At 43.8% G+C, this 280,154-nt stretch overlaps 20 protein-coding genes and 2 non-coding genes across 37 annotated transcripts; 12 read left to right on the top strand and 10 right to left on the bottom strand.

Annotated features, from left to right (window-relative positions):
- Positions 1-5,306: 5,306 nt before the first annotated feature.
- trnar-ucg (transfer RNA arginine (anticodon UCG)) lies at positions 5,307-5,379 on the bottom strand. The gene has a single exon. It is a non-coding gene; the product is annotated as a tRNA-Arg (tRNA).
- Positions 5,380-20,753: 15,374 nt separating this feature from the next.
- On the top strand, positions 20,754-47,524 carry pax2b (paired box 2b). Of its 2 annotated transcripts, none has more exons than XM_068305232.1 (10): positions 20,754-21,244; positions 22,404-22,569; positions 22,948-23,145; positions 26,360-26,439; positions 26,526-26,645; positions 34,104-34,279; positions 37,003-37,117; positions 44,110-44,211; positions 46,198-46,284; positions 47,363-47,524. In XM_068305232.1, exons 1-10 carry the CDS (start codon positions 21,202-21,204, stop codon positions 47,482-47,484), a joined length of 1,209 nt encoding a protein of 402 aa, XP_068161333.1. In that variant the 5' UTR covers positions 20,754-21,201; the 3' UTR covers positions 47,485-47,524. The 2 variants fall into 2 exon arrangements, with proteins under 2 accessions (XP_068161333.1, XP_068161334.1); XM_068305233.1 differs by having other exon boundaries at positions 47,344-47,524.
- A 36,093-nt stretch (positions 47,525-83,617) lies between these two features.
- fbxl15 (F-box and leucine-rich repeat protein 15) lies at positions 83,618-86,782 on the bottom strand. 2 transcript variants are annotated; one of them, XM_068305454.1, is made up of 5 exons: positions 86,631-86,782; positions 86,186-86,345; positions 85,443-85,945; positions 85,108-85,351; positions 83,618-85,031 (listed from the first exon to the last, which is right to left on the bottom strand). In XM_068305454.1, exons 1-4 carry the CDS (start codon positions 86,654-86,656, stop codon positions 85,162-85,164), a joined length of 879 nt encoding a protein of 292 aa, XP_068161555.1. In that variant the 5' UTR covers positions 86,657-86,782; the 3' UTR covers positions 83,618-85,031; positions 85,108-85,161. The 2 variants fall into 2 exon arrangements, with proteins under 2 accessions (XP_068161555.1, XP_068161554.1); XM_068305453.1 differs by lacking the exon at positions 83,618-85,031 and having other exon boundaries at positions 85,210-85,945.
- Positions 86,783-87,698: 916 nt separating this feature from the next.
- Positions 87,699-89,480, top strand: gpx9 (glutathione peroxidase 9). The gene is made up of 5 exons (XM_068305822.1): positions 87,699-87,956; positions 88,053-88,146; positions 88,697-88,827; positions 88,959-89,089; positions 89,197-89,480. The coding sequence occupies exons 1-5, from the start codon at positions 87,825-87,827 to the stop codon at positions 89,252-89,254; spliced, it is 546 nt and encodes a 181-aa protein (XP_068161923.1). The 5' UTR covers positions 87,699-87,824; the 3' UTR covers positions 89,255-89,480.
- Positions 89,481-89,744: 264 nt separating this feature from the next.
- On the top strand, positions 89,745-92,118 carry ndufb8 (NADH:ubiquinone oxidoreductase subunit B8). Its single transcript, XM_068305721.1, has 5 exons — positions 89,745-89,880; positions 90,110-90,236; positions 90,338-90,437; positions 90,810-90,965; positions 91,967-92,118. Exons 1-5 carry the CDS (start codon positions 89,790-89,792, stop codon positions 92,057-92,059), a joined length of 567 nt encoding a protein of 188 aa, XP_068161822.1. The 5' UTR covers positions 89,745-89,789; the 3' UTR covers positions 92,060-92,118.
- A 205-nt stretch (positions 92,119-92,323) lies between these two features.
- On the top strand, positions 92,324-101,670 carry sec31b (SEC31 homolog B, COPII coat complex component). 2 transcript variants are annotated; one of them, XM_068304694.1, is made up of 25 exons: positions 92,324-92,441; positions 93,117-93,341; positions 93,476-93,671; positions 93,777-93,872; positions 94,196-94,336; positions 94,495-94,637; positions 94,734-94,833; positions 94,944-95,105; positions 95,370-95,522; positions 95,622-95,852; positions 95,935-96,009; positions 96,094-96,186; positions 96,273-96,375; positions 96,457-96,635; positions 96,718-96,844; positions 96,947-97,092; positions 97,188-97,361; positions 97,452-97,610; positions 97,689-97,845; positions 97,923-98,318; positions 99,018-99,076; positions 99,178-99,303; positions 99,395-99,514; positions 99,594-99,665; positions 100,372-101,670. In XM_068304694.1, the coding sequence occupies exons 2-25, from the start codon at positions 93,139-93,141 to the stop codon at positions 100,549-100,551; spliced, it is 3,591 nt and encodes a 1,196-aa protein (XP_068160795.1). In that variant the 5' UTR covers positions 92,324-92,441; positions 93,117-93,138; the 3' UTR covers positions 100,552-101,670. The 2 variants fall into 2 exon arrangements, with proteins under 2 accessions (XP_068160795.1, XP_068160794.1); XM_068304693.1 differs by having other exon boundaries at positions 99,175-99,303; positions 100,372-101,669.
- A 2,492-nt stretch (positions 101,671-104,162) lies between these two features.
- On the bottom strand, positions 104,163-108,385 carry scd (stearoyl-CoA desaturase (delta-9-desaturase)). Its single transcript, XM_068304697.1, has 6 exons — positions 108,268-108,385; positions 107,751-107,967; positions 106,953-107,083; positions 106,631-106,836; positions 105,759-105,991; positions 104,163-105,517 (listed from the first exon to the last, which is right to left on the bottom strand). The coding sequence occupies exons 2-6, from the start codon at positions 107,950-107,952 to the stop codon at positions 105,318-105,320; spliced, it is 972 nt and encodes a 323-aa protein (XP_068160798.1). The 5' UTR covers positions 107,953-107,967; positions 108,268-108,385; the 3' UTR covers positions 104,163-105,317.
- Positions 108,386-108,976: 591 nt separating this feature from the next.
- Positions 108,977-113,085, top strand: dnajb12b (DnaJ heat shock protein family (Hsp40) member B12b). The gene is made up of 9 exons (XM_068304695.1): positions 108,977-109,256; positions 110,462-110,639; positions 110,715-110,860; positions 110,941-111,114; positions 111,183-111,250; positions 111,363-111,472; positions 111,719-111,891; positions 111,989-112,130; positions 112,220-113,085. The coding sequence occupies exons 1-8, from the start codon at positions 109,124-109,126 to the stop codon at positions 112,108-112,110; spliced, it is 1,104 nt and encodes a 367-aa protein (XP_068160796.1). The 5' UTR covers positions 108,977-109,123; the 3' UTR covers positions 112,111-112,130; positions 112,220-113,085.
- A 1,001-nt stretch (positions 113,086-114,086) lies between these two features.
- Positions 114,087-115,755, bottom strand: ddit4 (DNA-damage-inducible transcript 4). Its single transcript, XM_068305574.1, has 3 exons — positions 115,602-115,755; positions 115,192-115,390; positions 114,087-115,090 (listed from the first exon to the last, which is right to left on the bottom strand). The coding sequence occupies exons 2-3, from the start codon at positions 115,385-115,387 to the stop codon at positions 114,609-114,611; spliced, it is 678 nt and encodes a 225-aa protein (XP_068161675.1). The 5' UTR covers positions 115,388-115,390; positions 115,602-115,755; the 3' UTR covers positions 114,087-114,608.
- A 2,094-nt stretch (positions 115,756-117,849) lies between these two features.
- Positions 117,850-119,873, bottom strand: anapc16 (anaphase promoting complex subunit 16). 2 transcript variants are annotated; one of them, XM_068304907.1, is made up of 4 exons: positions 119,725-119,873; positions 119,267-119,419; positions 118,264-118,338; positions 117,850-118,180 (listed from the first exon to the last, which is right to left on the bottom strand). In XM_068304907.1, the coding sequence occupies exons 2-4, from the start codon at positions 119,406-119,408 to the stop codon at positions 118,071-118,073; spliced, it is 327 nt and encodes a 108-aa protein (XP_068161008.1). In that variant the 5' UTR covers positions 119,409-119,419; positions 119,725-119,873; the 3' UTR covers positions 117,850-118,070. The 2 variants fall into 2 exon arrangements, with proteins under 2 accessions (XP_068161008.1, XP_068161009.1); XM_068304908.1 differs by having other exon boundaries at positions 119,267-119,414; positions 119,725-119,860.
- A 2,826-nt stretch (positions 119,874-122,699) lies between these two features.
- Positions 122,700-158,675, top strand: LOC137588105 (testican-2-like). Of its 3 annotated transcripts, none has more exons than XM_068304904.1 (13): positions 122,700-122,773; positions 123,762-123,906; positions 127,376-127,457; positions 129,645-129,905; positions 145,011-145,056; positions 150,411-150,525; positions 151,780-151,879; positions 152,393-152,507; positions 153,013-153,126; positions 153,219-153,437; positions 155,442-155,504; positions 156,601-156,738; positions 156,864-158,675. In XM_068304904.1, the coding sequence occupies exons 2-13, from the start codon at positions 123,875-123,877 to the stop codon at positions 157,007-157,009; spliced, it is 1,431 nt and encodes a 476-aa protein (XP_068161005.1). In that variant the 5' UTR covers positions 122,700-122,773; positions 123,762-123,874; the 3' UTR covers positions 157,010-158,675. The 3 variants fall into 3 exon arrangements, with proteins under 3 accessions (XP_068161005.1, XP_068161007.1, XP_068161006.1); XM_068304906.1 differs by lacking the exons at positions 122,700-122,773; positions 123,762-123,906 and adding exons at positions 124,863-125,064; positions 125,199-125,373; XM_068304905.1 differs by lacking the exons at positions 122,700-122,773; positions 123,762-123,906 and adding an exon at positions 124,863-125,373.
- A 1,064-nt stretch (positions 158,676-159,739) lies between these two features.
- On the top strand, positions 159,740-162,846 carry ppa1a (inorganic pyrophosphatase 1a). 2 transcript variants are annotated; one of them, XM_068305668.1, is made up of 11 exons: positions 159,740-159,951; positions 160,029-160,093; positions 160,214-160,267; positions 160,858-160,941; positions 161,050-161,136; positions 161,213-161,339; positions 161,428-161,555; positions 161,721-161,806; positions 162,142-162,211; positions 162,482-162,521; positions 162,606-162,846. In XM_068305668.1, the coding sequence occupies exons 1-11, from the start codon at positions 159,891-159,893 to the stop codon at positions 162,632-162,634; spliced, it is 831 nt and encodes a 276-aa protein (XP_068161769.1). In that variant the 5' UTR covers positions 159,740-159,890; the 3' UTR covers positions 162,635-162,846. The 2 variants fall into 2 exon arrangements, with proteins under 2 accessions (XP_068161769.1, XP_068161768.1); XM_068305667.1 differs by having other exon boundaries at positions 160,822-160,941; positions 162,606-162,843.
- Positions 162,847-163,291: 445 nt separating this feature from the next.
- Positions 163,292-163,363, top strand: trnae-cuc (transfer RNA glutamic acid (anticodon CUC)). The gene has a single exon. It is a non-coding gene; the product is annotated as a tRNA-Glu (tRNA).
- A 425-nt stretch (positions 163,364-163,788) lies between these two features.
- On the top strand, positions 163,789-166,996 carry sar1aa (secretion associated, Ras related GTPase 1Aa). 2 transcript variants are annotated; one of them, XM_068305213.1, is made up of 7 exons: positions 163,789-163,848; positions 164,440-164,512; positions 164,648-164,767; positions 164,851-164,916; positions 164,999-165,102; positions 165,191-165,322; positions 165,397-166,996. In XM_068305213.1, exons 2-7 carry the CDS (start codon positions 164,455-164,457, stop codon positions 165,511-165,513), a joined length of 597 nt encoding a protein of 198 aa, XP_068161314.1. In that variant the 5' UTR covers positions 163,789-163,848; positions 164,440-164,454; the 3' UTR covers positions 165,514-166,996. The 2 variants fall into 2 exon arrangements, with proteins under 2 accessions (XP_068161314.1, XP_068161315.1); XM_068305214.1 differs by lacking the exon at positions 163,789-163,848 and adding an exon at positions 164,025-164,094 and having other exon boundaries at positions 165,397-166,595.
- A 699-nt stretch (positions 166,997-167,695) lies between these two features.
- Positions 167,696-170,175, bottom strand: lrrc20 (leucine rich repeat containing 20). Of its 2 annotated transcripts, none has more exons than XM_068305216.1 (5): positions 170,124-170,175; positions 168,815-168,903; positions 168,474-168,623; positions 168,237-168,404; positions 167,696-168,075 (listed from the first exon to the last, which is right to left on the bottom strand). In XM_068305216.1, the coding sequence occupies exons 2-5, from the start codon at positions 168,882-168,884 to the stop codon at positions 167,939-167,941; spliced, it is 525 nt and encodes a 174-aa protein (XP_068161317.1). In that variant the 5' UTR covers positions 168,885-168,903; positions 170,124-170,175; the 3' UTR covers positions 167,696-167,938. The 2 variants fall into 2 exon arrangements, with proteins under 2 accessions (XP_068161317.1, XP_068161316.1); XM_068305215.1 differs by lacking the exon at positions 170,124-170,175 and adding an exon at positions 169,425-169,646.
- A 984-nt stretch (positions 170,176-171,159) lies between these two features.
- On the bottom strand, positions 171,160-173,607 carry ndr2 (nodal-related 2). The gene is made up of 3 exons (XM_068306033.1): positions 173,364-173,607; positions 171,467-172,236; positions 171,160-171,392 (listed from the first exon to the last, which is right to left on the bottom strand). Exons 1-3 carry the CDS (start codon positions 173,605-173,607, stop codon positions 171,240-171,242), a joined length of 1,167 nt encoding a protein of 388 aa, XP_068162134.1. The 3' UTR covers positions 171,160-171,239.
- A 1,367-nt stretch (positions 173,608-174,974) lies between these two features.
- On the top strand, positions 174,975-206,230 carry pald1a (phosphatase domain containing paladin 1a). Of its 6 annotated transcripts, XM_068305337.1 has the most exons (21): positions 177,420-177,706; positions 178,990-179,075; positions 181,342-181,539; positions 181,716-181,818; positions 182,862-183,041; positions 183,368-183,532; positions 183,614-183,774; positions 184,393-184,468; positions 184,873-185,027; positions 185,104-185,203; positions 185,282-185,386; positions 185,552-185,647; positions 185,732-185,866; positions 185,954-186,070; positions 186,778-186,957; positions 187,045-187,242; positions 187,653-187,793; positions 187,872-187,943; positions 189,157-189,297; positions 200,550-200,705; positions 205,509-206,230. In XM_068305337.1, exons 3-21 carry the CDS (start codon positions 181,355-181,357, stop codon positions 205,656-205,658), a joined length of 2,616 nt encoding a protein of 871 aa, XP_068161438.1. In that variant the 5' UTR covers positions 177,420-177,706; positions 178,990-179,075; positions 181,342-181,354; the 3' UTR covers positions 205,659-206,230. The 6 variants fall into 6 exon arrangements, with proteins under 6 accessions (XP_068161441.1, XP_068161438.1, XP_068161440.1 ...); XM_068305340.1 differs by lacking the exons at positions 177,420-177,706; positions 178,990-179,075 and adding an exon at positions 174,975-175,123; XM_068305339.1 differs by lacking the exon at positions 178,990-179,075.
- Positions 206,231-211,067: 4,837 nt separating this feature from the next.
- On the top strand, positions 211,068-238,552 carry LOC137588325 (A disintegrin and metalloproteinase with thrombospondin motifs 14). Of its 2 annotated transcripts, none has more exons than XM_068305335.1 (22): positions 211,068-211,882; positions 212,120-212,526; positions 220,771-220,927; positions 222,671-222,867; positions 225,746-225,829; positions 226,142-226,289; positions 228,293-228,398; positions 229,823-229,966; positions 230,049-230,181; positions 230,563-230,676; positions 230,789-230,937; positions 231,581-231,753; positions 231,839-231,972; positions 232,766-232,889; positions 232,970-233,050; positions 233,851-234,014; positions 234,087-234,252; positions 234,590-234,722; positions 234,857-235,064; positions 235,154-235,283; positions 235,785-235,892; positions 235,974-238,552. In XM_068305335.1, exons 1-22 carry the CDS (start codon positions 211,804-211,806, stop codon positions 236,537-236,539), a joined length of 3,705 nt encoding a protein of 1,234 aa, XP_068161436.1. In that variant the 5' UTR covers positions 211,068-211,803; the 3' UTR covers positions 236,540-238,552. The 2 variants fall into 2 exon arrangements, with proteins under 2 accessions (XP_068161436.1, XP_068161435.1); XM_068305334.1 differs by having other exon boundaries at positions 226,142-226,298.
- A 110-nt stretch (positions 238,553-238,662) lies between these two features.
- star2 (steroidogenic acute regulatory protein 2) lies at positions 238,663-241,736 on the bottom strand. Its single transcript, XM_068305342.1, has 7 exons — positions 240,545-241,736; positions 240,355-240,462; positions 240,137-240,273; positions 239,903-240,061; positions 239,641-239,825; positions 239,194-239,287; positions 238,663-238,976 (listed from the first exon to the last, which is right to left on the bottom strand). Exons 1-7 carry the CDS (start codon positions 240,606-240,608, stop codon positions 238,872-238,874), a joined length of 852 nt encoding a protein of 283 aa, XP_068161443.1. The 5' UTR covers positions 240,609-241,736; the 3' UTR covers positions 238,663-238,871.
- A 3,835-nt stretch (positions 241,737-245,571) lies between these two features.
- tbata (thymus, brain and testes associated) lies at positions 245,572-251,368 on the bottom strand. Its single transcript, XM_068306005.1, has 9 exons — positions 251,167-251,368; positions 250,674-250,838; positions 250,525-250,582; positions 249,839-249,863; positions 249,483-249,632; positions 249,229-249,310; positions 248,983-249,133; positions 248,853-248,893; positions 245,572-246,662 (listed from the first exon to the last, which is right to left on the bottom strand). Exons 1-9 carry the CDS (start codon positions 251,357-251,359, stop codon positions 246,598-246,600), a joined length of 930 nt encoding a protein of 309 aa, XP_068162106.1. The 5' UTR covers positions 251,360-251,368; the 3' UTR covers positions 245,572-246,597.
- Positions 251,369-252,413: 1,045 nt separating this feature from the next.
- Positions 252,414-257,917, top strand: qrfprb (pyroglutamylated RFamide peptide receptor b). Its single transcript, XM_068305970.1, has 6 exons — positions 252,414-252,844; positions 255,415-255,573; positions 255,869-255,930; positions 256,454-256,689; positions 256,765-256,862; positions 256,942-257,917. The coding sequence occupies exons 1-6, from the start codon at positions 252,478-252,480 to the stop codon at positions 257,337-257,339; spliced, it is 1,320 nt and encodes a 439-aa protein (XP_068162071.1). The 5' UTR covers positions 252,414-252,477; the 3' UTR covers positions 257,340-257,917.
- Positions 257,918-258,150: 233 nt separating this feature from the next.
- On the bottom strand, positions 258,151-273,859 carry polr3a (polymerase (RNA) III (DNA directed) polypeptide A). Its single transcript, XM_068306095.1, has 31 exons — positions 273,675-273,859; positions 272,656-272,791; positions 272,360-272,497; positions 271,432-271,603; positions 271,190-271,344; positions 270,866-271,105; positions 270,630-270,792; positions 270,396-270,532; positions 270,217-270,320; positions 269,996-270,137; positions 269,433-269,573; positions 269,276-269,345; positions 269,037-269,164; positions 268,826-268,964; positions 267,905-268,069; positions 267,618-267,790; positions 266,408-266,519; positions 265,852-265,970; positions 265,429-265,566; positions 264,700-264,870; positions 263,373-263,486; positions 262,456-262,542; positions 262,280-262,362; positions 261,546-261,716; positions 261,167-261,260; positions 260,951-261,043; positions 260,529-260,693; positions 259,808-259,972; positions 259,108-259,239; positions 258,899-259,031; positions 258,151-258,819 (listed from the first exon to the last, which is right to left on the bottom strand). Exons 1-31 carry the CDS (start codon positions 273,716-273,718, stop codon positions 258,671-258,673), a joined length of 4,173 nt encoding a protein of 1,390 aa, XP_068162196.1. The 5' UTR covers positions 273,719-273,859; the 3' UTR covers positions 258,151-258,670.
- Positions 273,860-280,154: the final 6,295 nt, after the last annotated feature.

The following is a 280,154-nucleotide window of genomic DNA, read 5'->3' as shown; positions in this document are numbered from 1 at the left end:
GCTCCATCTTAAATGCAAACATAAGTTTTTTTTAAATGCTAACAGTTTTTAAAGTCAGATTAAAAAAAATTAAAAGTCAATTATTAACTGTTCTTATGTCATAAAACCCTCCATATATTAAAATTCATAATATTTAAAGTGCAAAAATATGACTCTGAGCAGTTTTACTGGCTTGTTGTGTCACTAATCACGATAACTATATCCTTATGTAACACACTTCTCTGTTTCAGGAATATATTCCCAGCATCTCTTGGGATCTCCTAATTAAAATGCTAATTTCCCCAACAATGTAAAAAGTACACAATTAGCTGCAAATTAATTGCTCGGAATAAAAAAAGTATGAACTGGTTAATCCTTTTTTTTTTTTTTTTTTTTTTTTACACCTTTTAAAACAAATCCCGGCCTCTTTAACAGACGTGACGGCGAAACCGTTTGAATATGAGAGGAAGTCATAATCCGCAGAAGAGACACCTTTCTAATCCCAGGCCACTCAAATATGGGATGATAACCAGTGACTTTTTTTTAATCTGGGATTTAAGAGAGGAGGTGGGTGGGTGGTGGCGATGGTGGTTGGAGTTGGTGGGTGGGGGGGGGATCAAAGAGCGAACAGGAAGTAGGGATGAAAAGGGAGGGCGATGGGCGACGGCGGCGAAGACGAGGCGGGGAGAGAAAAGGGATTGAAACTGTTTGTAGAGTCTGCCGAACAAATGGTGCCGGTCCCCGCGGGAAAGAGATTATTATGGGCTCTGTGTCTGTCAAACATGGGGACACAATACAAAAAAGGGAGGGAGGGAGGTGGGGGGGCCCCCCTCCCGAGGCGCTGCTGCAGCCCCAGAGGGCCCATGAGGACCCCGGGCTCTCCGCAGCAACCCCTACCCCGCCCAGGAATGCCTGTAATCCACAGGCCGGCTGAGGTGAACGCTCCCCGGCGATGCGCCGGCTTCCCCATTGTCAAAGAGGAGATGGGGTGGTGGGGGACACACATACACATGGGGGGGGTGGTGTCCCTTTTTCAGCCCCGGCCTTATGAGAGCTGCCGCCATTGTCCGAAAATTACAATTGCACTTTTCTGATCTTTTGTGCGCCCCTGTTGACGGCGGTTATTGACTAAGCGGTTGGACATGGAAAGGATATGACCCCCCGCCCTTAGTCAAACTCCCTCCACCACCCCACCACCCCTCATCCCCCTGTCATCTTTGGGGGGCCTGTATGAAGAAGAAGGGAAGCAGGTCTGAGGTTTACATGTGGCATTAGACGTAAAAAAGGGGCTTGAGGAGGCTTACGCGAAAAAAGGAAGACGGGGGGGTGGGGGTGGCAGAGAACACAATGAGCGGAAGAAAGTTGGAGGAAGAAAGAGTTTTTCCCCTCAACGTAAAGATTTTTTTTCTCCCCCCCCCCTCTCTTTCTCTCTTTTCAAACAGATGCTAAAGCAGATGGCGGCGAATTAGCAGAAAATGGGCGAAGAAGAAATGGGACAGTAGATCAGAGGATGGGGAGGACGGACATGACGAAATAGAGATTAAAGCGCCGCCGCAGACGGGGGGGAAATCTCACCCGGGGGTTGTGGGAGGTCTAAGGTGCCGCCTCGGGAACGTAATGTAGAACGGCTGCGGCGATGAGCGATGTGCTCCGGGCCTCCTGTAGCTGAAGACCCATCAGGCGGCGGCGGCGAGCGATGGGGGCGAGCGATGGCGAGCTCACGGGGTTGAATTAGCCTGGGCTAACAACGGAGATTAGGACTTAATAAATAAATAAAGCTCAATAGAGTCATTAAAAGTTCTGTGGAAATATTCACTTTATTTGTTCTCATTGGTTGGTTGCTTTTCTCAGAATAAAAATCTAATTTTTATGCGTTTTATGACGCAAAAAAAAATTAAGCTGGAATCCAAATAATAATAATAATAATAATAGAGATGATCTACATTTAAATATGTTTGGTTTTCTAGTAAAGAAAAGTGAATTCAGGTTGATCCAATGAGGCATCAGCTGTTCTACAGGTTAGCTTGTTAGCATAATCACACACACACACACACACACACACAAAAAAACACCTTTATGGATTTTACTGGCTGGAAAAATAAATGAATTTCATGCTTTTCTCATTTAACACTGCAAAACCAGACATTTACAAACATTTTTTTAAACATTTACTGACCCAAACTTCTTAAAACATCACGAAGAGGTGGAGTCTGGGGCCGATCAGCCAATCAGATGGCATAATTTGTCCAAGTTGCTGCATTTATTGAAAGCAGATTCCTTTAAGGAAGCTTTACTTACATTTCCTCCAGTAACGCTTTCCCCCCCTCCCCAACACCATTTAGCACCAAACAAACCCCAGCTAAAACATCCCACCCATGTTGGTCGTGTAATATCGACGTAAAATAAAATGTCTAACCTCTTTTTGGCCTTGTACTACATTCTCTAAATCTAGAAATAGAAATCAGTCCCCAGCTATTTCTGCAGAGTCTCCATTAGTTTGAGAGATTGACAGAAATAAAAATAGTGAAGGAACAGACTAGGTTAAGGCTGCACAACATTACAACCAGTAATTCTGGCTGCCTATTAGATTTATCTGTTGCAGGCTGGGGGAAAGCATGCACTTTGTCTTCAGACGTGAAAACAGCATCTCAAGTGTTACAGTTCCAGAGGGGGTAAAGTGGAATTGCTGTTTTTACATTTCTGTATCATTTTTTGCCCATAAGGAATATGGATAACAAATGAAATATTCAGCCCCATTGTCTGATTTATTTCTTTTATTATCTGCAAATATCACCCCGGCAATTTAAAGGATCGCTCGCTTCATCCTGGGCCTTTTTGCTGGGGGCTTGACAGCCTATCAACTTCCTCCTGCATAAACAGGTCAGGGTTGCTCCGGCGTCTCTGGGTGTTACACTTTAAGGTTTTTGAGCTTGCAGAATTCCTAAATAGAAACTGAAAAAAGAGAAGGAGGGAACACAAAAAAAAAGAAAAAAAAAAAGGGGAAGGAATCCTTGAGGGAATGCTACGCAGGCACGCACCCAGGAAATGATAAATCTGCACTGTGTCCATTTTTGAAACGGAGGAACAAAACGTTATTAATTTGAACCCAGCTGGAGACTTTCACATCACACTTCCTGTAAGTAAAACGACTCTCCTGGAGAGGATGATTGACGGACAGGCGCTCCGGCTCTGCAGCATCCCCAGTGATATAATAAACCACCCGCCTCGTCTTCTACCGGCGCTCTGACATCACAAACACCATCAGGACTGACCACAGAGCACATGTGTTAAACTCAAGGCCTGGGGGCCAAATGTGGCCCACCACATCATTTCATGCGGCCCGGGAGAGCATGCAAGGTCAGAGTGTGTGAAAATAAATAGGTCAAAAGTGTGCTTTGACTATAAACTACATTTCCCAGAATGCAGTGATTAAGCCCGTTTTAACTTTGACAAAAAAACGCTTTGAACAAAGTTAACGTCCTAACTTGTGTCTGATGTTATTTTTCTTTATTGATAGTTTGATCCTTGATTGATGGAGTTCTGAGGGTTTAATAACCTGATGAATTAAAAGGATTCATGTTAGAACACAGAAACAAACATAGTTTTTCTGTGTAACTGTAATGTTTGTGACTTGAATAAGTAATAAATTCAGAGTTATTTAAAATTTAGTGTTTACATTTATATTACATTACACTGAGATGCATTTAGTTACATTTAAGTTACATCTGACCCTCTGAGTTTGACACCCCTGCCATAGAGAAACACCTCCACTCTCACAATCAGCTTATTTCAGCTAAACGCTTCAGAAAACTCTTCTGTATCCACCCGATTTAAAATTGGGGAAAAACAAACAAACCCAGTTTGTGATAATGTCACCAAAATCAAAATGTTTCTTCAGTGCATTTAAACTTCATTTCATTCATTTTCCGTACTATTTCTACCACTTTCGTGGGTCACGGGGGTTGCTGCAGCCTGTCCCAGTTGACTTTAAGCGGGGAGACATTCCAGAAATGTTGCTAGTGCATACATTTTTTAAAATAATAATTATTTTTAATGTTATTTTCTTTCAAAAACAAGATGTTTCACCTCAGGATAAGAAATGTCAGTTAGAAAGAAGACAATCTTTTTAATGGAGGGGAAAATCTTTCAGTTTTACATCTAATATTTGTAAATAAATGACAGCAGGAGCTTTCCTGTGAAACGCCAATTAAATCGGTTAACCGGTCATGTGACCTGCCTCGTAATAACCAGGATGCATCCAGTAATAATGCACTGATGCGCAATAAACGGAGGTTTGCCCCGCGACCTTCAGGAGGACGGCTGCAGGTTGCATCGCCTCCTTCCAGGTGCATTTCCAAACACGCCTCATGGCTAAAGATAGTTATTCCACCTTGAACCGATCTGGGGGGTCTCTCCGGAGAACGGCGTCCCCCCCCCCGTGAAACCCTCCCTAGTACAGTCCCCATAAAGGGGAATCAGAAGAGGAGGAGGAATAGAAGGAGGAAGGGTGGGGGTTTTCAGCAAGGCTCACTTTAAATCAAGATAAAAGACTGAAATGGAAAATAATAGAGGGAACAAACCCCCGGACGGCCCCGGGCCCCTAATGGAAACACATGACTGAAGGCTGAGGTGTTGTCAGCAGCCAACACTGTGACATTCCTTTTTGATAATCTGGCCTGCCATAAAATTAGAATAGCAAATACCTCCTGACAAAGATGCATGTTCCTCCTCTATTGTGCCACGGAGGGGCAAAAAAAAAAGGAAAAAGACTCCACTGGTGACGGCGAACGCCACAAACTTCCATTTAAATTTACAGCGCTGCGAAAAGAGAACTGATATGCACTCAAAAATTTTAATAACCTATTAAGTTACGACTTCAATTTCATTTTATGAATATTTTCCTTGGGGAGCGCAGCCATCACCGGAGAAAGATAGAAATTTAAAAAAGATAAATAGTGCCATTAATCTACAACATTTCTCTTCCATTATCCCTGAAAATGAGGAGTTATTTTTGCTCAGATCCTCACGTAATTAGCTCCTTACACTTGATTCACTAGCCAGAAAATGACCATGTTCAGAAAATTAAAAATTTGTCATTAAGTGGAATTTAACATAATATCATTTATCTTTATATATCCCTCAGCTGACAGGAGGCGGCGTTTGGATGTTGATCAGGCTTTTGTGTCTCCGTGAGAGGAGAGGACGGCTAATGAATTCTGGGTAACCAGGTGAATATCGCTGGTTTTAGTGTTTATTCCCACTGATGCTGCCGTTATTTCAAATGAAAAATTATCTGACACTTCCTGTCAAAAGGGTGTCCCTGAACGCGACCGCGAAGGGACTCGAACCCTCAATCTTCTGATCCGAAGTCAGACGCCTTATCCGTTAGGCCACGCGGTCTGGATGCTAATGCTAACGCTAGTGGCCTTGAGAAAGTCAGAAGAAGAAAAAAAAAACACCATCGGCGACGGCGTGAAGGATTTACCGGTAGAGAAACTTTCATTAAGGCTCAGGACGTTAACGCCCGCTTCAAAATCACCCGTATTAGAAAAGAAATGATTCTGAGATAACAAATCCGGTAAACGCACATTTAAAAAGATGATTTAAGCAGCGACTTGAAACGTACAGACGCTTGACTTTCAGCAGACGAACATGTTGGTCATCATCGTCTCGCAGCAGCGCAGCGGGCTATCCATTAGCATCTAATTGATCATCAGAAAGAATGGAAGGAACACACAGAGTCGATAATGGAGGGAGAAACCATTCTGCCCCCCCCCCACCCCACCCCCCCAACGGGATGAGAACATTCTGGTCTCTGTTGGGACGATAGAAAACAAAACCTTATTTCTTATAATAAACCTGTGAAGATCTCGGAAACGTTTTGACGCCTGAATCCGAGCTTCGTGACAGGAAACGGTTCTGTTCTGCAACATGCATGACATCACGGCGCCGAAGCGCATTAGGGCTTCACGTCGTACCGCCAAGTGCTTAATGCAGGTTCTCGTCACCCATGCCTGCCCCCCTAAAACATTACTGCTAGCTTTAGAACTAATAAACTCATTTGGTAATAATATGTGCAGCTGGGCCGGTAATAAATCATTACGAGGCGCCTTGTTCCCGCGGTTACAGTAGGATATTGAGGCATTGACCCCAATCAAGCGCTCGCAACAAATATTTTGAATTAGATGAATAATTTCTCCTGGATTCAGGGATTCTTTTACCTTTTAATTGCTGTGAAAGAACGTCTGGAGTATTTCAAGTAAAACTCAACTGACCGGCATCCGATCCAGCGGGTTTTTGGTTTTTGTTTTTTTAATTTCAACATTCTGAGACTGAATGAATATTTCTGATTTCATGTTTCACACCTGAAAATTTAACATGAAACTAAAACCAACACGTGAGCAGGATTGAACTTGAATGCATGGCGTCGTCCTCGTCTTTTTGAGTTTTGCAAGTTTAAGTCAGATAAACTTTATATATGCGCTTCGATTTAACAAATCATCTAGATTTTTGAAACAAAATGAAAGATTTCATAAAAATTAAAAAAAAACAAGAGCAGATTTAGACTCTCAGGATCTAGTTTGACCCACAAAATCAATCACTTCCAGTATTTATCTTCAACTTCCGGGTGATTCCGACACGTGAAACGAAAAGATTTGTTCCAGAGTGAATAAAAACCTGCACAAACATCCACGTCGTTGAAAAGCGAGGCAGTCGATCGATTTTTACAATAGAGGAACAAAAGCGCATCCAGAAGACGAGTCGAACTCTACGCACATTTTTCACCGACCCCCTCCCTCCAAACAAAAACCACACAACCTTCCCATGCAACTCGCATCCGTTCAGCTCCCTGGGGTTCAGAGCAATCTCTGGTCTCCAACCTGCAGCCGCCATCACAGCCATTAATCCATCTGCCGAAGATGACTGAGACTGATTCGGCCGCCAAACAATCAATTTGTATCCCTCTCATCCAGCGTGGATGCACCAAATATCACCGAAGGTGTCAGAGGTAATCGTTCCACCACAGGGAAATAATAGAGACGTAAAGCAATCAGCGTTTGACCTTGTAGGACGGCTAATTCATCCACACATCTGTCTTAATTACGTCCCCGCCACCGAGAGAAAAGACAAACTGAACATTTCATTCATCCTAACGTGACATTTTTTTTATCTGCGGCTTTTGACTTGATGCACGTTTCGTTGCCACGAGTGATTTTTTTTTTGGAGAAACAACATCAAAACGACACAACATCAACACAATAACACAACAGCACAGTCTGTAAATGGGATCGTCTGAAGGCCAGGAGGAAAGCAGAAATATAAATATACTTTAAGGGATTTCTATTAAATGAAAGTGAAAGAGAGAATATTTCAGCTTTACTCAAACTTTTGATTTAAAATTCTTAAAAAAGATATTTCTAAGCTTTTAATGGACAAAGTACAAAAACAAACTTTTGTCCTTGATTCTATTTCAAAGTAGTTTCGATCCAGACTTCTTCTTTATTCCATAAAACCCTCTAAAAAAATATAACTCATTATTTTTCCAGATTAAATACTGATAAACAATATTTCTAACATCTAAAAAAAAAAAAGCAAAGATTTCTTATTCAATTGTTAATAACCAATTTTCTGTTGTGAAATTTGATGAGTCGTAGAAACAAAAGTTTGCTTAATTTTCCGGTTGTTGTAACTTATAGAAACATTTAGAAATTTTTCTATATTGGAAGTAAATTTTTTAACTCTTATTTATATAGCGCTTAAATCATATCTGAAGACATTTCAAAGCACTTAACAGATAGAAAAACCAACAATGCCCTCCAGAGCAAGCATAAGCGACGGTGGCAGGGAAAAAACCCCTCATTGAGGAAGAAACTCCGGGCAGGACCCGCACTCTGGAGGGATTTTCACGAGTCTTTTAAGCTACCTTCTAATCACACGTGAGACGCCACGTTCTGTTGGAGCTGAGCATGTTCCAGCAGAACGTCCTCAGGGTTCTGGTCGCCTCGGAGTCGCCGCCGTGAGGCGGAACCTCCTGTCGCCGTCAGTCAGCTGGTCTCCATCACTGCAGCGTTTACGTCTGACAGATGACTCGACTGGTTTCGGCGCCGGCTGTCGGGCCGCTGAGGGCGGCGGCAGTCAGTCCATGTTTGACAGCTCTAAATAATGCTGTGAACACTCTAATCACACCCGAGCTTTCGGCACCGACGTTTGATTTGTGGGATTTTTGTTGCTGGTGTCGGCCGACCTCGGCCTTTAAGGAGGGATCGTTCACCGAAAGTTTGACCTCAATTAAAGATGATTTGACTACAAGTCGTGAAACTTTTTCATGATTTGTGGTTTGTTTCAGGTTTGGGGACACAAATCCCTTTAAAAGAAAGAAAAATAATTTTGATTCTTAAAAAAAAATCCCCAAAACTAAGGATTCTTCAAGGGTAAACCTCCTCCTTTTCTGGCTCTCCAGCTGTTTATTCTCCTGGTTTGGTTGCACCGCAGGAACTTCATTTCCTTCATTTCTACCAGAACAAAGGCTTCATGTAAAAACCCTTCATCTGAAGGGGTAAAAAGGTGTCGTCCGGGTTGAATCCGTCATCATCACGCGACCCCTGTGACCCCGCCCCCAGCGGCCGTGGCGACGAGAGGATGCAAAGCAGGATGCTTGATGGAGCAGAAGGCAGGAGGAGGCGGGCGTCTGGGAGAGGACGCCCACCAGCATTTGTCAGGAGATGCTGACAAAAGAGGGCTGAAGTGGGGGGGGGGCACCCCCATCTTGATGCCATTCACTGACAATTTGTACGGCGGGGTGTTGAAGCCAGGCCAAAGCCTGGAGAACAGCTGGAGCCCCGGCGTGATGGATAAACGCCGGCCTCCAAGAACTTCATCTCGATATGAATGAAGACAAAAGCGCGGCAACATCCGGCGAGTCTTTAATGTTAACGCCATTAAGTGTTGAGGGTGGACAGACGCCCCCTGTCCTCAGCTGGGGGGACACACGGCACCATGAGGGAGGTCAGCACCTCCCCATAATTAACATTCTCATGACCAACTAGACTTTTTGGAGCTGATTTTTTTTTAAAATTCATTCAGGTTTTTCAGCTGATTTCAAACAGAAGATGTTTTTATATCTAAGGGAGGAGGGGGTTTTTTTGGGATCCTGTGGCTTCGCCGTTGTCACGGCGACACGATAACCGAATTTCACCCCACGTACTGACAGCTCGCTGTGGAAAAACAAAAACCCAGGCGTTTGCAGATGTTGTGACCCGTTTAGCGACGAGGGGTCACCGAGGGCGAGGGCGAGGGCGGGGCCGTGATGCGTTCACTTACCTGGGTTCACTGAATTTGAAACCCTCTGGAAACATCTTAATCCACAGCTACTTTAATTTTCTCTTTTTTTTTTCTTATTATTTGACTATTTTATCTCATGTTTTCTAAGAATTGCATTCAAAGTGAAGTTTTTAGATAAAACAATAAAGCAGCCATGTGGATCAAATCCCTTTTTCTTTTTTTTTTAATTGATTGTGCTTTTTTTATCAACAGGATTTCCATCTCTAGTGCAGAACTGAGAGTAAACTATGCACATTCATCCCTGACCTATTTAATGGCTGGGTTGTGCCAAAGACCTGCGCAGGTAAATTGAAAAGTTTGCCATCATTAAGTGATATATATAGCTGTGACCGGAGTCCATAAAAATTGGGGAATTGTTCTATTCTAATTTAAAATTCCATTTCAGACACTCCTCGCGGTGACAAAGGAGAACATCCATCCGGCGACACGGAGGAGAATCTGCTGCCAGGATTCACGATGAATGAGTGAATATTGATGAAGTTGAAAACTCCACTGGGTCCTTTTTTTTTTTCCCCCCACATCACTCCAGTGGAGGATGGGATGGGATAGAGTGTGGGGGGGGGGGGGTGTCGGGCTCACACTGGTTTCCATGGAGAGAGGCACCTTTCTCCATATTCAGAATCCCAGTTTTCTGTGTGGAGTCTCAAAAGGAGATCAATCTCACTTTGAAGCGCGGGGGTGGGGGGTGGGGGCTTCATTTGTTTGTGAAGGATGTGAGGTGCAGCCTAAATGACGACGACAATTCTTCAAAACCCACTTGCGGTTGACACGCCGCTGCCTCTGCATTCATTGTTTCTGGAGCTCAAGTTCACACGACTGAATCGGGGGGGGGGGGGGGCCGCCCGGAATAAAGATGGAAGAATAAAAAAAATTTTTTTTTTAAAAAGTAGGAGGAAATCTGGAATAAATGTGTGAAGAATTGAAAACTAAAGATGGAGGGTGAAGGAGTGTTTTTCTGGAAGAAGTATCAGCGCTCATCTGCTGACCGGTTCACCAGAGGAGGAAGTATTTTCGACATAAACCAGAACTATAAATGCGTATTCCTCCACCAACCAAGAAATAGTTCTCCAGAGCAATGAAAAAAGAAATGTTCACAATTATCTCCCTAGATTAAAACAGAAAGTTGAATTAGAACCGTGCAGATTCTTCTCTAATCAAAGCGTTTTTATTTCCTGGTTGCTTAATGAAAGTGTGACCCATTATTTCATCTTTGTTTTTTTGGGGTTTTTTTGTATGACATCTAAAAACACGTTTAGAGTTCACGTTTGTGTTGAAATAAAGAATAAAGACTTCAACTTACTGGACACAAACGTCACGGCTGTGGTGAAGAGGAAGGAACGCCATGTTCTTCTTCCCCAGGTGAACGGGGGCGTGTCCTTTTGTACTCTTTTCACTTCCTGCTCCGGGTGAGATCATGTGACCTCTTAATGGGGAATTCTGGGAAAGACGAACTGGACAAGTCTAAACATGTACCTCGACATGACAGTTTAAAAGCTATATTTTCCAGTTATTTATGTATTTTAATTCTAACGCTCATTACTCTGAAGCTTTATTTCGTGTGTGTGTGTGTGTGCGTGCGTGCGTGCGTGCGTGCGTGCGTGTGTGTGTGTGTGTGTGTGTGTATGACACCAGCGTGAACCCATCCGGCCTAAATGAGTCCGCCGGGCCATTCTTCTCGCGGTTTTAGCGGTGCAATGGTCCATGCGGTTCCCTCGCAGAGCGTTTAGAAGAGGAGGCTCTGCCTGCTTTACCAACACTATTGATTGCAGGTGATGCTCTGGACAGAGTCCACCTGACCTCTGGGGGGGGGGGCTTAAATACATCATTGTCCAGAGAGAGACCTCCTGAGACTCTGGTGTGCAGAGCCGCCCTTCCCGACACGCTGAAAAAGTGGCCCCAGAAAAAAGTCAACAGGACACATAGATGAGAGTTCCTGCTGCCTGAGGGGGCGGGATGGGATTTTAACCTGCAACCAGGGGGTGGGGCTTAGAGGAAAGACACTCCAGGTCAAAACGGTGAATTAAATTTAATTTGACTTTAGTGTCTTTAAGGTCAGATGGGTTCGAACCGACAACCCGTCTCGCTGTGAGGCAGTGTCAGACCTGATGGTACCGGATAAACCCTGGAATTTGTTCACTCCTGGCCCCATCAAGTAGATAAAATGGGTTAGCTAAGATGATGGTTCTTCTAGCAGATCAAACTTTAACCATCAGCATTATACTTCACGTTTGAATTCAACTTAAAATCTCATCAGACAGTAAATCAGAACATTATCTTGATTTATTTCACATTTTTTTGCCTCCATGCGGCCCGGCCGGGTTCTCCAGATTCGTCCCGCTTCAGACGGATCTGGCTTCTCGTCGCCATGGCGCCGATCTGCTCTTCCGGTTGCTTTGCTGCGAATTCTAATTGGCGTTATTAATCAGCAATCGTGTTAACACTCCCGCTAATCTGTGTGGCAAGCTTCTTGCTCCATACACACCTCAGAGCCATTGATGGAAATCCAATGAGACATTGGTTTACCTGCCATGAAAGTACCTCAGCAGCAGTCATCAACACATTGAGGGGAGTGAGGGGGAAGTACACTTTAAATTAATTAACATCAGGCCTCTTGTAGCACTTCATCTCTGTAAACAAACACTCTAATAAGAGCTAATTAATTAGATATGCCAAGCTTCCTTCCTCTTCCTCAGTCTCTCCGCTTGTGGCTCCGCCTCCTGTTTTGGGTCAAATTTTAGGTGTTTTTCTCCAGCGAAGACGTGAAACTAAAGAATATATCAGTCCTCTGGCGGCAGGAGCTAATCTGATGCTAAGCTAATAGTCACACACACACACAGGACCAATGATAGATGGATCGGATTGAAGAAGAAGATTTGATTTAAACATAATAAAACACAATAAAATAAAATAAAATAAATAATAATAATAATAATAATAATAATAATAATAATAATAATAATAATAATAATAATAATAACAACAACAATTATAATAATGATACTAATAAGAAGAAGAAATACAGTATTTTCTGCACAATAAGGCTCACCTGATTACAAGACGCATTCAATGAATGGTATAGTCTAAAACTTTTTCATATATAAGGCGTACTGGATTATAAAGTGTATATTCAATGAGTGGCCTATTCTATTTTTTTTACATATGTAAGGCACACTGTCTGTTTTTTTTTCTAGGTGCGCCTTATAGTGTGGAAAACCCTGTACAGTAAATTATTTGTTATTCCACAGCCGCTAATCCTGGAAGCCGAATCTGATGATAAACACTGAATATTTCTGTATTAAAAAAAAGATATTTGTTGTTTACTCCAAAATCAGAGCCCCCCCCCCACACACAACCCATTTCCATTTCATAACCGCCCGGCTCTGCGTGATAGCTGCTCATGGCTGATGATTTCTGAATCGATTTGCCATTCTCACAAACGAAGGGCACAAAAGGCTGAGCAATCAGTCCAAGGCTGGCTGCTTCTGGCCCGGAGAGAGGAGAGATACTGAGAGTGGAGGGCAAGCATGGCTGATCGGAATCATGAAGAATAATGTTTAGCCTGGCAGATGATTAGGGATGTTAATTTTTTTTGGGGAGCGGGTGGTGGTGGTGGTGGTGATGGTGGTGGTGGGGGGGTAAAGGGGGCTGGCACTCGGTGATGTCACGTTGGCTATCTGGCAGGGCCGATCCTGGCGAAACGCTGCTCAATTTGCCGGGGCTGCTGCTCCATTTGCCTGTTAATGAGCACTGTTGTTGGAGGTACCCATGTGTGCCATGTCACCAGGCTAGCAGGCAGCACCTTCACCTGACGCTCTGACCACAAAGGGCGGTGGGGGGGGGGGGCGCCAGAAGCTGTGACAGATGTTTTCGCCGTCCTGGGGAGGGAGCCGTGGGAGTCAGAGGGCCCGGATGAATCGGGGACGACAACTGCTACAACATGTGTCTGCCAGGACAGCAAGGAGTCAGCTCCTCTGAAGCTAGGTGACGAATGCGGCTAAAAAAAAGTCACTTCCTGTTTGGCACGGTGGTTAAAATATTTAGAGAGGACCGGGAGGGGCCCACTCGGAGGTGCCCGACGGATGGCCGGGGTGAGGTCATGACGTCACAGCGTGACAGCAGCACTTAATTACTCATGAAGGGGTGAGCTCTCCATGGGGCGCCAATGGAGACGACGGCTGATTGGATGTACAAACACTTGAAATTGTTTTCACCGATGATTGTTTGTTATTTATCTGTAAACTTTCATCACAGATGTCAAGAACAACAAACATTTATGTTGTCATACAGCTTCTCATTGTTGGTTGGTTGGTTGGTTGGTTGGTTGGTTGGTTGGTTGGTTGGATGGTTCTATTTTCCATAAACTAAAGATTTCCACCAAATTTGGAGCCAAAACAGAATCCATTGGATTAAAAATTTTCCTCATTATGGAAAAACTGCTGAACCGACCTCCGTGAACATTTGGAGGGGTGGGGGTGGGGGGGTGAGGCAGGAGCTCATTAAATTCTGGATAGATAGGAAGATGTTTTTTTTAATTTCCTCAACCCTGAAGGAAAGGATATTCCACCTCTGCCAGGAAGCTATCTTTTCATCTGTGTCTGTTTGTTTGTTTGTTTATTAGCAGGATTATGTTAAATCTGGACAGATTTGGGTCAATCTTGAGGGGGGAGGAGGGTGGACAAAGCTCATAAATTTTGATCCAGGATTCCTTTATTTTAACAAGACAGGAGGAATTTGACTTCTTCCCTCTTGGGCCAGTCCCATTGGATTATTTATTCTCAGCAGATTTATAGTTTTCATTTTTAGATCATTTAACCATGTGTTGATGGTTGATATCCACCAATCAGCTACCAGAGGAAAACCTAAAGTGTGTGGCCACTCTGACCCCCCCTGCTGCAACCCACTGGACCATCCCAGTCCCACAGGTTGGGACCCTCCCACTGTGACCACCACAGGTTTCCATTCATTTCCCTATGGCATGAAAATCAACGGAGCGACTCTTGGAGCAAATATGACAGAATGAAAGACTCAGAAACTGATCAAACGATTTTCACATTGATTAGAATCAATATTTGTCTAGAAATTTGTCTAGAAATAGTTTTTAAAAATAAAGATGCGGCCCAGTTGAAGGAATTCTGGGGTGTTACAAATGAAAATGTGGATTTGATTACAATTTATTTTGTATCACTTTCATACAAGATCCTCATATATTATAAATGTTTAAAATATTTTATTTTAATAATCCTGCCAGCTGTAATATTTATTAATGTAAGAATATTGTTTTTAAACCTCATAAAGACATGTTTGACTTTATATAACGATATTATAATTATATAATGACATTAATTTTAATAAAATATCCTGCATTGTGAGGTCTTTGTGCCGCTTTGTATTTATTCTTTGACACATTTTTATGCGGGACCTTCACACGTCATCATCTCCGCTGTGACGTCACCAGCTCTTCTTCTTCGGACGAGCAGCCAATGGAAACAGACCCTGACGACCCCAGCGGGCCTCCAGCTCCAGCAGCTCCTCTGTGCGTCTCCACACTGTTCCACGGCGCGTCATTAAATACATCCATAAAGCAGACAGGCATCCAGACCAGGTTTAGAGACAAATGTGCTGATCTGAGATCAGCATAAATACGGCGTAATTCAGTCGGGTTTCACGCCTGGTTAAGCATGTACGTCTTTTGGCGGCCTCCTAACTGATACGACTTCAGCGCAATATTTCAGAGCGCATCAGCATCCCGGTGAAATTAACTCTGATGTGTGAGCGGACCCGGTTCGGGACTCCAAACTGAGATGGATGGCGCACAAAGATCCGTCCCGGAAAATTGAAACCACACCTCAGAAAGAGAATAAACGCAGTCCCCTCAGAGTGTTTTTGGAGCTGAACCCACTGTTGATGCTGCTACACGCCTCCCTCCTACTCCTGTTCCTCCTCCTCTGCATCCCCCTCCCTCTTCGCTTCCATCTGCTAGACAATAGTTTAAAATTCTTAATCCATGAGCAACCATTGAACATTAGTGAATTGCAAATTACAGATGTTTTACTGCCTCTCCCTCTTCTGTTTTTTCCTGCTTTGATCCGTGCGTCCCACTGTCACTCAGCATCGCGGGCGCACGCCTCGCTCCTCTGCATTCATTAGACACCCCGTGCCATCATGGCACCATATGACACTGTCATCATTTGGTAATTAAACCTTTGCTCGTTTAAATATGAAAAGCTGGCAAGGGTGTGATCATAAACAAGGTTGCGCAAAGCAGATTTTTTTTTTTTCCAGACTAAATGAGAATTCGAGCGACATCACGCCAGAGGTTGTTTGTCTTTTTTTCTTTCTTTTTTTTTTTCCCTCCCTCATCTTCACTTGGAGCAAAAACAAACATTACAGAAACTTGTGCCAGAACATCAGACCGTGTCACATTAAAATGCATTTTTATTTCAACAAAAGCCACATCTTTCATGTGTGACGCTGTGAAAATGTGTGTTTTTTTATGCCGGTAGTCACAGATTAAAGCTCCACGCGTAAAGAGGAGCGACGACGTCCGACATCCGTGTGTGCGTAATGACGCAGCGATGGCGGAGGGATTTTTTAAGGCGCTCCTCCATCTCTCATCCCTCAGACTCCCTCGTTCTCTCCTAAATAGAAGATTTAACCAAATAGCTGCAGAGAGGAGAAATGCCCGAACCATTACAAGCCAAACTACTGGCTTTTTATTACCACTAAACAGCCGTCCTTTAGCGTACCTCCAAGCTCGGAGTGAGGGGGTGAGGAGGGTGGGGGGTGGAGAAAGTGCGTGGGAGGAGGCCGTTCAGTCACATTATGGCTTTCCATAGATCAAGGTCACAATTTTCATGATCATTACACCACTGAAGGTGACAGGAAGCATTTACAGAAGTGATCAGGAGCTTATGTGGGAGCTGCTCATCCGTGGATTTCCGGGTGGAGAGGAATGTATGTGCATACACACACACACACACACACACACACACACACACACACACACACACACACACACACACATACACACACACAGACACACAAACTAATCAGCAGATCACGCTGCGCGGCTTATCCCATCATCATTACGATGAAGACAACTGGTGCAGACAAAGACGAATGGGAGAAATGTTTGGAGAGGAAAAAAAGAAAAAAGAAAAGTGCTCTACATTTGTGAGGTCGCAGCCCGCCACCAGGAGGTGACTGCTACATTATGCATTCACACGCCATAGGCGCACACATGTCAGCGGCCCAGTGGACACAAGCACTGCTTCCCATATTGCTGACATGTGATTGGAAGCTGTTGGCTGTCTGGTCCGGGACGCAAGCAGCTGGCGGGACACCCCCCCCACCACCACCCTGAGCCGCCTCGGGCTGCACACACCGGAGGATCCAGACCGGGAGCCGGCCTCTCCCACAGCGAGGAACCCATCGGGGGCCTGATGGGGAAGAAGGGCTGGATGGTGCGCGCAGGCTTCATCCGGGCTTCATGATGGAAATAATAGAAAAAAAAGAGGAGCATTTTAGTTGCAAGAGATCATTTGTGCCCTTCCGTTTTTTTTAAAAGCCCCTCCACTCTTTGTGGAGTTCCAACCAGAGGGGCACACATTTAACTACTCATGTGGAAAGTTTGATGGGGAGGAGAAGGGATTTAGCCCTCGTTCCCCAGTCCAATAAATGCAACCACTTTTGAAAATGACAAGATACGGACCTATTTTTAATCCAACACTGCAGGGCATATTTAACAATTACTGGTGAATCTGCATAATGAATGAGGAACGCGAGTTTATTTTAAGGCTTTTGTGCTTCATTCCAACTTTAGTGTGTTAATACAAGGGAGAGGAGGGGTGGCAAATAAAAGGAAGAGCCCTGGAAAAGTGCTTCTAATAATATTAATAATTGTAATTATTATGACTATTTTTACGGTTATTCTTTCAAGCTTAAATGTAAATGAGATGGTAATTTTTCTTAATGATTTGTTGTACCTGAGGCTTGGAAAAGCTCTGGAAGTCAACTCCTCATGCGTTCAGGGTGTGGAAAGTGTGTTTTCTAATCAATGCGATCAGATTCCTCCTGCGTTTGGATCTTAAAGTCACTGGAACCAGTCAGCATGTGTTGGAAATTGAACTGGTGTTGACACCAAACTGGTGGAGAGGCTTTTTAGGGTCCAGCAGCTTCACCTTCACCTGTTTTATCGCGTGAAATACGAGCCTGACAGCCGTAAACTTCACTGACTTTTACGTCTATTCTTAATTTTTGATGATTTCCCATCAAGGATAGTAAACGTGTCAAATTGGCTGCATTAAATGAACATATTTAGAGATGAGTGGCATCGAAGTGAAGCGTTAATAAAGGAGAAAAGGGTTTGAATTTGTCCTTTATTTCACTTTTATTCTGGATGCAAAAAAAATACAATTTGAACTAATTATTTACCAGTGATGTCGCTTTCACAGTTGATCATAAATGTGTGCAAGAAGAGAGTTGTGCACATATAATTCTATATTATTACAGAATAATTCATTTTAATGTGATATTAAAATAAAAGAATGTCAAAAAATTATAATTATTTTTTTAAATTCTGGCCTAAAATTAGAATTATTAGAAATGTCACATGAATGTCACTTCAAAACAATCAAATAAAGCTGCTGTCAGAGTTTAAATCTAGTTTGTAATTAATTAAAATATAATATAAAAAAAATTGTTATTTGTGGAGAGATGATTGTTGATTTCCTTCCAGAGAAGACAAAATTAAATTTAAAAAAAAATAAAAAAATAAAAGACTGGTCCCAGTTTTACACTTAAACTATGGGGATCGATGGAAAACAGTTGTAATGATCCAATTAATTATGGGCAGAATTAAAAAGCAAGTGCAAAATCAATCTTTCACGCTGTCGAGGACGGAATCAAATTGATGCTCCATCTGTTCACCAGTGAGATTTGTAGCCCGGAGAACAGAAACACAGGAGGAACCCCGATAGAGATATTTCTGATGGCTCCAGGATTGGATGAAGGTGGAGTGTGAGGAAGCTCCCCCCAAACCCCCTCCTTTTTATAAAAAAAATATTAGAACTACCGCTCGTTTGCGTAATTTAAGAGAAAACAGCTGAAGTTTGACGCGTAAAGGACAAAACTTGCCAAAGAAAGAGCAGAAAAATTGGATCATTTCAATAATTTTTTAAATCGACAAGAACCCCCCCCCCCAAATCCAAAACCAACTTACACTTGGCGTCAGCTCCCCCCAGCAGGGAGGCGCGCATCCATTGATGACGTGTGGGATTAACGCGGGAGGAGGAGAAAGAAAGAAACGACACCTCTCCCACCTTCACAGGTTCTTCACCTCCACCCGGACGCCTCCATCATCATCCTCAGTCTCCTGGAAGCTGGTCGGGAGGAGCTGATGCTGTCTCCTCCTCCTCCTCCTCGCTCCTCTCTCCTCCTGCACAGGCCATTAGGAAGCGAGGCAAAAGATAAATAGCTCTCTGTCAATACATTACACCTCTGCTAATGGGGCTCCAAAAACATTTTCCAAACTCCTGACATGCTGCAAAATTCATCCAAATTTTTTCTTCTTTTTTTTTTCCTGAGTGACGTTTAAAAAAAAAAAAGAGGAAGAGGAGGGAGAAGAAGAATCGATAACTGATTGGGTTTCAATGCCTTTCTGACCCCCGCCTGCACGGAGTGACCCCTTCCTAAAAAAGACGGGGTCAAAGGTGCAGAGGCGCGCGTGCTGTTCCAACACAAACAAAGTAAACAAAACGGTTTGTGTTCAAAACAAAAACTTCAGCATTTTACCCCCCCCCCCTTCCATCCCTCCCTCCCATCCCTCCCCTCCTCCCTCCCTCCATCATCCTGCTTAATTTTTTTGCGGCTCAAATTGTGGGGAGCAGGAGGGCACGGGAGAGAAACACTGAGGGAGGGGGGGTGATGATGAAGGTGGTGGTGGGGGTCTTAGAAGAGGGGGAGAAAAAAAAGAGTGCTTTAAGGGAAATGTGCAGCCGGGTGTGAAATTACAGCCTATAGTGCTACATATTGTACCAGGAGCTCGGTCCAAAACCAGTAACAAAAAGAGAAATCATCCCCTAACCTGACCAGGAGGCAGAGCGCCCCAAAGACATGCCCCCAGCCACCCCCACACCAAAAAAAACCCTGTCAGAAAAATTATTATTATTATTATTATTATTATTATTATTATTATTATTATTATTATTATTATTATTAACATTATTATTATCATTATTATTATTTATGTTATTAATTTATTGCTGTTTCCTGTTTTTTTCCTGTTTAAAGCGTCACTGTGAGATCAAATTTAAAATTATTCATTCTAAATTATTTCTCCACCCAAACAAGCACAAAATTTATTCATTCATGTTTTTTCATTTCATTCATTCATTTGTTTCAACGACCTCTTTAAAAATTTTGACAACAGTTGTTTTAAAAATAGGATGCAGTTTGATTTTAATAATAAGGCTCGTTATAAATGATTTATTTCACTTTATTTACTTTATTCTGCAGGTTTGGACCAATCAGCTGCTTGATTTCTTGCAAAGATATGAATTATTGTTCATAATATTCTCACCAGTTTGACCACAGATTATTCTCTCTCACCAGTTTGACCCCTCCAGAGCCTCAACTTTTACTTTTTTAGACCGACAGCACCTTTAAATTTGAGAAACTCTGCAGCGCCATCTACAGAAGACAGGCGGCACTGCCGGTTTCACCTCCGACCTCCCCACTGCTCCCAGTTCGGACCAGTACAATCATGACGCCATCATCAGAATGGGAAAAAGGTCATTATGTGATGTTCCATGTATACCAGCAGGCTGACATTCTCTGCATTGATCCCTGGATGTAAGCACATTTATTTTAAATCCATTTTAGTTTCATTTTTAAACACGAATGAGCATAAAATGAATTAAAAAATAAACTTCAAAGACGAATGCAGCTAAATCCGGGCTATTAGAAGACATGTGAACACCGGGATGCGAGGAATATCCCCAGGAACAGACTGCGCGCGTAATAAAAGGGAGAAATTGTGTCGTAAATAAAACGCAATTTTAAAAATAATCTATATTTCATTCATCCAAAACTTCCAATAAGCGGGTGTGTAATTCACAGCTGTTATAACGTCTCATAAACTGATATTTGCAACTCGAAATGCGCTCTTATTTATCTCCCTCCCCCTTCCTGCCGGTGTGTCAGACCCAGAGACCTCCTCATTTGGACCTCCGTGTTTTTGCGTTGGCGAATCACAAAGTGTTGGCATCTATTGCCTTTGTCTGACAAGTCATCCATATAAGCAAAAAGGGGGGTCTGCAGAGGGGGGAGGAGGAGGGGTGGGGGGTGGGTGGTGGGGAGGGTGAGGAGGGGAGGGTTGCAGCTTTTAGAACCACAGACACAGAGAGAGGCTTCATTCCCAGCCTAAAGATCCAGCCGAACGCATCAAGACGAACCCGCCGTGTGCGTGTGCGCGTCTTTCTGCGCCGTTTTGACGCGTGAATCAAGGCCACCAGGATTTGAGGAGATACCGGGCCCATCGCGCTGGACCTCGGCGTTTCACTTCCTCCGACCAACGCTGTGAGAATTTACCTCTGGGGGGGGGCTCACCAGGCTTTTGACAAATACCGAAACGCAGGTCCCGAAATCCTCCGGTCATGCCGCGCACCTGCCAGACCTCCGCGCCCGGACCGGACTGCTGAAGAAGGGAACTTTTTGGCGAAGAAGTTGCCCCTCAGATCGGCTGTTGAAGCAGTGGGGGTGGAGGGGCAAAAGCAGGTCCCTTCATCGTGTAGAATCACCTTTTTTTCTTCACAGCTTCATCCTAGATAGGAAGGCGAAACGGCGACTTCGGTTGATTATCTGTCTTTCCTTTGCTATCCAATGGATATTCACTGCAAAGCAGACCCCTTCACAGCGATGCACCGTAAGTAGCACAACCCCAGCCTCCCCGACACTGCATGCAGGTACAAATAAAGAAGAACGGATCGTTTCTGTGGCGGAGAGGACGGCTGGCGCATAAACAGTCCCGGGTTGATAAAACAACAGCGTAGATGGAGGAATAATCTGACCGCGCGTAAAATTTAAACCGGTTTTTAATCTGAATTAAATAACTGACAGCAATGATTCTGCGCACATGTGCACAAATTTAACTTGTCATAGTAAACAAAGGCAGGTGGAATCACACCCCCACCCCCACCCCATACCCCCCAAGCTTCCCGCGCACTCCCCGGGCCCAATAAGTCAGGACACGTTAGTTACACGTGTGTTTTCACCTTATTCAAAAAGGGCTTTAGCGAGGTTTTAATTTGCAGTGTGTGTTTGTGAATAATTGATGAGTTCTTCGTGGGCTACACAATATGTAATATGAGTAATCAAAGCTCCTTCAATTATTTAAAATTATCCTGTGGGGAGTCATCAGGAGTCCTGCTCACCAAATATACTTTATACTCAAAGAAATATTTTATTTAATCTATTTCACATTTATTTATTACATTTAATGTGATTGCATGAGGATTGTGGTGTGAAAGAATGGAAATCTTGAAAAAAAATGTCGAATAATTAGGAATTCAGAAATCATACGTTGTATTTTATTTTGAAAAACAATAATTTAAAATATTAAAATTGGGAATATTTAGTTTTGTTTTAATGAAAAAATTATGAAGTCGACAAGAAAGTGTGGAAAAAAGATAGAAAATTTAAAACAAAGAATTAAATTTTTTTTATCCATTTAAATATAAAACGTTTAAAAACGTCTGTGTATTTTTCTGTTTCATGATTATTTTGCTGTTTATTTTCTCTAAATGTCACCAAAACTTTTAATATTTTATACAATATTTATGTATAATAATCTAATAAATTAGTATTTGCTCGTCCTCATCATTTATGAAACGTTTTAAACAAACGGCGCCTTCTTGGTGGCAGAAAACAGCTTTTTCCATGAATTAAATTTTGAAAAAAATCTGATTAAAACGTGTTGTTTTTTTAAATCTACAAATGAATTTTGTGGATCCAGCGTCTCCCTGCTCGTTACGACTTTATGTAATGTTACGGTGGTGTCTGTGCGGCTGTTGTATCCCACGTAGGGCACGGAGGTGTGAACCAGCTCGGCGGGGTGTTTGTGAACGGCAGACCCCTCCCGGACGTTGTGAGGCAGCGGATCGTGGAACTGGCCCACCAAGGAGTCCGACCCTGCGACATCTCCAGACAGCTACGGGTCAGCCACGGCTGCGTCAGCAAGATCCTGGGCAGGTGGGTGGAACGTGTCTGCGTGGATGGAGGTGATGGAGGAGAGAGCTTAACCTGCAGCTTCAATTATAATTTCATCGATTTATTAATAGAATTATTGGTGATTAGTGGAGTTCAAATGTGGTTTCTGCTTTATTTTTGAAAGTATTAACCCATAAAACGCATATTTAACCGCATTTTATTGCTTTATAAGAAATCGTCTATTCGTTTGAGATATTATGTGTATTAGAAATCACAAATTATATCAATAGAATACAAAAAAAAAAGATTTGTTCTGCGGGAAAGTTGATTAGTGGACGCGTTGTGCAGAAGCTGGACCTCTAACGCAACAGGAATGTGGACATAATTCCTATTTTTAATCAGGTTATTTGATTTTTGCAGATATTATGAGACAGGCAGCATAAAACCGGGTGTGATCGGCGGCTCTAAACCCAAGGTGGCCACGCCGAAGGTCGTGGATAAAATCGCAGATTACAAGAGACAGAATCCAACCATGTTTGCGTGGGAAATCAGAGACAGGCTTCTGGCAGAGGGCATCTGCGACAACGACACGGTTCCCAGCGTGTCCTCCATTAACAGGTAAGGAAGGAGAACCTTCTTCTTCTTCATTTGTAGTTGTGATTTGGGTAAAAGCAAAGAGTCCAACGCGCGTTAATGAAGAAGGCCTGCAGGGCGCAAATTGGAACGCATTTATCACCGCGCGTCTGCGCGCAACGCGCCACGCAAACAGAATATTGTTTGAGCAACTTCGCGCCGAGGCTGCCTGCGGTCTCTGAGGTGCAATTCAATCCTTCAGACCGAACTCCCTCAACAATCAGCAGTACATCCAGGACTGAGTGAATCTGTCGAGATGAAAACCGATCAATATTCGGTGACCAGATCCCGTGGCGCTATAAAGCAGGCCAATTTTCTCCAGTGCGTCTGACGTGCTGGAGCTGCAGAGGAAGAACACTGACGTGAAGGCAACGCTTTACATTTAGAATGTGTGCATAAGGTGCTGGAATAAAAATAAGGAATTTAAAAAGTAAGCTCGAAACATTATTAAAAAAAACAGGTTTTTAGTATCATTATAATTTATTTGTCTAACATGACGTGACTTGGAATTTTAGCACTTTTTAAACATGATGCAAGTCTTTCATGATATTTCTGGAATATTTGAATAATAATATGATAATATTTATATCTTTAAAAAACCCCTCTAGATTTATCAGAGTGCTGTCATTTATATTAACATAACAAGGCGTTTCATAAAAACGAAGCATTATTATTATATTTTTTCCTTGATTGTGTGGTTTACATTTTTAGAAACTACTTCATTCAATTTTATTATTTATGCTTCAAATGCTCATTTTTCTTAAAGCCCTTAAAGCTCTTCCACCTACAGTTGCATTTTGGGGCTTTTCCTGAATCTGTTTTTTACACTTAGTTTTACATTTATTGGGTGCAAAACTGTGAATTTTCTCCAAACTTCTTCATAGAGGTGGGATTAAAGCATGGTTTGTGACATCACAAATGAATGGGAAGCTAATATTGACAGTAGTAAAGTGGAAAGTTGAATCCCGGTGCACTGAAAATGGATTTTACACTCCAAGAACAAACATTTTAAAGATTAAAAATGACAACACATTTGCTTTTTTGTACATTCTGAAAGAAACTGGTTCCATTTTAAGGATTTTAATGAAGTCGTTGTGTTTTTTTTGTGCCAACAACCAAACTCAGACACGTCTGATTTTGACATTTGCTTTAATACACATGTAGAAATTGAAAGAAATTCATAAACAGCACTATTAGAAAAGCAGCTACAGGAGGACCCAGGACGCCCCCCGCCCTAGTAGAGATCCCTGGTGATGAACTTTGGTTAAGAGGCACTGTTCCATAGAGCCAGCATCAGCATTACATTTTAATGAGCTGATGGCAGAGCATGGACAGCTCCACACAAGACGTCTTTTAAATAGAGAAAAAAGGCTGGAGAAAATTCATTTCATGCTTCGTGGCTGCTTAAAAAGCCCCATTTAAGGAGGCTCAGACACATGTATGTGATAAATTCAAAACCTACATTAATATCATTAAAAGGGCCCCTGTAAAGTTTTTTTTTAAAATTCCAATTAAAGCTTTCTATTTAGGAGCCTTTACTTGTCTTTGTTTATGTGGGAAATTAAATTGTGAATACAAAAGAAGTGTAATTCTATCAGCCGGATCCAGCATGAGAGCTGCTTTGCATTTCTATTATGGCTTCATTCTGAAGATTTTTCCTTTTTTAAAGCATTTTTTTTTCTCAATGTGATGCTTTGCTCTCTCTCTCTCTCTCACACACACACACACAAAAAGAACGACACATAAATGAAGCGACGCACGTTTATGATGACTGACCCAGGGGTTGATATTCCAATCTGACGTTGGGGCTCCTCGAATCAATGAGAACATCCTTAGAGCTCCATCCCAGCTGGAGAGCATCAGCTGCTTGTCTCCAAGTTGAAACCAGTTAGAGCTCAGCCTTTTCCAGTTGGGTGATCCTACTGGGGCCAGTCAGGGGGTAGGTTGGGGGTGGGGGGGGTGGGGGTGGGATCTGTCTGACCTCAGGACTGTTGACAAAAGAGAATGCTCTTTTTAAACACCTTTCCCCCCCCTCCTATCCCTTCCTTCCTGCATGCATTATTAAACGTACCACCAACAAGTCCCACCCGTCCGTCCCGCTGGTGGACATAAAAAAAAAAACCCACGACAGAAAAAAAAAAAAAAAAAAGGTCCTGGTTTTTTATTGATTCTGAAGGAAAGTAATTTTAATATTTCTTCAGGGGGGGATTTTCAGCAGCAGCCAGGTCATTAATTCATTCTCTCAAATTGCTTATTCAATATCAAGAACATGGATACCAAATAAAGTCTTTTGGATTTATGTAGCGCTCGTGAGTCAAGGGGTCGAATAACTGTTATGGGGGAGAAGTGAAAAAAATTAAAACGTCAATACGCGCTCTGTGGAAAGGCTTGTTGTGTGTGTGTGTGGGGGGGGGGGGGGGGTGCCTCCAAGGGGAGGGTTTTTTAAAAAATATTTTTTATTTTTTCTATTCGTGACAGTGTTGGATTTTCTTTCTGATCCAAATCATATCGATGCATTCCTGCAAAAAAAAATAAAAAAAGTTAAAAAAAAGAACGAAGCGTTTATTCTCCAAACTGCAAACATGGAATAAAAAAAGCGGATGGAGGATCCATACGGAGTTCCAGCTTCTGGTGGCCGGCGTGATGGATAGTTTTAAAGTTTACGAATTACTGTGACAGCTCCCTTTCTCCCCAAGTGCCATTCAGATTAAAGGAATCTAATGCTGGCGTAAGCTTGTGCAAGGCAATAAGGAACTATTGCTTTCCTGTCACATATAATTTATAGCTTTCTATTTGCATCTGTTTGCCCGTGTGACTAATCCCCAACTTTTTCCTCCCCAAGCCCCGATCAATACGACCTCATCCGCATTGGCACATATGGGGGGAGTGGGGGGGTGGCTGGTCCTACAGAGATGTTTGATCCAGGACGCGTAGCCCCCCCCCCTCCCACACACACACACACACACACCTGATTAGTGTGGGCCAGGTAGAGTCAGTGAAGCCGATCATTGAGGTGAATGGATGTGATTTCATGCTTTGTTTGCAAGGCCAAAAAAGGTTTTTCTGCACACCTCACCCCCAGAAACGCCAGTTTTGGGGGCAGGGAGGGGGGGTCACATGTATGATGAAGATCTGATATCTTCATCACGCACCAGCTGACTCCTCCTTTTCTTCCTGCTCCCCCCCCCCCCCCCCACAGGATCATCCGAACGAAAGTCCAGCAGCCGTTCCACCCGTCTCCAGACGGGACGTCCCTGTCGACGCCGGGCCACACTATAGGTAACGTCATGGTTACGCCACTTCCACGAAATGAGGGGGGGGGGGGGTGTCACGTGAAGCGGATGCTTATGGTTTCTCATCCTCAGTACCCAGCACGGCCTCCCCGCCCGTCACCAGCGCCTCCAACGACCCGGCGGGATCCTACTCCATCAACGGGATTCTGGGTATTCCAAGATCCAACGGCGAGAAGAGGAAAAGAGATGAAGGTAAGAAAAGAAAGGAAGAAAAGAGTGTGTGTGTCTGTGTGTGTGTGTGTGAGGGGGGGGGGTTCAATAGGATTCAGCTATAAAACCCACTTTGCTGAAGTTGCAATTACAGCATTAGAAGCTGCTGCGGTTCCAGCGGATGACCCTTATAAAACACCTGAGTGTGAACTCGGCGTCGCCGCCGTGTCAATCTGCCAGCGAGGCTTTTTGATTTGAAGACACGACCTCCGCTGTTGTCTCCTGCAATTAATCTTTATGGAAGTGATTAAAGGGCTTTAGATAATTACATGTCAAGATGATGTAGCCAACCACCCGGGTCAGTCAAGAAAGAGCTCCTATAGCTCTTCCTTCCCCCCCCCCCTTTAACAAAAGTGGCTCCTCTACCTCAGTTGAAGCAGAGGCGGGTATAGATTATTGGCGATCGGCTTCCCCCGTAAGCGGTTAAACACGTGCGTGTTACCAACATGTATGAGGTGGCTGCTGGGAAAAAAAACAAAAAAAAAACAAGAAGAGGGGGGCGGGGGGGCAGTTATCTCAAATAGGGTGGGTTGGGGTGGGGGGGGGAATGGGAGCCTTATTTCCGCAGTGCTCCAGAATGAGAGCTAATCAGAGCACGGCGGCGGTTTACACAGCGTCTTCTTTGTTCTGGCGTTTGAGGGATATTGAGTGGAATTGATGTTTTATGTGCGAGCAGTGAAGTGGGGGGGGTGGAGGGTGAGGTGGGGGGGGTGTGTGTGTGTGGGGTGACTAATGACCTGTCAGAGGTAGATTTCCTGGCAAAGATATAAAAACCAGCATGACGTGGACATGGCAAATGACATAATCAAGCCTTTCCCTGTAAGAGATGCAATCGCGCGGCCATAATGCAAACGTCTGGTGTTTTCAGGGGTTCATTTTCCGCCGGTGGAGGACCTCTCATATTAGCCGGGGTGTAATGTCTAGTCACTGAATGATAGAATGCACACATTTCTATGCAGATTGCTACTGAAGGGCAAAGAGGTATTAAAGGGCATGGAGAGGAATAAGGTGTGTGTGTGGGTGTGTGTGTGTGTGTGTGTGTGTGTGTGTGTGTGTGTGTGTGTGTGTGTGTGGGGGTGAGGGGGAGCTGGTCTGTTTTGTGGAGGTCTTCCAGGTGACAGCACCATGTTTCTACGGCTATTCAGTCTCAAATGATTCCCCTGATGCGCTGCCATTTCTGTGATTTAGGTGCTCGGCCAGCATTACGATGAAAGAGAAGAAAGCTGTGTGTGTGTGTGTGTGTCGGTGTGTGTGTGTCAGGGTAGAGCGCGGTTCTTATGTACTCCAGCTGGGGTCTACCCGGAACCAGCGGGTCAGGGATGCTAAACGTGAACCCCAGGTGGAGCAGCGTCTCACCCGGACCCACGGTTTGTAAAAGGAGTTTATTATAAAGGATGTTAGCCTGGAGATGCTAATGTCCTGTTAGCTCCCCCCCCCCCCCCCCCACAAAACAACAACAACAACAACAACACAGCCTTCAAAACAAGGAAATACTGGGAAGCGTTTGTACAGAAGAAACAGGATTACTTTTAAAAAGGGCTGCAAATAGTTAAATTTGAAATTCTTCTCCAAAAATGACAAATCTGATTTGAATTCAACAAATCCCAAACGAATCAACCAATCACGCTCGATTCATTCATTCCATGCTTCTTCAATATCGTCACGGTGACTAAAAACTGCCCTCTTAAATCCCAATCAGCTCGTCCTTGACCTTTGACCCCTCCTACCAAAACGCTTTCAATAAAATCCGTCGATGACTTTTCTGAGTTACGTCGGACACAAAACAAACCAAACATCGCAACAACCTTTTCTTTATCATCGCTAAGCGTTAGCGTAGCATCGTTAGCGTTTGCGTGGAGACGGCGGCGAGGAGATTTTTTTTTTTCCCACAGGAAGTGGAATTCTTTAGTGCTTCCTGGTTTGAATCCTTCCCTGAGGTCTGTTTGGCTCGCGGAGCCTCGTGACGATTATGACACAAGCGGTCATGATCAAGAGTTGTGTGAAATGTGAAAAAAAAAAAACAAGGGAGGGGGTCGAGTAGGGGGGGGGGGGGGGCGCAGCGGTGAAATGGATTGGCCGTGTCGGCCGGAGTATTTGTTTTTGGCGGCGGCGTGGCGTCCTGCCAAGCGGCCAGACAGTTTCCAAGTCAGCAATGCCCTTAAAAAAGGACCCACCCCCCCCTCCCACCAGCACCATAACCCCCCCATTACAGGAGGGATGTAGAGATAATGTAGTGTGACACACGTTATGTACACTGGGTCCCCGGCAAGAGGAGCTTCAGGGACACAGGTGTCATAAGAGCCATTAATCTGCTATCGTCACGTGTTACTGCAAATTAAAAGTAGCGTGTTACACTTGGCAGCCATTGTTGTGCTCAGACAGAGTGGGGGGGGGGGCTGTTGGGTGTGTGTGTGTGGGGGGGGTGTGCGTCAGGGATGTCCGTTTTACAAAAGTGACATATATTAGAATTTGCAATTCTGCAGAGGAAAGCTATTACCTCTCAGATTAACGTCCGAGAAGTCGACACCCCCCCACACCCCACCCGACCCCCCCCACACCCCACACACACACACACACACACACACACACACACACACACAGAAAGACAAAGGAGGAGCTGCTAAACACAAATGTTTCATAAAGAGTCTCATATTAACGCACAAATCTGCTTTGGCGAGGGTTTTTTTTTTTTGTTCACCTTTGTGCGACGAGCGAATGTCTGAATCGACCTGAGTCGACGGCTCTGTGTGTGTGTGTGTGTGGGGGGGGGGTCCGCCGTGGGGGGGTGAAGTGTGTCCGGCCTTTTCAAAGTAGGAACCACCATAAATTGCACAATCAGACCCACGGTTGATTCTTAATTTCAGCCTTTTTCTCTTTTTTTTTTCTGATGGCTTTCTGGTTTGGGGTGTCGACGCTTTCTTTCTTGATTTATGAGAGAAATACCAAGAGAGAAATTTCATGATAAGACGATCATCATAAATTTGAAAAGCCAACAACAATCGCCAGTGGCAGTCAGAATGGATGTGATTCTGTGCTTCAGTAGCTGTTGAATTAATTATTTCTCCTCTCTGAGCGTCATGACGACCGAGCGGAGGGTTGATGAGTGATGGAGCAGGACGCCATCACCCCCCCTCCCTCCCTCCCGCTCTGTGTATCAGCATCTGTTTTGGATGGGAGGGTAGGTTGGTGGCGGGGGGGGGGGTGAATCAATACAGGAGCAAACAGCAGAATGTCATCTGCAAATTAACACAGCCTTCAAAAGCAATGTTTTTAACACAATCAGGCAATATCTTGATTATTTTCTTTATTTTTTTGGCCTGTAAAATGTCATAAAATACCATTTAAGCCAATGTGACATCACCTAATTTATTCTTAATCAATGTATAATTAAATAAATTTTTTTTAAAAAGCAGAAAATCTCGCATTTCTTTTCACTGTTTGTTTTTTTCTTCTTCTTCTTTTTTTAAAAAAAAAATCGATCGATTTATTGTGGAATCCTCTTCATCGTCGATCACCTTTTCGGTTTGCCGGCGAAGCGGAACGAGCGTGGCCAATGTTTCGTTTGATGTTTTTCCACCAGTCGAATCGTTCAATTAGAAAAACAAAATACAGATGAGTTCATCCAATTTGTTTTAATTTGATTCCATTAACGGAGAATTGAATGAGGCAGGAATTTATAGAGGAGCGTTATTGTGAAATCCGTGACTGTGTGTGTGTGAGGGTATGTGTGTTGACATGTTAGTTAAACAGGGGGCAGTTGGAGGGGCGGGGGGGTGATAAGCTGATTCATCTTAAGGGAGGGCGAGGGCGGGGGCTTTGGTGACCTCGAGGTGCCGGCTCACCTCCTGGAGTCCATTCTGTGAATGCTTTTATTTTGAAATCCTCCTCCTTCCCTATTGGAGGACAGAGAAAAGCTGCTGCTCACACCCAGACTGCTCTTCATTCACGATGACTGTTTCATGTTTGGCGGTTCTGTCGCTCTGACCCGCCCCCGGTCACCCAGTTGCGTTGGACGACACCCCCCCCCCACACACAAACACACACACACACTCCCTGCTGGGGGTCGCGACCTGTGGGTGTCAAACCCGCAGAAAGGAGTCTGCAGCGAGGAGCTGGTGATCTGATCTGATGGGGGGGCTCCCTCGTTACCGGAGTGTTAACACACACCCATGTCAAGATGAATACACTCCTGTCCTCAGATGATCAATAAACGGCCATGGAGGGGGTGGGGGTGTAATGCAACGGGAAAGCATTAGTTTTTATATGCAGCATCTCTAAATCTGCTCCATGTGCAGCTAAGCTAATGAGTGCTAAATGTTTCAACCAAAAAAAAGTGTGTGTGCTTTATTAACGCTGCTTAAAGGAACAGTTCACCCAAACATTTGAATTCAGTCATTACTGCTCCCCTCATGGCGAAGAAAAAGTGAAATAAGTCACTTAGAATAAAAAAAATATGAATGAAATTTGATCACAAAGCGCGGCGTTGTCGCGCTTAATGAGGAACATGGATTGGAAAGAGTTACAAATCCTCCAGAAGCAACAAAAAAAGATTTCCTGCAGCTCAAATGAGAGAGATTCTAAAATTAAACATGCTTACTTACACATGTAGTGAATACCTGTAGTTTCTTAGACCACACGTGTGCTAACAGTTTTAGTTTCGATGGTTTTGAAAAAGGGTGTAAATCAATTTGAGATCTCACAAAAAAGATTTCTGGAGATGTTTATTAAGAGTCTTTTTATCTTGTTTTAAAAAGTAAGAAGAAAAAAGAAGACAAGTCTCCACCTTCTTCAGGTGTTTTGGACGGATGATTAAAATTATTTTACTCCAGAAAAAATGAAATTTCCCCCTATTTTACTTTTTCATTCGAGAACTAGACAATACTGAATTTATATTTCTGGATGAACTGCTCCTTTAAAATTTGTAGATTTTGTGGGATCACCAATAAGCTGATGGGGATGAGTCTCTGGGAGGGCAGATGGGGCTGTCAGTCTGCATGGGGGGGGGGGGGGGGGGGCTGTGCTGACCCGGGATGGTTTGTCTTGTGTGTGGGAAGTGTATTCTTCAGTGCTGAATGACAGGTATGGTGGGTGGGTATTGATCAGGCGCTGCGGCTCAGGCTGGCTGATGGAAAGTAATTAATGACTCAATTTGCTTTGGTAGCAAAGAGAACAATTGAGTTTGATGAAGTGACGAGCGGCGGCGAGAGAAGGTGACGCCCTTCATCCAGACTGATGATGAATATTCACCGCAATGGAGCAGGATATCCTGGTTAGAGGAGGACTAACTGTTTACCCCAAGCTGTTTGCATTCAAAATTAAAAGAAATAATTCAACTTCAGGAAGATTTTTTGGAGAGATAAAGCCAGGCTAGCTATTTCCCCCTTTGTTTCCAGTCTCTATTCTAAGCCAAGCTTGCTGCAGCTTTGCATGTGTTGTATTTAGACTGTAGTTTTTGCACAAAAACTGCAAACGCTTGTATTTATACCCCATATCGACGAAAAAACAGGTGCATTCTCCGATGCCTCTGAATCTCCAAAAGATCCCAAATTATTTTGCAAGATTTTAATGTCGCTGTAGCTGCTGAGCTAAAAGCCTTAGCATGCATCCCATCTGAGGAGGGTGCACAAGCTCAATTAAAACATTTTTTTTTAAAAATCCTCCACCTTCATGCAAAAAAAACACAAAAAACAAAAATGAATGAAATCCAAGCTCTGAGGTTTTGGGGCCGTTTGTGATGAATCCTCATTTTTGGGTGAACTGTTCCTTTAGTGTGTGTTTTTATAATCACACTGGTGCGTCGCTCATTTTGACCAGAGAACAAACTGTAACGGCACGTTGTTAGCAAACTTGACATTTCACAGCTATCAGCACAATTTCTGGTCACACACACACACACACACACACACACACACACACACACACACACACACACACACACGTTTATAGCTCTTTCGGCTCTTCATGGGGGAGTCGGGTTCATCCTCTGGTCTCAGCCTGTGAAAAAAGGTCAAGCTGCAGAATAGAGTGGCAATAACCCTCCCAAATGGTACTATCACGCAGACATGATTGATCAATTGAATTCCATGGCAGGAAAAAATGTGGGATTAAGTAGAGTATTATAGGCACAATGAGTTGAGGCATGATGTTCATTTCAAGTTCATTTCAGCTCCCCCCTGCCACCAGATCAGGCAATCAATACGAGCCTTGCATATCATATATCACCTCTCTCCCAGCGAGGGGAGAACATAATCTGTCACAAATTTAGAATGACAGATTTGCGAGGGAGCTGAAGCTTTCTGGGATCCAGGGAGGAGACCTGGAGGCTCTGCAGCCTGGAGGAGTAGGAATGGGGGGTGGGGATGGGGGTAAAGTAGGATGGTCTGTAAAGGCTTTACAGCACATGTGTCAAACTCAAGGCCCGGGGGGCCAAATGTGGCCCTCCACATCATTTTTTTGTGGCCCGCAAGAACATAAAAGGGTCAGATTGTCTAAAAATAAGGAGGTCAAAAGTGTGCTTTGACCAAAAACTACATTTCCCACAATGCAGTAATTCAGCCCATTTTAACTTTGACAAAAGCATTTTGAACCAAGCTATTTTCCCAACTTGTGTTTGATGTTATTTTTCTTTATTCAGTTGGATAGTTTGATCCTTGATCGATTATTATTGATTACAAACTAAAAGAATTTATGTTTACAACAGATAAACAAACAAACATATTATTTCTGTGTTACTGTAATGCTTGCAGTTGGAATAAGTAATTAATTCAGTTATTTAACATCAAGGAGAAGTTATATTTATTTTACATTTATTTTACATTACATTGAGTTACATTTAGTTACATTTATTAGTTACATCCGACCCTTTGAGGACAGCCGTTACCGTGGACCAGTGCTTTTCAACAGGAAATTCCTGGATGTTGGATATTTTGGTTTCTCCAGTGCAAATGTGAAAAAGGGAGAAATTGTGCTTTTTTTTCCCTTCTTTTTTTTTTTAAGCTATAAAAAAACAAAACACCTCTTGATTCCTGTCAGGGAGGGAGGGGGGGGAAAGGAGAAGAAATCTCCCGGCTGGGGGATGAAAAGACGCCGTGATGCTCTCGCTCCTGCTTACATTCTCATCACAACATGTGTATATTTGCAAGTGATGGTAATCCATCAATTACCAGAGGGCTCTGAGATCATGATGGTGCTACTGCTGTGGTGGTGGTGGTGGTGGGGGGGGGGTTGCAGGGAAAAGCCTCTATGATGTAGCCGGTGGCTCACTACAGCCATTAAGGAGTGGAAAAACCTGCACTCCATCCCTTCCTGTCCTCCTCAGATCCCCCACAGTGGAAGGGGTGGGGTGGGGTGGGGGGGACGCATGAGGAGAATATAAAGTGCACAGCTTGAAGTGAAGGCCAAGCTTCCCAGGCTCTCGATTGTCGCTCTCTCTTCTTATAGATGGTTCAGATGGTTCTGGCCCAAACAGTGATTCTCAGGGTAGTGTGGAGAGTTTACGGAAACACCTTAGGGCCGATGCCTTCACCCAGCAGCAGCTGGAAGCGCTGGACCGGGTCTTTGAACGCCCCTCGTACCCCGACGTCTTCCCCACAACGGAGCACATCAAACCGGAACAGGTTAGTAAAGCAACGCAGCACTCCAATCCATACACACACACACACACACACATACACACTCCAGCTAATTATGGGCGAGTATGAGTAATAACACAAGGATGACGCATGCAGAAGTGATTTTTGTGATGACAAACACACTCCTGGTGTCCCCTGTAAGCTGGAATAAGAGTCAGGTGATGTAAAATTAATCCTCAAGCTGGATTTTTCTTCCTATTTTTGTGTGTTTTATTCGCCTCTTTCTTGCTTCTTTCTTTGAAATGCATTCACAAAACCCTGATGTCACAACCACAGCCGCCATCCATCCTCATTTTAAAAAATTAAGAGGCATTCTTATAGAACAAACACCCCCCCACCCGTTCAAACACGCCAAAAAACCCCCAAAAAAAACCAAAACGACAGCCGCTAAAGCACCTCTTATTAAAACCTCCAGGTTTATTACAATGGATAACCTTTATTTACTTTCATTAAACTATTAAACAACAAGCGACTATTAATTTCTCCCACCAAAAAAACTACAAGTCGGACCCATAAAGCAAAAAGCAAGTCGACTAATTGAGTTCATTTTAATTTCTTTCCAATCGGGGCGAATTACGCAGGTGATAAATCAGTGGGACAGGCCTCACCTCCAGAAGAGGGCCTAATTTGCAGCTAATTACAAAACTGATTTCTACTGGAAGATCAATACCAAAACGAATTGGAAATGACTTGCAATCACAAAGAGCATCAGGGAGAGTATTAAAAAGGCACAGGGTCAAAAAAAAAAAAAAGGGGGGGACAAGTAAAGGAGCGGTCTAGAAAAATCAGCTTTAATTTAATGTGATATTAATCAGAGCATGGGAGCCTCTTCTGGAAAATGTGGCCCTATTAGCCAGTGTCTGGGCATTAAAAACCCATTCTGGAGATGCAAAACTCAATGGATGCACCCCTCCCACACTTCTGCGAGCCATTTGGTCATCCCTTTCAGACGCATCTTTTCAGAACCCCCCCCCACCCCACCCCACCCCCATTCCTGCCCCTCCATCTGCATGATAAAACGTCTGTTTGGCGTCTGAAGCCTCTGAGGATAGAGGAAAACATCCGACATTGTGCCGGCGAACAGTTGTAGCAGACAATTAGAGTTTATCGGTGATAGTGGCGGACAAGAGCGGGGTCACGGGCGTCCTCCTGTGGGACCTCGGCGCCCCCCCCCCCACACACACACACACACACCCTCACTGGGCTATGGACAAACGTTGTCATCATTCAGGCTCCGGAAGTCTCTTCTCATTTATAAAAGCTGCTGACATCTGCCATGAGCGAGGAGATGGAAGTAAAGGGTCAGTTCACCCAAATTACAAAAAATTGGAATTTTGCTGCAGGGATTTAAACATTTTGGATATTTTTTTATGTTTAAAAGTCTTCCTAGAAGCAACATCCCACTTCTTCTGCATAGACTGGGAATGGTTTTAATGGGTTCCCAATAAAGATCGAGGTCGAGAAATCAAAGTTTAACCAAACAGATTTCTAGACAGACCTTTCAGCAACATTGAATTTTGAAAAAATAACTAAATTTGGCATTAAAAGTGTGATTTATTCCCATATTTTTGAATCAGACGTCTCCTGGTTTAGGAGCGTGAGTGTTCAGCAAAAACTTTTGAGAAGTTTGGTTTCATTCCTTAAATGAATCCAGAATCTAATCTTCCCAAAATTCACAGAAAAATAACTGTTTAAAGTTCCAGGAATGAATTTTTAAAGTTTGGGCTCATGAAACTAAAAATGATCTTCAACAACATATTATTTCACGCAAGAATCAAGATCGGATGTAGTCTGATTTACATCCTAATTTTGCAATTAATTAAAAATTGACACTTTTATAAAGAAAAATAGATAAAAATGTTTTCAAATCTCTTGAAAACAGAATTTTAAAACAAGCATCAAACTCTTTTTCTCTGTAATAAACAAACTAAAAATAAAAGCGTGCGTTGAAAGGCATCTCTGGTGTGATACGGGTGAACAGGTTCTTTAACGACTGAATGCACAAAGAACAAAAAAAAACCAAAACTATTTTTTTGCAGTCGCTGCTTAAAAAGAAAGTTTCAGAAATCTAACAGATGCATCTTATTGTGCATATTTTAAATTCCGAAGCATCTTTTCAGAAACTTTAAATGGAGTTTGAGTCATCATTGGAAAAGATTTAAAAACAAATAAGAAAATAAAAGCGTGTGAGTGGAGTTTTGTGTCTTAGGAGGCCTCAGTCGCAACACTAGCGGCGCTTAAAAATACACAATTTCCTTTAGAGGATGAACAAGTCCTTGAACACAACACTTGACTTTAAAACCAGGTTGTACAAGCTCTTCTTTTCAAAAAATAAGTAGCAATGAAATTTAAAGGTGCTTATTTTAGTGTGCAGACTGAGGAAGGTGCCACATGGCGAGCCGGTAACAAAGCAGACCTGCTTTCTCCCTTGGCTGATCAGGGGTAGGGTCGGCAGCGGAGCACAAAGGGCCAGCTGACGCCTCGGCTTTTCACCCATCTCAAAATCCCACTTCCTCTCAGACAATACCAAAATACATTCATGATATGCTTGAACTGCCACCCTGCAGCTCCGGACGGCGCACACACAATACTCTCACACAAATTTATACGGCGCGGGGGCCTGTGTGCAGCTTAATGGAGGAGGAGAAGGGAGGATTTCCATCTTGGTATTGTTTGCTTGTGTAATGATTCAACTGTCCTTTTCCCAGGCTAATGAGTACTCGCTCCCTGCCCTGAATTCCGGTCTGGACGAAGTCAAACCCAGTTTATCCTCCAGCACCAACCCAGACTTGGGCCCCAGCGTGTCGCAAAGCTACCCCGTAGGTAAGATCCAGTGCCGCCTTTCCTTCAGTTTGAGGGTGGGGTTTGAATGTAAAACAAGCAAGGAAAGGAAAGTTTAAAAAAAAAGTGTGCAAATAAAAGCAAAACCAAAAAAAAAAAAAAAGTGAAGTGTGAAGACTTTTTTAATCCCATTTCACTCCCGAGTTGGAAAAAAAAAAAAAGGTGGATCGATGATGTGAAGAGCAGCTGGTTTATTTTATTTTATTTTTTGTTTTTGCTGAGCGAGCAGGTTGATAAGAGGGATGTCGGCTTTTGGGGGTGGTGGGGGTGGCGGACAAGGACCTTTTGGGGGTGTCAGCACATCAGAACCCTGACGGTGTATCAGAGCGAGGCCACCGTGCAGGACTGACGGCGCCTCGGCCGCGTTTTGCTCCCGTGATTTGTTCGCCCCGGAGACAGTTTGCGCGTCTCCAAAACACGACTGATGTTCCTCGGTAAATACTCTCTGGCATTTTCTGCCGCCTGACGCCGTGATCATTTTTTTTCCTCCCCTCCCCACCTCCTCCTCCTCCTCCTTTCCCCTTTTCTTTTTTCCCTCCCTCCCTCCCTCTCTTCTCCCTGTCACAGTTAATGGCTGCCTGGCTAATTGAAATATTGTTCCGTTGTTGCCGTTGTTATTACCAAGAAGAAGGTTAGGTTTACTGAAAGTTTACTGTCGGTGGGGGCCTGAGATTAATATACAGAGCTTTTATTAAAATTCATATAATTATGCAGCTGCCATCAAAGGCAACGTGGGGGAGGAAAAGGGTGATGGAAAATTGCAGCAGCCCTCCTTCTCAGATGATAGCCAGGCCGGGCTTATGAGAAGAAAAAAAAAAGAAAATAGAAAGGCTCTTTTCTCATTAACATGTGGGAGGTAGGTTTTCCCTGTAAGGCAGGCCTCCTGAGAAGAAAGGTGTGTGTTTGTGCTTTGTGCCCCCATGGCCTCCGAAAGAAAGAAGGTCCGGCTCTGCAGGCGGCTTTGTTTGCACCTGGGATATCTTAGATGGCCTCCGCTGAGGAATGGTGGTTGTGGTGGTGGTGGTGGGGGGGGGGGGTAGGGTCTCCTTACGGCGGCACAGGTGCAAAAAGAGGAAGAGGGTGGAAGAGAAAGGATGCATAAATTCACCCCAGTTTTCTCCATCCAGAAAAGAAGGAGACATTGGAATCAGACGGGAAAAAACCTCCTCGGGTGAAAAGTCAGGCTGACATTTTGGGAGTGGACAGATGTTTGTGGACAACCTGAGCTTCACGCCCGTCCCCTCACATAGTTTGCATTGCATTGATTTATCTTATCATCACAACTGAAAACGGTTTCATTCATGATTACTAGGAGAAAAACCAAACCAAACTGATACTGAATGGGAATCTGATTTTGTTTTTTTTTTGTTTTTTACATGGAAATACTTCATTGTTGGTTATGAATGAGAAGCAGTTTCCTGTTTGTAATTAAATAACTGAATCGGCACAACCGATATAAATACTAGCAGTGGCTAACGTCGATTTTATCGTGCAAAACGCGAGTTTTTTGGGCGCAAAACTTTCTGTTTGTTTGCTTGTTTGTTTATGTATTTGTTTGTTTGTTTTTATCCTCTCACTCCAGTTTGGCTCCAGTAATAAAAATGGAATGAGTGCAAGGATGCACAAGAATTGTAGCTTCGCATGGTTTCGATAACATAGATATACGGGGAAGGATTGAGCTGAAGTTTAGCAGCTGAACTCACCAAGACCGAAAAATCGATCGAAAAATCGATTGATCGATCGATTGAACTCTTCTTCTGTTGCTTCCCGACAGTTTAAACACCGCTGCCCCTTGTGTTTGGACTTGAGTACTGCAACAATGCATAGCAGTGTTTGTGTGTGTGTGTGTGTGTGTGTGTGCGTGTGTGTGTGTGTGTTCATGCCCTTTCCTTGTATCAGAGATAGAACGTGCACAGAGGTAAATCTGATGTTAGCATCGACACCCTGACTCCAGGTTTAATTACTATTTGGCTCGCGGCCCCTCTGCTGGGACTCCTGCCGGCGTGGATGATGTTCAGGTGCGTCGTTGGCCCCCCCCCCCGATGGCGGAGCATCACACTTTAGTTGCCAGCGATAAGCCTACCAGAGGAAAGAGCAGTAAATTATCTGCAGTGCTTAGGCCGCGATCCAATTTCAAATTAATTGTGTCTTTACGGGGGGAAAGAACTGGAGATTACGTTTATCCTTAAAATGTTTTCGAACACCAATTAAAACGCCTGCAGTTATTGATCTTGTTGATTTTATGGCTACGGAATTTGCATAATCTATTAAAGATGAATGATTCATGAAGTGTTCGTTTGGCAGAGATCAGGATGGAGTGAAAAGACTTGAGAGATAGAAATCTTTTGTGTCCTCTGCTTATCCTATTAAGACCCACAAGTACCTGCAAAGCAGCCTCCAATAAGAAAGGGATTTAAGGGCATTGTGCACATCATCAAAATTCAGAGGCAAGAAGCCACTTCCATTAAAATGTCCTTTTTTCTCTTTCCCTCTCCTCCACATTAATGCTGTATTACCTGCTAAATAGTCCCTCTTACCCCATAAAAACACCAAAGGGTTCCATGAATATGTGGATAGGACAATTGCATATTGTGAGGTAATTTCTATTGTTGGTATGGGAAGTAATTTCTTTGATGAATTCCCTCCGAGAGATGAATTTCATCTCAAGTGCTTCTTATTCTGGTTCATTCAAACTGCTTAAAATTCAAACAGTGTGGGCAGATGAATAGCAGGAGGACGAGCCCTCAACTTTTTTAAATTTTTTTTTTGTGTGTGTGTTTTTGGAGAAATAAATGGAGAGATAGCCTTGATACGGACGATTGTCCACTATTTCTATACAGAGTTTCTGTATTTCCTGAAATTATTCGGAGCCCACCTGTTTTTTGCGAGGGCGCTCTGGGGCTTCTTTTCGATCGTTGAGTGGATTCCCTCGAGCTCTCAGTGGGAGTTTTACACTTCTCCACTCAGCGCCTGCATACTGAAGGCTCTTTAAACATATTCCCTGCTGAGCCTGTTAATGGAGGCCTCTAAAGGCTTAAAGCCCCTGTGTCAATGACTCCTCCAGCAGCTGCCTCCATACGCTCCCGTCGATGCTCAGCCCACACAACACGACCGTCCGCCCAGGAAGACTCAACTTCACTCCAGTGAAGTTTCTCCTTAGAATTTTGTAGCTTCACAACAAAACAGCGATGCGTTATCCTCCTAATAATTGAAGCAGATGGGGATTACCTTTAGAAAAATGCTGTTTGCACCCCTTTTATCCACATGTGTCAAACTCAATGTCCCGGGGGCCAAATGTGGCCCTCCACATCATTTTATGCGGCCCGCGAGGGCATAAAATGTCAGAGTGTTGAAAAATAAATAGGTCAAAAGTGTGCTTTGATCAAAACTACATTACCCACAATGCAGTAAATCAGCCCATTTTAACTTCGTCAAAAAAGTTATTGTCTTAACTTGTGTTTGATGTTATTTTTCTTTATTCATTGATAGTTTGATCCTTGATTGATGGAGTTCTGTGGGTTCAATAACCTGACAAATTAAAAAAGATTTGTGTTATAACAGAGAAACAAACATCTCTTTTTCTGTGTAACTGTAATGTTTGTAACTTGATCATAACATGCATTCATTGCCGCAACTTCTGCAGAGCTTCTGTTGTTTGAAACATGGGGTCTAACGCTTTTAGCTTGGAGGCTAAGTCCCCATCTTCCTTTAGAGCTCCAGCCTGCGTGAGTTGATGATAACAGGACTTTCATTCCGACTGAACTGTTCCCGTAACTTTGCCGGGCGAGCGCCGGCAGGGCGAACTACAGACGAGGGGTCGCGACCCTCCGTTCTCCGATGAGCAGCGAGCAAAGATCAGATGGCGAACCTGCCGTCAGTGATGAGTGGCCCCCGCAGGCCTACGCGCTCCGAAATTAATGCTTATTTCATCTTCACAAAAGCAAACTAACCTTTGAGCACACATTTGATAATGAATGACTTTCAGCCGGCGTTTGGGGAATTAAAGCAATTTGGCTCTCCAAACATTCTTTACTTAGTTGTAATTAATTAGGGCGCTGAAATTTTTTGGCTTGTGATAAATTGCCCCCATTCTGCATATAGCCTAGAAAATGGAGGTCAAAAGTTTTTTCCGTTGTTGTTGTTGTAGCAAACATGAAGGTGTCCCTGTCATGCTAAATTTAATACTCTTGCAAGCAAAAAGAGCGATTCGCAAACGACTTTGTTTCACTGCCAAATAAAGGGAAGGTCACCCCCGCTGCACTGTTTGCGTTTTAAGACACTGAGGCGACGCTAATGCAAAAAAAAAAAAAAACCAGAGCGCCAACCTTTCTTGTCATATTGGAAATATAGTTAGAAACATGTGGATGTTCAAAAAACATAAAAAAATAAAAAATGATGATCTCTCCCAGCTTTTACTCAAATTCCACCACTCCCCAACAAAAGCCGATACTTTAAAGCACCTTAGCAGCAGCGATCGACGTCCTCCCGGCTCGGCTGCGACCTTTACCTCCCAAATTAAGACGGAAATCAACAGGCGTTCGTGGCAGCAAACCGAAAAATCTTTGAATTGATTTTCACAGGGGAGGAAAAGAAAAGAAAAGAAAAAAAAAAAAAGGAGGGCAGAGGAGAATAAATAGCTTGATTCGCTGGCGGTCAATCTGAGGCAAGCATGGGCAACATAAAGACGATCCTTTAATGAGAATCTGGACACACATCTCTGTTGTAAAAAGCAACAAAAGCTAGGAAGCAGCTAATGAGGCTATCATTACTGTAGAGAGTTCTCTGTGAAAGAGGCTTTTTAAAAAAAACCAACGGGTTTAAAGCTGCAGACGGAGCTGCCAGAGTTTCCAGGAATACATGAAACAGGCCTCAATGGATGATTTCTCACACAAACACCATTTTTTGTTTTTTATATATCAAAATATCTTTGATACTCGTCTCTTTTTGGATTTCTAACCTCATTCCTCCAGGTTTTGTGCAAAGTTTTAGAATTAACGAAAATGCGTCTTGTATCGTGTTCTAGATTTCATGGTGATGTCATTGTTGTCCAATAATCATTGACTTTATCCTTGAAATCAGAATAAAAAATCTCTCTATCCTCCAGATCGGATTAATTCATTCTGCATCCTAAACCTTTTCTTTTTTATGTTTAAGGTTAAGTTAAAACTGATGAATCACGTCTTTTGCTTCGTCTCTCACAGCCAATCTGACTCAGGATCAGTATTTGATTTGGAAAATTAAAAGCATAAGCGTTATTTGCACATCCGCACGCAGTTTAAATAAACTAAAGCGGCCTTAAAGGCAGGGATTCTGCTCTCTTTATGGATGTCATCTTTCTGAAAGGAGGTAATGAAGAGATAGGAGTGTTTACTTTTATCAAACGTGTGCCGCTGCTGCAGTAATAAAGAGGAAAAGATTGGCTTGGTGTTTGCAGAGACAGTCAGACAATAGTTACCAGACCTACACGCCGCCGCGCCCTGCTGGACCCCCCGCCTACAGCACTCCCACGACTCCCCTTGGCTTATGTGCACTGGCTTGTGGCTAACTAATTCTTATTGTAAATGAAAGGTCCAGCATGACCTCACTCTAAAGCTCTTTTACTCTGCTGCGCCGGAGACTGGTCTCCCCAGGCTGCACCACGCAGGCTTCAGAGCTGCAAGGAACGCAGAGCTGCTGCTGCTTTAGAGTCAGATTCAAATGGAAAACTGGTTTATTTATGGCATGGATGGGATTGGGAATGAAATTCCCAATGGTGGAAGTTGTTGTTGGATCGTTTTCCTAAAGGGTCTGGGGGGCGTGTCTGCACGTGTTTCATTATGGAACTATTTTCTATCTGTATCACTACGCGGAAGCTTGACTGTTGCAGTACAATTGTATTCTCAGACTAGAGCACATTTGTTTGTATAATAGATGTCAAAAGTTTAGAGACAACTTCCCATGCAAATGAATGGGAATGTGTCTCGAAACTTTTGACATCTTCCAGTATGTTGTAATCTACAAACTTTTTTATCTACCGGGTGCATAAAAACATTTTCATTTTCATGCATTTTTCGTAATTTAACCAGATAAAAGTTCTCTCTTCACTTAAAATATCTTTTTAAAGACAAAGCAAAGGATGTAATAACTTTTTTTTTTTAAATGCTACAGCAGTAAATACAAACTGAGAATCCAGTTAAATGAATAAACGGATTACAAAACTAAAATAAAGCAGGAACGACACCTTTTGTCACTTTTACCAGCCTAAAATCAATTTACTGTTGATTATCGACGTAAAACTTTTCCCTTTAGGGTCTCTGACGGTTTCTCTGTTTTCCTCACGCCGACAACAGTTGTGTTATGATCATCACATCCACCGGTTCCTCATTAAAGCTCCAGTTGGAGATGCTTTTCCCTCATAGCTGACAATATAACAGGGGCCTCTGCCACCCCGGCCCCTGTGCAGATTGGGGTTACGTGCTGTTGTCCAAACGTCCCGGCGGCTAGCGGTGACGACCCGGACGTCACTTTCAATTATGGAGCTGAATATCTGCAGCCAGACGGGGCCGGCGAACTCGGACTTTACAGCCACAGAGGAAGGAAAAAAAAAAAAAAAAGAGAGAGGGTTCTATTTTCAGACGCGTCTGAACTGTGTAATGAGGACACGTATTTATTCAGGCCCCTCAAAGCAGCAGCTGCCATATTGTTTTAGTTTTGACCCGGGCAGGTTGAGCCGCTACGAAGCGTGTTGTCGTTCCGACTGATGAGGTGATGAGTCAGGATGCAGAGTGGAACCCTGGGAAAGCAGAAATGATGATGACTGATGCTAAAACACCTAAAACAGACGAATAACTAATAATCACAATATATAGCAGGTCAAATAAGCTCCGCCTCCACCTGCTGGATTAGTGATGTTCACGCTAACCTGCTTCAGCATGTCTCCAGGTGACACATTTAGCTAGAAATCACTGATGTTGTGTTTGATTTTGCCCCTCCAGGACGAGATATGGCCAACACGACCTTACCAGGGTACCCCCCCCACGTTCCCCCGACGGGCCAGGGCAGCTACCCCACCTCCACGCTCGCTGGAATGGTTCCTGGTGAGTGACAGATGACATCACTGCTTTGTGATGTCATCAGCAGGAAGCTGTGGATGCAAGGGGGGGGGTGGGGGGGTTAGGCGCCAATTTATGCAGAGAGGTGATAAATAGCAGCTCAAAGGGGAAGAGGCGCCCACTTCCTTATATCAGTTCTCTAATATGATTGGACCAGACAGGCCGAATAAGCGATCAGAGACAGGAGAGGACAGTCGCTCTCCTCTTATTTGTTCATTATCTGTCCATTCATGCTCCAGACCATATTCACACCCCCACACCCCCTTTTTTCCACTTAACCTGCAGTTCAGGTTCACAGAAAACAGCCGAAGGTCAAAAGGTACAAGAGCGTAGTAAATATTCAAAGGAGGTCAGATTCTTTTACAAGTCCAGCATCAGACAACACGACCGTTTGTTTTTGTTGTTGTTGTTGTTGTTGTTGTTTTTTGCTCCGGTGTGATGAAACCAGGAAAGCAGCGGCGTGTGTCCCGCGTCAGCACATCATTTACCGATCACATGACACATCACGGGCCCAGGCCCTGCTCCTCTTCCCTCCTTTATGAACGGCCGCCACCAGGCGTTTATCACCTCAGCTGAGGGGGGTCGCGTCAGCCGTCCTATTTATTTCACCCGCTAGTTAGCAGCTAATCTGGTGGAGGGAAGCGTATTTCACTGTTTGGATTTTAAGTGGATTTCCATCTCAGGGTATTTATTTATTTTCTTTTGGGTTTTTTTTTAACTTATATGGTTTAAAAATGTGAAACCTCTGAGCACAAATGTAAACCAATCACAGTGCAGATGAGTGTAAAATAAAAAGTGATGTAAAAGAAGGAGGAAATATCTATAAGATAAATAACAAGTAAACATTCAAAATGCATGGAAATACATATTTTAAGGTACGCATGTCTTATTTTATCGACATACTGGTAAAAAGAAAGCAAATTTAATTAATTTTGTGATGAAAAAAGCTTTAATTCATTGCAATTTGCATGAATTAACCCTTTAAAATCGCAAGAAACTTGACTAAATTTCCTTCCTTTCTAATTCCTCGCCCCAGCCACATGCATCCGCACCTCTATACGGTGCAGATCTTTTCCTTCTTCTTTCTTTCAAATTCCATTTTTAAAATAGCCACATTCCATTTCTCGACATATTTTTTGGAAAGCCGTTTAGGAGCCACCAATAAAGCACAGCTGGATGTGGCAGCGCTCCTCAGTATGACTTTAATAAAACTGTTAAATCATCTCGGTGGGGAAAAACGTCATGTCAAACATTCTTTTACTTTCCATTTGTTCTTATGTGGCACAAAGATGGGGGGGGGGCTTAATCCCATGGCTTGTGGTTTTGTGTTACAACCCATTCGTCCTATACACAACCACTAAATTTAGTGACAGGCGCAAAACACTGTTAAAGCAAAGCCATTTCTCACCAGCTTCATATAAAATCTGGCCTTTATTGTCTCGTAAAAAAGGAAGAAACGTGTTGAACCAACAGCAGTGCTCACTGACGTGCTCCAAGTTACTTCCCCAGCTATGAAATTCTGCCTCCACCAGAGCTCAGATAGGAGAGGTTTCAGATTGGAGATGTTTAAAAAAAAAAAAACCTCCAGGAAAGGTTGCAGGATTTATTACGCAGATCAGAAATGTATGCATGGAGCTGTTTATTACCGCCCTGTATTTATTAGACCGGTTTGGAATATACCAGAGGAAGAAGAATGGGAGGGTATCCATAACTGGGACGGGGGGGGGGGGGGGCCGCCTTCGGTGTCACATCCTGTATTGTTCAGTGTTGCATAACTTAAGTGAAATGAAAAAGAAATAAATTACTTGCTCGACTGGTCTCAAAACGACAACGATCATTTTGCCCTCAAATTGCATCCTGTTTTGAATGAAGAGGAATGAGTGCATGTGAGGTGGTGGTGGTGGTGGTGGTGGGGGGGTAATGGTTCGACGCATTCAAATGCTAATTGATTTGCTGGTTTTTGTTTTGCAGGGAGTGAGTTTTCGGGGAATCCCTACAGTCATCCGCAGTACACCACCTACAACGAAGCCTGGCGATTCAGCAACCCAGCGTTACTAAGTGAGTCGCCGCCGGCAACACGACCACTGACTGACCGTTAGCTAAACCCTCCACCCAAACTGTAGCCTCAACAACTGCCAAAGCATTGCATTCCAACTATTTTTTATAGCAATAGAATATACAGTGTGCCCTCGTTCTTTGCGGTTAATGCGTTCCAGGAACCTTGTCGTTATATGGCGGGATTAACGAATCCCGCCATATAACGACAAACTACTTATCTAATTATTTACGGTAATTTAAACGTTTTTGAACCCTCCCCATACTGATATTAAACCACCCTCTATCTGTATTACCTTTTCCCACACTTTTATCGACTGTTTAAAGCACTTTGGTATCTCACGTAAGTCTGAGACTTAAGGAACGTAGCGCACTTCCGGACGCCGTCAGCCAATAGAATGCTCCGTACGGTGTCACGTGACTGCCGACCAAAAATCCACGATGAGGTGAAGTCGCGAGCGTTGTTGCGCGAATGCACAAGGGCGCACTGTAAATACAATATATATTTATGGAAATTCAGCATTAGACCTAATTATCATTAGCACTCGACATCAATCATGAATTTTTAGTCTGTTTTAGAGTTGGCATGTTTTGCTAACTAGTCTGTTATTTAGTAGTAAGTGACCATTTCTCCAATTTATTAATCAACTCGGAGACAAATAAAAATTTTTTTTAAATATTTTATTTTATTTGAATCAGATAAACTGAACTGAAGTGTGCAATCACTAGCATATCATGCTAACTGGCTAAATGTTTATCAAACAGTAGCAATTTAGCTTTACTATTATTAATTAACAAGTTATTAAATTACCATTAGACATTTTTTTGTCCTTGAAAAGGAATTGTCAAATTTTACTCTTAGAAAATTTTCAATCATTTATTGGACGCTATTTAGCACGCAATCTTTACATGTTGTCTGATTGGTGAGATACAAGCACAGGTACCAAAAAGGGGCGGGACTTAGGCAGCGGTCACTTCACTGTAAACATAAACAAACAACACATAAACAAACAGTAAATTTGGTATTTGTTTCAAATGGTTCGTTCTTCTGTTAACTTCCAGGTTCCCCTTATTATTATAGTGCCGCATCGAGAGGCTCCGCCCCTCCCACTGCTGCCACTGCCTATGACCGTCACTAGTTACCATGGAAACCAAATCAACCTGCAGGACCATGGCCTTAGCCTCCATATTGCCCCGGTGTGAGCGTCATGGCCCACCGGACGCTGAGCAGCGGCGCTTAAAATGTTTCCGGCTCACAACATTAAGTTTGTTTTTTGTTTTGTGGGGGTGGGGGGTGGGCATTCCAGATGACCCCCATCTTCTCATGCCAAAAAAAAAAAAAGGTGTCACCTGAAGTCTCACACATGAGGAAACGCTTTGCTTCAAAATAACAGAAAAAGACTGAAAAGATCAGAATTTACTTTCCCCTCATTCATCCCATCACGGATCAATACTGTACATTCCTGTTATTGACGGCCCCCAGCAGGGGACCCCCACCCCACCCCACCCCACCCAGGAGCTCATGCAGGTCGTCTCACAGTAACTTTTTTTTATTTTATTTTTTTAAATCTAACCGATCACCGATCAAACGTCCAGCATGAGTAAATCGCTTCTGATGCCATGAGAAGATTAGGACATGTTCTCTGTGATACACAATCAAGATGTAAAAATGAAATCAGTGAACATCTGTGCGAGCCGTGACTCTATATCACCCTTGCCCGCTGTTCACAAGACGTCAAGGAACTAGTAAATATATTCTTAAAATTTTTTATTTCATTTTTATAATTTGTAAACTGCAGATTGCTTCTAGTGTTTTTTTTTTTCTTATTTGTCCGGATACGAGAGGCCATCAGGCAAAACCTTTAATGTCTTTTCTTTTGTTGTTGTTGTGTTAATTTTGCACTATTTTGGAGGTTTGCAACACTGGAGTGTAATTATGCAGAAAAATGATGATGCATATTTGCTTTATTTCACATCTCGGTCTGAAAAGGCACTTAGAGACTCACCGTTTTGACCCCTGGAGTTCATCGTGTCACCGCCGTGACCTGCACTACTACCTTCTCACTGTTTACATTTTTATTTAATAAGTCTTTGGCATTCAAAAGGTTACGATAGCCGTCCCAACCAAAATCATTTGTGTTTGTCTGATGCCAGGAGATTTGGAGCGAATCCAACGACTCCGATAACGTCAAACAAACAAAAAAAGAAAAAGAAAAGCAGGGCGACGACTTCAGCTAAATGCCTTAAACATGTTCCCTCCTAACTTCCTCACGTGTTTCAGGCCAAGTCGTGTCCTCCAATCACGTGTTTCAGGCAAAGTCATGTCCTCCAATCACACTGGAGCAATGGTTTATTCATCTCTCAAGTGAATGTATTTGCATTTGCCAAAGACTTAGTTCTCATTTATGTTTATTTACAGGCCACTAAATGAATAATGAGAGCAGTATTATTAATATTATTATTATTATTATTATTATTATTATTATTATTATTATTATTATTATTATTATGAGACACCCACGTTGTTCATGAGGAAAAGTCTATGTATAAATTCTATGCAGTGCAGAGATGGTCATCATATGCATACTCAGCTGTAAACCTAAAGGTAGGTGGAGTTTATTTAATTGCGTTATTTACAAATTGTTCATTTTGTAGAAGGATTTTTTGTGTGTGATGTGAAGACACTTCTCTGTAAATACAGTAAGAAAATCTGTCTTTCATGTTCATGGGTATTATTATCACTTTCATTAAGCTGGTCTCACTTGTACAATAATAAAAGTGGAATCTTTTACGCAACCCTGGTGGAGTTTCTGACTGTCTGGATCAATAATTTGTTATTGAGAATATTTTTTTTATTTGTTTTTTACGATGTTAGGAATTTGCGAATGTCAAATAAAAACACATTATTTCTAAATATTCTCACCATATAGGAGTTATTTTTTATTTATGTATATATTTTGGATTTAAATACTTGAATTTTAATCAATAAAAAGTTCCTATAGTTTTACTTTGCAGTAATATGAAGTGAATTAAACAATTTGAAGCCCAAAGAAAGTAACTGAGTGTAAGAAAGTAATACTTTTATAGATTTTACATAAAGTTCCGCTTGTTGTTGATTAAGTAAATGAAGTAAACAAACTAAGAACATTTTATTAATAATAATAATAATAATAATAATAATAATAATAATAATAATAATAATAATAATAATAATAATAATAATAATAATAATATCATTTAATGAATACATTTTAAATAAATATGTAATGCTTTGAGTATTTTAAGATGTATTATTACAAAATAACGGTAATAAGAGCAGAAACAACAACATTATTCATTAAATTAAAGTATTTCTGTCTAATTTCTTCCGATCAAATGAACCAAATAACAGAAGGTCAATCTGCAGGAAGTTGTGGTCACAACAGAATTAAATTTGGGCCTTCTGGGGACCCTTATATACAGTAGCTCCAAAAAAAAAAAAAAGAACATCCAAGGAGGAACCTTCTATCCTCTGATCAGGAAATCACAGCCTTTGATCGCTCAGAGTGACATGTAAGTTTGATATCTAACATCTATCCCATAATAAACATAAAACAAGAACAAACATATCAAAGTTATTGATCAGTCAAACCAATAACCTTCTATATCTCATTTATAGATGGGAGAAAAAGACACTTTGATGCTAAATAATGTGTTTGCATCAGGTTTAAGTTGTGAATGTGTGTGTGTACTGTATGTGTGTGTGTGTGTGGGTGGTGGGGGGGTTACAGTGAGAATGCCTCTAAATGTTTTCTCCATGATTTGGATCACTGAGCAGCACATAAAGTGTTTAACCTCTCCTCGCTTTGTAAAGCTGAATTAATTTTTCTAGCAGTGTGCCTGAATTCAATTTGTGCTAAGTTGGTGGGAGAGATTTATGCATGAAATCCCTCTCAGAGCTTATTTTCACTCACTTCCTTCGCCCCGTAATCCCTCCGCCGCCGCCGCCATGTACGACTTAGTTATATCATTATTGATTTACAACAAGTGGACGCTGTCCTGATTAGCGCTAAAGGATTTGGGGCTGTGTGAACACGTGATAGTAAAGCGGCGTGAGCGTCAGAATGGGGATGCGTTTCTCGGTGTGGACGCTGCTTGTAATCTGACTTTAATGACAAAAAAGTGAGTTTTTCACTCTGCTTCTGCATTGATAGCAGTGATATGATATTAAATTAATGCACTATGAGGTTTCTATTCACTTTTTATCCCTCTATGGTGTATTTTCCTGCATATTCCACCATTACAAAAAGAGGGGAAACAGTTTATCCGAAGAAATCCTGCGTGTTAGGTGGCCCCTCTCTCGGGGTCCACAAGCAGAGGCCCCCTTTTTTTGTTTTGTAATTCAATTTCTCTGCCTCTTGTTTATTTCATATCTCCCCTGTGAAGCGTCAGAAGCTGATGTTCTGTCAGCCCCTAAACTCACGTATATGTTTGTCATTCAAAGCCCTTGTTAAAGAAGGAAGGGGGGGGGGGGTTCCACTCTTTCCTCTCCCCAGCTGAGAATTCCCAGAAGCAGAATTATTCTATTTAGATGGAAACTTTTTTGTCACTTTCCTACTAAATTGGCATATCTGGCTCTCTCTCTTTCCTCCGAAAACCAATAAAGTGTGAACCCGGATGTATCTGTCAATCAAGCTCAAATTGACTGCGGCATGCCAGATGACAACAGCATCCTCTGGAATAAAGAATAAATATGGATATATTTATAAGTCGCTTATGAATCAAACAATAAGATACAGAAAATGAACCTCGGCAGCAAAATAATTACATTATTTCTCTCAGATTGAGCAAAATACATTTTTAAAAGTGCATATTTCCTGTTAAAAATATATGTGAGTATGATCATAAATCCTATATACTGTATATTTTTATTCCAAACAAGACAGCTTAAATCTTGATTTAAAACAAGCCTCTCCAGCTATGATTTTTAATTCTCTATTTCTTTTTCGCTCCATACTTAACCGTGACATCAATGCTGCTGCTCCTAATTGGATAAGTAGTAATTATCTTAATGTGTAAACCTCATTCTGTAGATTGCTCCTGAGGAAATTCAATTGTTATGCCTCAAAAGTTGCACCAGACAAAAACATGTACATATGGAACGATCGGTCTGGAAAATTTATGACTGGATAAATACTGTTTGTCTGTTTATGGAGACGGAGAGAAGAAACAGGTTGGGGCTCATCGTGCGGTCGGACACGTACGAAAGTATATATGAACAGATATAGCAGTAATTAGGATAAAGGAGCGCTCACGTCTGATTTGATTAGCTTTCCTGACCCACGCTTCACCCCTCCAGGAAGTTTTACGCAGATCGGTTCAGTATTTTTTGTGTTCTTTCGGAAATTCCTGGATCCCTAATCCAGATTTTTAATATTATGCTGTTTCCAGTTTGGATGGAGGCGATCCAGATGGACATCGGGACACATTTCAGAACAAAACAACTTGATCAGGCATTACTGTTAGATGATGTTAGCATTCCCAGCTAATATTACCATTTGGTAGAGTACCAGAGGTGTGATTTAATTCTGACGTATATCTCATCACACCTGGGAAGTTCTCAGGATCCTTCAGAAGGACAGTGTTGATGGCAGGAAAGTGGAGACTCCTGTTTCATCTGCTGCTGGATTAGTGGATGAAAACAGAAGCACGGGTAGAGGTTTGGTTTTATTAGAAAAATCATGTTGTGTCCTGACTGTAGAGGATTCATGATGGCTTACAGTAACATAATAACGTAAACCTCGGTTTACGTTTTTAATCATCAGTTCCAGGAGACGCGATATAAGTCAGAAAACGACGTAAGTTGAATGAACTCGTCTCCAAGACTAAAATGTCGATAATAAAGTTCTGGACTGAACTTTATTTATGAATGCATGTTCAGTAATATTTGCTTATTGCTGACAACAAATTTTATTTCTTATTATAGTACAGAAAACATGTTGCATCTCCTCTTCAGCCTCTTCTTCCTCGTTGCGGGTCACAGGCGTTGCTACGTGCTAATAATATGATATTACATGTTGTTATTCCTATTTATTATACAGTAACATGATATTATGTGCTTTTAACAGTTTTCCAGTGATTTTATGATTCCAATATTTGTGACAGGCAAACGCAAAGTGGAGTACAATGACGTCAACTTGATTTTTATTTTTCTCTGCGCTTTCTTTTATTTAAACAATCGTTAAAATCGAGAACGACGTATCTTGAAATGATATAACTGAGGTAAACCTGCATATTCTCAATCAAATTAGTGTTCCTGGTCCACGTGAAAACCCTCCAGGAAGTACTGTGGAAATTTGTTTTTGCATAATATCGGAAGCACCTCCTCATTCCAAACTTTAAGCTCCGCCCTTCCACTGACTTTTGCAGAAACCCTTCAGGTAGTTCATCATCGCCGCTCAAATTTGTGAAACCCTACCCTCCTCAGCGACGTTAATAAGAAACATTTCTATTTCAAGTCAGACGGAACTTCATCATGCATAGCTTCAAACACAATGTCAGATCACGCTGTTGACCTTTTCAACCTGCTCTACATTAATAACTGCCGACTGAACGCCCTCTCTCTCTCTCTCTGAGATCTGTAGCGCGCCGCTATGAATGCCACCCCAGCAGCTGAATTATAATTTGGTTACTGGTGTGTCAAATGTACAATAAATCCTCAGGATGTTATCATTTGCGGTGACAAGACGAGGAGGCGCGGCGGAAGAAAAATATGAAAATGCATTTCAACATCTCTATATCTGGTTTGGACGTTATGAAAAGAGCGGAATGGATCTGCTGCTTTATGTGCTGTATCTAATTGGATGTGGCGATATATAACACCATTCTCCGGTATCCATCAATTCCTGTGTTAGACCTGTTTGTATGGTCGTGTCGCCGGGGCAGCCTAGCTTGTTATGATGCCTGAGCAGCAATTATGAGGTAATTTTTGACTCTGGCTGCGCCGGGGCCATCCAGAGGATACTGGAGGGGAGGTTCCTAATGAGGGGGCATTGATTGATCGGGGGTAATAAGCGCTCGACTGAAAGGAAGGAAGTGTGAGACGAAGTGGGATCCAAATGAAGCCGACGACCTCTGATTAGATGTTAGCAACAAAAAAACAAAAAAAAAAGACGGGCGACACGCCTCGGCCCGAACTAGGCTTGCTGCCCGGCGCCGGACCTCATTTACCCTCCACCGGTAAATAATTACCCTAATGGCTATTTTGTGATACATGATGCAATTAAAAGCTTAATGCAATGCACCTCTTGTCGGTGTCAGGTCCCGCGCAGCCGGCGAACGCGGTTTCGAGCTAACGTGGGCGCGTTTATCTGACCGGCTAAATGAGGATATCCTCCGAAAGACGGCGGCGCCTCCGAATCAGCGAGGCGAGTTTGTTTGGAAGCTGAGAAATATTCCGACAGAGGAAAAGCAGGATTTGATGCCAGCTTTCCAGTTAGCGAGAAAAAAGGGGAATAATAGCAAGGAGGGCACAATCTCCCCACCCCTATATAACCCCATCTTCTCCTGCTAAGCTCCCCCCACCCACCACCTCCGCCGCCGCCGCCGCCGCCGCCGCACTCCCAGCACCCCCAGTCACTGTCAGGCCAAACACATGATGAATTGCCCTGTCAACAGAATTCATTCAGGGACCAATTAATTCAGCAGAAATGAACTAGAGCCATCAGTCGCTGAAAAACTCGGAGCAAAGAGAGCAAAGTAGCTCTTCTTTGGAAGAAGGAGAGACGGCGAGAGGGAGAGCGAGGGCGCCAGGGGAGAGCAGTGGAAGTTAGCCTGACAGGAATTGGTCATTTAATGCTTTAGCGCACTGGAGACAGCCCCTGTCATAGAGGAAGCCATGACGGGACTCCCCTGGTACTTTATTTATTAATTATCCAGAGCAGCGAGGGGCATTTAACTGTCTCACTCCAGGCCTGTCAAGACGACTTCTTGTCATTTTCCTCGCCGTAAACAGGTCCTTTGGCAACAAACGTGGAGGAAAACGTAATTATTCACAGAGCAAACAAATATTAGGTCGTGACAGCTGTTGCGTTTGAGGGAGGAATAGATTTAATTGTCGCAAAGTGTTGGAGATTCGGATTCAGATTAACCTGTAAATATGCCAAATAAGTCCAAAAGTGACCTTTGATAACCTTTAAGAACCCCATTTCTTCACCCCAAGTTGGATCTAATGATGTGCGAAATATAATCTTTAGTTTAATTACATCACATCCTCCTAAAATAACCTCTCTGATTGGGTGAATCTTAATTTGATGACAGGTATATTTTTAAAAAAAAACACCTTTCCAACACCGTGACGACTTCTGCAGACTCTCTCAGGGCGGCAGCCGCCTTCCCACGTGGTTCTGTTTAGTCTGCATGAAACCCAATGAGTCTGCCGCTGACCTATTCCGTCAAAGGTCTGATCTTTCGCTATTGTGCGGCGTTGATCAGGTGGTAAATATTTGATGCAACCGTCCCCTTTTGTATCCCGGTGTAACAGGAGGACGGAGAGGCAGCTGGGAAGCCCGAGGACGCCGTCAACGTTTTTTTTCCCTTACAGGAAACTTCACCTCTCCTGACATGCGTTAAAAAGCATTTTAATGGACTGGGAAAAACACGGGAACTTAATGAAGGAATGTTCGCCTGGTTCCTCCTTCCATTACGGGCGCCACGGCGTTTCAAATAGGTGCATTTCGGCGAGTTGATCAACCAGAAAGTGAGTTAAATCCACTAACTGACACAGGAGGCGCGACCTTAGACCGGGCACAACCTTCCCGAGAGCCGATCTCCTCCGCAAGTTTGAAACAAAGGCGAGGAAGCACACAGGAAGCCAGGAATAAGGAGATGTGCTGCAGAATATAATTAATTAAATGAGACTAATTAGGAACATGAGAGCAGGTGCCAGGCTATGAGCTGACAGCACAGACAGCCAGACAACAGGAAGGGGAAAAAAAAACCCCGCTATGGGTAAGGGGTGTAACGTGACAAGAGGAGGGACAAAGCAACTTTCTGTATTTTTGTCACATGAAACCTCCAAGGAATATATGTGACAGAAACTGTAGACCCAGACGCCATGGGGGTCTCTCCTTTTGTTTAAGACAGATTTTCATTTCTCCAATTTGAGGTTGATGCAAGCAAGAGATTTTCCTCCTCATTATTTCTGCGTGTGGATTGAAAAAAAAAAAAGAAGAGGGTAAGAACATGGGGGGGGGACTGGAATATGAGCATAGAGATGTTACGCATTTTCTGCAAGGCAAGGCTCACACCTGAGATGGCAATAAAACTTTATTTATACCTTCCACATATTAAAAGAAACTACAAGCACAAAGTCTTGAAACATGAAATAAAATGAGATGAAAAAGTCCATTAACACAGAAATAGAAAATTAATAGTGGTTGAAAATTCATGTGTGGTGTTTTGGATGCATGCAATATAAATGATGACTAACTTTCAGTGTTTCCATGGAAACCAAACTTACTTTGTAAGTTAAAAGTAATATAAAAAAAAGACACAACTGTTCATCATAGTTTGCATAAATGTAAAGTTTGTTGACGCTGCCATAGATTGTGAGATATACTTGTGATTAACATAATAATCACCGTTATGTTAGACGACGTTAAAAAAGCCTTTGAAATAAATTTCTTTTACACACACACACACAGTGCTTATTGTAAAAGCAGGAGTGGGAAGAAAGATAATAATAAAAACGTGTATTCTATATCTAGAAAGTAAAACTACTGGATCAAAACAGGAAGCAATAAAGAGCAAGATGAAGAGAAAATGAGTTCCTCTACCTCGCAGCTACCGCTAACGTGTACAGCTACATTTTAGCTCTCTTAAAATACGGCAACTAGCTCGATTTCCATCTCCAGAGGTATTTACAGCTAACTATGTGTATCACAGGAAAAAAAATATCTGTGTTTGTGCCTCCCATCCTCCTCTTCCTACACCGATCCGGTTCCCAGCGTTATGAAACGGTCCAGCTTGTGCAGCCAGAAGGGGCATCAGCCTATTTTATCACAATTTGCTCGCTAACCAGTTACAAATGTGGCATGTGATGACAATAATGAGGCTTGATGTCACTTAGCCTTTGGGCCGTGTGCGTGGAATAGCAAAGCAGGATGTCAGGGAGCTGCAGGTCCTCTTATCTGAGAGGCCTCCTGCACGGCTAGGTGACAGACACCTCGGTGAGAGCGGGAGCCGCCTCCCTAACAGCATTATAAATTACTGTAGATCCTATTTGTGTCAGTGGAGGCAAGTGAGGGGAAAATTCAACATCAGCCTATTTATTCATTTACTTATTCCCTGGCTCGGTCAGGCTCGGTGCTGCCAGCGAGGAGCTCCGCTTCGCTCTGCTGTGCCACTCACGACAAATGCTGTGTGTTTACAGGGACACATGGGCATTTGATTTGAGAGGCTCGGCTCATATCAGAGTCAATCAGGACAGAAAGGGGAAGCGTTACCTCTCCGGATGGCGCTGGGGATTCCAGACAACCATAAAGTGCAAATAATCAAACCGCCGAAGACGAATCTTCCTCCACTGTGGTAAAAAATGTTGACAGTCGTCGCAAATCTTCCAACGCTTCTTCAAATTAAATTTCCCAGTGAGACTTTCTACACTTCTAGAAGTGTTCATGATGCATTTTTAATGGGGTGAAATGGGTTTATCCCATACATAATCTGCTATTGATGTGATCTGAGACAGTTCACGCTACGTCTACTACAACTACGACGATCAAACACTCAAACGGAAGTCGAAAAACGAGCACCTTGGACTATTCAAGTCATTAAATTTGAAGCAAACGGTTCATGTTTTACTCCAAAAAGCAGGAGCTCATCTGCAAAGAAAGTATTTTTGTACCTGCATTTGACACAATTTACAAATCCGTCGAGTATAACTTGCTTTCTCTCTGTCAAAATACCGAAGAGACGGAAAATCTATTTATTGGACATTTAAATCCTGATTGAATCCGAAGTTCGGAAACAGTTCAAACTCTTGCGGATTCTAATGTATCTCAAAAATACTGACATCCGCGTGGCCGATAAACCGGCTCACCTGACTAGACGTCCAAAACAAGAACGTCAACACTTCTTACTCTACGTGATCGATAGCGGGTGATAGAGAATGGATCCTGAAACGAAGTCATTTCTCAGTTAACAACGCCACCAGTGATTTAAAGGAGAGTGACCGCGGCTCGATAAGCTTTTTTGCATCGCACCTGTTAATTCACGCTGAAGAAGCTAATGTAGAAGAAGAGATGGAGCTTGGGTTTAATTATCAAGGAATGGTCCGGACTGTGCATCATCATTAGTTTGACTAAATAGCGTTGGTCAGTGACTCAAGTAGTGGTAAATGGCACAATTAGCAGGCTGAGCAGGGAGAGGTATATTCAATTTGAGAGCCTTCTTTCTTAATCCATCTCCTGTGATCACGAGAAATGCTGAGCTATGGTCTTTCACGCTCGTTGGCATTAATCAGATTAATTCCAAGTAAAATGTCAACATTGTAATCAAGAACTAGCACACTCCAGCAGAACGTAAATGGATGCTAACTTTAAACGTCCAGCATCTTTGGCCCCCATCTTTCCCGCAGATTCCTCCGCGTTTAATTAGCAGCTAAAGGAAAAAGAGGATTAGGGTTCCAAACCTACGTAGCAACCGGCAACAATGAATAGCTTAAGCGCAGACACCAGGGAGGTGTTGACATGCTTCCTTAGCATGAATCTGTTGTTCCTCGTCCTGCTCCCGGCGCCCCCGGCCCTTTAATCCCCCCCATGCACTCGCTCCGTAACCCCAGCAGGTGCAGCGGGATTCCATAAACACAGCTGGAGCGTCCCGGCGTTGAAACCCTCTCTGATCTGCCCTCACCTCGCAACCTCACCCCCTCAGTTTTACCCAGAATGCCGCTGCCGTAACCCAGATTCAGGCCGCTGGTTGCTTTTATCAGGGTTCATGTCGACTAATTACGAGCACTCAGTGTTTCCGTCAGGGTTTTAGGAATCTGTCAGAGAGGGGAAACATCTCGACCACCGTTAAGGCAAACGTTTTGATGCAAAAAGCGTCGGAAATGGCAGAAACGGATTAGCGTCGCTGGAAATTCTGAACTACTCAAGACTGTTTCTACGCTTTGACAAAAAAAATTTCAACTAAACAACAAAGTACAACTTGTTTAGTGACACAAATTACAGTTTTGATGCTGGATTTTTAAGTGTTTTCCCAGCATTTTGATCACGGCAAACATGCTTGTTTTTAAGATCATTAAAAAAAAACCTTACTGTAAAGCAAAATGATGTGCAATGCATGCATGCACCGCCAATTCTTGCATGCTTCAATCTGCGGGGAATCACTGACGATGCAGCGAGAGAGGAAACTAATGAGTGCAAATGCTGCAAATATTGGATTTCATATGACACATCATTATAATGCACGTTTAGTTTAAATACTTCATGAGCCCTGCTGACTTTCTCTGCGGAGTTATAATGTCACAGTCATTGCATGTGCAAACAGAGGTTTCCTTGTAAGGCAAAGAGAAAGGTCGTTTTTAACAAATGTCCTTTCCAAGTTGAGGAGAGTCTAAAAATGCAGGATGTAAGAAAAGTTTAAGTGAGACGAGGCTACGAAGCTTCGTAACGAGTGTTTATGTACAGACACGTCACTGTCGCTCGTCTCCTCTTGAAGCCTGACGACTCCGGGTATCGGTTGTCTCGTTCGCTCTGATTTAACGTTCGACTTGGCTTTGCATTTCAACTCGTTAACACGTCTTAGACTATACCTGCCCGGGAAACGCCGGTCCTGATTGCTCAGGAAATTCAGCGCTGCCTGCCAGTAATGAGAGCGGACAGAGGTTAGAACAGCTCAATAGAAGAGATAACCAGTCTTTGATCCAAACAGCCATGCAGAACATACAGGCAATACCGTCAGAAAATGTCCTGTCAGGAATTTTGGATTTTAAATTACACCTGATTAACCTGACGGGAGGCGGAGGGGAGAGTTTGTCGGGACGAAAGAGAAACATGTGGTCACAAAGAGCTGTCAACTTTCCTGATGACAAAGAATTAGTGGTTGCTAAACGCGTACAGTTGTCATGTTTAATAGGAGAGAGTCTGAGCTCGCCTGTGATGAGGGATTTTATTTGATGCACCTGTCAGTCAATCTCCGTCTCCGGCGCCACGGAAGCGGGAGAAACAGGCCTCGCTGATCAAGATCAGTGAACAGTCTCATGTCTGCAGATGTCGGCGGCGTCTTTGTCAGGAAACGTCGACGCATCAAGACGGCTGCCGAAACATCTCACAGAGGTTTGATTCAGTCGAAGTGAAATTTTAATTATCCTCACTTTTTTTTACTCCTGTTTTTAAAAAAAAAAAAAAAAGTAGAAGATGGCGACAGTCTTGAGGGCAAACATAGAGAAACATCTCCACCCCGGTCCAAACAGGGATTTAATAGCAGTCAACATTTGGGGGGGATGAGGCTAAGTTTTTATTCCAATCAGAAAGTGCGAGCTAGTCTGCTAAAGCTACGCCGCAACTTCAGCGCTCCTTATGTTTTCTTGGGATTTGACAACGGACAGTGTCCGTCCAACTCAACCAGTTTGTCTCATACTTTGTACTGTACTGTCTGTTGTACTGCCCGTGTTGTACTGCCTGTGTTGTTCTGCCTGTGTTGTTCTGCCTGTGTTGTTCTGCCTGTTGTACTGCCTGTTTACCGTGGGGCTGAGAGGACTGAAATTTCATCTGTGCTGTATGTCTTCTATATATGGTACACTTGACAATAAAGCCGAGTTTGACTTTGACTTCAGTCGAGTTCTCAAATCAGTTTCTAAAAAGATCATTTATTTCGACAATAGTAGGAAAACAACTGTTAGATCTGCACCGACATGTCGTCCTGATCCCTCTCCTATAAACCAATCCAGTTGGTTTCCTGGATGGATGATAATAATTGACTGGACACACATTAATGGTACCTTTTCCAACCCAGGACCCAGTCTCCATGAAACCCATCTGTAGACTGGACCCCATAAACCCCTTCCTGTTGCGTGACACGTCTTCTTCCGTCTTTTATTCAAACCCGTAAATTGATATTAAACATCGTCTCAAATCCCTCGGCTCTTGAATATTCAGAAGGTCAGCTGATAAAATATTCCGAGCTGCCGCCGCCACAGTGTGACGGCGCTCCAAAACACCTGAGGGGGGAAAATGATTTTCTCATTGCAGGCTAATGGTGTTCATTTCTGTTAATCTATGGCCCAGTGTTTTCCAATTTGGAGGGTGTATCCTCACTCTCCACTGTCTATTATGCTCCAGGGCCAGAGAGGCCACTTCCTCCCCATCTCTGTGGCACTTGAATTAAATGGAAGCAACTTGATTGCTGGGAAGCACAAGGCTAAGTGATAAAGCAATTAAGACCCTCCCAATTCTTAGCCAAAGGACGAGCAGCTAGCGCTCTGGAGAGAATTAATTTGTGTATAATGGTATCCTCTAGTCGTTTATTCACATTTTTGTTTCATGGCTCTTTTGTGTGGAAAGGAGGCTGCACTCGTCGTCTGGCTTGTCAGAGAGATGAAAACAAATCTGTGGTTAATAGGTTCTCTGTGGACAAAGGAGGTCTATTAGGGGAGCGGTTTAGGAATGGATGGGAGGACCGGCTGAGGACACCAGGAGAAGGGACGCTGATCACCGGGTGGAGGAAAGCGACAGCCTCAATTTGTGGTTGTGGTTTATTCTCTGGTGTCTCTCTAAACGACAGCTTCATCATATCAAACACAGATTTCCCCTTCCCTGATACCAGAGGAGAAGCCAGGTGAGAACGGGTCCAGGTTAAATCCTGGGAGGCTGACGAGGAAACTGGCTGCAGGTGAGGACGTGTGGGCGGGCCTTATCAGGTGAAGGGAATGCGCTTCAGGTGTGGTTGAATCTGAACGAACAGGAGAGTGATGCTGCGTTCAAACGCTGCGTGTGTTTTTCAAACCTGCAAACAGATCAGACATCGACAACAAAACGTCAAGCTGCGTTCACACGAAATGTTTTTATAACCGATTTTCATTTGTGATGTCATGTGATGAAGCCTAAAGAAGATAATTAAAGACGTTCTGTGTGTCACTCCCTACATTATGGGATTCAGCTTGTGTTAAAGCATTAAAATATAGTTAGGTTAGGTCAGGTTAGGTTAGGTCAGGTCAGGTTAGTTTAGGTTATGGTTAGGTTATGCTCTAGGTTAGGTTAGGTTCGGTTAAGTTGGGTCAGGTCAGGTTAGGTTTAGGTTAGGTTAGGTTATGGTTAGGTTATGGTCTGGTTAGGTTAAGTTAGATTAGGTTAGGTTAATTTAGGTTAGGTTAGGTTATGGTTAGGTTATGGTCTAGGTTAGGTTAGGTTAGGTTAAGTTGGGTTAGGTCAGGTCAAGTTAGGTTTAGTTTAGGTTAAGTTAGGTTAGGTTATGGTTAGGTTATGGTCTGGTTAGGATAAGTTAGATTAGGTTAGGTTAATTTAGGTTAGGTTAGGGATAGGTTAGGTCAGGTTTAGTTTAGGTTAGGGTTAAGTGAAGTTTAGTTTAAGTTACATTAAGTTAGGTTTAGTTTAGGTTAGGCTAGGCTATGGTTAGATTAGGTTGGGTCCGGTTAGGTTAGGTTAGGTTAGGTTAGGTGAGGTTTAGGTTAGGGTTAGGTGAGGTTTAGTTTAGGTTACATTAGGTTAGGTTTAGTTTAGGTTAGGATAGGCTATGGTTAGATTAGGTTCGGTCCGGTTAGGTTAGGTTCATGTTAGGTTAGGTTAGGTTAGGTTAGGTTAGGTTTAATTTATGTTAGGTTGTGTTAGGGTTCCACTCTGGCCTTGGAACCAGTTCAAATGAACAAATGAGTTGTGATGATGCATAAAACAACTAAAGTCATGACTGATTTTCTATTTATTGACAGTTGAACAAGAGATTTAGAGGTTAAGTATTAAAAATCAGTATAAATTGAAAACCAGTGACTTTAACTATCTGGATCATTTCCACAACATAACTGTTTAAGTTGCCTTCATCTACCAACACACTCAAATAAGTGTGTTCCAAGAACACTTAAAAGGAAATGCAAATGAAATCCTTTGCTGCTGTACTGAGGAGCAAAAAAAATCTATAAGCATAGATTCCTCTGAGGTGAATGGGAAAACACATTTTCTGGTAATTTGTGTGAACCTTTTAAATTCATTCATCTACTGGAACTATTTTCCACACACAAACATGGAACTGTATTTTTCCCATTAAAAAAAACAAAACAAAACAACGACACAAAGGAGTTCAAGGAGCGATAATCATCTCCTAATCACGGCCGTGATGGCTTATAGACACTAAATGTTTGAGAGCAAACAATTTTCTCTCCAGCTGGTCTCTTTATAGATCATGAAAATATACTACTTAAATCAATGGGAGACGTCCCGCACACAATGGCAGCCCTGCTGTTCAATGATGGCTTTGTATTGGGGGATAATCTGCTGAGGTCATCAATCATGTCACGCATCCTCCCTCTGAAGGAAGCGCCGGCTGATGTAATGGATGGAAACATACCTCTTATGAACACCCTCCTCTTATTGTTCACAAAGAAACTGTATCTGTAAGGAAACGCAGCAACTTTTTATGCCGAACGCCGAGGGATCCGATGAGGCAAATTGTTCCAGATTCACCGTCAGGCATGTGGCGAGAGGCACGAACGTACAATTGACCCCGTCTGACATTTTGAAAATGGTGCAACATTATAACCTGGGGGAATGTGTTGTCATCCAAATGAGATAAGTTTATTTTCTGCGATGTAGCATTTGTTCCATCAGGCGGGGAGGCTATAAAGCCGGGAGGATCAGCGGGGAGTCGAGCTCGGCACATGTGGTGCGAATGAGGAGCCCGACGAAAAGGCTTGGCCGCCGCCCAAATCTCTGCCTCTGCCTTCTGTGCGGGCCCTGCCTTCAGAAAGCAGGAGGCCGCAATATTGTGGAACAAATTTCCTCTAATCTGAGCGTGCCGGTCCCGGGCCCCTGTGGGAAGGCGGCTCTCCTGTGCCCTCCCCACCCCGTCCCGCAGATCAGCCCGATTTACCCTTCACAGTGCCAACACACGGCAAGACAGATGAGGTGTCGTCGTTGTGCTGGTAGTGGGGGGGGGGTGTTGGAGCTGTCAGCATCTCGGCGCGTCCCTGGACCGCTCATGTGTGCTCTCAGCAGGTCGCAGCTTTGCCCCCGAGAAAGGAAGCGAGCGGAGAAGAGCTGGCACGGGATTGGACGGCTTCCGCCTGCAACCCTACGGCGAAGTTTTCTCAACTTAGAAGCGTGTCAGAAATCACTGCTGATGGATGAGTACGAATGTTTCTAACCATAACCCCTAACTACAACCCTAACTCTAACCCTAACTCTAAACCTAGCCCTAAACCCTAACCCCTAACCTTAACTCTAACTCTAACTCCTAACTCTAACCCAAACAATAACCCTAACTCTAACCCTAACTATAACCGTAACTCTAAACCTAACTATAACCCTAACCCTACCTCTAACCCTAACTATAACCATAACTATAACCCTAACTATAACCCTAACCCTACCTCTAACCCTAACTATAAACGTAACTCTAACCCTAACTCTAACCCTACCTCTAAACCTAGCCCTAACCCCTAACCTTAACTCTAACCCCTAACTCTAACCCAAGCAATAACCCTAACTCTAACCCTAACTCTAACCCTAACTATAACCCTAACTCTAACCCTGACTATAACCCTAACTATAACCCTAACTCTAACCCTAACTATAACCCTAACTCTAACCCTAACTATAACCCTAACGCTAACCCTAACTATAACCCTAACTATAACCCTAACTCTAACCCTAACTATAACCCTAACTCTAACCCTAACTATAACTCTAACTATAACTATAACCCTAACTCTAACCCTAACTCTAACCCTAACTCTAACCCTAACCCTAACTATAACCCTAACTCTAACCCTAACTATAACCCTAACTATAACCCTAACTCTAACCCTAACTGTAACCGTAACTCTAACCCTAACTATAACCCTAACTATAACCCTAACTCTAACCCTAACTATAACCCTAACTCTAACCCTAACTCTAATCCTAACTATAACCCTAACTATAACCCTAACTATAACCCTAACTCTAACCCTAACTATAACCCTAACTCTAACCCTAACTATAATCCTAACTATAACCCTAACTATAACCCTAACTATAACCGTAACTCTAACCCTAACTATAACCCTAACTATAACCCTAACTCTAACCCTAACTATAACCGTAACTCTAACCCTAACTATAACCCTAACTATAACCCTAACTATAACCCTAACTCTAACCTTAACTATAACCCTAACTATAACCCTAACTCTAACCCTAACTATAACCCTAACTATAACCCTAACTCTAACCCTAACGCTAACCCTAACGCTAACCCTGACTATAACCCTAACTCTAACCCTAACTATAACCCTAACTCTAACCCTAACTCTAACCCTAACTATAACCCTAACTCTAACCCTAACTATAATCCTAACTATAACCCTAACTATAACCCTAACTATAACCGTAACTCTAACCCTAACTATAACCCTAACTATAACCCTAACTCTAACCCTAACTATAACCGTAACTCTAACCCTAACTATAACCCTAACTATAACCCTAACTATAACCCTAACTCTAACCTTAACTATAACCCTAACTATAACCCTAACTCTAACCCTAACTATAACCCTAACTATAACCCTAACTCTAACCCTAACGCTAACCCTAACGCTAACCCTAACTATAACCCTAACACTAACCCTAACTCTAACCCTAACTATAACCCTAACTCTAACCCTAACTATAACTCTAACTATAACCCTAACTCTAACCCTAACTATAACCCTAACTCTAACCCTAACTCTAACCCTGACTATAACCCTAACTCTAACCCTAACTATAACCCTAACTATAACCCTAACTCTAACCCTAACTATAACCGTAACTCTAACCCTAACTATAACCCTAACTATAACCCTAACTCTAACCCTAACTATAACCGTAACTATAACCCTAACTCTAACCCTAACCCTAACTATAACCCTAACTCTAACCCTAACTATAACCGTAACTCTAACCGTAACTCTAACCCTAACTATAACCCTAACTCTAACCCTAACTATAACCGTAACTCTAACCCTAACTATAACCCTAACAATAACCCTAACTATAACACTAACTCTAACCCTAACTATAACCCTAACTATAACCCTAACTCTAACCCTAACTATAACCCTAACTATAACCCTAACTCTAACCCTAACTATAACCGTAACTCTAACCGTAACTCTAACCCTAACTATAACCCTAACTCTAACCCTAACTATAACCGTAACTCTAACCCTAACTATAACCCTAACAATAACCCTAACTATAACACTAACTCTAACCCTAACTATAACCCTAACTATAACCCTAACTCTAACCCTAACTATAACCCTAACTATAACCCTAACTCTAACCCTAACTATAACCCTAACTATAACCCTGACTATAACCCTAACTCTAACCCTAACTATAACCCTAACTCTAACCCTAACTCTAACCCTAACTATAACCCTAACTCTAACCCTAACTATAACCCTAACTATAACCCTAACTATAACCCTAACTCTAACCCTTACTATAACCGTAACTACAACCCTAACTATAACCGTAACTGTAACTCTAACCTTCTTGTTCCTAACCCTTACCATTACCCTGTAGCCCGTAACTCCTAACCTTAACTAGAACTCTAACCCTAACCCCTAATTCTAACCCTAACCTATAAACTCTATCTCTAATTTTTAACCTCTAACCCTAACTCTAACTCCTTAATCCTAAAATACCCTTAACCCTTTTTCTAATCCCTAATCCTAATCCTTGTTCCTAACCCTGACCCTAACCCTATGGCCCATAACCTCTAACCTTAACTCTAACTCTAACCCTGACCCATAACCATAACCCTTTACTCTAACACCCGTTCCTAACCCTCACCCTCACCCTTAACCCGAACCTTCAACCCCACCCTAACCCTAATCCAAACCCCTAACTTTTTATCACATCAGAAGTGGTTCTGCCGGCACAAACTCTTAGGATGGAGATGGGGGGAGCCCCCTCCCGTTGTCAGGGACTACATTTAGATTAAACGAGGTGCCATGAGCGCCGATGGAGACGGGTCACATGGTCCGCCGGGGACTGTATCCATCAGTTTCCAGTCATTCGGCGGCGGCGTGGAGGCTCCTCGGCTTCAGGATTGATCGAGGCAGGAAAGGAGTGGGAGTGATGAAATGTATAGCAGATAATTATTTACGGCGCAGACGCGACGAAGCTCCTCCAGCGCTTCCTCCAAGCAGCTTCTGTGAGGAAAACATCAGTTATCACAAGTTTTAAAACTTTAAGATGAATGTGTCTGAGTTTGGGAAAGAGATGAGATCTTGACAATTAGAGAATTAAAACCTCAGTGGAGATTTAACCCATAGAAATGAGCACTATTTGGTATTTCCTGCTTTGTTTACAGCTCTGGAGGAACAGGTGTCTGACGCCATGCAGGTGGAAGATGTCAGAATTATTGACATCCCTCCTGCAGATACCAACAGGAGCCAGATAAACGTGCAGGCAGAGGTTCATATTTACAGAACAAGCGACTGAGACGTTCTCCTGAACAATTACCTAAAAAACTCTGGAGGTGAAATTGGCGGGATCGTCACCGGAGCGTGTATTAGTTTGTTTCTAATTTGTCTCAACCCCACTGGAGAGAGAGCCGCCTTCAAAATAAAACATACCCTTGACATATTTAAAGGTAGGTAGCTGCAAAGAGCTTTACCTCCAACAAAAAATGATTTCCTCTCTGTTTCATGTGGCTAAACTGATTTATTCTGCAACGATTAACAATGACTGTAAGTTTGTTTTCACGATATATTTCCAATCTGAAAGAAACTCACATGCAGCTGGTATATTTGCACGTGTTTGCAGAGCCTGTTAGTCCTCATGCATCCTGCACAGCAAAGACCGACAACCTACAGACGCAAATATTACATGAAAATGCATTTAAGCGCAATTATGGACCTAAATTGTCTCAATAATGTTAAATATAACGTAAAAGATGAGGATAATAGGTTTTAAAATAACAGCTTATCCTGATGGAATATTTCATTTTCATGATCCATAGAATTCGACTGCGTTGCTTTTATAAATATGAGCCAGTACTGTGAAGCAAACGGCTTCTCGGTCTCCATCTTTAGCCGGCGTTCAGGAGCCCATTCTAGGAAATGTTCCAGCTGCAAAGCTGAGCTGAGCGCCGTTAAGTACCCCAGTGCACCCCGAGCCATTTTCCATTTGCAATAAACCCTGTTTGAAACGGGGCAGAACAACACAAAAGTTGACTTGTTAACACGGGGAGAGGAGAGAGGACTTGTATGGTCTCAAATGAGCGGTCTGGGGCATTTTCATGCACTCAGAGGGGGTGGGTGGAGAGGCAAAGAGGAGGAGGGCGAATGGGTGATTTCCATAGCAACAGTCAAGTCCCCAGCTGTCACGTTTGGGCTGAGATAGGTGCCGAGAGCATGGGGACCACTTAACCCCAGCCACACTTCAACTTAGGAAGTTAAGATGCTGCTGAGTGTCTGCGCTGTGCCTCACTTAAAATGCAAACTCTATACCCACAGGGAGATAAAGAAATGCTTCTGAATTAACCCAGGGACACGGGAGTTATGCTAAAAGCCTCCTCAGAAATAATTAACCATCAATGTTTTTTGGATGTCACTGAATGATGTGCAGAAACGGAGGCGGACAAACACAAAGAAATCCCAGTTTATCATCCACAATTACAGCAAGCTGGGATCTTTGATACGCCAGATGAGATGTATTCTTTATCCACTTTCCTGCACTCGTGGATTCAAAGCTCACCCCCAGCATTGCTGTTTTTATTGAGCTGGGATGTCAAAATAAAAGCATTGATAAGTTGTTTTCTATTCAAATGCGGCGTTTTCGTATTCTCTGCACCAGCGCGGGGTTTTTTCTCCCTCCAGTTACGACCATCTGAGAACCGATGCTCGAATGAATTCATATCATGTCTGGAGCTGCGATCCTGAGCTCAGACAGAGAACACGGCATCATTACAGCGTTTAAACTGCACGGCAGCGTTAACGCCTGAAGCGCAGAGGTGGTGGAGAAAAAAAGGAGGGAAAGATGGTGGAAGAGTGGAATTGATGAAGAGAATCTGCTAAAAGAACATCTATGTGGGTTTATTTTTATAATACCGTCATTTAGAACAAGATCAGTGAGGCTGGATGCACCGAAATCTGACTGGTATTCACATATTAGGCCTGTAATCTGGATTTTAAATAAAACTGTGTTGTTTTAACGACTTGAAATGATTTTTAGACGTCTTTGAGATGAATTTTGACTTTTGATTTTAAAAGACTAACTTTATCTTTTAACTGTTTTAAGACACTGAATATTGATTTTTGCCCCTTTCTAGTATTTCTAGAAAGATTAATGCAATTCTTGCGGTTTTTATTTATTTTTTATAAATGACAAGCCACAAGCTAAGCATGAAAAACTGGAAACAGCAGGAGGCAGCTGGTTTGATTCTGCCTGAAGCTAATAAAGTACATATCAAAACATTTGGTTTCATCTGGCTTCATGCTAAGCTAAGTTAGCCGCGTAGCATTTCAGACATGAGGATGATGCCAATCTTAACTCAAAGAAGGGAGCAAACAAACATATTATCCTAAAAAAAAAACCCCACATAAATGGATCTAAATCATCCTTTAATGACGCATTTTCTCTTATTGAGGCTAAATATTTCCACAAATTTCTCCACTGGTAGTCGAAGACATCCAGGAAACATCCCGTCTGATTGGAGGCGACTGCAGCTTAAATCTACGTGCTGGATCCCCTGTGCCCCCCCCCCCCCCCCCTGTGCCCCCCCCCTCCGTGCCTCCCCCCCTCAGCCTTCCTCAACATAACAGATATTGCTCGCGACAGGCCAGACAAAATGTCCCTGTTGTTTTGCAAAGGAAAATGTGGCTTTGTCCCCCGTCCGGCGGTCCCCTTCTGGGTGTGAATGGCCGTCTAATCAAGCTCTCCCTTTCACTGCAGCTGGTTTACAGCGAGGAGCGGGGGCTGACCTCTGAGGGGCCGCCTCCCCCCCTCCCCATCCTCTGGGACCCTTCAACAAGCTTTAGAGGCCAAATGAGGTGTAAGTCTATTAAAAGGGAGTTTGTGTGTAGATCACAGTCCCTCTGGGGGGGGACGGGGGGGGGGGGGGTCGGGAGGGGCGGGAGGCTTCGCCTTGTCATTCAGGTGCGGCTAATTTCCTTCTGCTCCCAAACGCAGATATGAGGCCCTACCCGCCGTCGCCGCCGTCGCCAATCGCCACGGAGACGCTTGCTGGAAATTCAAATGACAGTTTCTAACGGAGGCGGCGGGTGATTTATTAGAGACGTGGCGTTTTGTGGATGAATGCAGAGTGAATATGCAATCCTCACAAAGCATCATTAAATTCATTTAGGAGGCTCATAACTGCGGCGCGAATATCATTGAATGCAAATTATGATGGGAAAACAAACTGTGAGAGTTTCCGAATCCGTTTCCGAATGCGGCCGCCGCCGCCGTTGATGTTGACGGCAGCGTTTATCGAGCTGAAGGGGGGAGAGAGAGAGGGAGAGAGAGAGAGGGAGGCAGAGGAGAGGAGAAACGGAGGAACAAGGCGATGCTTGAGTGGATGTGAGATAGAATTTGTGGCATAAGTTTATTGGAAGTGAGGGTTGTCAGAAAAACATCATGTACTACCAATCAGAGTCCCATCCAGAGATCTGTTTATCGCGGCGCCACCGAGGCACCTCAACCGCAAACACGGAGGCGACAACAGCAGAACGCTCGCACTCGACTTGACATTTCTAGTACGAGTTTGCCATCGATGGCGCCCGATTCCAAACCGGGTGCGAAAGGAAATGAGGATGTAGTGACATTCAGGTTTAATTTGAGGCATCCAAATAAGGTCAAAGTGTTTGACCTCTTGTTTCTAGACAGTAAAAGAACAGTTCTGATTGGCCAGATCGGTCACATGTCCTCAATCTAACACCAAACTGCTCCTCATTACTAGGTTCACAGCTCAGGACAAATTAAAGTACAGTATTTTCCGCACTATAAGATGCACTGGACTATAAGACGCACTGGACTATAAGACGCACTGGACTATAAGACGCACTGGACTATAAGGCGCACTGGACTATAAGACGCACTGGATTATAAGGTGCACTGGACTATAGTCATTTGTCGTTGTGTCCCTGGACAAGACACTTTGCCCTCCTTACCTCCAGTGTGGCTGGTGTGTGAATGTGTGTGATTGTTCCGGTGGTGGTTGGAGGGGACGTAGGGGCAGATTGGCAGCCACGCCTCCGTCAGTCTGCCCCAGGGCAGCTGTGGCTATGTATGTAGTTTACCACCACCAAGTATGAATGAGGTGTGAATGAATAATGGATCCAATGTAAGCGACTTTGAGTGTCCAGACAAGAAAGCACTATATAAATCTAATCCATTATTATTATTACTATTAAGGTACACTGGACCATAAGGTGCACTGGACTATAAGGTACACTGGACTATAAGGTACACTGGACTATGAGGTACACTGGACTATAAGGTACACTGGACTATAAGGTACACTGGACTATAAGGTGCACTGGACTATAAGGTACACTGGACTATAAGACACACTGGACTATAAGACGCACTGGACTATAAGGCGCACTGGACTATAAGACACACTGGACTATAAGGTACACTGGACTATAAGACACACTGGACTATAAGACGCACTGGACTATAAGGCGCACTGGACTATAAGACACACTGGACTATAAGGCGCACTGGACTATAAGGTACACTGTGGGTTTTTTTAAGAAAATGAAAGAAGAAAATGAAAACTATAGGTGCGCCTTATAGTTTAAATTTTTTTAAAAAACCAATCAAACTTCCTGATCTTAGCTGCTCTATGATGTCATAACCATGTTGTGATGCGAGCATCGACAGTGTTTTGTCAGAGGGGACCGGGGGTCACCCGGACGGCATTAACCTCTGTGGACAGCCACCTCTGGGAGGCGCATTAGTCACATGACAGAGGAGGAGGGACATCCCGTAATAGATTATTGACCAGCGGCCTCCTCATGTGCCCCCCCCCCATGACCTCTTCATCCCAGATGGAGGAGCCCACCTGCAGGCCGGAGGAGGCAGTCGTAATGAACAACGAAAGAGTCGTCTTCTCCTGGTGGGAGACGACCAGCAGGACCAGGAACCCGAAGTGGGGGGTTGAAGGGGGTGGGGGGGTGGGGGGACGGAGCCTCGTTCATTCATCGCCATAAAATGGGAGTCCTTGGCTCATCAAATTGAAAGTGCTGGAAACAACAATTGCTTCCATGAACTTAGACTACCTAATTAAAGGAAGGCAATTTCTCTCTGAGAGTCACACTCAGGATCTTTAATTGAAATCAAAATGAATATCGCTGGAATGCAGAGAGCCGGGCGGAGCGGGGGTGGTGGAGAGGGGTGGTTGGGGGGGGGGGGAGGAACGGACGCATCCTTTGCCGTTTCATTGCTTTCAGCGTCGGCTAAAGGAACAGTTAGAAAATGAATTTCTCTTTTGTTCATTGGTGAAGCATCACAAAGGACAGAAGAAAAAAAAAAGCAGAAACCGTGGGCTTGAACCCACAGATTCCATCACCGTCTGCTCTCCGTTTCCCTTTGGCTCCGCTTTCTTTTTAAATTTTAATTGTTTGATAATTCATCTCCGAGCTCCAATTTACCCCCCATCGTCAGCTCTGTATGTTCGACCATTTTTGCATTTGAAATGAGCTCCTAGCGTATAAAGTCTCTCTTCCAGCGAAGGCACCTATTTATGGACGTGTTTGTTTGTTTTCCATCCACATTAACCCTTTGGGCGAGGAACGTCCGTATGCCGTCTTTTTCAAGAACGGTCCCAGGAACGTCCTTGGGCGGGAAGTCACGCTGTGTTTCAGTTAGTCTGGCTCTTCCACGACTCCCACGGTGAAATTAAGAGATAATTAATTTTGTTTTCGGCATCAGAACGCGCGACCTGTGAGCCGGTCCCTTTAAGTCTGTTGGCTATGTGTGAAAATCACCTTTAAAATCCCACTAAAATGCAACACGGCTCTTTAATTAAGATCCGTAACACAAAGACAAAGGTGCAAAATAATGATCTGTTTGTTTTAAAGGAGCAATCCACCCAAAAATGAAAATACATTCATTCTCTACTCGCTTCTTGGCGCCTTTTCTGGAGCTTCACAGCAGAACAGCTTTAAAACCAAATAAACCGAGTCTCCAGAAATCCTGAAATTTTTAAATAGATTTAAAAAGGTTCTATTTATTTTATTTTCTAAGCAAAATCTTAACTGTAGACTCTGTGAAGCCACAAGGAGCAGCTAGTTTGATTGAGGGGTGTCAAACTCATTTTTACATCAACATAATGTCCGTCCTCAAAGGGCCAGATGTAACGTATAACTGGAACTATAAATGTAACCCAATATAATGTAACATAAATGTAAAATCAATGAAACTGATATTATTTTTAGACACTCTGACCTTTTATGCTCTCGCGGGCCGCATGAAATGCTGTGGCGGGGCCACATTCGGCCCCCGGGCCTTGAGTTTGACACATGTGGCATAGAGTATGTATTTTGTTAACAGCATCTTTTATTTAACTTTCCTGTATTTGAACAGCCTATCCTGTTGTTCATGTATGAATTCAACTAAACTGACAGGTTGTAATGATTGACGACGATGGCTCCGCCCACAGCCTCCAGTGGATTCACGAATCCTTTCTGAATTTTTCTAGATATCCGTTCTTTGTCGGGTTTTTTCTTCACTTGCGGTTTAAACCCAAATATGAAAAACACATCAAGCGTTGCAAAAATATACTGTATATTTACAAAAACAACAACACACACACAACCCTTCCAGTGTGCACACAACTGCACATAAACAAACACCCCCACACCCAGGCAGGACGGGGGGAATATGAGGCTATCAGAGCCTTGCACATTACATTGACTGGTGGAGGTCTTCACTGTTTAAGTGGAGCTGCCTGCTGAGGTTTTCCTCCCTGGCAGCAGGCCTATAAGGGTGGTAAGTGGCGGTGATGAGACACTGTCCCCTGTGCCTCCTTCAGCTGCCATTCCCTTTAAATTGAAACAGAGTCCTGCAAATAAATGCCACATTCTGCACAGGGAGAACACTTGAAAGTTGAATTTCATATAAGCACCCGTTGGGGAATTGGCCCCGGCGCAGTCTGCTTTATTCGTTCTGCTTTTTGTTATTTATATGATGAAGGAACGGGGGGCTACGTCAGGGTCATTCAGTGTTCATTTATCTTTTTATGTCGCTCCTGCAGCCGGCCTGCCTATAGCCACCAATCCTGCCGCGCGACTCCCCGCCTATGGCCGCAAATATTACCCCAACGCTTTCACCTCGCCGTATCAATATGCATTCATTTTGGCCCCCCCTCCGTTCATTAGCTTTAAATGGTATCTCTCTTTAAGATTAATTGAAGCTGAGATAAAAGAAGATGGCTCCCATGAGCGGCCCGCTGTTTGTTATTCATGTTGGCCTGAAAACGGCAACAGTAAATCCTCTAAGTTGTTGTTAAAGCCGGCTGCATTACCATATGTGTGCCATTTCCAGGGAGTGACAGACCCCCCCTGGATCAAATGGGGACTATTGATCCTGCAGCACTCCATTTCAAGTTAATTGTGCTTGAAATGAGGTGCACACACTGGAGCATACCTGCATCGGGGGAAGGCTTTATTTATTTATATTTGTCAGGGAACTTGTGTCAGATCAACAGAAAATATTCAATTCATGTCTCTTTCAATTTTGCTCCAAAAACAAAAAAAAAGAAGAAAAAAGAAAAGAAAATCCGGTTGTGCTGAAGTCAAACTCGTCAGCCGGTGAACCAGATTGAATCGGACTTTGATTCCCATCCGGGGGCCCGGTGCGGCAGGGGGGGGGGGACTCCAGGCGTGTTCAGGTGAACACGATGCAGCGGATTGACTGAAATTATACTTATAGAGCAATGATTTAACCTCATCAGCGGGGAAAAAAAAACCCTCCTCCTCCTCTAGAGCTCTTCCTCCAGACATCGGTAAACCCGGCTGCTATATTTCAGGAGGGGGTCAGGTGAAATCTGCCCTCTCCCTGACCCCCATTCCCTCCGACACTAACAAACCAGGCTGTAAGGTAACCAGGCATGAAGAGCCCGGTGGAATCCCTCAGCAGACATCCCGTTCAGCCTTCAGCGCGATCATGTGCCAGATTATGACTTTGAATACACACTTCAGCCCCACGGAGCGTTTATCTCTCCGCTGCAAAAAGCGGTGAAGCCGAGTGGAAGAGAGGGCAAAGGGGATTAAACGTTTTCCGAACACAATGGAATCGGAAAAACATGCTTAAAGGCTCGCTAATAACGTGTTGGACGCGTTTAAGCTGACGTCCTGCTCGGTACGACACGGAAACCGCAGATTATAAAAATGTTGTGAGGACCTGCGGGGATTAAAGGTGTGCTGATCTTTCGCTAAAAGCGTTATCGTGCGCGAGTCTGTGAATGCACCGCGTCCTGGCTGTAGTGTCGCACAGCGGGGCAACAAGTGCATGAGTCGGATTCACGTTTCTGCTGCACGGTAATCCAGGCAGACGTGATGGAGGCGATGGCGCTGAGGCCCAATCCCAGTTCTCACCTGAGAGCTTGACCCCACCCCTCCTTTTTTTTTTTTTTTTTTTTTTTTGTAGGATGCTGTGTCAGTTTCTTGAGCTGACGTAGCAGTAGTGGTCATCTAGCCCCCCCCCCAGATGTAGACTAAAAATGGAGAGGTAGAAGAAAAAGCCCAGAATGCTTTGCAGACAGAAGGAAAGGAAGAGAGTTTGGGTTAAAAAAAAAAAGAAAAAAAGCAAAGGGCGGGGCTAAAAAAGACAAATTGGGATTGGGTTTAATTGAAAAGTTGGTTCAACTCGCCCCCGTCTTCTTCTCCTTCTTCTTCGTTGGTTTTTCCTCCAGACATTTTGTGCACTAGTACACTGAGCGCCGAGCAGATAACAGATGAATGAATGTTCTTTTTTTGGGGGGGCTGAACTGTACCTTTGAGGCAACTGAGTGTAATTTTGTGCCCCACTGATAGTGAACAACAGTGAATGTCACTGCTCCCTCCACCGGGGGGGGGGGCACATGGGGAACCGGGCCGGCAGGGCGCCATTTATAGAACAAGCCCCTCCCCCAGTTTGTTTATAAGCCTATCCTTTCATAATAGTATATATAAATAAGTGAAACTGGTGTAATGGATCGCATTAAACAGGCGGGCATATTGCACAGGATTTAATTTGCATGCCAGATTAGCCTGCCGTTGGTCGGGGCAGCGCCGTAGGGCAGACTGTTCATTAATAGGATCTAGTCTCTTCAAATCCATTAAGTCAATTGAACCCATACATAATCTGATTCAGAGGCACCGTGGAAATGTTGCTGTTCCGGGACAGGCCTCTGCGCTCCCGTGGTTAACCCCTTAATCCAAGCCTACTAAACGCCCCAAAAGCGGAAGAATTAAACGCATTTCATTGGCTGAAATCAGTTTGGGGCGGTTTATACGCTGGTGAAATATAAGTATATCCCGCTAACGGCTGCAGAGACATGAGTAAAATAATCAAGTTAAGCATCGGAAGCTGATGCAGGGGCGGTCAAGATGAGCCAAATCCTTGTTTGTTGGAGGGGGGGGGGTGCGCTGCTGGAGGCGCTCAGAAGATGAAGCCCGACACAGTCCAGGTCATGCCTGAGCGACCCGACTAGCCCCAGATTTACACACTGAACACACCCCGGCATCTGGGCCATGTGGGGGAGCCACATACACACACACACACACACACACACACACACACACACACACACACACACACACACACACACACACACACACACACAAACACACAGACAAGCAGCTCACACATACATGCACACACTGCAGCGGCGAGGACAGGACAGGGGATTCACCGTGGGGAAATCTATAGGGTTTATAATTGGGGGAGACTGCAGAAGGAAGAAGAGAACCATAACAAATCTACACAAGGGGTGCATGAGGCTAAATAGACTTGGAGGTCTGGGAGGAAATGGGAAGAATTCTGCAGGAAGAAACGCGTTTGGAGGCGTCTAACTGACCAACAGGAGGGTTTAAGCGTGTTTTGAGCGTTAATAAGAAAGCCTGCTTGGAATGAGTTTCTGTTTCAAAAAAAAGAACACCCTAAAGTATATTTAATTGGCTGATTATAGGTGAAAACTAAATCTTAGATAAAGCATCGCAGCAGGAAGCCGTTAACTACCTGAATACATCGTTTACAGTCCTTAAACTGCACCGCTGTGACTTCCCTGTCAGAGGATTTGTCTGAGGTCGTCCTGCTTTTTTAAAAAAAACACACACACAATAGGGGAAAAATTAAATCCTTGGAGGAGGATTTAGACACTTATATAACTCCCCCAATTATAAGTTTTTTTTTTCCTCAAGAAGCCACGGCGTCCTCCCTTCTGTTTATATGCCTCACAAATATCTAATACTGAACTGTGTATAATGCCAGTATGCCCACATGGCTACAGAAAAGGCTCTTTCGCTTTCTGCCCGACTGAGTCAGGCATAATGGGAGGCTTGAAAAGCTGCGAGCTTAAACCAGCACGGTCTTGACAAAGCCTCGGCGGCTCGCCGGGAGGCTGCGGATCCCGGGAAGTTGCCAAAAAACTAATTTTCAAGAGCACTCAGCATGGTCTTAAAGCTATCTAATGGAACCACACCCAGGCTGGACGTTAAATACCTCACTCCTGCATGGGCAATTTGCTGACAATGACGAAAGAAATGACTGAAGATTTTAGAACCTGACTGCAAATGCACCCCCTACCCCCCCTAGATTCAACCACAGGAGCATTATGGGTCAGAAAATCCCTGTCGAGGTCTTCACACCATGGGGCGCAAATAACGATTATTGTTTTCATTATAAAGGCATTCGACGATTAATTTTTATTGCATTTATAAACTGCATGTTTAAAAATGATTTTTTTTTTAAATACTCAGCATAACTTCCCAGAAGCTAAAGTAACTTAAAGGAGCAGTTCCCCAAAATCTGATGAAATAAAGGCTTATTGATGACAGGATGGGAATGATTCAGTCAGCTGACCTCTCTATCCAGCATCGTTAATCAATATTCAGCTTCTTTTCAGCTTCTTCAACTCATTTATTAATTTTTTTTTTTTTAATTAGGGAAAATGTTCAACAAATCCAATTTAACCACATTAAAAAAAGTAGGAAAAATTTTCCAACAGCTGCATTTTAATCCGGATTTACACTTAAATGTTTTTACTGAATCATTCCCAAATAATTTCAATAAATTTCATCAACATCCTGTCTGTCGTTTTTTAATAAATCTACAAAAATTCTAAAATATATAAAAGCTGTGAACTTTGGTGGATTGTTTACTTATTCGAACCCCTTCTGATTCGTTCCCCCAAGTTTTGTGTAAATCTACAAGTTTTCATGTTAGATTTAAATAAAAATAACTTGTCTATCTCTTCTATATTTAAAACCACGACGGCGAGTCCTTCAGAGGTTTGTGGCCTCTCTGATCCCTTACCTGCCCCCCCCCCCTCCCTACTCATCTTATATTTCAAACCACCTTGATGTACCTGTTTTCTTGCCTGTGGGTGGTCTAGCTGTTGCTAAAATAACCCCCCCCCCCCCCCCCCCTTTGCGCCGACGGACCCCGAGTATGCCCGTTTATCCGATTTCAGAAAAAGCCGAAGCGACCCGCCTGTTTCTGCGTTTTGGAAGAGAAAGGATGGACGCTGGGCCGCACGGGGAGGAGGGGATCGTTCAGCCAAAAAAGTCCCTCCCCAGGCTCGGCCTCGGGACCACCTAACCTGTGGCTTCAATTCCTGACCCCATAATGTGTGCATGGGAGGGGGGGGGGGATATTACCTTTTCGCCGACAGTGCTTCCCCATATTCCCTGACCCCACAGAGACATTACAGTGGGCAAATATAAAGCCGGGTTTCATGGAGCCGGAGCTTATCGGGGCCCTGAAAGTATGTGAGACATGCCGGGGAACAAAAGGCCGTCTCTCAGCCTGGGAGCGGGCCAGGAGGATCTCTTTCAGCGGCCACAGATTGCCCTGTGTTTTCTTAATTGACAGACCCCGGCCACATTTGATAGAAATGACATGCAGCTGGCGGGGAGCCCCGGTCTTCCAGGTAGGCCGGCTTTCAGCAGGAAAATTGTCCTCAATCTAGTTCTCAAGAAAAGTTCGTTGGAGGTCTCCGCGTCGGCGGTGGGTTCGGCTCACCTGTGGAGGGGGAAGGGTTAAATTCACGAGTCTAAACGTGTTTAACACCCAAAAGCAAAGAATGTTCTGCAGTTAAATTATGATGATTGACTTTTTTCATGCTTCAAACTCCACGTTTAACGCTTCCAACAACAGCTTTGTTTGTTTTTCACTTTCTCTGAGTTATAATTATAGCGGATTGAATTACAATTAAAACTACAACAGCTTTCCAGGGATGGAAAGTCCTCCACCCATGCACCCCCCCCCTCCCCAGTCAGCTGTAGTAAAGACTCGAACTATAAGAATGCTATAGTAATACATATGTGCATAATAATGACTTATAATGCTGCACAGACACCTTTGAAGTGATGAAAATGCATAACGATAATAAATAAAGTATTCCAGTGAGTCATGTTTTATTATAGATGCACAGATATGGACTTCACTTCACTTAACACATACAATGATGCCATAATAGCACACTACGAGGCCTTAACACAGCTGACTGGTGAGATGTCTATGAGTAGGCATAATGCATTATAAGCCTTTTTGTTAAGTTTATAACAAGTCAAGAGAATCAGTTTCAAAATGTTTTAAATCTGTTGCATAATGAGTTGTATTCTAATTCGCTCATTGTAGTTTCCTTCCTTCTACACACACACACACACACACACACGCACACACACACACACACACACGCACGCACGCACGCACGCACACACACACGATGGTTTACTAGGGGTAAGTGAGGGTGCATGCTTGTCACCTTTATCCCAGTCTCAGGAAAGCGCGACCTCCGCTGGTCAGAGGCGGTACTGCATCTCCTGTCAATCACTCCGAGAGGCGGAACCTTCACTTAATCCGTTTAAAATGTATTTACAATCAGATTTAATGCTACTCTGGAAGACAACATTTGTATAATACTAATATTATTCTTATGTTTCAGGTGCTATTTAGAATGACATTTTTTTATGTCCATGACTTTATGATCAATTTACATCTAATTCTGGTTTATGGAATATTTGGTGTTACTCGTCTCATGTTGTGTGTCAGCGGCTCAGTATTATTGCTCCTCACCTTTCACGTGAATAAATGTCGCACCTCACAATAGACTTGCAAGAAATTTTACTACTCTTATAATACTTAATATTAATTAATGGCTATCTTAAATTAATGCAATATAAGTTATTGTGGGTCGTGTGGCTGTAAATGTTCTCAGATCTCTCCCATAAAGGTTATCTTGATCTTAATAATAAATCGAGTCGATTTACAAAGTTACAGCAGTCGATGAACGCATCCTAATCAGCCCAGTTTTAAACATTTGCATGTAAAGATATTCTCTTTGAATCTCAAGGAGTGAAAAACACAACAAACAACATCAGCTGGCAAAAAGTCTTCCTCCCACCACGTTTAGTCATCCCAGAGGCCCTGAACTCCACAGAGAATAAACCGGGGCCATATGGCATCCACGTCCCAAGCCTCTGTGATCCACCCAGGCTGATCTCCCATCCAGTGCAAGAGAAAGGATTCGAGGGTGCCAAACTGTGCTGTCCCCTGTGGATTTTAGTGGGCCGTGGAAGATAAGGAAGCAGCCATCCTAGACTGCCAGTTCCATCAGCAGATAAGAGGCCCCTCTGCTACACCTGAACCTCCACTGATCCACTTCAGGCCTGATGTGCTGCAACTTTACAGCATGAAACCGATTTGTTTTCGGCCTCATAAAGTGCTTCTGATAATAAATCTAATATAGTTAATGATTTTAAGCATCACTTTTGCTGTATTTGTGCGTAATCTTGATTTCAAGTAAAATATATGACTTGAAAAAATGAATTCTGATTTTTGAAATTCTAATCTTTGACTCTGGTTGAAATGTGTCGGTGCTTAAAAAGACTTTGGATGACAGAAGCAGCGGAATATTTGAATAAAATAACAGATGGCTGTATAATTAAAGTCTAAAGGGCTTTCTGTTGCTGTGGTTTCATCAAATGTTGTAAAAAGTGGACTGAATAAAGATTTAAAACAGTAAAACATGAGTTCAAAGGTGTCAAACCTCTGACGGACGATTAGGAAAATCGCTCTTTATAATTATTTATAATTTTCTGCTTTAATTTATGCTCATATAGAAACTTAATTAAACTTTTTATATCATAAATTGTATATTATTATTATTATATTTTATGTTTTCAATTATATATATTTTAAAATATTATAAATTATCAACAGCTTTAATTTGAAATTTAATTGATTTCGGAAACCGGGGTGTAAAGTGGAAAAATCTCCTTGCCTGCTCCAGATTATTCCGTGCTCCAGATTATTCCGTGCTCCAGATTATTCCACCCAGGTGAGTCTCGGTGGATTTCCCGGCGTGTTGATCTCTTCTGGTTCTGCTTCAGGCCCCCCTCCGGTGAGGAAAGAGGAAGACGATGGGTCACAACTTCCCTCCCCTGCCCTGCAGATGCTGGTTGGTTAATGAAGTAACAACAAATTGGGCCGTGGGCTAATTTGGAGTGGCGTTTCCTGGCCCCTGTTGGCCCATAGAGATGTGTTTCATTTTCTCTTATCAGTGATTCAGTCATGTGGATTTACGCATGGACGCCTCTGTCTCCCCCAATCGCTGCGCTAATGGAAACTTCGTTAATGTCATTAATCTGTGGTCAGAGACGCGTCCTAAACACATATTTTGTGTTTGTTCAGTGGTTGTCGAATAAATGCTGCTTTACGACAGTCAGAGAGAAGATAATTATGACCGGACACTTTGGTAATATTTGGATTTAGAAATCCAGACTGCCTCCAGCCGCTGATATCCCATTCATGGTTTAAATAATGCGCAAAGGAGAAAAAAGTGAGACGCACAATCAGAGGTGGTAAAGCGCATCTTGATCTCCAGCATCTCCTCCGAGATGTGATCAGCGATTAGGACACATCTTTAATCTTTAATCTCTCATCTCTGATGAGTGGAAGCCTCTACTTCCGCGCCATGACGCACGATTTAGCACAAAACGTTCCTGTCAGGACGGATCGGCGTCACGTTTATTGTGTACATATTCTCAGTCTGCGTGTTTATATCGCGGGGAAATTGGGTGTAGCTGCAGAAACACGGCCTCTGGGGTTGAACTCGAGTGCGCGTGGAGGAGGAAGGTCACCTCCTCATCCGTGGAGCTCCATCTGCTTTTGGAGGAGATGGAGACGCGACTTTTTCTGATAAAGCAGCAACAGGATGTAAACGTGAGCGCTTCCAGACGTTTTCTTTTATTTATAGCAGGAATTCAAACCCATAATATGTAAAAAAAACAACAACAACAACTTATGTTCAAATGAAAAATTAGGTCAATGTTGGATGTTTTTTTGCATCAAATGTTTAAAAACCTTAAAACCCAGGAAAATATGTCATTTTATTCAAGGTGAAGTATTTATTCCGTTTCTAGGAAAGCAAAAAATCCTCTAAACCAATTTGAAATCTCTTGATCTTGTAATACTGTATGGTGACGGCGGCTGATGACTTTGCTGAGACTTAAAAAGGCTAATGTAACGATGGAAGTTGGTGAATCTGGCTCCTAGTGGTCTCATTTGACACACGCCTGTTTATTCATGCTGATTTTAAAACCCAACACTATTTCCCGCTTGGTCGATCGACATTTTGAAGGCTACGCTCACGAAAACATTTTAATGTCGTCATTAGTTATGCTCCTCTGGTGGCCAAAAGATGGATCCCTAAGTCGTGGGATCCAATGAGGTTGTATGTGAATGGTTGAGGGAGATAAACTACATCAAATGTACCAAAGAAAGACTCATTCACTGATGGAAGACGACAGGGAAAGTCTGTTAATTAAAAATATGAAAATGAACAAAATCTCTGACAGTTTCGGGCCCATCTGAACGGCGACGCTAAATCTCTCTCCACCTTCGATGAACTTTCATTCACAGGACGCTGAACAGCCGGTTGTTATTTTCAACTAGATGAAAATATTCTGCATTCAATTAAATAACTAAAAAAAAAGGTCCTTTAATCACTCCGACTATTATTCACTTGGTTAATGTCACATGAAAATAGACGTTTTCCAAATATGGTCGTAGTTTCCTCTCGCCAATCGATTGGAGTCTCTTGTGAGACAAATGGCAGACGACCTGCAGCCAACATCGACTGGACGAAGAGTGTTTTACTAAAATTGCTTTTCTATTTATGGAAAACATTTTATTTGAACAGATGTAATGAGAATTAGAACACGCCAGCCTTTGTTAAGATGATTGGAATGTAAAGCTCCACAAATATCGAACTAACAAACTTAGGCCTAAACTATTATGGCTGGATAGATATATATATATATATATATATATATATATATATATATATATATTCATTCATATATATATATATATATATATATATATATATATATATATATATATATATATATATATATATATATATATATATATATATATACACCTCTGGGGGATGAATTTTGTGTGAATTTTACACAAATGTAAAATTCACACACATTATTTATATATATATAACTTAGATTCATCCCCCAGAGGTTAACACCACACACAGAACAAAGTGGACCACCTTCATTGCTCTGACTCGGTATAAAATGATCAGAAGCTATTGATCAATAATTTAGACAAGTGCTAGATTATTGACAGGAAGACAAAATATGTTAGGCTGGCTGTGTTTGAGAAATACCCCCATCTACTCAATCACTGGAACAGAAATTGCTCTGTGGTATATAATAACGCAGCAATGTTTCTTTCCCCTGCAGATCGATGCTAATTGAGGTATTACATGATGAATGTAGTCTGGAGCGTTTTTAACCCGCTGACTGCTGAGCAGCAACCAGGTCACGCTGCTGCAGTGACCGCTTTTATTCTGTTCTTTTAATTGCAATGTGCAGGGAAAAAAAGAAGAAAAAAGAAAAAGAAGCATAATTTGGAATTTTCAGAAGCAAAAAGTTTATTATTGTTTGAAATCATGCTGGGAGTCGTTTCTTTTTATTGACATCTCAAAAATGGACTTTTTTAACTAATGACGGCGTGACGCCTCCAGTGCAACAGAAGCAAGCTGATCCCTGAAGCCCCCCCCCCACACACACACACACACACACACCAAAAAGAAGCAAATCTCTGCTGGTGCAAATTCAGCTTCTGGACGGCTGGCAGCAGATGGGCTAAACCATGCCATCAAGTGGAAAATAGACCTGTTGTGTTGTCACGGAGACAATAGAGTGTGCCAATCAGCCCACCAGAGGAAACTATAATAAGGATTTTTAACATGTAGCTATAGCAACAAGAACAGCATGAACTCATCTGGGGATTCATCGCATCGAGAGTTAAGCTTGTGTTTTTACCACTCAGACATCACACTGATCCAAATCTAATAGATTTTTTCCACAGGCCTCCGTGTCCTGACCCGACTGTCCCTGAATGCATCACAGTTTAACCATCATGCATCCTCTGAATCAGCAGAATGTAAGGAGATAAATATTCTGACTTGTTGCTGCCACCTTGTGTCATAAATCAGTGACGTGTTGAAGAAGTGAGTCTCATGTTTAACAGCGGCCACCAACAAAACCACAAGTGTTTTTTCACCTCCTCATTCAACACGTCTTCTGTATCAACACAGTCTGCACACATTCTTCCTTTTGTCCTCTGCACTGTCAGGGCATCTGAGTTCAGGCACAAATACTCCTTAAGCAGTAGTAAAGCAACAAAAAAAGTGTGTGTTTTACACAGGCGCATTATAAAAACAGTCCTAATACATAGAATATACATGTAGCATTGACTTACACATGAATTATAGGATGGCTTCACCCACATTACAAATATTATCCTTAAAAATTTCTGTTGTAATGTGCTGCAGGTGCAACAGTCAGTGGGTGATAAACAAAACCCACCTTCATGGTCACATGGGAGCAGCAGGAGACTCAGCAGTGCAGGAAAAAAAGCCTGGACTAATAATAAAACAATAAGATGTTTCTGTGCAACTGGGTGGACTGAGCTTTTAAGATTCATTCTTTAATGTTTCTAAAGGAAACATGGAATAGCATTTCATATACACAACAAAATGTGTACTTTTTTTTGCAGATCAACAACAACCTCAAGTAGGAATGCCACATTATGACAACAATGCAGGATTACAAAATATTCAAGTGCTATCTTTAAGAGTCATTCTCGACAGGAACACTGATTGCATGGCTTTCTGCAAGCATTTAAATATTCACATCTTTCACATTCTGCGTTTTTTTTGTTTTTGGTCCATGTATTTTTTTACCACAAAAACTTGGGAGCAAAAGGTTCAGGTCTTCACAGACGTGTCCATCTGATGCAGCTCAGACATAAAGCTTCAGACACCTGCAACAAAAGTTGGTAGGCCGTCACCACCATTATAGTAAGCAGAAAGAATGTGAGTTACTCTTTGTACACAAACCTGCTGATGTTAATTTTCTGTGCGCTCTAGTTGAACAGATAGATGAGCCTCGGGTTATATCTGCAGGTTGATAAAGCGGGGGATCGACAGCCTGTCCTGAAGGAGAATCAGAGCCCTTTGTGAAGGCGGCTCAACATCTATGGCGACGTTCCGCTTCCGTAGAGGTTCCAGGCTCGTCTCGGTCACGTTGTGGCAGTGATTCACCTTCAGGGACTGCAGCTTCGGGCAGTATTCTGCAAGAGTCCTGTGAGCACAGCATGCAGAGGCCCTTATGGTGGGTAGATGCACAAATGAGGTTGTGGGATGGCAGAAAGTGAAAGTAAAATACAACACACCTGATGGACTGGTTCCTGACCCGCAGGCAACCTGTCAGATCCAGCTGCTCCAGGCTCCTACAGTTCTTGGCCACCTCCTCCACCGACTCGTCGGTGACGTTGGCGTTGACTGCCAGCGACAGAGACCTCAACTTCAAACACTTTTTTGCCAGGTAGCAGATGGCGTCGTCCTTGAGCTGGCGGCAGGCCGTGAGGTCGACCGACTGCAGCCCCACGCAGTGGTCGGCCAGGCTGAACAGGGACAGGCTGTCCACCCACTCGCAGTGCCCCAGGCCGAGGTGCTGGAGGTGCACGCAGCTCAAGGACACGGCCACCAGGGAGTGGCGAGTGAGCCAAACACAGCCGCTCATATCAACCCTCTGCAGTTGCTGGTTCTGCCCGATAACAGGCAGCAGCTCTGTGTCCGTAACCCAGTCTGAACAGTTCTGAAGTGACAGGCTGTGGAGAACCTTGTTGTCCTTAAGCATGGAGCAAAACGCCTCTTTTGGAACAGACGGTCCGGTCTATCGACACCACAAGAGAGCAGAGAGCAGATTATTTATAAAATATTCATTGCAATTGGAAGAAAAAGTGTTCAACTGTAATGTTCAATAAATACTATTATGTTCTACACAATGCAACAATCCAATGTATTTGATTTTGTTGATTTTAAAATCAGCTGTGCAAAAACATTGTTGTGTGACTTGGTTACTGCAAACAGCTGCTAAATCGTCTATTTTGTTAATAAACTAATCAGGACTTACCGATGGCAGATTGAACGTCCTACAGTTGGACAGGTACACCTGGATCAGGCTGTGGAACTGTTTGCTCACCCTTTGCAGGCTGACGATGTGTTGCAGCGGTAAATGACAGAAAACATGCGGGATGAGGACGTCCTCCCAGGGCAGCTCCAGCAGCTGACATCTGCCAAAGCAACGGTTCACAGCTGAACTTTGATACCAACGCGGGGACACACATGTACACAAACGCCTTAAAAGGCAAGAAAAGTCTTCAGAAGTAAAATATTTGTCACTTAAATGTATAATAGATGTAAATCAGCTGTAATAAACTACTACCGGTAACAACAAACACACCTCTCGCCCACTGGTTGGGTCATAACAGCTAGCGCTGTTAGCTGACAAGCTAGCTCACCGGGCTAGCTATCCAGATGTTTTTTTAAATATATAACTCAATTTGAGGGGTACATACATTTGTGTTTTATTTTCTTCGTCCATTCTATGTCCGCTGGCTTATGTCGATATTTGGAGAACCCGTCTTTCTTCGCAAAAATGGTAAAATAACATATTTTTCTTTAGGATCTTGTAAGCGTTTGAGGAGCAACCTAGAAACACAATGATGCCTTCACGGTTCATGGGTAACTTCACTTCCTCTGAGCGGCGCGCTTGAGCTTTCCAACAAGGTTGTACTGTTTATCTTTAACAATGGGGCATAAGAAAACAGTTTTCTAAGACGTAATGATAACAATTATGTATTCAAACATTCATTGCTGTTTTTTAGGCTACCTTGCCTAAAATTATTCACTTACCAGATTACAAAGTTTTAAAAATGCGCGTATTTAAACGTGCTGACAACAACATCAATTTTTACTCCGTATTTAGAGGACATATTTGTAGAAATTACATTCAAATTATATATTTAAATATCCTATACGTTGTATTTACGTGAGCTGTGTATACTATAATCACAGATGGGCAATTGTACGAGGGACTTTGAATGCAACAGTTACGTTTTTCCGGGTTTACGTCAAATAGAAGGTTTTTTAATCTTATAAATACTACGAAATTACGGCTACTGATTTGGAGACGTGACGTTTATTTTCTGGTATTTGTTAATGGTTAATTTTAAAATTTCTTCATTGACAAAAATATATTTTGGAGCGAAATAAAAAGACATCTTGAAAAGTAATCATTTCAAGGGATAAGAAAGCAGGGCAGGACTGTACAACTAAGTAGTATGCATTCATTGACCAAATAAGTACTGTAATACTCATAATTATGTAGATGTTGTCACAGACAAGAAAAAAAAACATATTTTTAAAGAAATTTGAAGAATTCTTGATTTTTTTTACTTGAAAACCCCCAGACTAACTTATAAAGAGGACAGGATGTAGACCCATACATATATTTATCTTGAACAATTAATTTCCCAGTGCCAATTAGACTTGCTGTCATCATGTTAGCAGCCTCTTCTCCTGGAATTGATGTGTTGAACAAATGACCATCATGTCAGCTCACCTCTGCACAAGAGAACAATGAAGTCAGTCATGCTGAACAACTGCTGACCCGTGAGTTATGTTTCTGTGAATGAGATGAGCCAACAGGAGAGCTGGGAGAACACTCACTCTTGACTGACTACAATCCCATATACAAGCTAAGTACTAGCATGGCGAATAAATCAATCTATGATTTCTCTGCTGAGACCCTGGATGGGCAGCCGGTTCCGCTCAGTAACTACAGGGGTAAAGTTATTCTCATCATCAATGTTGCCACGTTCTGAGGGTCAACAATAGAGGAGGTAGTATTGTGTGAGAGGATTGATCAATTAGAATCAGATCATATATGTCTTGTCATTTTTACTTCAAGTATTTTATTTTGTGTCCATTTCCCTCAGTACCATCGACTGAATGCACTGATGGAAATGTTTGGTGACCTCAACTTCACTGTTCTTGGATTCCCTTGCAACCAATTTGGCCTTCAGTCACCAGGTAGGTGTACAGAAACCTTTGATATGTGATGGAAATACGTTGCTGTTTATTGGCTATTGCTATTAGCTATTGTTTACATGGTCACTATTTTTTGTTTCAAGGAAAATACTATAGTCTTTGCCGACTGAGGAAATAAATTATGCATATTTACATATAAACTGCATTTAAGAGTAACATCGAAGTTTTTTTAGTCTTGCCACATTTCAGATGCCAGAGCGATGTCCTGTCCAGACTCTGGTTTCACTTAGTGCCTGTTTGGGGTTCAGTATTATTACAGTAATATCACTGATTATCTAAAAAATAAATACAGTGCTCAACAACATAGTAATGGTCAAACCAAACATCTCATTGAGCAGTAGTAAATAAGTAATATGGTCTTTAAGCATTACTAAATATGTAATGAAACTGTGAATAACTGTGAAATTTTAAGCACGATTTTTTCTGAAACTGTTGCAAGCTTTAAAAGCTATTTTTGACAACAGATTTGTGATTTTACACTTTTTTCAGATTTTAAAGTAATACTTCATCACTCTTTTTTACTCTTCTTCAGAGGTGAATCATGAAACTCTCAATATTCTTAAGTATGTGAGACCTGGTGGGAATTTTGTACCAAAGTTTCCTGTGTTTGGAAAGATTGAAGTGAATGGATTAAATGAAGAGCCCCTTTTCACATATCTAAAGGTATTGTCATTTACACAGTCTATACATGAGTTCTTTAACCTTTATAATTTACTGTTTTTCTGATATTTTCTTTCAGTACTGCTTGACCCTAAAAAAATTAAATGCTGTCATTAATTTCTTGTTCACCACAGGAGTCTTTGCCATTTGTGAACCCTGTTATTGGAGATATAAAGAAATTCTACTGGTGCCCAATCAAAGTAAATGACATTCGCTGGAATTTTGAGAAGTTTCTAATCACTGCAGATGGCATGCCTTTCAAAAGGTACAGTTATAAACCATAAAACTCAAATTAGAAACCAATTAATCCTTAACTTTGTCGGGCATGGGTCTAACCATTATAATGGCTCTAATGTTCCAACTTTACTGCAGGTATGATCTTCATTGCCCCATTGAGAAAGTGGAGAAGGACATAGCAGAACTTATCTGATGGAGTTTGGTCAATATGTCACCAGTGACAGAGTGATGATCCCCCAGTAAATGCACCTGTGCACCTGAGCTGGATCTGATGGGAAGAGGAACTGGCCTCAGGGCTTCAGTGCATTCACTCTGAGGAAAAGTTCCTTTCAGTCATTGGAGAATTTTTTACGTCACAGACACATTTCTCTCTACAATTTAAAATGTATGACACTCCCAAATATGAATAAAACAAATAAAACATTATGAAGTAACTTTTATTTCTGTGATTTATTTTGCTGTTCCATAGATATCAGTATGTTTATATATATATATATATATATATATATATATATATATATATATATATATATATATATACATATATATATATATATATATATATATATATATATATATCAGTATGTTTATAGAATGTATATTCTTTTCTGCATTTCAACGTTTCCAATACTAATTGTGTTATAACTTAGTTTGTCCCTTAAGCCAATCCATACCTCTGATCCTGCGCATGCGTACTTCAGTTTGTTCGCTTGTAGCTGCTTGTAAACATGGCTGGCGTCGGTTTCCGACGGTGGGCCCAAATCCTATCTAAAGGGAAAAGTTCTGGCATTTCAGCCCTTTTGTCGGGATGTAGAGCAGGTCAGTAGAGTCACAGCTTCAGACAATGCTTTGTATACTTTCAGATATGAATAAAAGTTTAAAGTTCAAGCCTCACAACAGCGTAACCTTGACATGCTAGCGCTAGCAACCACTCTTGTATGAGTGGACTCGGATAGAATAACACTGTTGTTATTTCATTCACATTTTCTACGTGCTTTCTGAATTTCACTTGACGTATTACTAACACATGTATGTGTTGGTGTTTCAGCCTCCGGTTCTTCAAAGGATACCGAGCTCGGTCCATACCCGAGTACCCCAAAAGAGAGAGCTGCTGCTGCAAAGAAGTACAACATGACTCTTCATGAATATGAACCGTATCCCGACAACGGCGAGGGGTTAGTTGTGTTTTCAACAACTTTACTACAGTATGCATTTTTGTTTTTGTTTTTGGATCCAAATATATGACTAATTGTATTCCATCATTGTGGTTTCAAAGCCATGGTGATTATCCTAAGCTACCAGATATATCTCAGCATGAGAGAGACCCATGGTACAAATGGGACCATCCTGATCTGAGGAGGAACTGGGGAGAGCCGGTAAGATACCGAGACCTTCGTTCCTTACCGCTGCGGTTATGTATTTTGGGATTTCAGGATGCACATATGTTGTTGTTATAATCTGTTGTAATCACTGCTGAGAAATGCCTTTTTGTGATGTGCAATATGTATTAGTTTTGATAACGCATAGCCTGAAATTTCTATCTGAGAATAAGAGGCTAAGGCATGATGATTCGATATAGCATAAATGTAATGAGTTCAGTTGTTTCAAAACTCATACATCCTTTCACTTTACAGGAAATTTACACACGACAGTGCCTCTGCACCAACCACACTTCTCCTAAATGACAACATAAGCTAATTAATTACAATATACCATTTAATCAACCACTGCTCTTTGTCTATTTGTAGATGCACTGGAATTTTGACATGTACATCAGGAACCGTGTGGATACATCTCCTGGCCCTGTAGACTGGTCCACCATGTGCAAACAACTGTTTGGTTTCATCGGGTTCATGCTCTTCATGTTCTACCTTGGGGAGAAGTTTCCGTCATACCAACCTGTTGTAAGTACAAATCAAGGGGCTATTTTGTATTTTTTGCAACACTCTATTGTCTGGGGTGGGGACATACAGCAACTTCTATATGCTGTATGTTCCTAAGTGTTATCACTACTCATTTATTATATACTTCCAAGGTCAAAATACTTTACAAAGTTAGCAAAAAACTATTAAAAGGGGGGAAATTATTCCAGTAAAAGGAAAATTAGAAAAAGTAATACTTTATGTGCATACCTGTATTTCCATGGCAATGTCTTAGTTGGAGGCCAAAAACAAAAAACAACATTAAAATTGTGGTACCAGTAGAGTCGGATAGGTTAACAGGTTTACCAGTCTGGTTAAAGTTTGTGTAAAACGGTTGAACCAACAATTGCCAGGTGTAGGTTGGGAGACCTAGCAAGATGTTAGTTGGAAGGACACTGCCACTTTATCCATCACAGAAAGCTATCAACAATATCAATTATGTGCAGGTTATTCTGGTTAACTTCAGATAGATGCAACAGTACTTGAGTTCAAATCATTGCTATTATGCACACCTGTTTTTCTCCATTATTTAAATTCCTGTTTCCATTTCTAACCAAAAGTTATCTGGTATTTCAGCTGTCGGAAACAAAACAAGGCTTGTGTTGGGCAGCAACAGCAGGGATGTCTTATCAGAATCAGAGTCCTTTGTTGAAGAGGTGTTGCTATTACTTATATAATGTTACATACAATTTAGTTAATTGCTCGTGCAACGTTTTTTCACAAAATTCTATTAATTTGAGCATGCTAAACAAAATCAGATTAGAAAATGTTTTAATTGATTAAACAGCAATTGTCTTGTTTACAAGAAAATCAGTGCTTTCAAATAAGTTGTAAATGCATAAGATTGTTTAACATTAACAAGGATTTATATGAAATATGTGCTTTGCAGGGATTTTTGTTAAGCTCTGTGACACCTGTGTATGTCTTTGTGTCCAATAGTTAAGACAATGCTGATTTTTCACAAGCATCTTCCTCTTTTTCAGGCCCCGAAACAGTATCCATATAACAACCTTTACCTGGAGAGAGGCGGAGACCCAGAAAAAGAGCCGGAGGAAGTTAAAAATTATGAAATTTAATGACTAAACTCTCATTCTACATGTGTATATTTCTCTCCAGAATAAAGATGTTAAACTTACATTTGTATGTGTGTTTTATTTATGTTGTCGACATAAAGAACATTCAAAAATATATTAAATTTGGTTGACCAGAAACTTTGTTTTTTTGGTTATGAATGTGAGTAAACTGTGCACACAAGCATTTTTATTGGACCTGCAGTGATAGCGGGGTTACTTCAGGTCATTGCCAAAGGGAAAAAGGTCCGTGTCGGCTTCCGTAGCGCAGCGACAACACGGCAAAGGTCGGAAGCGTCCTGCGGCTAAGCTGCTAGCTTGGCTCAGAAGTAGCGCTGCTCGTTTTGTCGTGGATGCGGACTGTCAGGCTGCGATTCGAACTGTTGAAGTGAGTTGCTGTCAGATTAAACTTTATTTTTTCGTATTTTTATTGGCCTTAAATATGTGATATTTGTTAACTTTAGTTGTCAAAAATAATAAGGGTGGTGGCTGTTAGCTCGCTTGCTAGTGCCTCCGGAGCGCCTAGGCTCTTGTCACAAAGATTTGTGATTTGTGGTAGCATGCTTGTGAAATTCTGAAAATACTTATATAAAAATTAATTCAAGTCATAGTTATGTAATTATTTCACCCAAATCCAGTGTTGTTAACCCAGCTGAGCTGGTTCAGTGTGGGAAATTGGTTTGAGAGGCGTAAACGTTTAACGCTAACGTCAGCTAGCCGCAGGTTAGCTTGTGTCCCAATGATTTGTAAGCTGGTAGATAACATTTTAATTATATTTACCTCAGAGTTGATTTCACCACGTCCAATAATATGTACTAAACCCATATAATATGTAAAGGGTGTATTTAAACAAGCTAAAACTGTGAACTAAAGCAGCAGTTTCAGGAAATAGTCGGTGGATAGCTTGAATGGGTGGAACCTGTTTAACTAGGCAGACCGTATGAATTTTGATTTATGAGTATCGCAGTAATTCAAGTTATTTAAAATTTTCAACTCAATTTAAATTTGAAGGATGACAGGTATTTATTATATTTGGTTTAATTTGGTCTCTCTACTCATCCAGGAGCTGCGACTTGTAGGAGACAATGAGGCTGAAGGAGATCCAGAGGACTGCCCACCAGGCCTGGAGCCCAGCCTCACACTATCCCATCTGCCTGGCCTTAGGAACGTCCGCACAGCAGCTTGATGCCTCCTTCAACACCACAGCTGCCCTGGAGATATTTGAGGTGGATTTTTCTGATCCGTCACTGGAAATGCAGCTCAAAGGGTCGTTACCCACATCAGACAGGTAATTCACGCCTGATGAAGGTCTATCTGGAAGATTTTATTGCAGTATGCAGATGATATCTGACTGCTAAGAATGATTTGCTGTGAGTATGCTATTGGTAGCAAATAACTGCCTGTATTGTGTGTATTCAATAGGTTGCACAGTATCGTATGGGTGAATTTTGGAATGGGAGCTGATGGTGGCCGAGGCAGACTGGTTGCCGGTGGTGAAAATGGGATAATTACTGTATATAACCCAGATGCCATCATCAACTCTGGAGCAGATGCCATAGTAGGACAGTCCGACAAACACACAGGACCCATCCGAGCTCTCGATTTCAACCCTTTTCAGGTAGATGTCTGCATATAAAATCTGCAGCATCCTTACAGTCTGTACTCCACTGCTTTTCATTCCAGGTATTTTGCCTCAATTCTCTCCGGATGTTTCCTCTTTCAGAGTAATCTCCTTGCATCAGGAGCAAATGATTCTGAGATATATATCTGGGATCTGAACAACTTCAGCAGTCCAATGACACCAGGAGCAAAATCACAGGTGGGTGTGAGTTCAAACTAGAAATGGAAAACACAACCCCAGCCAGGCAGGTTGCTTCCTGTGTCTTCATGTTTGTATGTCACCATTCAGGAATGAAAGTCACAAGAATGTCTTTGTGCATAGAACTTTGTTTACATTCTCTTTGACTGATTTTAAGAAAGTGAGGCATTTATGTATTTTTAAGGACATTTTAATGAGTGTATTGATCCTACATCACTTGAGACCCTTTCTCTAAAATTGCATGTTCCCACCAGTTTTCATACAGCCTAAAATACCATCACTTTTTTCAGTGGGTTTTGACAGCCTTGGTTTCTTTTTTTTAGCCAGCAGAAGACGTCAGCGTTGTGTCCTGGAACCGACAGGTTCAGCACATCCTAGCCTCCGCCAACCCCAGCGGGAAAGCAGTGGTGTGGGACCTGAGGAAGAATGAGCCCATCATCAAGATCAGTGACCACTGCAACAGGGTCAGTGTGGAATGAAACCCCCCAGTGTCTAGTCATCTTCCACCGAATCGGTGTTTTAAAAATCAACAAAGCTCACATCTCAGCCATATTTTTAGTATTTATTAAAAGATTGGTCCCTGAAACCAATAAAATGACCACTGAAATTCTCTGTGTGGTAGATGCACTGTTCGGGGATGCTGTGGCACCCTGATGTGGCCACTCAGCTGGTGTTGGCCTCTGAAGACGACCGGCTGCCCGTCATCCAGATGTGGGACCTCCGCTTTGCCACGTCGCCCCTTAAAGTCTTAGAGAACCACACAAGGTGAGCTTTGAGCAGTTCGAGTGTCCTTTCTCTCTTTGTTTTGTAGGCGTCTTGTAGACGATACTACTTAGACTTTCTGTTGGGGTTTTCTTTCAGGGGAATTCTATCCATATCCTGGAGCCAGGCCGACTCTGAGCTCCTGCTGAGCAGCGCTAAAGACAACAGGATCCTCTGCTGGAACCCGAACTCTGGAGAGGTATTTGACAGTCACGGTGCTTTATCTATTATCAGTAACATGCGTAACGTTATCCCAACTTTATAGAGAGGCCCCAGATCCTCTCAGATGTTACATTTCCTTTATCTCAGGTCATTTACGAGCTTCCAACGACAAACCAGTGGTGCTTCGATATCCAGTGGTGCCCCAGGAATCCAGCCCTGCTTTCAGCTGCCTCATCTGATGGAAGGATCACCGTGTACTCAGTGATGGGGGGGAGTCTGAAGGCTCAGCAGCAAAGCACGGCAGATAAGGTAGAGGCTGTTCCTGTGTTTGTCCACAAGGTGGTGCTGAGAGATGAATTATGAAGCGAGAGGAAGGGGTCGTCAGGTCTATTTGGCCTCAGTGGCAACAGCACAGGTCACCATGGCAACTAATGCTGCACATCTAACTTGGCCAAATGAAGGGAGTCTAACAAATCAGGAAACAGTGATGATGTCACTAAAGCAGTGTTAAACTATGCAAAATGTGGTGCTTGCGGTTGTTCGTGTTTATCAGTGAACACTTCCTCTCCACAGATTTCCTCCTCCTTTGACACGATGGATCCCTTTGGAACGGGACAGGTGCTGCCTCCTCTGCAAGTTCCTCACCCCACGGTTCAGGAAACTATTGTTCCCCCTCTGAAGAAGCCGCCCAAGTGGGTCCGCCGGCCAGTGGGGGCTTCCTTTGCCGTAAGTGAAATATTTTTGATCGAGCTAATGGTTCCAGCATTACTTCCTCCTCATTTCCTGTGTGACCGATGTCTTTTATTCCCCTTCTTTGTTTGGCAGTTTGGTGGAAAGCTGATAACCTTTGAGAATCCCAAGCTGCCTCCTGTGCAGAGTCCCCAGCCCATCCCCAGACAGGTTTTTGTGAGCCAGGTTACCACGGAGACAGAATTCCTCCAGCGCTCCAGGGAGCTGCAGGCTGCGCTGCAGTCGGGCTCTTTCAACAGCTACTGCCAAGCCAAGATTCACAATGCCAGGTCGGACGCTGAGCAGGACATATGGAAGTTCCTTCTGGTGGGTCCTCATGTCTCCTTCATGTTCGATCCGTAGACAGCGTGTCGGTTCAGCCCCGTGAGCTAACTCACTCTCCTTACAGGTGAACTTTGAAGATGAGGCACGCATTAAATTTCTCAAACTTTTGGGATTCAGCAAAGATGAACTGGAGAAAAAGGTACCAGCTTTAACCGAAATCCATCATTTATACTGAAGCGTTTGGCAAATCCTGTGTCTAAGCATTTAAACTGTCTGTGTTTAGATTTCAAAACGTCTGGGGAAAAGTTTCCAGCACAACGGGCTGGGAGTCGATGCTAAAGATCTGGCAGAGAAGATGCAGCGACTCTCCACTGAGGTGAGCGCACAGGATGTTTAGGTTCAAACCTTCCTGGTCGCCGCGGTGCAGCCCCTTTCTGATGCAACGTCCTCTTGTCTTCCCAGAGGGCAGATGAAGCAGCCGATGCTAGAACCTCAGGTTCTGTCTCACCAGCAGATTTCTTTAGTCAGACCCCAAAGGAAAACTTCCACATCCCTGTGTCGTGTGGTAAAATCTCATGCCGTTAAAACACACACAGCATCTTTTCGTTGTCCGTCGATGACTAATCATCTTCCTGTTCTCTCCAAGACACGGATGGATTGATCAGCCAGGCGCTGCTGGTCGGTAACTTCGAAGGAGCCGTGGATCTGTGTCTGAACGACGGTCGCTATGCTGAAGCCATCCTGTTAGCCATCAGCGGAGGAGAGGAGCTGCTCAAGAAAACCCAGCAGAAATACCTCAGCAAGCAAAAGAACAGCATCTCCATGGTGGGAATGGCTCCAATGTGTTCCCTATCAAAGTGAGGGGGTGCTTTAAGAGCATGTTAATTTAATGTGTCCCCAAATTCAGCTCATATCCTCGGTGGTGACCCAGAACTGGAGGGACATTGTGCAGAGCTGCGAGCTGGACAACTGGAAGGAGGCTCTGGCCGCCCTGCTGACCTACGCTCACCCAGAAGACTTTGCCCATCTGTGCGGTACGGCGCATCACTTCCACCATGACTGCAGTTCTTCATGTACCTCACCCACCCCCCACCTCGTATCTGACGCCCATGTCGTTCCTTAAATGTCGTCGGCAGACACGCTGGGCGGGCGGCTGGAGTTAGAGGGGACGGAGAAGCGCTGCCTGCAGGCCTGTTTGTGCTACATTTGCTCCGGGAACATCGACAAGCTGGTGGAGTGCTGGACCTCGCACCGAGACAGCGCCACCCCTCTGGGGCTAGAGGTATGGAACCTGAGCGGTTAGGAATGTGGTGCAACACGTGTTTCAGGAGTCACCCTATGATTTGTTTGTCTTTCTAACTTTCATTTTTTTGTTAGGATCTTGTAGAAAAAGTAATGATGCTCCGTAAGTCAATCGAGCGCCTCCGCAGCAGTGAGGTGGTGGTCCAGAGCCCCATCCTGGCAGAAAAGCTAACCTGCTATGCCGGGATACTGGCGGCAGAGGGGAGTCTGGCGACCGCCATGTCGTACCTGCCTGACAGCTCAGACCAAGTGAGACCTACAGCCTCGATTCAACATCCCAAACTCCACATTTTCCTGCATTTGAATGGTAGTATTTACTATGTTTTTGTCACCTCCCAGCCTGGGATCAGGATGCTGAGAGACAGACTGTCTCGCGCTCAGGGAGAGGCTACCGCCGGACAGCAGCAGCCTCCAGACTCTTCCATCCGAGGCGGCGCGTCTGCAGCAGCTAAGCCGGCTCCCGCTGCTGAGACTCCTGCACCAAAAGCACAAGTTATGGTATGTGAGTTTTTCTGGCGGATTGCCTCCCAAGCATGTTGGAATTCTCCTCCATAACGGCGTCTGTCCCTCCTTCAGCATCAGTACCAGCCTTCCTCCGTAGCCCAGCAGCAGCAGCCTCCCATACCGTCAGTTTTTACTCCAACCAACACCGGCCCCAGCCTGCCCCCGTCTTCTCACGGGCTGCCCCCCCGCCCTGCCATGCGACCGTCCTACCCCCAGCATCCTTCCCCAGGTGTGTTTGTCGACTTCCAGGTGTCTTGGGGTTGTGTTTGCCGCTGGAGGTGTTCAGTGTTTCTTCTTCTTTTCCAGGTTTCCCTCCTCATCAGACATTCCAGCCGGTGCCCGTTGGCAGACCTTCCTCCTTCCCCCCTCCAGGTCCTTCTCTACCAGCTGCTAGCCTGTCAGGACCCCCACTCCAGCCTCCATCATCTAACCCCAGAGGCCTGCCCCCCATGCCCAGCCCAGGGTTGCCACCGACGGGCTTCATGCCGTCTACCTCTTTACCCTCGGGCTTCATGCCCCCCATGTCCCAACCCGGACCTTCAGTTCCCATGTACCACGGGGGCGTCCCGAACCAGGCCGCTCCCCCAATGGCTTCCGGTCCGTATGCTCCTGTTGGGGCGGGGTATCCACAGGGGGGGCCAGGGGCTCCTGCCGTGAAGTCCTTCTCCGCCGCTGCTGTCGCTCCTCCTCCTCCTCCTACAGGTAGATGATCAGCGGAAGAATTTCTAGCTTGAGTCGGATTTAAACGTCAGCGTTGGGTCAGTTTAAACTTTTCTGACACTAGGTGTCGCTCTACACTCAGCAGGTGTTTTAGTAAAGTGTCACCAGTGCTAACATTAGCAACATGGCAGTTATTGAGCGATTATGATCTACCTACCCAACCCTATCTGCCGGAATCTGTTGCTAATGTTTAGTCATTCTCAGCCCTGTGCCTTGACTTGCAGGATATTATCCCTGGCTGGATGCTCAGTGTGACCCACAAGGTGACAAGAGTCAGGATGTGGATGGATGTGGGATGTGATTGCAATGAATTATTCACTCAGTGACCTTAAAAGTCTCACAGTGTCACAGCTTTAGGTTTTATGTGTAGCTGATCGCACGGCATGTTGCTGTCACCCGGGGTGTTTCAGTGACGTTTGCTTTTGCTGCTTGACAGAAAAGTAGAGGGCTAAAGAATAGAAAAGAATAGTGATGCTGTTTTTTCCATTTTTTTCCACGTTTGAGCTCATGTGTGAGATGGTAATTATTGCTGCTGCCTGAACGCTCGGCTGCAGACGTGGATCTGTTTCTGCCACAGAGACTAACGTCGGCTCAAAGAGCTCGTCTTGTTTTAGAGGGTGTTTGGGTGTAACGTCAAAGTCTAATTCTCAGTCTAATTCTCTTTCTTCCTCCTGAATTTAGGGCCTCATGAAGGCTGGAATGACCCCCCAGCGGTGCGAAGTGGATCCAGGAAGAAGAAGGTACCCCCCCTCTCTATTTATCAGAGGAGTCTTAACACCTGCAGTTGTAGTGACGTCTGTCCTCACAGACTGATTGTGTGTCTGTCTGGTGTGATCAGCAGGTCCCTGATAACTACACTCCACCTGCCCCCATTACCGCCCCCGTCATGGGATTCCCAGCAGAGGCCCATCAGCCGCACGAACGGGGCCAAGTCCCTCCCGGAGCCCCCCAGGAGCCTAGCGTGCAGGTTAGCTTGCGACACGGGGGGCCAGTTGCGTTAAATCCCATCAGCGACGCTCGGCAGACGTGATCAAATCTGCGTTGTTATTTTTCCTCAGCTCCTCCAGCAGCTGCCGGCTGAGAGGGTGGAGCAGAAGGAGATCCCAGCCGAGCACGTGGTCCTCAAGTCCACCTTCGACAGCCTGGTGCAGCGCTGCCAGCTAGCAGCCAGGGACCCCGTGAGTGCGCAGCTTCACGTAACGCACAGCTTTTATCACACGGAGAAAGAATTGTGACCACAAATGTTTTCTCTTTCAGCAAACGAAAAGGAAGCTCGACGACGCGTCCAAACGATTGGGATACCTGTATGACAAGCTGAGGGAGCAGTCGGTGAGAAGTTTAAAAAAAATCAGCTAAGGAGAGACATAAAAGGGATTTCTACCATAACCCAGAGATTTGAAAAGAGACCATTTACAAGCAAGCTGAACTGTAGCCGCTAAGCTAACGCCTGGAGGTTACAGTTGAGAGCAAAACAGAGGGTGTAAATAAGTCTGTACGGTGTCTTGTTTTCATTTAAAAATAAAATATAAATCAACCAGTGAAATACAGTAGAACCTCAAGATATGAGTTTAATTCACTCCGTGACGGTGTTCGTAAGTCAAAGTTTCCCCGTTTAACAGAACTAAGATCGTCTTATTCCATTCCAGCAAGGGAAAAAGCCCCAAAGCCTCCAAAATTATTATTTTTTTTATAATTATCAACCAATAAACATGCAAACTTTACCTGTGAATAATTAATTATATGTAAGTTACGGAAACAATGATAAAGACTGAAAAGAAACACAAAAGTCTGAGAACACACGAGCTACGTCTTTACTCCATCAACGAGAACGAGATCCGGTCTCACTGATGTTGTATCCATCCGCCAACGCCAACAATTCAGATTTTCTCTCGTAAGTCAAACAGAAATATAGACCGAGGGACATCTTGTCTCAAATAACTCATATCTCGAGGTTCTCCTGTACAAAAAAACAGATAAATCGTTTTGAGATTTTTACCAACCCAGACTTGACCCTCATTCTCCTCTGACCTTGCAGCTCTCACACAACATCCTCAACGGGCTCCACGAGATCAGCCGCTGCGTGGCGAACCAGAACTACCAGCGGGGCCTGGAGGTCCACACACAGGTGGTCAGCAGCAGCAACTTCAGCGAGATCTCCGCCTTCATGCCCATCCTCAAGGTGCTCATGACCATCGCCATTAAGCTGGGCGTCTAACCGCCGGACGCGCCACCCAAACCAGACTCCAGTGTTATCACGCTGTTATATATCACGCTGTTATATATGTATTTATTTCTCTTTTTTTGACCTGATCATTCTTTACAAATGAGAATAATTACTGAGAATATTCCCAATCGTGTTACTCATCACTTCTTTTTTTTTCCCGGAGGACTCGGCTGTTCGGATTTTTGTGGATTTTGTCAGTGTTGCTGTGGTAATTTTCCAAAAAAGATGAATGTATTCTGAAGGTGAAGATTTTGTGTAAATTAAACGGATGATGTAATATACAAAGAAATGTGTGCAACCATGTCCAGAGTCCACACTAGACTCTACCCGTGCACATTTTTTAGTGCCGATTCTGCAAGACAAGCATCTCCTGGGGCCGAAACCATGAGAATAAAATTTGGGTTGAACTTCCGAGCTCTCCTGTGAGTTTGTACGAGACAAACTGTTTGATTCTCTCTTTGCTGAGATGACAGAATTCCAAAATAATCCCGGAGAGCATTTGGAAGCGCTGTAACATAGAAGCAGATTGATCTCTTCAGCTGATGTAAGCTTTTTAAGGTGCCATGATTGTCAAAAGCTGTTCTATTTGTTAATTTCCTGTTAGCTTGTGAGAATGGTTTGCTTTCTGATCTGTGTGCTTGCTTCCATGTTTTTACTCATTGCTGAGGTCTACTGGCAGCTCCTGAACAAAAATGGCACTAATTTATGTCGATATTTGAGCTGCAGCTTCCACACAAGCTGCATGTGTTGTTTTTAGAAGGCGTGGTGGTTTTAGATTAGATCATGTTAAGACATGACTACATGAACTGACAGATGAAAACGTGTTTGCTGGTGGTTAAGCCGGATAGTTTCATGGCAGCAGAAGGCAGTGAAGTGCCTCTGTGTTTGTTCTTTTTTGGTTATACATTTATACTGCTTACTTTGCTCATTGCTGGTTTTTTCAAATAAACTCCACTTCAGATGTTTTCACATTTGATTCCTCTCTCTAAATGTGACGAATTACCTCGGTGTCTGTCGTGACATTTGTCACATGTTTTAGAACTGAAAGAAATGAGAAAATTTTCAAAAAAATTTCACACACCAAAAAAAATTAGATGCATAAAATACTTCCTGTGTGTAAATGTAATTTTGCATTCGTAACTCAACATGGTAAAAACTGTTTAGTTATGTAATACACTTCCGTATGACAATAGGCCAACCTAAAAGTCTGGTTTTACTTCTTGTCCCTAAGCATAAATAGTTTGAATACCTTTCTATTATACATGGATACATATACCATGAAGAACACATTTATGCACCATTGTTCTGGGTTAAATAAATGTTTTTAAAAAAAGTTGGTTGGACTTGAAAGCATCAAAATTGGATTATAAACTAATCCGATTTTGATCAGCTTTATTTTGAGCAGTTTTATTTTCTGTACAGTAGAACTCTTCCAACAGTAGGTGGCTCTCTGTTTCACGCACATTTACAGTATTCTGTTTCACGCAACTACAATTAATAGCTCAGAAAAACTACACTGCTGGCTGGGGAGTCATTTCCTGGTTCTCTATCAGAGTCCCGCCCCTTCCGGAAGCGCGCGGAAGACCCCAAATCAGTTAAAGCTGACAGGAAACGGCATAATTAGCATGTTATGACCGATTATTTACGTGTTAAGTAATTATTAGAGCAAACGATGCATTCTTGAATTTATACCGACAAATAACGAGAAAATATACTGTAATTTGTTTTCGCTCTCCATCAGAATCTCGCGAGATATGGAACTCTGGCTTAGCCATATATTGTCGTGATATGAAGCCCACTGTTTGTTATACAGTACAGTAATTATATGCTTTATCGTTCCTACAACACGTCTTTCCCAGCTGCTCTAATCAAACAGTTTCATTTCTCCCTCAGAACGGTTACTTTTACTGTTCCCCTACTTTCCCACAGTCACAGGAGCATGTGAACGCACCATGCTGTACTGTGTTTTTTTTCCGTGATGTGTTTAATGACCCGCTTCGTACACTTTCAGAACCTGAGTCAGTGAGTAATTTGCAGATGGTACAAGTTGTTCTCGCGCCCTTCTTTCATTGGCCCAGCAGGATCATAAGTCGGTTGGTCGTCGCTGATTGGCCGGTTGGGGTCAGACGCTCGGAGGAGCATGGTGAGATCTTAGGGGGGTGAACTGTAGTAACCTCGGTCACCGCTGTCTGGAGTGATGTGGATTTCATCTCCTCACGGATCACACCACGCTGCCGTCCCGAGTCGCGGTAGAGACTCCAGGAGTTCATGGAGTTGTCCTCCTGCCAAGAAGCACTCAGATGTTAGCAGCAGAGGCCAACAAGTCCACCCCAACTAAACTTATACTTCACATGTTCAAATGAAGCACTTGGCAAATGATAATACACACTTACAGTACATTCCAATGCATTATGTATGTCAAGTGGAGAACTGATTAATTAACATAGTTCATAATGGGAACTATTCAAAGTCTAGTCTACAGCTGGTGCTTTCACTAGAGAGATTTATTTAATGAGTAACTTTTACTAGTATCACTAACCAGAAGTCAACTTTTGAATGTTTATTCATGACAATGCTTTTATACTTTAGATTGCAGCACATTATGCATGCTTTTAAGTACTATATATAGTATGTTTGGATTTGTTAATTCTGAATTTCATCACACTGAGTGAAATAAGACAGTAAAAAAAAAAGAAGTAAATTTACTCCTTCCCACTACTTTCTTTCTCAATAAGGAACACTGCATGATTTTTCAGTGTTTCTCAAGGTTACTGAAAGCAACTGCAACCTTGAAATGCTGCCAACATTTAAACACATCATCCAAAGTAAGTTTCATAAGGGAGTTATTTAATTTGATAGCTGGCGCTGCAGAGCATTGGTGTAACACAAACTGGTCACCAGTCAGCACACTGGTCTGACATTCCTCTCTGCCTGGTGTGAAGTATTTTACACATTCAGACCGTTCTTCATCTGCAGGCAATGAAACAGGCAGGATATATTTAACATGCACACGTACCGCGTGTCAGACGCTAACGGGACGTGTTGAGTAATTTTTAGCCCTCGTTGGCTCCAATGTGGAGCAAATATAGCATACATTTAACGTTGCTTTCAGTTCATCCAGCAGCAAAGCACCCAGGAAGAGAAAGCTTTAGATCCAGTCACCCGATGATAATGTGAAATAAAGCTCCCCACTGGTTCTGGGCTGATCGGTCGACCACGCTGGAAAGGTGTGACATCATCACATCAAATCGTAGTTTGATTGTTGGCTGGATTATCAAAGGGATTAGATGACACAAAAAACACTGAATGTATTCTTGTGGCAGTGGATAGGATGGTGGATTTCTGACTAGATCTGGAGCAGATCTGGATAAAGAGGTGGATTCTGGAACGCCAAAGCTGTTCACCTTAACTCATGGTAACTGGTTTATAGATAACTTCATCACACTGATGGAAAAGGGTTTTAAAAAACCTAAACAGACATTTTATTGGACTCAAGGAGGCAGAAATGAATTTAAAAGCCACGTTTAAAGATCCAATCGGTGTTTAAAAAAACTGTACCCAGATTTGCATCGTAGATGATGAACTAAAAGGAAGAGCAACAATCAGTTTGAATTCCAAGTGTATTGAAAATATCTTGGCTTTTATTTGAGAACAGAATACAGTTGAGATCTGACATGAATCCATCATTGTGACTTGATTTCCGGGAAGCTGTAGCGTTTACATGGTGACGTACGGTCGGGTGGCATGGCCAGAGTTGTGTACATGACGTTATAAGGCATTAGGTTGAGTCCTGACTCAGAACAGACGTTTCACGACATAGCCAAGTTTTCTACTCAATAAGAAAAATAAATACATAAATTAAAATCCCAGAAGCATTCCTCTTAACTCAAACATAGATGCACCTGAAACATCGAAGGGAAACCAGACGCCGTGGAGGGGAATCCATCGGCTCTGATGGTCAAAAGACACGCGGCTCCGCGGCACATTACGACTCACCACAACATCGACAACATATCATCATCATCATCATGCACGGGGGTGGCGTTGTGACGCCAGAACTGTCACGAGACGGGCCGCTGCCTTGACCAATGAGATCTCTGCTGGAGATGTGGCAAAGAAACCTCAAGACGATGTCACAGTAGCAGCTTTGTGTGCTCTCACAGACTGCCGAGGTCCTGACAAATAAATCTTGTTCTCAGCACGCCTTCAAAATTAAACATTTCCTGGTTTGGAGTTAAGAATTCAGAATTTTCTCCAGTAATCTTCAAATTTAAATGTATCAACAAAAACTCAGCTAGCCAAAAGGGAATTTTAGCGCTGGCATACCAATCACCTTACATCTGTTGTGTGCCTGTCTAAAAATGACCTGTGTTTCTCACGGCTGTCTGACCCCAAACGCGGCGGCCGAGGCATCATCACCGGATATTCATGCTGCAGTCCAATCTTTATTTTTAGGTTAGCAGACACAGACTACCGCCACCTGCTGGTAAGGAGGGCAACTTCCTCTGATGAATCTAAAACTGATTTGGGAAGCTGAGACCTGATTCAGCAATAAGGCCAAAACACAAAATTTCTTTTCCACTTTTAAATCAATTTTTTTTTTAGTCACAGCTACAAAAGCACAAAAAAAGCTAAATGTCATCAAGGCCCGCGTAAAGCAGACGTTTATCCTCAGAGGATGAAAATGCGCAGCTGTCGGAGGACTGTGAAGCTTTTTCGTCGTCTTGCCTGGAAGCTGACCCCAAGTCCGAACCCCCTTAGCCACTCCAGTGGCTTCCGTCTCCGGTGCGCTGCACTCGGGACCTCACCATCTCGCCGGACACTCTCTTGCAGTCCTTCGCCAGACCCAGGGAGCACATGAGGTCAATGAACCAGGTGGTGAAGTTAAACCCGCAGCCGAACTCGCTGGCTGAGTAGTCGTATGGGAAGGAGTGGTGGTAGTTGTGGAATCCCTCACCTGGTAGGAACAGGAAACCACGGTCAACAGCCAGAAACACCAATTTAAACAGTTTGCAGACAGGTAAGATGTCGGTCCTCCTTCATATGAAAGGCTTTAGCTTAAAAAGGTCAAGGTAACTTTCTACAGTTTGTGATCGTTCTTGTAAAACACTGCTCAAATGCTGAGTCGGATTTAGAATAAAGTTTTTCTACTTCTGGTGATGTATTAACTTCCCACACTTTAACTTCTCTTTTCGTACCTATGGTGCTGAAAGTGACGAATTTGTTCTCCCGGGGGTTGATGGTCACGTCGTAGGGTCTGTTCCCCCACATATGAGCCGCGCTGTTGACCAGCCAGGTGGCGTTCAGGACCAGGGTGTACCTCAGCAGAGCCGGGATGAAGTACCCCACCCACAGGGACTCCCCCCACAGGTAAAAAGGCACGAGCATGGGCACAAGGAAGCACATGAGCACCACTGACAGTTTGTAATGCCTGAAGGGACAGAAAAGGGAGGGGTGAGCTGTCAACAGGTGACAAAGCATACCTGGTTCATAATTACATGTGATCAGCAGACACAGCCCCCCGGCACTGAGGATTAAAATTAATTTATGGAAGATAAATGAAGCCATGAAACACAGTCATGCATGTTGAATTTACATACAGTGAGCTAAAGTTGTAAATGCACCTGTTCCACTTTTAAATGTCACTGAAACACTTTGTTCTTTTAGAAACACAAGAAAAACTATAATTATCTGCATGAATCATGCTGATGCTTTTTAGCGTAGAGACGACAGAGGACGGTACAGCCTGTGTAGAGATCTCTGCACAGCCTCCCATTCATCTGACCCAGTTGTCGTCTACTGTGTTAGTCTGTAAATACAGACTAATTTATGACACACAGCTCTGGCAGGTTAATTCACTCTAGCTGCTGAACTGGCTGACCCATTATTCTTCAGTAAAAAAAAAAAAAAGGAAAAGACTCTACAGCTTGTTTGTGCTTCAAAACATGATCACCTCTGGTGGAAATGTCACTTGCAGGGGAAGGCGGGCCACATTTCTGGCCCTGATCCAAATATTTGGCAGTTACCAGCAGCATGCATTGTCTGAGTCAGCCTGTGTGGAGCCGCTCACCTCTTTTGAAACATTACAACGCCGTCAGCCAGCAGATCTTTCAGTTCAAGCTTGCGCCCCTTCTCGATGACATCAGGGTGTTTGCGAACCAGCAGCCAGCCGATGTGGGCGAAGAAGAAGCCCCGCGAGGCGTTGTGAGGGTCGGCGTCTGTCTCTGAGTATTTGTGGTGAACCCTGTGATCTCGGGCCCATTCATAGATGTCATTCTGTGCATCCGAGCAAAGACAGAGGTTACATAACCCTCCCACGCTGCAGACACAACAGAATACAAGGTAGCTGCTCTTATCACAAAAGGTGTGTTTGATCTACACGTGATCGGTACCTGGAATGCCATGGAGTTAGCACTACAGAGGAAGATCCTTAGAGGCAAAGATGCCTTATAAGATCTGTGACTCCACAGGCGATGAGCTCCTGCAGTAATTCCTAAAGCGCTTATCAAAAAACATAATAGCGCTGTGAGGGGGAAAAAAAACAAAACACATCATATCATCAACATCTAGTGGCGAAGGTGATCCTGCAACAAAGACTGAGACATCTATGATTATATAAATCACACAACATGCAAACTAACACCAACACATCACCATTTAACACAATTGAAATAACTCCAGCATGGCGGAATTATTTTATTTTAATCCTGGATTGAAGCAACATTGAGCAAAGACAAATATCACAAGAAAGTCATCTAACTGACTTAATGACATCTTCTGCAACTTATAGCAAAAAGTTTGAATGGTTTGACTTGAATTCATGAATCACTAATTCAGAATGATGACAATGGCATCAAGCAGAATATTTCTTCCTGTAAAATCACTTGTTTCCCAGTATCTGAATGTCACACCAAACAGTAACATTCAGATATTGGGGAAAAACCAACCGATGCCTGCAAGCATGATAAGACTGGAAGCCTTTAATCTGTTCATATTTACTACTCATCCTTAATGAATTCCAACATGCAGTTTATCTTTCTTCATCTGCATGCTGCAGCATTAAATCTATTATTATACATCCCTGATCTATAATCCAGATTCTATGCATGCACTAGCAGTGGGGAAAGATGACATAACAGCTGTTTTCCACGTCATAAAAACCACTATCAACATGTGGGACTTTTACTTACACCAAAGCAAGGTCAAAGGAGAAGCGGAGGGGATGAGGAATATGGCGTACACAGCTCCTATATGCAATGCAGTCATCGAAAAGACATTTCTCCATACGATTCTCCTGCAGGGTTTGGGGCCCTCTGTCTCCCGGTACGTGTGGTCAAGCGCGTCTTCTCTGTCGGACATGAGCCGCCCGTCCGCCGCCTCCGCCTCCGTCATGGTGGTTCGGTGATGCTGAGCGACAACAACAACAACAAAAAAATCAAATAAAAAATTATAATAATTTCTCGTTTCGCTGTTTTGTTTTTTTTTTGTGACGAAAAAACATCAGGGAGGCTTATAAATCTCTTTGATGTATATATTAGCTGCTTTTCTGGTTAGCCGAGCTAGCTTGCGCTGCCGGAGAAAAAGAAGGCGGTCATGTAACGATGATGCTGATTTATATTCATATATTTATATATTTATACATTCACCGCGATGTGTAACAGTGATTTTACACCTGTAGAACAAAAATATGGCAGATAAATAACTCACCGAACACTTGCAGAAGAGATGCTAACAATGATATCCCGGTGTGTTAAACTACAGTAACCAAGACAGGGAGACTGATAGCAGCTCCGCAGCGAAAGTATCATTAAAGCGCTGGAGCGCGAGGTGCGACCGACCAATCAGCACTCGGGTGCCGACTCAGCCTCCGGCTCTGATTGGCTGCTTACTTATCTGCTGTTCACCTTTTATTCATTCTCTAGCCAGATGTAGGATGTGCTTTACTTTCCCCGGAGAGCAGCTGCTGCTGTCCGGTGACGTCTCGAACCGGGCACATTCACATTTTTTGTTCCGTGTCAGAGAGTTTAAATAAAAGATGGAATTTGAATAGAACGGATCCAGTTTTACAGGCATAACAGTGATTATTATTGTGTGACGTCATTGCATGGAAAAAGTATAACTTGAAACTAAATGTGCGGGTGCTGTTAGATGCAGCAAATCCGAAAAGCTTTAAATATTATGCATGAGCGCCACAAACATTGCAGCACTACTTTCCAATTCTACTTATTAGTAAAAAAAAGTATGAAAATATAAATAAACTGCAGTAAAATGCATAAACTGAGGTGAAATTTATATTCAAACGAAAGTAGGTTCAAATAAATACACGTCGGTAACCTTTATTTTTAAAAATACTATTTGTCTCCATCTAGCGGGCAAAAGCGCAATGTGCAACAAAAAGCATCACAGGCAGCTACAATCTATTTGAACAGGTCTCTATGCACCCATGGCCAAAATGGACACACAGATAAATTAATACCACTGACTGTTGTTGAATTTGCAGCATCTGGGATGTGACGTCATCACCAGGCGCCTTTATTTACTTCTGGTCCAGTTAGCCGCTGCGATGGAAGTAAACAGGGACGAAGCGGAGCGCTGCATTGATATTGCCACCGCAGCGTTGACCAACGACCAGCCGGAGAAGGCGCAGAGGTTCCTGGAGAAGGCGCAGAGACTTTTCCCGACGCTAAAGGCCAAAGGTGAGTTAAAATGACCGAGTGTCGGACACTGCTTTAAGCTGCGGAAGTACCCATCATCATCATCATCATCATCATCATCATCATCATCATCAACAGCTGCAGCATCACCTGCATCTGTAGCGGCAGTGGCCCGGCCTGTGATAGCATGTGAGCTAACTGTTTAGCTCATGATAGCATCTCCTGAATATCATGAAGGAAGAATACCGAAATATTAGTATGTGATTAGACAGTTAGACGACATTGTGTTAATGAGTATATGTGTGTAGCTGTTATTAAAGGTTTGTCCACAGGTCCATTCCTCAAACCAGGCTCAACAAACTCTGAGTTTTCTGTTCTAAACGGTTCCACAGGCGCAAAGTGCAAATGGCATCAGTTTAAAATCCATTATAACATATAATTAGGTTCAATAACGTTTAACTAGGGGCTCATAGGACGTGTATTCCGGGTCTAAACATCCTCCGCTGAAGCCAGGCTATCTGAATTAATTGTGCTTCGACATCTATCGGCTTACCGAGGAACGGACACCCCATGTCTGACAGCTGCTTCGGGCTCAGCAGGAGGGAGGACACAGGGATAGGTTCAGTTACAATGGTAACCGACCTCCGTTTAATTCATACTCTTTCTGAAATTGAAACGTCAGAGTTTTTCCTCATATCACGGTTAACAAACTCAGTGTTTTCATAAAACTTTCTGGAATACAGTTACACCCCAGAAGGAAAGGGATCTGGGCAGTGACGGTTACCGTCCTACAAATCTGATTGGACAAAAGAACTGCCCATCGTGTAAACCTAAAGCGTGATTGGCTAACTGCCCCGTGAGAGGCAGGACCTTCGTTTGAATCAAAGTACCGTACTTTTGGAAATGTGTATAGCGTGTATAGCTTACTTTTGGAGGTTTTTTGTTTTCAAGACTGAGAATAAAGTAGGTAAGCTTATATTATATTTGTCATATTTATTATATTTTGTCTGCCACTAAGAGGTGCCGTGATTGGTTGTTAAATACTGTATATCTTTATTCCTTAGGATAAAATTGTTAGTTAATCAGTGTTTAAGAATAGTCAGACACTGATCATATTAATTTAAGTAGATATAAGAAAATATAAATCAAAGTTGGGTATCATTCACTTTCTGGCTGATTGATACCTACAGGTACAGAGTATTTATTAATTAATTTGTATATTAAGTGCAAGTTTTAAAATCTTGTAGCTCTGCTGGAGCTAATAGCAAAGAATGGATTCACACCTGGGGGAGGTGGCGTCTCAGATGTCAATGGAGTCCCGAGGTTTCGACAGCAGAACACCAAGAGTGAGGAAACCAAACCCGAAGAAAAACCCTCGGACACGTCCAGACCCTATACTGCAGATCAGCTGGAAGCCGTGAGGAGGTGAGACAGTAATCATGTTATTCAGGTAATGGTCACAGTCTACCTGTCACTGAGACTCATGTGTTCTCTTCCCAGGATAAAACAATGTAAAAACTTCTATGAAATTCTCGGGGTCCAGGCCGATGCGTGTGAGGATGAACTCAAACGATCCTACAGAAAACTGGCTTTGAAATTTCATCCAGACAAGAATCGTGCTCCGGGTGCAACCGAGGCATTTAAAGGTGACCAACCATCAGTAAATATGGTTGCAAGAGGTGCTTTTGTGATGCTCAGACATAACCTTATAATTAACTTCCAACAGCTATTGGGAATGCATATGCTGTTCTGAGCAATGCTGGCAAAAGAAGGCAGTACGATCAATATGGAGATGAGAGGAGGCATCCTTCCAGGCAAAGCCCCGACAACGGAAACTTTGAGCCGGATATTTCACCTGAAGACCTCTTTAATATGTTCTTTGGGGGAGGCTACACATCAAGTTAGTGTCTTTGTCTTTGACTAATACTCAGTGTGGTGTGTTATTAAACATGTACTCCATTTTTCCAGCCAATGCTAACGTGTACGCTAACGGACGACGCAACCAGAGGCGAGAGCGACGGGAGCGACAGCGAGACGTAAGTCGTGAAAGTGTCTTTCAGAGAGGATAGAAATGAAATAAACATAATGGAAAGTTAACGGATCGTTGTCTCGTCTGGTGTATGTGACGCCGGTGTGTTCTCTCTGCAGGGAGGCCTCGCACTCTTCGTTCAGGTCATGCCCATCCTCATCCTGGTCATTGTGTCAGCTCTCAGTCAGATCATGGTCAACAGCCCCCCGTACAGCCTCAGCTTCAGACCGTGAGTGTCTTCCCTATCCCTGGCTAAATAGTGTTTAAGTAGATTTCATAACCTTTACGTCTTCCAAAGACATCTTGTTCGATATAAATAACGTTTACGCTGCCTTCATATTGCAAATAATCACAAACCTCTCTTGTATTTGCAAGGACTGCTGTTTCAAGTCACAATAACAGAGACAGACAGTCCCAGATCCGTCCTTCTCACGCTGCTTTTGGTCATGTGACATCTCTCTTTATCTCCACGCAGGTCAGCGGGTTACACACAGAAGAGGCTGACGGAGAACCTGAAGGTGCCGTATTATGTTGGGGAGCAGTTCTCCAAGGAATTCACGGGAGTGATTTTGAAGAACGTGGAGCGCTCTGTAGAGGATGATTATATTTCCAACCTTCGCAACAACTGCTGGAAGGAGAAACAACAAAGTAAACGTTGCTTCTTTGTGTATTTAATCCATGGAAATAGCTGCTTCTGCTTATAACAGGGGCGTGAGAGTCATAATGTTTCTCTTGCTTCCTGCAGAGGAAGGCTTGCTTTACAGAGCTCGCTACTTTGGAGACTCCGATCTGTACCAAAGAGCCCAAAGGGCTCGCACGCCGAGCTGCGCCAAGCTATCCGAGATCACAGCTTCATTACACGGCTGAGGCTGCTTTCACCATTAAAAGCAAGTTCTCCACACAAACGCAGTATCCTCATCTCTGAACACCTTTCATTTCATTTCCCAAACTAATTCTCTTTTTGTCCTCCTCTCAGGTTTCCAGAATCAACACTAAACATTATTGGCTGCAAAGAGACAAGCTTTAACAATCTGGAGACCGAAAAAGAGCAACTTTCACAAACCAACAGCAACCGACATCAAACTGACCACAAGAATGACACGAAACTTTTCTGTGGAATTTTAGTCAGTCGACTGAAATTATATATAAAGTTAGTTTAATGTTATGAAATGGAAAAGCCATTCAAAAGAACAGTTCACCCCAATAACGAGAATTCTATCGTAATCCCCTCTCCTCCATGCTGTTATTAAAGTCAAATGAAGTTTTTTAATCCACGGCAACACAATATTCTGCTTAACAAGTAAACTAAACTAAAACTACATGATAAAACATAAAATAACTTTTTAGGAATAAAAAGACTTTGTGGAGTCTCTAAGCTAACAGCATTAGCATGTACATGTACTGGACGGAGGTGTGTTCACACGCAGTCGTTTGTAGAAATGCAACTAAACTAGATCTGACGTTGCGTTTACTTCTGAGTTGCAAGTAAACACGCCGTTTGTGTGTTCAGTCAACCTGCAGTGCATCTACAACATTTTGCGTTCATGCACCGTTAGCACACTGGGTTGTGTGCTAACAGCTGTAGCTTAGTGGCTAGGAGAAAACATCCAACTTTCTGTTGAGTTGGCTTTGTTACGTTATTTTTAAACTTTGTGGGTGAACTGTTCCTTTACAAAAAAACCCAACTCATCCTCTTGATAAGAATTCAAAGGAATTCCAAACTCTCGCTTGAAGCTGACGGAGGTCTGGTGTGAAACCAGAACGCAGTGAGGTTAGATTTTTTTTCATGTAGCAGCTGATTAGACACCACAGCGAACGCGTCCTCTTCTTTTATGCAGTCAGATCAGCAGAGGAGATTTTTGCTGATTTGACTCCAGAATGCACATTCTGAAACTATGCAGGAATAATGTGAAACCTCAGATGGATGCACACCGTCTTGTCCCACACCTGAGATTCGTCTTGTTCTGCTGTGTGTGTGAGACATAGAGATAAATATAAGAACGTGACCCCTCACTTTCTGCCTCCTTAAACCATGTACAACATCTTCCCTTCATAATAAAAGCCAAGGAAATAAGATTTGCCCCCTAAAACGGGACTTCAATAGGCTCTAGCTTCAGAGCATAATGTATGTGACGTGGAAAAGCTTTTTGTCTCACTTAAGTTCATATTCTGCTATTTATTTTTTGTATTATTTATTGTAAATGCTTTATCATTCTCACTTTTTCCTCCTTCTTTTTACTCCTGGATGAAAATAAATGTGGGTACTTAAACCTGTTGGTGACTCATCGCTCTGAACAGAACACAGACAGCAGCTGAGTCAGCACATCGCCAGTAGGTGGAAACATGGCTTGGGACACGTTCACATTTTTTGGAGGACGTGCAGAACGGGCAGGAATGGAACCCTACGTGCTCAGCTGTTTTCAGCACATGCTGAACCTCTCAGTCCATCCTGCATGTCAGCTGTATTGAACACCTTCATCATTATCATCGTCATCATTCTGTGCATTTAGCAGAATCAAACCCCCGTATGAAACAGGTTTTGATTTTCCTACATCTCTTCATGAAACCTGGAAGCATGATTTCACATGGATCCAGGCTCCAACATTATCTTTCATGACTAACAAAAGAGGCAAGTAGCAAGGGATCATGGGAGTTGTAGGCTTCATTGTTAAAACATTCTCCATGGATGCCACTAGCTTAAACTACATGAAAATGCAGCAAAAACCCCTTTATGATGGTGGAGGGGTTGTTATGCTGGTTTTACAGACATCAGATTGAAGAGTTTATTGCAAGATTTTTTCATAATCTTACATTTAAGATAATAAGACAGCAGAAAAGAGAAATGGTTAAAAAAATAATTTATTAGCAGTCATTAAAATACGAAAAGAAAAAAAAAACAGTGCAATGATGAGAGTATTTGAATGTCAAATAAATAAAGACGAGAGCAGGACAGGTCCACACAGAAACAAGATGAGCTCTTAGCAGTGGTAGGCCTTCTCTTTTAAATTGAAGCGGTTCAGTTCACTTTACAATGAACAACCATGAATAGAAATGAACAATGGTCCACTATTAACGTATATAGCTAGCTGCCGTTGTGTGGTTTCAATAGAAACTGAGGTACGCACTTTAATGCTCACAAAATGCCTATTTATCAAATATATGGTGATGGTACATTATAACATGAATGTCTGACCATCGGCGATGGAGAAACGCCTGCTCCAAGTACCATAAAGTTTGTCTCCCTACAGTGGGAACATGTCAAAGTCCGTTCTTACACTTCAGAAGGGATAATATACAGTTTCTGTTGCCATAGCAATAAGGCCCGACAATAAAACGGTAAAACATTCGTTGGTCTCTAACACAGTTCAACACTCCTCGATCAGGAGCTCTTCAGAACAGTACAGCTTCTTCTTGATCACACGGAAACCAGTGCTTAGTTTGATGGCCTGCCTCACGACGGGGGTGGAGGAAGACTTGGGGCTGAAGAGTTCTTGGATTTTGGGCCACAACCCCCCAGATTCCAGCCTCAGCACCAGAGTCAGCTGGAAGGTCGGGACAAGGTAGGGGTCCACAGAGAGCTGCCCCATGCTCTCGCAGGAGGACCCCTGCTCCACGCAGAGGTCGATGAGGGCCCCTCTCAGACCGCAAGGCTCACTGGCCGCCAGGTGAAGCAGCTCCTGTCCGATGTGCTCCAGGAGCTTCTCCGGGATGAGGAGTTTGGCGCACCTCAGGGCGCAGTCCGACTCTTTGGCTTCTCTCAGGCTTCCTTCAATCAGGTCCACCACTTCCCTCAGGATGGTCTCCTCCATCGGATCATAAAACCGTTCTTCCGCTGAGACATCCGACCCTAAATGAGAGACGCCACTGGGTTACAAAAAAAAAAGAAGAAAAAAAAAAGGAAGGTGCACACAGGAAATTCAACCGTTAACACTGGTGGTGCTGGCTAACCTGAGTCTGAGAGGTCGCTCCTGCTCCCATTGTTGGACCCCGACTCCATGCTGTTGTTGGATGTCAGTCTTTGCACCAGTTTACCCCAAGACAGCCTCCTGGGGCTGCTGTCCACCGGGGAAGGGGGCAAGCTGCTGACATCGGTGGGTGCAGAAAGAGCTGGCATGGTTGTCCTCTTTGCAGTATTCAACAGCATCAACTGTTTATGAGGAAACAAATACAGCAAATTGACACTCAAGCTCGAAATAGAATGCATTAATAAGCAGATTTATTACACATAAGTATCGATGAATTAAGAATACAAGCCTGGTAAACAAGTTTGCATTGCGAAAACATTTGCTAAAAGCTTTTTAACTGTTTAAAATTTGAGGAAAAGCTAGCAAAAAGAGGGAATTTCATTTAATACTTACATCTTATTGGAAATAATGGCGCCGTTTGAGTCCGATGTCGATGTTAAAGATGTTTTATTTAACGGGTATTGTCTACAACAACAGCTTCTCTGCTCTATGTACCCCTCAGGAAACCACGTCCGTCTCGACAGCTGCCAAGCTCTGCGGATTTGTCCTGCAACAATGTATTTATAGAGGATTTGTAGGCGCCGCCCACCTCTCCGGGGCCAGCCAATCAAAAAGAGAGGCACGCCATCTGCGCTCTGTCCTGCCTGGTAACATGCCAGCAGAGAAGGAAGACAAACAAGAGGAGAACGTGGAGGAGGAGGAGGAGGAGGGTCCGGGTGATGAATAGCAGACCACAGCACTGTAGAAAAGAACAACGACTTGTCCAGACTTGTTATTTCTTTGTTTAATGTTCGCCATATGTTTAAATAAAAGCTTCATTTGTGGATTACTGGCAGCACCGGTGTCCAGCAGGTCCGTGCAGGCGAACCTCAGCAGGTCCAGTGTTGCATTGCACATTACGTCATCTGTTATGCTCAAGCATTACATCAGAATTTTTCATTTGCCACACGGAGCTGCAGCTCATCAACACCGTCATCTGCATAATGCACCGCTGTGCGAGGTTGAAAGCTGTTTATTTCATTAAAATTTGCAACATCTTTTATTCACACTCGGCTGGAAAACTGTTAAAACGTGCAACAGAGACACAGGACTGTCACAAAGCACTTTTTTTTTTTTTTTTTACACATTGTTCTTTTAATGCTGCTTTACCCTTCACTCCTACAGATCAGAGATGAATAATCATACTGTACTGCATTAAATGATTCTAACAGCTTTAGTCACTAGCTATGCAAATGAAGATTTTTCAGATAAACTCATGACACAGTTGGAAAGAAAATTTTGCTACTTTTTAAAATCTAAAACCATTTCATAAGTTCTATTTCCTCCAAAGTGAGAATTATTTCATAATGTTTTAATATCTCTAAGGTTTGGACTGTTGTTTGTGCAAAGCAAATACATTTCAAACCAAAAATCAATTGATTAATGGAGACAACAATCAGCCGAGAATCTATAATGACCCCTCCCCCGCTACAAACACACACACACACACCCACACACAACACACACACACACACACACACATACACACACACACACACACACACACACACACACACACACACACACACACACACACACACACACACACACACACAGGGGTAAAGAAAGTAGGATGAAATTGGGTAGAAATTATCTAAATTGTCTGAACTGTACAGAAACAAATTGATTTCGTAACAGCATAAAATTTATTGTGGTCATAAAGTCTGTTATTGTGCTCTAAAGCAATAAAAGGGCTGTTGTAACAGTTTTGTTTGTCCAGATGGAAAAACACAGGCAGGAGAACAGAAAACCAAGACTTGTGAGGTGTTTTCGTGTCTCAGAGCTGTACTGTACGGACGCTACACGCTCAGTGTTTGCTCAAAGAAATGTTTTTGGAGAGCATCCAGATATAATTTGTGCCGCTGCACGTGAGGGGGATGGACCACAGTATGGCAGGGAGGAACTGGGATATAAACACGTGTGGGGACAGCATGTTCTGAGGAGGATGTTGTGAATTCAGTTGTCATGAAGATGTTTTTTGTGAAAATTCTTGGAAAGTATGTGGTGTAACAAACCTCTAGCTGACTCCTCCAGGTGAGGGCGTGTCTTCTGATGACTGGACCTGGCTTTACATTCAGAACAGTACATTCTGTTTGCCTGCCCCCCACCAAGTTCTGTGTTTCCTGGTAGCTTTCCAACACAAAAGAAGTCTGCTCAGTGTGGCGGACGGGGGACAAACAAACAGCTACTGACCTGAGGCACGTCCAAGCAGGCCTCCATTTACAATCTGTCTTTGTGTTGTTGGAGCGACCAACACCCAAAGAAAGACACTGAGGTCTTAGCTTTTATTAGCTGCTGTGTCACCATTACCAGAATATTCTCTCCCTCCACCCAAGCAAAACAAGGTTAGGAATAATCTGTGTTTTTAAAGTCTCAGGTGTTGTTCATTTTGCCTCCTAACTCTGCATTTTTTTGTTTTTGTCTCTAAATGTCTGCATTGTTCTCTAATCTTATTTTAACTTTGCATTGTTTGAATCGTCCTAATAAATTAAGTTTGGCTCATTAACACGAAGGCTAAGAGCAAACTCAAACAAACAGCTCTCAAAAAAGGTAAAAGATTTTGAATTGTTTGGTCATTAGTTTAGAAAAAGAACATTTTTGATGGCAGGATTTTATTTTGAAAAAAATAGCAAGTCATTTAAAAAACAACAAACCATGCTCACACAATAGCAATAAAGTACATCTCACATTCAGTTAACTCTACACAACAATACATAATTTATAGAATAAAGCCACTCAGGACGGATAGTATTTATACAAAGAAATAAACTATGTGTTCCTATTTGGCTCATTTATTCAACACAGGCTTCAGAATCTGTTTATTTATGAAGGTGTAAAGCCCAATAGTTGTTCGATTGGTTTGTAGCGCCACTCGTCTGCTTCCAGCTCTTCCACCAAACTTGCTAGTTTCTCCATTCGAGACACTTGTTGATCTGGATGAAGATAAAATTGTTGCTTTAGGAGGGACCAGTTTCTTTCAACGAGCCATATTTTGCATGAATAGTTTCAGACTCACCGTGTTTAACTTGTTTAAGTGTGGAGGCCACTTGGTAGCTGAATACGGACTCACATAAAAATCTGTCAGAGCCATCTAAAAGATACAAGAAATTACAAAGGAAGTTAAATCCTAAAGAATATTTGGCCTCTAGCCTTGGTCTTAAATTCAAAAGTAGAGCCTTCATGCCAACCTAGAATGAAAATTGCATCTAGATTCAACGCAAATTTCAGTACTATATCTGTTTTTGACCTTGTTGTACAACACAGGGAACAAAGTAGAAGCACAACCCGACATGGCCTTTTATTTTAACACATAAAACCTATGTGGAAAGTCAAAAAAACAACCATAAAATGACAAAACCACTGTTAAATTTTAACAAAATTACACAGCCAATGTATTACGAGCAGTTTCAGAGCTGACAACAACGTTAGAAGTTCAGGGACTGGTAACCCACTCCTAGAACTTATAATCGTAGGTTTATCATAACGATTTAAGATTAAAGATCTTTATTTGTCATTATACAGATGGTACAACAAAATTACAAGGTCAGATGGAGAGTTGGTCACAGTTCATCATTGAGAAACACAAATATGATCTTCCATTATTGCACAAAACAGATCTATTATTCGACTGGAGATTTTACCTTTCACAAGGTCATCAAAGTCATCAAAATTGATTTTAAGTTTGTATTATCTCAGCCACAATTGTGCAAAATGGTCTCTGCACTGGCCTTTTATCCAGATTATGTGATGAAATATTACTATATTGATATTTATGATACTCCTGTAAAAAAAAATGTACAGGAGGACGTACATGACGTAATGACTACATGATAGCCTGTGTGTGTGTGTGTGTGTGTGTGTGTGTGTGTGTGTGTGTGTGTGTGTGTGTGTGTGTGTGTGTGTGTGTGTGTGTGTGTGTGTGTGTGTGTGTGTGTGTGTGTGTGTGTGTGTGTGTGTGTGTGTGTGTGTGTGTGTGTGTGTGTGTGTGTGTGTGTGTGTGTGTGTGTGTGTGAGCTCACCTTCCATCATTTCTCCTGCGCCTTTGGGGTACGTGTACAGGACTTTCCTGGGTGGGATGAGTTCCGAGGCGCTGAACCCAGAGCCGGTCACCGAGCTGCCGCTGACGCCTCCCGCAGAGGAGGACGACGAAGACGCAGCCATTCCCTTCTAAACTTCAAAAACACACAAGAAAATCACATCAAATGTCACAGTTATAAACTCTGACACACACAAGTGAACAAAACTAGTTTTATGAACGCAAAGGCAGCGAATGTTCGCTCTGCAGTCTAACAAACCCAAGATTAGATGTTTGAGTTTGACACATTCGACACAGAGTTAGCCTCTATGCTACTACAAGTTAATGGTGATTGCTAGGAAGCTAACTATCGAGCTAACACCAATGTAAGCAACAGCTTCATGTTAATGTTACCAAACAAAACGCGTTACAAATACAGATTAATGTAACAATTTAACTTACAGTCGACGCCAAAATAAATCGTTAAATATTCTAAATCTGCGCAGTTGTCTCTTGTTTGTTTAGCTGTCTTATTGCAACTTTACGACGAGCGCTCAACTTTACGTTCGGAGTGACGACATTAGTCGTAAAGCAGGAAACCCGGAAATAGAAGCCAAATTGATAACCAGCTCTTTTTGACGTCTGTTTATGTTTTTTGGTTCGCTTAGTTTATCTCATTATGGATGTTTTACGTCCACCTCTTATTAATATAAAGGGAAGAATATACAGAAGAAATATAGTTAAGGAAGAACATTATGAAGAAATAGAAGAAGAAGATTTGACGTACACGGGGCCACCTGGTAGCTTTTGTCATTATAACTAGCATGAAAATATATGATCCCACACAGTCTTACAGACTGTACCTTGAGTTCATTAAACTAAAAGGTGACGGTGAGTTTATTTACTTGTGGTTTCCCATGTTTTAAAAGGTGACGAACTTGAAGATGAAGCTTGCGATGCCCATGTCATTGAACAAACTAATAAAGGATTCCGCTGTGCCATAGATGTGCCGAGTGCTCTTTACAAGTGAGTTAACAATAAATTGTATTTTTGCTCGTTGTATCTTCTCTACCGTTAGAATTTATCCAATTATCTTAAATATAAGTTAATAAGTTATAAGACAATTCATAAAATTAAATAGGAAACGTGTGTTTCATGTGATGCAATCTTAACATATTTTTAGATAAACACAGTAGTTCATTTTTTTAAATTCCTAGAGTGTTGAAAGCATAATGTGTTTGTTTACTTGCATACCCTACAGATATATCATTGGGAAAAAAGGCGAGACACGCAAACGTCTGGAATTTGACACAAAGACGTCAATCAGCATCCCAAAACAAGGAGTAGAAGGACAGATTGGTGAGAATTAGGAGCACCACGGAGGTTTGACAGCATTCTAAGGCACAAAATATAGTTTCTAAATTGCCTTCCTTTGCCCAACAGTTATCACAGGTCCCCATAGAGCATCAGTCTCATCTGCAGTCACACGAATTGAAGTCCTTACTGAGGGTTTCCGGAAAAAGCAACCTTTCTCTCATTTCCTGTCATTCCCTCTGAATGATCCCGAAATCCAAGAAGGATTCCTGAGATTTAAAGAGGAGGTGTTGAAGCAGTGTTCACAGGTATTGTAGAAGGAAAAGTATGGATGACGACGATGCAGCTTACAGCTTTCCTTGAATTTGTTGATATATTATTTTTATCCGTGTAGGATCATGGCGTGGAGGAAAGCATCTTTCAGAACCCTGCAAAGCTTCACCTGACAATTGGTACCCTGGTTCTGTTGAATGACGTGGAGGTGAAGAAAGCAAGTGAACATCTGAGAGAGTGTGAAAACATCATCAGGTAGACAAGCAATGTTATTGTATGATGGATTTTACTGTGTTAATAAAAAACATAATGTGTGGAAACACAGTACATGCATGATTTAAAGTAGAACAATTTTGCTCGCGTAACTAGTTGTTTTTAAAAATAAAATGGGTGGAACTAATGTCAGCATGTTGTCTGCATTAAATGGAGTGAATGTAGAGATTTATGTCCTGGCCTGAATTATCATCCCGGTCCACCTTGTCTGAACCAGCATGAAGAACAACATCCAATTAAAAACTGGTGTACCATAAATCATACAGCCGACCTGCTGGGTGAGTTGTGTTTGCTGTCTGCCATCAGGGACCTCACAGAGGGAAAGCCTCTGCCGTTGAAGGTGACAGGCATAGAGTACATGAATGATGATCCGGCCATGGTGGACGTGTTGTATGCCAAAGTCAACGTGAAAGACAACTCTGACAGGTGAGTGGATGGAAGTTGACACCTCACAAATCTCTTCTGCTGAAATCCCAATTTTCCGGGAATGTTATTAAAAGTCGGTGCTCTTTAACAGTTCAGGTCACCCAGGAGTTTTATTTCAGTCTTGATCGACTCATCTTGAAATTTCTTTGTTTCTCAAAAAATCTGCATTCTCCTTAAGTGATTATTTTGCATGGCTTGTGTGTTATAATCGAAAGAAATGATTTGAAAAGATGTGATTCAAGACTCCTCATTTAGTAATTAATTTAGTAATTAATATTTCTTACTTGGGCTGTGTGGTAATGCTACGAGGTCATAGGCGACAGTCTAGTGAACATTTTATCGTATAAAAAATGTATGTTTAAATCACTGAGGTGCCAGGGCTCCTAGAGGTTTAGATCATTCCACATGAGCTATACGGAGTGTGTCTTATATTTATAGAGTGCTGTCACACTGTAATGGACTGACACACCTCACCTGACTTCACACAAGGATAAGATTTGAATAGATTTTGACCCTATTTTCACTTTCGGATGACTCGTCACTTTAAGGTTGCAGGTGATCGCCGACCGGCTGGTGGAACACTTTGTGTCGGCTGGCCTGATGGTCAGAGAGTGGGACCGGGTGAAGCTGCACGGCACTGTGATGAACACTCTGTTCAGAAGAGACTCCACAGGTACGGACATTAAGCTTCACCGGCTGAACACCACAGTGCCCGCTGGCTCCCGCCCACATCCTGTTTTGTCCGTGTCCCCTCATTACACTCCGGCTCCGGCCTGATCCTCGACAACACAACAACACATTCCTGACTGACGGCACGGAGCGGATCGTTCTCCGTTTGACCACTGCTCTGTTTACATGCAGCAGGCAGCGCGTTTTCCAAGTACTCTGACAATGGTCGCATTCATTTTGGCTGTGGATGAAGTCCAGCCCCAACAACAGAGCACAAGCGAGGGGCGAGTCTCTGACTGGGGGGGCTGCCAGCACAGAGAGGAGCAACATTAAAATTCAATGATTTCCTTTCTGCTGCTCACAAACTAAATGACCTTGATAGTCATCTCACTGTCGCACCCAGCAAACACGATTATTTCATCAGGAGATAGGCGATCTGTGTTCGGTGTTTCATTCCATTTGTTTCTCTGGTGTTTTTCCAGTCGAAGACACCGGCGGCCCAAGAAGACAAACCCCAAATGAAAGAGAGGCTTTTGATGCCAGAAACATATTAAAGGTTAGATTCAGTCCTTCCTCTCCCATTCTGCTGATGAAGACTTCAGTAGGATTCTTTAGATCTTGCCTAACTATTATTTAAAATACACAATAAAACAAATGAAGACTGTTTATTCGTGGAAGAGAAATAAATCTTCATTTCTCTATTTTGGCTGCTCTGCTTCAGAAAACTGTTGCAACCCCGTCTGCATATTCATGATACTGTGGCTGGCGTTTGGAATCCCATTTGGATATTAGAGCTTTGCACTTTAATGGGTATTAAATTAGAGAGATTTTGGTCTTCTGGGAGGAACACTTTGATATCACTCTTGCATGGACCGAGGATAATCAGGCTAATTTAAGGGTTTGACTCACTGTTCTGAAAATTGCAAAAGGTGCAGTGATTCCATGCTGGTACTAAGTGATAATGTTCCCAGAACAGCTGCGATAATAATACTAATAAGATGTTAACCCACCTGATCTGATTGGAAGGCAGGGGAAGCCAAAAATCAATGTTTCCGCACAATTTATTAATATGTTCTTGTTTTCCAAAGAAGTTGTTATTTCTGGAGACACAGCAACCGTTCCAACACCTTGCATCAAATTCCTTCCAGTTTAAACATTTCTGTTTGTTTCCAGTATCTAAGCTGAAAGCGACCTCCGGGGATTCAATGCAAATTCACAAAGCTCTAAAATCAAAGTGTGTTTACTTAAACATTTAAGGGAAAAATAGATTTTTTTTACCCACTTGTCACAACCAGATTAGTATTTCCTTGGTGACTGACACCTGAAATGTGAAATCGACTTCATGCTTCACATGAAAACTTGCTTCTCACCCGCTCAGCTGCGCGTTACCATGCCAACGCCACGTTCATGAGCGACAGCCTGTCAGCTTTCCTTCACAACTTTTTAAATATGTCGCTGGCTGTTTCTATTTAAAAGGTTTAGTGTTGTGGGGTTCTTCCTTCCATTATTCCACAATTTATTTTAGCTTTTTCTTTTCATTTCAGAGATTCGGGGCTCATCGTTTCGGGACGTTCCAGCTGAACACCATCCTGCTGTCCACGAGATATTCCTCAGATTGCACCGGTTATTACGCCTCTGCTGGGAGCATCACATTCTCATGACCATCATTTGTGCAGAGTGGTTTCTGAGGTGGGAAATTAACAAGAGAGGAAATAATATAGTTTTTCTGCTCAGCAGATCAGAAAGGTGTCTTAAAGATGCTGTCCAGCAGGGGGCAGCACACGTTTGAATTCTGTCGAGCATAAGCTAAACCACAGTTTGAAAGGCAGCATTCTGCCTTGTAATTACTTTTGCTGATGCACATTTTCTTTTGTTTTGCGCTACACATTTTACCTTAAATATAAATCCTGTCATCTCCTCGTCACCTAGAGGTTGATGGAAAGTCAGGCGACTTCAGGCGTCCACAAAACATTCCTGTAGCTTCAGAGAAAAACATGAAAAACCTTTTCCTATAAGACCACAGCAGATTGTGACTTAAAAATGGAGACCGCGTCTTTGTACGCACAATAAACCATCAGACAATAATTAGCAGCAGATCCAGCAGAGACACTTGTTGCTGCAGGAGAGGTTTTAACGATTAATAAGCCTAAATATATTTGGTTCATTCCTGGTCAAACAAACAAACAAACATAACCTTTTGTCAGAGGGAAACTAGGGAGCCATCAGAGCTGCTGAGGCATTCTGGTTGAGTTTGGCCCTAATGTGCTCTCGCCGCCTCGCAACTGGAAGTCAAAAACAAGCCTAATCCCTCCGCTCTCGTCGCGCCGCCTCATGAATGTGTTAATGCACGGCTGACATGATTTATCACAGCGGGCTTTTTTATCAGCGCCGCCGCCGCACCAACCACCCCCTCCACCCTCGTGGAGTGCGCCGGTGAATACAGACATCAGCTCCTCGCTTCGCCGTCAGACTTTCATTATTGTTGCAGCCCCCACCCCACCCACCCTCTCCCCTCCTCTCTCAGCTGCTCCGTTTTGCATTCAGGAGGGTGATCACAGACGGGCCAAAAGTTACGCTGATCAAAACTGAGGGTGCTTTTTGTTTGTCAGCTCTGCCAACCTGTGCTGTCCACCCTCCCATTTCAGCCCCACCCCCCCCACGCTTTCTGCTTTGGCCCCACGTCAACAGACGCCATTAGATGAGGACATGCAAATTTCCTGGCCAGCCGAGCCGTCTGAGCGACGATTCCGGGTCTGTCTGGAAATAAAATCCGTCTTAACAGCCTAATCAGACGTCTCCTGAGGGGCCGGCCTGTCATCGGGTCAGGAGAACACATCCAGCATCCAGGTACCAGATCCAGAGAGGATGCTGGGAAGTGTCGATACTGTTACTCATGAGCGCACAGAGAAAGAGAGAGAGACGGATGATTTGCAAGTTAATGAAATTCAATGAGAATGTGCATCCCTTGTTTCTGTTGGCAGGGACATGATTAAGGACGTGTTGGGCAGATGTCCTCTGTGATGACGCTGCCGAAAACACAACAAGGGACATATGCCGTCCACACGGAACACGCACGATTTAATCCACACACGGACTCCATCCGTTACTCGTTCATGTGAGACGAAAGGAGGAAAAAAAACTGTAGCTGAAGAAGAGGTGGGGAAAAAAATGAAGGGGTAAAGAGTTGAATCGATATTTTTATCATAAACATTACACTAGAAAAGACGAGACCCTCCTGGGCTTCCGTAGAAGTCAAAGCAGTCTTTCGGTTCCACCTCTATCTGAGGGTTCTGATGATTTGGAGGGACGTGAAGTGAAATCCTGCTGCTCCGCACGTCTGTGTGGGCGGGCTGCGTTTTTTTTTTCTCCTTTACCTCTCTGACACATCACTCACCCTAATTAGTCGGCTTTCCGCTTCCTGCTGAGGGAACTTCCAACATGGCCCTTGAGATTTGTCCCCCCCCCCTCTTACCCCACTACCACCACCACCACCTCTCAACAAGCCGGATAAATGAGACCTCAGCGTCCTGCCGGCGTTACGGTTCCCTCTGCGGGTCGGCGTCCTTGTTCCTGAACTGGGTTTTAATTTAGGCGTCGCTCAGGCCGAACATTTCAAACAAACACCCCCCCACCCCCCAGTCCTGATAATTAAATGTTCCTTTTGTCCTTACATGGTAAAAAGAATCTGTTTATTTTCAAGACACATGACCAGAATTGTGTTGGCTGACCCCTGACACCCCCTGAACCTCTCAGGAACAATAAATCATCTCATGTTTGCTAACTGAGCTGTTGTTATCTCATTAGACTTCAACCCAATATGCATATTTAATTCAGGCTTTTGCAAGGGGGGGTGGGGGGGTTGTTGGAAACACTCGATCAACGTCGAGGGGATTCAGCATATTTTTGGGGGGGTTTTAATATGCAAAAATTAGCTATGCGATTTTTCATGCAGTAATTGATATTAAGATTTCATTCCGGGAGGGGGGGGTCGGTGTTAACATCTGGAAAAAAATAAATAAATAAAAAAAGAGCAACGCTTGGGAGACGTGACCTTTTTAACGTAGTGGATAGATTTGATTCGCCGCCTCGGAATAAACGAATAATAGACACGAAATCGATTAAACGGCCAATTACTTTTAAAGGTCAGCGTGAGTTTTACCTGCGTGTGCGCCTGAGAGCACAAATGTTGATCAGGCCCATTCATCAGAGCGGCGTGCAGAATATGTTCACTCGACGCCGGCCTGACAGCTCGCGTCCCGGGATTGTTTTATGAAGGTCCTTTGATTGATTAAACACGTCCGGCTGATCTATGAATGATCCTGCTGGACAAATCTTCCTCACCGGATGTTGTTAGCGGTAAGAAAAACGGCGCCGCTCCTTCCTGTTGACGGGTATCGTAACGCGTGATGCGCCTCTTCAGTCGACTTGTCGCCGACGTTTGATATTCACGCTAATCACCGCGGCGCTAATGAGGACGGGCGGCGCAGATCGGATCACACGATGCATCCAACCGGGCAGGTGATCCCTCCATCAGTCAGAGAGGCTGGATTCCGCTCATGCGCGTTCACGCCGCCGTCTGAGGAGGAAGTGATTGAGAAGCCGCCGCCTCCACCGCCGCCTGACTCATCTCTGCTGGCTTTGCTCTTTTAATATCTGTGTGACCCAGTTGGAGTCCGGAGGGTTGGACGTATCGCAGCTCTCCCCAGCTGAGGTGACATTAAAGGCGTCGCCAGGCGGGCGGCTCTGAACTCCTCACGCTCCTGCTATCCAGGAAATGACTTGTTCTTTAATGAAGTGAAGTAAAAGTCTCACAAATAACTACTGGAGGAGAATCTGTGAAGATCACCTGCTTTAATGTCAACGCTTTAACGCCTTCCTTAACCTTTTTTTGTCTTTATGAAGGTGAAATGCTTTTAATTATCTGCTAATCCAAGATTCGATCAACAATAATCACAATCGATCCATCCTTTCAAATCAAATATCTTTTGCTCTGACAAAAAGGACAATTCCAGACATCATCTTGGACTTCTTCACCATTTCTTTTTTAATAAATCCAGCTAAACAATATCTAATAAATAATAAATATTTTACATGGAATCATTTCTTGGTGCAGTCCTGAAGTGATCTATAGTTATTGATCGCTGATTATCTGTTGCAGGTCATCTTCTGACACAGCCGCATTCAAAGACATTCAAAGTGCCGTCGCTGAATCATCAGCTGAGATCAGTTGGAAAATGAGTGTGAGTGTCTATATGTGTGTGTGTGTCCTCCACTGTGGGAGGAGGTGCAATGTTTTAGTATTCCGTTAAAGTCCCAAAGGAATAAATAAACGTGTAAATCATCCGCCCGTGGCCCGGCGGCGTTAATTGTTGTTCCTGATTGTGGCGTTCGTGCAGCCGTGACGAGCGCAGGAGCCGGTTGGGGCCTTGTGAGCTGCTTGTAAGACAGAAACGGGACACGCTGACAAATATTTACGGACTGACGAGCCTTTAGATTGAGACGCTTTGTCTGGCGTTATTCAAATAAAGCTCTCCTCCCTCCCTCCTGTTGTGTAAACCGACGCTCCGACAGGATAGATAAGTATATCAGCATCTGACGGGAGAGGAACTGATGGCATCAGTTAATCTCTCTGCAATTAGAGGCGCTCTTCCACAGCCTGGCTCCGGGATGGAGAACCCGTCGGAAGCTGCCTCCGTGTTCGGAACACAACAAACCGAAGCGGTTGGATGATAACGCCTCCTCCGGTCTGAGATGTGTGAACCAAAGTGGAGCGTTAATCTCTGTTTGAATCTAAGTTGGGTTTCTTATTTCCCTCGGAGGAACGATCCGTGCTTCACATGCAACTTTAAGGATGAGGAAGACCTCAGTGGATGGAAGCCAGAAGTGGTTTCCATGTTGGAATCTGTAAATTTAGTTAATTTAAGTGTGAGAAATGCTTTAAATGTTTGACATGGAACATGAAAATGCTGTATTAATCCAATAAAACCAGAATTCAATCCCACCAGTGAAGCTCAAATCTCTTCCACATGTTGTTGGATTACTGGGATTCCCGGTCCTTCAGGATGAGATAAGGACAGAGCAGATTAAAAAGGAAGAAGATCCGTCATAAAAGTTCCCCCCGTTGGAGACGATCCTCATCAACATCCTTCCCTTGCACATATATGATCCCCCTGGGAGACATTTTCCACAACAGCCATCCCATAATCATCTTCCTAGGAACAGGATTCGTTTTTTTTTATTTGTCTCTAGGAGACCCACATCCGTCTGCGTCACGTCACCTCCCAGGAGATCTGCTTCCGCTGGTCGGATGAGTCGGTTCAGGAAGCTGAGCAGCATCCCAGGAGCTTGATCCCGTCTCCGGCTCCTCCGACCTGAAGAGGAGCCGGGATTCTGTTCTATCATCATGTGATGCTTTTTCTCTTCCTGACATCGTCCTGTTCCTGATCTGTGCTTGAATAAACCGATTTATAAGAAATAAAACTTGATTTATTTTTTTTTGGTCTCTTTATAAATTTTATTTCAAGTGAAATAAAGTTACAACAAACAAAGGGATGTTTCCTGAATGACACATCATCATTAAGTAATAATCAGTGTATGTGACATTTCTGTGCACTCGAAACATACATGTGCTGTTTGTATGATTAAACCAAACTACTCAACACACATTTGTCTTTAAATCCAGATTTAAAGACGTCCTGTGTGAAAACCTTTTTCTTTTATTTAAACCTAATAACCAGGATGAGCCGCTGCCTTTAGATTTTTATGTTGTGTGGTTGCCATGGAAACACGTTGTCAGGCGCTCCGGAGCCTATCTCGCAAACTCCAGATTCAAGCCTGACTGAACTCAATCCGGTGATTAGATATTATTATCTGACGATGCCTTTTGATCTTGATTTATTTCCTATTTAAAAGTGATTTTTAAAGCCAGTTTTTTTTTCCCCACCCGCAGCTGGAGGAAGTGACGCAATCATACAGGTGTCCGTTCGATATGTAAGAAAACATAATTTATAATTACAAATTTTATAGTTAAAATTATCGATTTTTCCCCCCAAAAAAAGATAATTATCTAAAAAAAAAAATCTGGTATAATTTTTTGAAATATGTCGTTTTTATTAACGTAGTCAATCCAGAAAAATAGGGTTGAGTTATTTTTTTTTATTTCTGCAGCTTCTTTAACACTGTGAAAACTCAGAATAATAAGGATATAGATTAATCGATTAATCAACGCATGAATCGGACTTTTAATTATGTGTTCGTCCACTTTGCAGCGAAAAGAAGAAGAAAAAAAAAGCCTTAAATAATGAAATCAAGTGTGCAGAAATAAAAAGCTTAACGCCCGGCGGAGTCTCTCCTTTAACTCCCTCCTCCTCCTCTTCTTCCTCCTCCTCCTCATCCTCCTCCTCCTCCTCCTCTCTCTCTCCGTTCAGCCCGGGGAGGCAGCAGCAGTCTGGGGTGAGGATACCTGGCAGGAGGACGGCGGCAGCAGGAGCTCCATCTCACACCGAGGCAACATGGTCGTTGTGCGCGTCGTCGCTTGCCTGTGCGTCCTGGCGGGCTTCTCCCTCCAGGTGGACGTGAAAAGTGGGAAAGATGCGGGAAAAGCCGGGAATTTCATGGAAGATGAGCAATGGCTGTCAACCATCTCCCAGTACAGCCGTAAGATCAAGCACTGGAACCGCTTCAGAGACGTGAGTGTTGGGCTGGGGGTCAGCGTGGGGGCTTTTCTCGGGTGGTTTTTGCGCACAGTTTCTCCTTCAGGTGCTTAAAAAAAAAGAAAGACTTGAGAGGGAGGATGAGACGCGCCTTCCTCCTGTGACCACAGATTGTAGATGTGTTTGCTCCTGCATTAGAAAATGATTCATAAATCCATCCCATTCATTCACTGAATTGAATTTTCTGACCTGGACCCTCAGGATTGTCTTGGGCAGACAGGTGGAGATGAAATGTGATCATTTTAGAACAAAGGCATGAAATGATCTGTTTCAGGAAGAACTGATTCAATTCCATGTCTAGTCCTGAAGATGAAATGTGGGCAATATGTTTTTTATTCCCAACCGGAAGGCCGGTGGGTAGAGAGGATACCTCTGCCAGGGGCCAGGAAAAAAACAATCCAACTCCAAATTCTGAAAGACATCTATTATGACAGGAAATAAAATAAGTCCAGGAATCTATCCTTCTATCCAGATCGAGAATGGGATGAAAGTGTGAATATTGTAATGCCCCACCCTTCCACACAGTTTTACTTCATCCATCCGGTAGTTTATATAATTGATATAACAGTCAAAAATGGATATATGTGTTCTAAAAAAGAGGAACCCTCCTACTGAGTCTCACCTGAATCTGTCAGGTAGGTTTCATGTTATGGGAGTAAATGATAAAATCCGCCCGGATACAAAATGAAGGTTAAATTTTGTCATTATTTTCTCCACACAGAATAAAAAAACCCTCCACCGAAAATTTCCATTTAAATTGGTTTTAATGAAAGATTAATTCCAGCAAGAAAAAAAAAAAAGTTTGGTTCCAGATTCTACAGTCGCTCCTGGCTCCGCCCCTTTAATCCGGATCCACTTTGGAATCGAATCAGCTCCTTACAATCATGTGATCAACACTTACGGCTAGTTTCATGATGATCCATCGTGTCGTTCAGATGGGAGGGCGTACGATAAATCTGAAATTTCATCGCAGAAAAGATTTTCCAGCAATAAAAGGGACGGAAGAAGAAGAATCCAGTCCGATCCGGAAGGTTTTCTGAACCGACGTGAGGCTGCAGTGTTTAAATTGTGCTTCCAGAGACCTTCAGTCTATCTGCGGACATGCTTACCTTAGAATCCTTAGAATGAATGAGGGAGGAAGTACATTAGTCCTGGTCTGGGAAGCTATTTCCACGCTCCTCCTGGGTAACCGCGGTATATTCCGAACGGCGTCAGTATCCAGCGATCGATGGCTATTGATCTCCTGCGTCGCACATAAAATGTAGAACTGACTGAGATCACAAACATCAAGCGAGCGTCGTTGTTCCCACATGGATGAGTTTGACTCAAAGGAATCTTCTGATCCCGACTTTTTAAATGTAGCTGCAAGGAAAGAAATCCCCTTTGGGTCGATAAAAAGAAAAATTCTCAGCCCAAAATCTAAATTCAGGCCGTTACCGACTCTGAAAGCGGCGCTCTCTGGTTCCTAAATTTTGTAATATCCCAGGATGCAATCTGGGGGGGGGGGTGTCCTGCTGACGCCACCTGATATCTGACGTAAAAAATACTTTTTTAAAGGCCTGAACCTCAAACTCTTATTGTCGTTTCATCTCACTGCGAAAAAAAATGTCACCTGCGACAGGTAGTCTTATCAGTGTCAGCCAGATGGCTGCTGGGTAATTTTGGCCATGCTTGGTTTCGTGCAGAAATGGTGTTCCACTGCCCCGGACCCCCCCAGGGGCCCGGAGAACTTATTGGAGCATTGGTAATTGAATTGCAAATTTGTGCTGTCATGCAAAATTTAATATTATCTTCGGCAGTTTTTTGCCTCACCTGTGTGATTGGATTGGAGCTCAGCTTGGGGGGTGGGGGGTGGCGGGGCAGGAAGGGAGGTGGCTTAAAGGAGCAGTTCACCCAAAAAGTTATTTCAGTCACATGATGAAGAGTTTTTGTGTTTTAAAAATTTTTTAAAAAAAGTAGAAAAGAAGTTAAAAGGAGACTTTTGATTGGGCGGATGTTGATCAGTTTATATCGTATTCCGTTCATTCGCCTTTAGAGGAAGATTCGCGAATGTCAAGTGATTGTTTTCATGAAAGAGGAATGAATCGGTTGTGATCAACGATTGAAGGTAGTAGAAGAAAAAGTGACAGAATGACTTCATATTTAGAGAGGATGTCTGACCTTTGGATTATCTTTCCATATGCTGGGTGTCTGTGACGGTTAGCGCCAGCTAGCAGTGAGATGATGTTGTTGTTTTTTTTTATTCAAAGAAACACAACAGCATTGAAAATGTTCATGTTTTTGTTTTGTCTTGTTGATCCTGTTGTTCTGATTTGCGATCTATAATGTTTAAAATCACGATTTTAATTTGTTTTAGCCTAAAGCTAAGGTGTTACGGTAACCGCCCCCTGGGTGTGGCGCCGGTTGGCTTACCTAGGCCTCCTTTCCAAACGTCGCTGTCATCGATAAACAAATTATTTAAATGTCTGAGGACTCAGTCCGGTTGGTTCTTGGTTCTGCACAAACAGAACCTTTCTCTGCTGCACAGGGTAGCGATACACACCATATAAAATATTAAAATCATGTATTTCTACTGATGGGCAGGTGGTGTGGAAACAGCAAGCAAGAATTTTCATATTGCGTCTAAAATAAAAATAAATAAATACAAAAATCTCCATATGGGCTTTACAAAACAGCGATGGCGGCTTGATGATTGATCCGCCTTCTGTTGGAACCGGACCGGCATAATGAGCAAACGTTGAAAGGAGGAACAAAAAAGGAACAACAGCTGCAGAGGCAGGAGGCGTCTGGATGATCCACAGCAGGTTGCAGCCAATTTCTTCAGCCTCCATTAAGACCGGATTCGACGTCTGAGCTCTGATTGTGACACAGTTTCAACGCCTGAAGATTTTTAAATCCACGTTTTCACGGAATTCAACCCCAGCTGATGGGATGGATCCACCCTGGATCACCTCATCGCTCCTATTGGATGCGTTTCTTTGCAATTTCCACTTGACATTCTGGTGCGTTCGGGTGCATCTGCTCAGTGGGAGCTTTGGCCGCCGCTCGTGTGAACAATACTGTGCTGTTCATGCCGGGCCAGATCTTTCTCGTGGCTCTGAGGGGAACTCATTAAACGGCTGCGCGGCCTTTCAGCCAACCACAGAGGGTCGTTTTTAAGGGTTGCACCTGCTCTACTTCCTGCTCCATTTTTAATAAGGAGACGTCTTTCTCAGGTAAACGGCTCCTCGGGTCGGCTTTACGCAAAAATAAGAGTCATCATGAGCCTTACTGGCACTTAGGAATAATTTAATAATTAGATTACGGTGAAAGCTTCCCTCTCAGCAAGTTTAAATCCACAATACATCCTAAATATTCATCGGGGAATAGAAGAGAGAGAAAATACACATTTGGTTTGCAGCTAAAGATAATTTCCATATTTTCCACATTTATTGTCGTCGGTAGATCACTTCCTTTACGGTTTACATAATGATCATCACAGCTCTCTCTACTCCCATAGTAGATTTTTTTCCTGGTGGAAATGGGATCATTTTCCTGGTTTGTTCAGGCGTTCCTTGAAAACATGAAAATATTCCCGATCCAGATCCTGTTGCTGCTGACCTCATCTGAAAACGCTTCATCTGGAGGGTTGGATGACCTCTGCCCCCCTCCATACCCTAAAGAAATGGGACATGTTAGCCATGAAAACTGGAAGGGTGGGACCAGTGAATTCAAACAAATGACCTGATGCTTCATCCAACTGGGTCAGTCATTTATAGCCGCCCCTGTGACGGCGATGGCGACGGCGAGGTCGGCCATCCTCTATCAATCTGGAAACACTCTCAGATAAACGTGGGACCAGAGGTTGTCCCGTTTTGGGGTCTTTTTGTCGAACACGACGACGCTTAGCTGAACGGAAGCCCCCCCCCCCCAGCTGAGGCGTTCTGGGCTCCCGTCGTCAACCTCAACTGTTTATTAGCCTCCCACGGGATTAACGCTGCGGAACTAACAACCTGTGTAATTAGGAATATGAGAAATTAGAGCAAAAGGACAGAATATGCAATTGTGGAAATTCTGATAATGAGCCCTATTTCCAATTAAACACGAATGGTGGCGTTGGGGGGGTTGTGCCCCCAAAAAGCGCAACATTGAAATGAGCTCAGAGCGATACTGCATCAGCGTGAATCCGAAGATCAGCTGTCGCTTCTGTGAAAATCTCCCCCGGTTGTCGTGACATGCAATGACACAAGTGTGTGTGGGGGGGGGGGGTTTGTCATCCTGTTGTCGTGACCGTGCATGTCTCCTTCTCCTGAAGGCGGGTGTCGGGTGGATTTTCTTGCATGGGTTTGCAGCGCTCTGATACAATTCTCAGAGGAAGCAAACGAAGAAAGGGGCTCCCGTTGGCGTCCTACCACGAGCGTGGGTGATTCCTAATTGAGTGGAGAAGCTGTTTTGTGTGGCGGGTTGTGAAAAGCATTGGAAAGCAATTTGAGCTTTGCAACAAAACAAAAAAAAAAAGAAGAAGAAGAAGAAGAAGAAGCAAAGGAAAAAGCAAGAGAAGCTACACGGAGCAGCGGGAGGCTTTTTTCATAAAACCCCGTTCCAATGCTTGGCCAAACATACAGAATCCTTTACGGCTGAGTGTGTGGAAGCTACATGTGGTGATGGGACAGTAAACGAATGTATCCCATAATGCAGCTACTACATCACCGGAATAACACACCCCAGCAGTGACAACGGCCTCCGCTCCATCTTTTTTAGCCTTTAACTTCTCCGTGACTTGCTGAAAATGTCGGCCTGAATAATTAGCTCTTCCAAGGTTCTTCTGGCTCTATTGTTCATGCATTATTTATAGTGGCATCTGCCTGAGAGTTGCTTCTGTACTTGTGAAGATTCTCTACGTCTTCCTGCAGGCAGAGCGATATACAGTAAGTTAGCGCCGAGGTAACGGAACGGCCGACACCCGATCTACGATAATCACGCTTCGATTATGGAAAGTGTTGTTTTTCTCGGCCCGTGCTGCTTCCAAAGACGAAATAATTTCACATTATTATCATTATAACATTAAAATACTTTCCAAAAAGCTACAGCTAGGGGCTCTTTCGCTGCAGGCTATTAAAGCCGCTATGCTAAAATGCATCACAGTGATATTCTAAACATGACTACTGAACATCAGCATGCTACAAAGGCCATTTAGAGTATTTTAGCATTTATTTAGTAATTTTACAATGTTCACCATGTGCATCCTCTACGCTAAGCATTTATGCATGCTAACAGTTGCTTATTAGCCCAATTCAAGTTTCATGTGTAAATTTATAAACCAAAATGTCATATAATTTTAAAAAAAAGAAAAGAAGAAACAACTATGGAACGTCTGATCTTAACATTCACGTCGGTCATTCCAAAAAAAAAGAAAAAGAAAAATGTATTTTAAAATGAATATTCTGAATATAAAAGCTGGTTTAGCTGAAGATAAAAGCAATAATTCAACTTTTTTTTTTCTTTTTTTATTTCGACTTTAGCCCGCCAGCGGCAGCGATTCGACCTTTAAATGTTCTTTACAGGTCGACCAGTCGACAAGTATCATTACAGACAGAAGGAACTGGATGATAAGAAACGCACCTATAGTGGAAATTCATCTGCCACTCGACAATGACACCCCCCCCCTGCTTTTTATCTGCGATGACCTTTATTGTTATCGCCGGCAGACAGGAGGCACAAACCTTTGGCTACCCTTCGCTGGATAAACACTTTAGAACGGCTTCACCTGCTGGATGAGTCTCCAGGAAGGGCACAGTCGTGGGACCTGTTATTTGAGCGGAAATTATTAAACCGGAAAAAATACTGCAAACATGGCCGTGTTTATATTAGCCAGGTGGAAATATATTTAGGCTGCGTGAAACTGCTCACCTGAATGCATTCAGGTCCGCCTCGGGTGTTTTTGGTAGCGTTTGGCGGCGGCGGCGTGAGCCGTCTCGGACCGAGGAGCCGTAACGCACCAGCTAATGTTTATTTGTTAGGAGCTGCATCCTTTGGGGACTTTTTGCAATTAACCTCATGTAATTTAGCATTTGTAGCTAAAGCCCCTCAAAGGGGCTTTAAAAAACACAAATAAACCAAAGCCAACTGAATGAAATGAATTGTTGATCCTCTCGGAGCATCCGCTTCATTCGCCGTTGTTTGGTTTTCCACCGACACGCGTCAGTGTGGAGCTTTTGTCTGCGGCGTGGCTGTCGATATTTTCATCAATCAACACGTTGGGATCGTTTGTTCGTGTCTGCTTTCTGTACTGATGATTGCATTTCCATTTAAATGGATTTTGTCTTTTCCTTGCTGCTGTGTAGTCGAGAACCGGTTTGGTATTGGGATCCAGTAGGGCACGCAGAACCCAATGCAAATCTTTAAGGAAGGAATGGTTTTATTTAACTATGTTTTAAACTAACCATGTTTTGAACTGAGTAGGTTTTTTCATTAACTAGGTTTTGAACTAACTAACTCACTAGGTTTAGAACAAATTAGGTTGTAAACTTACTTGGTTTTGTACTAACTTGGTTTCGAATTATCATTTAACATGAACATTATATTTATTTTATTATTATTTATGTTTATTGCTTATGTTTACGCTGTTTATGTTTACACTGTATGTTTGCAATTTTATAATTTTGAATTTGATTCAAATTTGAATTTGAATCTTTGCTCTTGGTGGAAGTTGTCAGCTTCTGGACTGGAACCAGCTTTGTTAGTTGGGTTTTAGCCCACCAGCTAAAGAGGGGATGAAGTTTAGAGCATCTTATACATATTTTATTTCTGCGTTCTTTATTTTAAATAGGAGGTAACATTATGGTGTTGGGATAGAGACTAGATGTAGGCTGGCATTGGAGCAGAAGGACCCAGAATAAGCTAAACAGGCTCTGTTAAATAGTGATTAAATCACAAATTTTAATATTTACATCTGGCGGGGCTCGGCTGCAGAAAGGTGTGAAAATTTAAGGCTTTGATTTCATCTTTGCTCGAGGCCAAAAAAAAAAATCTCTCACTGTAGAAGCAGCGGGGCAGGTTCTTCACAATTAGGCCAGGCAGCTGCGGAGACGGGAGGACATGCTCTTGCCTGGGGAGAATCAGCCTCTTTTTGTCTCTTTCGGTGTTTGATTCTAATGTGGGACGAGACGGCCGCCTGTTCTCCTTTGGCTCCAACCGACCCCCCCCATCCGAATCAACGAAAAGGAGGCGTCAAGGACGTCCTTTGGTGGGACTGTGTTCAGTATTTGAGTCTGGTGGCAGATATATATGTTTGTACGCGTGGGAGGGAGACGGAGGCTGTTAATCTGTTGAGTTGGCATGGTAATGGATACTCTTCAAAGTCATATTGAAATGACCTTAATCAAGCGAATCATATAGAGGGGATAGAGCGCGCAGCTAAGGCGCTAATAGCTTTTTTTTCTCATTTGAAAGACCCCGACTGAATCTCATTTATGCGTGATGTAGTCCTCCGTGAAGCCGTAACATGACATCTCCATGTGACTCCCAGTTTTTACTGTAATATCCCGCTGCTCCAGCCGGAGATTAGCGTTATCAGCAGCCACAACAACCCAATTGGGTTCTCATTGCTGCAGCAGACTGGGGTAGTTAAATGTAATCAGCAGGCTAGCATATTTAACTCAGCTACCCCCTGTGAGATGTCTCACGCAGATCCCTGCAGCATTTCAACCGGGATGGATATCATCATTATCTTCTCTTAACCTTGCTTCCAAACTTGTGTGTTTGACAGCACTAAAAAGGGGTTGTAATTAATCTAAACAGCTGGAAAATTATTCATAAGTGTAAACCGAATCAAAAACAAATGCAGTAATAATTGCAGGCGGAGATAAAGCGGTGCAAAAACGATCGTGTAATCCCTCAAATCTGGAGGTTTTTGCAGAATGCAGACAATGCTGCAGAGAGGCTCAGGTGATCAGAGGAGCAAAGGAGGTGTTCTTTAGCTCCTGCAGATTAGTCCAGTTAAAAGGAAAACGCTGCAATGTGTTGGTCTGCATGTTCCTGCGTCTGACCTGCATTTGCATCGAACATTAATTCCGTGTTCCAACTGGATTTTATAGTAAAAGTTATTCAGCCTCTGGTTTATTTCCCAACATTTTCGTCCACTGTCATAATTAATTTCACACAACTGACTTTTATTCCAAAGAAATAAACCTGTAAAATCACATTTTTTTTCCTCTGAGGCACCAAAGCTGGTGTTTACTGGAGTGGAATTTATTTCCCTATAGCCTCCATCACATTCCATATTGATTCCAGTTTCCTGCAGTAGATAAGCACGCCAGCAACAAACTCAGTAATCTATTTATATATGCTGATAAGTTTTTGTATTTGCAGATCAATACTGATGAATCTAGTGAAAACAGAGTGTCGACTTTGGGTATCTGCTGCTCCCAGCTGCTGTTTTTCTCTGCTAAACGTTGCAGCACGGCGGTAAAGACGGCCCCGGCGTAAGCTGCTGACTCCCAGGGGCATCAATGTGGAGCTCAACCTGAGGGCTCGCCTCTTCTCTTTCCGCTTCTTTGTTTTTTCTTTGCAAACGGGGGGAGGGAGGGAGGGAAGGAGAGGCTTAAGATGCTGCAGAGACTCCGGGGTTCTGCTTGGCTCAGCACACGGGTCCAACAGAATCCATTTGTCTGCATTTGCTCCATCTTCCTCCACTCCAATTACTGCACCTCTAAGAGCGCTCGAGGCTTTGATCCGACTACAGTCTGCGACGGCGAACCCAAGCCTCCGTTTTGATCCGTCGCTACGATCTGGAGACAAGATTTTTTAAAAGGCTCCAGAGGATGTGAAAGGTTCAGTCCGTGATGCAACTTCCTGAAACGTCTCCTTATTAGCCCTCGGTTTAAAAAAAAAAAAACCCACTTGTTGATGGTCCTGATGTAATCAGACCTCCAGGAACCAGCCTGCGCCTTGATGGGGAGCTCCTCTCGTCCTGCCTGCTAATTAAATCATCTGGATTCTTCGCGTGGAGCCCAACTCCAGTCCGTCCGGAAAGTTTCTGCATTTCAGCACAATGCAAATGCCTCCGATGGACATTTGCTGGCTACTTCAGGCTGCAGAGACCTTCCCGATCGCCGTCTGATCTCTGCTGCATTGCAGGCAGACGCCGTTTACCTTGTGAAACAACATGTGTCCTTTACTAGGAGGACCCCTAGCTCAAGATGATCAATTTGATCCAGCTCTGTGTTGCCGGGCGGTTTTGTTGCAATTCAGAACCCACCCCCACCCCCAATATTCCTCTGTGGGATTGTTTTTTCATTCATTTGCGGTTGTGTGATGAGAGATGTCACGCTTCTTTCACGCACGCGAACGTGTAATCACCTCGAACGCGGTCGTAATAAAAATCATTGATCACGTCAGGCGTCCGTGACAAGCGAACACGGAGGGGTAATATCACACCTGACATGCATCAGGAAGTGTTTTTTTTCCAGAGGCGTATGAATCACATTATAGTCGGCGTGTCAGAATCGAAAGGATGTATGAAAATCCGTCGGTTTTGACGTTGGTAGGGAAAAACGTGACGTTTAAGACTGGAAGACATCGCCGTGGAGGCGCTCTAATGCATTTCTGAGTGGGCCAATCTGTGGTTGGTCTGCACCATTAGCGTCTCCATCGCATTCAGAGACAGCGGGGCACAAATAGAACGAGACATTACCTCCGCCGTCGGGCCCCAGCGGGGCCAAAAACCCCAGCGCCATAACGACAAAGCAAAGACAAGACGCTCTCCTGCTGCTGGTAACTACAGAGACACGGAGGGTGGAATGAAGGCTCATGATTGGCCTCTGCCGGCGTGCCCTTTAGCAGTGATTTAAAGTGGGACGGGAGACAGGACTAATTCACCTCCATTAATCAGATGGAACTCAACGCTGACAGTCTTTGCCAGACCCGCCTCGGCGATCGTGATAACACGTCGCGGGGGTCCCGGGGGTCCTCTCGCCGGGAGGCGTTCATTACAGACGTGACCCGGCTCGCTAGTCCATCCATCAGCCGGCGTTTATCCAGTCAGTGTCAGAGCGAATGGCTTCATGAAGCGGGGATGAATGGAGGTGGGAGGGGAGGGGGGGGGAGGAAATGCAAAGCGTCCAGATCGCCGTTTAACCTCCAGCTCATATCCTGCTGCTGAAGCCACGTCTTCACTGCAAATGTTATCTCCGTGCGTATCGATAAAGCACTTCAAGAGGGCGGAGGGGCAGTTATTGCCCCGAGAGGGAGGCTTAACGTCGTATGGAGGTAGTTCATTAAGGATTGGAGGAAACCGGCTGCTTTTACATCCAAATAAAATGATTTTTAGAAAAGGTTATTTCATTCAATAAATATTTGTTTTATTGGACAATCAGGTGTGATTTCCTTTCAAAGGTCATTGAAATTTGCTGACTTGTTGAGGATTTATAACAAACTGATGTCCGTATGCTAAAACACAACGATCAGCCTGCTAGCTTTACGTTATCACACAGGTGTCAAAATCAAAGGCCCGGGGGCCAAATGTGGCCCTCTGCATCATTTTATGCGGCCCGCGAGAGCATAGAAGGTCAGTGTCTAAAAATTAATAGGTCAAAAGTGTGTTTTGACCAAAACTACATTTCCCACAATGCAGTAATTATTAACAGAGAAACAAACAAACATGTTGTTTCGGTGTAACTGTAATGTTTGTAACTTGAATAAGTAATATAAGTTATTTAACATTAAGGAGTAGTTACATTTAGTTTGCATTATATTGGTATCCGAAGTGTGTGTGTGTGTGTGTGTGCGTGTATGTGTGTGTGTGTTCTGTTCTTTGGTTCAAGTGTTCACATCCTTTTTTTTTCCCCCAGCACATTCTGCTAGCATCTGTTAGCATCTCTGCTCCTGGTGGCTCCCCGTTTACGCCCCTATCCACTGGAAAATAGACCGAAAAAGAGGAGTTAAACCCCGCTGCTTATTTTTCTTCTTCTGTAAACTATTCATGAGTTATCCGCTCCGAAATATCTTTAAAAAAAAAAAAGTGACACATATAGATAAATTCCATCCCTAAAGTGAAAATTCATAAACCGGCTGTGATTTCCTCAGCTTTGCTTTTGGGATTTCTTCGTGTTGTCAGTTGTACCAGTCAAAACTTTTTCTTTTCTTCCTTTCACTTGTTGCTTGTACAATTTTAATGATGCCCCTGCAAGTTTGATCGTTTTTTACACGTCTGACACTGTTTTTTTTTTTTCTTTTTTCGCTTTGACGTAAAAGAAATGTCGACAAATTGTTTCTAGAAATCCATTAAAAAAAAAAAAAATCTGCATTTACAGCTCAGATGTGGAGTCATGAGAAACATCAGACCCCAGTCGGCATCACGGGGTCTCAGCTGAGGTTATTCTCCTTTTTTTCAGACGTTTGCTGACCACTGGATCAGAAACTGGCTCCCATCCTCCATCAGCAGAGTAATTCCCTCTCTGGGAAACAAAAAAAACCCCCCAGACATGCAGCGAAACGGTTTTGGGAGTCAGGAGTTCACTCCTGCGGTATAGTCGCTGCAGAGCCTGGATGGGTGGGTGCGCTTGTGTTGCGGAGGCGGGGGAGGCCGCGGCCGGGCGGGTAGGGGTTATCTGCGGTATTTATGTCGCCGGCTCGGTCGAGGTGAGATAGACGTTAACTCAGAGCGCAGTCGGGCTTGTTGCCAGACGCTGTCAACCGGTCCTGGAGGAGGTGTGTGTGTGTGTGTGTGTGTGTGTGTGTGTGTGTGTGTGTGTGTGTGTGTGTGTAGGTAGGAAGGGCAGCATCTGGATAGTCAAGCTCCATTAGCCTCCCCAGCTCTGTTTTACACCAGCTACATTACGGCCCTGTTGACAAATGGCAGGAGAGGTGGTGTGTATGATATGAATCACATCACTCATGGGACCCCCCACCATGAATATCAGACCCCCCCCCCTTCCAACCCCTCCCTCCTTGCTGTGAGCTGTAGCCGGGATCCGGTCGGACGGCCTTGGCCGTCAACCTTGGTGAAGGACTAAACGCAGCTCGGGGTCGGGCGTCCTTGCTGTCACACACACATGCTGCTGGGGGGGGGGGGGAGATAAGCGCTCCAGACTCCCATCGGTGGCCTCTGCAGCAATGCAAGCTGGGTAGTCGCAGAAGCAACGTGAATAACTGATTCGATAAGCGTTGAATCTGTCGTGCTCCAGGCGTATCTTTAACGCCGCGGTCTTGTTTTACGAGCGTATCGCGTCGATGTGAGAAGGAAGAGCTGATGGTGGTGGCGACCGATGGATCCATCCAGCTGCTGCAACAGGAAGTACAGTGGTACCTCTACTTACGAAATTAATTGGTTCCGGAAGAAATTTCGTAAGTAGAAAATCTCTTAAGTAGAGACGCTTTTTCCATGCAAACGCCCTAATCCGTTCCAAGCCCACAAGAATTCAGACAAACGTTTTATAAAGCATAAAAATGCATCAAAACATGTAACAAATACATGTTACGATTAGATTATTACACAATAAATGAGAGTTGTGCTTAACGTAAAAAACAAAGAATAGAGTAAAGGATGATAATGACGGTCATTTACCTTTTAACTGCCGTCCTCATTGTTTTTTGCCCTCTTTGGTTCATGCGCTCCTATGATGAATTCCGTCTTTAGCCTTTTAGAGTCGGGGTTTTTTTTTCCGTGTTCAGCCTGTCCTTGTGTGGCCTGTAAACGGTCGACCGTTGATGTATTAAGTGGACAGGTCGAGGCTTAGAATTAGGTTTATTTACTATGCTGGGTCGCTGTAATTCTCTCCGACGCACCAAAAGCGCTGAATGATGGCGGCCATCGACGTGTGATGCCCTTGGATGGAATCCAAGGCGGTGAAAGGAAAGCAGTCACTCCCCTGTTAAGTCAAGGTTGTCCTTTACATCAGCTATACCCACCCGTTTTGTCAACGCGAGGGAACGAGCTCTCCGTTCCCACGGCAACTATTAAAAAAAAAGCATCTAAATTACATTCCCCTGTTGACTTTGAAGATTCCCCCTTTCCGGTTTGCCCACATGTTGTTGTTTTTTTTTTTATTTCCGAGTCTGATGCGGCTCATGGTCCCCCCGACTTTGGGAGCTGGCAGGAGGCGGGCGTCGGTAAACACAGCTGGGGAATGGGCCCCCGTAGTGACGGGGGCCGGTGCCAGCTCATGGAAGTAGCAGCAGATCATCCTCCGTTAATAGACTCACATAATCCTCTGTGAATGTCTAATGTTGTCTCCGGAGAGGAGCGAGACTAAGGCGTGTATTTGCAATCAGAGTGCATTAAGGCTGACAGTTTAACTGCTGCCATAACTGTAATAAACCAACCCACTGTTTGCATGCTGAATGGGAGCAGAATGAAAGCTGTGAAGTGCTATTTTGGTCTCTTTTAACAATGGCTTTCTGTTTTGTTTCTTTCTCCCCTGCTGCTCGTCGTTGCTGCAGGAGGTCGAGGTGAGTATCGCTTCTGTCGGTTTGTCCTTCTTTTGACGTCTCACTGAGTCGGTAAGCTGGACTAGATAAGAGCTCACCGTGACGTAAACCAGACAAACATCAACGCCGACAAACTCCTGACCGACTCATGAGAAGCAAAAAAGTAAAGTTAAGGTTGAAGAAATAGAGGAATTTGTGGAGAAATTGGGTGTCAAACTCATTTTCACCACGTCAGCATAATGCCTGTCCTCAATGTAAATTAAAATAAATGTAACTACTCCTTAATGTTCAATAATTATGAATTTATTACTTATTCAAGTCACAAATATTACAGTTGCACAAAAAATATGTTTACTTGTTTCTCTGTTATAAAATAATTACTTTTAATTTTTCAGGTTATTAAACCCACAGAACTCCCTCAATCAAGGATCAAACTATCAATCAGTAAAGAAAAATAACATCAAACACAAGTTAGGACATTAACTTTGTTTTTTAGGCTTAATTACTTACTGCTTTGTGGGAAATGTGGTTTTTTGTCAAAGTGCACTTTTGACCTATTTATTTTTAGACACTCTGACCTTTTATGCTCTCGGGTGCCACATTAAGTGATGTGGAGGGCCACATTTGGGGCCTTGAGTTTGACACATTTTTTTTGCAGGAAATTTTGCAGCTTGTGTCATTTGTTATTGCATTAATAAACAAACCATAAGTTCAACCAGTTGAGTGTAAAACCTTTAACCCTCATTCTAATAAGACGTGCACCATCAAAACCGCTGTCCTGGCCTTGTCCGTCTTTTAATCTGATCCACTCCAAACTTTCACGGGTTCATTCCCATCAAATTCTGAACCCTTCCACCAAGTTTCATGGAAATGTGTCATGTAGATTTTGTGTATCTGTTATAAAAACAACCTCAGAGGAGCAAAAAGCATTAAATCCAATCCAAGAATCTTATAGAAAATTGGAGGGTTTTGATGTTTTGTGGAAAGTTAAGAAGTCACTCCTGTGACCTGCTGCTCTCGTCGGGCTGGACTTAAGAGCCCCGCGTCCCCTGCAGCAGAGTCAGACTGAGCTGAAGTGAACGGTCCTGATCCTGATCCTGATCCTCGGGGCCCCGTCTGGGCCCGGAGCCCAGCAGTAATGACTTTATAGCTGATCCTCTCTATCCTGACACAGAGAAATGGGTCAGAATGGCTGCAGCGGCGGGACTGAATTTTTATTATCAATCCAGACGAACGCCACCGGGGACGCGATCTAAAAAAAACAGTTATTGACCTCCGCCGAGCCGGTTTATTCCCAAAATATTCCCTCTGCAGCAGTGAAAAGGACCGCGATGGTGCACGATTTTTATGGGATGCAGTTAAGCCCTTAGAGTTTTAAATACTGTTTACTTAAAGTTAGAGGCCAAGAGCAGATAACGATTAGAAAGAATTTAATGAGCAGGTGATTTCAGATTGGTTTCAAAATAAGAGCTTGGAAATCATAATTAACCAAACAGTTCTACTTAACATCCATTTATTCAGTATAATGAATATATATAAATTTCTAAATGAAAGTATTTGAATTATCATTCAGGACTTGCAGCAATAAACTTCATTATTATTTACTAGTTTGAAAGTGCAGAATTAATCCTTTCCCCCATTTAAATCCATTAATTAAATATTCTTTCTCTGCAGGATGACTACATTAAAAACACGGAGGAGAACACGGGGTCTGATGAAAGTAAGTGAGAATTTTTTTTATTTTTTATTTTTAATCCTTCCTTGGATTTATGAAAGGATGATATGTGGTTTTTGATTTTCAAAGACTTTAAATATTTAAATTGTGCCTGTTCTCTGGCTGGTTCCATTGTAAGGTGTATTTCTGCCATTTTAATCAATAGTACGAGGCGTCTGCCTTTATAAATCTGCAGACTGTGAAACATTATCGAATCGTTGCCTCCTAATTGCAACCGTTGTCTGAGGTCATCCGGCTTCATCCGAGCGCCGGGCCGAGGTGTCAGAACTCATGGAGGGTGAGAAGATAGTTGTGATTCAGGGGAAGAAAGACCGAACCTTCAAGTCTGATCCATTAGTTTGAAAAGCCTGCTATAATTGCCTTTGTTGCTCAGGGCTCAGCTCAGAACTCCCACCAGGCTCCATTTACCTCCATGGGGTCTGATTCACGTTGAAGAAATATCTCACTTTCTGAAAATCAGCTGTGGAGGAGGAGATGTGAAAACGCTGCGCGGTCACGAGTTATTCCAGAAAAAGTATTTTTACATTCGAGGGAAATTTTAAGCCATATCTATGCAAATATTTATAAATGTCAGAGCATAAAACATATTATGTGGCATCTAAAAAAAATTGTAGAAGAATATTCAGACAAGCGTTGGAAGATATCTGCCAGTAGGGGGCGCTGGATCTGACATTTACGCTAATCTCATCTTTAAACCATTAGAATCAGTATTTTCACATAAACACAGGCTCACATGTTTACTTCAATGTGAACCTTGTCATTTACCTCAATATTCAGAGCAATTTAGTGTCTTTCAGCTGATTGTTTTGCTTTTGTTTTTACATCTACATATCCAAAAGCCATGATTCCAAAAGAATGCTAGCTGTTTGATGTGTAAATAAGCATTTGCTAGCCTGATATGAAACAGCAGACAAAGTGAAAAGTTTTTTTGTTTTTTTAAAATTTATCCTAATACAGAAAATATGAGTATTTATTGAAAAAAACTGGAATCATCAGTCAATGTCCCGCATGCCTCGCTCGGGAATCAATTAATTAGTTTTTTTGCATAATTTAGAAAAACATTCATTTCTGAAACATCCTCGAATCCATAAATTTATTTACATCCAGACATCGCGATTTATGAAAATCTGTCAAATCACATGACTGGGCTGCAAATCAAAGCTAGCCTAATGCTAACCCGTCTTTGCCGGAGGGGGGTGATGGGGATCATTATTGATCCGTCCCTCAGGTCATGTAACGACCGGCGCTGTGCGTGCATCTCGTAGCCAATGGGGCGTGCCCATCCTGCTGCAAGGTCGACGGGAGCGCCACGCCCGCCTGCTAACATCAAAGCTGGACAGATGTGAGGTGCTCCAGATGTTCTCCCTGTCGTCTGTTCCCTCCCCAGGAGGAGTAACTAATGCAGGCTGGTGATAAAGCCTCTCCCGCTGCAGCGTGGGCGATGCTCATTTGAATTGCATTGATTTCATCCGCATCCCGGCTCCCACTGGGACTAATTCTGCAGTCCTAATTGATCGGGGTGCTCTTCATTGCAAATTAAAGGAGACAGCAGAAACTCCGGCGTGGCGTGGAGTACCTGCTGGCCCCCTCGCTAGAATAAAAAAAATACCCCCCAAAAAAGTATGATAGAGACATCAGCTCAGCAGAGTCCTTTTTAAGACGCGCCAGCTGCTTCGTCTTCCCATCAGGCCTCCCATGTTTGACCTTGCCATCCTTCATTTGAGCAGATAAATTCATTTATTCAGCTTTTAGAGGAAATAACTTCCTTTTATGCTGAGAGCTGCACTTAGGAAAAGAATTAGAGGTCAACTTGTGTTGCGTTTTCTTTAATCATAAGTAAATCATTTTCCACTGTAGTTGTGTAATGGCTGCAGACTTTTCACACAGCGACCACCAATTAAACCTCAGGGCATCAGAGAGTCTGCTACGATGACAGTAATTGCAAATCCAGTTGAAAGTAATTTACTTAAAGCTGTCAGATGAGCTCATCTCTCTCACGCTTTTAAGACTTTTGGTTTCAGTCGGGCGCTACTACTTCTTGGCACACCGGTAGCGCTTTTTTTTTTTTTTTCATCAGAATCACTAAAGTGCTTTATTAATTGCACTCTCTTGATAAAAATTTGATGTAACACACGCGGCAGCAGCTTTGATGGGAGACCTTGTCCAACGGGGAGGACGCCGATCGCGTGACGAGAAAGCAGCTCATGTCTTTGATTGCGACGCAATAAAAATGTCAGGGGGATCGGTGGTAGGCCCGGCGGAGTCCCGTCGCCCCTGCTCTCATGATTACAGGAGGATTTAAAACCAGCTTCTCCAGCGGGAAAGGTGAAAACACGTTTGATCTTTAATGCAAATGAACTCTGGGGTGAGGATTTCATTTTCGGTACGTAGGCGTCCTATATGATTACTGTGTGTGAGGGACGTGTTTGACTCCGAGGGGCTCATAAATACTGAACATGGGAGTAATGAGAAAAACTGCACGTCTGAAACTGCACCGCGTTTCTATGGGAACCATCGGTAAAACAAAGTTCGTTATCTCTCAAAGTATACATCGGATTAGTTAAAGGTTAGGATGTTGTTGATGCTCACTTTCCACCCAGGATTCCCTGCATCTATAAGATGAACCCGTAATACTGCAGAAACATCTTGTTCAAACCCCAGATAGTTTGAAATAACTGGCACAAAAAGCTGGACTTGAACGCACCGCAAAGGCCGCAATCAGGTCCCCCTATATTCTGCATTAAGCGGCGATACCACTCCAAACCAGCAGGTGGTGGTCTGCTGTGTTCAGCACCATAAAAGGTTGTGTCACATGACCCCAGCAAGGGTGTTTGTTGTTGCTTATTTAGCTGGATTTGCACAATATGGAAATCATTGGGTTTTTATTTTTACTTTTTATTTTTTTAGCATCATTATAGATTAGAAATTCAAGACAAACACTATTTATAAATTATTAAATTATTAATCCACCTTAGAATTAAGCCCTTCACGTCTAACACATCCTTCTTTCAATTTTTTTGGTGTATTGTGTGATATTAAGATAAAATTAGAAAAATTTCTTGATATCTTGACAGAAAAACAAATTCTTGGATCCGGATCTTCAAGAGAATTAATTTGTTTTGTTGCCTCTGGAATAATCGTGTTGACAAATGAAGTCAAAGTCATTTTTCAGAGCTGTGTTTGCAGTTTTTTTTCCTGCCTGGGTGATTTATTGTGCAATTAAAACCAAATGTAGATAATGTGCAGGTACAATATCAACAGCCCTGCTAAAGCTGATGTGACATTCCTATTCATAAGGAGGGTACCTGCTCTTCCAGGTCTTCCTGGTTTTATTGGGTTCCTCATGCGTTCAGTCGTCGGACGGCGGGAACGGCGGCCCAAAAAATAATAAAGAAGGCTCAGAGCGGGAATAGGTCGTATCACAGCCCTAATAAAAAACCCATATAGTTTGGATCTTTCCTCCATAAAAGTTTACGACCCATGAGTGGAGCCGAAATGTTAAAAAGCAACCGACAACAAAATAAACCTCGACGGTCTCCTTGAGGAATGTGAGAGAAAGACTGGGAGCGACGATCTTCACTACGGAGAAGCGACGTGAAAGGATGAGAGGGTTTCACTTTCATTTTAATCAGAATAATATTTATGGTGATGGTTCAGGGCTCTTTGGTGTTTTTTATGTCCGAGAAGAGAAATCACAACGGATGAAGTGAATGAAGTCGAATCTATATTTCATAGCCTGATGCTGGCATCAAGCTGCTGGTTTTGTAGGACGTGAGTTTTGGTGCTGATGCTGAGCATCCCCCTCCTGACAGCCGACTCCAGCTCCTCCAGAGCGATGCTGCAAATTAAACTCCGCGCATCCAGCCGACTGCTGCAGAGTCATCCGAGACTCTCTGCAGATGAAAGAGGAGCGAGTAGAGGTTTGTCTGCTGCTAATCACCTGTGAATCCCCTCATCCGCTCCGCCCGGAGTCTGTCGGCGAGTAGCGGGAAGCTGACTCCATCTTTTGATCCCCTCCCTTTATCTGGGGAGCTATCTGGGAATCGGGGCGCCGCTCGTCACGTCATCAGTAGATAAATTATGGTTCAGACAAAAGAATCCAGCAGGCCTTCAAATTTCTGTCCAAACCTGCCCATCGGGGAGCAGTAGGCAGTATTTCTGCCACACCCATGACCTATGGGGTAATTCTCTGTGATTCCATCCCACTGTGGGTGATTCCATCCCAAACCCCTAACCCTAACCTGGTACTGCTAACCCTAACCATGACCCTAATCTTAATCCGAACCCTAAACCCTTAATCGAACCCTAATCCTAAATTTAACCCTAACCCCTAGACCTAATCCTATTCCTAACCCTAACCCGGTACCTAACCCGAAGTTTAACCCTAATCTAAATCCTAATTCTAAACCCTAAACCAAATCTTAATCCTAAACTAACTGTAACCCCTAAACCTAATCCAATTCCTAACTCTAACCCTAGTCCCTAACCCAGTACCCCTAACCCTAATCTTAATCCTAAACCTAAACCTTACGTTATCGGTACTCCTGACTCCTCCTGTTGTCTGTAACCTCCTCTGTTCCCCTGCTCCTCCCTCCTCCCTGCTGTCATCTCCCCCCCCACCCCCCCCGGTGTTGCAGAGATCTGGCCGCCGTCCACCTCGTCCGTTGTCGCCGTCGACTACAAAGCAGCTGCTTAACGCTGACTCAGGCTTTCACAGCTCAGATTCCTGGCGGCCGCTCGTCACTCACTCTCAGATTTATCTGAGCTCCCAGTTTTCCGAGGCCTCTCTTCACCGCGGTGAATAGTGGATGTGACATTCCGTTTCAGGTGGCATTGACCACAGGATGGGGGCGGGGGGCTATTTCCATCCCAGTCTCACACGAAGATGGAGCGTTTGTTTATGTGTGTGTAGGAGAAAAGGCAGAGACGGGTGGAGACAGTGATGGGCTGACATGTGGGAAGTGAGACGCTCCGTCAATATTGTCAAGCTTCCCGGCAATCAGAGGCAGACGCTATTGACAACAGGCCGCCTCGCTAACGACAGCCCCGGCGACCGTAAAATCAATGCCCACATTTTTTTTCTTGACACCTTTCATGATTTCTGTTGCTTCGCAGAGGAGGGATTCAAACATTTAAATATGCACAGCTTCATTATTTAAACCATTAAATAACCGTGATGCTCGCCGCTGATTTGTCCAACAGCTGCTTCCTGTCAGATGATGAATAAAACAGTAGACATGTTTGTTTCCCTTGGGGGGGGGGGGGTGAAGCGCGCCTCATCTATGATTGACACCTGAATGTTGTTGTTGTTGTTGATGTTTGTTGTTGTGTGTTCGCAGCTGCTGACACCACCAAGGACCCCTGTCAGAACGTCAAGTGCAGCCGCCATAAGGTGTGCGTCGCCCAGGGTTACCAGAGGGCCATGTGCGTCAACCGCAAGAAGCTGGAGCAAAGGTAGGCTTGGTTTTATTTACAGGGTATTTCTGGAGGGACGGGGCAGCAGAGTGGATCAATTAAAGGAAATGGCGCAAAAGTAAATAAATAAATGCACAAAAAAAGCAGCTCAATGATGAAATTAGAAAATAAAAAATAAATAATATATATTTATAATATATATATATATATATTATATATATATATATATATATATATGTATAAATAAATTGACTAAATTTATAACATCAAAAATAAAGACAGTGTGTAAATAAATTAAAAGCATGCAAAAAAACACACACATGCATAAATAAACACACAAATTGTCATAAATAATTAAATAAGAAACCACAAAATCAATTGCACATACATATATCAACGAAGGAGGGGAGAAAGGGGCTCTGTTTACTATCTGTTGAAAATTGAAACGTATTTTTTGTCCCATGGTTGTTTTTAAATTTAAATACGTCAGTGCTTCAACATGCAACATAAATTATTCAGCCTTGATTTGAAGTCAAAATAAGACGTTTAATTTCTTCTAAGATGAAAGTCTTGACAACGGCGTTCAACCCAGACAGACCGCCTTATAGACGGCTGCGCATAAAATCGGAACAATTACGCTCCCATCAGTTTTAATGGGTAATAATGTCGAACACTTAATGTCAAGGGTGCACACAGTGTGATGAATTTACTCTTCAGTCATACGTGACTCATGATCTAATCTGAGGCGTGACGTGTCCTGAACTCCTGCCTTGCTTTTAAAATCTAATGAAGCCACCGTTATTTCACTCGATCCCATAAAAATACACTTAAAACCACACAAATCATCATTTTTATGAAGTGGTCAAAACCCATGACTTATTGTTAGCTTTAGCATTAGCACGGTTATTCACATCAAAGCTCGTGCTGCGTTCAGGTGGTGTAGTTAATTTAAGCATTTTATAAGTTGTTATGTTTTCTTTTTCGTGTTAGCTGCAGGTGGAACACTTGAAATTTAGATTAGCATCTAAATCTGAGCATAGTTGAAATAAATTTCACTTTATTCACTCATATAAAATAATATGCATGTAAAATATCCAGATGATGTGTATTTGCTGATTGAGGGTAACATTTGGGTCCATTTCAGGCGAGTTCTTCTATTCCTTGTTGGTAAAAGAGCAACTCCATGAGTGGCGCTTGTTGATGATGTCATCTGATTGTGTTTGTTCTTTTACCTGAAGGATTGAATAAAGTCCAAATGGCTCACTAATGGATTTGAACTTTCCCTCTTTTTAGGGTCAAACAGTCGGGTCAGCCGGACGCCCCTTGTAAGCCTTGTCCCGCCACCCCCTCCTCCCCCGTCTGCGGCTCCGACGGACACAACTACGCCTCTGAGGTAAAATATTCCACACCTGTGTCTCACCTTGAAAGCTCCCGCTCAGGTAATCCTTCTTTTTTCTTTTTTTTTTGCTTTACTACTGGATTCTGCCACCATAAAAACTCTGGGAAAAAGCGTCGGAAAGTGCTCGTGTCATCGTTTTAAATAATGAGAGGAGTCCAGTGGAGCGCCTGTTCCTGCTGCGCTGACATATACGTGGGCGCGGCGGGGAAAGCGCGGTTCATAACGGCTCGCGGGAGGAATAAGCGCATCGCCTCAACGCGGCAGCGTGATTAATGACTGAGGCGGTTTTGAGTGGCGTCGCCGCGCGCCGCTCGCTGCCGGGACGCGTTATTGATTTATGTATAGTTCTTAATTTTGACCTTGCATGAGAAGGCAGTGGAAAATGACAGCTCATTCCTGCCGCCTTCCCCTAAGTGCTGCATCTCATCTGAATGAGCAATCTGTCTTTCTTCTTTACCTGTGGTCACCCCCATAAATATTTTAACTCCATCTCTCTCTTTTTCTCAGTGCAAGCTGCAGCAGCAGGCCTGCCTCGCGGGTAAAGACCTGAACGTCATGTGCACCGGCTTCTGCCCCTGCGCCGCTGCCTCCATCACCGATGCAAATACCGACGCCAAACGTGGCAAGTGCCCTTTTCTTCTTTCATGCATCTTAACGCGTTCACACTTGTGTGCATCCCTTTTTTCACGAGTGTGCGATGGGACTCCAGAACCGACCCCGGAGCTCAAGGTTTTGGATCGATACTCACCAATTTCAGAGATTACTGTTATCCCGAATATCCCCCATGTGGTTGAACTGCTCATTCAATCATGTAGTAATTAATTATTTAGAGTGTACACTATCTATCACTGCAGGCAAACAATATTGATCACCGGACTCTCGGGCATGTGAAAATGCCGATTGATCAAAAAGAATGAAATGTTACTCCTGGTTTTCATCCGCGGCCTGGAATTTGTCCTCATCCTGGATTTCTATTGGATAACAACGATTTACTGCAGAGTTAATTGCGGGATAATGTGTTCTTTGATTGTGGATTTTATAAACGACAGCATGAAAACCCAACTGGGGGGTTTCTGCAGAGCGTCTGCCAGGGTTTACATCCTCAGATTCCTTTGTGTTTCCCTCAGAGAGCTGCACCGGCCAGGACCTGGCAGACCTGGGCGACCGCCTCCGAGACTGGTTCCAACTCCTCCATGGAAATGCAAAGCAGAATAACTCTGGCAAGCTCGGCGCCGCTTCAGGTCAGAAACCCACAAAGTGTTATTATTTCCTGCTGCATTTGGACTGCGTGCGTAGAAAGAAATGTCAGAGTCGTGCTCGTGTTTGGTGACAGCGCTCGACAGGAGTCTGGTGGCCAGCTGCAAGGACTCCATCGGCTGGATGTTTTCCAAGCTGGACACCAACGGCGACCTGTACCTGGACCACGCCGAGCTGTCAGCCATCAACCTGGACAAGTACGAGGTCTGCATCCGACCCTTCTTCAACTCCTGCGACAGCTACCGGGACGGGAAGGTGTCCACGGCCGAGTGGTGCCTCTGCTTCTGGAGAGAAAGTGAGTGCAGTCACACGACGCTGCAGTGTGCAAGCCAGGCCACTAGTTGGCAGTACAGCGTCTAAAAATTTAAATGGCAGAAATTGGTTTACCTCGTGTTACGTCGCTCTCGATTATACGTCGGTTTTGACAGGAAAATAAAAATCTAGTTTACGTCTTTTTACTCCAACACAAATATTGGATTCATAAAATCACTAATAAACCATCAAAAGCACAGAATATCATGTTATTGTACAATAAATCAGAATAAAACATATAATATATTATTAGCCCGAGCAACCCCTGTGACCCGCAATAAGGAAGAAGCAGAGGAAGACGAAATGAAGACGTTTTTAAAATAGGTCAATCTTTAACAAATATTACTGAACATGCGTTCATGAATAAAGAACAATAAAGAACTAGGAATGATTATCTTCATTTTAGCCTAATGAATTCAAACTTATGTCGTTTTTTGACTTAAATCGCGTCTCTTATGTGTTAAGTCGCGCTACTTTGGTGAAGAAACGCAACAGCAAAGCTTTTTTTTGTTGTGAAACCATTATTGTGTAGATAAATAGTAAATGAGTAAACATGCATGCAAGAGTTCTTATAAAAAAAAGATAAAGTTTCCTATGAAAGCGTCAGAAACCTTCTGGTTGATACAGGAAGAGTTTTTTGAAGCTGCTAAATACTGAATCCTTTAAATAGCAGTAACTTGACCACACCTCCTCTAAATACCAGCGATCCCATTGGTGCATCCTCTCTGCTTTCAGTCCTTGACCTCTCACGAGGTCTCGCCGCCGCCTCATCTCGGCGCCGTGGGTGGTTTAAGCGCCACCGCCCGAAACGCAGATTAGAAGATGCTCTCTTTGCAGAACGCAATGTTTAATCTTTGAGCTGCGTAGAAAGTTGAAAGCAGATTACGGGCGCTACGAGGTGACGCCGCCGCCCCCGGTTGGGATAAGAAGAACATCAGAAAAGATGATCATAGGCTAGATGGGAAAATCCTGCTGCGATGAAATAATTCACTCGCTAATGAAAGCTTCCTTTTGAAGCCGCTGCTGACGGTTTGTGTGGTTGTGAAATGATCAGACGCCCCTCATCTGATAACCAGCAGCGGTGTTTGGGCCGTGCACGACTTCAGCGCCTGTTTGACCTTTGCTAAACAAATACCGGATATGCAGGACGATGGCCTCATTTGCACATCAATTATCCCATTGATTTGACCTGCGTGCAATAGATTAGAGTGGCTAGTGATCAATTTTTCATTACCAGCTGGAGACATTTCTCAATTCCTTCTCGCTGATCCATTAACTGATCGTGGTCTTAAGTTAATGATGAGTATGAGGTCACAACGCTCTTCCAGAAGTTAGATTATTATTTAATTTGAGTGATTTGTGTGTGATAAATGTAGAAATTCCATAGATGTGATGTGAATTTCTTCTTTATTCTCTTCTATCTATCCAGAGGTTTTACTACTAGCTGCTAACTGTTACTAGATGGTCACATGACGTATTGTTAGAATAAAACACCCTTAAAGAATCCGGTCATATTTGATGGTTTTCTAGCCGAGAGAAACTTCCTGACCGACGACCAGCTTCTTATCATAACTGGATCCAACCTGTTAACATTTTATTGACAGTAAACATGTCAGATTTCATTAATGGAGTAAACAGTAAATAACATAAGCTTCTTTTTTTGATAGGAAGGGTCAGCAGACTCCCTTAAAAATGTCTTTTTAATGGTTTTTAATTTCCGATAAACATGAAATGCTGTTTATGACAGATTCTTAATTATTTTTATTTGTCTTGTTTATTGAGCAAAAATATAATTTGCGTGAAAATGATTGTTTGATGTGTGAGCGAGTGTCCGTTGTGTTTCCACCGGAGCTCAGTCCGTCCGGCTCTGAAGGAATATTGATTCCTGAACAAATCAATAGGAAAGTGTCATAACTTTAATGGAGATGGAGTTTTTGGAGAGCAGTTCCAGACTTTTGACATCGCTTTTCTTGTTCGATCCCCTCAGAGCCGCCGTGCCTCGCCGAGCTGGAGAGGATCCAAATGCAGGAGGCGTCCAAGAAGAGGCCCGGTGAGTGCATTCATCACCGGATGTGTTCCTCTGACGGCTGAGGAAACAGGAAATCACCGCTTCAGATCCTGTCTGAGCCTCGTAGTTAGCCGTGAGGTGGCTCGCGAGGAGGTTTATGGAAGCACGGCTAGGATTAGGGGCTAATCAGACTGGAGGGGGTGAGAATAGGTGGAGGCAATGCTAACGTTCTCATTAAAGCTAATAATGTAATAACAGCTGATAAGGTAATAAATGTACTCGTTTTTGAAATGTAATAGGCCAATAACGTTATGATAGTCCTGAACCGATAACGTAATAACTTATTGCTACTAACGTAATTATTTATTACTAACCCAAACCCAAATCTTAACCCTCAACCTAACTCTAAATTCCTAACCTTAACCCTTAAAACCTAACCCCTAACCCTAAACACCGACCCCTAACCCTAAATCCAAACCCCTTAACCCCTAACACCAACTCCTAACCTGAACCCCCGACCATATGCCCTACAACTAACCCTAAACCTAACCCTAAAGCCAGCCCTAACCCAACCCAACACTAACCTTAACCCCTAACCCTAAACTCATAATCCCTAACCCTGACCCCTAACCCTGACCCCTAATTATTATGTTAGTAGTCAAAAGTTATCACGTTGTCGGTTCAGAACCTTTATTAAGATATTGGTTTTTTACATTTCAAAATGTATTACATTATCTGTTTCTTCGTGCCGTTTTGCCACAATATCTGCTCCCAACACGACGTGTCTTTCCAGCCCACAGAAGCCGAGTCGTCTCATTCTTTGTGTTTCCTCTGGTTGTCACGCCAGCGGCGGTGATGGAGAGGATTTGGCGCTTGTTAGGGGAACTTTTTTCTTTTCCCGGGTGTCCCGGGGGAGGCTGGAACACTGGAGCTCTTGTCACTTCATTTCTACACGCCGCTTCCGGAGCACAAACATAGCGCGTGAAATCGCATCCAGCAGCGTTTGCATGCTCGTGTAAAACAAACAAGGAACGCTTCCTCTGCCAGAAACAAAAGCAGCCTCTCCATCCTGACTGACGCTTGGTGAAGGCGTGCTACGGGTGCAGATGTTTAACCACGTCTGTGCGCGTCCTTGCAGGGATGTATATCCCCAGCTGCGACGAGGACGGCTACTACAGGAGGGTCCAGTGCGACCAGAGCCGAGGGGAGTGCTGGTGCTCCGACCAGCAGGGCGGCGAGCTGATGGGCACCAGAATCCACGGCAACCCCGACTGCGGTGAGAGATGACGTCCGGCCCCAACGTGTCAAAACTGAACCGCCTCGATCCGTCGATGGCCAATTGTTCTTTTCTTTCTCTGGACTGATTTAATATTAGTTTGTTTGTTGATGTGTCTCCTCCAGATGAAGTGATGGGATATTCCGGAGATTTTGGAAGTGGCGTTGGATGGGAGGATGAAGAGGAGAAAGAGGCAGAAGACAACGGAGAGGAGGCAGAAGAGGAAGAAGAGGAGGAAGGCGAGGCAGACGACGGAGGTTACATCTGGTAGGGGTCCGAGCCGAGAGCCGAGTCCCAGCTGCTGGCCTGAAGATCTACAACGGATGGCTCTCTCCTGACCGGGATCGGACCGGGGAGGCAGGGAATGGCGTGTCGTCCTGGTTGGGATGCGTGGTTTTCCGGTCCAGGGGATGAAGAAGATGACTCGTTTTTGTCTTAGATATGTGTAAATTGCTTCGTTCTTCTCTGTTTTCTGAGCAACAGAGCCTTTTTTTTTTTTTTTTTGCCGTTCTGAAGAAGCGGGAACCACCGTAAATCCATCAGAACCCGTCCGACAGCCATCTATGCATATAGAGATTACAGTCATTTTGTATCGTGTGAACTCTGCTTGAACATTAGAACCCTCGTCTCACTGAGATTTAAAGGAATTAGTTTGACATTTTGGGGAATGTGACCTCCAGCTACGAAACTGTTAGCTTCCATTTAGACATTTAAACCTCAAAAAACTATAAATTAACTCACATATTTGTTTAAATTCAAATTAAATTCCTGAATTACAACAATTTATGAAGTTTTATGTGCAGGAAAGTAGTTCTTCAAAATAGATTTTTTAATTTGTTTGAATTGATCAGTCAGATTTTATTCTCCAACTTAATCCTAATTTTCATTTCCCAACAATCGGAAGAGAAATCTTGTGTCAGACCAAATAATTTAATCCAGATTATCCACTTTAAAACTTCCCATCCCGCGGTGCTCATGTTGCAACCTGATGCTAAGACCGGTTATCGTGTCTGTGATTGGCTAACTCCCCAACAAACGTCAGCCAGATGGAGAACGTAGCATAAACGTAGCATTTAGCAGATAAATATCAACCCTCAGGAGTTTTGTAGAACCAGAAGAGGAGATAAAAGAGGGAATCTGTTGAGAGATTAGCTTCATGTCACACTGCCCCCTGGTGGTCAAAGAAATCCAGTATTGTAGCGTAGAGCTAAACTAAAATGCGTGTCGCCTCATTTTTAGATGTTTTTTACCTAATTTCTGAGCTTCAAGGAGGAAATAAGGAACATTTGGATATAGGTATAAATCGCTGATGTTTCCAAAATCTGACTCGACAGTTTTCAAACTGTTTCTTCTAGCATTTAGCCCTAGCGTTTTGCAGACGTAGTTGCGTTCATAGCCAATAGTCGCATTGCCAAAAATGTCTATCTGTTCCTTTAAAGCACTTGAATGCATCATGCTAATCTGTTCAAACCTGATTCTCTGTAAATATAAATCCACTGTAAATGATTCCAGGTCTTTTTTTTTTCTTTTCTTTTTTTGTGATGAAGGTGCAGCACTGCTCCTTGCACTTTTTAAATCCACACACTTCAGAGGACACGCCTGTACAGGATTCACATCTCCATCAACCTGTAGAATGTACTATAATTACCCAGAATGCACCTGTAGTAGGAGCCGCTAGGCGCTGTCCTCCGTTTACTCTGAAATCCCGTCGATGAATGTGCCACAGACGTTTTATTCCGAGTTCGCAACTTCAGACGCTGCATTTTTGTGTTTCTTAATAAATATGTGCATTACTTGAAGTTCTGTGTGTGTACTTGAACCCACGCTGTGATTTTTTTTTTGTACGCTATCGTTAGGCCAAGCGTTTGTTGTTTTTAGTATTGCATGTTAGTAATAAGAATGTACTTGGAGGCTGAGCACTTTACTAATAAAGGCGATGGAGCCAAAGTGTTGTTGTTTGTATTTTCTGCTTCTTTCTCTGAGGAAAATAATATTTTTCCTCCTTTAAGAAAGAAACATGGAATTAGTTGATTTCATGCATCTATTTTTTAGCATTTTCTACAAGATTAGCTTGTATGCTAAGTCAGGTTTTGGCGTATTTTATTTTTTCTTATCCTGCACCGCTGGAGAATCCAGTTGTTGGTTTTTTCCATTCTGTGTGATGATTTTCACTAATTACGTAAAAACTTCTAAGCTGATTTACAGGCTGGATCGCAAGGATGGGGCAACAACCAATTAAATCCAGCCACGTGTTCCCGCAGTATAATTATCTGAGATGATTTACTGTTAATGAATGTGTCTGTAATGACTTTGGATGAACAGAGCTAATCAACTTTTATTTTCTACCTCTGAATGTCACGCAATGAGACCCTTAGCGTCCCCCTGCAGGAATTGAAGTCCTGCTAATGAGATGCATTAGATTAAAAACAGATCACCTTTAAGGACTTGGAGTCATCTTGTCTAATTTCTCAGGAAATAAGCCATAAATTAAAAATAAAGTCACACATTCATAACAGATTTTAATTAAATAAAGTGTCCTCTCCTTCTTGATGTCTAAACAGGACAGAATTCTTCTGACCTTTGGGTCACTTTGTGTGTGAAGCACTGATTACCGAAGCTTATCACAGCGGAGGCCCGTTACCATGGTGATTACATCTTACTCTTAGGCTTTATTTAAACACAAGTTCTTCATCTTGCAGAAGACGAAGCAGACGAAGTTTTTTCCTCTTAGACATGCTGAGGGAATGTTGACCCCAAGCTGAAAATCACAAATCAGAATTCATCTTTTCTGGGTTTTGACTAAAATAGCAGCATCTGTTGTGCATCTGAATTAAATCTTTCTTCTTTTCAAGAAACTTTCTAAAAATAGGCCCCTGAGTTTTCATCCACAGACACTGAGGAGCTTAGGAGTGATGACCTGCTGCTCCTCCTAATCCTGCCGCGTTAATGGGTTTAACTCCAGTGAGCTCCATCTGTTGGTGTCAGAATGGAGGAGGAATAAAGAGCACAGGTCGTAACGTAAGACTGCAGTGAATGGAAGCCGTCAGGTGGAGCATCCGTGACCCGGTCCTGATGTAGGAGGATCTCTGTGTTCCCTCAGACTGAAGGAGCGTCCGTGCGTCATCCAGGAGCCCCTGGTTCCAACGTCGGACATGAGCTTCAGCACCGAGGAGAGGGGCGCACCCAACACCCGGGACCACCGGGTGTATTTCAGTAAGCAGGGCTCCGGGGCCGGGGCCTCCGGTGGAGCTGTCCTCTTGGTTCTGATTCTTTTTGGGATTCTTCCGCAGAAAACTCTTCCGGTGAGTTCATCTCTCCGTTCCATGACATCCCGGCCTACGCCAATGAAGCAGAGGTGAGTTTCCTCTGAGTGGAGGTTTGACTTCAACTGTGATCAATATCAATCGATCGATATATTCAGATGAGCATGATAGATCACTCCCTCATGACAAAACTGTGTCTGATGATCCTGCAGAATATTTTTCACGCTGTCGTCGAAGTTCCGAGATGGACCAACGCAAAAATGGAGGTGAGTTCTTTTATTTCTCATTTATTTATTTTCATATTTTATAATTTCCAACTTTCTTTTTGAGTGATTCTGCAAATATGGAAGAAAACAATGACTTTTTTAAGAAAGCAAAACAAAACCAACTTAAAATTCAATAGTTATATTTGTTATGTCAGCTCAAGTGTATTAAAATCATTTATTGCTCGATTTTGGGACATATTTATAAACTTTATAATTAAAAATTAACGAATTAGCTTTAATAAAGCTTTTAAAGCTCCAGTAGCTGCAAAAAGCAGCAAATAAAACAAAATATTTAATGAAAATTAAATATGAATAAAACTTTCCTCAGAAGTGGCAACAATAAAGTGTTTTTGATGTCCTTATAATAAATATATGGACATAAAAATGAATAATATAATATAATATAATATAATATAATATAATATAATATAATATAATATAATATAATATAATATAATATAATATAATATAATATAATATAATATAATATAATATAATATAATATAATATAATATAATATAGTATCATATCATATCATATAATCTGCTTGTCAGATTGCCACCAGAGATCCTCTCAACCCCCTCCGACAGGACGTGAAGAACGGGAATCTCCGTTACGTAGCCAACGTGTTTCCTCACAAAGGCTACATCTGGAACTACGGCGCCATTCCTCAGGTAAACCCAGCGACCCTCCAACAGCAGGTCAAAAGGTCGCCTCCGGCGATGCTCCAACAACAGGTCACCAGGTCGCCTCTACTGATCACCTGTTTCCTCTCCTCTCAGACCTGGGAGGACCCCAACCACCGGGATGAAGACACGGGATGCTGCGGGGACAACGACCCCATCGACATCTGTGACATAGGAGATAAGGTCCTGGGAGATTTCTGCTGTGACGCCTCAATATGACAGCTTTTCTTTTTTTTAAAAATGTGCTTCCTGTTCTCAGGTGTGCTCTAGAGGGGAAATAATCAAAGTGAAGGCGTTGGGGACTCTGGCGTTGATCGATGAAGGAGAGACAGACTGGAAGGTCATCGTGATCAATACTGAAGACCCTGAAGCGTCCGACTTTAACAGTATGAAGACGCTGCTGATCCTGCTGCAGAAATGACAGCTGCTACACGACTCCATGTGCATTCCTGAGCTCCTCTTTATATCTTACAGATATTGATGATGTCAGACGGCTGAAGCCTGGGTACCTGGAGGCGACTGTCGATTGGTTCAAACGGTACAAAGTCCCAGATGGCAAACCTGAAAACCAGTTTGCTTTCAACGGGGAGTTCAAGGACAGGGTGAGCCTCGTCATTTTGATTTTATTTTGTATTTTGCAAATGTTAAGTCATATTTTTACCCTTTTAATATTTAATCTGGCAGTTTCATAACCAGTTGCATTTATTTTAAATGTGTTAAAGGTTAAACGTTGACTTCTGCTGTGAGTAATGATTGTGTTTCTGCAGGATTTTGCCATTAAAACAATCAAAAGCACCCATGAGTTCTGGAAGGCGCTGGTTTCTAAGGCGACGGATGCTGGCGGGTTAAACTGGTGAGTTCCATTCATCCGCCATCCAGCTATCTGACTGACTGCTAATGCTTTTAGTGCTACTTCCTGCCATATCGCCCTTCAGGTAATTAAGCGCTGAGTGAAAGTCGATGAAGCGCCGACAGCAGAGTGTGAATCAACTAACTTAATGGACTCTTAAATATCTTCTGACTGCGTATGAAATAAGAAATAAAGGACTCACTGGGTCCCGTAAAGAGACAGTTCGCTCAAAAAAGGAGTATTCATCCTTCAGTAGTTTTCTGGTTGAGGCGTTTTTGGCCGAAGAATGATGTTTTAAAGCAGAAAGTTTCATTCATCTCTTCTCTTTCTTGGACCAGCATGAACACCAGCCTCTCAGGGAGTCCGTTCTGCTGCTCTGCTTGGGAGGCCAAGGCAGTGGTCGAGTCTGTAAGTGTGTTTTCATTCTAAACCTCGTGTCAGAAGCTGAAAAGGTCATCCCTCCGTTACATGACTGGGCTCTAAGAGCCTGACAAGGGGAGGTTGTGATTTCAAGTGCCACGAAAGTGAACTTTTCCTGATTTAAAAATGAAAGAAAACTGAGAAAAATTTCAACGGAAATTTAATAAAACAGAAAAGCATCTAATCTATTCATTCATTTTCCCAAAAACTTTCAGTGTGCATTTTTTAAAACATGATGTTTTTTTTCCACTCCTCCAGACAGCTGCTGTTGGAGCTGAAGATGCTATTCCAACTTCAGGTATAGGTGTTTTTATTTATTAGTTTTGTTGCAGTGTTCTGTGTTTTTTTTCCACAGATTTTAATCAAACGTGTTTCTTTCCAGTTTATAAATGGTTCTATTATGAGAAGTAAGAAGAAAACTCCTGGGCAGAAACGCTCATTCCTTCATTCCTTCCTTCATCAGAGCAGCATAAAGACTGCAGGGATTGGGTTTATATAGGTCACATTTACTTTTTTTGCTCGTGGAATCTGTTGTCAGCGCAATCCTCTAATGATTTAGAGCTTCAAACAACACAATAAATCAAATTAAATCCCAGGTTATTGTGTTTCATATTGATTTTATTTCCACTTTTGAGCTATTTCCCCTTCTCCTGTCATAAGATAACACATTACACATAAAGATAAATATCTCAAGCATGTCTTGGCTTTTTGTTTTTTATTGTATTTATTTTAAAGATAACGTGTCCTTTAGCTCTAAGTTTTAGTAGAATCACACAAAACTTGCCTGACAGATATTGAGGACAAGTAGTGAAACAGCAAAACAAGAAGAACATATAAACTACTTGACAAATTGCAGTGTGGGAGACATTCTTAAAATTTGGAGTGAATTTAGATAGGGCTGGATTTATGATCTTTTTTTCCCCATCTGCAGGATAGGGCTTTAGAACAGTTTAATTTAATTAAGAGGAACTTTGGACCTTGGCAGTCTGTTGAATTCTTGATGGAGTTTTTTTGGCTCTTACTCTCATTTCGACTTCATTCCAATAAATATTGAAATTACCCGTAAATTCCCTGGTGGTCTAGTGGTTAGGATTCGGCGCTCTCACCGCCGCGGCCCGGGTTCGATTCCCGGTCAGGGAACTATACTTTTGGGGTGACAGTAAGTCTTGGACTGGGGACTGGGAGTCGTCCGTTCGAGACCTGGTTGTCCGAAACGTTTGCTGTGCGAACTGGCAGGTGTCAGCTCACCTCCCCAGCACTGCCAAAGTGCCCTTGAGCAAGCCACTGCCCCCCGCCACTTCTACCTTCCCCTGTATTTAAATTGCATGCTTATGTGTGGTTGTGTCTGTTTCAGCGGTTTGTACACACATTTACATGCATGTTTACAATCAGTACATGAGTGTGGGGGGGAATTCTCCAAACCCAGATTAATAAAGTACATTTCTACTATTCTTTTGGTAAACATTTCTGTAACTTCGGGTATCTGTCCACATGAGGGCGCACATGCAGTGAGCTTGAAGCAAAACGTGTAAATATAAACCACGAAGAAGAAACACCGGAACTTGACAGTTTCCAAGGAGACCAGCGATACTACTTAGCTCTGGGCTGCTGGACAGCGCCGACTGGTAAGCTAACTAGCCATAAAATTAAAAGATAAATCTGACTAACATGATAAAATATGTTATTCCGTTGAGACTGTTAATAAATGTTTGTGATGCAGTCGGTAAACCTCTAATTTTCGCTCCGAGGCGCACAAGCTCTAGAAAGTACTGGAGGTTTGGATAACACGGCTAAAGCTAAACGGCTAACTGGGCTATTTGTCGGTGACGGCTTATTAGCATTCGAAGCACACGGAAGCTAAGTACCAACAGGTGTGTGAGTACACGTGTCTGGGTGTTTTTAAAAAAGCTAGTACATCTCCACCATTGGTGATTCCAGTTGTCATTTAAACATTCGTTTATTAACGTCATAGAAAGAAAGCTGTTGCATTAAGCTAGTCCGGCTAATTGGCTTGGTCCTGTTAGCAGGATTCGCTCCCGGCCCGTAGCGGCGCAGGTTAACGGGAGTGCCACGTCACACTTTTATGGTAACGTGGACGTAAAATTGTTACACACGTAAAATAATTCATAACGAAATGCTGAAATGATTACGTCAAACCTTTTTTTTTTTTAAAAAATAAAGTGTCTCACAGTAATCATACGTCTTTGTCTTTTCAGTTAAACGCTGTCAAGATGTCCTTTTTATTCGACTGGATTTACAAAGGCTTTAGTGGAGTTTTACAGTTCTTAGGTGAGTCTTGTCTTCAGTTTTACAACGTTTTAAAACCAGTGGAAAAGCATCAAAATGTTCTACTTGGTAGAATCAGCTACACTGCCCTTAATTTAAATTAAAAAAAGTACTGTATATCTGCAATATTTGTTTCAGGTCTGTATAAAAAGTCAGGGAAGCTGGTTTTCCTGGGTCTGGATAACGCTGGTAAAACAACGCTCCTACACATGTTGAAAGACGACCGGCTCGGCCAACACGTGCCGACGCTGCATCCAAGTAAGGAGTGCTCACCAAATGTCATAATGTTGTTGTCTCTTGCTGGATTTTCCTTGTTGAAGTTTATCTTCCTTTTCTCAAAGCCTCTGAAGAGCTGACAATCGCTGGGATGACATTCACTACATTCGATCTAGGAGGACATGTACAAGGTGAAATACACCCTCTATTTTTACCTGGAGAAGAGCTTCACCCTCCTGCCCCGAGGGCCAACCATTTGTTCTTTGTTGACAGCTCGACGAGTGTGGAGGAACTACCTGCCAGCTGTGAACGGAGTCGTGTTTCTGGTAGATTGTGCGGATCCAGACAGACTCACAGAATCCAAGACAGAACTCGATGTGAGATGAAACATCTGCCTTTTTTCCACTGCCGCTGTCTTTAACTGTCTTTAACGGTAGACTGATTGTGCTGCTATCGCTTGTTAAGGCTCTCCTAGGAGACGAGACCATCATCAATGTTCCAGTGTTGGTGCTGGGTAATAAAATCGACCGTCCTGAGGCCATTAGTGAAGTGGGACTGAGAGGAGCCTTCGCGCTTGATGGCCAACTTACTGGAAAGGTAGGCGCTGCATTCGAATGAGCAGGAATAATGAGATGTCTCCTTGTCTTACTTCCCTTCATCTCCATCAATAGGGAAACGTCTCTTTGAAGGATCAGAATGTTCGACCGCTGGAGATTTTCATGTGCAGCGTATTGAAGAAACAAGGCTACGGCGAAGGTTTCAGGTGGTTATCACAGTACATCGACTGACCCACAGGACCAAAGACTGTCCAGGAAACACTTTGTACCCTGCAGCAACAGACAGCCAAAATTTCAAGCTATATTTTCAGATCATATTCATTTTAATGCACATAGACACTTCTGAACCCACGTCAGCTAACCTTGTGTGGGACATTCAATTATCTTTCCATTCAAAAGCACAATGACATTTAACAGAGCGCTTTTGGACGCCGTGGAAATTTGACATGAAGATGCTGATTCTGCCGCCAGATCACCCGACTGACCGTCAGACTGTAGGCTGGCAGCGTTACCTTCAAGGCCAAATCAGTTTTGGCCTTGATTATCACTGATGAGTAATGTGGAGTTAAAAGTTTCAAGGCTGTGTACTTCAGGGACAGTCGGTAATACGGAGCAATGCTGCACGAATAAATTGCAACACAGTTTTCAAGACTTTTGATCCTCACATAATTAAAAATAACGAAAAACTCCAGCATAAAAGACCCCAAAAATTTAATATTGACTTCATTCGTATTTTGTGTTGATATTCACTTAGTAAACACGACGTTTATTCACTTTAAATTGACTTTTATTTCTCCACAGCAGCAACCGATATGCAAACAGGTTCTCTCTAAAGACCATAGTAAACTCAACTCATGCGCTCACTGCACATGCGCACCACACATGCAATGCCGTAAAGGAGAACTACATGGAACTGTCGTAAAGTGTGCAATATAGAACAACACACGTTAACATTTTGTCATTTGCTTTAAAAATAGACAATATTCACGTAAAATATATTTAAAATGTTGTCTTTCAGATTCTTCAAAATAATTATTTTTAAGAATTCTTTAAAAGAATTTAAGGGAATAGAAAATGTGTTTAAGAATTCCTTTAAATTTTTTTAAAAGAACAGGGTTTTAATAAATAGACCTGATTTTATGCTAAGAGTGTTTAAAGGTTTACTGTATATGCAAACTTTTAAAGTAGTTCATGGTGAATCTGCTACTGATGGGATTCACCTGCACGTCAGTGTTGCTTTATTTATTATGGAACAGACCTGCTGTTGTTAAAGTTCATCAAGAGGTGATGAAAAAAAAAGAAGAATAAAGAAGTTTAATGTTAATCGTTCCATCAAACACTATGCAACCTCAGCTTCAGAGCACGTAGCCAAACGTCGATGCTAATTACACGGGACCTGCTGGGAAATGTGATCTGTGAGAGAAGCCAAAATTAAAGGAAATCTAAAGGAAAGAAAGAATAAATAAGTGCTAAAACGATGAGTAACGTCAAGCAACTCTGTCAAGAATCCTGTGAATTATGCATTTCTTACACATTTTAAAATTATTTTAAAAGTTATGCTGAAGGCAAATAATTCCACCAAAATCCGTCTAATTTTGACATCCTGTATGTCCGTCTGCTGCTGATGATAATGGTTGGTTTATTAGAGTGAAGTAACGGTCAGGACATGTCTCGCTCTGAGCTTTTCATCATTTCTTTGTACCTCTAGTATCGGCTGTGTTAATCAGTCAGTTTGTGTACTTTTTGATTATCACTAAAGATATGAGAGTACAAAAGCAAACAGTCACTTTTAGTCTGGATACTGAAGTATTTTTGTTCTCCAGCATCTCATTTATAAAATGTTCAATAGTTTATTTATTCATATATGCAGGGATAGCTATGACTGAGATGTGTCTGGATCAGATTTTCTACTGGGAGTCTTTACTGGGATATGAAACTGTATGCATGAAGAGCTCTATTCCGGTTGAATCCTGTAAAGTCTGTTTAATAATGATGTAAATATTTGTACAGTCCCTGCCTTTTAGCCCACACTAGAAAACACTGGAGTTATTTATGACCTTAAATATATCAATTCAAATAGTTTGATGTTCGACATCTAGATATGACGTGACGTACCACATGTTCAATGATCAGATGGAATAAAAAGTTCTTTTGACTAACAGTCATTTTCACCCTTTGTTTTCCTGAATTCACCTTTTTAAGATTCTGAAATGAAAGTTTTTTCTTTTAGAGTTTTCTGTTAGATGTGTTCAAGATTAACGTGAAAAGAATTCCCTCATTAGTGGATACAATTGTTTTAGAGTTTGAAAAATTATAAAACAATTGTTTGACTTTTTTGATAAATTCTTTGTTTAAAATAGAATTTATCAATATTTCTAATGAAAACAATCCGTGTTGTTTAACAAATATCAGGCTGCAAAGCATCCAGTTTAAAGTCATTAAATGGAAAAAAGTATGTCGACCATTAAAAAGAATAAATCATTGCACAAATCTCAATGTCTGAACAGTCAGCTTCACTTCTAAACTCAATCGATGAAGACGTCTTGTCTCGTCTCTGACTGAGGCTCCAACAGTTCAGTCTTTTCAGGCACACAGAAGCCTCCATCTGCAGTTCAAGGCACACAGCATGCAGTCTACAGGTAGCAAACAACACCTCTCAGGAGTTTGTGGTCAACAAAATGTCAAAATTATGGGGAGACTGCAGAGCCAGCTGAGAGCTGGAGTCCAGAGGGTTCGACTTGAGGTTGAGCCACTTCAGCGCCGGCATCTCAGACAGCTTCTCCACAGGTATCTCTGGTCAGGAATAAAAGCAGTAAATATGAGAAAATGTTGTTTACACCCTTTCTGTGTCTTCATTGTAGCCTCTCAGGGCTGCATGAGTTGTTTATGTGATGTTTTACACTTAACAGAAGTGGTGTGCACTGATTTTATTTTTGGGACTTTAATATCATTACCAGTGATGTTGTTTCCCTCCAGGTTGATCCTCTCTAGCGTGGCCACGTCAGTCAGCTTGTCGGGAAAAACAGTGAAGTTGTTATTGGCCACATCGATGCAGGTCAAATGCTCCATTTTTGCGACAGCGTCAGGAAGTTTTGTGAGTTTGTTGCCTCTGAGGTCCAGCTCTGAAATATGTTCGAAAAACATTAATGATCTGTGCCTTCATCCACAGTATAGACGGACTCTTTCCTTACCTCTCAGCTCGGTGAAGATGGAGAAGAAGTTGCCAGACAGGGCCTTGATCTCGTTGTCAGCCAATGTGATAACACGGATGTTTTCGCACACACTCCTCAGGACCTTGAACACACCGTCAGGGAATGAAATGAGCTTGCAGTTGGACAGGTCTGCAGAGAACACGAACATGACATTAGTTTTAATTAAACCACAGAATGTTTACTGAAATAGTGTACTTACTGTATATATAATCACACCAAGTTCAAGTTTACAGTAGTTGTGGTTTTTTATCACCATCTGGTGGTTGATTCTAAAATTGCATCAATCATGCTGAAAAGATGCTGGAACACTGAAGTCTTACCCAAACTGTCTTTCCCCTCCTCTACGATTTCATTTATCCTCCGTGCCACGTGTGCCACTGACTCAGCCATTGTTCTGCAGTCACTGCTCCTGGGTAAGTTCATGCAAAATTACACATACTTTTGAATAGCCAAAAAAAAAAAACTGAAGGAAATATTCCACAAGCATTTACAACCTAACACGTCAGGATAAAAATGACAGGAAATATATTTTCACTCCTGTCTTGTATAAGGCTTAGCTTTAACAGCGCCATCTAGTGGACGAGTTATGATAAAGCTTTTTCACAGTTTACCCCCGATCTCTCCCACCTCGGTAATTAATGGATAATGAATGACAGCACAACACGTCATTAGGAAATAAGTGTTCCGCAAACATGAAGAAACTGATATGCTAGTACCCATGAATTTTATATTAATGTTGTTTGTGGTTATATTCAGTTGAAACTAACAGGAAACTACATTACTAAATGAAGACGGACTACATGAACGAGAGTAAATCCCGGAATACTTTCGTATAACCACAGCCTAATTAGCGGAAACCCTTATTAACTGTAATTTTAATATAGTTTAATGATTAAACTTTAACCAAAGCTAAGCCAGGAAGCTACTTACCCACGCTAGAAGCTACCGAAAAGCGCCGCTAACACTAGCTAAGATTAGCCAGAGCCGCTCGCCTACGGTCAAATTTGGTATGTGCGTATTTTTAGTCACGTACAGCACAATTCACCAAACGGTTACGTTCATATTGTAACTTGAAACACCTTGAAAAGGACGTTGTTGCTCAGCTACAATGAGTAACAAACTCGAATTTGCTTCTGAGAAGCCACGACCCGCCTTCGATTGGTCTACTTAGATAACGTTTCCTGAATTTAAACCAATCATTACCCCTCATGAGCCAAGACGGAATCTAGCCAATCAACGGCAGGGGAGGGTGGGCTTTGCCTTCAAGATTCAAATTTAGCATACACTAGTATACTACGACCAAATAACCGGAAATTAAAGAATCTAACAAATTAAGAGTCAGCCTGGCGAGTTGACTTTTCAAAATAAAGTTGTAAAAATACTTTCTCTGAAGTACAGCACAGTACTGTTACTTAGGTTCCAGTCGATCACTCATGACATTTTAAATCACCATTTAAGACATTTCTTACTATTATTAAACTTTAACATTTTGCTTTTTATTAAGCTTTCAAACTATGAGAATTTCTATAGCAATTCTTGTCTATTTTTAGCTTATTCTTGAAGACTGTTTTACAATATAAAAAATGTACATAAAAAATACTGACATGATAAATTTAAATGTTGCCTCACCTCCGAGTCCTTGTCAACTATTTCCAGTTTGACCAGTGTGCCCGTCGTGACTGTGGCAAATTCCTGTTTGTATTTTCAAAGGATTTGAATACAATGAGCTCTTTAGTTCCCCTTTGTAACAGCCTTACTTTACAGTATTTGCTGGACATCCCAGTGACTCACTGAAAACCAGAACATGTTTTGCGTGTCGGTTCCTTTCTGTCACACACAATACTATATCTGTGACCTCAGTGTTGACATCTGTTGTTTTATGTGTGTTCATTTTGGTTTATGACAGCAAAAGCAGCCAATAGAGCAGTTTGTATAACAGAGCATGAAGGCCACTTAGATTGACTGAAAAATGTTTAGAGAATATTACTTTAACAACCCAGTTTCTTAGACAATCATTTAAAAGTTCAGGTATTTTCTTAATGTGGCTTTTCCCTTGTAATAACTTTTTTATGATACAATTTTTTAAATTAAAATAACACCTATTTCTGACTTCTTTTTTCTTGTACAATAAACATCTTGGTCCTGTAATATTTTGGCCACACTTTAAAAATCTCCTTTTTTGATTCTTCTAATGCGTGTGCGCAACAAAATGCTCTAAAATTGTTGTCAATTTGATTTAAATTTGGAAATATCCGTTCAAATAAGCCAATAAGACCATCAACCTCCCAAAACAATCAATGCCAGTTTTAAATTGTCACCAAACGTTACGTTTTGATGCCGCATTTGGAAAATAATAGTAGAGATTCAGCTTTATGAAGTATCATTAACTAAAACGACCAAAAATACGTAAACAAATGTACATAAATACAACTTTTAGATATTTACAATAAATATACAATAACATATACAAAAGGTAACGTCCAATAAAATCAGTGCTGGAATATTCAACATTTCATTCACTTCTTGATAAAATAGGGGGATTGTACGCTGCACACGGCTGCAAAGCTGCAAAGCTGGACACTCCTGTTGAAATGTTCTCCTCACTAACCAAAGGTTGGGTCCCAGTAAAAATCTCTGCTGGGGGGGGGTGTCAGCTGCAGTCGATCGGTGCACAGGGACAAACATCCAAGAGCTTCTTTTCCTTCCGTAAAGTGTCATCTTCCAGACACGCGTTGCTTCTGCAGGTCACTGGCAGCCGCACTCGTCCACCACCATGTCCTCATGATGTCGCAGCGCCAGCCGTCCGTTCTCATAGTACAGCATGCTCAACGCGCTCATTTTGGTGGGGGCGCAGCAAGGGGGGGTTACTCTGCCGGCATGGTAATGTTGCATTAAACTCTGTAGATGGAACAAACAAGGACTTCAATCATTCCATTCGTATAATACAGACTAACAGATCGACGTAGACTCACCTGCATGTAAGCGTGATTTGTTGGGTTCAAGTTCTCCCCCAGGGGTCCGGGACAAGACCCCTCACAGCGGTATGCGTTGTATTTTTTAGGGAACACTATCCAGGACGCCCACCCGATCAGATTAAAGTCTACCTCCAGGTCGACTTTGCGACAGAGAGAACTTTCGTCGCCGCTCATGGCCCCCCACTGGCCCCTCACTAGTTGTCCCCAGTGGCCCCGTTTAGTCCTGCGCCTCCTGGGCCGCCGAGCCCGTTTGATTTCGGTGGGGGACAAGAACTTGGATTGCTCAGCTGTTAGGAGTAAACTTGCTTTCGCCTTGGAGTTTTCATCCCAACCCGTGTTCGAGAAGATGACCAGTAAGGCGCGCTCGCCGGCGTCCTGCTCCCTCCTGACCAGGTGGACCGGCAGGTCCGGGAACATCGGGCCCCACTGCGAGTCCGCCGCTTTCCGTCTTCTGGACTGTCCTTTTCTAGAGGTGGATTTCTTCTTGATCCAATTCAGCAGAGGACTGGTCACGTCGATGACGCTCCAGCTCTGGGATGGAGACCCCAGCCACGACCACGCCAGCCGGCCCACCAGCTGCCGCTTCCGACAGGCCCGGTTCCTGGGACACGTGGGCCCCCGATGGTGGTGCACCTCCACCGTGACGTTCCACACACTCTGAATCTGAGGGAGCCTGATTCTCAGCTCCGCCGCCTGGATCTGCTGGTCGGTCAGCAGCGTGTGGAGGTCAAAGGTCGCAACCCAGCGTCTCCGTTTGTATGTCAAACCTGATGAAGGGAAGAGACAGATTAGCATCACTGGAGGGGGGGGTTACTGCTCTGCATTCATCCCAATGCTGGGAAGATATTCACCAGTGATATAATTATGTCAAAAGTGTTTTCATTACATGCAAAATTTGATTTAATCAAGAAAAAAAGTCTGATTAAATCAAATGAACGCAACTCAACTGTTGTCATTCAGCAAATGCATTTAAATTCTACTTGTAGCTGTTTTTTTTACGCACCAGAGAGTCACTTGAGGGCAAATTAAATCAAACTGTTAGAATTGAATTACACTAAAACAAAAAGTCTTTTCTGAAAATGATCATTTCAACCATTTCATGAATTTTAAGCTGCTCTTAAGTCACAAAATCAGGATAAATTTGACAGCAGAACTTTTTGAAAATGTGTTTTTGAGGAGTCCTAATTTCTAGCTGTCATTTAAGATCTTAGATTCACTCCTTTTCATGACGTCTCTATTATCACATGAGTGTACAGATCCTTATAAATCAAGGCTGCTCTCCTTGTAAATGAATCAATCACTATCTGTGGCCCACACCTGTGGTGGATCATTATGATTCAATGGACAGGTGTGGCTCAAATACAGGTGAGATTAAAATGTATAGAGCTGCTTATCAAAAGTGGAATCCTGCCTCTCTATTAATCCACTCACACCGAACACGGGGCTGAAACCAATCACCTAACAGACTCTGCATATCCGCAAACAAACAGGTAATAACTCCGACACCACGCAGAGACGCGGGGATTGGATCCAGCGGCGGGGAGGGTTTCTGCTCCAACGCGTCATTAAATCCCCAGCTCTAATCTAATCAAGCCAAGTGTGAAAAAGAACTGAGGGAACTTGTTGATTTGACTTAACAAGAGATTTGTATAGGGGCTGTCTGGCAAGATGTCTAATCAACATCACCTATTTAGGGTGAAAGAGGGTTTGCTTTGAGAATTAGGCAGAAAAGCTCGGCCTTTTCACACGCTCATCTCTGCGTGGTTATTCCCCCACGGGGCTGGATGTGGATTGAAGCCCTCTGAGGTCGTCTGGGACCAAAGAAGTCCTTCAAGCCTGACCACACGTTTAAATCACCCAGAAGTTGAACGAATTAATAAAAGCGGACTCTTACTTTTGGCCACCACGCTCTTCACCGTGTCTGCGCGCCGCGCCGCGTCCCGCTCCGGTGCGTCCGCCGGACTGGAGAAGTTGGACCTAAAGTTCCTGTAGAGGTGCATCATGTAGGTGGGCATCATGGAAAACCGCTGTAACGACCTGAGATGAAATCCTTCATCTATGCTGCTGGGAGTCCCGCACGCCAGCTGCGCTAGGACAGCTGCGTGCAGCGCAAAAGACGCAGGTCCAAATGGGCGCATGTTAGATGACAAATTCCTCTAGTGGGAGATTAGGGGAGTCTTATATACCCTCTCCCACCCCCTTTCATGCTTAACAAGTAGCTGAGAACATTAAAGGAAATTGACAAACGTCCTCAAGACTTGTTACCTGACAGCTCATCATCCATTCAGGTGGTAATGAGGCGCCTGGGTGCGTGTTTACAAGGAGCGCAGCTTTCTGTTTGCGCAACGTCCTCCAAACTCCTGCTGACCCATTCCCCATCCTCGGATTAATTGTCTCTGCTATTTGTCTTACACTAATTGTTGGGCTTTCCCATAGTGGCATACACGGAATACAACTAATGAAAAGTAAGTCCTCAAATATGAGCATAAAACAGAAGGCATGGTTATAAAAACATTTTTTAATTTTCTATCATTGGGATTATAAAGTCCCTTTAGAGCACCTAGCGTTACTTTAATCATCTATTGTGCGTTTATAACGACATTTGAGGTTTTTGTAGTAAAATAGAAGATTAAAATTGACCAAAAAACTATTAAAAAAATTATTATTCTACAGATTTTTGAATATCAAGTATGTGGTGTCCTCTGTGTCTGACAGACGGGGTAAAAGTCTAGAATTTAGTGGATGTATCATGTGAAATGTCATCTCAAATATAATTCAATATGCTATTAGGATGATAATAACAGGATTCATGGGTTTAAAATACTTAATTAAATAAATTTTATTCTCATTTTATTTATAGTTTTCCGAAAATAAGGTTGTTGTGGTAAAATGAAAGATTAAAACCGACCACAATTTAAAACTATATGTTAAAAATAATTATCAATAACATTATTTGCACCATCTTTTATTCTAATCATCCTGTTTTATGCAGTCATTCTGATTGAATGAAAGGTAAAACTGATGAAAATCATTCAAATATTAGTTAGAATAAAATGTCTGAAAACTTTTAAAGCAACTTTTAATACAATTCCAAAGGTATAAATAAATAACTCTGAACTTATTCTGCTAAAAAAAACCTCATGCGTTATGAAATCTGAATGTTGAGCTCTCTTTGTCAAAGAACACATAATTATTTAAACTTAGCATAAGGTTTATATTTATGATAGGAGCTGGGGTTTTTTTTTTTTTTGGAATGTTGGACTTTTATGGACGTAAATCATGTAAAAAAAATCTATTTTCACAAATTTAAATCACTGTGACGCAACCTCTGATATAAGAATATCTAACTAAGTTGTTTTAACATAACTTTAAACTGTTTATTACTTCTTATTCACCTTTTAATTTAACTTCTGACTGATTTATTACAGTTAAATTCGACCCACTGAGGACAAGAGGATGAGCGTCCGTTGCGCATGCGCGCTTCGCCTTTGGCCACACGGCCGAATCCTTTTCCTCGTAAATTTCTCGGAGAAAGAAGAAAAAACAACCGGCGGTGATTTATTTATTTTCTTTCCCTGCGTAACGGACAGAAAGAGGAGCTCCATCCTCCGCCTGCCGGTTCCGGGACGGTTCCACGCACCGTGAGCTGAAATGGTGAGTGGCTTCAACTTTAAGCCTGTTGTTGCTTCCAAAAAAAAAAAAAACCCCGCAAGTTAACTGTGCGGATCTGCCGCGACGTCTGAGCGCCTTTATTTATCACGAATCTGCGTAATTAAGAAGCGGAGGACCCGAACAGGAGCTGTTCCGTCTGTTTGCGCAAAAACTCTCTGTTCCTGCGGGGAATTGTGCGTGAAATCCACGAAATATCCGCAGACGGTGATGAATAGAGACAGTCAGGAGCGTGTGTCCATTATCGGACAGGAGCCGGGTTTTTTTTTTTTTTTTGGCATGTTTTTGTTGTTATTTTGAATTTTATTGAGATATTTTGTCTGAATGCTGCTGCAACATCTGACTTTCCCAGTTTGAGATCATTAAAGTGCACCTTATCATTAATATAACTTTTATACAATATAGAAGAAACTGTAAAAAAAAAAAAAAAGTTCATTCAAAAACTTTTTTTGTTGCATAATTTCTAATGTTGTGTAATAATTAATGTTTTTGAGTTTGGAATCTCTGAAATTATCAATGTTCTAATTATTGATCAATCATGTTCATTTCAATACAGATGAATGTGTGTGTGTGTGTGGGGGGGGGGCAATATCTATTATTATAAATGGTATTTCTGAGTGTCTATTTTCAGATTTTAATCAAAAATTCTATTTATGTTATTGCCCTGACACATTTGGATGTATGGAGTCGTAAACACCGTATTGTGACATGTATTGTGATGGATATTGCATCGTCATGATTCAGTTTTTTTGACTCTATTCCTGGCGTGACTCATCAAATCTGCCCAGACGTGTTCATTCCTAGGATTAAAAGATTGGAAAGTCACTGAGTCGGCTCACGAGACGCCGTCCTTGATGCCTTGTTGGCCCCATGCAGCTGGACCCGGTCCCGTTGGTATCGCTTTACCCTCACGTCCCTGGGGGTAGTGGTGGGGTGACAGGGGAGTGGGGGCAGATGGGAACAACTGAGACCTGATCAAACATCATCATTAATCAGAAGCCAGGAGCTGAAACGGGCCCCGCTGGATCGGCCCCAAACCGGGGTCCAGTTCCATTCTGGTTTAAACCTAGAGGGAGTCAGAAATACAGAAGCGCTTTATTCTTCTAGCACTTAAAGTTGATGTTTCTCTTTGTAGGAACAATAAACTTTTATTTTTACCACAGGGTGTCATGGTTGAGCAACGTGTGCATTAATTCAGGCTCCCGACTAGAGTCGTCTTTGTTGTAGCCTGTTAATAAAATTGCATTTTAAAGAGAAAAGTTGAGAAGACAGTGGTGAGGACAGCCATGAAGGACGGATTAGAGACAGTGGTGACCGACGTGCCCAAAGGAGAAGAAGAAGAAGAAATAAAAACTTCATTTTCTCGCGGAGGTGAAATATTATTCCTGTTATCCGATCGCCTCTCGGAGGGAAGACAGACCAGGACTGATGTGGAGACGGGTGACGGGAACCATTTGTCTTTTTTTTTTTTTTTGTTCCAGAGGAAGTTTCACAGAACATCCTCTCTTTCTTTTAACCCTTTCACCGCCACCTGTTTCTGCTCACGGTCATCTTCATCATCTTCTTCATAGCAGCAGGAAGGAAGGAAGGAACAGGTGTGGCCGCTGTAGATTCTACATCAGCGGCTCCGTTTCGACATCGTTTTGCGACACGCCCTCTTTGGCGTGGGCGTTTTTTTCACGCTTTAAGACGCGTCCAAAGTTCTGACGTTCTTTATCACGCCCGTCTACATTCCACCAATCAAATCACGCCAACCCGTCTGAGGGGTCCAGTCACATCACGCCGAATCCTTCCATCGCGACGGGACGCGTCTGTTCTGCTCAACAATGCAAAATATGAAAAGTCAAACGGGCAGGAGGACAAAAGCACATGATGCTCCTTTGATGTGTCCCGGCTCCACCCCACCGAACCCCTCCCGACCCCCCTCCCTGGATGAAACGGGACACTCAGTGCACAAAGAGCCGGCGTGACCCCGGGGTCATACCACTAGAGGTGGAGCACACGGGCCTCTGCAGCTGAAGTCAGGGGGAGACGGGGGGCTTAATGTGAGTATTTGCCCAGCTGTAGGCCTGTTTGCCCCCACGTGGGGCGGGTCCGCCGCTAATGACGCCACTAATTATGACCTCGTAGTGAATTAGGCTCACGTGACGCCGCCGGGCGAGGGTCGCCTGGGATCGCCGCCGCCTCTCAAGAGCCTCTTGTGTAGGTGGGGGTCGTTCTCCCTGAGTGGGGGCGTACAGGGTATGGGGGGTGGGGCACCGGCAGCGACTGCCCGCCTCCACATCCTCCTTGCAGAGTTGCATGCACACACATCCCAGCGTGCGAGAGTCGCCTCGCACCTCCAGCGCAGGGGATGCTGAGCGTGCCGTCACCCCGTCTAAACATCCGACTGCCCCCCACCCTTGCAGATCCGTCCTTACACTTTCATTGACTCGCTCACAAAGGATGCCTCGGCTCAGCCGGACCGCCGCCCGCTTTGCAGAGGACGTCTGACGGCGTCCGTGGGACGCTTACCTGCCGGGGATCGTTTCTGTCGTCCTTGGAAACGGGTCGTCAGCTGGATGTCAGGTACGGTAGAGATTCCAGACGGAAGCGCGTGGGACTGATAGAGATCTAAATCTATTTTTTAAAAATAGATTTGGAAAGGCTTTTTTTAGCAGCTGAAGTTGGGATGACATCAAGAATGTAGAAGGGGAAAAGGTCTCCCATGTGGTTTATGTCGGGGTCCCAGTAGATTTAACATCCTTGAACGTTTTGCAGCTTCCTCTCAGAATGAGCTGCGTGATGGATTTTTTTAGACGGAAGCTGAAGCGGGGGGAGATGTGAATCGACATGAAAGAGATGAAAACGGCAGCTTTGTCTGCAGAGGAAGCTCTGAGAACATTTCCGATATTCGATTCAGGAACTAACCATGTCCTGTGGAATCGCGCCTGCACATAACCCTTCACCTCACTGCTGAAATATGTGTGCAGCTGCAGGGTGGAAGTGTCAGAGAGTACAACTAAACACTTCCTGTGAAGGTGTGTGCACACTTCCTGTGCCTGGGTGTGTGTGTGTGTGTGTGTGTGTGTGATGAACGGTTTGGCTTCCTGTGATGACAGACTGACTTTATAACTCAGATTTTGTCTCAATGTTGGTTTATTCTTGATATTTTGACACCTTTTTTTGAAAACAAATTAAACTTCAAAATAAAAGTAGGTTAGTAACGCGGCAAAACTTTATTTTGCATGCATTAAATTTGATTGGTAAGTACGACTGAGCAGGTTTTTCTACTGATTTCTTAGCTGATAGTTAAAAGTTACATCTGTTTCTGCGTTTGTGTCGCCTGCAGACTTTAAAATCTCGCAAAACCTTTATGTTATCAGATGAAAACAGAAGCTGCGCATCTTTTTTTTTCTTTTTTTTTGTCCTTCTCCACCTTCACGTGAGACGTCTTCCATCTCTCTTCTCCATCCCTCCATCTCTTGAGCGAGGAGCGCCCTGCATCCTTCCTCCAGGCCCAGCGACAGATGCATCCTGCAGCTGCATGCTCCTTCCTGTCTGCATTCGTACTCTTTTGTCTCGAGGCGCTTTTCTACATCGAAGTTGGGACGCCGGCTGAATTTAAATGGGGCGTCCTGAATGGAGCGGCGCTGCTCTGCTTGGCAGGAGGCTCCGGTTTCCACGGCCTTACTGTCGTCTCGCCGTGGCGTTGCTCTTGTCCTCTTGAAATCAGGGTTTATCTGGTTTTATAGCCTCGCAGGCAGGGTGACGCTCCTCTGGTTGACATGTGGAGTAAACAGCCTCTCTGATGAGTCGTCTCGATTGGATCTCTAGGAGGATGTTTATGACTGAGGGCTATTTCTACTCAGGCCTCCGCCCCAGCTGCCCGCCCGCCGGATCGGGCCTGAAATCAGCAGGACCGAGCTTCTACCCGGCAGAGGTGATAGACTAGAAGGTAAGACGTTAAGGCTTTTTAACGTTTTAGTTGGGGCTGGATGCCGAGGCCTGTAAAAGCAGGATGTTTCAGGAATAAGGACGCCACATGGTACAGGAAGTCCTCGTGGGTAAGAGGGTAACGTCTGTTTTACAGCCTCACTGGAACATGCATATTATCATGCATGACTGTGGTGGTGGGTGAAGGAAACCTACTGATTAAATGTCCTTAAAGCGACAGAGATTGAAAGGGAGTGTGTGTGTGTGTGTGTGTGTGTGTGTGTGTGTGTGTGTGTGTGTGTGTGTGGGGAGGGGGTGTTGCTGTGTAAATGCTCCTTTCTGAGACGTTAAGCTCTGTTTTTAGTCGACTCTCCCAACGTCTCATGTTTTTCGGGATTTCAAACGAAGGCTGCAGACGTTTATTTCAAGTCAGTCAAAATCGCACGTCATAAAGTCGTCCGCGCCTCCGTTGGTCTGTCATTAGACGCCGGGTTCGCACGAGTCAGGACTCCTTAATGACATTTTTTGAACCCATCATCAGTTGCTGACTCTTAACTTCATCACAATGCTTCAGAAATCGATCCACCTGGAGTGACGAGGAGATGATGGGTAAATCTGAATTCTCATGATGATAAATCACACTAAATACCTCTATTCAACACTAAAAATATGGGAAAATGACCACAGGTTCCCAGAGCTTAAATTGATGTCTTTAAAGTGTTTTTTTTTTCCTCTCATCCCAAATGTAAAATATTAAATTTACAGCTTCCCAAGCCCCAGAGGGCTGTTTTCCCTCAGGTATCATTCCTTCACGTCGTTCTTTTGTGCGCTGCAAGAGGAAACTGTCGTCTTTGTGCGCCGCCCGTCCCGTCCCGGTGAAGGCGAGCTGAACTTTGGCCATCTGGCTGCCAGATGTCCCACAACCCTCCTCCCCCCACCTCCACTCACCCTGGTCCCTACTGGAGAGACGTTCCACAAAAAAAGGCGACTCCACACGTCGCACCGGAGACGGGAACAGGGAGGAGAGCGCTCACTCCTTGAAGGTTCCGAGTCGGCCGGGGCGCTTCCAGCTCTCGCGAGGCGGGCCGAGGGGTTTCCCTGCGAGCGGGGAGGGTGGGCACTGGGATCCAGGAGAGGAATATTTCTTCTTGGATGTGATGCCGAGTTCTCACACTCCTCTCTCTGGACCATGGCGGAAAGCAAGCAGTTCAGAAAAGGCTCTCGAGGCTCCACATCTCAGCAGTAAGACGCGGGGCGTTTGGCGGCTTTTTCTTCTTCTTGTGGTTGAATTGTGGGAGCAGGGATGCTTTTGGTCAGCGGCGAGGACGCAAATAGATTCAGGCTGCCGGAGAAAAGTATGTCTGAAACTTTTGCTTCCTTTTTGGGACTTGAGTTGAGATTTTTTTTGCTTTTTTTCCTCTCCGGCTATTTCGGGGCACCAAAAAAACTAATCGATGTCCGCCAGAAAGTTTCAGTCGTCTTTAGAGAATCTTTAGGATCAATGGCATCTTTTAAAATCAAGATTGAACTGTTACACAGGTGATGTTAAGGCTTTAGTTTTTAGAATGTTCTGTTTTTATTCAAATATATATGTTTCTTGCAATTTTGATATTAAATTAATTGTTTCAGTCATTTTTCAAACTAAAAGTAAAACTTTTTCTGGTCTTTAAATCTGAATTTTGGTTGATTCTTTTCCTGAAATGTTAATTTCTTCCAATCTCTGTCATATTTAGTCAACCTGGTGGTAATTTTATCCTTTGTTTTTCATTGTCTTACTAGCATTTGAGTCAATCTACTAGAACCAAACAGATGTTTTTTTTCCATCATTTTCTTCTGATTTGACTGATTTAGATGCATCTTTGCAGAAAGTCTCTGGTCTGATGACGTCACGTTTCAGAGCTTCTTTTGCTCTGATTGGCTGATTTATTTCAAACACATTTAAAGGTTGACAGAAGGCCGAGGAGGTTTCAGAGAGGAGGAGGCGTGTGATCAAACTGTATGATCACCTGTGGATCCACGCCATGGATACTCTCCTCCATGCTGCGTTCAAGCGCGGCGTGTTTTTTCTAAAACTGTTTGCTGTCAGGCGACGTCCGGCGTCTCATTTTTTATCTTTTTATTTGATTATCCAGATTTTTTTTTTCTACTTCCTGATGCACAGCCAATCACAACGCGCCACATCGTCCCATTTCTGCCCCTCACGTGTAGTCAGATCTTTTTTTTTTTTTAGTTTTCCACCCCTGCTGTTTCACTTCCTGCTTCTCAGTCCGCTGTGATGTCATTGGCAGCTGCTCGTGGAGCATGGGGACGACCGCCAGCGCCGCGCCGCCGCCCGTTTCCGTAGCGTCGCCGCTTGAGAGTGTCCACGCCAACGGGATGGCCGACAGCAGGCAGTCGCTCAGCATGAGCCCCTTCCAGACGGTCAACATCCACAACAACAAGGCCAAGTCCATCATCACCAACAAAGTGGCCCCTGTGGTCATCACGTAAGACCCTCCCCGAATCCACGTTCTCACGATGGGGTGTTAATCCCCTTTGATCACTGGGGGCGGGGGGGGTCATCCCAGCGGCGTTTGCCCCCAGTTATCATCTCATTTGTCGGGTCGGGCCGGCGCAAACAGACAGCTGGTAATTGGATTTGACCTGCTGCTGTGTTTCACAGGTACAACTGCAGGCAGGAGTTCCAGATCCACGACGACATCCTGAAGACCAACTACAAGGTGGGCCGGCTCTCGGACGCCATGCCGGAGCACTACCTGGTGCAGGTGAGGGAACGGAAAAGACGTCTGAGCGGCGGCGCTCTGAGGCTTTTCACAGCCCGGCGTCCGAACGGGAACATTGTCATGCGCCGTTTTATTATCCGAGACGGGAATGTTGTCACCCGGCCAGCAGACCTTTGATGTGTTCCGTCACCTCCGCTGCTTCAGCTTCATCAGGAGCCGTTTGGAAGCCCCGCCCTCAGGTCCTGCCCCAGAATAAAGGGTCTTTGGGGAGACGTTGGGTTTCTGAATCTGAACATGCGTAATTATTAGGAATATTTATGCTAAACATGGGTGTGAAAATATATTTAACTTCCCCATTTTGAGCTGCTGTGATTCCTGTGGCTTCTACCTCAGGGGTGTCAAACTCGTTTTCACCGAGGGGCCACGTCAGCATAATGACAGATGTGACTAATAAATGTAACTCAATGTAATGTAAATAAATTTAACTACTCCTTAACGCTAAATAACTGAATTTATTACTTATTCAAGAGAAAAAACATGTTTGTTTCGTTTCTCTGTTCTAACATAAATCCTTTTAATTTGTCAGGTTATTAAACCCACAGAACTCCATCAATCAAGGATCAAACTACTAAAGAGAATAAAGAAAAATAACATCAAACACAGCTTAAGATAGAGTTGAAATGGGCTGAATTACTGCATTATGGGAAATGTAGTTCTTGGTCAAAACACACTTTTGACCTATTTATTTTTAGACACTGACCTGTTATGCTCTCGTGGGCCACATAAAATGATGTGGCGGGGCCACATTTGGCCCCCGGGCCTTTAGTTTGACACATGTGCTCTACGCTAACAGTGCTAACAGACTCCAGTCACGTTATTTAAACCAGCAAATAAAGCCTGAGTTTTAATTTGTAGGAGGAACTCTTCCTTTCAATAAAAGCACAAGACCCTTAAACTGAAGAGCTTTTAAAACCAGCGAGGTCAAAGGTCATCCTGGCGTGTAAACACCAGATTTATCCGACCACTTCAGCGTCGCTCTGGTGCGTTTATGAAAAAGCTGGGTTGTTGTTTTTTTTTCTCTCCAGGGGGAGTTCTTCATGGTGCAGGACGTGTTCAGCAAGGCGGACGTCCTCAACACCGCCGCCAGCTGCGGCGCGCCCAACTTCCGGCGGCTGCAGGGGTCCCACCCGCTGTATGGGATGGGCCAGCCCAGCCTGAACGGCTTCACCCGGGTCCTCCAGAGGCTCCAGGCCCACGGGCACCAGGTCGTTTCTCCTTGTTCTGCTCTCATTCTGCATGTCGTCCGTGTTTCTGCCTGCGCCTGACCTCCTTTCGCCGCCCCGTCGGTAAATATTTGAGGAGTCACGTGTCCGCCGCCGGCCCCCGCGGATGAATGCTAGGACTAAAGCAAACAGAGTTGTGGTTGTGTGTGTCAGTGGAAAAAAAGCTGCAAACCGACCGTAATTGAAATGAAATTGACAAAAATTATACGTCAGGCCGTCGAGAGCGAGGCGCTGGCGCCGCGAGACGGCGGGAAGTTTCCACTTCGGGTTTGGGTGGAAAAGCATCGAACGTTCGCTTGGCTTCACAGGAGGTGATATTCTTCTGCGTGAGAGAGGAGCCGGTGGTTTTCCTCCGCAAGGACGACGACTTCCTGCCGTACACCCCCAGGAGGAAGGAGAACCTGCACGAGAACCTCCACGGCTTGAAGAAGGAGGAGCCGGTGGAGAACCTGGAGCTCACCGTCAGGAAGGAGGTGAGGCGTCCGTTACTTTTCCCGGGCTCGGTTTTTCGCTTCGCGGCGCCGTTTAAAACCCGTCTCTTCGTCCCTCCCCAGCTCCACGACTTCGCCAAACTCAACGAGAACGCCTTCTACGTCTACAGCGACATCGAGCACTTTAAAGACGAGCCGCAGAAGATCGGCATCGCGTGCGAGGAGGACATCCACGTGACGGAGGAGGTCTACAAGAGGCCCGTGTTCACCATGCCGGCCTACAGGTTGGCGCGCACGTCTCTCGCCCGTTAACCGCTAGCTCGCAACGCCATCGGATTGCAAATCGCCTGTTTGTGCAAATGCGGAGAAAAAAAAGAGAGAGAAGGCGTGCAGCTCGCAACTTCCTGTTTTTGCAATCGGAAGGGCATGCAACGAGTTCAGAAACATTCTGAATGCATGAACGCAGCCGTTCTTCTTTGCAGGAATTCCTCTTTTATTCTGGTTTTATTGATGTTCTTTCAAACGAAAACGGTCTTGCAGCTCGATGCAAAAAAAGGAAACCGCAAACAAGCACTTTTATTTTGGAGTAAAAACCCTCCGCTGCACCACAGGAGTTCATTTAAAATCAAATTATTTGCTTCCGAACATTTATTTTGTGGATTATTCAATATTTCCTTTTATTTCTATGATTTATTATTTGCATCTGTGACCGTGAATGGCAGCGTTCTGCACTGAAACGCCTCAAACACACCTACACTATCGTCTGTATGTGTGTGTGTGTGTGTGTGTGTGTGTGTGTGTGCGTGTGTGTGTGTGTGTGTGTGTGATGACCTAGATAAACTGTAGTATTGACAGAACACGGGCGCAGCTCCGTCTCTTGGTAACCGTCTCCCGTCCTGCAGGTACCACCGGCTGCCGCTGCCGGTGGAGGGGGCGCCGCTGGAGGAGGACTTCGACGCGTTTGTGAACATTCTCAGGGTGAGCGGCCATAAAAGTTTCGCGCTAACGCGCTAACGCGCTAACGGGGTCGGCCCCTATTTGGTCCTGATGGATCCTTTTTTGTTTTGATGTGCCATAAACGTTATTAATGGCTGGAATATCGGAGGGGAGGGGGGCGTCTGGGATCTGTCACTTCTAATCCTCTTCAGTCTGTCTCCTGGAGCTCCCAGCGGTGTGATGGTTACAGAACGCCTCGTAAAGCCGCCGCGTCCGGCGCCGTCTGGTTTCCGTCCGGCCCGTCACTCCAACAGGATGTTCACTTCTTCTTGTTTTTGCCCTTTTTTGGGGCGGACTCTCCGTTTTCCCGTCCCGACTCGGGGTGTTCTGACCTCTTGACCTCCAGAGCCGTCACCTGGTCTCCTCTTCTTCCTCTTCCTCTACAGGAGAGCTCCAGCTTAGCTTTGGGCCGCGATACTTCCCGCCGACTCCCCGCCCTCCTCTTCAGCTGCCAGGTCGGCGTGGGGCGCACCAACCTCGCCATGATCCTCGGAACGCTGGTCATGAATCGGCTGAGCAGCGGTCCTCACCCGGCGCCAAAGTAAGAACCCAGAAACGACACCAGAGGAACTTTTTTATCTGCGTTGACTTCAGGTTTGAACTAGTTTGTCCTCCAGAAGCGAAGAGGCGGCGGCGGCTTCAGGACCCAAGCCTTCATTCCGGGTCATCCAGTCTCTGATCAACAGGCTTCCTGACGGACAGGAGGTCATAGAGGAGGTGAAACACGCACAACACAACGTCGTAAACCAACATTTATGACATCATACGACGTGAAAACCGTCTGGTGCCCCGCAGGTCGACCACGCCATCGCCCTCTGCTCAGAGATGCACAACATCAAGGACGCCATTTACGAGAACAAGAGGAAGCTGGAGGCCATCGGAGAAGATTATCAGATCCAGGTTAGAGGGGAGGCTTATTTAAACCTAAACTGTTAGCTGCTAACTGATGCTAAAAGGCTGCAGATATATTTTAGATCATTAATGGGAAGCGTTGGGGATTTAAATCAGGCTTTAAACATCGATGTTGAGTTTGAATTGGAAGTGGTGGAATAAACCGTTTCTTAGGGGAGCGGCACCAGGGACTACTTCCTGAACAGAACCATGCAGAGCCTGGAGCGCTACTTCTACCTGATCGTGTTTAACGCTTACCTCCGTGAGCAGGTAAAACACTCTTTTTATATTGATAGGTTTACGACCCGTCGTTATGATCCTGGTTCTAACCGCGTGTTGTTCTTCTTTCTTCAGTACCCTCTCGCCTTCGTCTGTAACTTCAGCCAGTGGATGTGTCGCCACGCGTGGCTCTACCGCCTGCTGGCCCGCATGAACCTGTCGGAGCTGTCGGCGCCGGCGGAGCTGGTCACCAGAGGAGCCCGGGTCCTGGTGAGGAGATCGGGAGGAAACGCTTTCACCTCAAGAGATAACGGCTGTCACGCACCGTGTGTAACGTGAGCTGCATGCTAACGCTAGGTCGCCGACGAGTGCCTGGCCCCAGACGTGCTCGGCACCGTGAAGGAGATGAAGGCCGTCAACTTCAGACGAGTCCCCAAGATGTCGGTTTACGGAGCGGCTCAGCCGACGTCAGAGGTGCAAATTTAATATCAGAAAAGAGGAAGGAAGTAGAACCTACAGTAGAACCTACAGTAGAACCTACAGTAGAACCTCGAGATACCAGTTTCATCCGTTCTGTGACTTGAAAGTAAAACAAAATTTCCCATTTAAAACAACTAAAATCATTTTAATCTGTTCCAGTCTTGTAAAAAAAAGTCCCAAACCCCCTAAATTCTGAAAAAAAAAATTTTTTTATCATCCAATAGACATGCAGACTTTACTTGTGTATAATTAATTATATATAAGTTACGTAAACAATGATAAAGAATGAAAAGAAACACTAAAGTCACGAGAACACACGAGCTACGTCTTTACTCCACCAACGAGAACGAGATCCGGTCTCACTGATGTTGTATCCATCCGCCAACACATAAAGAACGAGATCCGGTCTCACTGATGTCGTATCCATCCACCAACACATAAAGAACGAGATCCGGTCTCACTGATGTTGTATCCATCCGCCGACACTTGTATCTCGGATTTTCCTCGTATGTCGAATAAATTTACGGACAGATGGACGGTTTTAATCTCAAATGACTTGTATCTGGAGGTTCTATTTTATCTTCATGGTGAATTATTTACGAGTTACCGCGCTGAGTGGGCAGAAACTCTCATTAGCTGTTTTAGCAAAATGAAGCCACGTCAGATGATGAAGAGTTGGGTCTTCCTCGTGTTATGTTCAGGCCACCAGCGCCGTTCTGGCCCACCTGACGGACGAGAAGCGGAAGCACAGCCACGTGTTGTGGGTCAACCTGCAGGAGGAGATGGTGCTGGAGGCCAACGGGCAGATCTTTAACGTGAGGGAGTCGTCGTGCGTGGACCAGCACATCGCCGTCCCGTCGTCTGACCCTCAGCTGATAGAAGTAGGGTTCAAACGACGCGCCCCCCATCTGAATTCTAGCCCCGCTCCCCACCGTGGTTTAATCTCCCCTGTCTCCTCCTGTCGGTAGAAACTGGAGACCTCCCTGAAGGAGGAGATCCTGAGAGCTCAGAAGTGGCTCGAGGTGACGCTGGAGCAGGAGAAGCAGATGAAGATGATGAAGAGCTGCCTGACCGTCCAGGAGATCTTCAACCAGCAGATCGGCTCCCACCAGGGTCTGGTCTACAAACGCATCCCGCTGCCGGACTGCAGCGCCCCCGGGGAGGAGGTACGGCGGCGGGGGAGGCGTTAACACGATGATTAAGAAAACTTCTTGGAACATCTTTAGACTTTGCTCTACATCCAGATTCAGACATGAATTCAGGGCATTTTCTCTGGTTTCACCAGAAATAATCCACAGAGCTGTCCACCTGTGTGACAGGTGTGAACAGGTGGAAACTGAGCTGAGCATGAACCAGGCGCGCCCTCTAGCGGTCAAGACTAGTACTGCCATAGTGCCACCATTGGAAAACTACATTTTATTATTTTTTTAAAATAAAATCTTACCGATTTGACCGTTTCTAGTTATGTTTTTGGGAGATTTTTGATTTAATGTGTGATTTAAAGTTCTTTTAGGTGTGATTGTGATGATGAATGTCTTTAAATGTAATGTTCAAACGTGTGTGTTGTTGCTGTCAGGAGTTTGATAAGCTGCTGGAGGCCATGAAGAGCGCCTTGGCTGAAGAATCTCGCTCGGCCTTCGTTTTCACCTGCTCTAACGGCAAAGGCAGGACCACGACCGCCATGGTCATCGCCGTCCTGACGCTCTGGCACTTTAACGTGAGACGCTTCCTCCACCATCACAACGCCGCTCGCTGCAACGCGCATGAAGCTCTAACCGGTGTCTCTCGTCTGCAGGGCTTTCCAGAGTTTGCAGATGATGAGATTGTGAGCGTTCCTGACGCGAAATACACAAAAGGAGAATTCGAGGTATGCCCTTTAAAAAACAAACAGGCTTTTGTTCGTTAAGCGAGTTTATGAGGAGGTTATTGGTAACCAAATTATTTGCTTAAGCAGAAAAGAGAAATGTTTGCTGTTTCCAGCATCTTAAATGTGTTTTGTCCTTCATAAATTACTGCAAATAGAATAAAGATTCAAATTAAACGCCCTTTATTAGTCACCCATAAGAGAAATTCCATTAACTTTTTAGAATTGATGTGACCTCAGTCTGAGGGAAATCATGCCGAGCATATTCAGTGCTTTTTGAGAAATTTATGTAAAACCTTGGTCAAAATGCTGTGAAATTGTCGTGACGCGTCTGTCTGATATTTGTTCAATCCATGGATGCAGAGAGAATAGAATGGGGTCAGAGAGCCGCCTGAGAAACAGTGAAACGCTTGTTTTCTTTATTTACGACTCGAGGCGCTTTCAGACAGGACACATGACATTTCTGCGCCGTGAATCCAATCAGATATGACGTCTTAGAGCGGCGTTCGCTGCGGAAACCTCGTTTAACCTCGTAGGAATTATCCACGGAGGTAGAAACTATAAAGGATCCTTTAAAATTGATTTTAAAGACTGTTAGCAGTCCTGCTCACAAGCAGATGGAGCGCCCCCTGCCTGCAGAGTCAGGAAACACTCAAGTTATCAGAACCACTTGGAACCTGTTCTTTCGAGACATTATCTGGACACCAGTTTGTCCATCCCATAACGCTTTCGACCTCACAGCCACGGCGGCCTCTATTTCGCCCGATAAGCTTGACAAGAGGCTGACAAGGTTGCTGTGGCAACCACTTGACATATCCCAGAAACCGCCGCTCTGACCGGCGTGCGCTACGCTGCCCCAGCCGAGCGACGCCTCTTCCTGCGTGTTCTTGTTTACTGACAAGAAGACGGCGCCGGTTCCGAGATAAACTTCCCAGCATGCCTTGCATCTGTCTGGAGGAACCGAAGAGAAGAAGTTTAGAGAAAACTTGCAGCGCATGCAAAGTTTAGACGTGTTTGTGCATCACAAGCAAAGAAATGAGCGCCATCCACAGAGAAGCGACGGGTTCACGGAGGAGGACGTCGTTTAACAGTCGAGATCGGGGAATCTGCCTCCAGTAAAAATGTTGTTTATTACAATTATTGAGCTGATAAACAGAAATAAATTCTTCTTTAATTGAAAAAGAAAAGCGTTTCAATTCGACTTCCTTCCATGCAGGTGGTGATGCAGCTCGTCCGTCTGCTGCCCGACGGCCACCGGATGAAGAGGGAGGTGGACATGGCCCTGGACGCCGTCAGCGAGACTATGACCCCCATGCACTACCACCTGAGAGAGGTCATCATCTCCTCGTACAGACAGGTATGGCTACCGCAGGACGACCCGAGAGGTCGTCGTCGGAACGTTTTAGCCCCCGTTAGCTCAGCGCTTTAGGGCGGAGCCTCGCTGTGATTGGTCATGACGGACAGATGCTCTGCAAAACTGCATCTCACTTCCGTTTCCTCTGTTAAATTTCTGCAGTACGCTCTTTACCTATTTCAAATTAAAAGCTCCTTTCACTTCTAGGCTTTTATTGTGAAACATCTTCAGGAATTCTTATTTGTATTTGTATTTCACTCTCGTTCATGGACTAAATGGAAGCAGCTGCTTAGCCGAGTGCGACGCCAAGGAATTTCAAAATTTGGCACTCATCCAGAAAAATCTATCCAATAGTTTTTATATTTTTGATAAAATTACTTTTGAAAAAATGCAATATTTTATGAAAATTCAATTTGGATCCACATCAAGACTCTACCGCAGACCAAAGTCGTCAATCAATCCTGCTGATCCTGAAATAATTATAGTTCATAGAAATATATAGAGGTATGATGTAATTAAGAGTTTTATTAAATTTTTGTTAAATACATTTCTGGACATGTGAATAAGATATAATGATTATAATAATCAGGATGAATTAAATCAATGACCGATTCCACCAGTTTGTCATGGGTTTTGGCTGCAATACCTCCTGATCCCCATAGATGGCGCCAAACACCCTAAAAGTCATCCACATCTGTTGCCAATTGGCTCTGCGCTGCAAAGCGTGGAAAACGGTGCAACGCGACTTGTCACTGAAACTCAATGGAATTCCTTCGGGTCTGAGCGAGGAGGAAGAGAGGGAACAGCAGCTGGATAAATCTCTACATGTGGGATTTTCAGTCTTGACCTCTGGAAGTCTTCCGCTGTAAAAAGCTCTGCGCTGCTGCTGGCTGCAGGTCAAGTGGTGTGAAATGGGACGTGACATCAGCATCAGCTGCTTTGTTCGCTACCGGCGATGAATGAGTTGAATTCATTCACCTCCTTTAATCTGCTTTAACTGCTTGGAGGTGAAGTGGAGGCTTATTTTAATCCTGAAGAAGTGATGAAGTAGCATCTCCGCCAGCGGAAGGTGTTCAGTTATTTATACCAGGGGTGAAGAGAACCAAATGGGACGTGGCCTCTCCTGATGCGGCCTCCGCATGAACACCACTCTGTTTTAGCCATTTGTGAAGCAGACTGTAATCATTGTGCGCCCTCAGCCGTCCTGGTCCCGCCGGAGGCGGCCGGTCCCGTCTCCATCCCATCAATGGGCCTCATTGTCCCGTGAACCGTGTCTCTGGCCTACACCCCCCCCCCCCTCTCCTCTCTGCCTGTCGCTCTGTGACGCCGTGCTGCAGGAAGAGGCGACCAGCTCGCTTTCAAATCAATTAGGTGATTCTGTGTGAGCAGTAACGAGAGTTTAACGCAAATAAATGACACACGTTTGAAATGACGTGAGATAAAAATGTACCGATCTCAGGAACTGTTCGATTTAAAAGGGATGATCTGAGCTTCAAATAGTTTTTTTTGGTAGACGATTGATTGCAATGACGATTGATTGTAACGGCGTTTGAAGACAATATGTGATTTCAAACTTTTGGATTTGTAGGAATTATTTTATTGATAAATGAATAAATTTTTCCATCTGTGTTCTAGACATCCATTTCGTCTCAGACTTCTGGACCCCGTCTTCTATCTCCTTAACCGGACGGTTGAGGGTCTGCAGCAGACCCCAGGTCAGCTCTGCGCTGGTCTTTTAGCCGTTCCCTTCCTGCCTGAACCAGCAGGCCAGGTGATAAACGGTGCCAGATGTTGAGACGTAAAAAAAAAAAGAAGAGGGGATGGGGGGGAGAAAAGGGAGGAAGGAAAGGGGGAAATTTTTTTTACCCCAACTCTGTCTCCTTGTAGCCCCTGTAACCCTCCTCCCCCCACTGACGGAGGTTGGAAAATGTGTGTTTGATCGAGAAGAACCATAAGCGCGCGTTGAGCCCCGCTATCCGCTACCTCCCAGAGGATTGTGGGTAAGGGTGGCGGTGGAGGTTGGCTGGGGTTTTTTCTTGAAGGGCCTGTAAATCCCTGCTGCTGACCAGGCGTGACCTCGCATAGCAGATGCATCCTCCGACATCACGGCCTGTGCAGCTCCTCCTCTTCCTCCTCCTCCTCTTCCTCGTTCGGCGTCAGGAACACATCAGCTGCCAGCGATCTGCACGCGCCGGTGTTTTGCTTTCATATCATCCGCTTGGCTTCTGCAGCCGCTTTGTGTTCAGTCGCTCGTGTTTACTGGATATTAAAAAACGACTCTGGGGCGTGAAGACAATCTGACCCCAGATCAGCTTCCGCTGCTTCCTTATCAGGGCGCCGTATTACAGATTATATTCACCTCCACCAACAAGGGTTCCACAAGTTCATTGGGGTTTATTTTTTTTCTGCAGGATTTCACAAAATAGGGGGGGGGGATCTGTTTAGTTTTTGAGGAGTCTAGCCAACAGGACCTCCCTGGTGGATTTAAATAATCCATAAATCCCGACGTAAAGACGTCACCTGTATTTATGGCGCTGCAGATCCAGATTAACAGCTGGACAGACGTGTAGGATTATTGTTGCGCGCCGCTGAAGGCCCGTCCGGTTCCGCGTTATATTTGTCTGTCCGGTCTGTCGGCTAGCCTGGCGTTAGCGTAGCCTGGTCTGACCTCCAGCCGGCTATTAAAAAGTAAAAGAGTTTGCAGGAATGGAGATTATCAAACGTGAAAATCCTGTCCTTGTTAAGAGTTTGAGCAATTTTCCTTCATTTAAAAAAAAAGAAAAAAGAGTGTGTTCACCTCAGCTGCACAGAGAAGGAGTGAACGAGCGTGTCCAAAGAAAGGCCCTCATGGTTTGGACGGGGCAGCGGAAAAATATTTTCTGAAAGAGGAGAGCAGGTTTTCTTGGGGAAAGGTAGTGGACGTCGTCAGGCGAGAAGAAGAAGAAGAAGAAGAGGGGGGAGGAAGGAGGACCACCGCAGCTCCGACAGCCAGATTCATTTCACTGAATAAAGAGATCGGGATCAGAAAATGAGAAAGTGGTGCGGTGGGAATGTCGGATCCGTCACGCCGGAGGGCTAACGAACCGGAGCGTCCTCTGTGTCTCATAGAGAGAACATTTGGAGCAGAAATGAAAGTTGGGTCATCATTTCCTTGCCAGGCGGGGTTTCTCCTTCCTCCGTTCGTTTCTGGAGCTTCACAGCGAGACGCCTCTGAAACGGTTTTTAAAAAAAACAACAAAAAACACAAAATGACTCCAGAGAAACCAGGACGGTTGGAAACGATGCCACTTCTGGGATCTCTACATGTTTCTGCAACTTTTCCGAGATCTTACAGATGCGGTTGACGGTGCAATACCACCAGAAATGGTAGGGGGCAGCGTTGTTGCAGTACAAACATGGAACAGCAAACTTGTAGCGGAAATAAGAATAAAATATAAAATTATTTAGAGGTTTCTACCAGCTACTAGGTGTTTTTCTTACATTCTTTAATTTTAATAAGTTGAATTTAATAATCCTCGTCATAATTTGCTGTAGAACTCCAGAAATCTTTTGTTTACTTCCTTCTCCTGAGCCTCCGTCAGCCCAATTAAAATCTGCAGGTGTTCCTTTAACTCATTTTATTCCCTGTCTGCATTCATTTCTGAATATTCCCACATTGGATCGAGTGTTTTCTCAATTACGACAACAAGTGGACCAATTACAAGGCGGTACCCGCGACCGCCAAAGAAAACACCGGCAGCCGAAGCGATCCCACCTGAGCCCAGAGGCGGGGAGTCTGTCGGCGGAATCCAGATGGAGCTCTTATTTAGATACTCAGCGTGAGCTCTGGGTGCCGACGCGTTTCAGTTTGTTATTTCGGGTTCATAATTTCCATCCTTTCACCTGCCAACGCCAATAGAAGCGTAATCCTGCGGCGGCCCGCTGTGAAATGACTTATTTAGGTCCGAATCCCATCGGAGCAGGTGCAACCAGCTGAGCTATTTGGATCACCACCGTCTGCGGCGCTCCAAAAGAGAGTCCGGAGTTGTGTTTTTATGTGTGTGTGTGTGGGGCAGCGGAGGTAAATAAAGCATCTCCTGGAGGGGGGCTGGGGGCTGGGGGGGGGGGTGTTAGGGCAGCTGCTACGACTGCTATTCAGGAGCTCATTTATTTTAAGGGGTTTTTCCACAGCTGTAAATTACTTCCAATGATACTCTAATACGTCCAGTGAGTGTTTAATGTGTCTTGGAGGGGCTGCTGATTTCTCCTGATGCTAACCTCATGTTTCCTGCCGCCGCTGATTTATGTAGGCAGAAGGGAAGGAAAAGACCACCTGGTCAGCAGAGAGCCAATCAGCACGCAGGAACCCCCCCCCCCAACCGGACTAATCAGCTTCCTCTTCTCGCCCTGATTCTTCTGGGTTATTATTGCTGTTGAGAAGTCAAGGAGCTAATCTGTGACATCACCTGGGGTTTCCATAGCGATCGCTCTCAAGCCACAAATCATAATTATTGTCATCCCCATCGGAGCCGCTCCACTTCACCTTTTTTTAACCGTTCTGTCGGAAGAAATATTTTAACGTTTAACAATAAAACAATATGAAAAAGTTTTACTTTAAGTTACTTGTTTTTGCACATCAGGCAGGCTTCTTAAAACCCACTTCTTTTCCCTGGCGTTTGACACCCTTTAGAGTGTTTTTTGTGTTATTTCACATTATTTTAATTGTTTTTTATCTGATTTTATTCACGCTTTTAACCTATTTTAAATTGTTTTATTGGATTTTTATTTGATATGTTATTTAACTGCATTATGTTCATAGTTTTATGGTGCGTCTGTTGTGTTTTTGTCTAGTTACTGTGCAGCACTTTGGAAACCTTGTGCTTATTTAAATCCACTTTATAAATAAAGTGGATTGGATTGAACTTTTTAGGGCGATTTCAGTGATTGGACAGAAATGGTGATGACATCATAATCAGATCTAGAGTTTTTCAGTAGTTTTCTACTTGATTGATCTGATCAGTGTTATTGGTGGCGCCCCCCGACCGTTTTAGAAAACATTAAAGTCTATGTCCGCCCCTTTTTTATGACTGAACCGCTCTGACCTGACCTTTGACCTCACCCCGACCCCTTCTCAACCGCGACGTCGCTGCACATAAGGGTCACCATTTCCTGCCCCTGCACACTAAACCAGATCCGGTGGTGGTTGGGTGAGTGGGGGGGGCAACGGTAATGCAACGCCAGGCGCTCAAATGCCAACCACGTGAGAAATGCCCCCGAGTCGTGACTTCATCAAGTCGATCCAGGAATCGCACTTTTTGCGAGGACAGAAGAATCCGGCGTTAACGACGGACGACGTGCGGCGGCTCACGCTGTTAAAAAATAAACCCAACACGCCGCTTTTGCGTCCGACGTCCCGGGTCACGCCCCCAGCGACGAACCCGTATCGGTTTCTGGATCGTCTTAAGCTGAAGGTCTGAGCTGGAAGGAGTTTTTTTTTCTTCATCCGTCTGACATCTTTTTCTTGGAAGTTATCAGAGAACGCTGAGTCAGCGTTCGCGGCGGCGCTGCCCGCAGACCCCACAGACATATTTTCTTCCTGTTTTAATATTAAACCGCTTTTATTCGCTGTTTTCTACTCGTATGGATTACCCGACCGGTTTGTTTTGGAGAGGAGGAACTTTGCGAACCGTGACCTCTGAAGGAATCTGGATCTTGAGGATTTTTTGATGGTTGAGCGTTTTAGACGAGGGGTGGTGGTGGTGGTGGTGGTGGGGGGAACGTTGGCCTGTTGCTGACGCTGAAGCGAAATCATTTAAATTCTTGCGCGATGCATCAGCGTCTGCGCCGGATTTCATGGCAGCGCGTCGTTATGTCGTTATTATAGCTGCTTAAAAAGTAATATGATTGCGGCTGCAGACGAAACACGGTGGCGTGCATCAGCTTTGCAGCGAAGAAATCAGTTTACTTTTCATTTTACAAGCAACTGGAAGGCTTATCGAGGCCGAGAGTGTAGATCCGATCCCGAAAACTCAAGGTCCGATGATCCGTAGCTCGCAGACAGACCGTCTTAATGCCTCCAAGTCGGGTTTGCATGCACAAGATATTTTAATGGGCCTGTAAATGATTGATTCACAGTGGGAGTCTCCATGGGATCCGTTGCCAGGCATGTTCACGTACAGAATGTACCATAATGCGTGTGGTTAGTGTGGGCAGATATTCCAGTCTCTCTGTAGGCTAAGTTGATGAGCCCTGTCTCCTCCTGCGGCTTCTGTAATCTCTGCTCTCCAGACACGAGATGCTTTCTGCTCGTCTTTTGTCTGAGGAGACGTTCTCTCCTGCAGCCGACCAATCGGCTGGGCCTTAGCGCTCACATCCGACAAAGACGGCTCGAATCCCGCTGTTTGGATTACCTGTAGATAAATGTCCCCCACCTGGTTTTGTTAGTTCAGATTGGCCTGATTCATTCTGAACGGCTTGTGTCCCGTTTGAAGTTTGACAGTAGTTTCAGAGGAACCAGACATTAGATGGTTCCGTTAGTCGTTGGTCGCTGTACCAAGGTCAGATCACCAATTGGTAGGTCGGGATTTAGCTTCCTTTGGCTCCGTCCAGCCCAAGGTCCAATCACATGATGTATTGGATGTCGATTTTGTCGCAGTAAACAGTTTACAGACGCCTGCTTATTTTAAGACTCACAGAAGGTTAAATTTATTCTGATTATAAGTTTGCACCTTAACTTCGGGCCCTGGATAGGCAGAGATCTCCTAAACCTCGTCTTTACTTCATGATTTAATCAGCGTCTTGTGGCTGAGTCGCTGGAAAAAGATGGCAGGATTGGAATCTGTATAAACCATTAACATGCAGGCATCTCCGTCGCCTCATCTCACTTTCTTCTACATAACTTTAAACTTTCAAGGCGTCGTCTTGATCTGTAAAAATCGGCTCCGCAGCTCCAAGCCAGATGATATATAGCTTAGATCCGAATGGTGGAGCTTCCAGGAAAAGGAATTCGTAGGAGTGAAACATGCTTGAGTTGGTTGCTTGAACGCATCCCGGTAGAAAATAGAAGGATTTCCTGTCAATAAGCAAATATTAGCGATCATTCAACGACAATCATTCCTAAATACACCTGGAGAAATCCATGTGTTTCCTTCCTGATGCTCGAGAACGTCTGGAGGGAAAAGACGTTCCAGAAAACACAAGTTTACTGAACGCTTCAGCCTGAATGCTGGACTTTTTGGGGCGATCGGCCATCATGTATGGGCAGCCTGTCCGCTGGAAACAGGTTGGAGTTTGGTTTAGGATTTGGGCGGGAGGCGTTCTTGCAGAACCTCATGAATGGCTGTTTGTGCAAACCTGGGCGGGTCGGGCCAATATGGATTGGCCTTTTTACCTCAGGAACCCCATCAGCTGTTAATTGTCACCATATGTCAAGCAGTGAACTGTGAAAATAAAGTTTACGTTACCTGCGTCATCAATGGTTTAGTATTTTCTGGGACTGATGATTGCTGGAGGACAGATCCTCTTAAAATCAATCGCGTTGATGAAATTTTCTCAAATTATGTTTTTTCCTGTTAAAAAAAATTAATCTAAGCTTGACTTTTCATCAATCAATATCTTAAGAAACAGAATGTCAATGAAACCCAATGATAATTAGCGTAGCTTAGCTGGAGACTGGCATTAAAGTGGGCGTTATTCCCAACTTTCATTTTATAAGAATTTTACACAAAAGTAAAGGTTTTCTTGTATGCATGAACGTAAAGTAAAATGGAAATATTTAAAATCTTTTTTTTCCAGCCTTCCCACCTTTAACAGCACCTAGAAGTCGCCTCCTTTCATTCTGAAAAGGCCACACGAGATGAGACAAAAAGAAAAAAGCTTACCAGTTGATTGAGACCTCGAAGTTTTAAATGGTTTTCTCGCCTTTCTTGTTTGAAAAAAATGCTGAGAAGTGGAAACAATTATTGCTCAGCGGATTCAAAGCCTTCAAGGCTGTCTCTTTTTTTATGAGGAATGGAAGAAATGCGGTGTCTCCTCACCACATCTTCCCTGACATTGTTTTCTGTAACAATGTCTGCGATCGTACTGGAAGAATCAAAAAGAAAGAAACTTAATTTGTCATCGTACAATCGTACAATGAAATTACGAGGTTAGATGGAGAGTCAGTTCTGTTGGGGCCAACTTAACCTAAATTTCCTTACACAGTAATTCCTCACGTATCTGCGCTTCAAGATGCACGGCTTCACTAAATGCGGATTTTTAGTAGGTAGTCACGTGATACCGTACGCGCATGCTATTGGCTGACAGCATTTGTGCGTGTACACTTCCGTGTATTAAAGAAACGCTGTTCTTTAGTATTAAAGTGCTTTAAACAGTCTATAAGAGTGTGGGAAAAGGTAATACAGATAGAAGTTGGTCTAATATCAGTATAGGGAGGGTTCATAAACGTTTAAATTACCGTAAATAATAAAATAAAGTTTGTCGCTATATAGCGGAATTTCGTTTTTCACGGAATGCATTAACGGCGAGTCACGAGGGATCACTGTATGCATGTTTTTCGTGATGATTGGGGGGTGGGGGGGGGACTGGATAAAACCCATTCTGACACAGAGGGAACATGTATGACCCATGACCTTCTTGCTGAGCTAACCACTATGGCCGCCGTGGAAGCCATCCGACCGCGCGATTCTTTCGATGCAGACGTGGCGATGGGAGATGGGGTGCGAATCAATCCGAGCGTCGTGAGGTCCGGCGGCTCGTGTTCAGACATCCGCCAGGCTGAGAAATCAAACGCTGGAGAGCCCCCTGGGGGTGCAGGGCGCTCAGGGTGATCGGACATGTGACCTCTTTCTTTCCCAGCGTCTTGACGGGAGGTGACAGACGCACAGACGGCACGTCCGTTGTTTGCCTAGGTGTTCGTTTCTCCGCTCCGATGCAGATACTCGGAAAACCGGGATCCGACCACAGCTGTTTGGGAACGGACAGGAAACCCCGCTCATTCCCCCCCTCCCCCCTTCCTCTCTCTCTGTTGCGTCATTCGGCTCTCTGGAATGATCATAATATGGTGCAGCGTGCTCATTTCAAATTACCCTCAGCCTTAGCCCACATACCTCCGCGTGCAACCCCCACCTCGCCTCGCGCTCGGCTTTATGAGAAGATAACATTTGAACTCTGTTTTTTCCATCAGGAACGTTCAAGGCTGCTGCAGCTCCAGAGCTCTCAGCCACTTCGGCGCTCGGGGCGCCGACTGCACCTCGTCTCCGTTCGGTACGTCTCTTGACCCAAGTTGACACGTTATCCAGTTCCAAAAACACGCCTCGCGCTTCGCACAGCTGGATGGCAGACGCTTCCGGCTCCGACTCCTCCTCGTCGCTCAATCAGAAACGAGAAGGCGGAGGAAGAAAAAAGAAATAAAATATAGCAACCTCTTGACACATCTCGCCCATCCACATCAACGCCAATCACGGCCCGGTAACTGAGGAGCAATCATCGGATTCGCCGCGTGAGAAGCGGCGTGTGCGTCATCGTGTTGTTGCACGGCTTTTGTTTAGTTGCTAAGTTGGACTTTTGCAGAACTTAAACCCTCATAGCTCGATGGGAAGCGAAACCTCCCCCTTCTGCCATCTGCAAACGGTGACGTTACCTCTTAGAGGACTATTATCTTGCATCTTGAATAGCAATCAAGGGAATTATGGGAGCACCTCATACTTGGGGTAATTGCAAAGCTCTGGTGTTTGAGACCACAGGCTTCTGCTTCGAAAAATAAAATCGTTTAGTAATTATCCTGAGAAAGCCCTTCTTAAGTGCATTATGGTGCTGGTTGATAGTGGGTTAGATGTGACGTACAACAGCTGGGTGTCCAGTGGAGGACAGCTGGCCGGGTTTAAACCACCGCCATCTAAAGTGTCTTCTCCTCGCTCCGCGGTTTCATTCCATACAGCGTCTAACATTTCAGAGATAATCATCTGATTCGCTTCAACTGCTTCATGGAAGATGCGTCGCATCTCCAACCCCCCTCATCCTCCACATCCACATCACCAAAATCTCGAGATCTTGAATGCAGCTTTTTACAAAATTCACTGCTGCTTTGTCTTCTTTTAATCATTTTAGCATCTTCCAGCTCAGCCTTGTGGTTTCTGGTCCAGCTTGTTCTCCATAACCAGATATTAACAGTTGTATTTGTGCTCACATGGACAAATTAGCTGAATATAACTGTGATTCAATAGGTTTATATTGAAGGTCGTCTCCTTTACTTTATTTGAAAGCCGCCTTGTAGATCAATTCATCCTCATTCTACTCTTTGTTTCCTCTTCTAAATGGATTTTTTCCTCCTAGCGACATAAAACTTGTTTCTTAAGTTCAATCACAGTGTGTTGGAGGACAAAACCACACTCTTCTGAACGTCTGATTTCATTTCCATTGTGACGTGACGTTTGAACGCATCACGCGTGACCCCTGCCTGGCCTTCGGAGGACACAGAACCTCTGTTCAGTCGATGGCCCGAGGGAGACTAAAATTAACAATATTATGTTGGCACTCAGAGGAAATTATGTCCATGCAGGCGGGGGTGGAGGTGGGGGTCATCGGAGAAGCACGGCGGAATGAGAACGTTATATAAGCCAGAAACAACCCCGATTAAATTGATCGTCCTGTTCACAACTCGTGTCATAAAGAAAACAAACTACTGTACTACAGAGCAATTATTAGTGATGTATGAGAAATCTATTTATTCTATTATTGTATTCTATTCTATAACAGGTCTGTTATATTAATTCCAGTTTGATGATGCAACTTTTGAACCGTTATGTTTACAGTTCATTTATTAAATCCTCACCCAGGATTTAATAATTTAAGTCTCTAAATTTATTAGATTAATTAGATTTAAATCCTAACTTCATCATCAGCCTTCCATTCTCAACAGGGTTGACCCCGGCCATCTTCCTCCTTCCCATGTGTGGATTGGTGGATTTGTATGTTTGATTTTTCTCAGTGATTCTTACATATATTTAAACTGTATTGAACATTTCTTATTTTTTCATTGGTAAAGGAGGTGTTTGATTTATATTTCTTGGTAAATGTACCCGTTATTGAACTTTGTTCTGTATCATCCTTTCATTTTTTGATAAATGCCTTCAAACCTGAGAAGAGCGTTGACCCCGTGGGCTTTCAATGCAGGAATTACTGTGGGATTTAATATTTAAATATGCAACATATAAAATTAAGATTGTAAGATGATAAGTTGTGGCCACCAGTAAATCTTGATCTCCCTCTGACCTCAGATTAAAAGTGGGAAGACGGAGCAGGAGTGCCAGCAGCTGCTGCTGAGGAGCCTGCAGTACCTGGAGCGCTACATGTACCTCATCCTCTTCAACACCTACCTGCACCTGGAGAAGAAGAACTCCTGGCAGCGCTCCTTCACCACCTGGATGGAACAGGTACTTGTATCATATACATTTCATATTTTCGGTGCTGGAAGCATCCGCCAACCCCTGCCAAAGCACCGGTATTTCCTGTTCCTGAAAGAACTGCTTCTGTGAGCAGGGATGTTTTTATGGTCTATTTATTTTATCAGTAGAAACACATTCCACCATATGTGTTGTGTAGATAAAGCTGGAATGAGAATTAAATAGTTGAAATTGAACTTTTTTTAGTGGGTAAATGAAATTTAAGGTTCCTGGTGTCTGGGGAAAGTTCCTGTGGTCCAAAGCATCGTTGGAATAAAGTTGAACTTTGCCTTCAGGCAGCAGAGAAGGGTAAAAAAAACACCACGGGTGGTTTTTGGGGCTAATTCACACATGACCTTAAATTCATGGCGCGGGAACAGATTTTTAATTGGAGTCAGCGACTTGGAAGAAAAAGTTGGAGCAACACTTTTGTCACTTGGTGCACATTGTGAACTGATTATGTGAGTTTCATTTGGACTCCCCTCCTGGAATTTACAAGCTGGTTCTGGTTCTATTGTTTCCTGTTCCTTCACATGCTGGACTTCATAAAGTCTGGGCTCAGCGTTGTTGTCGGTGCGTTAATCGTTTGTCCAGCTGTGCCCCTACGGTAAAGGCAAGAATTTATGTGCATTCCAAACAAATGAGTCGTCTTTAAGTCGCAGACGCTGCAATTAGATGTATGTCGCAATACGTGAAACCGATGTGCATGTGCAGAGAGGGAGAAGTGAAAGTCGACATTAATGGCAAATCTGCATTATCTAGTTTCATGTCTTTGAGGTCAGGAACTCGTCTGTCTGCCTGAAATGTTTTTAAAACCGCTGGATGAAAATCTTTGTCCTTATTCAAGCGGAATGCGCGGGATTCCAAAAAAAGACAGGACAATAGCTGTGAAAACAATCTTCAGAGAAATATTCGGGGTCGTTCGGGGCATATTCTTCTTGTTATGAATAGCAAATATATGTGGTGCACTGGAGTGACTCTAATGGCCCAGTTATGCCATGAGAAAATGCAGGCATGCAAACAGGAAAAAGGGAACGCTGCAGCTGAAAACATGTGTCATTACTCCACATGTCTGTCTTCTATCACGGAGGTCGCCCGCTGCTTTTTGCTGGTATTCATTTCTTTTTGTACCTCCTTTCTTCAGACTGAGCAAAAACCGCTCCAAATTTTCGCGACGGTTGAGTTTGGTCCAGTTCCGGGGTAGATACACTTTATATTTGCCCCGGCTAAGAGGGCAAACAGGGTTACCCTGGAGTGGAGCAGGATAGGGTTCGTCCACATCCCCTCAAAAACAATGCCGCAATTTGCTTCTCATAGAAAAGTGAGTCATTGCGCCGCATGTCGTGCGATCTAAAGAGATAAATTGCTAATCTAATGTTGTTCCCTTATTTCCTGCTGGTTTTTATCCTGCTCTGCAATTTCAGTGGCACATTTGATTCTCCGACCTGCTTAATCAGAATAGGTGGAGACATGCTGGGAAAATACATATGTAATACACACCTAAGTGGACATGATGACAGAAAGGGCTGTTAAAACTTTTGGCGATATGCAAACTTCGTTTTCTCTAGATTGACATCCATTCAGGTCGACTTTAGATTGACAACCTGTTTGTTGGCAGGAAGCCATTCGGAAAAGACGCTGTCAAGCATTTATCTGAGGGTTGTGCGACTCCGTGAGATACGGATTTCAGGGACAACGAAGCTGCGAACAAAAAACCCAGCAGGTTTGAAGGTATCTCGGAGAAAAAACGTCTACCTAACATCCCACCAACACTCTTTTCTTATTCTACCGATCACCTTTGTGCAGAAATTAAAAATAAAACTTCCTTTCAAGTTGTCCTCAGTGTTATACTTTTTTAGATGAATGCTCATATTTGTTTGGAAAAGTTTTTTATGCTGGATGCCCTCCCTGCCATTTATCCAGCCTACAGTTGACACTGTTGGCAGCTGTTCCTGGCAGCGATCCAACCAATCTGACCCGACCGGCCCACAGGAACAATCATTAGCCGATCGCCAGTGACCGTGGCAGGATCATTAATGACAATCTGCCCCGCCAAAGGCAGTCAGGGCTCAACTCCCATCTCTGGTCATGCATTCGAAGCCACGGTTACACAACCAGCACTGAGCGCCTCCTGCATTTTGCGCCCGTTCACGGACTAATAACTGCCCAGTCGGATCGTTCGAACCCTGAGGCGTTTCATCCCTTTCACTGCGGGATCAAAAATTCCAATTGCGACATCACGTGTCGGGAGTCGACGGCTCGTTCCTGCCGCGTTGCACAAATATTGTCCCACGCGTCGTGAGCCGCCTGGCGTCCGTAGGGTGAGATCAGAACAGCAACATCACAGGAGTCATTGGGATCGAAATCCATGTTTGCTAATCCAAAACGTGGCCCTTTTGTACAATGACGAGACTTGTGTGTGGCGCATGCCGTGGATTCCTGCAGGAGAGGTAGTCTATCAGTCACTCCCGCTGTTTGGACGTGTGGCACAGAGGCCTCCCTGTCGCCGGGGAGGCCGGTATGTGCAGCCTTTGAGATATCCGACTGTGGGAAAGACCAGCGCCTTCTCACCCACCTTGATCCACCCCGTTTGCCCCCGTCACTGAATGAGTATTGCCGTTTCTGATCTCTTAAACAGGGCATGAAAGATGTCTCTGATGGATCAGCTCGCTGTCACCCTGGGGAGACAGAAAATGGCAAAAAAGAGGAAATTTACCCCCCAGAGGTCTGTCGTGATCCGTAAGATCTCGTAAGATGTGCATTTTGTAGAAATTAGTTTAGTAGAAAAAGATGTAGCTTGCAGAGGTAGGGGGGAAAACATTCCTGGGTCATTCCTTGGGTCATCTGGCCCCATCCTGGCACCAACATTTGTGCATTTCATGGTATCTTGCTAACAAGAAACAGACTCAGGTGAAGGCGTGATGCTGGGGGAGGTAATAAACATCAGTTGGTGGACGGCGTGGCGTCTTTTCAGGCGTTTTAAATCAGTTGGATAAGCTTCAGGCATCTGATGGACGTCCCTGTTGTCACGGTGATGGATGCTCTGACCTCACCTCTGCGAACGGAGACCTTTTTAAAAATGGGGTCCCTAACTATGCCATTCCTCCCTCTAGATCTCAGGACAAGGAGGCGCCACCGTCTCGCCTTTACCAGGCTGATTAAAACCAGTCCCACTACAAATGGTGTCCTCTTTGGGGGGGGGGGGGGGGGCAAATGTTTTCACTGCATCACAGGATTTTTCCCATTGTCTTCTGGGAAGTCTTGACACCGCCGAGTTCTCCTCTCGGCTCCTCCCACTCATCACCTGTTTAGACAACTGGTCTGCAGAGTGGATGAATCTAACCCTGGCCAACATCTCAAACTCAATCGTGCCCCTGGGAGTCCAGGCGCTGACTAACGGACCCACTCATTCCTTCCGATGCAGTAACCTCCTTCAGCTGAGGGTGGTGGGTCCAGGAGAGCATCACAAACAAACACGGACGTCTCGAGACGCCGTTCGATGCGTGAGACGGCTGACGGGAAGGACGAGCCAGAGGACCCGGCGTCACATGATACGATTGTACGATTTCATTTTGCACAGTCAGCAAGTCGGTAATGCAGAGCACGCTCTGCGGTGCCTTGTGTTTATTTCTGCACAAAGCTGGCCGGCTGAGCTATAATCACCGTCGGTGAAGGAGATATGTCGATACTATTATTCGTGTTCATTGTTCCAGTATGTCCTCCTCAGCCTTCAACCTGATGCGGCATTTTTTAAAAGCGCAGCCTCAGGAACATGACCACCGGCTCGAGCCTCCGGCTAGTTATTTTATATTTAAATGTAGGTAAACCTCGTCTTACGTCATTAATCCAGGATAATAATATTTGGTTTATATGAATTAAGATGTCATACAATTAAATTATATATTTTAATATAAAACAGAAAACAGGTCTCCGTCTTGTTTTCAGTTGCCTCTTTCTTATTGCGGGTCTAAAAAGTAATAACTTCCCAGCTGCAGATGAGACAGGGCAAACTGTGGTTTTCATAGTGGGGGTTCAATCTTGAGGACGACGGTGACTCAGCTGACCCGCCGGCCTCCGTCCCGCCATGACCTTCGCCGTCCTCATAATGACTCAGGCTGGCTGATGTACTTTGTCCCATTACTGAACTTCAATAGAAGAGTTTTTCTACTTAACCTCCATCTCTGCTTCTGGTCCACCACCTAATGAACCTGTGACTCCTGACGGCCCCCAGCACTAAACTGATGGTTTGCCACTTAAAAGTAGAAATGGGTTCTGACTCAAGGTCGCCATGTTTAACGATGAGCTGCGTTAATTCACCTCAAGAGGTTACTAAAGAAATTTCACCAAATGTTGAGGCCGAACAAATCAATGCAAGGTATTCATCTAGAATTTGTTTGATGAAGTGAAAAATTGGCTCGGCCTTGTCAATTGACAATTTAATTAAATTTTTATTTAATCGCTGGTAGCTTTATGAAATTCAAAAGCAGTGAAGGTAACATAACAATTATGTCATCCCTCCGCCGCCATGGGGTTATAATTTATTAGTCTGTTTTGTAATGTTGTAGAAGAAAATTCTGGGAAATGTTTTGTCCAACACTATCAGGCAAAGTCAAGAAATTCAGGTGCGCCAAGCAGATTTTAAAGTTTTATCTGACAGCCTTTCTTGGGATAAACAATCAAAGCCAGAACAATTTGTTCCTGCAGTAGTTGTTGTTGTTTTTTTTTGTCATCACGCTGATAAACCGACCAACCCTATTGGTGGAAACCCGTTAACGATTCCCGTCTCTGTGTCAGGTCGCCGCCAGAGCTGGAGTTTACGACCTCCTCAACCAGCTGGGCTTCTCTGAGTTCGAGAACCCGAGGGACTCGCCGCTGGCCAGACTGCGCCGCCGCTGGCAGCAGCAGCGCGTCGGGTCGCTGCCCTTTCGAGGGGAGTTCATCTGAAGGAGGAAGCTGGGATCGCTCCAGGACGGCGCCGTGGCTTTCACAATAAAAGACTTTCATGCCTCGGTTTTTCTTCACTTCTACTATTGTTTGTTTTTGGGGTTTTTTTTAAATCTCACGGGTGACGTTAGTAAATGTAAGCTCCTGTTTTAGTTTCATCAATGGTAGAATTCAAAGTTACTAACTCTAAAAATATTGTCTAGAATGAGAAAAGATTTAAGTCTTACGCAGGAGAGAATTTCCACTGTGTTGTCAGCTAATCATTTTCTAGTGTATCATGATTGTCACCTAATGATTTTCCATCCTTTTCCTTCCAGACAGCCGTCATCAGTTGGATTTGAGGTTTGACATTTTTAAGACGTGTAAATAGGAAATCTGTTATTGTCAAAATACCGTTTTCACACAGAAATGAAAATTCAGTCAGTTTCTATAATAAGTATTTGTCTTTTTATAGTTAGATTTTATTCTTTTCGTGTAGAAATGATTATAAGGTTGTTTGGACAAGTGTTGTTTTATATTTTTGCTTGTAAAAATAGATGAAAATCACCTCTTTTAAAATCAGTTTAAATCAAGACTGAACTTTCACTTCGGTGAAAACTTACTTAATTTTTCAGACCTGACAGGAGTTTGAGTCTTTGAGACGATGTGCTGTTTATAACTTCATGTCTATTTTGCTCTTGTACCTGTTTCTCCCTACATTTACTTCCATGAGTCGCGTTACAGGTACTAACTAGATTTAATTTCACTTTAAAGCTGTAAATGTGTCTTTTTATTTGTTAACGTTTGCACCATGTTGCCTAAAAACATTTAAATGTCTAGTTGTTTTTATTGATTTGTGACGCCCATTCTACGATGTTAACGATGTTAAATGTCCACGTCACACATTAGCGCCCTCCTTAGGTCACTTGATGTTATTAACGCTGAACAATCAGAATTTAAATAGCGTGCTGGCTTAAAAAAACAGTCATTTACGTTGGAGGAGAAGGAAATTCTTCTTCTTCTAGGAGTTATCCGCTAAATGCTAGCTGCTGCAGACAATTTAATTCCACCAAGGGCTAGTTTCCTCTTTTTGTTACCGTGATTTTCAGTGCAGCGGCGTGATTTTGATGTCACGCCGCTGCAACATCTAGACGGTGGTGTAACGAAGAAAATAAAGAAAAAGAGGTCACTAATAGTGAAAAACTTTTTTAAGTTTGACAGAATCCATTTCCAACCTGGTTGCAATAACAACATGTGCTCCTAATTTAACATGGGACTCTTCATAGAGACGATGCATCGCCCTCTGTGCCTCTTAGTCTCTGCTAAAGCTCAAATAAATAACCCTAGTGGATCTAACGGGCTGCTTTTGGTATCATTTGTTCGTTAAACTGATCCATCTGTGTGAAGGATTCAGATTGGTGGAGGATTTCCAATAAAACCACGCCGTGTGACGGAGCCAAATAATTGTCTGGTCCCTCCTTGGCTTCCTGTCCTTCTCCTCCTTATCTCGGCATCATCTCCTGCTCCAGATACGCTCCGCTAAGACTCCGCTCATGTATCCGGACAGCCCCTTTGTCTTGTGTCACTGCCAGCCTCGGAGAGCAGGGCAGGTCATGAGCAGAGGTTTAAACAGATGATCCATTGTTGGAATCTTAAAATACTCCTTATGGAGTAATAAAGGGCTCAGGCGGATCAAAAAGACTAATCTGAGTTGCCTTTTGATTTGGACAGGTAAGGTCTTAATTAAAAATATCCTCGCTCTCTCAACAGCGGAGGCCTGCGTGGGGATTAAAAGCCACCGGCCGGCACATCAGTGAAGCTCACTTGGCTTTGCTGGCCTGCTTTGAAAGGCTGATATCCCGGATCGCTTCCCGTCTTCTAAGTGCATGGCAGGCTTATCTTCGGGAGTTCGGAAGTTGTTAGGATTTTATCACACCACGGTCTATCCTGGATTATTGTAAAGGGAAACCAAGCAGTCAAGATTGAAGCGCCTCTTTCATGCGCTCGTTTCCTCGTCTCTATGGAAGCAGAACTATTAAAACCTCGTTGTGTAACTGGTTTATTTTGAAAAAGTGTCTATCACTTGTTTACAGAAACAGATTGTATGATAAAAATTTAAATAGAAACACAAAGGTCTTTGTTCCCTGACGTCTAAATGACTCATCCTCAAACGTAGTCATCGTCAACAGGTCGGGTGTCGTTCAGATACTGAGACAACTTTCAGCTGAGTAAAAATAAGTTCTTCTGTTTTGGCCTTCGTCTACATCAGGGCTCAAATCCTAGAAGAAGATGTCTCCATCGGTGAGGAAGATGAAGCTTTAGACGTCACAGGATGAAGATCCCCAGCAGACCCCAGAGTCCACCAAGACCTGGTTCCAGAAGAAGTTCTACAGGCCCTCACAATCACCTGACTGGAGTCCGTAGAGTATTCCAAGACTGGAGACCTTTGTCTGAGGAATGGGCTAAGATTTCTCACATTCTGGGTCGGCATCACGTTAGCAGCTGACGGGTCTAGGAAGAACTAGAGATGCTGGTCTTTGAGGGTTGGATCATCGGGAAGAGGAACATTTAGGTGATTTGGTGGTGAACAGCTGATCAATAGTTGGTACCTTTGCTACTGACTGTAAATCTACAGAACAGTTTTAGAACCTCTAAGTTGGTTTAAACCACATGGGGTCTTGGAGAGGGGTTCAGTTGCAGCATGTGGCCAACTTGACTCCGGGTGGAGATAAGCCCGGGACATGAAGACCACGCTCGGATGATATAGCGGCCCCTGGCCTTTGAAATCCCTTCCAGACTCATTGAGATAGTCCCCAACGTGAAACTCAAGCTAGCGGTTCTGAAGGATTCCTAGATTACGGCAGACAAAGAGCAGCTTTGAGTGGTGAAGCAGCGAGAGGGGATGTAATGAAGTTGATGTGAAAAGCTTCCCTCTGCAAGCCAGGGGGGCCCGGGGTCCGCCGCCGTCCTCTTTGTTCCCCCCGGGACGGACACCTCGGAGCCGTCAGACCTCGAGGACGGGACGGATCGGAACCGGGAGGATGTTCTTCAAACAAGAACGTGTGAAAGACGACACTACACGCTTCACAGAGCAAGGTAATGAAAAGTGTCGTCTAGCACAGTGGTCCCCAACCCCCGGGTCATGGACCAGTACCGGTCCGTGGGTCGGTCGGTACCGGGTCAAGGTCACACAGAAAGAATCCAGACATCTTTATTTGTCTCTGTTTTATCTGTAGGAATGAGTTTGGTTTTTTTGGAGGTTCTGGTTCCGATCAGAACAATCAGAGGCCTCAAAGGAACCGTCTACCCCAAGATGAACCGGATTGAACTGGATTACATTAAATCATAACTTGTACTGCAACACAAAACTTAACTGTGACTCATTCTCTGACCTCTCAACCTCTTGTGGTGTAGAAACGTTTCTGCGATCCGTATCTTTTCACCGTCATGGATCGGGAGCTTGTCTGTGACTCACAGCGGTTTACAGGAATCTCCTAACCTTTGGTCCAATCGGACAACAGGCGACACACCGAGCTGTCATTTATCTCCTATTACATTTAAATATTCCACTTGGGGGATCTGCTTTCACGCCCCAAAGCAGATCATCCATGCAAGAAGATGTGAGTTTTCATGAAAATGGATTTAAATTTCCATCTTTTAGACCAAATCACCTCGAACAGGAGCTCAGTTCTGCAAGAAATTCCACCTTTAGCTGCAATTTGTGACACAAAACATGACAAATATGTGAAAACAGGACAATCAGGACCAGGACTTTCCATCCAGAGCACCGTTATGAGAACTTCTTCAGGTTCCCGGTGTGTGACTCGACCCGAGCAGACGCTCCTCTTCCTCCTGTCGCCGGGCAGACGTGCAGCTGCTTTGCATCTCGGAGATGAGAAGTTACATATTTTCTCAGCGCGTCGGCGAGGCCCAGACCACATCATAGCGCACGCCGAGGCATCCTGGAAGTCCTGGAAACACTGGAAGAAGTTCTCTGCAGCTCCACCCTGAAGTGGACAAACCGCCGCTCGGCAGATTACAGTGTCTGATTTTAATGCATGTAAATTCATCTGCTGCAGCGCGCCTCTGAAGTATGGTTAGTCATTTATTTATAGCTCCATAAATCCCATTCCTGACAAGGACTAGGCTTTCCCACACGGAGGACGGATTGTTCTAATGCGAGCGGTGTCGTAAGGATTGTTTGGCGTGTGGACGACCACATGCTGCTAGAGGAGCTATTTATTAAGAAGAGGGGGGGGGAACAAGGCTTCTAATTAAATGCTGCTATAACGTGGAATGTCATCCTGGCTTGTAGAAACAAACACAAAACAGTGAGGATGGAAAAAGGGCATAAAACGTCTTACAAGGCAGTTAATGGTTTCCATCTCTTAATGCTGCGGTTGGTTTCCATCGCTTATTAATGCACAGATCTGGATCATCATCCAGTCTCAGTGTGTGTGTGTGTGTGTGTGTGTGTGTGTGTATGGGGGGGGGGTGACCACACCTGCTCCACATTGGAGGTCTTTCCTGAGATTCACCCAAGGAGCTGCAGAGAGGAAAGAAAGTCCAGTCCAGACCAGTAACCCCACCAACCCCCCCCCCCCCCAAAAAAATGTACCTGAAAGTCAAAACTCCTCAACCCAACCCCCCATCCTTCCTCTGCTCCAGAGGATTCCAGAGCTGTTGGTTCAGTGTCTGCGTGGTCGCGTCTCGATGAGTCTGGCCAAGAACAATCCTGGTTGCCAAAGTTTTCCCAGGCCGTCATCCCGCTGATGAAATCTGCCGTTCAGTCTTTTACACCTCCAGAACCTCGAACCCGCTGGATTCCAATCCCTCGCTGCACAAAGACAACATATGCACACAGTGACATCTGCAGGATTAGCTCAGATTATGACGATGGCGTGATGAAATCGCCTTTTTTTATCCTGGAATTCAAATGAAAACATGTTAAAAACATGTTTTTAAGACGACCGGCTTCATTACCGATGAAGCAGGATTATTTCAAGATAGATTTCGGAGTGGATCCAGATTAAAAATTTATAATTTTTTTTAAACTTGTCAATTACACATAAAGACCTGATGGATTACCTAGTAAGCGGGTGGAGGGGTGGGATCTTAGGTTTAGGAGGAGATCTTTTTTTTTTCTTCAACATGAGATGAGGCCTTTTTAAAACTCAGTTACACATAAACTCAACAGAGTTTAATGAAACTAGTTCAGGTTAATAACTGAATTATGGATTAAATGGATTAAATTTTGTTGCCTTTCTCTGTTTAAATAAAGCTTTTTTGATAATTTTTTCTTCGTGCATCTACATTAACTGTCTAATCCCTGCCTCTCCAGACATTCAGGACTTTCTATTTTGCGCCACTTGGACACGTTATACTATATTTACGCACATACGCATGTGATTAACTCCATTTTTCCATCCTCTCTAAAAAAAACCCCCCAACTATTTTAAGGACGCAGATTATCTCTGGGGTGGTTATATTTGCATATTCTAATGATATAAATTCTTAGAGATGGAAAAAAAAGTGTGTAAGTGGTGCCGGGGGGAGGAGGAGGCGCTCCCACTGTTGGCTCACTGGTCGTGGCGAGAAGTTGAGCGGTCCCACAGCAAGAACCATTGGTGCGTAATGGTGCACGACTGGACGGCAGATGTTTCACCAACGGGACACTCAGTCTGTGCAGACTTTTATCTGAGCTCTTCCCACTTTTTTCTCAGCGCAGGCGTGCGTTAACTCGCCTTGTTGTCCCTTTTTAAAAAAAAAAAAAAAAGTTATCCGAGGAAGGAAAGGGACACAGGAGAAGAAAAAAAAAAAACTGGGCTACCTCTCCTCTCCAAAATCGTCCTGGTTTTCACCGGGTAGTTGTCGTCATCAGCACCCCAGATATCCCCCCCATTTGCCTCCCTAAATGGATGGTTCAGACTCGGTCTCTGCACTTCAACGCGGGCCAAAAGATTGGAAACAGCTTGTGGATCAGCTCTGCGTCTAGAGGGAACCGCTCGGAAATGCCCGGCTGCTTCTCTGGAGCTCAACTCTGAGGACTTTTACTCCTGCGTTCTTGCTTTTTCTTTTCAGGAGGAAGGACTTAAAAAAAAAGTTTGCAAACAGGCAGGAAAAGTCAGCTCTGAAAAGCGGCAGCTCCCGCACCACAGCCCTCGCTATGGATTGTCTGTATGTTTTAATGTGCTTTTCACTCACGCAACTATTTTTGGATCGCCTTTGCGCTGCAGAAACACAAGGTGAGTTCATGTTTAGGTGTTAGGTTGGGGTTTTTTTGCATGGAAATGTGTTAAAGTTGGACTTTTTCCCCTCACTGATGGTTTTTTAAAAATGCCTGACAGCTTGATTATCCTGGATTATTCACGTTATCTTTATTTCTAATGATGAATTGACGCTCCTGTGCCTCCTGTGTTTAGTCCGTGAACCTGATTCTCACCCCCACCCCACCCCCCCACCCATACTGTCTGTCCCATCAGAAAAACTCTCTGGAAAGTTAAGTGAATACGGTCTTATCGTGCCGTTCAGCACAGACTCCCGGGGCCGGTACCTTTCTCACGTGGTCTCCGCTGGAAGTGGGAGTAAAGGTGCTGATGCCCCCTCAGCCTCCAGCAGCAAGAGAAGGGTGGCCCGCGGTGCCCCCCAGATGCCCTCCGTCACCCCCGCCTCAGCCCAGCACTTGTTTTTCAACGTCACTGTGTTTGGGAAGGAGCTGCACCTCCGCCTGAGGGCCAACAGGAGGCTGGTGGCCCCCGGGGCCTCTGTGGAGTGGCAGGAGGACTTTGTGGAGAAGGCCAAGGAGCGGATCCACGGGGACTGTGTCTTCACCGGGGATGTGAGCGACATGCCGGAGGCCTCTGTGGCCATCAGCAACTGTGATGGACTGGTAAGTCACAGATGCATGATGGGATAGTTGGCGATGTGTTTCTGGGTGAGGAGATGCTTTTAGAATGTCTTTACCAACCCCGAAACCAGATTAACTTTAAAACAAATGAATGTTTTTTGTTTGTTAACATTCAGATCGAGATGCACGACAACATTTTAGTCGTAAAGTTCTAGAGCTTTGCTGAACTTTGACCTCTTTAGTCACATTCGGGGAACTTGCTGCTGTTACTAATTGAGATCAGGTGTTTAAAAACCCACAGCTGCCCATTGTGACTCAAAACACAGAAAAGTTGCACTGCCCACTGCTGGCCTGGAGGACAAACAGCAGCGTTTTAATCATATTTTTGTTCGTCCGTGTATTTGTGTGTCAAATGTAAAGAAAGACCTTTTCCTCAAACGCAGCATCATCATCACAAACGTCAAACCTAAGTCCCCGCCCTAGAATCTGGATTACATCGGTATCCTTACTTCCTGGAAACAGGTTGTTTCTCTGCTGTCTTTAGATTTAGCTGTTTCTAGAGACACATGTATGAGTTGGTATCTCAGTGTGTGCACGAAGTTGTTTTCTTGTTGGATTACACAAGAAACTGCTGCACGGTTTTCACTTAAACTCGCAGGAAGGATCCGACACAAGCCAGGAAAGAGCACATTAAATCTTGGTGTGTATTCAAATGATTATGGTTAAAACTAAACTTTGAGGAGGGCGGAGGCAGAGAAGACATCATTGCGGTTTTGTTTATGTCCCGGCCAACCATCCTGAGGAAACGCGTGTCTCTTCATCCATCAGACACTCGTCTGTGTTCATCAGACGGTTGAAGTTTGTCCCGTTTGGTGCATCAAAGCTTCTGCGTTGAATGTTTACTACATGGCAAATAAAAGCGAGTGATGAAGGAATTTGTTTGCAGCTTTGCCATCCAAGTGGCGTATTTTGCCAACCTGGAACCAGATCCAACATAGAAAACCCTGACGAGAACTTTATTTTGCCAAAATGTGAGTGTTTGGAACATATTAGGGTATGGATGGACATCAAACGCACGGATTCTGCTGCAGGAGTGGCTTCTACGACAACAGTAATTGCTGGAGAGCCTTCTGCTGTCGCCGAGCTGCTAATGGATGTCTGCGCTGAAGCACGAATCACATTTGAATTGGCAGCTTGGGGCGGAACAATGCTGCTCTGTCGCTCATCAGGATCAAACCTGTGAAAGATTGTGACCGGCGACTCCTCTATCAGGTCATCTTTGCATCCAGGAGCTGCCGAGGCCATGAAAGGACACAGAAATTAATGAACAATCAGATATGAAAACTTCACAAAGGTAGAATGTTCTCAGTATGTCACTCATCTCTGTCCTCGACATGGAGACACTAATTATTCTGTGGTGCATTAATCCCTTGGTGACATTTAGTTCCATTTGGCAGCACACAATCCATTCGTTGCTTCTATTTCCAGACCCAACCTGTTTATATTAGACTTACTTTCACATCCAGCATCAGTTGCATCTAATTTTTTTCTTAAAAAATCTTTTCTTTTAAAATCTGACTTTTTCATTTAAAAAAACACTGGAAACATTATATATGTCTGTAATCTAACTTTACCAGTCAAACTTCACATGGTTGTTGATTCATCTACTGTCCCCACATGGAATTAATTGGGTCAATTCCTCATGCTGGTTTCCAGTCCTTTGGTTTGCTGGTTTGCTTGTTTGTCAACAAGATTACGCAACGAATCGTGGTGGAATGATGTAACCAGGAAGTAACCCATTCCATTCCGATCCCGAATGATTGTCCTGTTTTCTTAAGCCTCGCTAAAGGTCATGCTTTTTGATGTTTCCTATAACTCATACTAACGCTAATTGCCTTCCATGGATCTTCCTGGAGGAGCGGGGCATGGGGTGGTGGTTTGACCTTTACAGACTTATAGGATCTAGGGGTGTCTAATATAAGACTGAATGAATGCTCGAATTGGCTTTCGTCACGTCTCATGAATCCTGTTCTCGTCTTATCGCTTTGTATGCGAACAAAAGTGAGAATACATTCATGTGAGAGGTTTATCGTGCCAGGAAAGAGATGTTTCTGTAGCGTGTTTTTAAAAAATGCATCAAAACCGACTTTTGGTGAACCTTTATTGAAGCTTCTAAAACTAGAATCTGTCTTTCCTGACCCATCCATGAAGTTTATCACAACCTGGAAGACGCCATACCTACTAATCCACCTCAGACTGTAAAAGGATGTTGTTGGACTTCCATCCCATCCTTTTGGGAAGTTTTCTGTTTGGTAACCAACAGAATAAATCAATCGCTCCATCGGAGGATAACATCATGATGAGATACGTCTCACGTCTTTGAAAGCCTCTTGGGAATGTTGTCCATGCGTTTCCTCGCATCGAGGCCAACATAAACATTGACGTACCTGTGCATGCGAAGACGTACCGCTCCGGGCAAAATATTTAGTCTAAAGTGTCTGCTTGATGTGGAAGGACACGCAGGAGGGCGCGCTGATGAAAGGAGCCTGAAAGGTGGAGCTGGTGATGAGGTCCCTGTATGCGGGTTAATCTCAAGTGGCTCTCAAACTCTAGAATTCGTCTTCAAAAGGCCCCATAATGGGTCGGTGCTGATGATTATCACTGCAGCACGGGTGGGTTTGTTCGCTCCTGGAAGTACCCGACACGAAAACCACTTGGAGTCCAGAGGCGTGACATCATCACGGATCACGTTAACCTGCCGTCTGCCGTGTGCTCTTCACAGATAAAGTTCACGTCTGCAGAGAAATGGAAGGCTTTCGGTTTCATTTCGATGAGTCTCCTTACAGTCTGATGTGTCTCTTGACGCGACCTCTCGACCTCCAGGACGTGACAGCTGTGAACTATTGTTGCCGTGCGATGAGTGACGGCCGTGATGATCATGTGTCGGGAATTAGCACTGATTGTATTACATGTGATGGAAATACGAGTGCCGGATGACCGCAGTCGGAAGAGCGCTATTTCTGTGTGCATCAGTCAAAGCCAGCGAGGGCCGCCTAGCAACAGTCAGCAGGCTTCTTGGGGTGGGGGTGGAGGTGAGGGTAGATTTGGGGGTGGGGTTGTTTCCATCCATCAGAGATGGAAAATGCTCGCATGAATTGTTCTATTCATGAATGTTTGCAGGGATTCTGTGCCGGGCTGGTCCCGGTCCAGTATTCCAGTATCCTCCGGTGTTCCAGTTCTCTGCTGGCACCGAGGTGAAGTCACTAAATTAGGAGCTCCGTCAGCGCCGCGGCTCAGCCAATCACGTGGCTCGGTTCCTGTCAGGGAATCTGCAGCGGCTACAGCATGGATGACTACTACTAGTACTGGTACTACTACTACTACTATTAGTACTACTACTGCTACTACTAATACTAGTGCTGCTAATACTACTACTACTAGTACTGATACTACTACTAATAATAATAATACTAGTACTAGTGTTAGTACTACTACAACTAGTACTGGTACTACTACTACTACTACTACTTCTAATAATAATAATACTAGTGCTAGTACTACTGCTACTTCTAATACTAGTGCTAGTGCTAGTACTACAACTGCTACTTGGGTTTGTACTGCTACTACCATTGCTACCATTACTGCTATTACTACCACTACTAGTACAACAAGCACTACCACTACTAGTAGTACTACTAATTGTATTACTACTGCTATTGCTACTGCTGCTAGTATTAGTACTAGTACTATCAGTACAATTTGTAGTACTAAACTACTACTAATATTACTGCTACTACTATTACTACTACTACTAGTATTACTATTGCTATTACTACTACTATTACTACTATTACTATAACAACTATTACTATTGCTATTACTACTATTTGTATTACTAATAGTAGTACTATTACTACTACTATCACTATTACTACTACTATTACTATTACAACTACTATTACTATTACTAATACTTGACATACCTCTACTCTTATGACTACTTTTACTATTACTAGTACTACATACAGTCTTTACTGCTACAATAACTAACAAAAACTAGTATCTTTATTACTGTTGCTAGTATTTCTATTACAATTACATCTACTCCTCCTCCTGTACTTCTATTACTACTACAACTACCCACGTCCTGTCCATAGATGTGGTATTTCTGCATAAACATGTTACAGGTTCAAGTTTTTAATACGTAAACTACTGCTTTCATCCTACACATGATCATACCTCTATATCATATCTCTACTAGCAGTACAAATTGTACTCCCACATTACTACTGCTTGAATTAGTACTACTTTGCTTCTTCTTCTTCTACCTCTCATGTGAAGATCTTTGAAAGCTTCTGCCTGTTTGCGGTTTGGCTGGATGTGGCCCATGTTCTCCTGTTTGATGTTGTTTCTATGCAGATGATCTTTGTCGCTTCGAGTCTAATTTTGTCTTTACGATCCTCGCCATCATCTCCAGCCCTTTGTGACTCCGAACAAAGAGATGTGAAAGCTGAAGTACAGGAATCAGGGGTGATCTCCAGTGAACCGTCTCCTTAGATCATTTCAGACCGGAGATGCTGTGATGTGAGCGTTGAGATGGAAATTCTTTCATCTGACGGAGTTTCAGTAAACCGAGTGACCTCACAAACATAGCGCATACCTTCATCTCAGCTTGTTTGTGGATCAACAAAGAGAATTGGACCAAAATTATATGTTTCTAATCAATCCACCACAAATTACAGGTTAAACCTCTGGAGTGACTCAAACGTCTGTGGCCTGTTGGGCTATTTTTAGACGTTTAATGCACCTCGAGGCGTAGATGATGATAAAAAGGCCACCGTGTTTGATGTGTTATAACATTTTCGTAATACTCGGAGGATGAGGGTGGTGGAGAAGAAGAAGAACTCGGCCTGTGATCTCTGGATGCAGGGTTGTAATTTCCCTCTCCAGCTTCCTGCGTTCGTCCCGCTCACTTTTATAGGTTTAGTCTCTGAGTATCATCCTCACCGCTTCACTGAGTTGATAATAGTCTTAACTGAGTAACCTGAGACACCTGCAATCCTCAAGGTTGTAAAAATCTTCTGAAAACTGCTTGTAGAGTAACAGGAAAACACTTAAAATAATATTTCTGCCAAGGCTATGGTTTAACCGGTCGTTTTAACGAGGTTATTTTCACCCGTGTGCTTTGGTTTGGGGGCAGGATTAGGTAAAAACTACTGGACGGGCCGGCCGACCCCTGCGTCTTTGTCACTTATCTGGCCGAACGGTTACCACAAAGCTTAACGCAAATCCTGGCTGTTATGTCACGTTTGTACCCAAACGCACCCACGCAGTTGAAGCAGCCACATGTGGTTCTTTAAAACTTAGAAACCTAACCTTGGCGTTATCAAATCAGTGCACAGCGTGTTTCTCGTTGCCTCGCCGTGAGCGCTGCTCGAAGCCGCCGCTGGCCTGCGAGGCTTTCAGAACTGACATACAGTTAATATCGACCTTCAAAGTTGTTCTTACTGATGTGTGGAATTTAGTGCGGCGGTGAGCTCGACGTGAAGCCGTGTTTTTTTTTTTTTGTTGTTTTTTTTTAGGTGTAGGTGTCTCCGCCTGACGCCTACAGAGCAGAAACAGGCTGATGCATGCTGGGAAATCATCCACCGAGGACTGCGGTTCTCTTCTCTCATACAACTGACAAGTTCACTTTACCACCGTGTCTGGCTGTGGCTTTGGGTTGGGGGGGGGGGGCGATGATGTAACCTGTTTGTGTTCTGCTTGTGTGACGACCGGTTTTGGTAAACAATCCTTGTTTGTTGTTGACGCCATTGTTGACTCACCGCCAAAATAAAAGCAGCTGAAATATAAGAAATGAGGAAAACAGTAAGAGCGCTGAACGTGTGGAGAAATGTTTATTAAAAAAAAAAAAGGTTCAGTCACAATTTAATCACATTTTAAAATCCGAAATTTTGTTTCCTAAAATGCAAGAAATGAAAACTAAACTGAGAAGATTCCTCAAAAAAAGAAAATAAACCTTAAAAGAACTTCTTTCAATTCTGGAAAAAAAGTGACCCCTTGAAACAAGATAATCACTTAATTTAATCTGCACCAAGATGACATGATGATGAAGAACCTCCTCCTGCTATGTGCCACGCTTTAATCATGACTTTGCTCATCAAAATAAAAATGAAAACTATAATTACAGAACTTTTTAGCTCCTGTCGACATTTAAATTACTTTGACACTGACAGGAGACAAGCAGCAATTTGTCACATCTGAGAGGATATTAAGAGATTTTCCTTCGAAAAAGATGAATAATTATGTATTTTTTTTATTTGATATTAATTCAGCCTTAAATGAGGCTAAAGCTTGTGTTTGTGTTTGACACGATGATTAATATTTAAGTCATAAATTGTCTGATAACGCTCCATTTCGATCACATCTTTATACATTGAATGTAAATTCCAGTGGGCCTGACTTGACATTACAGAGATTTAAATCATCTCATCATGTCACCTCCAACCCCTCCCACCCTCCCCGACGCCGCCTGGATGCTAACACGCCGGCTGCTTGTGTTTACATCTGGTTCCACTGTGGGACCTTCCAGATGCTGCTGCGGCTCCACCCACTGAAACAAGAGACGGTGGAGGAAGTACTCCAGCATGTCTTACTTGGCATTTCCTGGTTGGATTCTTTGGCTCCTCTTTGCCCTCGCCGTCATGTGTCAGCCCTTCAGTCCACGCCGCTTGTGTTGTCGGTCCAGGGTTTTTTTTTTTCAGGCACCCTGTTGTCTTCTCCGTGCTGTATTTAGAGTTCTTTTTTACAGATGTAAACACATGTGTTGTTGCCAGAACCTTGTTAGCGTGCCTCGTAATAATAGGATGGATGCTTCTCTCTTTGTTTTGTTTTTTGCCCCCAGAAAGGAATATGAGAAATTTCTTTTTTTTTTTTTCAAAAATGCTTAAAAATGAAGGTCAGAATAGTTTGGTTCATTTATAGATTTACGTCGCAGTTGCTTTGAAACCATTCATTGAAGAAATGAGGCTCATGTGAAAAACAAAGAACGCAAAAACATCAAGTGGAGATGACAACGTGTTTGGAAAAAGCAAAATGAAGGACGTCTGGTGAAGAGTGACTGTGTCTGAGAAGCAGAATGAAATGATTGTGAATACATTTTAATACACTTACATTAACGCTAAATAATAACAATTTGATATCAAACTTCACAGAACTGTCTGAAAAATTCATCCCCACTTAGAAAATTCCTCAAAATTTTAGTTGATAATCCACGGAGTCCATTGATCACAGGTGTGGAAAAGACCGATCCTCTTTGAAGGGTTCAGCAAAAACATCCAAATGATACCACAAAAGTTGGGATACTGCGATATCCTATAAATCCTAGTCATATATATTTATATCCCTTCGAGGTGGGACAGGGAAAAAAAAAACATTTTTACTCGCCGTGATGATAACATGTGCTGATGTCATGATTCGCCGCGGTGCGAGAGCGAAGCTGGATGGACTTCATGTAAATATTTACCTCCATCCACATCAGATCGTCCGCGGAGAGGCCCGACTCAGGATGTTTACTGCTGGAAATCAGTGTGTGTGGAAATGATGCCGCAGCATCAGGCGATAAAGGCCAGCGTGAGGCGAAATGGATTGTTGTGTAGTCATGGCGACACGTTGATTGATTCGTTGTTGTTCCTTCCTGCTGATGGTGCAGCTAGGGGTAAATTGACCCAGTTATGCACGTGTCGTCCTATAATTGAATTCCCACCGGATGACGGATGGGAGACGGGGCGTTTCGAGCTCGCAAAGCGACACCTTTGAATGATGCAGCTTCTCCCAACTAAACAAAACGAGGTCCAAGTCTCCAAAGCATCTCAAGTTGATTTTAAAATATCGAATTTTTACTTTTCTTAAGCTGAAATCTCTCAAATGCCTCCAGCTTGTATGTGTACGCTAAAGCTTTTAGCCTCGATGCTAAAGGGGAGATTTGGCGTGATTCTGTTGTTGTGAAAGTGAGAAGTTAAGTGCAGAAAATTCTTCCTTTATGATATAATTCTGCTTTTTTATGGATAATGAAGCATGAAATATAAAAATCAAAAATAGAAACGGATAAAATAAGGAAAGAGAAAGAAAATGAAACTTCTTTGACTGAATCTCGTCTGGTGTGAAATCGCAGCAGCGATAAATCGTGGTGAGGGGCTCAAAGGATGCGGGTTTTGTGAACCTACCTCCTTCCCCTCGTCCCCCCACCCTCAGCGCCGCTCTAATTTGAAGCCCTCTTTTTTCCAGGCAGGTCTGATCCGGACTGATAATGGGGAGTTTTTCATCGAGCCCCTCGAGAAGGGCCAGCAGGACGTGGAAGTGAAGGGGCGTGTCCACGTGGTTTACCGCAGGTCGGCCATCAAACGGGAGGCGGGCCAGCGGAGGGAGGACCTCCACAACGAAGGTAGGCGAGTGTGAAGTCAGTGGAAACTGTGTGTGTGTGTGTGTGTGTGTGTGTGTGTGTGTGTGTGTGTGTGTGACTATATGTTACTGGTTTTATACTGTAATTAGCTGCATTTCAACAAGTTAGAGCCCATTTATTACAATTCATACGGACTTTAAATGACGCAAATGTTTACTGAGTGCAGTAGTAATATTTATTGTGATTTTATTTTTACACCAATAATTAAAATCAAGCTGGTTCAGATGCTTTACTTAAGGGTTATATGAGAAATTTTGTGAGAAGTTTTTTACCCACAAAGACATTTTTACATTTTAGGGCTTTTCAGCACATTGTTTTGGTCGAGTCTCATCTCATCTTATTTCAGCTGTTATTCATTTAGCTCTGGTTGAAGCTAAAATAAGCTACACAGTTAGCGACCAAAACAGAGCTGAAAGAAGGGATGAGCGTGGGATTCCAGGTGGAGGCTAATGCTAGGCTAACATCAGGAACCATACGATCAAAGAAAAGGAAAACAACAAACACATTTGGACCGTTGCTAATTGGCGCTGTTCTTAATGGAAACCAGTGACGGATGAAATAAAAAGCACGGATTGGGTCCTGGTTTACGATCCGGTGCTGAAGCGCTGCAGAGCCGGACTTTCTATCACCGTTTATTGGCCTCCACAGCTGGTAAAATGAGGAATGCTGGGGTCCGGCGGTCAGGGGGGACCTTACCTTCCTAGTCCAATGACCAAACATCATGAAATCCTTTTCTATTCCTTCCTTTGCTGCAACAATAGCTTCAGCATCTGGTGGAAAAACCTCACTCCACTCATTAATTCAGTTGTTTCCCAACAGCTTCTTCTTAACAGGCCGCATTCTTCTCTAAAGTGATGCAGCTGTTTCTGCATCGCTCTCCAATGTTGTTGACAATGTCCACTCAGAAATAACTTCCTGCTCCTTCTGCAAAAAGGGTGATTTAAAAATTTTCAAAGATTTTTAACTGGATCTTGGAGAATTATTTTGCAACCTTAGAGAGTTTTTGAGCTCTTATCTACTGGTTTGTGCAAAAACTGCTGCATGAAATACCTCAAAACTTGGAAGGAGAATCAACCACGGATGAGGAAACAACTGTTAAATTTTAGTGTGCATCCAAATGAAGGGGTTTTTTTGTCGGGGTACGACCCGGACGTTTCGCTGATGCACATTTGCATAACTTAAATATCACATCTGTTCTACCTGCAGCCATTTAATGACCTCATTCTTCCTCTTGTTATTTAGAACGCTTATCTTTATTAAATGGTGTGAACAATTTATTCCTTGTTGCACAAATTCCTTTTTATCTCATTTCTATTATAGCCTATCCGATTTTCAAATGACTCACTTCAGGTGACCCACAATCAGCTCGCCTTTTGGTTTATTTGAAATTTTCTTCTTCCAAATGACGCTTTGTGTTTCTGTCTTGCTGTAATAACTCTGAAAATGCTGCGAATGTCTGAGTTGTTCTTTGCTTGTCCAATCACATTTGTTATTTTCCTCAAGGAGATCGTGCACGGAATAATCTATTCGCTTCTTGACATGCCTTCACATCCAACTATGATTTTCTTTCTGCTTGGGCCTGGAGGTGCGAAAATCCAAATCTCACACCAGACATCAACCGCTATAGATGCAATGTGACACCGGCAGCAGCACCAGACTCTGCAGGTTAGGATTTGTTTGGTTTTAAACTCTCGTAAGTTCACATTCTGGTCGTATTTTTTGCAGTATCCGACTTTGGAATCGCGGACCTTCCTGCATCTCTGGATCTGGTGGGACGCAAACTCTCTGAGACGGAGAGAAAGAGGAGGCACGCCAAGAAGGACGACTACAACATTGAGGTGCTGCTGGCCGTGGACGACTCGGTGGTTCGCTTCCACGGCAAAGAGCACGTGCAAAACTACGTCCTGACGCTCATGAACATAGTAAGTATCTCCGAAAACATCCAGGGATGGGAGGATGAAGGGGGGTGGAGCCTATCTTGATGACACTGGCTGAGAGGCGGGGTTAACCTCGGAGAATCAGATCATGGAAAGAACTAATCGCGCTGTCGCGGAAATAAAATGAACATTTATTTTGTGGTATATAAAATAATTCTAAAATACAGTAAGAAACTATTAAAAAAAATAAAAGTACAGCAAAAAAAAAATTGCATAAGATTCTAGAGCACATGTGACAAACTCAAGGCCCTGGGGGCCAAATGTGGCCCGCGACATCATTTTATGTGGCCCGTGAGAGCTTGAAAGGTCAGAGGGCTTCATAACCTGACAAATTAAAAATATTTATGATATAACATTTAGTTACATTTATTAGTTACATCTGGCCCTTTGAGGACGGCCGTGATGCTGATGTGGCCCTTTTTGTCACCTTTTGACAAGAATTTGTTGACTTTTTAAAAATAAACACATATATTTGAAGAATGCAGCGTCAGAAATGTCAGCTCTTACCCCAGACACCCCCCTTTCTCTAGTTTCTCTAGCTGTTTATGGATTACCGATCGAGAAGGAGGAGGAGGAGTGGGGGTTTGAAACCTTCAGCTCCTTCATTACGGGTTCCACCAGCTCCTACCACCATAATCTACTTAGCGGGTCCAAATCCTCCCAGTCAGATTTTCACAGGGTGCTGGTTTCACTCTGTAACAGTTACCATTTGGATCCTGCACGGTGGTCTGATTAGCTGGACCAGACCAATTAGAAAGAGCAGGCCGGTGATGGAAACCAGCGCCAGACGTCTGCTCGCGCTCCCAGGCTGTGCTTACGTGGAACGATGTGTTTATTTAATTAGGATATTATTTTCACATCCTGCCTGCAAATGTTTTGAGCAGAGAGAGTCATCTGTCGCCAGGGCGACCTCGGCCGTCAGAGTAATTCATGTCCGCCGCCATCCAGATCCGTTTCAGCTCACAAGATGTGAGATGTTTTTATATTTCTCAATGTAGTTCCTCATCACGCTGGGAAAAAACGTGACAAGATGAATGTTTGATTTCTCAGTTTTGGAGTTTAAACTTACCGAGAAAACAGAAGGATCCACGCTGATCTGAGATCAGATTCCATCAGGAGATCTGGATCCAGAAGAGAACCACCAACAGGTTAATGATCCAGATTCTAGGGGCAGGATTTCCTGGTCAAGGAGTCACATGATGAGGGTCAGCCAATCAGAAAGCAAATGGTGGAGGAATGCAGGAGACTTCTTTTACGGGCTTTTCTGTCACAATAAATATTTGATTGATGATCGGGTCAAGATTAGCATCCCTTCATCATTTCCCATCATGACCAGCAGTGATGCTAACAAAGGCTAGCTCATGTAGCATGCTTTAGCGCCCCTGGCCTGAGGGTCTAAAGTACTAAAGCCTGAGCCTTGCTGTGTCTGGAAGAGCGCTGCCCTCCCAAATCCCCCTGAATCCCTTCTCCGTGGCTGCGGACTGCGTAGTACCACCTGGAGACCCCCCCCCCACCCCACCCCATCGAGGGTTGGGGGGTGGGAAGGGGATTGATGGCTGGACATCCTGTCTGCGCGGAGCCGCTGCAGCACAATGGTCGTGTTGTGTGTTTTGTCCACATCGGTGTGATGCGGTGCAGGGTCACCCCCACCCCACCCGCTGCAATCGTCCCACTGCACGCCGCCCATCCCTCAAGCGGGACCCGTCAGGAGAAAATATGCAACGTCAGTGTTTACAGAAGTCATCACGCTTTTAAATAGTTTAATTTCGCTTTTGTTTGTGCTTCCTTTCAGCTGTTGTGAATGATTCATCCTCTTATCTCTGCCCCGCGCTCCTTCACCTCTTTGGCGTTTTGTTTCCGCCTTTTCGTTTCCATGGATTGGTAATGGAGTTGAATTCAAAGGCTTTCCTTTGAAAGAAATCTGTATGAGTCAGGAAGGTTAGGGTAAAAAAACAAACAAAAACAAAACGATAGTCGAAGTGATTTGGAGTTCAGAATCTTGGCTGAAGGGGTGGCGGCTTTGAGGCAAGAGGGGCGGGGCTTCTCCGGCGTTCTGGATTCGATCAAAGTTTGATGAAGACTGCTGCAGAAATGTAACAGAGCAAATACAGAATGAACCATAAATGATAAAGGAGGGCGTCCACGCCCCGAGCGATCGTTTGATGCAGATTAAACCACATAGAAGTCGACTTTTTTTTGTTTTTTTGTTCTTTTTGATTGCATAACAGCGCTGCTGTGATTGGAGGGTTGCCAACATCTTGATAACACATTTCTTCAATGACTCCAGGCTTCTTATGAAAAAAAATCCCCGATACTGGTGACAAGTTTGTGTTCTCATGCAAGCAAGGACGCGTTTCTTTGTCAATATGAAAATGAAAACTTTCTCCATCCACGCCTGGAGCCGCGCATGCAGCCATGAGAAATAGTATTGATTTATTGAGTTAGCTTCTCTGCAGGCTTGATGCTAAAGGTGCTAGCATCCCACCGCCGGATGACAACAACTAGAACCCGATGAGGTGCAGCAACGGAGCCGGTGTCACATCCTGTCACGTCTGGAGATGCTTTTAGCAGAGCAAAGTCTCCATCTTCCTCTCTTTATCTGTCTCTTTTCAGGCCTACCTGTGACCTCAGGGCCTCTGGAGAAGGTTCCTCTGGGACCTTTTCAGAATTAATAAATAATTCTATATAATAATATATAATAATAATAATAAATAATTGAGGTTTCCCCAGCTGACTTGTTTTTCTTCTTTGGTAATGTTCCTCCTAATGGACGGCGCTCCTCCCCCCCGCCCCCCCGGCCTCTTTGGGATGAACACCCCACTGGTATCTTCATCTTTTAACGCTGATGTTTGTCTCCTTCCAGGTGGATGAAATCTACCACGACGAATCCCTGGGAGCGAACATCAACATCGTCCTCGTGCGAATGATAATGGTCGGGTACCGACAGGTGAGTTACAGCTTGTTTATCATGTTCCCGTGGTGACAGATGGTAGAAGCAACAAGAAACAAACGTTGGCATGACGTTACGAGGACGCTGCTAATAAAGTTGATACAAACTGGATTCATATTTATTATTATATAATAAGTTATTTTTTTTAACTGATTCTGACAATGAAAGATATGAAGACATGAACGTATTTCTGAGCAGCAAATATCAAACAGGAAGTTCAGCTTTTATCTGTTAAATATTCAATCGATTTTTTTTCAAAATTTTTTCCCGTTAATATCTGTGTTATTCCTGTGTCCGAAACCCCCTCAGTCCATCAGCCTGATCGAGCGAGGCAACCCGTCTCGCAGTCTGGAACAGGTGTGTCGATGGGCCAACACGCAGCAGCGCCGCGACCCCGACCACGCCGAGTATCACGACCACGCCATCTTCCTCACAAGGCAAGACTTTGGTCCCGCAGGTATGCAAGGTACTGTATTTCTCTCGATCGAGGCCTGTGCAGACTGACCGCTGATTTCTGCTTCCGTTCACACAAAAAAAGGGGGTTTGGCTTCAAGTGTCGCAGGTAAGGTGGAGGAAAACGGTGACACCTTTCTGACGCCACCCTGGATGAAAACATGTGATTTTTGAAGGTTTTTTTGGCATGTAGAGAGAAACCAGAAAGGATATTTTAGTGAACTAACTAGTTTTTTATTCCTTTTCTCCTCTCACCAGTGGAGAGCTGATAGTTTTTTCCTCCTAATAACACATGTATGCTATCATCAGGAGGGGTTTTGTACCATACATGCCAGTTTAGCATGTGTCTCACCCTGTATTTCTTCTTTCCAGCCCTTCAGAACTAAATTCGAAGCGAGCGCCTTCGGGGAGAAAGAGCGCGAACAAACATCCTCCGTGCTAAAGTTCACCGTCTTGCGTCGGGCCATGTTTATTTTTAACTTTTAAAGCACAACTGTCATGATTTAGGGGGGCTACCTGCTTCGCTCGTCGCACCTACGGATGTTGCCATGGCTCCCGTTTTTGTTGTGTTCATAACACGCCGTGGTTTCCGTGGCGCCCCCGCGCTGTGATGGGACCGGCCCCGGCCGCTGCGTGTCGGGGTCACAGGCGGACATCACACCTTCTTGTCAGCGTTCAGCTGCCAGATCCAGATCCAGATAAATAGAACAAAGCAGTGAGCTTTTAAATTTCCTGTGTTAGCTGTGAGTTTATTAACAGGAAGCTGATTCTGAAGCTGCCGCCGCTGCCGCTGCTGCGTCTTTTTCGCTTCAATGTGCAAAAGCTCCTTCTTGGTGGGAATGCTACCTGCGTTCTCTCTGCCCCCCCCCACCCATCGCCCCTTCCATCTGCCTCTCAGATGAAGGGGGTCGCGCTTTCACGGCTGCTTTCACCATTTTACACGGCAGAGCTGAGAAGCATCGCTCATCTGGATCAGAGTCATCTTCATCTCCTGCAGAGACACACACGCTTCCCCAGCAGTCTTCATCACCGGCCGGCCGGCCGTCTGTCTGTCTGTCTGTCTGTCTTTCTCTTTGCTGCATTTTTCTGCTTTTTACCTGCATGCCAAAAATGTCTTCTGACGCTCACAGAGCATGACAATTGAGCCCCAAAAAAAGTAACGGTCGGAACCAGCGCTGAGCTGAGTCGCTGCACACCTCTTGATCGAGTTGTTTCATGTTTGTGCTTTTTTTTTTTTTTTTTTTTGCTTTAAAGTTTGATGAAACGTGGCGACGGCGGGCGGATGTCTGCTTACTTGGCTTGCTATTCCCTTTTTTGGTGCAGAGTTTTAAAAGAGGAATGTTCATATCAGCTCCAGCATGAGGGATCCTTAAACCGGCACAAATTTAAATGCTGTCGAATGCAAATTTATCTTTGTACAGGAAGTGTATGAAACAGAAGATAAAATAGTTATTGATTTAATTATAACATGAGTTATTCCATGTTTTACTTGCTTAAAACATAAGATTTCTGTTTTCTGTCAAATTAAACCATCGTTTGACCTCCAGCGGCATTTAAGGAAGTATTTTGACCCAAAAGAGGAGTTCAGGTCTTTTTAAAAAAAAATCAAATTCAATTCATCAAATGAGGTTGACAAAAGTTGTGGAATGTGTGAATAGAATAGAAAATATAGCTATAATAAATGTGTAATAATTTGATTATATACTACAACACGTGATGAAAGGTAAGTGATGATGAGGCAGGATTAAATGCAGATAATAACAGACGTAATAATAGTAATAAACCACATATCCACCCACTCCTACACGAAGATGAAGATGAAGTCTTCTCTTCATCCTCCAGGTCACCAGGGGTCACAAATAAAGAAGCATCGTAATCACACCTCAATCTCTTTTTTGACCTTCTTCCTCCCGCTTCCCATCAAAAACAACACATAGCGATGAAAGTGTCCTGCCCTTCCTCTTGGTGCTTGATCATTAGGGCTGTGTGGTCTTCTCTGTTGCCTAGGTTACGCTCCGGTGACAGGGATGTGCCACCCACTGAGGAGCTGCACTCTGAACCACGAGGACGGCTTCTCCTCCGCCTTCGTGGTCGCCCATGAGACGGGCCACGTGTGAGTATGAGGATGAGCGCGCCGGCGTCCTTCGTCAGGTTCGGCGGAGGTAAACTGTAATTAACGGCTTCAGCGATGACGGGTGGCCTCAGCGTGTTTCTGTGGGAGGATGTGAAAAGAACATCTGGTAGAATAAATGCATTAATTTAACAACACATGTCACGCACGAACAGAAAAGTTCAAACGATACTCTGAAAGTCAAAATATGTTGTCAAAAACTGTGAATATAGCCTCGCGAAATTAATATTTACATAAAGAAAATTGTTTTTCCGCTTCCTATTTCTAGGGCAGAATCAAAGTGGGTAAACATGTTGTGTCCTCATGAATGCTGGAACCACGTTGTTCAGCCACAAAAGAGAAAGAGCGGACTTCTTGTTGGAACTGAATCGACGACCTGGAGCGTTTTTCTGCAGCTGCTAACAATAAAATCGGCAGAACAACGGCGTCCGAACACGCCGATGGCGTGATGTCCCAGCCCCCCCCGACAGCCTGTCCCTTCATCCGTGTTCCACATTCTGGATCTGAAGAAGTTCCTTTAAATCTAGAATGCAGCCGGACCCAGAACTTAGCAGTGTAGATCAGGGGCGTCAAACTCATTTTCATCGAGGGCCACATCAGCATCACGGCTGTCCTCAAAGGGCCAGATGTAACTAATAAATGTAACTAAATGTAACTCAATTTAATATAAAATAAATATAACTAGTCCTTAATGGTAAATAACTCTTTTCAAGTTGTAAACATTACAGTTTATAATTACATTACAAAAAACTATTTGTTTGTTTCTTTGTTATAACATAAATCCTTTTAATTTGTCAGGTTATTAAACCCACAGAACTCCATCAATAAATAAAAGAATTAAAAAAACAAAACAAAATACCAAACACAAGTTAGGATATTAACTTTGTTCAAAATGTTTTTGTCAAAGTTAAAATGGGCTGAATTACTGCATTGTGGAAAATGTAGTTTATGGTCAAAGCACACTTTTGACCTATTTATTTTTAGACGCTGATTTTTTTATGCTATGGCGGGCCACATAGAATGATGTGGAGGGCCACATTTGGCCCCTGGGCCTTTGAGTTTGACACATGTGAAGTAGAATATCCCAGATCCGTCTGGTGATGATGGTAACCATCATCCTTGCTGCACCTTCACTGCTTCTATACTTAACCCTATAATTCACCTCAATGGCTCGCATTGTTCTCGGGTTCCTGTGGTGGCATCACCTCCACGTCTAACATGGTATTACACGCATATTAGATGGTGAACACCAGCAGTTTGACCAGAACCCCCTCGTGTTCTAATCAGACGTGTTACTCTGTGTGAGATGAACTGTCGTGAGGAAAGTGTGAAAGCAGTCAAACACAAGCCTGAAACTCAAACTAGAATTTAATCATCCCAGATACTTTCTTGCTTTCCTCCATCAGACTCGGCATGGAGCACGACGGCCAGGGCAACCGCTGCGCCGACGAGACCAGCATGGGCAGCATCATGGCGCCGCTGGTGCAGGCGGCCTTCCATCGATACCACTGGTCACGATGCAGCAAGCAGGAGCTCAACCGTTACATCCAGTAGGTGTTTGTCCACCTGTCCGGCAGCTCCATTGTCTGAGGCGCTCGAGGTTTTTTCTCATTACCTCCACGCTTTGTTCAGCTCGTACGACTGCCTGCTGGATGATCCTTTTGAACACAAGTGGCCCAAGCTCCCCGAGCTCCCCGGGATTAATTATTCAATGGACGAGCAGTGTCGCTTTGATTTTGGCGTCGGCTATAAAATGTGCACCGCTGTAAGTACACTCACACTTGAAAATCCCCGATAACAGCCCACTTGGAGGTCAGTTACATGGGGTTAAAGCATTAAGAGTGTTATTTATGTTTCTGATACATATCAGAATTTGCATTTTACATCAAAAAAAAGATAATAGATGTCCCCGAGTGACGGCTGGATGTTCGTGGCTAGAGACTAAAAGAAGAAAATAGGTGCGATCACAACTAAATAAAAGAAAAAGTTCATTAGGGTTCAAATGTAAAGAGATTTATTTGTAATTTCCAGGTCATTTTCTTGATAATTTCTGATTTTAAAGTTTAGTTTGATCCTTTAATTTCTATTTTGGATGCAGTTTTTTCAAAATGTTCATAGCGACCGTAACCATCCTTCCCTCCTTTAGTTTCGAACCTACGACCCTTGCAAGCAGCTGTGGTGCAGCCACCCGGACAACCAGTACTTCTGTAAAACCAAGAAAGGTCCTCCGGTGGACGGAACCGAGTGCGGCCCAGGAAAGGTGGGACTGCCTCTTTGTTCTTCTTCTTGTATGAGGATCAGAGATGAGTTAGAAAGAGGAGGCTTCAAATGTCACTCATTACTTTGTGACCTTTCCTTTGTCGTGACGCCAGTGGTGCTTTAAGGGTCACTGCATCTGGAGGACCAGCCAGGAGCCCCAGGGCCACGACGGGAGCTGGAGCTCCTGGTCCAAGTTCAGCTCCTGCTCCAGAACGTGTGGGGGCGGGGTACGCTCTCGCAGCAGGCAGTGCAGCAACCCCCCGTGAGTGATCCGAGTGTTACGATTATTTCTGACGACTGAATGCATTTCAAACAGGAGCTTGGGGGGGAGGATTCTGTGGTTCTGGAGAGGACCCGGTCCAGATAGAGCAGCGGATCCAGGGTTTCTTTATTAGTTCTTTATTACTCCACTGGATACGACTTTATTCCACTGAACATGACTGAAGTCATTCCCATAAATCTTTGTGGCTGGGTCGGGTTTGGACCAGGGTTAGATCAGAATCTAGATCTGGATTTTCCTTTTCACCGTTGCCACATAGAACTTTTTTTTTTCTACATTTTTATTTAATGGCTGGCAGCACATTGGGAGTGTTCCCTGCCTCCTGCTTGTAAGTGCGCTGGGATAGGCTCCAGCAACCCCCGTGACCCACGAAGTGGAAAAAGCAGTAGAAAATGAATGAATGAATTTAGCAAACGCAACCCATAATAATGTGTAGCATCATTCTAGTTTAGTTTCCTAGGTAACCGGACTCTCATCTACGGTAGCCTGTGAGGGCCGGGGAACTAAATCATGATCCGGCAAAATAATTAATCACTTTTAAAGGAGCATTCCACCCAAAAATGAAAACTTCATGTCGACTCAACCCTGTCCTGATTTTTCATTTTGTTTTTTTGCCGTCGCTCAGGCCGGCCTACGGCGGTCGTGATTGCCCCGGATCTGCGTTTGACTACCAGATGTGCAACACGGAGGAGTGCGCCGGGCCTTACGAGGACTTCCGCGCTCAGCAGTGCGTCCAGAGGAGCAACAAATACCACAAAAACATCAAGCACACCTGGCTGCCGTACGAGCACCCCGACGGTAAGCCCGTGAAGGACGGAGGTCGACTTCAAGGTTTGATGAACCGGATGAACCGGAGACACGTTTCTGCTTTCTGTCATTGCAGAAGCCCGTAAATGTGAGCTGAGCTGCAAGTCCAAGGAAACAGGCGAGGTGGTGTTCATGAACCAGGTGATGCATGATGGGACGCGGTGCAGCTACACCGACCCCTACAGCGTCTGCGCCAGAGGAGAGTGCGTGGTATGTCCCAATCCGAAGTGAAGCGGTTACAGATCCCATTTGTGGAGGATTGCATTTGATTTATTTATTTATTTATTTATCTATCTATCTATTTTTAAAAAATTTTAAAATTTAAAAAAATTAATTTTTACATACTAAAAGCATTTTATAGTAGAAATAACACAATTCTTTTTTTTTTCTGCATGATAAAGCTCCTATAATTTTGCAGTTGTGATTATGAAAACACGTTTGCACAAGTGGAGTATTTGATGGACACAGATAAGCGTTGGTTTCGCCAAACTTTTTTTGGATCGTGGATCGTCGGTTTTTGCCAGATATCCTTGAATGAGGCGGGACCGTTTCGGCGCCGGAACGGACGAACCAAAACACAAACAGGGGTGCGGAGAAGCTAGAGAAAAACGCTGCTGATATTTTCCTACAGGGGGCGCCAAAGCGTCACTGGGGTCAAAAGGAAGCCAAGGTCGACTTTGAGGTGTGTTTGGGTGATGACAATCACAACCTCAGGAGGACTTTTTGATGACTTAACTCTAAATCATAGTGTAGGAAAGAAAAATCTCATCCTTCACCTTGGAAGCGGAGTTGCGGCTCACTTTGTGGCGGACCAGCTGCTCAGTGTTTTGGCTCCACGTCTCTTATGTCTGGGTGTGTTTCCAGCGCGTTTCATCATCGTGCTCTGATCCAAATGCCTGCAGAATTTTCTCATGTCATCATTTCCCCAGTGGAGTAATTTGAGTGTGAGTCAGAAGCAGCGATGCCCTGATTCCACTGATCGTCTCTGCGCTTCCTCCTGCAGCACGCCGGCTGCGACAAGGAGATCGGCTCCTACAAGCAGGAGGACAAATGCGGAGTGTGTGAAGGGGACAACTCCCACTGTCGTACCGTTAAGCTGACGCTGACCAAGACGCCCAAAAAGAACGGTAACGGTAATCCGGATCCGGAGTCCCTGCACCGCCTGTCGCCACAAATCAGGACAAATGTTTTCTCTTTCATTTGTTAGGAATGCTGAAAATGTTCGACATCCCGACCGGAGCGCGTCACATCGTCATCGAGGAGAACGAGACGTCCCCCCACGTCATCGGTGAGTTGGACTCCTTTCCCTTTAACAGCTGTTTTCAACGGTTTCTCATAATAATTCCTGTTTCTGTGGGACGACAGCTGCTGGGTTTTTCCTCCTTGTGGGACGATGGAGTCAAAATGTAGTCGATTACTTCTTTACCGTCGAAAATTCTGATTGATGAGTTTTGCGGTGTGAAATTTCAGGTAACTTTCGTTCATGCACAAATCTCCCGGGTCCCCTTTCGTGAAGGTTCGATGCTCCAATGGGATCCTATGACAGCCATCATCTCCATAGTTACTCGGGGAGGAGGCTGATTTTCATTTTTTTTAGCTGATGTCTGCGTTAGCACAATAGCACTCATGATGAATTTGGGAAATTTAATGCTTTAATTTTGTTTATTTTTGCTTCACATTAATAAAAAAAGTCACAGTTTGGAGTCACTTTTCCTGCGCCGCTGTCTCGGCTGCTCGTTGGGAAAGCCTTGCTATCAAGAACCATCAGTTACACAAGAAAGAGCAGATGATGTGTTCATTCTCTTCCATCACAGGCGCTGCTGCTGTTGTTGTTGTTGTTGTTGTGTCTTTTTATTACATCTGTTTAACCTTTACTTAACAGTTAACAGTGAACAGCTGGTGTCTTTTCACTAGCGGTTGCCCGTGGGGGTTTTTATGCCCACTGCCCCCTTTCCTCTGGCGTTAAGTAGCTCATAAGAAGAAGTGAAAGAATAAAGAAAACCTTTATGGGAAATTGCTGCTCAAATGTATTCAATTTCTTCAATGAATTGCACATTTTGTTCATTCCCTTTCTTTCATTACCGTCAGCTGTGAAGAACCAGGTGACCGGAAACTTCATCCTGAATGCAAAAAGCGAAGACGCCGAATCAAAGACGTTCATTGAAAACGGCTTGCAGTGGGAGTATTCCATGGAGAGCAACAAGGAGAGCCTCAAAACCGCTGGTCCTCTGCACGAAGGCATCGTGGTTCTGGTGAGCGGGTTTCAGTGATCATGACGTGTAAATGTTCAATTTTGCGTATTAAAAGCCGTCGCCTTCCTGCAGGTAATCCCCCAAGAGGAAGACGTAAAGATCAGCCTGACGTACAAATACATCATCCATGAGGACCTGCTGCCGCTCATCACCAACAACAACGTCCTCCTGGCTGAACTGGACACCTACGAGTGGGCCCTGAAGAGCTGGTCCCAGTGCTCCAAGCACTGCGGAGGAGGTCAGGGGCCTCATTATTGGGCCAATAATCAATTGATTAGAATTCTAATCTTTCTCTTTAGGCTGCCAGCCTTTAATACCAGAATCAATAAGGATGATTAGATCCAGATCAGTGGTCCATGCCTTTGATCAACTTGTTTTTTCTCGTGACATATCCACCTAAAATTCTAATAATCCAATCAAAAAGTTTCCAATCAGACATTGTTATCAATGCAAATCAGAATCTCTTGTGCTTCTAGGAACCGATTGTAAAATAGCAAATCAATGAAAATGAGAAGATTAAATAGAATTAGTTGTAGCTTGAGTATTGATCATGTGATCTTTTCGCCGTCCTCCAGGCATACAGTATACAAAGTACGGATGCAGGAGGAAGAGCGACGGCCGTTTTGTTCATCGGAACTTTTGCGAAACCAGCAAAAAGCCCAAACCCATCCGCAAACGCTGCAACGTCCAGGAGTGCAGCCAGCCGGCGTAAGAAACCCCGCTTGGCCTTCATTCCTGACATTTTAGGGAGGATATAAGACCTTTTCTTAACAAGCAGACTAGAAGAATTTAATTGCCTTGTGACATTGACAACCTTTTCAAAGAGGCTGCTGTGCTGACAGGTGGGTGATGGAGGGGTGGAGTCCGTGTAGCAAGACCTGCGGGAAGGTGGGCTACCAGACCAGGGCAGTGCAGTGCATGCAGGCGCTCCACAACGGCACCAACCGGCCGGTCCACAGCAAGCACTGCACCGAGGAACGTCCAGAGTCCAGGAGGACCTGCAACCACACCGTGTGCCCCCCACAATGGAGGACAGGGGCGTGGTCTCAGGTGAGACCGTCCTACCACCAAATTTAATGCAATCTCGTCCTGCGATTTTCGCACAGTCTTGCTAACAACCGACTGTGCGTCTGCGGCAGTGTTCGGTGACCTGCGGCGAAGGTATTCAGCAGAGGCAGGTTGTGTGCAAAGCGAGCGACAACACGCCCGGAGAGTGCCAGGACGAGAGACCGGAGACCGTCCTCATTTGCAAACTGAGTCAATGTGCGGGTGAGTTCAAGTTAATGTTGGAAAATGTTCTCCTATATATGTGTTCTACCTCCATTATGTACAGGAATTACTTTTCATGACACAGGAATATCCTGCTGAGGTAGCAGGTCCTAATTATTCCCAATCATGGAAATTATCAGCACTTTTCTACCTATAACTACCCTGATTCCCAAAGGAGAAATGTTGTTTTCTTCAGTTCCTCCATAATGGTGCAGATCTCCATTAGTCGTTCTCTATTCATCTGCTTCAAAGATAGCATCAAAGCCAATGCATAATGGCCTGGATGTTATTCTGAACTGAGAATGTAAGTACCTGTCAAATTTGTGAGAATCAACAGTTTGAAAGGTGGTTTAAAAAGTCTTACAGGTCTACAAAGAAGCAGTTCTGAGATGTATGAAATGTCAAGTAGTCAAACTCCAGAGGAAAAATGGGTACAAGAGGTTGTCAAGCACTTCTTTTGGTGTCAATTAACCTCAGGGTGTTTTTTGTCCTCCCCTCCAGGACAGTCAGCATCTCCTCTGGCCAACGAAACAATGGAAACCTCCCCAACAGCCAGCGCTGCCGACCACCAAAGTGCATCTGACAGCCCCATCCACAAAATCTCTTCAAGTGAGTCGATGTCCTGCAGCAATCAACTCTGTGGTTTGAACTGAAGGTTGTTTTAAACAATGTCCTGTCTGGTGTCCCCAGATGAACCTTGTCTGGGAGATAAATCCATCTTCTGCCAGATGGAGGTGCTCGCCCGTTACTGTTCCATCCCTGGTTATAATAAGCTTTGCTGTGAGTCTTGTAACAAGAGAGAGAACCTCCACCCACATCTGGCTGACGTCCAGAACACCCCGGCGGTCTCCGTTGAGGACCAAACCACCGTTACGTCTCGCCCGTCAACGCCTACGGCTCCTCTCTCCGCCACGACCCGGAGTCCACCACAAACCACTAAAGCCTTCAGCAGACGGCTTCGCTCCACCACCCCGGTGCCGACCACAGCCGCTGCTGCCGAAGTCTCGCAACCCACAGGAGCTGCTCTGCCCCGGAGTCCCACCGGCGACTCCGTTCCCACGGCTGGGATGCGAGACCCGGAGGCGGGGACTCTTCTACCTCCAGGGCCGCCACGGCCCACGGCAGACTCCGGCGGCGGTGCCGCTAAAGAGCACGGTCCAAACAGCACTTTAGGCCCGATCACTGCCAGGTCAAGAAGGGACGATTTAGGATCCGAGAGGGACTGGAGTCACAGGACCACGTCAGCTCCAAAATGAGGCGTCAGATCAGCCGGCGCCGCCGCTGCTGATGGACTCGCTGTCGTGTTGCAGATACTTACTTTTTTTTTTTTTTTTTTTTACAGATTTGTTTTTACATGCCAGTGAACTAAAAGCCGGAGCAGAGACGGTTACCTCATGAAACTCCAGCGTGATCCGTTGGGCAGCGTCGCTCTGTCCTCAACGCCAACAACAAACGGAAGACAAAACGAAGTTGTCAGGTGCTGTAAACGAAAACGACGACAGGATGCTATAAATGTGACGACTGCATCGCTGCATTCATTGTTTTTATCTGTGTACATTTGTGTAAGCCCGCCTTTTCAAGTGCATTAGAACTACTATTGAACTTGTGAACATGTGAAGAGAGGTCAAAGGTTGTTGTAGGTGCACATGTCAGCTGTGGAGGCTTGGGTGTCGCTGGAATATCTAATATTCTAATCAATTCTCTTCCTTGAATGCAAGCATCCCTCTTGTTGACAACTTTAAGCTCTTTGTGTGCATTAATTATGAATCTAGAGCAAATTAGCTTATCATCAGTAAACCAAGTGGGGGAAAGCTGCTAACCTGGTCCTGTCTGAAGCTCTTCAGTGCTGCTAAAGCTCACTGATTATAGCAATTTGTATTTTGTTTTCCAAAAGATATCAAAAAGGTTTTTTTGGTTGTAAATTTTCATCCTGTAACAATTTCTATGTGGCTCTCCTTTTTGCTTACATGATTTTGTCAGCTATATACCTGAAAATAATCCCCAAGACCCAGCTGCTTCCACTTTTTAACTTAAGTTGTTTTCAATTGATTTTTTTTTTACCTAATCAATTTTTTTTTAAATGTAAGTTTAAATCAGAAAATTTTACAGTAAAAATCTTTTCATCAAAACATTTCAAGAAATTGATTATTTTTAAAAAATCTAATTATGAATTCATGAACATCAGATCCTTTTTTAATAAACGAGAAACTAAGTATTATTATTATTATTATTATTATTATTATTATTATTGTTGTTATTACTACTATTATTATTGGTAGTAGCAGTAGTATTAAAGAGGCTCCACCCATGCTTTGGTGCCCAATCAACATTCATTTTTAAACTATCTCTGTGCCACCAAAGCTCATTATTGATTCCTAGGTAATTGGATATAATTATTAGAAATAGTTTAATAAGAACTCTTAATATATTCTTGAAGAAGACAAACAAAACAAAACATAAAAATGTGTATTTTTAAAAAAATATTTGATCACTTGGGCCATGCATTTACAATCTGAATTTAAAGATTCAAACATAAAGCTCCAATTTAAAGTTGTTTTTTTTTGTCATTTGTTATTCTTCATAGGTTTCTATATTGGTATTTTTTCACATTTGACAAAACCAGGGCAGCATCATTTTCGGTCTTTATGCCAAGCTGAGCTAATCATCCTGGCTCTTGTTTACAAGAAAAGAGTTTGTTTCAATACCATCTGATTCAGAGCAGGGAAGCTAAGGACACCTCCAGCGCTCATTCATGTAGATATTACCCCGGTGACACCCCTGACTCCACAGTCGTCACTCCTTGCAGGAAGCTTTGTGGCTTCTCTGTCCCTGGTGCTCTTTTTGTGTCATTTAATCCCCCACCCCCAACCTCCCCATTGGTGAAAATCCTCACCAGTGAAACATCATGACTGACTGTAGCACGCCGCCTTCACGGAAGTTGGTCACCCACGCTTTAAAGACGAAGAGATGTAAAAAAAATAAAATCCCAAGTACGTTATTTTTTGTTTTATAACTGATATATTTTTCACATAATAATGTATATAGTGTAAATTTTTCAAGGTACAAAAAAAACCCCCAGCAGGAGTAGAAAGTAAAGCGGGATCCAGTCGACAGACTGGTCGGTCCAACTGTCAAGCCGTTCCTCCCTAACATCATTATTTGTATTGTATAGTTCTTGTATATACGTATGTGAATGAAAGCTTTAAATGTTAATATTTATTGAATTTTTAAATGGTATGGAGAACAAAGTAAAACACATTTGAAAGAGATGAATCGTTAATTCAGCTGTTTTTTGTTGCATTTGTGGATTCATTCTGAGCTGCATGAATGAATGAATGAATGAAGGTCAGACGGGAACATTCAACTCTTTATTAACTGCTTCCAGGCGTATTTCGACAGACTCCTGATTGGGAGCTCCTACTGAGGTTTGATTGGCACGCAGTGATTCCTATTATAATCTGGCTTCCTGATCAGCTGGCGTTGACATCTTGCCGCCGTCGCCTTCTGGCGTCTCTCGCTTGGAGGCTCACCAGAAATGGCATCAGCCAGACTGACGGCGCCGCGACATCGGCATCACGCTGTCTCGGGTCACCTGGGAGCGGCGCTCGCTGTGAGGCGTCGTCGGAGGTGTCGGGTGAAATCTAGCTGAGCTCGGGGCAAAGCCTTATTGACAAGGGACTTTGGCAGCCAGCCCTGAAAATAACACAACCTGGATTAGAGATTATTATTAGATTATAGCATCATTCATGGGAAACAATGAAGGGGTGGTATATTTGATCATGGGGATTTAACCGTTTACTGTACAGGTGATGTTGGGATCCATCAACTGAGATCATCGTGAAGAACACATTCTTTTCTGAAGTGGACGTGTCTCTGAGACAGGGGGGGTACGCGAACACGCTTTATTTACCTTTACATCCATGTTCAGGAGCCATGTGAAGCTACTCTTGGATGCGTCCTCCTGCAGAGCCTGGATGACGATGCAGGTCGGTCCATCCTCGGCTCTGGAAAATCAGACACAAACTCCAGCGTTAATATGGATGACATGCTTTATGTGGATGACATATTAATAACTCAAAAGCATTTGGGCTCTAATGGTCAAATGAACATCTCACTATAGGTTTTTTGGAATTGATCTTTGGGTTCAGGTTCGGGTCACAAAGTCACTGATAACTCGACCCTCACACTCGTGAAACACGATATGCCTTCAGGCGTTTCAGGCGATGAAGCACTTCATCGCCACTAGTCAGAGTTAATAAAAATCAAAACACTGGTCAGATTAGGAGTTTTCCTGTGAGAGAAACCCAAATGAAGCTGTTGCGTTTTATTTTGATATTTACAGCCGGGTTAATGTTACCTCACGAAGCCCGCCTGGGGCGGGAAGGACTCCAGTTGGATCGCTGCTCCTCCGAGATAAACGCTGGACTTCTGTTTGCAGCTGTGTCTGACGCTCACAAAATCCCTCTGGCCGATCAGATTTCTCGCCGTTTCAGCCGAAACCTCGTGAGTCACGATCGTTTCGGGTCCTACGTGCTTCAGAATCTGCAGAAATCAGAGGCAAATATCACATTTTTGTCCAGACTGAAATTTTGTTTGTGGTTTTGCATTTGGTGACTCACTTTTATATGTTGTATGCTCGGGTTCCACAGGTGCATCTCCTCCACCCTGACGAACAGGAGGTCGTAGAGCTCCTCCACGCTGGCCTCCAGCACCGCCTCCAGCCTGAAGACCTTCCTGGCCCCCGGCATCATTTTACTACAGATCACATCCCCATCGCTCTGAGAACAGAGTGACGACGAGCATAAGAAACATCTCTAACATGAAAAAACTTCACTTTAAATCACTCATTTTACCTCTGTGATCTCGACCTTCCATCCATCTTTATCCTCCAACATGCTGAGAGCTTTCCTCATTGCTTCCTGTCCTTGGTGTACGTAGAGCTGATGGTCTTCTTTTGAAGGGACTGGCTTCACATCTTCAACTTTACACTCTGCAAAAAGATTCTTTCAGAAATCGCTCAACAATAGCGTCAAAGTGCCAAGGAAATATACAGAAAAGATTGCTTTAGTACCCTGATTTCTAAATCCAGCAGGCGATCTCATGTGATGCTGGATTTGTCTCAGTTTCTGCAGGTGTGTCAGCTCCTGGCCTATCACTGCCACGGCTGCCCGTTGAAGTCCTGCATGATTGAAGAAGAAAAGGCTCAGCAGTCGCACCCCAGAAAGCAGAAAGTCGTCCGTCACATTAGAGAGACCATTTACCTGCCATGCTCCTCAAATGTGGGTAGGAGATACCACAGCAGAGCTTTACAACTGCAGGCAGCATGTTGTCTGTCTTTGGCAGTGACAGCAAAGCAACAGACAGCGTCTCTGTTTTTTATACGGTGTCTGAAGGACGCCAGGCCGAGATAAGAGCCAAAGGAGAAGATAGGAGCTGCTGGATTCAGTCCTGAAGGCCACACGTGGCAAGAATTTATTCACTAAAACACAAGAGTTCCTCTGTGAGTCTTTTCTAGATTCGCATTCTGAACCAGTTCAAAGCAAAACAAAGCAAATAATGACAGTTAAATGTCATAGATCTAATGGTTTTGTTTTGTGCATCGAATATGGTGATAATTAGTGCAAAGTTAAGAGACTTTGATGTTTCCAGAAGAAGGAAGTTTTGCACAGTTGTGTCCAACAGGTCCCGAATCAGGACTGGCAAGAGTGACAAGTCCTGAGCGAAGAGCAGGATATCCCAAGATCAAAGTCAAACCCAAGAACTCCCAAGTCAAGATCGACAAGTCCGAGGTTAAGAACGACAAGTCACAAGTTGACAGAGACAAATGACAAGTCAAGACTGTCAATATAAAAGTCAAGTCAGTCAATGCCGAGAAGATTTCAGTCAAGACAGAGAAGTCTCAGCTCAAGTAAACAATGAAATGTTATCAGTGAAGACAAAAAGTCCCAACAAGTCTCAAAAAGTCCCAACAGGTCCCAGGAGGAGTAAGTTGTAAGTCATGACCGAGACGTCTCCTTCAAAAACGACAATTCTTATGTTAACACCAAAATTCACAAGACAAGACAAAGAAGTCCCAAGTCAATACAGACAAAGTCGTAAGACAAGACCGACAAGTCAAGAGTGACAAGTCCTCAGTCAAACTGGTGAAGTCAAGTCAGGGCCCACCAGTCCCTATTCAGTCCTTCAAGCCTTTTTTACATGTCATAATGTGATATTTGACAAATGTTAACATTCACTCCTTATTCATTGAGAGATTTCTGAGTTTAAGGGGAGTCAAGTCCTTAAACTTAAGACTCGAGTCCCTGGTCGTACATGATTCAAGGTGGAGAGCGACAGAAACAAGTCACCATTATAGCAACACCTGTTTTTCAACCTACCAATTAAATTGTGTCGATTGAAATAACATTGGTTTCACTTCAGAAATACTTCTGGAAAAAAAAAAGACATAAAGGTTTCAGCGTTAATTTTAATTTAATTAAAATTATGTTTTACATAACTAAATCCTAGGTTTATAATGTCCAATTCAAGTAGAGAATGTTCTGTGCAATTATTAATTACCTATGAAGCATTTCTGAAAACTAGTTTCTATAATCTGCACACCTGCTGTGTTCAGTGAAAAATACCAAATCCCAACAGATGTCCAGACGTTGTTTGAATGTGAGCTGTTCTGTCTACACGAGTAAGATTAAATCAGGCGAGCTGTAATGAGTGTGAGCAAAAATAACCAAGACAGTGCTTGGAGATAACTTTTTTATTTTGCCACAATCCCTTTGCAATTTTGCAAGAATATCTTAACAGGGTGCCTGAAAGTTCAGAGGTCTCAGAGGGAATCCGAGGAAATCTCAGTTAATTTTGGTCAAGGCCCTGACATGCGACCCTGAAAGACACTGGAGATTAGAACCGGCTGATACAGCCGCAGTGGATAATGGGAATCGATGCAAAAATAAGACTCAGGGATGTAGCATCTAATCAAACGCCGGAGTCACAAGTCTGGGCTAGAAGCGTATAAGTTGCATGGTGGACTGTGCTGTGAATTAAAATGGAAGGATTTGCATTATTTGTAACGGTGGAAACATACAGCATCTCATGATTGAAGCAGAGAGCAATCACACTGCAGATTATAGACTTAAATGTCACTCTATAAGCTCTTGCATGATTGTGATCTACAGATGTTTGGCTCCGAGGGAATAGGCAGGTAGCTTGGGGACTATGTATGTATGATTCACACATAATGCAAAACAAATTCACACGATTCCGTGTCCTTCGTCCCGTTGGGCCAGCCCACTTGGCTGGAAGTGATATGAGAGGCTACGAGATAGCAAAGAAGCTACAGATAGTGTGTCTGGGAATAATAAGGTTTCTAATGTAAAAACAGCAAAGGCACATTGTTAAAAATTAATTTTGTATTCGTAATTATTTGATGTGTCAAACCTGCGTTGATAAAAAAAGACGCCAAAGTGCATAAAATGTTAATTAGTTCAATCCCCATTCTTCTGCGGTGACACTATTATATGGCAGGAGCTCATTATCACATTCATGCTGATAATTCACATGCAATCCACACAATGCAGTTTAGAACATGTGTTAAAAAAAAAGAGCCTATCTTCTGTCTGCAGCGAGACCTCGTCTGTCAGACAGGTTCACTTAATCACCTTCTGTAAATGAGGAAAAAACAAAAGTCTAAAAGAAAATCCTCATGTAGATTCTGTGTGGCGGCGGCGGCTGACAACTCCGCAGAGACAGATAAGGCGATGATTCGTGTGTGAAGCTTGGGCAGCAATGGGAAGATGGAGGTGGAACACATAAGAATAACATGAATGATCTGGAAACACCACGAGAATTATTTTTCTGATGGCTGCAAGATGTTTGGCTAACAACACTGGTGTGTTGCTACGCTATTGGCTGGCTTTAGCAGGCCGCTCTGACAGCTCCAGATGATGGCAGAGGTTAAAATGACAGGATGGCGTTAGAAATAAAAACACACAAATATCAAACAACAAATGATCATATCGGTAAAGGTTGAGTACATTGAGATCAAATCAATTAATGTGAAACCTCTGCAAAAATATTGAAACTAATTTATCTCTATAATATCCAATATCATAATAAATTACTCATTAAACCTAACCCTAACCAAAATCCCTAAATCTAAACCAAACACTAACCCCTTGCCCTGACCCTAATCCCTAATTATTATATTGGTAGCCCAAATTATTACGCTCTCAGGTCAGGATTTCTATTTCGTTATTTGCCTATCCCATTTCAAAAACAGGCAAATTTGTTATGTTATTGGCTGTTATTATGTTACTGATTTCTTCACATCTTCCCCAGAATAGCAGGTTAATCTGGAAACAGGTGATAGATTGCTACTGGGTATGAGAGGGGCGTCCTTGAGAGGCTCGGCCAATCTCGTCCAAGACCGGACGAGGTTTGGCTCTTTTTTGAACCTGGATCACTCTCTGGATGTTGAAGCCTAGGCTCAGATCTGAATGTGTCTTCATGAAGGGGAGTTGTATCTTTAAAATTCTTTGGCCGGCTGCCACCCTCTCTTCTCAATGCTGCCTTGCAGAAGCTTTGCTGATAGAGCGCCAGCAAACAGCTGCCTCTTATCGGACCGGGCCAACAGGTGTCCTTGTGAGAAGAATTCATGACGTTAATGCTGAACTTCACCTGCTGACCAGGGCAGCTGTCCTCCAACTGTAGGCACAGCAAGGACTTGTGAGCAGCAAGGTGGCCTCTGAAGCCGACGGGGTGTTGGTTCTAACGTGGTTCCCCAAAGAGATGCATTGGAATAGAATGCCTATTTTAAGTTCTGCAGCTTTTATTTCATTGAGCTGTCTGTCTTTTCTTTTTTGACTGCTTCTCATCAGGGATTCTGTTTCGTAATTTCAGCACAGGGGAATCCCTTTTCAGTTCTTTGGCCTGCTGAGGGATATCGGGTTTGGGGTTTAATCGGGGGTATTAAAGCACCAAACTTCAGCGCTATCACCTCGACGACGGCAAGAAAGTTTCCGAATCAAGAGTAGAGAAGAGTCTGACAGGAAATAGCAATCCCTAAAGACTTAAGTCATGTTGTACAACCCGTTTCATGGTCTCTTGAATCTGTTTACACTGTTTCTTTGCATCTCTTTGTCGTTGACTTGTTTCTCTCTTTCTGTTGTCTGGTTGTCTTGGTGGTCATGGTTTCACTTGTGTTGATATCTCTGATGTCATATCTGTGTTGTCATACCTGAGAAGTGTTTTTCTTTAAATTGAACATTGTGGAGTGGCCTTTCGTTGACGTCATCCCAGAATGCACCTATGCTGTAATCAAGACGTCCTATCAGACCTTGATACTATACGTCAGGTGGACGGATCATGACAGTCGAGGACAACTTTGAGGGGAGTAATTCTATCTTTTTATTGTAGTTTGTGAGTTTTTCTTAATCAAAACTGCAAAATAATGATGATTAATAATTGTACAACAGGTGCAGAGCTTTTCTGAGGGCGAATCTGTCCTGTCTTGGCAGACTCCTCCATTGCCATTGCTCTATCTTGTCAAGGTTTTAGCGAGATTCCAGTCAGAGCAGCCGACAACTGTCTGCGATAACCACAACATGGTCTCCATGGGGGAGGCGGGATAAGTGACAGCAACGAGTTTGATAAGTGGGTTTGTCACAGCTAGAGATCCATTTGATCTTGAACTGAAGTATTATGTAATCCCTTTGTTCGGTATCTCAGTTTCAGACCTTGTAGTCAAACACATCCATGTTTGAAAAGAGTCATAACACACTGCCTGGCCAAAAACAAAAAGTCCCCACCAAGAAAACGTCACACACTCATATTTTGTTGGACCACCTTTGGCTTTGATGATGTTGGATATGACCGCTGGGCAAAGGCATCTCCAGCACATCCCAAAGATTCTCAATGGGGTTGAGGTCTGGACTCTGTTGTGGCCAATCCATGATGTCTCGTGCTCCCTGAACCAGTCTTTCACAATTTCAGCCCAATCAATCCTGGCGTTGTCATCTTGGAACATAATTTTCCCAGGTGATTTGGCCACCACAGAGTCCATATCTGAGCCCCATTGAGAATCTTTGGTTTGTGCTAGAGAAAGCTTTGCCCAGCAGTCAGATCCCACTCATCAATGATGCAAAATCTTGTTGAAAAATTAATGCATCACTGGATGGAAATAAATCTTGTGATATTGAAGTAGCTGATCAAAACAATGCCACAGGGAAATTCATGCCGTAATCAAACATTCAGCATTTGAGTGACTAACGCTAATTGGTTTTTTGGGAGCAAACTGAGTTTAGTAGTTTAAAACTTTTACGTAAAATTGTGGCCTCAGAGGGTCGTTTTGCCTGTCACTCCTTCTTGTAATTAATATCTTACACATTGAATAATTTTTACTGATTATACTTTTACCGAAAAATAAAAATTAACTTCCACTTCCAAAGGGATTAGTTGTTAAAGTCAAACCAACATGTGAGAAGAATCCAACATTAAGGCCTTGTCTCTCCTCTAGGAACAAAGTCGACTGAGTTCATGTGCATTACTGGTGATGCAGTTGTGCACAGCAGTGATTTAGCCATATGCTAACACTGTTTGCACCAAAGTGCCCCAATACTTTTGCTACTTAGATTGTGTTTTCACTGACGTCAATTTGTCTGCTAGCATAAAAACTTCTTTGACCAACCCTGACGGGCGGCTGTGAATGTAGCGTGGGCTAACTTTAGTGTCACAGCTGGATAAAAGGGCGGACCGAAGAACTCTTTTAGTCTAGCTAATCAGATTAGATTAGGATTTTGCAGGAAGTGATGCTCTGCCTCACGTAAAGTCTCTTAAGTTACGCGATAGTGAAGCAGATTGAAAGAAACTGCAAAGACTCTTCAGCCGAAGAGATAAAAGAAAAGCAGATTAAACTAATGATTGGGGAAACACAGTCAATACGCTGATAGCTTTAGCCACGCAAGCTTTCAGGAGTATCATTGAACACTGTGGACCAGCTAAGAATTAAATTATCCACATATGAAATACAATTAGGATTTGAAATCAATATTGGTATTGAACCTGAGGAGTCTGTAAACGGATCAGGTTTGAACACGATGATGCGGCGACTTGTCTTCATCAGTTACCTTTAAAATGTACTCAAGTTAAACATGTACTCATGTCGGAAATGTAATTTATTTATTTATTTTCTTATTTATCACTTTTTAATCACATGAAAACTTCTTTGAATTGGGGTTTATGTAGTGTTTACAAAGTGACCATCAGGGTGTGGAGCTTCGTGGGGACCTGGACATTGCTGGGACATGGTCTCAGAGCTCTGGAGTTATTCTTGGAGGAGATTCTCTGGTCCTGCGTGGACTTCTAAGACCTCTGCATCTCCAATCCTCTCTGAAAAAAAGAAGAGGATCTGTCAAACTACCCAACCTGGCAATCTCACATGAAGCTGTGAATCAATGTTAATCAATCATTGACCATCATGCCTCAGACCTGAGGTGAACATTTATTTTCCTGCTGGAGCGGAAAAGGTCTTTCGTACTGTAGGGCTCTCTTCACATTAAATGAGAGATGACACATATAGAACACAAGCAATTACAGTGTTCATGACAACATCATTCCATTCCATCAAGAACACACCAAAGAAGAAGGCCTGTAAAGATGAGTAGGGGACCAAAGGAGGGAAAATCTCATTTCATGAAAGTAAATTGGATATTTCATAATGGGGGGGAGGGTGTTTCAAGGGCTATCTGAAGTTGTTTCACATAATCCTGCTTCATCTATCTATCTATCTATCTATCTATCTATCTATCTATCTATCTATCTATCTATCTATCTATCTATCTATCTATCTATCTATCCTATCAATCCGATTTAAATTGTGATTCTAGTTCAGATCCTAGTACCATTGTATTGTGTTGTTTGGTAATTTGTTTGTTTGTTTGTGTGTTGATTTGTTTGTTCTGGTTTGGGGTTGGGACCAAATTTGTTTCCTGTCTCCTAACGTTCTTCCGCGCACAGGGGTTTGTAAAAGTTGAATAATTTTCAAGATTTTCTGATTTTCCTTTATAACTCACTGTTTTGTTCAGTAACTTCAGTTAAATATATCATACAGCAGACAAACACAGTGAAATTTGAGGTGTGACATGAAGTTCACATAATTTCAGCTTGTAATTAAAATTTAAATTAATGTTTACATAAAGTGTGTAATAATTATTTAAACAAAAGTAAGCAGGTGTATACATTTTTTTGGTTTAATGATTTGAATACCTTTAACTCTAATTGTTATTTGGCCGTTGATTGTTGACCTTCACACACAGGTGAAGCCAATCATGAGGGAGAGTATTTAAGGTGGCCAATTGAAAGCTGCTCTCCTATTGTCTCTTCTCTGAAGAGAGGCAATGTGGGGGCTTGAAAACAAATGACAAATGAACTGAAAGCAAAGATTTTTCCACATCATGGTTTAGGGGAAGGCTGCAAAAAGCTAGCTCAGAGATTTCAGGGATTTGGGAACATGGAAGCGCACAGGCACAGTTCTAGTTAAGACTCTGAGTTTCAGGCTGAGAACAATTTCAGATAAGCAGAAGTGAAGTCAAACTCAACCCACAGACCAGATCCACAGACCTACAACATGGTCTTGCTACAGATGGTGTCAGGTGCAGGAAGCCTTTTCTGAGCACACACCACAAGCAGTATGCTGAAGCACACGTACACGTATGTCTGATAAACCTAAAACTGAGTTATTTGCACATAAGGGGATGTTATGCATGTTGGATGAAGAACACGGCAATCCAACACAAACATTTGAGATGAACACTGCTCAAGTTCTAAGAGGAACTACACTGAAACTAGACAAAGATCTGGAACGAATGCCAGTCCAAACACCTGAAGATCATTGAAATTCCGTGGTGTGATTAAGAGTGGGCTGTCCATGCTGACTGAACTGAAGATGTTTTGTAAAGAATCTATAGCCGTAGGAATCGTTTAGAGCATCTGTCAAACTCGTGGCCCCGCTGAATCACCAGTCTATAGTATTTTGTTGAGAAATAAGCAGTTATCTTTTGAAATTGACCTTTTCAGGTCAAAATATTGCAAGAACAATAAATGTAATGACTACTTGACTTGCAGCATAGGCTGTGTATTGACTTTCGGCCCCTTGAGTAATCAAGTTTGACACTCCTGACTGTAGGCTGTTATTCCTGCAAAAGGAGGATCTACTAAATATTGATGTAATTTTTGTGTTGGGGTGCCCAAATTTATGAACGTGCTTACTTTTATTTCAACAATTATTGCACACTTGCTGTAGGTTCTATAAACTTCATTTCTCTTCTCAAATATTATATATTTAACTGAAACTGCTGAACAACCACTGATCTATAAAGGAAAGTCTTGGGGTACCCAAAATGTTTTCATACCACCATATCCACGTATTTAAATGCTGAACCCATCTGAACAGAACTTGAAGGACAGACCGGTTAAAATTTAATGTGGATCCAGATTAAAACCGGAGGCAAATAATACGTAAATCATGAGGTGAAACAAATATTTTATCATGAAAGTAAAATCTGATATTTGAATGGATACCTGGTTGGTCGGCGCTGGAACCTCGATTTGCTCCAATTGAGCTGTGAATGTAAAGAGAAGTTTTAAGAAATGAAAACCTTGAATTCTTTTTGAATAGAAGAACCAGCTAAAAGAAAAATATCAGTCTCACTTCGTTCTCTGAGGTCTTGTCCAACTCTGGTTGGGTTGGGCCGCACCAGGATGAAAGGCCTGGAGGTGGGCGAGATTCTGATGATGATGATGGCCGGAGAGGTCGACGCCCTCCAGAGCTTGTTTGATCATCCCCATCACCATGTCTTTCTCTATGGGTTTAGAAAAACAGCTCAGAGCTGCAGCAACAGCATATTACATTAATCCTACTATGGTAGTGCCTTGCCATAGTAGAGGTGGAGATTACCTCTTTGGGATGCCAGCAGAAGCCACTGCTGGACACTGGAGAGGGAATCCGTCTGCAGGATCTGACAGAGAAGCTCCAGAACCTGCCGGGAGAACAAATCAACACGGGTTCAACCAGGTTCTGGAGACGCCTGCTAGATCTAAGCTGGAGGGGGTCTCCGTTCCAAACTTGTCCCAAAAGTTGGGTTTCAATAAAGTTTGTTCATCTTTCGTCTGCTGAACATTAGCCCCATTTCTGGTGGACGACTTCCTCACCATCAGCTCCTGGTCGTGGAAGGCCTGAGGGTGAAGCAGGCGTTGGGAAGGGGTTCTGCGTTGGTACGACTTGGAGGATGGAGGGATGATTCTCCCGGTTTCAGATGAATATTGAGTCTTTCTGCGGATGAGTTCTTCCTCAGGTTGTTCCTGGAACAGAAATATGCTTTTCAGTGCAGAAACAGAAACTATCCCACGTTTTGTCAGTAGAAGGTGGGGCCACAGGAGCAAAGAAAGATGCAAAACGATGACACCATCACCCAGATTTATGATCACGGACAGAAATATGTGGACAGAACTACAGCAAAAACAATGAGGGACTGTCTGGTTTCATTTGTGCAGCAAATTTTGGTTACTTTGTCAAATTGCTGCTGGGATCTTCTTCTGTGGTGTTGATTCTGAAAGCTGACAACACCATCTACTGGCCTGGCATGCATACTACAGCGTTGTCATGGGGATTGTTTCAAAAACAATTGGTGCTGCTGAGTGCAAAATGTTTTTTCATCCTCTTGATAATTCATCTGGCTCCAACATGAGTGCACAATAATCTCCTCCATAGCAGGCAGGAGCCCAATTACATCTCAACAGCATTGGTGAAACATCAGTGGATGCATGCGTGATATGGAGGAGTCAAAAGCTATTTTTCATTTTACTCCAATTATGAGTATAAATATACCTCCTCTGCAAGATTTCATTTGCATATAAGTAAAATTTTTAGAGAAAATTTGTTCAGTTTGGAGAGAGAAGCCACACAATAGGACAGAACCCGTTCCAACTAGGCAATACTCATCAACCGGAACCGACCGGGAAGGGATCCAGAATCATCCAGCTTCTATAAAAAGAAAGCAGGGACCTGATGGTCCTCCATCGCTGGATGACCTTATCCCCATGAGCTTAAGTTGCATTCACAGCCAAAGGTTGGGCATCAAATCCAACCCAAACATACCGCTGAGTGTCTTCCGGACACGTCTGGCAGGTTTTATTCTGGTAAGCCAGGACAAATCCCAGTGACGCATGTACCTCTTTTTTCACTTGAGAAGACAAACTGACTTTCGCGGCGAGTTCTTTGAGCTCATCCCTCCAGGCCTCGGAAAACAGCGCTGTGGAATAGCGAACAAGAACAAATCCCGCCGTTACACGTGATTTCAGAGGGAACATCTGAAATACTACAGCTGCTGTTGTCTGACTCACCGGATTTGCTTTTATTTGGTCCGTCGCCTCTCTGAGCCGGCGGGAAACCAAAAGTCGGGTTGTTGGCCTTCCGGAAAACGTGGCTCTTGAGGAGAGGATGAGGATACAGGGATGAGGTGACGTACCAATCATCTCTCACCGAGCAGACGGGCCTGCCGTTGAGGCCTGTTGGAAAGAAAGAGGGAGAGTGTTCGGGGGGGGACAATCACAGGTCGGGGCGAAGAGACCGAATCCCACTGTGACCAAACGTCGTGAAGACGTGTCTTTCATGTAAAGCTATCAATCAATCAATCAACTTTTATTTATATAACGCTTAATCACGTCATCAGACATGAAAGAAAACCAACAGAACCCCCCAGAGCAAGCATAAGCGACAGTGGCGGGGAAGAACTCCCTCATTGAGGAAGAAACCCCGGGCAGGACCCAGTGGCTTAGCGTCAGGAAGGGCCGTTGGCATAGAAACAGAGACATCAAAATCAAGGGATTCCCTCACCCTGGATGTGTCTCACCCGATGTGGGTGAGGGTTGTGTCTGGAGAAGAAGGAGTGATGACTCAGGGATCCGAAGCGAGCGCTGCTGCTCAGAGGCTTGTAGGGGAAGTCGGCGCTGAGCGGAACTTCGTTCAAAAAGCTGCGGCTCGTCGCCCCGGTGGAACCCCGGGACGCCAGAGTCGGAGCTGCGGACATCTGGAATAATATTACTGATAACTCCGGAGGCTTTGTTTGAATCTGAAGGAGCAGAAAAGAAAGAAAATCACTCGCATTCCTGTCGGGGCACTTGAAAACGACTCGACAAAAACCAGAAACTTCACCCAAGAGATTAAATTTCACTTATTCAAAACTGAGATAATAAAATTCTTCACTGGCTGAGTAACACTTGCAAAAAATAGAACCACTTAACCCCAGAAAACAGCTTCCAGCTTCAACTTCATGTCCTGTGTTGCTTTTGTTGCTTAGAAACCTGAACCGAGCGAAAAACAATAGCAGCTTCTGACAACAGGAAGACGTTCACCTGGTTGTTTGGGACCAAACTTAAACGAAGGAGAAGTCAACTCCCTTCAACGGTGAACTTTTGTTTCAGTTCTCCACCTTTTTCCCCAAACTCGGCGCTGCTTAAAATATCTCCAAAAGTTAAAATGTGTTGCATCACATCTGTTTCCAGAAGAGAAGGTCAAAGACACTAAAACACAAACAGAGATGGAAAGTCTGATCCTCCATAAAGGAGGAGGAGGGAAGACTTCAGATGTCTACACAAGTGAACCTGCAGGTGTGACTTACTATCAGTGGGAAACCTGAGCTCAGAGGGTGGTGGATGAGGCTGTCTTATTAAAAAAGTATACTTATTGTTTTTGGTGTAATTAAAAAAGCACATCATCCAAACTGAAGAAATAACACGTTTCAGGGAAGGAGCCCTGCAGGGGAACTCCAGAATAATGATATTTTTAATGAACATCTCATCTTGTTGGTCGAATCACTCAAAAAAAAAAACCTCTTCCTGTTATTAGTTTACATTTTATTCTGCATGTCTGTCATGCTTTATTGTCTGCGGAATTTTTGGTCGCTCTTCTTTAATTGACTCATTCCTTCAATTAAACGCATCCTGGGTGTGTGTGTATGTGTGCGTGTGTGTGTGTGTGTGTGGGGGGGGGGGTGCGTCTTTGCGTCTTTGTCAGCTGTCGGAGCGAAAGCATCATGTTCTCCTCAGCAAAGGACGCAGCGCATCATCCAGACGCAAGTGTTGGTTAGCGCGTCTCTCACCGGTTCCAGGACTGCGGACCGGAACCTGGATCGGGATTGGGGTCGGGATGGCAGCTACCACGACCGATTCGGGACAGGAGGGGACCAGGATAACCCCTGAAGTGCTGCAGGAGATGCTCCAGTACTACAACATGAGCCGCCAGGAGTTCATCAGCACCTACAACATCCAGCCGCTCGTCTACATCCCAGAACTGCCTTACGGCGCCAAGATCACCTTCGTCATCTTGTACACGGTCATCTTCATCATGGCTCTGGCCGGGAACAGTCTGGTCATCTACATAATCCTGAAGAAACGGGCGATCCAAACGGCCACCGACATTTTTATCTGTTCCCTGGCGGTCAGCGACCTGCTCATAACTTTCTTCTGCATCCCTTTCACTTTGCTGCAGAACATCTTCTCGGAATGGTTCGGAGGTGAGTCTGAACCCCCAGAACTTCACACTCCGTCCGTCACCCGAGAGAGGAGTCGGGTTGGAACAGCGATTTCAGGCAGGCTGTTTTTGTTTGGAGCGACGAAACGGTGCCATTACGCAAATGCGTAAATTGCCAAAAGCATCACTTCAGCTGATTGAATACGGATTTACACCATAACCAGGTTCATGATGCGTATTGTAGAGTATCTTAATTAAATAAACTGTTGAGTCATACATTAAATCGAGCGTTGGCAGATGCGCCTGCACCAATTAGCGTGCGCAAACATCAGAATGAACTTGTGAAGCGCTGAAGCAGGAGTTCAGATCAATGCAGCTTGTTAGTGATCGCATGGTGGGATCATTTGTGATCATTTTCCGTTTTCTGGATGGTATTCCTTTATAATAAAGCTGTTCTGTCCAGGGAAAAATAAAAAATATGTGTGTTTAGAGAGTGTTTGGCTCCAGATCACAAATTCAAACACGCGTCAAGTCACGCTTGTTTTAATGGCAATATAATTAACACATTTTATTAATGCAGTTTATTTGTGAAGATAATTCATGCAGGAAGTGCAGCTTTTAAACAAACAGGGTTGAAAAATGTATCTTAACCTTATTGTGATGGCAAAAACAGGGAGAAAAATCACGTGGGATTAGACCAGATCATTAAAATTTCAGGTTAAGGAAAGTCACGGTGTACATTTCAAAAGCAGTGCAGTGTGTGCGGAAAATAACAGCTCATGGCATGGAAAAAAAAAAAGGTTTGAAATATTAATCGTGCTTGTCATATTTCGTGGGTGGTGAGGATTGGAGTACAAATCTGGATACCAGAATTTGAAAATGTGTCAAAAATGCAGGTCTGGTTGCTTATGGATGAGGGGTGATTGGATTAAAGGGGCCGCTGGGGCCAGGTGGAGGGGCCCCCAGGGTCCTAATGGTTCTGATAGTCCATGTTTCATGGGTAATTCTGTTAGCATGAAGCTCCACATATTTATCATGGAAACATTTCAAGGCGAGCGCCTCACTATAATAATCATCTAATAATCATATGTGACATCTTCAAGCCATTAGGTGAGAAGTGTGAACATGACGTCACAAGACCCGCCTCTTTAACTGTGCTGGACACACCCCTTCGGTCAACATGGAGGCGTGGCAACAGGAAGAGCTCAACCTCAGCGGCTGAGGACCACCTTTAGCATGTTAGCACTGCATCAGATAAAAACATCCCATCATGCAATCAGTTTATATGGGCTGTTAGAGTGTATTTTCATATTTCATATTTTATCAGATTAAAATGTGAGAGAAGAGGATTCAAAGGACAGGGCTAGATGGAGGAAATTGATTCGCTGTGGCGACCCCTGAAGGGAAAAGCCGAAAGGAAAAGAAGAAGATCAGATTAAAATGTGATATCAGATTATATTTTGTATTGTTTATTGGCTCAGCTCGGAATAGTTAGCTGCTGCCAAGCTAGAAAAACTTATTTTTACCGGCTAAAATAAATGTTCTGACATAATCCTGAGATTTTAACTTGCGTAGGAAATTCTGAGTCATTCTATTGGATGAGCTGGGCCCACCCCTTTCACCTCCTGTGCCCCTCCTACCTCCATTAAAGAGTCACCATTCATCATCAGGTTGGAATGGAACAAGAAAAGTCTAACAGACACGATGAATGGGGTCACCAAAACAGTTTTAATGGAAATGAAGACATTCACCTGTCGCCTCAGAGCAAATTGAATCATGCGCTCCTATTAACATAATTAGCACGCAGCTATAGGAGCTACAATTCATTAGCTGCTGGATTCCACCGCGCTTCGTTATCAGAATGAAACACCTCAGATAAAATGTCATGGCTTTGTATCGGAGAAATTCTTACTAAATTTCTTCTAATTAAATTCATGTTGTGCTTTTTTTTTTTTTTTTTTTAGCGCATTAGCAGCCCGCGCTCTTGGAGGACTGAACCCTCAAAGACAGTAAAGAACCTGAAACCAATGTAGTTTTCATGTATTATTTATCTTTAAACATATTGGATGTGATTATTCATGTATCTGTGCTTGAATACTTCTGGAAATATTTGGGATATAAATGCGAAATATTTAAAAGTGTGTTGCGTTTAAATGAAACTAGGGGAAATACAAACTCCAACCTGGAGAATTAGAAAATGATCTCAAGGCATTAATAAATGGGGTGACTCGCGACTGGTTTAACTTTAGTTTTAACAGCTGGTTGATGTTTCACACCAGCAGAATCACCTCCAACAGAAGTCAAAAAAAAGGTTTTTTCATTATATAAACTTCCATCAGCTGCTAGAATTCTTGTATAACATTCTTGTATAATTCTTGTATTTCATAACATAATAATAATAATAATTTGCAGTGTAAAAGTCCCCCAACAGATTGATGCCACCCCAGCGATTTGATTAAATCTCCTCACAGAATCTTCCATTTGTCTCTGTGATTAAGAACCAGAGTCTCCTCCGTCTCCTCCAACCCTGATCAAACAAAGAGAGGCTCTAACTTCAGCTGTGCTCCACTGTTTCTCAACATCTCTTTGGTCCAAATCTCTGTTTCCCTGCAGGTGTTCTGTTTTGCAAGACGGTTCCTTTTGTCCAGACCACGGCCATCGTGACAGGCATCCTGACCATGACATGCATCGCCCTGGAGAGATACCAGGGCATCGTCTTCCCGCTGAAGACGAGGAGGCAGTATTCATCCAAAAGAGCACAAAAGATGCTTGGTATCTGATGCTTTTTTCTTCTTTAATTGGGTTCTAGAACTTGAATTACACCCAGAGGCATCCTTTTAAAAGGAAATGTCCTGAATTGACTGGAAAAAATTTAAAAAATTTTTGCAGATAATTGAATAAAACCACAGATTTTTCTTTGAAAACCAGAAAAATGACTTGATTATAAATCAAATTTTACAAATATAAGCAATTAGGAAGTACTTGTGAATGTCTGATAATGAATTTAATTTAATAAGTCAATGCATAAATGACTATAATGAAAATCTATGTGATGTTCTGCCTGCAGGCCTGGTGTGGGTCACCTCAGTGGTGGTCGGGTCACCCATGTTGTTTGTGCAGCAGCTGGAGGTAAGTGCTGATTAGCTTTATTAGCTTCATAGCCATGTAAACAATTACAACTGCAACTGAAACACGGGCTGGAACATGATGTGATGCTGATTCTTATACAATAATTATGCAGCGATGCGAGGCTGGAAATGAATGGATGATACATCAGTCAAAGCAGCTAAGTTCAAGGCACGTTGATTGAAAAGCCCAGAATCCTGTGTTTTGGTGTGAATCATGACTGATTTGAGACGGAGTGAGGATAGAGTCTAGACTGTAAATGTTAGACTGAAATAATTGACCTGTGACGTTTCTTCACAAAAGAACTCTTGTCCTCCAGCCGGCTCGACACGATCACACAGGTGTGTTCGCGTCTTTTCAGCGGCGTTGAATGAAGATCAAACTCGAGCACATAAACGTCTGAAACAAACTCACCTCGGTCAGCCCAGAAATGGGCGTCGACTCGTTGCGAATGAATGACCTCCTGACCTCCCCCCACGTTTGCCCTGCCTAAAACGCTAAAACTTTCCTCTTCCTCGTCTCTCAGGTGAAGTACGACTTCCTGTACGATCGCTACCACCTGTGCTGCCAGGAGAGCTGGCGCTCTTTGACCCACAGGCAGGCGTACACCACCTTCATCATGGTGGCGCTTTTCCTGCTGCCTCTGGCCGCCATGCTCTTCCTCTACTCTCGCATAGGCGTCGAGCTTTGGATCCGCAAGAGGGTGGGCGACTCGTCCGTCCTCAACACCATGAACCACAGGGAGATCAGCAAGATCTCCAGGTAGGTCGGCGACGTGCGTTCCTGCCTGGAATCATGTCTGGTTTTAAGGAGAGAATGTTTTCTTAACTTCTACAGGAAAAAGAAGAGAGCCGTTAAAATGATGGTCACCATCGTCCTGCTGTTCACCATTTGCTGGGCGCCTTTTCACACGGTCCACATGCTGTTTGAGTACTGTAAGTAAGTGCATCATCTAGATCTTCTCGGTGTAGCTTATTTGAAAGGAAACTTTATTTAAAATCTGTCTCTTTGCAGACGATCTGGAGAGGAAATACGACGGGGTGACTCTGAACATGATCCTGGCCATCGTCCAGGCCATCGGCTTCTTCAACAGCTTCAACAACCCCATCGTCTACGCCTTCATGAACGAGAACTTCAAGAAGAGCTGCGTCTCCACCCTCTCCAACTGCATCCGGAAGCCCAACCAGCAGGGCGGGGCCAGGATGGCGTCCAGAATGAGCGTGCAGTTCATCAAACCCCAGAGCAGGGAGGCCTTCCTGGAATCGGACGAGGCCAACAGCTCCAAGCCGAGCTCGGAGGAGAAGGGCCCGGCCAGCTCGTCCCACGGGGAGAGCTCGCTGGAGGTGATCGGAGAGAAGATCTTCACCATTCAGACAGAACTACCTCCACACGGCTCCTCTCAGGTCAAATGAGGTCGTCGCGGTTTGGTTTTCGAAAGACGAAACGCGAACGACGCTTCTGCCGCAAAGACGACGAATCTTCACGTCGTTTATCGATGACACAAAAATCATCAAACAAAGCGACGCCGATGCAGGCAACGATTTGGCATTCTTACAGCCAGCTATCACAGTAATGTGTGTGTGTAAGTGTCAAGCAGGGACTTAAAATCACAATGCATTCTGGGAAGCTTACAGTGAACTCCACGTACGCCGTCGTACTGCTGTGTTTAAGGACAGAACTTTATTTAAAGTTTAAAGTTCCTGTTTACATCTGCACAGGAAATTGTTTTTCTCGTTCTCTCACTAAAGAGACAGATCTGGATGTTTTCTGAATGTTGCTGTTATATTTGTTTAATCTCTATGTAAATGTCATCTAAAGACTGTTTCACGTTGTGTAATGACAGCTTGACGTGGACTCGGTTCTATTCGTGCGGATTCTAAAGCGTTTCGATGTTTCTGACAGCAAACGGCTCGTTTTTGCATCAAATAAAATGACTTGTTTTTGAGTTTGAAGGATGAAAACTGATGTATTTGATGTCCTGTCAAATAAATTTGGAATACTGGCAATATCAAAAGACTTAATACGAGCCGTTCTGACTTATTTTACTGTTTTTTTTGTTGTTTAAAAATTATTTCCCATCTTCTTATGTTGTCCAGGTCAAAACTGCAACTCCTTCTCTCACCGTTAAAAACAATTCACCTGACGTTCAATCAGGAAAACTGAGCCATAGATTACTGATTTTTAAATGCGTGAAATGTTCCTTTAAATTCCAATCAGACAAAAAGATTTCTGGGTCTTTTATTTAATCATAATTCATACATAATATGAAAATGTTTTGCACAGGATGGATGGATATTCTTAAAGAATAGCTGGGTTCACAGTGTGAATATAAAAAAAATCCTTGTGACTCAAAGTTGCGATGTTTAAACTCTAATTCAATATCATACAAAAGTTGACTAAGAGGTACTTTTATTCCTCCGTGGTAGAGATTTTAGTAACCAAGGAAACAAACAGGAAAGTGAGAAAAGTTTGTTTTTTTTCTCACAGTTTAGAATAAATTCAAACTTAATAAAAATATTTTCCACAACTTCTTTCACTTCAATGCAACCAAACCTGCCCATCAAACTAAACACGTTCATCTCTTGGTCTCTGCAGCTCAAATAAAGAATAAATTCCTGTTTTCTGTTGGACCCACTGAAGTAAACGTCCCACGCCGACAGGTTTATCTGTATTCCATGATTTTATTCTTGCCTGCCGACAGCAGCCTCGGAAAAATCCTCCCAACGCTGACTGTCTGTCGGTGCTACGTGATCAGAGGGATGTGGAAGTCAGCAGAATCAAAGAGGAGGGGCCGTTTCACCGGGGAGGGGTTCCTGTCAGCTTTGTGGAGGAGCTTAAACAGTCCCGTTCCGATATTCATAGGAATCCCCATGATGATGCACTCGGACACACCTGGAACGGGAACGACGGGAACGTTGAGAACCGATCGATCGGGAGAATGAAGCCGTTTGATTCCAGACGCGTTTCTTACCACAGACGGAGTCTTTCTGTCCGAAGTAGGCGGCGTCGAAGAGATGATCGGCCGTCCTCTCGAAGGACGCCAGCATGAGGACGCTCTCCTTCATTTTAGCTAAACCGAACCTGGTGATCCCCAGAATCTCCCCCTGCATGGAGACAAGATGGTTACCACGGTGATGAAATGACCTCTGACCTAGACGCATTAAGGTCCGCTGGTGGCACCTTGTAGGCCATGAGGTCCGCCAGAAGCATGACGTGACGCCGGTCGATGCTCATCCCGTGGTTCACCATGGTGTACTGGATCTCGTTGATGATGGTGGACCGCGCCGCCTCGATACCCAGAGTCCTCTCCACCTGCAGAGCACAGACCCGGTCAGGACGCAATCGCTGGGAGAAAATTCAACCTCAGCGCTCCGAAGACTTGAGATCTCAAATTCACATCGCTTCATCATTCATTCATTCATTTATTCATCTTCTTCGCCGCTTCTCCGACTTTCATGGCTGACAGGGTTTGCTGGAGCCAATCCCAGCAGACTAAAGGGCGAGAGGTGTGGGGGACAGTTGATTCCTTTCTGCAGCGATTTTATGCCAAAGTTCTTTAATTTGAGAACTTAAAAATAAAAGATCTCGCTTTAAAATGCTAATAAAATTCAGAAAACCTTCGCCGACACATTCAAATGCTGCCTTTCGAATCAAATCCGCCCTCAGGAGGAAGAGGATCTATCTGCCGGATGGTTGTGACCCGTTATGAAATCATTAATTTTGCATGTGTTCGCCGCCTTGCTGAGAAACAGACAGGTGCAAGTCGATTGTGCTGCAGCCGATTGACATCATCGCCACATGATGACATCGACACTGTTTATCTGCATTGAGTAACACCGGCAGAACCGGATGCTCCAGTCAACCTGCCCGAGATTCCCACCTCATATGTGTTGTTGGACGTCGTCCTGCTTCCGTTTACGCCGTGCGTTGCCATGACGCCCCTCAGGTTGTCTCCCTCCACCAGTAGCTTGTACATGTTCCTGCCGCTCTGTTCGTCGATGTGAATGACGGCGCGGGCGACCTCGGGGATACCTTGAACCACCACCTGAACGAACAAGTGGAGAAAAAAACCCCTGTAAAGTTTATTTTAATGAAGTGGACACGTTAGAAGGAAAATCTTCACTGTGGTTTTTGTGGACGGTGTTTAATGTCGCTTCACCTCTTGAAACACAAAAAACGCGGAAAGCGTCAATGACCTCTGCAAGGTCATTGACCTTGCAGAGGTCAAATGATCTCATGCTGTGAGGAGACTCGGCATCGCTGTGCTTTATTGATTCCGGCGTCTCCGTTTCGGCTCCGGCGGAGCGTTTGACAGCCTCGTTTCTCCACAAGCGCGCTGAGAATTAATGGACCGAAGAACGATCACGCACGCCTCATACCCACCCGACCTGCGTCCACACACACACACACGATCCTCCTGTGGATCGATTCCCCAGACTGTGGGAAACTATTCTAAACCCCCATCATCCCAGCTGGCGTTGCGTTGCTATCAATTCCAGCTGCGATGATGAACGTCTGGATTCAGCAGACCTGCATTCACATAAGTTAAATGTGTGTTTTATATAAAGCCTAGGTGTGTGTGAGACAAGCCGCCTCCCCACCTTAGGAAGCTCCTCCTTCAGCGACTGCAGCACGTAGTACATGGAGCTCTTGCTGTTTTCTCGCGGCGACACGCAGACCACCGCCTCGCCGTGCACTGCCACGTCTCCCGGTTTGACGCGTAGTTTGGACATGCAGATGGAGTAACGCACCGTTTCTGCATTCACCTGGAAAACAACAGGAAGTCAAGCGATTGGCACAACACCCCCCACCCCGGGAAAAAAAAACTTCTAGACAACGGATCCATGATTTATTCTTCTCCCTTTTAGGCCTGATAAGAAACTTTTTGTGGGAGAAATACCTCTACTGTACATCGTCAGTCGTCGTATTCATCAGTACAATGCGAATATCTTCACTCTGCTCGGAGGTTGACTAAAAACCATCCTTCATCCATCCATCCATCCATCCATCCATCCATCCTTACCTCCAGTCGCAGCAGCCGTATCCTCTCCAGCGACAGCTTCACCAAAATGAAACAGTCGTCTGGTAGAAAAACCTCTTCTATGTACTCAGAGATCTGCAGAGGATGAAAGTGTGGCTTTATTCCCGCTGCGCTTGAACGCATCGTCACTCAAAGCCTGTTCTGATGCAATCCTTTCAAAGGGCTGTTATTGTTTTACTGATAAGAGGTTATCAGTACCTCTCCTAGCAGCGTTTTCTCGATCCTTCCTTTCACCAGTCGGGAGAAGTCGGCGTCGTCTTCCACGTCTAGGCGAGCAGTGATGATCGGGGTGCTGGGAGGAGGGAGGGAGGGGTTAAATGGATTGTTCAAATTCCTCACTGTGGCACACAAAAATGCCCGAGCTTCCTATTAGCGATTGTGTTGCAAAACCTTTCAATTGTGCCTCAGCTTTCTGCTGCAAAAGCCAGCAAAAAGAAGTGAAGTCTGGGAGTAAATGTCACAGACGAACTTTTCTTCTGTTCCTCCGTCCTGAAAAGCCTCTTCTACTGACCCACATAAAAAGCCAGAGGTCGTTTCTGAAGGATGTAACGGCTTCTCTGGCTGAAACCTGTCTTACCTGATGTTCTTGGAGGCGTTGATGATCTCCTTAATACGAGGCACCCCCAGCGTGATGTTCATGGACGCCACGCCGGCGAAGTGGAAGGTTTTCAGGGTCATCTGAGTGCCGGGTTCGCCGATGCTCTGGGCGCACAGCGCTCCGACCGCCGAGCCCGGCTCCATCTGAGCTCTGGAGGATTAAACACAAGAGGGCGCTGATTAAAACCAGCGACTTAAAAATAAGCTAATTTAAAGTTTGAGATCGAACGAGGCAGAGCAGGAACATCACACCTTGAGTTTTCCAGGTGTGAACTATCTTTCTTCAACACTACAGCATCTCAACTAGAAAACACCATTAATAAATCTACTTCAGGGAATGTCAGGCGGTGGTGTGTGTGTGCGTGTGTGTGAGGGGTTATATGGGGTTTTAGACCATCAGCAGACCAACGTCAGTTGCGGAAGCTGATGTTGCTGCAAACTCTGGAGCAACTTTCTGAAAGGGACCACAGGATCTTACCTCACACTGAGGTCAGAATCTATACCGCAGAAGGTCGTCCTTTCACAGCCCCTCCACACATAACGGGCTATGAAAGGATGACCTTCTGCGGTTTCGCTTCATGTGCCTCGATTGAAATTTAACAAAAAAAGTGTTTCGTAAAAGCTTTAGGTGATGAATTTAACCGAACAAAGGTGGAAGGATGAAAAGGAAAATCGAGCATCCCTCCGTGTGCGTTTACACCGACCATCCTGTACCTCATGTACTTGTCTCTGCAGGTCCCGAGGAACTTCTCCAGCTGGGTGGGGGTGATGCGGTCCAGCTGATACAAAACTTTTGGCTGCAAAGCGAAGCAGAAAAACGAACGATTAAGATCTGGATATGCGTGGCGTGGGAGGAGCAGGGGGATGTCGCCGCGTGCTAATCGCTCTACCTCGGTGGTGCCATTGTCGTTGATGCCGTACTTGTCTCTTGTCTTCTTGATCTTCTCGGAGAAACCTTTCATGAACTTCTTTATCTCCTGCGGGGAAAAAGCGAGGAGAGTTAAACGACTTCCAGAGACGAAACTTGGACGATGTCTGACGCGGTTAGCATCTCATGCAGCTGCTTTTGTTTCTCCTGGTGGCATCAGGCCGAGCGAGAAAAAAAAAAGACACAAGTAGGAGTGTTAAAAGAGGGGCGAGTCACAGCTTTCAAACCGAACGCCGTCGCTGACACACACCAGATCAACTCAACCACAAGCGGCATGCTGTCGCCCATACCTCCAGGTACTTCTCTGAGCCGGTGTCGGTTAACTCCTTCAGAGGGAGCAAAGGATTACGCATTACTTCCAGAGTGATGAACAGCGCGTTTGCAGCTCTTCGGAAGTTTGACAAAGGCCTTCTTGAGTATTCACACTTAATTCTCTCACTATAGAACACTAATTACTCCTTACATCCACAGGTGGGTGTTGTCATGGTGTTAGCTGATGGATGTGGTATTCAGCAGCGACGCACCATGACAACGGGAGGTGGAATGATTTCCTCCACGTCGTTAATGAGATTCTTTCACCTTGAATCTAATAGAATAATGTGAGTCATAAGCTGAACATTACAGCTGAGTTGAGATGAACTTTTAGCAGGAAGCTAACAGCACCAGACAAATCAGATCATTACTGGCACTTAAATGCCTTCTGAACATCCATCTGGCTTCACTTTAACTACATAAAGAAACTTGTCAGAGCTCTAGAAATTATTACGCATCAAGAAGCGATCAGAAATGTATTTTAGCAGCTTTTTAGAGATCATAAAATGGAAAAGTGAGGAGCTTAAGGCTCTGCAGGATTGTTTGCCCCAGCGGTTCTGATGTCACCTCCAAGAAGCTGTCTCTGCAGCACAGGAAGTCGGTCCGCTTCATGATGGCGTCCGCGGCGAGGACCAGCTCGTTCTGACTGAGGGCGGGCTCGTCCGGACAGGTGTGGACCGCCTAGAGGGAGACGAGGAGGAGTCAGGAGATTAGCACCGCTGCAGACACGCCTCACACTCACTGATCAGTCAGCGGTTAATCGTTCCCCGCGGTCGGATCTGAAGGAACCTCGGCACAAAACTACAGAACGGATCTCATTCATTCTGACGCTCGACGTTTAGACAGGTCCGGCTGTTTGACTGCGATCCTGCCTGGTTCCTGAACGCAACACATCAAAGACTTCATTAACAGAGAACTCTGCTCCAACGGAGTGGAGGATTATTCCCACAGAGACGCTCCATCTGCTCATCAATCAGCGCTGTGCTATTAATAACGCAGGTGGTTTGTTTTCATCACGTTACAATGAAAAGTCACAGAAAACCGTCCATACGTCTGTCTGGTTCTGATCTGAGATTGATTAGCAAACAGGCTTGTTTTTTTTTGACCCACAAATAAAAGTAATGTTACACCAAATTACAGCTGATGAAAAAAATCCAGAGGACAAATTGAGTTTCTGAGATGACTTCATGTGTACCCTGCTGACAAAGATAGATAACAGCTTCGAGATGAGGACGAGAAGAAAGAAGATGTATGAAAGAGAAGTTCTATTTTCAAAAATAATAATAGTAATAATATTTGATAAATGAAACAATTTCAGTTGCAAGAACACCAAACTAATCTGTTTCTTTTCTCCGGAAAACAATCATCAGACAATCTATCTGGCAGAAGGAACCATAGAAACATGAAAAAATAAATAAGACAAAAATCCCTCAGTACCATAATGCACCACTTCATGTTTGGACTGATTGATGTGAAAACTGTATTTATGCTCACTGCTGGGGGAAAAACCTATCAAACGGGAAATGGGAGTTTTTCTGCGGGCTTGAAAGCAACAACAAAAGACAGATGAGAAGAACTGGAGGTGCATTGCTTAAAACCCCGAGCGCCTTCCTCAACACAGACGGGATAATTCACTTTAAGCTACTGGTGAAAAACACTCAACATCCAAATGGAGTAATTCTCTCCAAAGGAAAAAAAAAGAGAAACAGATTTTCACTTGATGTTCAAGCAGCGTGGGTTTAGAATGAGCTGCCGGGAGGAATATTTAAGCTGTTCCCTGTCGTCTGATGTGCTGATGTAAAAACTGTTTTGTAAAGACTGTACATTTAGTCTAAAGGACATGTGTAATTTAAATTTGCTTGATTTTAAATGTATTTCTCTGGATCCAACTCACCCGGATGTTGTCCAGGACTCTCTTGAACTCCAGCGGCTCATCCTTCCCCTCCATGGCGGCGGGGTCCAGACCGTCGCCGCCGTAAATGAACTGGATGATGTCGCCGGTGGAGTTGCGTACCGTCAGGTCGTACTGGGAGCACAGATCCTCCAGGGACTTGACCAGACGCCTCTGTTCGGGAAGGGAAACGTGACGTTAATGGGATGATGGGATGCACGACAAGGACGGGAGGCAACGAGTCATGTCAAGAAGAAGACTTGTGCACTGGAGGTCACATGCTAACTAGCACCAGTGCTAACCGATGCAAACAAGGGGGTGAAGGAGGTGCAAAAAAAAATCCAGAGGACGTGAGGAGGTGCTGGACGTCCCTCCTCTTCACTCGGTGCAAAACTTCCAATTATTTTTGACAGATTTGAGTGCGAACTGTATTAAAATGTACCGCCAAGTTTATTATTTGTGGGCCCCGAGGATTGGACATATTTATTGGATGGAACAAACAACCCACACAACCTGAAAGTAAAGAGTTGGCCTGCTCCACAGGCCATCATGGAGGAGGACGCCCTTCATCCCCTCATCACATGGATGCCTCCTCATCCGAGCTGCTCCTGTGTGCAGGATCACGCTCGGCGTTGTGTAAACCCACCGAGCACGAATTTACTTCCGTTTTTATCTCATCTCATCCGATCGCCACATGCACGATAGGTTGGCATGGCAACAGGGGCCGTTTACCTGCATGTATCCGGTTTCCGCGGTTTTCACAGCGGTGTCCACCAGACCCTCCCGCCCGGCCATGGTGTGGAAGAAGAACTCGGTGGGGGTCAGGCCGGAATAAAAGCTGTCGGCCACAAAGCCTTTCGCAGCAGGAAGCTGTGGGGAAATGAATCGGGATCTGAGTATTCAGAGTCAGACGGAATAGTTCACATCCCTCTGGTTGTGTTCCCTGAATGGAGGCAGAACCTAGAGATCTATATAATAATTCACTAAATAATCGCTTAAATTCCACGAGCATTTTCATTAAAAAAAATAAAACAAACTCAGGAGACACTGATTCAGCGTTACCTCACAGCCAAACAACTAATAATCAAATATACTACTGTTGACGCCATGAGGAAAAAACATGAGATTAATTAAAAAGGACAATTTGCTTCTTACCTTGGAGTGCTTCTCAAAATGAGGGAGGGATCGATTCTCGAAGCCGTCGGGCACTCGAGAGCCGCTAATGGCCTGCTGGCCCACACAGGCAATCATCTGAGAGATGTTAATGAAGGACCCTGGACAAAGAGAGCCGGCCAATGAGAAGGTGACGTGAGGTAAACAACGCAAACGGGACCAGAGTTCAGCCTCCGTCCGACCACCGTTTGGGGATTCAGACACACACTGTTACAGCGTGGAGGAGTTGTGACAAAATATCAGAAAATAATCATTTTAATTACTGATAAGGTGATTTGTGCAATCATTGTTTTTACATCAGGGACAAAATGAGAAACTAACAACCATTCATTAAAGTTCTAAGTGGTCCTGAAGTGAACTCTGTCCCGGTTTAACCGCCCATCCCTTCATGAGCGTCGTCCGCCCTCCGCCGCTCGCCAGCAGCGATCCTGATGGAGCTCATCCATTCTGCCCGGCCCTCCAAATGAATGCCGTCCCCTCCTGACGGCGCCGCTCGCCTCCTGCCACAGCAGCTCGGGTGGATTTGGGGCCGCCTTACCTTTGGAACCGCAGAGGGCCATGATCAGGGGGCTGTTGCTCTTGTCCAGCTCCCTGAGACAGGCGCTGCCGGCTCGGTCCCTGATGACGGACAGCTCTCTCAGGATGAGGGCCTGTTGAGGACAGAACAGGATGAGTCGCCGTCTGCTGAAGGCTTAATAGAGTCTTCAGCAGCACAAATCCGATGCATTTGGAAGTTCTGATTGTAGAGATAATATTATGAAACACATTAGGAGGGCACAAATGGGAGAATGTGCTTTCACTTTGGCCCCTTTAGTGCTTTTCACTATAAACACGTATTCAAAGCGCAACAACATCAGGACTCTACAAGAACAGGGCTTTTATTTCTAAGTACTACTTTCTACCGAGGGCTTTATTTCTGCTGCGTCTCATCGACCCAACCTCTGTCCTGTATTTTATGTTTCAGCTACAGAAACATCTATATTTTACTGAGTGTAGTCTGTGAGTTTAAACTACACTCAGTTCAGAAAGCTGGAGTCCTCGCTTTGAAGATGAGTCTGATGGTTTTCAACAGGAGGGGACTGGGGGATGGTGGGCGGAGCTCGCCACTGAAAATCCGGCTTCTAATCGCAAAATTGATCGTCATGACGACTGATCCAGTTACGAAACAGAGGATGGAGAATCAGAGGGAGACGGAGAAGTTGCGGTGGCTTACGATGCCACAAACTTTGCGCGTGTCAACGCTCAATCCGCCAGCCAACACGACGTGGCTCTGAGCAAAGCATCTTGGGATTGGAAAACACCAATAAAAGCCCAAAAGCATTGGAGAAAGTCCACCCAAGGAGATCAGTGGGCACAAAACGCTGGCAGCCAATGAGTTAAGGGTCGGGAAACATCTTAAAATAAAAAGCCAGGAGTGGAGAAGTCGTCTCTGAAGATGCTTTAGAGAACATTTCAAGTGTCAGATCAGTTCAAACCTAAAACATCGGCCAGTTTTCTCTTTTCTGTCTGCCGTTATTTGGACAGATCCCAGCAGCACAGCTCTGCTCATCTGCAGGATGGAAAGCCGATGACTGATTTGAAGATCTTTATCAGCTCTTTATCTAATAGAGTCTTTGGAATCTTTAACCGGAGGTCAGACGGTCGCTCACGGCTGCATTATTAAAGGAGTTTAAACTCGTCTGATAAAACCAGGAACCTGGTGATAGGCAGGATGTGGGTTCACGGCCCGGTTATGCTGTTTCTCCTACCTCCAGAGTCTCCTCCGCCGTGCAGCCGGGCTGCTGCTGCAACTTCCCCGTCTGCAGAGCTTCGATATATTCGTCACACTTCCCGTAGCCGTCATCCAGCAGGTCCTGCTTGGCCTTCAGGAGACCCTGGCCCGGTGTCACGTCGCCGATGCCGATAGAGAAGCCGCGATTGGCTGAGGGTTAAAAAAACAACAACACAGAATCACTGCTGAGACAGATTACCCCATCCTCTTAAAAGGTTAGTTTTTGTTGATTGACGGCAATCAAAACACTTGGGGGGCCCCTACAGAGGTAGACGGGGGCCAGTCGCGCCAGGCGAGACATGGCATTTGCGGCTTCCAGCTGCCCCCAGTCTCTCAGCAGGATGTAGAAGATGTTGTTCTTGGAGCCGGATCCCAAGGTGCCCTTATCCATGCTGCCACACATCAGCTCGCTGTTGTGGATCACCACGACTGGGAATGAGACAGGAAGTGACATCATTAGGTGGCAGATTGGAGAAGAGGAGGGTTGGTGTGGAGGGGTGTCTAAGGTAAACTCTCATTTCCTCCTGCTACAGGTCGTCTGAGTTAGAGATATGATCAGATTGTGATGACGGATGATTTTTCATTCTAGGAAGAGCACATTTGATATTTCTTTGCAATTTAACAAATAAACCCGAGGACGAGAACTCGTTCCGGCGCCGACACACAGCAGGTGTCCAAGCCAGACAGCATTTCAGACAATTTATGTGAGAATATGTTCTTACCTCTGAGAAATGAAAAACTTATTTGCTTTTGGTTAAGTCTGGAAATGAAAGAGAATCACGGAAGTAGAAAAAATATTATTCATTACACTTAGCACCGTGTTCCTTCACAGTCATTTACCTGTTTGAGCCTGAAAGGCCCTTTTGAAGAAACTTATGTGTCTGAGCTGCTACTAGCTTAGCAGCTGTAAACTGACTGCTCATGTTGGCCATTTTCTTAATCGTTCTGCTACTTCTGACGTGGGAACGATTCGCCCTCACGCGTCGCCTCTTTGGTCAACAATCAAACTGAACGTCTCTGTTGTGGCTTTGCTGATTTCCTGATTGATTTCCTGACTTTCTTGAGTGCTCTCTAGTTAGCGTCCGGGCATTGATTCCAATCCCATCATCCGGCTATCGCGTCTCATCTCCAAACCCAATCAGAAATGGCGCCCGGTGGATGGACGGTGTGTTTTTAGAAACTCACAGGAGTCGTTGTGACAGAGATCCTCTCCTTTGCCGCAGTACTGCTTGCCCTTGGTCCTCAGGTTGGCCTTGACCGGACATTCCCTACTCGGCTTCAGAATGACGCTGAAGATCTGTTTGCCCGTCCAGAGAGCAATGGGCTGAGAGAACCAGCAGAGTGTCAGCAGCAGCTCACAAACACTCACGTGACGAGCTAACAAAGGGAGACGCACCTTCATTATAGCCGGCCGGGGGAGGGAGACCCTGATTTTCTCATCTTTGCCCACAAGGATTGACGCCACTATCTGACAGGCTTTTGATCTGTCGAAGAAGGTGTCCTTCAGCGTCAGGAGGTAGGCTCCTGTGAAGAGGAGAAAAATACAGACAACTCAGAGACGGTAGAAGGGCTCCAACGTCATTATAGAACGATTCCAGGGGTTTTAGCTTTAATCTAAGAAAACGCAGCACCAACCTGTGAGGAAGTCCTGAATAGCAGCAATCAGAGGTTCGCCGTTTCTGGGAGTGACAAGATTTGCTTTGGTCTGAAAGGAAAGATTTCCGTCAAATCGCACCAATTAATTCCTGAAAAGTTGATGCGTTTAAAGGCTGTATGTCGCCACGATACACACCCCCATCAGCACCAGGGCCTCGGCTTTTGCTTCCTCTGTCTGAGGAAGGTGAAGGTTCATTTCGTCGCCGTCGAAATCGGCGTTGTACGGGGTGCAAACGCACTCATTGAAGCGAAACGTACGGTGAGGTTTGACTTTGGCCTGCCAGACAAAAGGAAAGACATTCAGTCGGCTGGGACGGAGGACAGCATCGGTTTTATCTTTTATCTCTATCCAGTCTGAAATGACGGCTGTCCTTCAGTAGAAAAGAAGTTGTTAAGGGAATTTAAACCTTTAACTGCAAATAATGAAAAAGTGTGATGATGTATATTAAAGCCAGACGACGTCTGCTGGTGTTTGACTCATCATCACACACACATTAAGCTTATCTTGTCTCCTCTATATCTCTCATTACTTCAATCTTTGGATTAATTTTATTCAAGTAGACTGTGGAAAGATTCTTTAGAGGATCGATAGAACGTGAAGCTGTTTGGAGACGAGGAGGCGCCCTCTGACCGCTCATGTGAACACAGAACTTTCTTGAATTAGGTTGTGGGTCCTCTTTGTGGACCTGACAAACTCACGATGTGGGCCATGATGCTGAGCTTGTGCAACGACGGCTGTCGGTTGAAGAGGACGATGTCTCCGTCGATCAGGTGTCTTTCCACCACGTCTCCAAACCTCAGCTCCTGAGCGATCTTGTCACGGTTTCCGTATTTTAAAAACCTGCCGGAATAAAAAACGAGTCGCTTTTAGGCGTCGGCCTGCGTCGGGTCACGGAGGTTTCACGTCGAGCGGTCCTCACCTCTTCATCTGCGTGTGTCGGTTCTGGATGAAGTTGGCTCCGGGGTGAACTTCAGGCCCGTTTCGGACCAGTTTCCTCATCAGCTCCAGATTGGCTTTGTTCACCTTTTTAAAGAATTTAGAAAACAGGCATGAAGTGGTGGTTCAGTTTATTTACTGTGACCACAGAACGACGCTCACCCTCTCTGGGTACGTCAGGATTTTAGCCACGTGCACCGGGACGGCGACCTCGTCGATCCTCAGGTTCGGGTCGGGAGAAATAACAGTTCTACCGGAGAAGTCGACTCTTTTTCCGGAGAGGTTTCCTCGGAACCGACCTGAAATTTGACAGTGAATAAATCATCCTGTAAGTGAGACTGACAGCAGCAGATGGATCTGACAGATACGTGCATAATTAGTCGTCCTGTTGGAAACCTTGTTTTCCCTTCAGCCTCTGCACGAAGCCTCTGGTCCATTTCTTGGGGGCCATGTTGAGTGGGATGCCGGAGAGCTCGCTGTTGATGTAGAGAGCGCACTGCAGCTGGAGGAAGTCCCAGTCCTCCATGATCATCTGCGTCTTGGCTCCCGTCATTCGATGCTGAAAGGGAAACGAGTCCGGTAAGGCGGGGCTGGAACAACTCTCTGCAAGTAGGAGGTTGAGTGGCACCGACCTTCTTGATGACATCGTTGAGGAAGATGATCTCGGTGAGCTTCATGGTGAGGTCGTCCTCGTTGGTGCCCGACTTGAGGTCGCTGACGACGGAGGGTCGTATGCAGAGAGGAGGCACCAGGAGGCGGGTGAGGATGAGGTCTGCGGGTTTACCCGCCTCCGGGTTCATCAGCAGCAGGGGAATGTCTTCCTGGGGAATTCTCCGGAACATATTCAGCACCACCAGAGGGTTCAGGTTTTCCTAGAAAGGCAAAGGAAAGAAGAGAAAGACGTAAGATGGTGTGAGATTGATGGATCTGTTCAGAGCTTCGGATTTAAAGCACACCTGAGCTCTGGACAGCAGAGGCTCCATCAGTTTGTTGTGCTCAATGGCCGTGTCAAAGGACTGGATGAACTCTGACACGAAAGGATCCACCACCTTCTTGGTTGTTTTATACTTCTCGTGGATGATCTTAAGCAAGCCGCATTTCTTCACCGTCCCTGAAGCGTGAAAGACAAACGTAAACATTTAACATCTAGATGTTTGAAGAGAAATCAAACGTCAGAAAATAATAGTATCTTTTTCACCGTTGAACGAGGAACAGTTCAGGCAGATGTTCCTTTTGCGGCACTTGTCGGAGATCTTCTTCTTCAGACCTCGTTTCTGGAGGTAGGCCAGGTTGGGTCTTTTCAGGTGATCCATGAACTGCAGCTTCTCCTCTTTGCTCAGCATTATGCTGGCGCAAGTCTTGCAGATCATCTGGAGGCATGATAAGACGCCACGTTAGGATGAAGGAGCTGAATCCATCCCTCACACAGATGCACTATCATTTAAAGATCATATCACTGCTGAACGTTTAGGAATTTTTTTATACTTTATACTTTGACTGAAAGGGGCGGCACGGTGGCGCAGTGGTTAGCGCTGCTGCCTCACAACACAGCGGACCCGGGTTCGAGTCCCGCTCTGTGCGGAGTTCGCATGCTCTCCCCGTGTCTGCGTGGGTTCTCTCCGGGTTCTCCGGCTTCCTCCCACCTCCAAAAGCATGCGCTTCAGGTTAATTGGCTGGTCCCAAAATTGACCATAGGAGTGAGTGTGTGTGTGAGTGGTTTTTTGTTTCTATGTGGCTCCGCGGTACACTGGCGTCGTGCCCGGAGTGTCCCCCGCCTCACGCCCTGAGACTGCCAGGATAGGCACTGGCTACCCCGCGACCTGCGTTAGCGGATTAAGCGGGTTGGAAAATGACTGACTTTGACTGAAACCTTGACATGAAACTCAAAAGACTTCAAATCAGTTCTGTCTTTCATCCTCTGGTGACACCTACAGGACAAATGGGTTTACTGCATGCTGTATTCAGCATCGAAGTCTCCAATTTAACATGAAACAGATATATAGGTGTATATATACATATACACCCACTATCCTACTTTTTCTATCCAGCCTTTCAATACAACACGTCTCAGCAGGATTTCTTAGTCAACGTTAACTATTTATTGATGCATTACGCTGCACACTTGCCTGTAAGATCCCGATGATGGCTTTAAAATAGCCGACATGAAAACATGGTAGCTCCAGATCCAAGTATCCGTAATGTCCCAAACAATCTGCCAGGTTCTTCCCACAGGTCAAACAGGGCCTGTCCTTCTCACTGGTGCCCTGTAGGAAACACAAGAGTACCTTTAGAACGTCCAACTGTGATCCCTGCAATAAAAACACACCTGGGCCTGCTAGAGTAACGTGTGTGTGTGTGTGTGTGTGTGTGTGTGTGTGTGTGTGTGTGTGTGTGTGTGTGTGTGTGTGTGTGTGTAGATTACCATGCGGTGGTCCAACACTCCATAGGACAGCGGTGAGTGTTTGGTATCCTGGCTGTACAGGTTCTTACTGACCACCTGGATGTGGGCCTGCTGACGCATCTGCTCAGCAGATTTCATCCCAAAGCAGATGTGGCTTCTGTTAGAAAAAAGAAAAAGAAAAAAAAAAGAACAGACAGAACAATTATTCATCAAATAGAACACATCACAAACTACAAAACAATCTGAACACCTGTTGGACTTTATGAAACACAGGATGCCATTTATGATGCGTTCAAGACAGTTTTGGAATTCTCTATGAATCTCATGCTGACATGACCTAATGAGACAACAATCTAAAATCCAGGAAATAATTAACACCAATAGCATAAGTCTATCATAAGTGTAAGCACTGAACACAACAATAAACAAACCCCCCCACATAAAGGTGGTGGAGGGGGCTTTAAGTGGCTGCAGAATAATATATAAGCTCCAAGGGGCAAAGTCTAATTTAATACCGCCAGTCGTGCTTGATTGATACGAACAGGATAGGTTATTAATATGACCAGCTTTCAAGACATTCATATCACGTTTGAAGATGATCACGTTTTTGTTTTGTTTTTCAGAAACTTGAATTTGGGAATGGGATGATCAGATTTACGGACGCCGTGAACACATCATACATGCCCTTCTCACAGATACAACAAAATCACAATTTAATGCCAAAGTGACGTGCTAAGACCTGAGCGGTACTGTCTGACCACACCAGCTACTGGGGGTAGGTACAACTGTGCTTAAAATAGTTTAACTTCACGCTCCCCACGCCGTACGCATGGCTATTACACTGGTATATATGACGTCAACTAACTTAACAACTACACGGTTGTGTTTAACGAAGCTTTCTTTTCAAAATACGCATAAATTAGCAGGCTAACGGTCGAGCTAAAGTTATCATTTTTCATAATGACGCATTAAAGCTATACTATATTGCTGTATGTCGCAAGCTAACCGGCTAGCTAACGGCGTCAAGTTATGGCACTCACATTTTTTTAGCCACATCCGTCTCTCTGAACTGCTCCTTCACCATTTTGGCGTATTGGTAACAACAGTACTAAATAGACAGATGGTCTCTCCTCATTCCATCAGGATAGAGTTCATTTATTAGCGACAGATTGTCGGTTCAGGCTTTCATGTTGTGAAAGTGTTAGCTACACCGCTATGTGTTCATAACAACGTGAGCGACAGTGATGCTGCATTCAAGGACTCGGTAATTTAGAAAGAATAGTTCAAGAAGTGTCAAAAACTAAACGGGATGCGATTAATTGATTGAAGAAGCGTGAAAAAGACTGTATATCACTTCGTCCTATTGCAATTATAAATCTCCGATTATTTTATGATATGAACAACATTAAAATCGCAATCGAAATGGTATTTGCGACTTTATTTAATCCAACTACAGCGCTAACAAAATTGATGGAATTATATAAGCGATGTCTAGTAATTGCATAAGATTGCCGTTTGTGTTATTTTTATTCATTTGTGACAAGCCATCGAAGTAAAGTGAATTTTTCGTGTCTATGGTTTTGCTGATTTTGGGAGATCTTGTATTTTACGTGATCTCATGAATGCCACAATGTTATGTACAACTACGGCAAGAAAGCCAGAACGAAAAGGGTTTTTCGCGATTGCTGACACCTAGCGGTTCATTATTTTTTATTTTTAAGTTTCTAGGGTTCAAAGAACTACAGTATATACGAGTTGTAAAATGTTCTCTTTAGTATTTCGGTTCATTTATTTGTTGAATATCTTAAAGCTACTTTCATAATTATGATCAAACCGGATGGGACGCCAAGTGTTATTTGCACCAATCTACCACTAGATGGAGTCAGAAGCATTTCTACGAGCTTTAAATGCAGCGAGGAGGCGCAGGAACTGAATAAATCTGTTATATATACCGCACGTTGTTTAGTCGGGGGAGCGCTGATTATTTCCTGACGATGATTTCTTTCCACACTCTTGCTGATTAATTATTCTGTCCACCGACAGTGAAAATTACCTGGCTGAGTCTGATCGCTAATGCTGCTACAACTCAAACCTTAATTAACACTCCGATAAAGAATTCAACATGGCATGTGCTTGATAAATTTGCCCCTGAAGGCAACACATCCACACATCTGGGGACATATGAGTTTAGAGAATACAGATGTATCTGTCTGTGTAAATATATGTAAAAAGAACACAAGGATTAAAAACACTTGAGGGAATGCTGCCAACAATCTTCCTTCAAACTGCCTCTTGAGTATCTCAGTGAGAAACTGTATCAAACATGTCCTTCTCCTTGAGGAGGAATTGAATATCTGAGCAAAACTCCTGGGAATGGGGATCCAGGGATTTGGTCATCATCCCGGCTCGATGCTTATTCAGATTTAGAAAAAAGCTCTCAGATGAATTCAAATCCTCTTTTGCTCCTGTGCTTATATTAAAGCCCTCGGGGTGTGTGCTGACCAAATTACCAGTCCCACCCACTCTAGAGGTTTATTGATAATTATAATCTAGTTGCAGAAATCTCCAGATGACTCCAATTCATAGTCCAATAATTTATTTGCAGAGAGATAATGAAAAATGGTCTCCAGGATCCAACAGAGTCCCTAAAAGTGACTTTTTTCATCTCATGAAGTGATGGAATAGAGGCATTCATTGTCAGCAGATGATTTGATGATCTATAATTGGATTCTGGATTATTATCAAATTTGGGGACTTCTTTGTATATTTTTCAAACATCATGAAAAACTAGAACTCACTGTGGGAGCCTAAATAAAAGACCTATCAAAATAAAAGCACCCAAACGGGGACAACTTGTGATGTTTCACCACTGTGGGGGGTTTGATCCAGATCTTAATCATAATCCTGAAATATAATCCAGATCTGGTCGAATAAAATCGGGAGGGGGTCAGCATGTTCTGGGTCACATATGGAAACAGGGAGGGGTGGAGACGGGATGTTGAAACCTTTACAGTAGATGATGCAGACTCAGACTTTGAATGAATAAATGTACCTGTATGATGACTGATGGTAAATAATCATTACTGTCATCCTGAGGTTTCCAGCATTGTGCTATCAGACATTAATAGAGTAGATACCCGTCCACTCTTGCACCCCCCACCCCATCCAGTGTTAACCATCATAACATTTACATTATGCAGACCCTGTTTGTGGATCAATATAACACCATCTTTGTGTAATTAACACGAGTAATTACTGTGCTTTATTTACAGAGCCACCCAAGGTTCATTGTGGGGCTGCAAAACATTGACCCATGACGATTGATTTCACCCCACACACACACACACCCTCTAAAACCATGCCCGTACTAATGACTAAGTAATGAGCAGATTGCAGCAAGGGTGGCTAATACAGCTTTCACTCTCCATCTCCAGATTGGCTGATCCCCTTTTCCTCTTCTCCCCCCTTCTCTTCCTCCTCCTCCTCCTCCTCTTGCTGTATTTTCTGCAATGGTGTCAGCTCGTCGCTCAGAGGCCCTCTTCCTCTTCCTCTCCCTCTTCTTCCTCGCCGTGTGTGTGCCCGCACGCTTGACGTGCGCGTCGCTCAGCAATCAGCCGCACTGACTCGCCTTTGGTGGCTGGAGACTGATTCAATATTCCACTGGGTAATTTATGCAGAACTAATTCTCTGCAGGAATGGAAAGGCTCGGAGGAAGGCAGAAAGAGAAAAAGCGAGAGAGACACGTCGAGGAAGAAATGTGTGGTGAAATGATTATCCCCGGTGTCACTGTAGCAACACTCTGTGAAGTTGATGTCAATAAAATATTGAGCTACACAATCCATTTCAATTTCACCTCAAAAAAGACCTTTCAGTGGGGGTCGGGCGGCTGCGGGAACGAGGAGCGCCGGGCGCGGCCGCGGTAGACGCGCGGCGCGGTGGCTATCAGCCGACGCGCAACGCGCGGCAGAGCGACCGGGGAGCGCATCGCTGCCTGTAGTCATTTAAATTGTCAAAACAGCGGGCTCCCATGTCGGCTCGTATTTAGATCCAGTGTGTTTGAACTACTGGAAATGAAGTGAAAGAGGATGAGATGAAAAATTAAATGAGGGGAGCGTCCCAGGAGAGCCTTAGGGAGCGCGGTATAGATTATAGTCATTTGTGACGGACGGGTTTGTAATAAGAGCCCGTGTCAGAGAGCAACCCCCCCATAACAGATCCCCCATCCCCCCAAATGGGCTGCATTGTATTCCTCTCACAGCCCGTATTGATCAGCGCAGGGAGCTGTATGGTGACCTATCAGAGAGTTGGTCATCTCAATAGAGGAGTGGTATTTCATGTTTAATAGAGGTAATAAGATGAGCTGCTGATGGGGGTGTTTGTTCATTTAAAGCATCAACAGCCTCAAAATCCATTTAACTGTGACTTTATGTGACAGCAGGACAGATGTGCGTCATTCATGCAACATTTCACAAACTATCTGTGAAACCGGATCAGATTTTACAGAACGATTAAATCCCGGTTGGCAGAATTTCCTGACATACAGTTAATTTTTGGTTGTTGCTCAGTTATCTAGCAAAATCTACCGCATTTCAGTCTTGACATGCAGCCGTGGAAAGATTTTTTCATGCAACTTGGACGTACTCAGCAGAGTCATCAGCCGCCGCCACCAGTTAGCTTTTGGTTGCTGCAGCAGTATTTTGTCGCTGTAAAAATATTTTTTCACACCTCTTAGACATACTCAGCAGTCAACGTCTGGTGGTGGTGGCTGATGACTGCTGAGTATGTCTCAGCAGCTCAGGATAGACGCTGCAGATCTGCTTATCTTTGTATTTTCCTTCAAGAATATTGTTAACATAAAAATATCCATGTATTGAGATATAATTTTCTCATGCAGGCTCAAACAACAAATAACAGGATGTTTGTTTATTTCGCGAGTCCGACCGGAGAACAAATTAGAAAAGTGTAACCACCGCTGCAGTTATTAATGTAAATGAAATCATACTTCTTTTTTCCGGTGACAGGTTTAAAGGTTGTTGTGACTTTTATTGATCCCCAGGTTGATATTGTGCGGCGGAAGCAAAGAATAAATGATGAATATTAAACTACTCTCATCATCGGTCCCTGCTGGCGATCACAGTGATTGGGAACAAATTGAAGATTCGTTTTACAAATCTACTTTTTTTTTTTTTTACAGCGTCGCTGGTTCTTCATAAAGACGCCTGAACATTCAGGAACATTTCCGTCCACACGCTGAAGAATAATGTTATCATTTCTTCCTGCTTCTCCCCCCTCCCCCCCAAGACATCTCATTATTTTGCATCTTCGTCACTCTTATTAAAGCCATAGATCTTAACTGGAGGCCAGAGCCCATCGATGTACTGGAATACATACATGTCAAAACATTAGCAACGAGTGTGTAACGGTGCTCTGTCCTGCACTCAGGAGAGCCGTGTGCAAAATGAATAATTTATCCAAATGAATTATAATGCCGGCGTCTCCCCACCGAGGCTTTTGTCTGACTGAGATTCCTGCTCACATTTCTGCTCATACAGTTGGCCTTGCATAAACGAGATACCTCTCTGGACAGATTTGCATAGAAACGCCCCGAAATGTGGTGAAAAGGGAGCAATTAGGATTCATGGCGGCGCCTCCCCTCCGGATGCTCGGCTGCCATGTGAGACGGCAGCAGCTGATTGAAATGGAGGAGCGTGGCCTCCTTCTATCGCTCTGTCCTCCCGCAGAAGGGGGGATAAGCCTCCAGGTTGGGTCCAGCCGCCTTCTCGTCTTCCTCCTTCCACCTCGCCATTGTTGTTGTCCTCCAAGGGTTATCAGCATCGCTTTGGTGAGGGGCCTGAGGGAGGCAACTCTCACACGGCGGGTTAACAGCATCATCAAACATGGTGTGATTAGTAGTTAACGGATGCGTCGGGTCACATGGTGCCGTGGCTTGAAACAAGTGATGGAGTCCTTGCTGTTTGGTGTGTGGCCGCTCGGAGCATGTGGGAGGTGTTCGACACAAATGAGGCTTCCAGCTCTCAGAACCAGTAACAGATGGTGCTGGAAAATGAGCCACCTCTCAGATGCATTGAACACCCCCATCCCTCCGACGATCCCCTTCCACCTCACACCTCCCGCTCCTGCTCTCTCCACCATAAATGAACGTTTTTCTCGCCAGAGTCATCTAGACCCTGGACATGCTATCGCTCAAACAAGTGGCATGTTTTTAATCCATTCAAAGTCCTGAAGCGGGTGATGCTCTCCTCGTCATATCTTCTCATAGTATCTTCTGGTTGTACTGGGAACTTGGGTCGTCTGCCATTGCAAGTTTCTGTCACCTGGATGGGCCAGCAGATGGCGGGGTCGGGTCTGGACCTCTCCGGGGATAGACTGCAGAGCGGCAGCGTTGATTGGTTTCCTTTAATGCGTTGCGGATACACGGTGGCATAACGGAAGAGGAGGGGTCTACTGGCGCTGAGCCGGACCAGCTACGCGTGACGTATCCAAGTCAGCTATTCTTTAAATCTGTTGTGAGGCTTCTCTGTTTACTGTTTGTTTGATTACACAAAAACTACTGAACAGATTTCCATGACATTTGGTGGAACGATGGGTATCAGGCCAGAATACACCCAGTTAGATTGAATCCAGATTCAGAAAAAGAGGCAGGTCTGCTGGGCATTGTAGTTGGTATATTAGTCAGTAGGATTGCATTTTTGGGATAGCATTTCCCTAAAACAACAGAATTTTCATTGTAAGTCTGAACTAAAACTCTTTCTACTAAACTGGAGAGGTGGGCCAGACAAGTCAAACCAACATGTTGGATTCTTTAGCCTGCTGGGGGTATGCACAGTTATTTGGGAGGTTTGGCGAGTAATGCTTTTTACCAAGCCAAACTAGCGATCCAGGTCTGTCTGAACCTATTGGGTCAGCTATGGTGGTCGGTTAAGTTGTTGGTTAGGAGGTGAAGCCAGATGAAGAGACTGAAATAAGCCCAACTCTTGAGCAAAGTGTTCCTATCTGTATTTGGTCCAGTCAGAGTCGCCTGTCTGAAGTGTTCATCTCGTTGGCATTGGTTTTTGCTACAGCCAGTTGCTCAAGACTTGATCGGGTGTCAAAGACAGTCACCTTTGAGTTTATAAGCTCTTGCTCAGTCCAGGCTAACAGTATGAAGAGATGATCTGCTATCTCGGGGTCACTTCATGGTTCGTAGGCTTGTACAGGGTGTTACTCTCTCCATCCAGGTATGGAACAAGGAGGCCTGGGTTGTCTCAGGAGACTGCTTTTGGAAGTTTCATCAATAACTTTTACTAAGGTTGCTGTTGGCTTCATCTAAAGTGATATTTGGAAATGGTGTGTGGACACTGGTCACAGAAAGTACAGACTTTCTGTGACTTCAGCCAGGTCATCTCAACTTTGTGCAAAATAAGTAGTGTTAGTTTGTGTTTAGTGACTGATTTAAATTATTCTCAGTGACATAAACATCCGTTTTATCTTGAAATAGGTTTATAATATAGAGACAACAG

The sequence above is a fragment of the Antennarius striatus genome, chromosome 21, assembly GCF_040054535.1.
Source record: "Antennarius striatus isolate MH-2024 chromosome 21, ASM4005453v1, whole genome shotgun sequence".
NCBI classification, from domain to species: Eukaryota; Metazoa; Chordata; class Actinopteri; order Lophiiformes; family Antennariidae; genus Antennarius; species Antennarius striatus.
This window is presented reverse-complemented; position numbering and strand designations above follow the sequence as displayed.

Excerpts from the sequence above, each read along its gene's own strand:
- ddit4 (XM_068305574.1), bottom strand. The coding sequence starts at position 115,387 with ATGCTGTTGAATACTGCAAAGAGGACAACCATGCCAGCTCTTTCTGCA. Across the intron at positions 115,091-115,191 it reads GAGCGACCTCTCAGACTCAG|GGTCGGATGTCTCAGCGGAA; the intron begins GTTAGCCAGCAC and ends TCTCTCATTTAG.
- star2 (XM_068305342.1), bottom strand. The coding sequence starts at position 240,608 with ATGCTGCCTGCAGTTGTAAAGCTCTGCTGTGGTATCTCCTACCCACAT. Across the intron at positions 240,274-240,354 it reads TGCTGGATTTAGAAATCAGG|AGTGTAAAGTTGAAGATGTG; the intron begins GTACTAAAGCAA and ends ATCTTTTTGCAG. Across the intron at positions 239,288-239,640 it reads CCCCAGGCGGGCTTCGTGAG|AGCCGAGGATGGACCGACCT; the intron begins GTAACATTAACC and ends CTGATTTTCCAG.
- ppa1a (XM_068305667.1), top strand. The coding sequence starts at position 159,891 with ATGAGCTTCAGCACCGAGGAGAGGGGCGCACCCAACACCCGGGACCAC. Across the intron at positions 160,268-160,821 it reads GGACCAACGCAAAAATGGAG|ATTGCCACCAGAGATCCTCT; the intron begins GTGAGTTCTTTT and ends TCTGCTTGTCAG. Across the intron at positions 161,340-161,427 it reads TGAAGCGTCCGACTTTAACA|ATATTGATGATGTCAGACGG; the intron begins GTATGAAGACGC and ends TATATCTTACAG.
- ndufb8 (XM_068305721.1), top strand. The coding sequence starts at position 89,790 with ATGGCTGGCGTCGGTTTCCGACGGTGGGCCCAAATCCTATCTAAAGGG. Across the intron at positions 89,881-90,109 it reads TTTGTCGGGATGTAGAGCAG|CCTCCGGTTCTTCAAAGGAT; the intron begins GTCAGTAGAGTC and ends TTGGTGTTTCAG. Across the intron at positions 90,237-90,337 it reads TATCCCGACAACGGCGAGGG|CCATGGTGATTATCCTAAGC; the intron begins GTTAGTTGTGTT and ends GTGGTTTCAAAG.
- anapc16 (XM_068304907.1), bottom strand. The coding sequence starts at position 119,408 with ATGGCTGCGTCTTCGTCGTCCTCCTCTGCGGGAGGCGTCAGCGGCAGC. Across the intron at positions 118,339-119,266 it reads CGCAGGAGAAATGATGGAAG|ATGGCTCTGACAGATTTTTA; the intron begins GTGAGCTCACAC and ends TGTATCTTTTAG. Across the intron at positions 118,181-118,263 it reads ACTTAAACAAGTTAAACACG|ATCAACAAGTGTCTCGAATG; the intron begins GTGAGTCTGAAA and ends ATCTTCATCCAG.
- lrrc20 (XM_068305216.1), bottom strand. The coding sequence starts at position 168,884 with ATGGCTGAGTCAGTGGCACACGTGGCACGGAGGATAAATGAAATCGTA. Across the intron at positions 168,624-168,814 it reads GGAGGGGAAAGACAGTTTGG|ACCTGTCCAACTGCAAGCTC; the intron begins GTAAGACTTCAG and ends TGTTCTCTGCAG. Across the intron at positions 168,076-168,236 it reads GGAGGGAAACAACATCACTG|AGATACCTGTGGAGAAGCTG; the intron begins GTAATGATATTA and ends ATTCCTGACCAG.
- polr3a (XM_068306095.1), bottom strand. The coding sequence starts at position 273,718 with ATGGTGAAGGAGCAGTTCAGAGAGACGGATGTGGCTAAAAAAAT. Across the intron at positions 261,261-261,545 it reads AACGCCTCCAAGAACATCAG|CACCCCGATCATCACTGCTC; the intron begins GTAAGACAGGTT and ends CCCTCCTCCCAG. Across the intron at positions 259,240-259,807 it reads CGTCCAACAACACATATGAG|GTGGAGAGGACTCTGGGTAT; the intron begins GTGGGAATCTCG and ends TGTGCTCTGCAG.
- ndr2 (XM_068306033.1), bottom strand. The coding sequence starts at position 173,607 with ATGCGCCCATTTGGACCTGCGTCTTTTGCGCTGCACGCAGCTGTCCTA. Across the intron at positions 172,237-173,363 it reads GAAGAGCGTGGTGGCCAAAA|GTTTGACATACAAACGGAGA; the intron begins GTAAGAGTCCGC and ends TCCCTTCATCAG. Across the intron at positions 171,393-171,466 it reads CAAATCACGCTTACATGCAG|AGTTTAATGCAACATTACCA; the intron begins GTGAGTCTACGT and ends TTCCATCTACAG.
- fbxl15 (XM_068305453.1), bottom strand. The coding sequence starts at position 86,656 with ATGGACGAAGAAAATAAAACACAAAT. Across the intron at positions 86,346-86,630 it reads GAAGAAAATAAAACACAAAT|ATGTCAGCTGCTGGAGCTGC; the intron begins GTATGTACCCCT and ends TTGCTTTGGCAG. Across the intron at positions 85,946-86,185 it reads GGACGTTCAATCTGCCATCG|ACCGGACCGTCTGTTCCAAA; the intron begins GTAAGTCCTGAT and ends TGGTGTCGATAG.
- pax2b (XM_068305232.1), top strand. The coding sequence starts at position 21,202 with ATGGATATTCACTGCAAAGCAGACCCCTTCACAGCGATGCACC. Across the intron at positions 23,146-26,359 it reads AGCGTGTCCTCCATTAACAG|GATCATCCGAACGAAAGTCC; the intron begins GTAAGGAAGGAG and ends CCCCCCCCACAG. Across the intron at positions 46,285-47,362 it reads CAGCAACCCAGCGTTACTAA|TGCCGCATCGAGAGGCTCCG; the intron begins GTGAGTCGCCGC and ends TTATTATTATAG.
- pald1a (XM_068305336.1), top strand. The coding sequence starts at position 180,243 with ATGGCGGAAAGCAAGCAGTTCAGAAAAGGCTCTCGAGGCTCCACATCT. Across the intron at positions 183,042-183,367 it reads TCCAGGCCCACGGGCACCAG|GAGGTGATATTCTTCTGCGT; the intron begins GTCGTTTCTCCT and ends TTGGCTTCACAG. Across the intron at positions 186,071-186,777 it reads CGGCTCAGCCGACGTCAGAG|GCCACCAGCGCCGTTCTGGC; the intron begins GTGCAAATTTAA and ends TGTTATGTTCAG.
- qrfprb (XM_068305970.1), top strand. The coding sequence starts at position 252,478 with ATGGCAGCTACCACGACCGATTCGGGACAGGAGGGGACCAGGATAACC. Across the intron at positions 252,845-255,414 it reads CTTCTCGGAATGGTTCGGAG|GTGTTCTGTTTTGCAAGACG; the intron begins GTGAGTCTGAAC and ends GTTTCCCTGCAG. Across the intron at positions 256,863-256,941 it reads CCACATGCTGTTTGAGTACT|ACGATCTGGAGAGGAAATAC; the intron begins GTAAGTAAGTGC and ends GTCTCTTTGCAG.
- scd (XM_068304697.1), bottom strand. The coding sequence starts at position 107,952 with ATGACGGAGGCGGAGGCGGCGGACGGGCGGCTCATGTCCGACAGAGAA. Across the intron at positions 107,084-107,750 it reads TCCTTTGACCTTGCTTTGGT|CGCTATTATGTTTTTTGATA; the intron begins GTAAGTAAAAGT and ends TCCCCCTCACAG. Across the intron at positions 105,992-106,630 it reads GTTGTAATGTTTCAAAAGAG|GCATTACAAACTGTCAGTGG; the intron begins GTGAGCGGCTCC and ends CTGTCCCTTCAG.
- LOC137588105 (XM_068304904.1), top strand. The coding sequence starts at position 123,875 with ATGACCATCATTTGTGCAGAGTGGTTTCTGAG. Across the intron at positions 151,880-152,392 it reads GACACAACTACGCCTCTGAG|TGCAAGCTGCAGCAGCAGGC; the intron begins GTAAAATATTCC and ends TCTTTTTCTCAG. Across the intron at positions 156,739-156,863 it reads CCACGGCAACCCCGACTGCG|ATGAAGTGATGGGATATTCC; the intron begins GTGAGAGATGAC and ends TGTCTCCTCCAG.
- LOC137588325 (XM_068305334.1), top strand. The coding sequence starts at position 211,804 with ATGGATTGTCTGTATGTTTTAATGTGCTTTTCACTCACGCAACTATTT. Across the intron at positions 222,868-225,745 it reads TCCTGACGCTCATGAACATA|GTGGATGAAATCTACCACGA; the intron begins GTAAGTATCTCC and ends GTCTCCTTCCAG. Across the intron at positions 230,182-230,562 it reads GCTATAAAATGTGCACCGCT|TTTCGAACCTACGACCCTTG; the intron begins GTAAGTACACTC and ends TCCCTCCTTTAG.
- dnajb12b (XM_068304695.1), top strand. The coding sequence starts at position 109,124 with ATGGAAGTAAACAGGGACGAAGCGGAGCGCTGCATTGATATTGCCACC. Across the intron at positions 110,861-110,940 it reads TGCAACCGAGGCATTTAAAG|CTATTGGGAATGCATATGCT; the intron begins GTGACCAACCAT and ends AACTTCCAACAG. Across the intron at positions 111,892-111,988 it reads CTGGAAGGAGAAACAACAAA|AGGAAGGCTTGCTTTACAGA; the intron begins GTAAACGTTGCT and ends TGCTTCCTGCAG.
- sec31b (XM_068304693.1), top strand. The coding sequence starts at position 93,139 with ATGAGGCTGAAGGAGATCCAGAGGACTGCCCACCAGGCCTGGAGCCCA. Across the intron at positions 95,106-95,369 it reads AGCAAAGCACGGCAGATAAG|ATTTCCTCCTCCTTTGACAC; the intron begins GTAGAGGCTGTT and ends TCCTCTCCACAG. Across the intron at positions 99,666-100,371 it reads ACAAGCTGAGGGAGCAGTCG|CTCTCACACAACATCCTCAA; the intron begins GTGAGAAGTTTA and ends CTGACCTTGCAG.
- sar1aa (XM_068305213.1), top strand. The coding sequence starts at position 164,455 with ATGTCCTTTTTATTCGACTGGATTTACAAAGGCTTTAGTGGAGTTTTA. Across the intron at positions 164,917-164,998 it reads TCTAGGAGGACATGTACAAG|CTCGACGAGTGTGGAGGAAC; the intron begins GTGAAATACACC and ends CTTTGTTGACAG. Across the intron at positions 165,323-165,396 it reads ATGGCCAACTTACTGGAAAG|GGAAACGTCTCTTTGAAGGA; the intron begins GTAGGCGCTGCA and ends CTCCATCAATAG.
- tbata (XM_068306005.1), bottom strand. The coding sequence starts at position 251,359 with ATGTCCGCAGCTCCGACTCTGGCGTCCCGGGGTTCCACCGGGGCGACG. Across the intron at positions 249,864-250,524 it reads CTCGCCGCGAAAGTCAGTTT|AAGATCCCAGCAGCAATTTG; the intron begins GTCTTCTCAAGT and ends ACACCACAGAAG. Across the intron at positions 249,633-249,838 it reads CCCAGCAGCAATTTGACAAA|GAACAACCTGAGGAAGAACT; the intron begins GTAACCAAAATT and ends TTTCTGTTCCAG.